The 288,358-nt window shown below is 42.0% G+C and overlaps 1 protein-coding gene and 2 long non-coding RNA genes across 5 annotated transcripts; 1 reads left to right on the top strand and 2 right to left on the bottom strand.

Moving 5' to 3' along the window:
* Nucleotides 1-59,343: 59,343 nt before the first annotated feature.
* LOC135971101 (uncharacterized) lies at nucleotides 59,344-101,510 on the top strand. The gene is made up of 3 exons (XR_010587185.1): nucleotides 59,344-59,500; nucleotides 94,945-95,061; nucleotides 101,208-101,510. It is a non-coding gene; the product is annotated as an uncharacterized lncRNA (long non-coding RNA).
* Nucleotides 101,511-159,341: 57,831 nt separating this feature from the next.
* On the bottom strand, nucleotides 159,342-242,594 carry SNX18 (sorting nexin 18). 3 transcript variants are annotated; one of them, XM_015451509.4, is made up of 2 exons: nucleotides 240,798-242,594; nucleotides 159,342-160,373 (listed from the first exon to the last, which is right to left on the bottom strand). In XM_015451509.4, the coding sequence occupies exons 1-2, from the start codon at nucleotides 242,416-242,418 to the stop codon at nucleotides 160,369-160,371; spliced, it is 1,626 nt and encodes a 541-aa protein (XP_015306995.1). In that variant the 5' UTR covers nucleotides 242,419-242,594; the 3' UTR covers nucleotides 159,342-160,368. The 3 variants fall into 3 exon arrangements, 2 of the variants coding, with proteins under 2 accessions (XP_015306995.1, XP_005556949.1); XM_005556892.4 differs by lacking the exon at nucleotides 159,342-160,373 and adding an exon at nucleotides 215,305-217,988; XR_012413661.1 differs by lacking the exon at nucleotides 159,342-160,373 and adding an exon at nucleotides 217,800-217,988 and having other exon boundaries at nucleotides 226,028-242,594.
* A 17,178-nt stretch (nucleotides 242,595-259,772) lies between these two features.
* Nucleotides 259,773-275,642, bottom strand: LOC141406995 (uncharacterized). The gene is made up of 4 exons (XR_012413662.1): nucleotides 275,224-275,642; nucleotides 263,966-265,019; nucleotides 262,698-262,789; nucleotides 259,773-261,403 (listed from the first exon to the last, which is right to left on the bottom strand). It is a non-coding gene; the product is annotated as an uncharacterized lncRNA (long non-coding RNA).
* Between the last annotated feature and the right edge of the window lie 12,716 nt (nucleotides 275,643-288,358).

Genomic DNA, 288,358 nt, shown 5'->3' with positions numbered 1-288,358 from the left:
ACACTCTGTCACACGAGTGCTATTGAATGTGGGCTGCACAGACTGTTCCTGATCCGTGTTGAAATAAACGCAGATATTGAGACTACATGTTGAGAAACGTCTCATGGTAATTCTTTTCTTTTTTCTCACGTTCATTCTGATTTTGAAAGGTAATTTTATGTCTGTTAATCTACTAATTTTAAAATGGGGCTTCTTTTATACATCATTTTATTTTTTTTAGAGTAATTCATTCTTATTATATTTTATAAAAATCTTGGTCCACATGAATTGGAAGAAAAGAACAAACTGGTTCCTAATCACAGACTCTTGGAGAAGCTCTGCACAGACCATTATGCCAAGATTTGGGGTTGCGATGGGTCCTTGCCACTGGCTTTACTAATTCCCCCAAGTGGGCAGAAGTGAGGGCCCAATCCACAGTTGCTCAGGGCCTTGCTGGGGATGGGATGGGGACAGAGGGCAGCTGGGTCCTAGGACCCTTCTTCCCCCTGAAGACACAGCTTTCCTAGTTCTGCTTCCCAGTCATACTCCAAAGCCTCACCATTTCCACCTTCTCCCCGTTCTTTCAATAAAGGATACTTAAGGTTTATATTAACTTTTTCTTCTCTTTGGTCAATTTTTTTCTCTATGAGAGTGCATGCCCCCCACATATTTCACATGGCCTGCATTTTTATGAATCCAAGAATAAATGCATTTTTGGCTAACAGCTAAGAAGTATTTTTAGACTCATGGAGCTGTATTTTTGTCTTCTGGAGAACATAATTTGAAGCAGATGCAGTGGCATGTGGCACTCTTTAACTCTGCACCCAGTTTCAGATGTCCTGCTGGCAAACTGCGTCTCTTCAAAAATATGTTAACACTTTAATGAAAACTGATGATCTCTCAATCTAGAAGGCAGAGCCATCCCAAGAACAATGACCGAGATCTTGCCTATTTATTAAAACTGCTTCAGGTCAGCTGTGTTGACCTTTGCTCTGCCTGAGATGGGGCTTTTGCAACAGAGATGTTTGTTTAGCATGCATGTATGAATCACTGTCATTTCCCTACCATTCCCAGTTCCATGATGGAGCAAGACCACATCCCAGGGGAGCTCATATGATAGAAAGAGAAAGAACTCTACTAACCTATTCCACATATGGAATCTTCTACTTATCAACATTTAGATTTGGAAGCAACTTCTGTCATCATCTATTTCAACATCCTTATTCTAGAGCTGTGCTCAATGATACCATTTGAGTCTAATTCTGCTTTGGACTTTTATTGCCTGAATAGGTGTTGAAGTTTTCTTGAACAAGTGAGTGAGTGAATGATGGATGAAATCAAGACCCAGAGAAGATAAATCTCTTGTCCAACATAGCAGAATTCAGAACATAACAGATTCATTTCCAAGCAGTCCAGCAAGACTGCTTTCAGTACCAATTCGGAACTCCTAGAATTGTTCTGGTATGAGTCCAGATTCACCATGGGTTTTCTCCCAGATAGCTGAGGCTTAAACCTTAAAATGTCCAGGCTGGGTTTAACCTCTGCCAGCAGGGATTCTATGCGTTTTAAATCAAGAGGTTCCAGATTACAGCAGATGAAAAAAGTTTCATATGGGCAGAATGGCAGAGCCTGTGTGATCATTGTGAAACATCGCATCACCACAGGAAGCAAAAGCTAGGTGGTGGGTGGCTGGTCATGGAAAACGCTCCAAGGCGAGGGTTATTTCAACTCTGCTGTGATTGGAGCTAGGCTAGTGTACTTACTCTTTCACAGTAAAATAAAGAGTAAAGTTAAGACCAATTTAAAAGAAATCTTGCAAGTGTTGCAGATTTGAGTACCTATTAGGATCAAAATTAAAGAAATGCCAATAGTGGCTAAACCCAAGCTTTCCTTTCTCTAACAATCATTTAGAGCTTAGGAAAAACTCCAGGCAGACTAACTGGAATGTAATTGAGATGTTGGCCTGTCAATATCTAACTGGGAAAATGACAGGCCTAGAAAGGTGATCATCAGTTTCACCAGGTAGATGGTAGATGTGATGTTCACATCACATTCATGCTGAACAGAATGTGATGTGAACAGAATGTGAATGAACAGAAGCTGTGATATGGCCCCAAGAGGCCGGCCACCGTCCAAGGAACTGTGCTGGCCAGCAGGTGACCTGCCTTCTCAGAGCATTGTTTTCTTCATATGCAAAGTGATGATGACAATATTTCCCTCAAAGAATTGTTATGACTAGGATTAGTAACTGTGTAGATATACATTAATAATCATGGCTAAAATTTTTCTAGCACTTACTAACTGCTAAGATGCTGTCCTGATTTTTTTTTTTTAATTTAACTTAGAAGCCACTGTGGACACATTATTTATCCTTCTGGCCTCTCTTTATTCTTACTTTATTAAAAACAAGCCCTTGGAAATTAATACTTTATCTGCATCACAGAGTTGTTATGAAGATTACATAAGTTAATCTGTGAACACGTTTTCTCAAGTGCATGACCCATGTTAAATCTTCAATGAATGTTAGCTATTATAATCCATTATATTATACTGCCCAGAGATAATTAAAAGTATAAACTTAGACTTCCAATGAATATTATGTGCATGAGGAGGGGGAAGAAGAGGCTGTGTTGACTGTGGGACATTTCACAGAAACAAATGTGTTGGTGACTTCTTAGTGTGTCCCATCATGTACACTCTCCCTGCTTCTCCCTTTTCCCTGCTCTGTGTCCAGGAAGGTTACCTGAATGGGCTATATCAAGAGGCTCCCTTTCCCTCTGTCTTCCTCTGTGCTCAGTGGATGCAGAGCCTGAGCAAAGAGGAAAGGAGGAAGGAGGGTGGAGTCAAGGCACTTATTCCCCTGCTTCCCCACTATAGGGCTCCTGCATGGTGGTTGATGCAGTTAGTATGGTGAGTGGTTATTACGATTTGGTGACGGAGGGTGGCTTCAAGTTTGGGCATCTGGAAAATAGTGGCAAATCCAGGGTGTATTGCTTTGGGAAAAAAGATAGTAAATGACAAAATATTTCAGGACAATGGGAGCCTGGGGCTAGATATGAAGGACTATCACTTGGGACTGAAAGAGATCATGGCAAACAAATGTTTATTTAAAAGTTTACCCAATAAATATCTAAAAATCTTCAAATACCCCCCCAAACACAATTTTTTTTTTTTTTTGAGACAGAGTCACACTCTGTCACCCAGTCTAGAGTGCAGTGGCATGATCTTGGCTCACTGCAACCTCTGCCTCCCAGATTCAAGCAATTCTCGTGCCTCAGCCTCACGAGTAGCTGGGACTATAGGCACCACCATGGTCTGACAATTTCCCTCTCACAATTTTACCTTCTCAATAGAAATATTTTTATACCCATTTTTCCAGCATTTGTGTACACATGCCCTCACCTTCCTTTACTTGTAGTTTTGCAAGAATTTCTTAGTTTAGCAACTATGATTCAGTTCTTTAACAAATAAGTTCTGCAAATCACACAACCCATTTCTCATAGTTTCCCTGAAAAAATAAAAAGATATAAAACAAAATAAGATAAAGTATATGGTATTAGCTTTTATTTAATTTACTCTAAAATGTAGACTGCCATTTCATTTTGTGTAGTTCTAAAATCAATTTTAAACTTTTTTCAAAGGAAGGATTGAAAATAAAAGAAATACTTAAGCAACACAAGTAAATTCCTTGAGGTCAGCATAAGGTCTTCTTGGTTACCCTTTCAGGACCCATTCAGTTGTTGGTCTCCAGCTGCTGAGATTTTGCATCTGACAGAGTAGCCCAAAGTCACTTTCTTAGAGCTGACCACAGGACAGTCATGAGCCCGGAACTTAGGGAAGGGAAAATCCTGGGTAGGTTGTATGGCAGGATGGCTATTTCTCTAATTATTCACTTATCTTCTTTTTATTGCTCCTGGATTTTTAGCTGGACTCCTGGTCACCTAAAATAAAGATTACATTTCACATCCTTACTTGAAGCTAGGTTGGATGTGTAACTAAATTCCAGTCCATACGATGTAAGCAGAAGTGCTGTGTGCAACTTCTGAGAAGCGTGGTCACACAAGGGAGCATGCTATTCTCTTTTCTTTGTCATCTTCTTGCTGTCTGGAATGTTGACATACAATGGAGGCTTAAGCGTCCATCTTGTGGACACTTACAGATACAGAAGCTATGCCAAGGATGATGGAACAACAAGGTAGAAGAAGCCTGGGTCCCTGAGGTTCACGACTCTGCCCTGTCAATTTTGGAACACTTACCTCGACTTGCTTAAGCCACTGCTATTTTGGAGTTTTTTGTTCTCTCAGCTCAATCTAATCGTAATTAATGTATGATGCCCAAGTTCCACTGGTTTCCTCTCTAACCAGTTCTGGAAGCCCCCAAGGAGAACCTGATCACCTTTCACCTACCTCATGGCATCTTTGCTCTGCTTCTGCTCTAGGCATTGATGCCTCTGGTTAGAAAACAACTACCTCTATCAAGTGAGTTCCTCATGATAATATCACCAGCAATTGATGCTGCTGATGAACAAAGTTCACTGTTCAGGCTGCTCTCAGTTCCAGGGAACACTGCCTGGTGGATGAGAGCACAGGGATCAGCATCCAGCTCTGTCACATATCAGCTGGTATCACTGTGGGAGGGTGGGTGGCCTATCCCCTCTCTGCCATCTGTAAAATGAAAATTATAACAGTGCCCACCTAATGGGAAAGAAGCAATGATAATAAAAGAAAATATTTAAATGGGTACTTTCCTCGTACCAGGATCTGTGCAAGCCTATTCCATACTGAACATTTAATAAATGCCTGAATTTGTGCTACCTGTGGGCGTGACTGCAGTGTTACCCAGGACTGCTCAATGCTGCCACAACCCACAGGCATCTTGGCCCCAGGGCTCTCCTCTGTGGGACACAGGCTTGATTCACAGGACATTAGTCTTGTGGGATGACTTCTTACAGCAATGCTCCTGTGCTCAAAATATTCTTTCCCTACCCCGACCCCAACATATTTTCCTTAAACCAAATAACATGAATCATGCCCAAGTGTCCTTGTCCCTCATGCAAAGGAAGAGAGAAGAAAGTATGCCAGATAGTCTCTATAAGCCTGAGTCCTCTAAATATGCTGAGGCATGTCTGATCCCCAGGATGAACACAGCTCAGAGTTTCCATTTGAAACCATCCTCCTACTCACTACTCCACCTCACCCATTCCATACCCACCAGCAACCATTGCACACATCATTACTGAGGAAATGAGGGGTTGGGATCCTAACAGAACCTGACATTTTTCCATGGGATGATGGCAAGATGGTCTCTGAACTCCAGGAGCTTCTCTCTCTTCAGATGTGCACAGGTATGTTTCTCTGTGTACTGCCTGGGTACTGCCATGGGCCCTGCCTCCCGTCTTCCTAGGCTCTGAGTGCATTCGCCGACCTGTTTTTCTTACCCACTGTAGCTCTGGGGTTTCTGAGCTTTGCATACTTGTCAGCTGTGCTTCTAATTCAATACGGTGACTAGAGACATGGGGAGCACTGGCAGGAAAGAGGAGGGGCTGGGAGGCTGAGCTAGACAGGAGCATCCTTCTTGTCAAGGAGTTCCTTCGAGTTTTTGATATAGACTCTTTTCTTCTCATAACCATTAATGTGGAAACGTTCTCTAATACATCCAAAATTAAACTCGTTATCTTTTTCTGTTTCTCTTAATAAGTGCTTCTGCCCACACGTACTTCCTCCAGGGATTATTCCTCTTCCTGTCAGCTCTGATCTCCATTTCTGGTGCTACCTTCCTCAAGTCAGCCAGGTTCACAAACTCTGGCTGCCCAATGGCTGGGGGCAGGTGCCATTTGTACTGTAGCTGTGTGCATGATGTTCCCCAGAGGTGGGAAGTGCATAAACTGGTTGGTGGTGCAGGACCAGCCCTGCCCAGGCCTGCCACCTTGCAGTCAATGTTTACTCCCTGCCCCTCTTCACATACCCCCATCCAACCAGTCCCCAAGTGGCATCTACCTAGTCCATCCTTTACCTCCTGTCCATTCCCAATGTCATCTTCTCAACTCCAGCCCCCATCATGCCCCACTTAGCTTTCTAATTGGTGTTTCTTCTCTCAGTTCCCACCAAGTCCTTCCTAAAAGACAGCACCAAATGAGTCCTCCCAAAGCCGCATGCGTAATGTCACTGCAGTGTAGACCCATGTCATCAAATGTCCTTGTTTGGCACCCAGACCTTCTGGCCACCACATACTTCCCCCATCTTTATATCCTTCACATACATACACTCCAGCTAGAGTGAACTACGTGCCATTCCCTAGGCAGCCCCTGATTATCTGGCAACTGGCCTTACTTGGGCCTCTCTTCTAGGAATGCCAGGTGACTTCCTGTGCACTTAAGGCCCCATTCATTGGGTTTCAGTCGTGTCTAATCTGAATTATCTCCAACTAGCTGGTATCACTCCTTTTTCTGAAATCTCATTAACAATTCTTAGGCTGTTTAGATTGAAAACATTTGTATTTGTATCTTAACTATGCCATCAAGTAGTTTACAATCCAGTAAAGGAAATATGTCTTGGGAGTCTCATAAGGCCTAGTACTCATCTTTGCCCTGTGGTAGATGTGTGTGGAGTGAAGGAGGGAGAGGAGGGAAAAAACGAAGGGAAGGAGGGAGGAAGTGCTAGCTTTCTAAATACAAACAAACTCTAAAACAGGTTTCTGTGATTTAGAAGTAGGTGTTTCAGAATCCATATGGATGTTTTCCCTCACTGATGCCACAAGGAAATTCTTAAAGTTAGATCAAATCAAAAACCTGAATCAACAATCAGAAACTGGGAAGAGAATCATCCTCTTCTCCTTAGGAGAATTAAAGACAACAATTAAAGAAGCACATCCAAAGACTAGGGGATGCTGCCCCTGTACCATGGGCCCAGGGTAATTTAACCTTGTCAGTTAGACCCATTTTTATTATTGAACAGGTGACAAAACTCGGGGGGTCTGTTTGTAATCTCAACATGAGGGCTCCTGCTGGGAAGAACAGGTGACTGACACTCCTATCTGTCCTGATGTGCCTGGAATTGGTGGGTTCTTGGTCTCACTGACTTCAAGAATGAAGCCGTGGACCCTCACGGTGAGTGTTACAGTTCTTACAGATGGTGTGTCCGGAGTTTGTTCCTTCTAACGTTTGGATATGTTCCGAGTTTCTTCCTTCTGGTGGGTTCGTGGTCTTGCTGGCTTCAGAAGTGAAGCTGCAGACCTTCGTGGTGAGTGTTACAGCTCATAAAGACAGTTTGGACCCAAAGAGTGAGCAGCAGCAAGATTTATTGCAAAGAGCGAAAGAACAAAGATCCCACCGTGCGGAAGGGACCCGAGCTGGTTGCCAATGCTGACTGGCGCAACCCGCTTTTATTCCCTTATCTGACCCCACCCACATCCTGCTGATTGGTCCATTTTGACAGAGTACTGATTGGTGCATTTACAATCCCTGAGCTAGACACAGAGTGCTGATTGGTGCATTTACAACCCTGTAGCTAGACACAAAAGTTCTGCAAGTCCCCATCAGATTAGCTAGATACAGAATGCTGATTGGTGCATCCACAAATCCCGAGGTAGGCACAGAGCACTGACTGGTGTGTTTACAAACCTTGAGCTAGACACAGAGTGCTAATTGGGGGTGGGGGGTGGAGCCTCCCGTATGGCAGGCTGTAGGTGCCCAGCCCTGACCCTGGGGAGGCAGCTGAGGCCTGGCTAGAATTCAAGTTCCCTGAAGGCCGGTAGGCAGTGCTGGGGGACCCGGTGCTCCCTCTTTACCTGCAGATCCAGGTGCTAAGCCCCTCACTGCCTGGAGCTGGTGGCCCTGGCTGGCTGCTCCGAGTGTGGGCCGGCAGAGCCGGGGCCCACCCCCAGTGCCATTCGCAGCCCCGGGTTCCTGCCTGCGCCTCTCTCCCTCCACACCTCCCCACAAGCGGAGGGAGCCGGCTCCAGCCTCGACCAGCCCAGAGAGGGGCTCCCACAGTGCAGCAGTGGGTTGAAGGTCTCCTCAAGCACGACTAGAGTGGAGCCTCAGGCGGAGGAGGCACCTAGAGCGAGTGAGGGCTTAGAGGCTAGCACGTTGTCACCTCTCACTGACACTGAACAGAGGTTGCTCTGATGGAAGATTGGGAATATCCCTGGCCTGGGAGCCCTAAGAGCAAGGCTGTCTCAATGGCCCACTGAAACCTTTGGAGGAAAAAAAGGTGGAACCTCACTGCTTGCCTTTTCATGATGCTCTGCTTCAAGGGGAAGCTGGCAGGCTTCTGTGTGGGCTTCTGTGCATTGGAGCCTGACCCCTGTTTAGGACTCTTAAGTCTGTTGGGGAACAGCAACCAAAGTGAGGCCTATCACAGCGCATGGGGTCACTTGGAGTGGGCAGGAGAGGAGGTAACTAACAGAGGCTTAATGAGTTTGTGCGGAAGGAAGTGAGGCTTCTATTAAAGAACATTGCTTGGTTATTTTTTTTTAGTTCCTTGCCAGTTAAAAAAGATAGTGTGTGTGTATGTGTGTGTGTAGCATATGGTGTATGTGTGTATAATACATATGTACATGTGTGAGTATACATGTATGTGTGCAAGTATGCAGTCTATGTATTTTTCCCCACACTGCTGCTGGGAAGAAGAGTGACAATTGCTATAAAATCAACATCACAGAGACCTTTTGCTATGAATTTTCTGAGACAATCGCTATTTCAACTGTTTTGTCTCAAAACATATTTTCTGAACTGGTCAACAGGATATGTGGTCTCAGTGTTTAATGTTCACGTTTCATTAAGATATTTCACCATCTACTCAGTTTTCTCTAAAACGTTCATCAGTCCCCATGCCCACCCTCCACAATCACCCATTTAAAGTTCATCAAGAGATATATTTTTGTCCTCCCCTAAATATATTTCTGAAGGCTCTCTCAAGCATTCAGCTTTGGTTCTGGTGGCACTGCCATTTTTTTTTCTCTTTGATGCAGATATTGTGAAATGAATAAAAGAAAAACAAAAGGATGGCATTGAGGTTAGAGAGGATAGGGGGCAACCAGAGAGGGGAGAGATGGGCCATTCTTTTTCAAAAATAGAGAAACATTGCAGCTTTATGGCTCTTAGACATAGAGCTCAACTAAAAAGTGATTTCTAGCTTTGTAGGGCAGGTCCTCAGCATAAGACGGGTGTCTATTCACAACAGATAATTTGTAACCATAGTGTGGCAGACCATAGAATTGTCTCCACTTATTAAGCGTGGTCCAGAGAGTTGAAACAATTGAGAGTTTGCTGGAAATACAGAATCCCAGGCATTGCATTATCCCCACTAAAGAGAAGCTGCATTTTAACAAGATTCCTAGCTGATTTCTATGCATAATAACATTTGAGAAGCATTGGTCTAGAGAACATCCCATTTCACAGATGTGGAAACTGAGACCCAGACAGGCTAAGGAATGTTATCTTGATGCCTTCCTTCATGGTGGATATGCAAGCTGTGCTTTATAGAGAACCTTGCTTTTGAGACCCGATTTGTGCTCTCTAGAGAATCTTAATCTTGCCCAATCAGAGTAATTTGGCAGTTCTGGATTTTCTCAGTCTCTTTTGAGTAAACAGTTAAGTCAGGATTATCCCTCTCTCTTTTCTCCTTCCCTTCTATGCAGGGGTTGCTAAGAGACTGGGGGTCTTATCCTTAGTTCTGAAATCAAAGAGGTGGGGCAGAGCTGTTTATACTGTTTGCAGTTGTGCTATTTGCCTCTCAAAAGGTGCCTGGAGGCCAGGCACAATAGCTCACCCCTGTAATCCCAATACTTTTGGAAACTGAAGTGGGAGGATTGCTTGAGTCCAGGAATTTAAGACCAGCCTGGGCAACATAGCCAGAGCTCATCTCTTAAAAAAAAAAAAAAAAAAAAAAAAAAAGGTGCCTGGATCTGGAGGCAAGCAAAGGCTGCAGTTCTTCCCTTCTGCTCACCTCTCCAAGTAGGAGCCCTGCGTGAGGTGGTTTCAGCTTGGAGGAAGAGGCATCTCTCAGTGATTCACACAAAGGCTCCAGGACAGTATAGCAGAGTCCTGGGCAGAGCCGTTTGGTCTATGGTGGTCATCAGTAGAGGCCAGCATAGATAGAGGTAAAATTCATCTCAGTGTGTGTCAGCTGAATGACTCCCTGATTGGAGAAGGCATGAGGGCTGCACACAGTTCTGCCACAGAGCATGTTACTATTCTTAGGGCCAAAGGATGGACAGATCTGAAAGAATGCAAGTTCCTCTTTAGATTTTCCATTTCTCTGCTTCTTAAAATACATCAATATCTTTTTCAAGAGGCTTTAATGAACACTAATCCTGATACGAGTCTCAATCTCTTTGAGCAGACAGTAGAATTAGGACATTCATAACTTGACCTTAGCAGGCAGAGGTCATCTCCTTAAAGCTCTGTTGTCCACTGCATAAACCCACCAGGGTCTTCTGGCCCTTGCCAGGCCTCCCAGGCCCTTGTTTGATCTAATGCAAGAACAAGAAAGTTGAAAAGGTTAGCCGTAAGTATTGTGTGGAGTTATATAGTAGTTTCCTTGGTGGAACTGGAAAGATTCGGAATTACATATAAAAATATTTGAGGACTTCAAGCAATAATATTAATATTTTATATTAATTTTATATTAGGGTATATAAAATATTTTTTATTCCATTTGTTTATAATGTTTGAGAGAACTGGACTTAGAATAAATGACCACTCGGGGCCAGGCGTGGTGGCTTACGCCTATAATCCCAGCACTTTGGAAGGCCGAGGTGAGCGGATCACGAGGTCAAAAGATCAAGACCAACATGGTGAGACTCCATCTCTACTAAATATAGAAAAATTAGCTAGGTGTGGTGGTGCATGCCTGTAGTCCCAGCTACTTGGGAGACTGAGGCAGGAGAATTGCTTGAACCCGGGTGGTGGAGGTTGCATTGAGCCGAGCTGAGATGGTGCCACTGCACTGCAGCCTGGCAACAGAGCGAGACTCCATCTCCAAAAAAAAAAATAAATAAATAAATTGCCACTCTTATAAGTCCAATTTAAAATGCGTAATTGAGTAATTGATTTTACCTTGTTATTTTTAAGCAAAAGTCTTACTGTTTTATATAGCACTGGAACAGTTAAGATAACTTAGGTTCACCATATTTAAGTTTAAGTAGTCCTTCTAATTCTAATAAATTTCTAACTCCGGAAGTTAGAAATTTGAAGTGGACATGAAGTGGAAAGCCTTTAAGTGGAAATAAATATATTGAAAGTATGAATGTCTTTTGAAATATTTGAATGTATTTAACTTTGTAAATGGATCAAATATTAAGCAAAAATCCTCTAAAAAGTTATTGTTCAAATATAAATGTTTGCAAGACTAGCAAACTTTATTTACAAGCTTCACTTAAAAGCAACAGGTAGAAGTAGGTTTTAAAATTTGTAATGTTAATCAGTCAAATGTTAATTTAAAAATAACAAAGCAAACCTCAGAATAATGTCGCTGAAAAAACACAATTAAAGGCACTAAAAATGCAGAATTATCAAGGAGATGACCCCCATTGCCAATGTCCTTGGTTCTACATCCACACACCACGTCCCCAGGGGACTCTTCCCAGGAGAACTCTTGTGTGCTGTCGCCAACCAGTGCTAGAGTGGTAGGGGTTTTCTGTGGCTGCCCTCAAGCACGTCTTCCTAAGTGCCTCGTTCAGCCTTTCTCATTCTACCACACTGGCGCTGTGGCGGTCAGGAGTTTATCTGTGGGACCAGCATCTCCTGAACTGTATCTGGGCAGCAAGGTTCAGGTCCCCATCCCTGGCATCCTCCTAGATGTGTCCTGGGTCTCGTCCCCTCACTGTCACTGCCAGGGCTTCAACTCAGCAGAGAGTGAGTTCTCACACGTTTTTCGGAGAACTGTACGTGTAACTAACTCTCTACCTGTCTCCATGCAAGGAAGGCATAGGTCTAGCTCTTCATCTAGTCTCTTTCTATCTGTTGTTGAATGCTTTATGCTCTCTTCTTCCAGTTCTGGGTAGTGACAGATTGCATTTTCCAAAGTGGCCACAACAATATCTCTCATTTCACATGGTCGTCTACAATGAGATCTTCCCAGTCCCTCATGAAGAGATGGAAACTAATCCTCCTCCTTTCGAATCTGAGTGAGTTAGTGGGGTGCTTTGATAATAGAGTATGGTGGAAGTGACAGTGCATAAATTCCAAAACTCAGCCATAAATCGTGATGCAAATTCTGCCTTGTTCACTGGAACACACACATGGTTGGAATCCTGAGCTGTTATGGAAGAAGTCCGACCACCCTGAAGCCAGAAATGTCCATGGAAAGTTACGCAGAAAGTCCATGGATAGGTGTGCTGGTCCGAAGTCTTCCCGATTGTGTTCTGTCTCTAGGGCTGCTGTAACGAAGTACTGCAAACAGAGTGGCTTACGCAACACTTAGACAAATAGAAATGTATTGTCTCATAGTTTTGGAGGCTGGAAGTGTGTGATCAAGATGTTGGCAGAGTTGGTTTCTTCTAAGGACTGCAAGGAAAAATCGATTTCATGCCTCTCTCAGCTCTTGGTGGTTTGCTGACAATATTTGGCGTTCATTGGCCTCTGCTGCATCACCCAGTGTCTGGTTTAATTTTTTTTAATTTTATTTTTGAGACAAAGTCTCACTCTTTCACCAAGGCTAGAGTGCAGTGTCATGATCTCAGTTCACTGCAACCTCTGCCTCCCAGGTTCGAATGATTCTCCTGCCTCAGCCTTCCGAGTAGCTGGGATTACAGGCATTTATCACCAAGCCCTGCTAATTTTGTATTTTTAGTGGAGACAAGGTTTCACCATGTTGGTCCAGGCTGGTCTCAAACTCCTGACCTCAGGTGATCCGCCCACCTTGGCCTCCAAAAGTGTTGCGATTACAGGCATGAGCCACTGCACCCCGTCTCTGCTTTCACCTTTACATGAAGTTCTCCCTGTGTATAGTGTGCCTGTGTGCGACTCTCCCCTTTTCATAAGGAGAGTGGTCATGGTGGACTAGAGGCCATCCTACTTTAGTATGACCTTAATCCTAACTTAACTAATTAAATCTGCAACAATCCTATTTACATTAACGTCACATTCTGAGATACTGGGATTTTGGACTTCAACATATGAATGACGGTGAGTGGGGGGGACACAAATTCACCCCATGCCAGCAAGTCGGGTACCACATGTGTGAGTAAACAAGCTTGCATGTGACCGCAGCCCTCCAGTCATGGGATCACCCGCTTCCTATGAGTTCTCCCAGTTGGGGCTCCAGGCATCACAGAGCAGAGATCGACTGTCACTATGGAGCCCTTTCCTAATTTCTGACTGATGAGATCTGCATCAGTTTGCTAGAACTTCCATAACAAAGTACCACAAACTGGTTGGCTTAAGCAACAGAAATTTATTTTCTCACAGTTCTGTAGGCTAGAAGTCCAATATCAAGGTATGTCAGGGTTAGTTCCTTCAGAGGCCTCTTCCTTGGCTTGTACAGGGCTGTCTTTCCCCTGAGCCTTCCCTCTGTATGTCTATGTCCATTAAAAAAAAAACAACAACAAAAAAAAACAAAAAAACCCCCAAAAAACACCAGCAGTCTTATTGGATTAAGGCCCACCCTGGTGACCTCATTTTAACATAATTACCACTCTAAAGACTTTACCTCTAATTATGGTCACATTCTAAGGTACCCCTAGTGTTAGGACTTTAACATATGAATTCTGATGGAGGGGGCACAATTTCACCTATAACAGGATCTGTGAGCATGGTAAAATAGCTATGGCTTTATGTCGTTAGGTTTGCGGATGATTTATCATGTGACTATAATAACCAGAACGTGGACTTCACTGTTCAAAGCTAAGATTTTAAAAATGTTTGTTTTTTTCAAGCACCCTTTTAACATGTGTTTGGTATGGGTCTAAAACATTCACTGAGGTACCTAATTGACTCTTTTTTTTTTTTCTTTGAGACAGTGTCTGCCTAGGCTGGAGTGCAGTGGCATGATCTCGGCTCACTGCAACCACCACCTCCTGGGTTCAAGAGCCTCTCATGCCTCAGCCTTCCAAGTAGCTGGAATTACAGGCATGTGCCATCGTGCCCTGCTAATGTTTGTATTTTTAGTAGAGATGGGGTTTTGCCATGTTTCCCAAGCTGGTCTCCCCAGTTGACTCTTTTGTTCTAAGCTGTATCCACTATCGTTGACTCAATCAGGCAACAGGAAAAAGAAAAGAAAAGAAAGAAAGAAAAACATAGTTATTATCTCAAAATACTATCTGGCTAAACATTTACTCAACGATATTCATGGAGTTTCTACTATTAGACAGATATTGCAAAGTGGTCATGAAAACACATGAGGTTCCTGCTCCAGGAAATTTACCGTCCAGTGGAAAAGGAAAACGTTAGTTAATTGCTACATTACTATAAAAGTGCCAAGGACAGGTATGTGATATGGAAACATGTAATAGGGATGTGACCTTGCCTGGTGATCAGGGAAGACTGACACTGTGGTGGGAGGGAGCATGACCCAAATGCAGGATTGGAGCAATGCCTCTGTGGTTGGAGCCCAGAGAGAATGGCAGAGAGCCTGCAGTAAAGGTAAGCAGGACTCAGGCCCCTGCAGGAACCTGCAGGCCATCCAAAGAAGCCATCCATTAGAGGATATTCAATTGCGTGAATGGGTGATGCAAAGTCGGGGTGCACCCCATGCATTGTGGCTCCCTTTGGAGGAATATAGAGACTGAATAGGAGAAAGGGAAAGTGGAGTAAACAATTCAGTTAAGAGGTTTTAATCAAGATGAAAGATGATGTATTTTCCTCTGGGGTGGTGTCAGTAGTGGGATGAATGGAAATACATATATATATGAGGCAAAATCAATAGGACTTGGTGATGGATTGACTCACAGGAAAGACAGCTGGTTGAAAATGACTCCTGGCTGTCGGCTTTCTCATCTGGGTGGATAGTGGTGCCATTTGTTAAGTCGAGACCTCTGGACCAGGTATGGGCAGAGGATGATCAGTTCAGATAAGAACTACACAGCTCCGTATGGCAGCCCCTGGCTACATATGGTTCTTTAATTTTAGGTTTAATTAAAAATAAATGGAATTAAAAATTCAGCTCATCAGTCACACTTGCCACATCTCAGGTGCTCCAGTCAAATGTGACTAGTGGCTACCCCATGGATAGTGCAGATATAGGCTATTTCCTTTGTCATAGAAAGTTCTGTTGGTCTAGAGAGACTGAGTTTGAGATGTCGCTGAGACATCCAGGAGAAGCTGTCAAGCTGGCAATTGACTGTATTGCTCTGGAGCTCGGAGGAATGCTCTAGCTAAAATTGCATTTCCTTCCTTTCATTCATTTATTCATTGAGAACTTAACAATTTTGCTTGCTGCTATGTCTCTGGCACCTAGACTAGCATCTGCTGCAAATTCTCCCAGAGCTTACCCTCTTGTAGGGATGAATAGATAATAAACAAATATAGAGTATTTCAGGCAGTAACAGGGAAGAAAGAAAACTAAACCAGGGTTAACGGGATAGACGGTGACAAGGAGTAAGGGCTACTCTAGTTCTGGTGACCAGGGATGTTCTGTCTGACAAGGTGATGTTTGAACAGAGACCGAGAAGTAAGATACATTCCAGGCAGAAGGAAGAGCAGGTGTAAGGAGGGAGGTTGCTTATCATCTGTCTGCCTGTAGCTGGTTTTTGGAGCCACAGGGATGCCGGATGTCCTGGCAGAGGGCAGGAAGAGAGAGAAGGAAGAGTCTGTGAATTTACTGGCTGAGTAAGAAAGGGCAGACCTGCAAAGGAGACAGAGAACCGGTGGGAGGAAAACCAGGAGAACGCTGGACCCTGGAATCCAAGGAGGGAGTGTCCTGATGGGGAAGGGGACCCAGCAACTCTGATGCTCCTGGGAGGCGTTGAGGAACTGCAGACTGAAAATGTCCTGGGCCTGCATGGCACAGAGGCCACTGGTGATCTTAGCTCCTGTTGTTTTGTGGATGACAGTGTGAGAGTGTGTGTAAGTGTGGGCGTAAGTGTGCATGAGTGTGCATATGAGAGTGCATCAGAAAGGGTGTGTGTGTATATGTACATGGGAGAGACAAAGAGAAAGCATGAGGCAGAGTATGAACATGTGTGAGTGTGCCTATGACAGTGTGTGTGCGTGAGAAAGTGTGCATGTGTATGCTTGTAAGAGTCTGTGAGTGACTGTGAATGTTCATGTGGGAGTGTGAGTGCATCAGAAAGTGTGTGTGTGTATGTGTACATGGGAGAGACGAAGAGAAAGTATGAGAGTATGAATGCACGTACATGTGAATGTCCATGAGAAAGTGTGTGCATGTGTGGGTGTAAGTATGTGAGAACGTAAATGTGCACGTGAGAGTGTGTGTTTGTGACTGTGTATGTGTGGACGATGAAGACAGTATGAGACAGTGTGAGAATGAGTGTGTGTGTGTGAGTGTGCATGAGTGTGTATGAGAATGTGTGTGAGTGTAAGAATATACGCGTGAGAGTGTGAGTGTGCCTGTGAGGATGTGTGTGTGAGGGTGTAAGTGATAGAGAGATGGAGAGAGAGTGTGAGAGAGTTTGTGGGGAGGGTCCAGGTTGGAACGGGCAGGGAAGGAAAGCTGCACCTAAGTGCAGGCAATTCTGGGGGAAACAGAAATGCGAGAGCAGGGAGGGAAGCTGCTGAGGCGGAGGCAGTGTCCTGGCCAGATACAGCTCTGCCCTTCAGCTTCCATGACTCCACGTGGCACCTGCCCCATGTCAGAACACCAGGCAGCCAGGCTTAGGTGGGTAGTAAGGCAATGAGTCTCTCAAAGTCATTCCTCTCGGTTAGAAAACAGAAGCAGTAAAGACCAGTGCTCTGTTGGGTGTTTATTCACTCAACGAATGAAGTTCCAGTCATTTGGCAGAGTAGCTGATGGCCTCCTTGGAACACACAATGGTAATGATAGTAATAGTAATACCAAGGATTCCTTGTGCCAGGCTGTCTTCCAAGCAGGTACACATACAACGACTTTAACCCTTACAGCCGCTGGTGAGATGGAGATCATCATCTACCCTCCTGACAGTTGAGATAACTAAGGCACAGAGGGGTGAAGCACCTTGCCCAAGGTCATACAGCAAGTAATTGGAAAAGCTGGGATTCAAACCCAGAACCTGTGTTCCCAATCATTATGAACAGGGTCCTGAGACGAGGCATCAAAGGACGGGTACCACCCATCCACTCCTCAGCAAGCACTTAGTAAGCACCTGCTGATTGAATTGCACCTAGTCCCTGCTCTCCTATGGCTTAGAGTTTAGTGGGGGAAACCGATGCTTAACTATGCTCTAAAATACAGTGCAATAAATGCTCCAAGAGAGAAGAGCTTGGTGGTGTGGGAATGCCAAACCCAGGTCTTGGAGCTCAGGGAAGGCTTTCACAGGAAGAGATGAAGAACCGAATTCCAAAGGCGATGTGGAGCTGGCTTACAAGGGGGTGTGAAAGGAGGGGCGGATGGAGCAGCGTGTGCTGGGGCCAGGGGAGGGGAGGCCGGAAAGTCCAGAACTCCCAGGTTCTTCAAGAACATCAGTCATTTGAAGTTCCAGCCCACCTGGCAGCTACAGGCCACGGGAGCTGACAAGGGGACTGGTAGGCGAGGTCAGGAAGCAGTAGCACCAAAGTGAGTGAAGTGAAAAGACAGACCCTGGGCTGCCTCCCAGTGACAAAGACTCTGAGCTTCAGCAGACTCTAGCCAGGCTCTTCTGAGCCCTCTTCTCAGCCAGGCCTCAGCCTTGCCCTAAAACACTTGCACAATTGCTAACAAAGTTTCCAATACCTCAAGGCCACATCCCTAGGATGCTCCTACCCCCTTCAGGACAACTGTCTGAGAAAGCTCAAGGCTGCCAGGGGAATTTACTGCTTGCTCCAGCCCACCCCTGGAGCTAGCCTGACCACTCTTTCTTAGAGCACCTACTTAAAAGGGCAATTTTGAGTTCCTGCTCTGTAACCTTTGAGATGTATATGTATCTCTTATAACCCAGGAGTGTGTTTCTCAAGGCCCTGGAAGCTATTCCTTTAAATGCAATCATCAGGACAGGTAAGGACCTCTGTCTCCCAGTCTCACAGAGGATAGAATCCTAATTTTCCTAATTGCCAGCTAGCAGGCACAACTGGTCTGACTGCATTTATACTGAACAACACTTTGTAATTTTTCACTTCCCTGACCCTACTGGTTCTCTGCCCTCCTTCCTATTCCCTCATTCTTCCTTAAAAATGCCTGGTCAGGCTGGGTGTGGTGGCTCACGCCTGTAATCTCAGCATTTTGGGAGGCCCAGGCGGGTGGATCACCTGAGGTCAGGAGTTCAAGACCAGCCTGGCCAACATGGCGAAATCCATCTCTACTAAAAACACAAAAAATTAGCCGGGCGTGGTGGCAGTTGCCTGTAATCCCAGCTACTCAGGAGGCTGAGGCAGGAGAATCACTTGAACCTGGGAGACGGAGGTTGCAGTGAGCCGAGATTGTGACATTGCACTCCAGCCTGGGTGACAAGAGCCAAACTCCATTTCAAAAAAAAAAAAGTCCAGTCACCTCTGCACAAATCAAAGCTGAGTTCAGTTTACATTGGACTCTTCCCTATTGCAGTAGTTATTACTGGTTAATATCTGTCCTTAACACTTTAGTGTCTGGCTTTGTTGCACTTGGACAAAATCAGATGAGAAACCACCAAACTCACTGGGCTGAATTATTTTAGCTTATGGACAGCCGCAGACAGTGTGAGTACCTGTTCACACAAACCATGAGACCCAGCACACACTGGGCCATTCACAAAGCTCATTCAACCCCCCACGGCCCTGACATGGCCAGTTTTACCTCTCTGTAGAACAAGAAACTGCTGACTCACTGAAAACAGAGCGCGTTTATAAACAGGAAGCTGAGTATGTGACCACAGACATTCAGCATCTGATAGCAATTGCTGAATGTGGCAAAAAAAGAAAAAAGTTTGAACAAAAAAAAAAAATCTGTGCCACTAAATAAGAACTCTCTAGCTCATGGAAATACAATCCTGCCATTTGATCATTTCATAAATACTTAAATAAGGGGAGTTCTCGTTTGGTCAAACCTAGGCACGCTTCAAATATTTACTGAGGACTTCGAAGGGTATGGTTTTCCCTTTTTTGCTTTCCATTCCCTCCCAAGCAGAGCAAAAAGTCTCCTTGGTGAGGCCTTTGTGGCCCATACAGAAGAGATTTGTTTTCTCTTTGAGCTCTGCAGCCTGCCTGCCCCACATCAGACCTCTGTGCTGGTGCAGAGGAGGGCTCTGCCAGCAGGGCTCCCAGAGAGATACTCAAACACTGGCATGTTAACACCCTGACATGCAGCTCTTCCTACAAAACATTGACTGGATGGTGCTGAAGCTAAAAAATGGAGACTTGTATCAACCATAGTAAAGAGCCTGTAAGAGGACGGGGCTCCCCCTGCTTTCAGCAGCAATGAAGAGGCTCATTTTCCTTGATGTTTCTTTGTTGTGGTGCGGGTTAATTTCTAGCAAATTGACCCAAGGAGGCTAATGGCCGAGAAAAAAAAACCACATGATTATCTTCTAAAAGATTATCTTCTGGGAGTTGGTGCCATTGCTGCCTTTGTCGTCAGGGTAAAGGTATCCCAGTAATGTTTGGAATCTCTCCCCGTCTCTTCCGGGGAATAGGGCATGGATAATAACAGCACAGTGCCGGAGACATAGTAAGTTCCTAATAAAGAGTAGCTAAGTGCTTTTTATGCACAGTTTTGTCTAATCTTCACAATAACCTTAGGAGGTAAGTATTGGCAGTCTGATTGGGTAAATCAATGCTAATGTCTTTACAGAAGCAGCATATTTGGGAGTATGGTCCAGGTATGCCTGGTTTCAGAATGCAGCCATTTGTCTAACTTACTGCTGACATTTTCAAGCAGGATGTGTCCTTTACTTTATATTTATACTGTAATTAATTGGACATACTGATATTCGAATATACCTACAAAAGTAGAAAATCTTATTTGGTAATTCATCATCAGCTTCTCACAGAGCAGCAGATAGCACTTGTTTTTCTATTATGTACCAAGAAAATGCTGTGTTGGAATTTACAAGTAGCAGTGGTTGTGTCAAAATGCCTCAGACAACATATTAATGATGCTCATAGTAACTAACTTTTATGGAGTGTTTCTTTTATGGAGTGCTGGACGGGATGTGTAAGTGCGGTGATATTTAACATAGCCTCAACACAACCCCTGTGCCGTCATTGTCATTAGCTCCATTTTACAGATGAAGAATCTTGAGGCTCTGAAAGACTGTTTATAAACAGGCTGACTCTGGAACCCCTGCTCTTACCCATTATGCTGCTCTGTAAAAAGGGCTTTAGCTAGAACACTCCTTTTTATTTCTATAAAGAGGAGACTGCTGTTTCTTCTGTTTTATTGGAGTCTGGAGAAAAATCTTCTTGAGCAAAGACGATTACTATGGCTTAGATTGAAGATGCCAGAAGTAGACATTGACAAGGGCTGTGTACACATGAATTATGAAGGAAGCGCTCCCATAGGAAGTCCAGGAAAGAGCAGGAGAAACAGGACAGGAGCTGGGAGCAAACCAAACAAAGGTGTGATGTCAGGCAAAGTCCTGAGGAGGGAGGCTTCTGCCTGATTCTACAGGGGAACTCCAGGGTATAAATTCTGTCTGAGTTCATCCAGATGCAAAAGTCAGTGAGGCTTTGAGGTTCTTTAGGGAAGGGCTGCCCAGAGGGTGTGTAAATTCTCAGGTACTTCCAACTTTCCAGCCGCAGGTGCCAGTGGACCTAAGGTTATCTTAAAAGAGAGTTGCAAGTTTGAGCCTTGGAAGCAAACCACAGAAACCCAGAAAGGTGCACAGAGCTGGAAAAGAATTGATATGGGTTGTGTGTGGGTGGAGCACCCCCAGGGGCTGCTACATCTACTAACCATGAGTCAGGAATTCATTTTGCTGAATCGGAGTGAACTCCATCTAGCAGAAGCAACACCGAAGTGTCCCTGTCCTGTAGGTAAAGCCTAAAGATCCGCAATTTGGGGCTGCAGGGTGATCTATTTCAGGGGTGGACAAAACATGCCCCGTGCCAAATTTGGCCCCATGGTCTTTGTATAGCCTTGGAGCTAGGAATTATTATTACATCTTTAAATGGCTGAGAATGACGAGAGATTCTACTGTCTCTTTGCATAGAATTTTAAAAAAGAAGAAAATTATAAGGGATTCAGACTTCAATGTTCATAAATAAAGTTTTATCGAAAAACAAATTGGAACGTTAGAAACTCATTTATTCTATATTATCCATGGATATTTTCACTCTCAAATGGCAAAATTGACTAGTTGTGACAGAGACCTGTAGGGTCTACGAAACTGAAGATTTGGCCCTTTAGAGAAAAAGTTTGCTGGCCCTTGTTCTGTAGGATTAGGAAGTGGGGCTTCTTTATTTTGCTGTGCCACATCCTCAACATGTGCTTTTACCTCATGGCCCAATATAGTTACTGAAGCACCAGCCACCATGTCTGCCTTCAAGCCAGTGCAAAAGAGAACAAAGAATTCACTTCCTTCCTTTAGGAAAACTTCTGAGAATCACATTCCTCACTTCTGCTATATTAGGCCAGAACTTAGTCTCCTTATCATACCTGTAAAACCTTACTCCAAAAGCTATGAGGCCAGCAAAAATTTGGAATTCCATTGTTCAGGAAAAGTACGCCAGGAGACAGTTCCTAGTTCTGCCTCACCTAGTTAAGGGTTTCAAAACAAGGAAGAATAGTACATAATAATATGGACAGGAATAAAAACTAAATTGTTCTAATGCCTCACATTTAAATTACGATGTAATTTGTTATAAACAAATTATGTTTCTTTTCTCCATCCAATTTCATTTACCTTAGCTTTTAAGGTAGCCTAGGAAATTAGTTAAGTACCCTATTTTCCTTTCTTGTAGCCAGCTCTTTGTTCCTATCAAGAAGAAACAAATTACCAAATAAAAAGGTTAAAAAGTATACCTATCCAAGCATTACCACAAATAATAAGAGGGAGAAGGTGGCATAACTGCTGCCTCAGTTGAAGCTCTCACATTCTCATTCACACCACTGTGACAGCCTGTCTTTCAGCCCTCTAATGGAGAGTCCAGACTTCTTGTCTTAAACCTCCACCCTTCGCACATCTGCTCACATTGCTGCCTCCATCTGTCTACATTGCAAATGTCACCATGTTGCTTTCTGTCTGCATCCAACATGTGAGGAGGAGAAAGCCCGACTCTCCTGCGTGGCCTCCACGACCTGCCTAACGCTTGGGCATCAGCTCCTGCTGGTTGCACCTTGCTCTTCGTAGTCCACAGACGTCACCCTCCAGGCAGATGCCATTTGCAGAGCTGTTTCAGCCCCTATGTCAAGATTCTGGGAAACATAGGAAGGTCCCTTGCTGGAATCCCGAACGACATCAGCCCCTGGTTCTCATCAGTATCCCTGTGACAAACACCCCTGTTAGCCTAAACCAGTGGTTCTCAACCAGGAACAATTTTGGCAACACTTTGGCAACACTTGGCAACATCTGGAGACTTTTTTTTTTCTTCTTACTGAGGGAGGGGAGAGTGTAACTGGCATCTAGTGGGTAGAGGCCAACAGTGCTGTGTAGCATCCTGTGATGCACACAACACAGCTCTCCCGCAAAAGAATGATTCAGCCCAAAACATCAGTAGTACTGAGGTTGACACTGGCCTGTACTAGCTCAAGGGTTCCTGTGATTTTTAACAAACACACCTTACCAAGCTCAGCTGTGTTCCGCAGATGCTTCCAGCTTTTCAGCTCAGTGAGGGGCATGGAAGAATAGATGGAAATGCCACACAGTTTGCGTGCATGATGTGGGAAACATTGGGTGCCGGGGGGCCCAAACCCAGAATAATAAACTCAGACTTGTGGCTGGGGGTGGAGTAGAGGTGAGCAGGAAGACTTCCAAAAGGAAGTGGACGTGCGCTACAATGTACTGGAGGAGCTGGAGTTAGCCAAGTGGAAAGGGAGGTGGCTTTTTCCAGGAAGAGGAAAGGAGCCATGCCCAGGGTCTGGAGGCCAGCACGCTGGAGGCCTGCAAGGATTTGGAGAAAGCTGGTGTGGTTGGCACCTAGAAAGTGACTGAGTGAGCAGAGAGATGAGGAGGAAAGCAGAGACCAGACTACAGATAGGTAACTGAGCTTGCACTTCCTTCGAGGGCAAGCATAGGGAACCCAGGGGAAGTCTCTGGGTGTTTCTCCCCTAGAATCTGCTGAAAAAATGGAGAGCAGGTGGCATGGGGGAGGGGTGTGGAGAAAGTTGGGCTTTGTTCTCCAGTCTTCCATCCCTCATTTGTGCACTGTGTGATTCTTGCTATTTAGAGCAGTCAAGTAACCCTGATTCCACCCAATAAACCCCCTTTCATGCATACTATTTTGAGTGGATTTCTTTTTCCATCAAACAAATGAGCTCTGATCACAAAGGAGTCTGAAATCTGGGAGAAAAATCTAAATGAGATTCTGATGACAGATGATGCTTAAAGCCAACAGGAATGGATAAGAGTCCTCAAGAATAGGCTAACCTGGCAAGCTAAGAGGACTTGAACTAGAACCCCGAGGAACATTTCCACTTAAGGAAGGGGCAATGGGAGGGGAAATCCAAAGGGCACTAAGGCAAACCAGAGAAGCAGCAGAAAGATTCGGCAGTGCAGTGCCATGAAAGACAAGAGAAAGAAGGGACAGAGAAACAAGGTAAAATGTTGCAGAGGGTTTGGGAAAGAGCTGAAGAATGTTCCATCAGTATTAGCAACAAGAAGATCATTGGTGGCTTAGATGAGAAAATTAAAGCAGAATGGTGAGCACAGAGGTCTAGTATCGATGAGTGGATGCATGCGTGGGAGATGAGGCGGTGGAGAGAGATGGATGGAGGACACCATTGAAATTTGGGAATGGAGATTCAGAGACAATATCAGTGTCCTGGGGCCGCCAAAATGAAGTACTAAATACTGAATGGCTTAAATAACAGAAACTTGCTGTCTCACAGTTTTGAGGCTAGAAGTCTGAGGTCAAATCAGACTTGATCTCAGAGTTTTGAGGGAGAAATTTGTTCTAAGCTTCCCCCCTTGCTTCTAGTGGTTTGCTGATGATTTGGGGTGTAGCTTGGTTTATGGAAGCATCATCCCAATCTCTGCCTTCATCTTCACATGATGTTCTCCCTGTGCCAACATCTGTGTCCACATTTCCCCTTTTTTTAAAGACGACAGCCCTATTGGATTAGAGCCCATCACAATGACCTCATTAACCTGATTATCCTGTCTCTAAATGGGATCACACTGTGCAGTACTGGGGTTAGGACCTGAACTTTTCTTTTTTGAGAGACATAATTCAACCCATCGTGGAGACTATGATTTTTTTTTAGTTATAAATTAAAATTCACTGTAAACATTAAATAATACTGATGTGTCTGCAGTTAACATTGGTAAAATTTTAAAATCAGGTTAAAAGAAAAAAATATGTCTGTGAAGGATGAAAGAGAGTTGGGGCAGTAGAGAGGAGGCGGGTCTATGGAAGGTCTAAGTTGTTTGTTTAGTTCAGGATGAAAGAGACTTGAACACCTGGAAACACAGGAAGGAGCCGTGGGAAGGAACTAGGAGAGAGAGAGAGCTGTTGAAGACTGAAGATACTGATAGTATGTTTGGTGTGGTGTGGGGTATGTCAACTGTGTGTGCGTTGTGTGTTGTATCTGTGGGCAGGGATCTTGGCTGTACCCAAAGAGAAATCTAGACCTGACCTATCAGGTTATGTGGGACTGGCTCTCTCGGAAGTGTATTTGCATGAGTATTTGCGTAGAGAATGGGGCTGCCAAGAGGGAGTTGTATGCAGGGATGCCTGTGAAGTACATTGGTAGAGAAAGGACAGTGAAGAGAATAAGGACAATGGTCACCATTGGCTGCTCCCCAACCTAGCCCCGTGGAGAGAGGGGCTAGACCCATAAGCCTAGCAGGCTGGTTTTGAGAGGCTTTGTCATATTTTGTGGGGTTTAGGCATAACGAGTACCACATCCGGGCCCAAGTGATGCTGAGTTGGGAAGAGGAATGTTTCCTCCACTTCTCCCTGGAACTCAGCACAGCTTAGTCACAGTGAGGGCTCAGGGCTGGCTCCTCTCCAGCGTAAGTTGAGAGGACAGTAGATCCAGGAAGCAGGACTCTAGACCGGGGCATCTACAGCTGCAGAGGCCATGGTGCTCTGAGACAAGGATGAGATGAAACCTCACAGGCTTGGGGAAAGCAGACACTGAGGAGGAGGCCAGACACAGACACCATGAGAGGACTGTGCAGCAGCTCACTGGAGCATCTCAGGCACCCAAGGAACTCATGGAAACAACTGTGCAAGGCCCAGGTGGAGGAATAGAGAACCTGCAGTTATTCTGGAAGTAAGCTAGCCATCAGCAAACATTGGGTGTATTAATGTTTTAATTTAACTTAATCTTAAGTTCTGGGATACATGTGCAGGGCATACAGGTTTGTTAACATAGGTAGACGTGTGAGGTATATTAATGTTAAATGCCCTGTTTCTACCCACATTTTATTTTAAATGTCAGTGGTATCAACATTTATATATTAAAACAGATTACATAAATTCATTTGAAGAATTTTGGGTAATAGTGTTTATTTATCAGGGAACTTGCATTTCATGTTCTCATAAGAAAGAAAAATTAACTTTTTAATGTTATTAGAAGAATCATGAAAGGAAGGTTTGTTAAAACAACAACAACAACAAAAGTGAATATATCGTATTTATCTAAGCTGAGCCATCAAAAACGAATGTTTTTCCATCTATCAAATGTAGGGCTAATGCCTACAGAGGCTATTACATTATGTGCCCGTGGAGACGTGGACAAAATCTTCCTTGCAGCACAGATTGTTTCTATTGTATCTCCTGTTGCTTCAGAAACAAACAAAAAACAAACACCACTGTTCTCAGTAAGCCAGTGAGTAAATAAACTCATTTATTCATGTAATAAAATACTACAGAAAGTTAAAATGAACAAACTTGATCTAAATATATTAACACAGATAAATGTCAAAACATGTTGGTGAGAAAAGCAAGTTACAAAAGAAAATGTACCATATGGTTTCTAGTATTTGTATAAATATTTAAAGAACACAAAATAACAGTATATATCATTTATGGACATGTCTATATAATATTAACAAAAGTTTAAATGTACGTACATGAAAAGAAACATACTAACTTCAGGGTGATGGTTACCTTTGGAGAGAGAGGTAGAGGATGAGATGGGGGTGCTTTATCTATGCTTAATGCTTTCTGTTTTTTAAAACAGACAAAATTGATTCTAAGGCAAGTAAAGCAAAATGTTGATATCTGTTAATATGGTAGGTTGGTACATGAGTGTCTATTAATAATTTTGGTACTTGGCTGTATATTTGAAATGCCATCATTTAACATTTAAAACTTTAATAAAAAACCAAGACAGTATCACTGAACAGAAAAGAACAACAAAAGTGTTTTCGCTTAATTTTATTGTTTTAAATGTATTCAGTATGTAAATATAGTAAACATTATAATGTCAATTTTATTATAAGATAGCATATTGCATATCCGTTTTTGTGTGCATCTCTAATTATAACTGTTCTTAATACATTTTCCCCAAATTCTTGTCCGTAAACAGCTGCAGATGACTTTCTTGTCACCTTGTATTTTCATTAAGTGTGATTACTGGGCTTCTGTTCTTCTAAGTTATAGTCACAGTGACTGACAAGGCTAATTGACTGTGTTATCTTGTCTTGGTAAATGTAAGTGGGCCTGCCTAAGGTGAGGGGAGCTCGTGGGGAGTCACAGTCGTCTGTCTGAACAGTCACAAAAACCTTTGCTGGAGACAGGGCAGTCACCAGCTGCAGGCTGCCAAGGAGGGCCCCTTGACTTTAGATCTATAGTTTCTGAACAAGAAGGAAGGCTAGGAATGGCCTCAACAATGCTTTTAGCACTCCTAATTCTGTCTAAGACTTTCCTTTATTGTGTGACTTACGAGCAGGGGTAAAAGGTGATGGACAATAGAAGTTATGGGAGATGTGCCTCCTGGTCCAAATCAGTAAGTGTCTTTATATGATGTTGATTGTGGTGTAAAGCTTAAAATTACAATGGTGTGCTACTTTGACATCTAAACTGGGAGGGCCTCTGATGTCCTAACTGTATCATCCTGCCCACTTTGCTCCTACTGATAAGGTCTCCTAGCCAAACAACCCTCCTTGTTACAGGGACAAGGCACAGTGCCTGCTTATCCCTGAGTAGTAGACTTCAGTTCCCTGCCAGCCCACTGAATTATTCAAACAAGCCTATCATATCCATCTGTAGAAACAAGAAGTTACTCCATGCTCTTGCTACTATAAAGCCTGCTCTCCACAAGGTCTGCTTATTCACTCTGTTCCTGAGCACACCCCCATTCAGCCCTGCGTGGTGCAGTATCTTCCTCTCCTCCCCTGGACTGTACACTACTATCAATCTCATCAGTCCGGTATTAGGTGTCATGTGTTGGGCCATCCCCATAAACATAGCGTAGAATCCCTCCCTCACCAATGGGATGAAGAGGAGGCAATCAAGGTATCAACATCTTTTATGTTTTTCCTCTTAGATCAATTATTACAACTGCTTGAGATTTTTTACATGTCTTTATTTCCAGCCAATTTGCTGTAGTCAGGAGAATGGGAATCAAAAAAAGTACATGCAAAATGTGTTTTATGATCTATTGCTAGTTGAAGATTAATCAATAGGTTTTTGCTTTGAACTTCCTGTTAGTCATAGCTAAAGTGATTGAAAAGTGAGGGAATAGGGTGGCTTGACAAAGGATAGAAACCCTCAATCAGAAGCCAGGGCTCCCTGAAGATCATTCACCAAGAATATTCAGAAACTGAATAATGGTGACAAGAATGTCTTATCACATGATATAGATGTGAACAATACCAAATAAATACTTTATAACCAGCCCAGCATATAAATGATAAAGAGCTGTCACATTATGAGCATTTTCAGTGATCCTGCCATGATGTCACTGTGATTGCCTGCTCTTTGGTACCTCATTGGCCACAATGATGTCACTGAACAGCACACCACAGACCACAAGATGTGGCAGATCATCCCTCAGTTATTACTTTTATGTGACTTTTAAAAACGATCAATCATTAAGAAAATTAGTTAGAATGTTATATTTTGGGGATGTTTCTTGTGTTTTGAATCCTTGATATATAACATTTCCTTTGAGTTATTTTAGTAATTTCTTTTGTGGCCTTGGGCATTTGCAATCGCAATTTATGTTTCAAAAGTGCTTCCATATTGCTTAATTCATTCTCACATCATAGGTGAGTCTAGACTTATAATTTATTCACTCCCCCCAATAGTGATAGTAATAGAACCTAGAGAGGTTAAAATGATTTATGCCCCAAGTTTACAGTCAGATGTACACATTTTTGACTGAAAGAGATTTTCTGATTCTTAAATTCAGTGTTCTTTCTACTACTCGGATTATTTTACATTTTACCTCTTTATATTTCAGTTCTTAATTAATTGACTAGACTAGCAAATGTCTGGGAAAAACGGAATGTTGAAGCTTGAAAGGGGCTTTAGTGATGATCCCAAGTGTCAAAATGTACAAAAGAAGGAAGAAATCAGGTTTCTTGGATAATGACTGGGATTGAGGAATATTAATAAAAGTACATTGTTGATTTCACAGTGTTCTGTCTAATCCATTCCTATGTGATTGATAACATTCTCAAACTGTACTTTGTTCCATCCAATATGCTTAAAATACTTTTCACGCTGAAGTTCTAATTTGCAAAGTGCTAATTAAACAAAAGTTAGTGCTTGGAATGGCTTTATGGTTAAGAAAGTTGGTATGGATGAACTCTGCATTAAAAATAGAAAAATTAAAATAGGATGGAGTTTTAGAACATACTTGTTGCAATTCAGCTGGCTGATGAGGCTTCATCCTTGTCCCATGCAGTGCTGGAGACAGCATCTTTGGAATGTATTCTCAGTTGGTACTCTTCCCCTAATGTCTTTCTTGGGCACTGTCTTAGTCCATTTGGATTCCTATAACAAAATACCATGAACTGGGTAGCTTATAAACAATGTAAGTGTATTAATTACAGTTATAGAGGATGGGAAGTCTATAATCAAGGCACTAGCAGATTAAGTGTTTGGTGAGGGTTCACTATCTGGCTCATAGATGGTCCCTTCTTGCTGTGTCCTCACATGGTAGAATAGGCAAATAGGCTTGCTCAGGCCTCTTTTATAGAGGGCACTAATCCCGTGTATGAAGGCTCCACCCTTATGAACTAATTATCTCCAAAAGGTCCCACCTCTTAATATTATCACACTGGAAATTAGATTTCAACATATGAATTTTGAGGGAACACAAATATTCAGACCATCGCAGGCATGAAGGGATATCAGATGCCTGTGGGTATCCTTCTAGGACTAGAATGAAACTCCTTAATAACACTACACACAAATCTAATTCACAGCTCTTGGGATATTATAATTCCAGCTGTTCATTTAAGGTGGTTGATGGCACTCAACTGCTCAAGTAAGACAAGCTTAGAGGAGGAGAAGAGTTAGCTTCCTTTGCCTTGGGTAGTCTATAATGTTGCTTAGCATAATGAAGTCAAGTTTTCTGTCTTCTAATTCCATGACAAGGCTTACCATCATGACTGCTTCTATTCAAGTAATTATAATCTGTCCTAAAAAGACTTATGTTTCTGAGTAAACCAGAATAAAAGGAACTAGATTTACCCTCCCACTTGAGACAGCTTAAACGCTGAACAAAAATATAGAAAACAATGTCACTTAAGATATTGGACATCAAGCAATGAAGGACAATGATCACTGAAAGATGGGAAACAAATCAGATGAACCAGACAATTGCCCAAGAAACTTTCTCTGTTGCATGTGAGAAGTTTCCAGGTTGCAGCGCAGGGAGAGAGAACCCAGAAAGAGTCCAATTGTCTCACTGAGTTTAGAAGACAGAGCTCAGAATCCAGGAAGCCAAAGTGGCTAGAATTTACAAGGCAGAATACTGGAAAGAAGAGAGCTCCCTAGAGACACAACTCCAGAGATGTGAAAAGAGTCCTTCTAGAGTATTCACTTGAGTGCATGCATTTGAGGATACTACCCAAGGCCAGGGAAAGACTCATCTGAAAGGAATAAACAGACCAGTCCTTAGACTTCACACAAGCCTGAGAAAAGTGCCTGTTCCCAACAGCCTGAGGGGGAAAATCTAGCAATTTGGATAGAATTAGAGTATTATAAAGGATGTTGCATCAGTAATGGGGAAAAACTGACCCTAAGTTAGATGCAGCTCTGGTTGAGCCTAATGATAGTTAAAAGCAAGGCCTGAAAGATAAAATAACTGCATCCAAAAGAAAACTCAAGAATATTTACACAAATAAAAAATATCCAGCACCCAACATAGCCAAATTCACAATGTCTGTCACTCAATCAAAAATTACTAGGATTTAAAAAAAAAAAAACTAGGAAAATAAGACCCATGATGTGGAGAAAAATGAAGTAATCAAAACACCCAGAAATGCCACAACTGATAGAATCAGTAGACAAAAACATTAAAAGTTATTATTAATATATTCCATATTTTCCAGAAGCTAGAAGACAGATTTAACATGTTAAATGGAGACATGGAAAATATATAATAGACCGAAGTTAAAAATTCAGAGATGAAAACTATAATGTCTGAAATAAAAAATGAGCTGAATGGGATTACCAGCAGATTTGACATTGTAGAAGACATCAGAGGGGATTAATAGACTTCAAGACAAAACAAGCTATCCAAAATGAAAGATGGGGAAAAAATAACTTAAAAAAAAAAAAAAAACCAAAACAATAATTGAACTGTGGGGCAAATTTAAGCAACCAAATACTGTGTAATTCAAGTCCCTAAAGAAGTGGTGGCGGGGAGGCTAAATAACCGTTTAAAGGAATAATGGTCAATATTTTTCCAAATTTGATGAAAGCTAAACCCACATATTCAGAAATCTCAACAAACCTCATACACATGAAATATGTGATGAAAACTAAACTTAGGCACAGTATAATTAAATTGCTTAACTCCACTGATAGAGATAAAACCATAAAAGCAACCAGAGAAAAAGATGTTACATACAGCACAAAGGTGACCTCAGATTTACCTTTGGAAACAGTGCAAGCTAGAAGACAGAGGAACAACATCTTTAAAGTGCTGAAAGAAAAACAAATACTATCAACCTATAATATTTTTATTCAGTGAAAATAACTTTCAAAAATGATGGCAAAAATAAAGGCTTTTCCAGACATACAAAAGCTGAAAGAATACATATTGGCAGACCTATCCTATAAGAAATTTGAAAGAAAGTTTTAATGATACCATATGGAAACCTAGATTTACATAAAGGAAGGAAGATCACCGGAAATGATCACTACATGAGTAAATATAAAAACTTTTTCTTATTATTTTAAAGAGATTTAAATCTCTTTAAGAGGTAATCTACTTTTTAAAGCAAAAATAATAATAATGTATTATGAAGTTTCATTTTTGCTTTAAATAATAACAACACATTGTGACGTTTGTAACATACGTATAAGAAAAATGCATGACTACCCTGACACAAAGCTTGGAGGGGAAAAATGGAAGTATAATTTTGTTAGGCTCTGGCATGTGAATAAGTATAATATTACAAGAAGTTAAAATGCATAATAAAAATGTATAATAAAAGCTCTAAAGGAACCACAGCAAAGAATTTCATTTGATAAACCAACAAATAAGAAAAAATAAAATTATTAAGAATATTCAATTGAAGAGAAGGTAGAAAAGAAGGAAAAGAGACACAAAAAAATCAATGGGTCTAAAAGAAAACAAATAGTAAAATGGTAGACTTCAATTCAATTGTATTAGTAATCACATTAATTGTAAATGGTCTAAACATTCCAATTAAAATGTAGATTGCTAAATTGGATTACAAAGCAAGAGCTAGCTGCTGGTGATCTCCTTATAGGCAAGAATTCATGTCTTCTTTAACTTGGTATTTCTTGAATATAGAAGAGTGCTAGACACATAAAGCTAAATAAATGTTTGTAATATTAGTACTGTGATAACATTTACTTATTCAGGCAAGGCTTTGCAAATATAATGCATTATTCAAGGCTTACATCAATTCTGTAAGATAAATAAGGTATATGTTTTCCCCATATTACAGATGAGGAACTGAGATAGAATAAATAATTGCCTACAGATTAGGCTACTGAGTTATTCTATTTCTGCACTAAATTCTGATCATAATTTAGGGATGATTCAGTTTCCAATCAGTAAGGTACTCCATGAGGCAGATGGTGCTTCTTATCTATAACTTCCATTTTTAGGTATTTGAGATCTGAATAAGCTTCTAGGTGAATTTCTAGAAGTGTCAATTTAAGAGTTACAAAAAAAAAGGAGACATATATTGATACAAATTCTTGGTTCCAAAGATGATAAATATTTTTAAATTTTTCTCCCTATTTCATATGACCAAGCTTTTGAGTCTCATGTTGCTCCAAATAATAGATTTTCAAAATCCCTGAGCTATTAATTCTTCTACCATCAAATGTAATGGTGAGAAAACTACAATAGCATCTACAAGATGTAATCTACCGTATTAGGCCTAAGCACTGTAAACAACATATAATTTCTTTCCTCTGACATGTATATTTTTCTTCTGAAAGTTTCCATTCTAAAATATAAGATTTCCACTTCTTTTTTTTTTTTTTCAGTAGAGATGGGGTTTCATTGTGTTAGCCAGGATGGTCTCGATTTCCTGACCTCGTGATCCGCCTGCCTTGGCCTCTCAAAGTGCTGGGATTACAGGCGTGAGCCACTGCGCCTGGCCCTCTCAGGGTAATCTTTTTTTAAAATTTTAATTATTATACTTTAAGTTCTAGGGTACATGAGCACAACGTGCAGGTTTGTTACATATGTATACACATGCCATGTTGGTGTGCTGCACCCATTAACTCGTCATTTACGTTAGGTATTTCTCTTAATGCTATTCCTCCCTCCCCCCACGCCACCACAGGCCCCAGTGTGTGATGTTCCCCACCCCGTGTCCAAGTGTTCTCATTGTTCAGTTTCCACCTATGAGTGAGAACATGCGGTCTACACCTGATTCTTAGCGTGGAGTTTAATTATTGAGGTTCTCTTATGGTCAGAAGTTAGAAAAACTATGTTCTTAATCTTTGATTCTATAATCTGCTTTGAAAGCAAGAATAATACCAATGTGCCTCACAAATTCCAAATTATGACTGAGTGTTCTTTAGATTTATTTAGGTGCTCAATAGCTGTTGCCTGCCAGCTCCTGTTGAAATCTGTGATGATGATGAAAGACATGACCCCAGGAAGTGCTGGTCTGACCAAAAGATGCTGCTGTCAGCAGCAGTAGGGGATATCTGTTGTGCTCATCTGAATTTTAATTCCTGAAGCCTCTTTAAGTGAAAAGGTGCCGAGTTGCTGGAAAGAGTCTTCATTTTCACTCAGTAAGAGGCAGGTTCTGCAACTATTTTTTTTTTAAAACACTTTCCAGCCTGGATGTGGTGACCCATGCCTGTAATCCCAACACTTTGGGAGGCCGAGGTAGGTGGATCATCTGAGGTCAAGAGTTCAAGACAAGCCTGGCCAACATGGCAAAACCCTATCTCTACTAAAAATACAAAAAAAAAATAGCTGGGTGTGGTGAGGGGCACCTGTAATCCCAGCTACTCAGGAGGCCGAGGCAGGAGAATTGCTTGAGCTTGGGAGGCAGAGGTCACAGTGAGCCAAGATCGCACCATCTCGCCATTGCACTCCAGTCTGGGTGACAGAGCGAGACTCTGTCTCAGAAAAAGAAAACAAAAAGAAACAAAGCAAACAAACAAACAAAAACACTTTCCAAAAGAAAAGTAGGGTTTCTTCATTATGATGGTAACGTTCTCATAAGTCATATAGATGTGACTGAAGTACGGGAGTTGCGGACATTTTGCTGTTTGGTTACAGAGAAAACTAGTAACGAGACCAAAGACTGGAGACAGAAAACAGGGCTAAGTTTAGAAAGAATGGAACTAGATCTTCTACTGTTGGCAGTGTCCCTGCCAGCTCCCCAAGCAACCTTCTTGCTCTCCTCAGAACCCCTAGAACCACATGGGGAATGGTCACTAAGGATCCATGGTCCTGACCACCTTGCCTCTTCAAAGTCAATGAGTTCAGGGGTCTTATCTCTTTAGAAATTTGATTTCTATCATGAAAAACGACTCAGTTGTCCTTCTAGTGAACACATAAACCAGTGATTACCAAATGGAAGTTGGAGATACATTTGAGAACAACTCACATGCTGGCTTGGAAATGGTATTCTGACTAAACTGATTTACATCTTCTTTTCAAATACCTTTTTATTCATCATCGTATACTCAGCCTGGCTCGGGGATTAAGTGCCAGGCTTCTATAGCAAATGGGAATAGGGATTGCTGAAGTTAATCTCTGCTAATGTGTAAATTAATAAATAAGCTTTTCCAAAATGCTTAAATCTTTTGCTAAAGGTTCCTAAGAAGTGATACTAACAGGGAAGTGCCTATGGAGCAATGCTAAGAAATTTCAGCAAGAGGGAGAAGCTCAGACCTGATACAGGAGCACGGCAGACATGATTCTGGTCAGTTAAATGCTCAAATTTACTAATGCACTTTCACATGTAGCCAGTTACATTTAAGTGGCTTTTTAAAAAAAATCAATTCTAGAATTAAGTTTCATAGCATGAAGACATAAGCTAGTAGTTATGTTTTAAATTAATAAAGTGATGAATTATTGCTTAGCGTGAGCACACCAGGAGAGACTAATGAATGTTTTGTTGAGGTAAACTAGTGTAAAAGGAAAAGTGAAGGGTAGACATAGGACATGGCTTGCCTTGGCGCAGCAAAAAAGGGACCAGGGGAGGCCAGGCTCAGTGTTTGAAGAGTCTTTCATTCCATAAAGGGTTTTAGAGTGCTTAAAGAGAGAAATGCATCTCTTCCTCTTCCTTTGCCTCCTTCTCCTTTTGAAAAAATTGGTCTGTGGTTTTGGACAATTTAAATTTGTAATAACTGTTACAAACTGTAATGTAGAAAAAGAAACAGAACCCAGACAAATTGGTTAATGTATAAATGCATTTTTTGCAATATTGGCTTGCTCCAGTATTGTTTCTGGTTTGGCAAGCCTATGGATCTCAGTGGGAAGACAAGCTCTTCCTGCTGCCCACCCCCTGTTCTCTCACAGACAAAGATCCTGGAAAGGCAAACCTTGGCAGGTGTCTGCTCTGCACACAGCGAAGGCACATGACCTAGTTGAAGTCTGTGGCAAATGCCTTCCAGCAATGCCTGGTATTAAATTAGCATTCAAACAAACAAACAAACAAACAAACACTGTAATTCAATTTTTTTTCCCATTAGGCTGAAACTCTGATCATTGCAAAGCAGATGGCGTAAAGCAATAGAGTAGGAGTGGGATTATTTTTTAGCATGAATTAAATTGCTAATAAGCCAATTCCTAGGTAATGGAAGTCTGTAGAGCATCATCATCTGTTTGTTTGGGCTCTGGTCAAGTAACATGCCAACAGTGGTATTAAATGGAAAAAAAAGAAGCAGATGATAGAAATCAGGAGGAATAAGATTTTGACACAAAGACTGATGGTCTGTGTAGTGGAATGAAAAGAAACCTGAGAGTTAGAAGACTTGGGCTCAAGTCATGACTCTATTTACTATTTGCTTCCTAACTGTGCCTTATTAAGCCACTTAGTCTCTCCAATCCTCAGTTTCTTCATCTATAAAAAAAATAATAATAATGGTGAGTATTTCCTTGGGTTGCTGTGAAGATTTCACAACAATTTCTTTAAAAAAAAAAAAAAAGCTCTTTTGTTGTTGTCATATCAGAATGATTAATACACACTAATATCTTTGTAAGGCTTTAGTCTTCCTATCTTTCTATAAGATGCCTACTTTAGATTGTCTGACCTGAATGTTTGACTTAACCTTTTTGAAAAAAGAGATAAACAAGTCTTGTGATTATTCAGGCATCTTTAGTTTAATGAAGTCCTAGATAATTTGGGAATTCACTGCAACTAACTACTTCTTGTTTGTCTTATTCTATATTCATTTCCAAGATATCCTCTGTCCAAACTTGGGAAGAAGTCAGAGCCGATAGGGTTTCTTTGTAAATGCAATTGTATTCCATGTAGTTTAAGAGAGAGAGTGAGCAATTAAGCAACAGTAACTTACTCCAACATCTCAGCTGATAAAAACCTCAATAGTAGATGAGATCATGGTCCTCTCATACGCTATTCATCCTATTTTTACAAGCCACTGGTTTAGGATGTTCTAAGTCCCAAATGGAGTTGGAATATTATTTTCTAGTGTGTGACTTTCTAGTCAACTGAAGGTATATCTTTATCCCAGAGACTTATTTGATTATTTGGGAGGGCTTATTATAAAAGGATTGCAGAAAGCATTTACACAACTTGCAATTATATCTTTTTTTGAAACCGAGTTTCACTCTTTCACCCAGGCTGGAATGCAGGGGCATGATCTCACCTCACCGCAGCTTCCGCCTCCCAGGTTCAAAGGATCCTCCCACCTCAGCCTCCTGAGCAGCTGGGACCACAGATGTGTGCCATCATGCCCAGCTACTTTTTTTGTATTTTTGGTAGCGACAGGGTTTCACCATGTTGCCTAGGCTGGTCTCAAACTCTTGAGCTCAAGCAATCTGCCTGCCTTGGTCTCCCAAAGTGCTGGGATTACAGGTGCCAGCCACCATGCCCAGCAGCAACCATAGCTCTTACAAGATTTGTTCCCTTGAGTTTCGTCAACATTTTCAGATTTGTTAGCATCTGACATTGAAAACGAGTTTTTAAAAAATATTTGAAAGACAGATTTATAACAAAGAAAGGATTTCCGAAATTCTTTCTCTCTCATTTAACATACCAAGAATCACACCTGGACCACATTTCTCTACACCAAGGAATAAGTATTTGGATCAGATAAACGTTCTGCCACAATGGCCAGGCCAGGAAGTGTGTTCCCTGAATAGAAGGAGGATTTCATGTGCAGGAAGCAGGAAAAGTCTATCCCTTTTAGCCCCAGGAGACAATGAAAAGAAGGGAGACAGAGGTAGGTAAGGAAGGCGGTCAGACATGTGAGTCCTGAATTCCCTTTGATAGGCTTTAATTTTACTTCCTGCTAGAAATCTGCAAGAGGCATCTGTGCAATGGACATCATGCCAACAAGGCACAGCTCAGCTAAGAGAGCAGGAGGCTAGACAGAGGATCTGGATTACACTTCTGAGTCCCTCCTGATTTCTGTATGGCATAAACACCAGGAGAGAGCCAGGGGGTCATTCTTAGGGCCATCATGGTTGGAGTGAGATAATCACATAATAAAGGCTGGGGAAGAACAATGTGGTCTGGGGCTCTGGAAGGACATAACAAAGACTCAGAGAAGTCTGCCCCACAAAATTAACAGAAAGTAGCCACAGGATCCTGACTAAACTGAGAAAGAATTCAGCAGCTGCCCACTGCAAAGCAGACTCCCCACAGGCAAGGCCACCTAGGATTGGGAGGACATCAGGTGGGCTTGAGACTGTTTTACTCCAGTGTTTTTCCTTTCGTATCCTAGACACCACCTAGGAAAAAGAAAAGTGAACATAAATAACAGCAATTATTCCAACAGTACAAGTATTACTCAAAGAGGTTATTTACATTGTAGCAGTAGAGAAAGGTTTACCTGGATTCGGCATTAAGTCATCCTCTTCGGCATATCCCAACAACCAAGCAAGGGAAGCATCATGAGAAAGACTAGGCCCAGAGGTATATCTTCTCTGCACATCTGAACTGTTATGTGAGTAAATTTTGCAAGCCCATCACACAATATTTCCTAAGCAATACTATACAATAAAAATTTATCTGTTGAAAGCTTCATGTATGCCAAGCACTAGGCTAAGAACTGTAGATTGAATGAAGGATGAGGTGTAGTGTAGTCTTTGCCTTCAAGAAGCTCATGGTTTAGTAGGAGAGCCATCTCAGGTCATTAATCTGCTTACTTGCCTAAGTATTATAATTAAAGCAAGTTCAAGAGGATGATAGGAGAGCCATCTACCCAATCTATCAAGATTATGGTCCAGAAATGTCCAATGAGCATCATACATGACTAAAAAGGCGTTGCTAGTAGCTATCAGACTTCAGAAGTTTAGTGCCTTAAAGAAAAGAAGCTGTTCTTTCTCATGTAAGAGTCATGGAGGGTCTTCTGGTAGGAGGAGAGGTTCCCTTATTCAGGGACCCAGGTTGAGGGTTGCTCTGTCATATTCAACATGTGGATCTCAAAGTCACCTTGAGCATCCACCTTACAGTCAGCCAGCAGTGAGAGGGTTTTATGGACACACATAACTACAAGGGAAGTTGGGGGAGCTAAGCTGGTCAAGGAGGAGACAGGATTTTGTAGGACATCTGGAATGTTCCACAAATGTAAGCTTCACTGACAATGTAGTGGAATGGCTTGCTGAAGATTAAAAACTGATGACTTTTGTTTTCAACTGTGAAAGTGAGGCATGGAAGATCTTTCAGTAGCATTTAGACAGTGACTCAAGACATTTCTTCTGCCATCTCTCGCTACAAAGGTGGGGTTGTAAACAGATCTATTGTATTTGTAGGTGAGAGCTCTCTTGAAGGAAATCATATTTTATTGTCTAAAAAGGAGGTAGGGGTCAACATTTTAGAGTTTAGAAGACCAGAAAGAAAAGAAGCTTCCAGGTTTGTATTGGGATCCATTGCACCCATAGCAACAACCTGTAAACAGGCCATTTTGTATTTTCTTCAGCAGAAAGGCAATCCAGGTCTCTTGTCCTGGAAAGCATTTAGGATGAGGCATTTGTGCTTTAGGGCATAGCAAAAAGAGGTACCAGCATTCTGAGGAATGAGAAGGGACAGGAAGTTTGTTGGATGCTCAGCGTGAGAGCCAGTCTTGGGATCCTTCTGTGGCTCTAGTGGGTCCAGGGCTGGTGGACTGAGGAAAGGACTGTAGTGAGAGGACATTGCGTAGTGCCTGTGGAGTGACTGGACCAGACCATCGGTCACAACCTTGTGTTTCAGGAGGGCTGTTGAACAACGGGCTGCTGATCTGTAGTTGAATGGAGCCTTCCTCTTCTCTGAAGCTCAGGGACACTGTCCAGTAGTGTCTTTTGTAGATACCATCCATGAATGTCTCAGCCCCTGTGATATGGCATTACTCAGCAATACCCCTGTGCTGGAGTTGACACTCTTTCAGAATGGCTGCACTTGCTACTCCACAGGCAAAGAGCCAAGTGAATGCCTCCATGTACATCTAATCTCTCAAGTGGAAAAGCCAGTAGAAATTTTCTACGGAGCTTTCTTCCTCATCCTCTACTACTATTCTGTTACCAAATTCTGACAATTTTACCTTTACCTCTTAAGTATTGCTTGACTCTCTTAACTTTTTCCAACTTTGGTGTCACTACACAAGCTTAAATCATGATCATCCTTCTCACCTACACTTCCCCCATGGACTCTTTAGGTGGACTATTGCTTGCTCTTCCCTCCAATACAGTCTGTTGCTACTGTATTCAAAGTTGCTGTCTTCCCACAGTTACCTGAATTATAGCTAAAAACCCTTAGTATTTCCCATGAAATTTGACCTTATCTAGAAAGCCCAACTAGCTTTTCTCCAGCCCATCGTGGACCACATCCCTCACTCATCTTGACTTCATCCTGTCACATCAGCCTTCTTCCAGGTCCTGGAGAAACCAGCCCTACTTCTTCCCACTTTTGGACCTTCACAAAAGCCATGCACTGGGCCTGGGGTGATTTTTCATGGTTTGCCTAGGCAGAATTTGCTCCCAATCATCCTCCAGTTCTCAGATACATCAGGGTGACTCCTGACTCCTCCTAAGACTGGATCATGTGCCTACTCCCTACTACATGGTATGATAAAACTTTTCTTCATAGCACTGGGTATAAAATGAGCCCAGTGGTTATTTTATACCTAGTCATATAACTATTTGATTAACACCCATGTTCTGCTGTAGACTGTAAAACCTATGAAGCCAGGAACTGTGTGGTTTTTTTCCTTCCTTCCTTCCTTCCTTCCTTCCTTCCTTCCTTCCTTCCTTCCGTCCTTCCTTTCCTTTTGCATCTTAGACCATGCTACTTGTTCACATTTTACCTCTAATGCGGGACACACACAAGTTTCTCAATAAATTCTTGTTTAACTAATGTGCAAGAAAACAAACTGTATTAACAGCAGGGACATGCTTTAAAATTTTCAAAACTGGACTGGGCATAGTGACTCATGCCTGTAATTTAAGCACTTTGGGAGGCTGAGGCAGGGGGATTGCCTGAGCCCAGGGGTTGTAGACCAGCCTGGGAGACATGGTGAAACCCCATCTCTACAAAAACAAAAACAAACAAAAGACACAAAAAATAGCTGGGCATGGTGGAATGTGCCTGTAATCCCAGCTACTTGGGATTGGAGAATTGCTTGAGCCTGGGAGCTTGAGGCGGCACGGGGCCGTGCTCATGCCACTGTGCTCCTGGGCAACAGAGTGAGACCCTGTCTCAAAATAAATATGATATGATATAATATAATATAAAATAAATTTCAAAGCCTTTTCACATACATGATCTCATTTGACAAATGAGAGTGAAAGGGGGAGTTAGATTCCATTCTCAGCATGCTGCTCTGCCTGCCTTACATAGAATCTGCTATCAGAGGAAAACCTTTAAACAAATTTTTGGGGCCAGGGTATAGTGTGGGATGTGATGAATGGTGCCTCATAAGACACTTCCTGTGAAGCTTGCCCATGAGAATGAGTTATATGTATAATACATATACATTTGTATGAACTCTGCACAAAATATGAGGTAAGATGGAAAATGGCTGGAAAAGTGCCAAAGAGACATGGGAAGTTTGTAGAAAGGTGATAGTCAGGAAAGAATAAGTAGTTAAAATAAGCTAATGCATGGCTAGAGAGGAAATAATATTTAGAGGTAGGATAGATAAAACATTGTGGCTAGAAAGAAAACAGGAAGAATATTACTGAAGAAAATTGGCCAAGAAAAAAATGCAAACTCTATCAAGGCCTACGCCAGTGCCTTCCGGGCTGCTGCGCTTTTGAGTAGAGTAGATTTGTGGATGTATTTAGGTGCCTGGTTGAAATACAAAACACAGCACTCAGATACTTCCTCTTATCTTATTTCATCTTGACGTTGGTCATTATTGCTAAGGAGACAGGGACATGGAAAACCACTTAGGGAAAGTAAAGACAGGTTTTAAAGTGAAAAATAATTTGGTCATAGGACCTTTTAACCTTCCTTTCTCAGGTCTCTGAGAAAAAAAAAAGGTCTTTGGCATGCTAACCTTTAACTTTGTACATTTGATTCTGAAACCTAGAGGGAGAAAGAGACAGAGAAAGAGCAAGCGCATGACTGGATGGTAGAAATGGGTTCCATACGTCCCCTTTGGAGAGAAAGAATTCTTTCTTTGACCCTGTCATTCACTTCAGTACTGTCCTCAGCTTCTTAACTCTAAATTCCTGTACTTATGTCTCCTCAATCTCACCTCTCATTCACCCTTTAAACCCTTCATTCTCCTAGAATTGGTCTTTGTCATTCCAGAATATGTTGTTTGGAGTCTTTTACCGCATCTAGCACTTTCTGCATGCATTTTCTATCATTTATGTATACACTTCATCTGTTGTGTATATTGTAGATTGTAGGTACCCAGAGGCACAAATCCTTAACTATGGGGACGTATCATGTTCACTTCTGATTCTCTAAGGCACTTGCTCAGTGTCTTATATGTAGTCTTATATATAGTGTCTTATTGCTCTGAATGGCTAAAACCACATTACCTTAAACTATTCAGGGGCATATGCCTCCTGTTTTTCCTTCCCTTTCAAATATGTCACAAGAAGAAAAAAACTGCCTTATCCTGTATAATCTTCCAAAGATTTTATAAAAATTCAAAACACATACTGTATCCAACTCATGAACTCATCAACTTAACATGCATCCAAGGATTTTCAGGAGACTGGAAAAAAAGGAAACACACTAAAATAGAATATACTTTTTTATGTTTGAGGTTTTTCTTCCTTGATTTTTCTGGGAGTATTTCTAGATAAAAGAGTATACTTTTCATATGTAAGTGTTATGTGTGTGTGTGTGTGTGTATATATATATGTATATATGTTGTGTGTGTGTGTGTCTGTGTGTCATGAGGTATACTTCATTGAAAAACTTCAGGCCAGGGGCGACTTTTGAAAGCCACAGTGTGGCCATGTGTCTCCTTAAGACTTAAGACCAGTAATGGAGATGGTGAAGATAAACTCCTTCAGCTTTGGGATCATGATGCCACAGCTTTGTTCTGGCTGACTGTCCTCTGTAGATGTCTACCAGTTCCTATTAGCTGATTACAGAGGTACACATTGGCAAGGGACATGTATGCACACACGTGCAATACAGAGGTCTACCTGGATTCTGCCACCCTGGGCTTCTCATTTCTTCATTACCAGAGCCTGGAAGGGCGCATTGGAGATTTGGCTCTGGCTTAGATCCCTTAGGACTTCACTTCTTGGTGGCCTATCTCATCTGCAGGGAGAAGACATGGGAGGCTGTGGTGACCACCATTTGGGTCAGCTTGCAGGGTGCTTTCACCCCTCTGTCAGTCAATCAGGAGTCAACAAATCTTTATCGAGCACTTACTGTATACAACGTGTGCATGGCGCTACTCTAGGCAGGGGAGATACAAATTCTTCAGATACCTGTGACTCAACTCTGGCTTCAGAGGAGGTGAGGCTCCCTCCTTCATCCCTCCCATCTCATCATGGGCCACAGACAGTCCCCAGCACTTTCTTCTCCTCATCTCTCCTGTCTTGTTATAATAGTTTTAGAGTACATCTTCATTTTACAGCTAAACTAGTAATGATCCTAGGATTACCAAATATACAACAAAATTCACTCTTGTAATCTAACAGCTTGCCAAAAAATGTGGGTGATTTTTAGATTCTGAAGTGGAAAAGGAGGAAGTGGAGATGGGGAGACAACTCATCATTCGTTTTGACAAAGAGGAAAATGAAAATGAAAAGATTCACCCAGGCGCACTGTTTTTTCCATTTCCTTGTGTGAACGTGGAGAAAGGTTTGATGGGACAGAAAGAACACTCAGATTGGATGTGCTCACTAAGCCTTCAACCATTCTATGTGCTGGACCCTCTGCCAGGGCTTAGGAATATAACAGTCAATAAGACAGACACAGTGTGTCAGGACACCAGGGTTTTGATTTGGCTCTTGCCAAATGAATCTTGTGACCCTGAGAAGACACTTCACTTTTCTTGCTCTCCGTGTCCACATCTGTAAGCTGACACTGAGACTGGAGGGTGGCCAAGATTTTCTAATGTTTTCCTAGCTCCACCTGGGACCTGTAGGACCAGGAACACAAATTCGTATCTTGGAAATGGAGGTACTAGTGCCGGTTACTTTTCCATGAAGGGCTGTGGAGACGCCTCTGAGGTCCATTCCCCTCTAGACAGTGAGCATCCAGATTCCTGAGGATCAAGGGGAGGTGTCATGATCTCTACTGTCTTGGGCCAGGAAATGCCAAACAGGAGTTTCACCTTCAGCTCCTTCTCTGGGCTGCCCTGGGAAGGAGCCCACCTCATGCTGTTCAGCCCAGCAGGTGCTCTGTGCTGACTTTCACATGAGCCGTCAACACATTGACTGCATTCCTCTGCATTCTCCCAGCTTCAGGTTTGGCAGCCAATTAAAAGAGCAGTTCTGACACTGGATGAAAAGGGAAGGGAGAGCTGTGTTTGGTGCAAAGTGTGGGCAGGAGGCGCTCGTGGTGCTGGAGGAGTCCAGACAGGATGCAGAAGCTGCTCCTCCCTCCTGTGGAGGACAGCCCTGCCCAGCCCACCAAGCTCATCCCTGTCCCCACAGCAGACAGCTGGCCCCAGCCCCTGGAAGATCCTGCAGTTGTGGTCTGTGCAGAATTTACTTACACCTTTGGGAGGTGGTTTTTGTCCTCCTTTACATCACCAGGAAGAAACTATGACTTGCAAATTCAGGGTTCTTAACCTTTTTTTGTGCCCTTTCGCTGTCTGGTAAAGCCTGTGGAGGCCCTCTCAGAATAATGTTTCTAAACGCAAAAATTTAAATACATACCTAGAATTGTAAAGGACCTAACGGACACCAATCATATTACAATTCAGTAAACAAAATATTTTAGTGATAAAGTGATAGAATCACAAGTACTGCTAATACTACAGTGTTTGCTGCCTATGGTGTTATTTGCTGCTGTATAACACAACTTAGCAACTTAAAAATAACAAACATCACACTCAGTCTCTAAGGGTTGGGAATCTAGGAGTCACTTAGCTGGGTGTTTCTCCTCTGAATCTCCCATGAGGTTGAAGTCAAGTTGTTGGCCAGGACTCCAGCCGTCTGAAGGCAGGAAGATAGACTTCCAACTTCCAAGCTCACTCATGTGACTGTTGGCTGGGCTCACATTCTTGCTGGCTCCTGGCTAGATGCCTTAGTTCCTTGTCACATGTCAAGACATGGCAGCTGGATTCCCTCAAAGTGAGTGATGAAGAAAACGAACAAGAGTTCCAGACAGAAGTTGCAGGCTTTCATAACCTAACCTCGCAAGTAACAGCCATCACTCCTCCTGTGCCCTATGTCACATAGGACCAATGTGGGGCTACATGGGAGGGACTGCACGGGGATGTGAACATCAGAAGGGGGGGTCCCTGGAACCACCTGGGAAGCCGACTATCACACCTACATTCATGACAGAGGGACAGGCTAAATTTTCATTATAGCTTAGTAAAAATAGAGACATAAATTTTTTTCTCATCCAGTTTCCTGGACCCTGAAATCTAGCCACAGACCCCAGGTTAACAATCCCTGATAGATTGAAAGCATCTTTGTTTCTGGGCAATTTCTAGTCTTTTTTATTCATGACTTTTTTTTTAGCTTTATTGAGGTATAATTTAAAAAATGAACACATTTAAGGTGTACAATTTGTTGTTTTTATATATGTATATATTGTGAAATCACAGCCACAATTTATTGAGGTATAATAAAAAATTGTACACATTTAAGGTACAACTTGGTGTTTTGATATACACATGTATTGTAAAATGACAGCCACAATCAAGCTAATTAACGTATCTTCACCTCACATAATTTAACTATAGTCACATCGATGTATGTTAGATGTCCGGAACTTACTCATCTTGGAAAACTGAAACTTTATACACTTTGATCAATGTCTCCACATTTCTTCCTCCCCCCAGCCCCTGGTAACCATCATTCTACCCTCTACTTCTATGAGTTTGACTATTTTAGATTCTACATGTAAGTGAGATCCTGAAATATTTGTCCTTCTGTGTTTGGCTTATTTTACTTAGCATCATATCCTTCAGATTCATCCATGTTGTTGCGAACGGCAGGATCTCCTTTTTTTAGGCCGAATGATATTGTTTTATATATGTATACATATATACCACATTTTAAAATCTATTGTGGACATTTAGGTTGTTTCTATATCTTGGGTATTGTGACTAATGCTTCATAGCACATTGGAGTATTTATATCTCTTCAGGATACTGATTTCATTTCCTTCACATATATACCCAGAAATGAGACTGCTAAGTCATATGGTAGTTTTATTTTTAACTTTCTGGGGAACCTCCATACTGTTTTCCATAATAGCTATACCAATTTACATTTCCACCAAGAGTGTACAAGTGTTTCCTTTTCTCCACATCCTCACCAACACATGCTATCTTTTGTCTTTTTGATAATAGGCATTCTAACAGGTGACAGGTGATATTACATTGTAATTTTAATTTGCATTTTCCTGATTATTAGTGATGTTGAGCACCTTTTTTACACCTGTTGGCCATTTGCATGTCTTCTCTGATAAATGTCTCTGTCCTTTGCCCATTTTTTTATTGGGTTGTTTGATTTTTGCTATTAAGTTTTTATGAATTCCTTATATATTTTGGATGTTAAGCCCTCATCAAATACATGGTTTGCAAATATTTTCTCCCACTTCGTAGGTTACCTTTCACTTTGTTGATTGTTTCCTTTGCTGTACAGAGGCTTTTTAGTTTGATAGAATCCCATTTTTCTATTTTTGCTTTTGTTGCCTGTGCTTTTTGGGGTTATATCCAAGAAAAATCATTGCCCAAACAAAGGCCAAAAAGCTTTTGCCCTGTGTTTTATTCTAGTAGTCTTTCTGGTTTTAGGTCTTACATTTAAGTCTTTATTTTGAGTTGATTTTTGTGTATAGTGTGAGATAAGGGTCCAATATCATTCTTCTGCATGTGGATATCCAGTTTTCCCAATACCATTTGTTGAAGAGACCATCTTTTCCCCATTGTGTTTTCTTGGCACCTTTGTGAAAGATCAGTTAATGAGTGTATTTATTTCTGGGTTCTCTATTCTGTTCTATTGGCTTATATGTCTGTTTTATGCCAGCGTCATGCTGTTTTATTATAGCTTTGTAACATATTTTGAAATCTAGACAGATGATGCTTCCAGTTTGCTCTTCTTGCTCAAGATTGCTTTGATTATTCAGAGGTTTTTGTGGTTTCATATAAATTTTAGAATTTTTTTTTCTATTTCTATAAAGAATGCCTTTGGAATTTTAATAGGAATTTCATTGAGTCTGTAGATCACTTTGGGGCGTATGGATATTTTAACAATATTCTTTTAATCCATGAAAACAAGATTTCTTTCTATTTATCTGTGTCTTCTTTAATTTCTTCATCAATGTATTATAATTTTCAGTGTTTAAGATGGCCCTAAAAGAGCAGAGTTACTCAGGTAAAACGCTTTCTATACTTTTCTATTTGACTGCCCTCAGTTTTTGTCCTCCACTGGGTGGCTGCAGCTTCTTAACCTCACTCTGGAGCTCTCCCAGTGCTCTTTCAGTCCATGGATAATTGTCAAATTGCTGTTTATCTGGGGAGACGAGGGTCGGATCCTCCTAGTCCACCATCGTGCTGATGTCACTCCCTAGACAATTTCTGGGTATAAAGAGAAATGCTGTGGGGTAATAAATATTACAGACCATCCTCTTCTCATCAAAACTGCAGGGCCAGTGCACAGGCCTGACAAGCTTCCCTTTGATTAGTTGAGCTCAGGGTTGCTGACACTCTTAGCCGTGCACAGATCATAACGTATGGAAGATGGTGTATATTTATGGGATAAAGAGATCTTATTGATTAGTGCATATGGGATCAAAATATGTTAAAGTCAGCTAAATTGTTGGAGACTATCAGTAGATTATTTTTTACAGAGAGACTATACATGCCTTACTCCTGCCTGGAAACCTCTGCCTGTTCTGTTCCCTGAGTGTGGAATGCTCTTCTTCCAGATATTGCTCTTTTCCTGCTTTCCTACATTTCTTTACTCAACTACCACTTTCTCAGTGCCATCTCCAGTCTGCCTATTCTATGGTAGGAGTTTCTCAGATGGCCCTGAAAGATCCTCATCCCCTGGACTCACCAGGGGATGAGTCCTTCTTTGTGTCCTTCTATAGTCTTGTCCTTGAGTGTGGGCGGGATCTAGTGACCAACTTCTAAGGAAAAGAAAACAACAAGAGGGATGGCATGTCACTTCCAAGATTAGGTAACAAAGAATCTGGCTTACTTCCAGCTTGCCCTCCCTTCCTCTCTCACCTGCTTCCTTTGGTGAAGCCAACTGCCACGCTGTGAACTGCCCTAGAGAAGCTGATGTGGCCAGGATAAGAGGGAGGGTTCTGCCAACCAGTTGATAAAGAGCTGAGAATCTTGGTCCAACAAACTGCCAGAAATCGAATCCTTGTCAACAACCATGTGAGTGATCTTGGAGGTGGATCCTCCCCTATTCAAACCCTGAGATGACTGCATGCCGGCCAGCACCTTGATTACAACCTTGTGAGACCTGAGACCCTGGCCCAGCCTGTGACTTCCTGAGCCAGAGGATCCTGGGCACACAATTTCTGAGTCACGGAAACTGTGATCATAAATGTTTCTTGTTTTAAGCCACTCATATTTGGGGTAGTCTGTTATTCAGCAAGAGGTAACTAACACATTATCAACAATTATAACATCTCACTCTCAGCTGGTGTTTCCTATCCTTCACTCTCACCGCATGCCATTAATGGTTCCTCCTTATCAATTTTCACTATATAACACATATTTTTTATTTACATATGTTGTTGTCTGTTTCCCCTAATAGAATGTGTGTTATATGAGGGCAGGCATTTTTGGCTAGAAGTATACTTAGAACAGTGCTTGGTACACATTCAGTGCTCAATCAATACTTGCTGAATAAATGAAGGATGTGAAAATGGGAATGGGAGGAGCATGCCTAGAGTTCTGGTGGCATTTGAGAGAGCAACTCCCGGATATGCTACCTAGACACATTTCGACTCACCTTTCCCACCACTGTGAGATCATTCTCCATATCCCTGCCCTACCTCCTATACTTCCCTTGACCTGGGCAAGTAGGGCCCCTGTCCCAGACCCCATGCCTCAGCAGGGATCCCATCTTAGAGTGTCTTCCTCATATTTGTCTAAATCCTCTTCCAGCACCTAAGAACAGCCTAGATTGGTAGTGCCTCTGTTGGGGTGCCCCAAGCCCAGACTGCATCCCATGTAGACCCAGACCTCATTGCTCTTGTTCAGGTGCTCTCCAGCCACCACCCCCTCAGAACCCTGACCACCCCCAGTGAGAATCATTACAGCAAGGCACTGTTAGTGACAAGAATGCTCCGGCCAGGAGAGTAACAACAACAATAACAATAATGAAGGTTATAGATTGAAGGAGAACTAATAAAATAAATTTTAGTTGAATCCTGGTTTGAAAAAATCACATCCACAATGCCCTTCCTTACATTTTTCCCAGCTGTAAAACAAAGGCCTCATCAAATTGATGAGTCAGGAAAGATATAAAGGACATAGCTCTCTGTCCCCAGTTTCCTGGGGGGTCAGGAATTTTTGTCAATTTCAAACAAATACACAGTTGATCGGTTTTCCTAGAGCCTATATACTTGTCATCATGAATGGGCCCCTACATGATTTAAGCCACTTCACAACAACAAAAGAAGGATGTTTCTTCCTTTTTCTTTATCTAAGCCTTTAAAAATAATCGAGATAAGCCCTCAGCAGGAATGCAGTTGACATGTGTGAGGCCTCTGCCAAGAGGTGACTTTTGCCCTATTTTGTTCTTGGCTCCCAGTTATCCCAGCCCTAATGTAGCACAAGATCTGGTTCTAAACAGCCTGGGTTGAAAATGCAATTCTAACACTTAGGTGTATGACTTTGAGCATAGCACTTCTCAGTTTTATCATTTGTAAAATGGTGTATCAGTTCATTTTCACACTGCTGGTAAAGACATATCTGAGACTGGGCAATTTAGAAAAGAAAGAGGTTTAATTGGACTCACAGTTCCACATAGCCAGGGAGGCCTCACAATCATGGCAGAAGGCAAGACGGAGCCAACTACATCTTATGTGGATGGCAGCAGGCAAAGGGAGAGCTTGTGCAAACCATCAGAGCTTGTAACATTCATTCACTATCACGAGAACAGTGCAGGAAAGACCTGCCCCATAATTCAATCACCTCCCACCAGGCTCCTCCCATGGCATGTGGGAATTGTGGGAGTTACAATTCAAGATGAGATTTGGGTGGGGACACAGGCAAACCATATCATTCTTCCCCTGGTGCCTCCCAAATCTCATGTCCTCACATTTCAAAACCAATCATGCCTTCCTAATGGTGCCCCAAAGTCTTAACTCATTTCAGCATTAACTCAATAGTCCACAGTTCAGTATCTCATCTGAGACAAGACAAGTCCTTTCCACCTTGGAGCCAGTAAAATCAAAAGCAAGTTAGTTATCTCCGAGGTACAATGGGGGTATAGGCATTGGGCAAAAACAGCCATTCCAAAAGGGATAAATTGGCCAAAACAAAGGGGCTACCGGCCCCATGCAAGTCCAAAATCCAGCAAGGCAGTCAAATCTTAAAGCACCAAAATGATCTCCTTTGACTCCATGACTCACATCCAGGTCATGCTCATGCAAGAGGTGGATTCCCATGGTCTTGGGCAGCTCCGCCTCTTTGGCTTGGTAGGGTACAGGCTCCCTCCCAGCTGCTTTCATGGGCTGGCGTTGAGTGTCTGTGGCTTTTCCTGGTGCATGGTGCAAGCTGTCAGTGGATCTACCATTCTGGGGTCTGAAGGACAGTGGCCCTCTTCTCACAGCTTCACTAGGCAGTGCCCCAGTAGGGACTCTGTGTGGGGGCACTGACCCCACATTTCCCTTCCATACTGCCCTAGCAGAGGTTCTCCATGAGAGCCCCATGCCTGTAGCAAACTTCTGCCTCAACATCCAGGCATTTCCATATATCCTCTGAAATCTAGGCAGAGGTTCCCAAACCCCAAATGTTGACTTCTGTGCACTGGCAGGCTCAACACCACGTGGAAGCTGCCAAAGCTTGAGGCTTGCACCCTCTGAAGCCATAGCCTGAGCTCTATGTTGGCCCCTTTCAGCCACAGCTGGAGCAGCTGGGATGCAAAGTATCAAGTCCCTAGGCAGCACACAGCATGGGGACCGTGGGCCCAGCCCCTGAAACCATTTTTCCTCATAGGCCTCTGGGCCTGTGATGGGATGGGCTACTGTGAAGACCTCTGACATGCCCTGGATACATTTTCCCCATTGTCTTGCAGCTTAACATTCGACTCCTTGTTACTTATGAAAACTTTTGCAGCCAGCTTGAATTTCTCCTCAGAAAATGGAATTTTCTTTTCCATCACATTGTCAGGCTACATATTTTCCAAACTTTTATGCTCTGCTTCCTTTATAAAACTGAATGCTTTTAACAGCACTCAAGTCACCTCTTGTATTGCTTTGCTGCTTAGAAATTTCTTCTGCCAGATATTCTAAATCATCTTTCTCAAGTTCAAAGTTCCACAAATCTCTGGGGCTGGGGCAAAATGCTGCCAGTCTTTTTGCTAAAACATAACAAGACTTGCCTTTGCTCTAGTTCCCAACAAGTGCCTCATTTCCGTCTGAGACCACCTTAGCCTGGATGTTGTTGTCCATATCGCTATCAGCATTTTGGTCAAAGTCAGTTAACAAGTCTCTAGGAAGTTCCAAACTTTCCCACATTTTCCTGTCTTCTTCTGAGCCCTCCAAGCTGTTTGAACCTCTGCCTGTTACCCAGTTCCGAAGTCAATTCCACATTTTTGGGTATCTTTTCAGCAGTGCCCCACTCTACTGTTACCAATTTACTGTATTAGTCTGTTCTCATGCTGCTGACAAAGACATACCCAAGACTCAGCAATTTACAAAAGAAAGAGATTTATTGGCCTCACAGTTCCATGTGGTTGGGGAGGGCTCACAATCATGGTGGAAGGCAAGGAAGAGCAAGTCGAGTCTTACATGGATGGCAGCAGGCAAAGAGAGAGATCTTGTGTAGGAAAGCTCCCATTTTTAAAACCATCAGATCTCATGAGACTCATTCACTACCATGAGAACAGCATGGAAAGACCTGTCCCCATAATTCAATCACCTCCTACTGGGTTCCTCCCACAACATGTGGGAATTGTGGAAGTTACAATTCAAGATGAGATTTGGGTCGGGACACAGCCAAACCATATCAAATGGACACAATAATAGTGTGATAGGAAAAATAATGGCCCTTAAAACTGCACATGTCCTCATCTTCAGAGCTATGACTATGTCACCTTACCTGGAAAATGAACTTTGTGTGTTTAAGGTTACATGCAGACCTTGAGGTGAGAGATTAACTTAGATTATCTAGGTGAGCTAAATACATTTGCATGAGTTCTTAAAAGCAAAGAACGTTTCCTAGGGGTGCTCAAAGAGAAAGATGCTATGATAGCAAAAGGACTTTCTGGGTAATTGTGGAAAAGGACATAAATATCCCTGAAAATTTACTTCATTTGATTAAAAAATTATGTGAGTTTTCTGGTGAAAAGATATCACCAGAAAGTACTGAAGAAGACCTTCACGAACCTCAGAACTTTATATTAGCCACATTTTAAAAAAGTATTAAACACACTTTAATAATATATTTTATTTAATCCAATGTGTCTAAAAATAATCCCAGCACTTCGGGAGGCCAAGGCAGGCAGATCACGAGGTCAGGAGATCGAGACAATTCTGCCTAACACGGTGAAAACCCGTCTCTACTAAAAATACAAAAAATTAGCTGGGCGTGGTGGCACGCACCTGTAGTCCCAGCTATTCAGGAGGCTGAGAGGCAGGATAATCACTTGAACCCGCGAGGTGGAGGTTGCAGTGAGCCGAGGTCACACCACTGCCCTCCAGCCTGGGTGACAGAGTGAGACTCCATCTCAAAAATAATAAATAAATAAATAAATAAATAATTGTAATACATGATATATGTAAAAATTATTAGGGATATTTTACACTGTTTCATACTAAGTATTTGAAAGTATTGAGTACTTTACACTGACAGCTCATCTCAATTTGAACTAGTCACACTTCAAGTGCTCAATAGCCACACATGGCTGGTGGCTACTGCGTTAAATGGTGCAGCTTACAGAACATAATCTGGACTGAGGGATACTGGGCATAATTGAAAGCAAAAGAACTACACTGAAAATGGGGTCTAAGTAAAAGCTTAAATCCTAAACATTGACACCTGTTTTCCTACTGCACTATCCCCCTACAGCCTTCTTTCTTCCATTGGTTTTCAAAACCCAAGTGGCCAAGTTTGTAGCTTTAAGACAGTTCTTAAGTGTAAGTAGATAATCAAGGATTACTAAGCGTTGGAGGAAAGTGTTTAATATGAAATATAAAAACAAACAAATGTTGGGAGATAATTCCCTTTGGTCTTTCATATTTATGCATATCTTTCAAGCAGAGGCACAGAATGCTTTTCTAGGCTATCCTTTCAAGGGCCTTTGTGCAGCAAACAGCCTTGAAAGAAACAATATGCCCTACCACAGCAAAGGGCAGATTCATTTGCTGTTCAGTATACTGTCTCACTCTGGAACAAAAGTCAGATAGGCTCACTGTCCATTATAAAAGACTGGAGTCCCCTAAGCTTGGGCTTCCTTTTCTATAATGACCTACTGTGCATACAGGCATTATCCAGGCTTCTTTGTGTTGCCCTGTGGGAAGTGATGCTCAGGAAACTGATACAAATGCTGAAACTCTGGCTGTGGCCGTTGCTGTGAATAACATAGTCCTGTCTCTGACCCAGAAGTCTAATGCCTTCTTAAAGCATCCAAGCAACTGTAGTAGGCTAACTTGTTAGACTGAAAGTGGGCTAAAAGTCTTAGATGCTCCATAATTCTTGACAAAACAAACAAACAAATAAACAAAACATACAGGAAAAGACAAAAGCAGCTTGGAGAAAACAGAAACTGTAAAGGTAGATAATTTTTTTTAAAGTTAACTTGATCCTAGAGAGATTTTTTAAAATTATTATATCCATGAAAGGAGAGTAGGATGCCACAGAAACAGAATAATCATGGACTAAGAAAGAAATCTGGGGAGTTAAAACTGTGATGGCAGGAATGTAAAATGCATTAGAAAAGTTGGAAAATAAAATTGAGGAAAACAGGAAAAAAAGAAAAGAAAATTAAAGGATCCATCCAGGAGATCTAATATCTAAATAATAGGAGTTCCAGAATGAGTATAAAATTGAGGGAAAGAAATTAACAAAGAGAATAACTTAAGTAAATTTGAAACATGAGTTTTGAAGTTGAGAGTCCCACTGATGCAAAGCCCAATGGATAAAAGTAGATCCACACCAAGGCATGTCTTCATGAAATTTCAGAGCGCTGGGAAAAAACAACATCTTGTCAGTTTCCAGAGAGACGTAACAGTTCCTGTATAAGGCCCAACAATTAGAATTGCTTTGAATCTCTAAACATCCTCAGTGGAAGTTAAAGGACAATAGAGAATTTGCCTTTAAAATTGTGAGAGCTCTCTTACCCAGCCAAACTTTCAATTTAATATGAGAGCAGCATACAAATATTTTCAAACATGCAAGGTCTTAAAAAGAGAGAAGTAAAAGGGACACATGGAATTATAATGAAGAGAGATTCTCAAGATGACAATTGTGTATTAGGATAGGGAGCAGCCAGTCTGGAATAGAAAATATCAGAACAATTCCATCTGGAAAAGATTCTTCGAGAAGTTGAAATTGATAGAATATTTGATATATTTGAAAATATAAAGAGAACATTTAAACATTATGGGAGTATTTGGAGCTGAGGTTTGTGAAGAGCTCCAGAGGCACTTTTTGGTGATATCTAGTTACATATCGGTTCTAATTAATGATAAGTACATTGAAAACTAAGCAAATTATAAAATAAGACAACTAATCACTAACTTCTAGGAAAACAGAAAATGTACAAGACAGAAAAAGTAAGTGTGTGTGTGTGTGTATATATATATATGTAAATAACATGGTTCCATGGTGAGCAGTGTTTATAATTATATAAACACTGATTATTGATACATTCTACATTATCATATAAATATACTGTATCGAGAGAATAAGGGGATGAGAAGTGGGCTTGTAGGAGGGGGTTGATGTTATGAAAAAAAGTTAAATCTTGATTCTTTAGTTTTAGCCATTATGGAGAATGAACTAGCAATATAAGCATGTTACTCAGAAATATGAAGGTAAGTATCAAAAGTAAGACATAAAATTGTCACGTTACTTACAGAAAACATCATGGCTGAGGCAGACTTAGAGGCAAACGCAAGTTTCCCATAGGCAAAAACGGTGGGAGATTTCAGCCAATAAGAATAGACTCAAGATACAGATATTTGGAAAGACAAAATTCAGCTGGAATACCAACTATGTGTCATTATCAATATCAGCCTCATATGGTGCTAAAGACCAAGCTTCCCCTTCTGTAAATCTACCCAGAATCACCTATTAGTCTGTGGCAGGACCAGGATTCAAATCCTGGTCTGCCTATGCAAAATTTGTGTGTTCCTACCATCCTGTGCTGCCTCTTATGTAAACATAACACAGTGTAAAGCTATTGGAAAAATAATTTTGGGTTCCCCCGCAAGCCAGACCAGATAAAACTCAAGTGCAAGTAATTTATTTTGCAGTTGATTCCAAGAAACTTTGGTAAAGGAATGGGGAAAGGAGACAGAGAAGGAAAGAGAACTGATAAAGCGTTCTTTATTAAGCAAGTTGCCACTATAGCTAGCGCTCAGTCCAGCTGCGGAATTCAGGGATTCAGTGCACACAACCTGCTCCTCCTGGCTATACCTCCCCAAGGGGGTGAGGGGGTTGGGGTAGTTATGTATTCCAGCTACTGGCTAAAGGATGCTGAGGGGGTTGTTAATTTTCTAACACTTTAAGCAGCCTGCCATATGGGTGACAAAGTAAGCTCTGTGGCCCAGAGAAAACCCCCAGGCAAAAAAAAGCAAGCACTGTAAGTCGGACAGACATATTGAAGTGGTGAGGGGAGATGGGTAGGGGATTAACGAAAGCTCCATGAAAGCGGTGACTGTATCTGTTCTATTTACCACTGTACATCCATTGCCTGACACATACAAGATGCTTACTAAATAGCTGTGGAAGAAAGGAAGCAAGGGAAAGAGGGAAGAAAAGACAGAGGATTAGCAGAGTCAGGGCAACCACATTGCACATCTCCAGGACACTAGAGAAGAGGCCAGAAGGAAGAGCATAAAGGTCCTGAAAGACTTTGTTCGGTGTGCATGGAGGGCTTGTGAAAGCTTTGCAGGTTAGAAAATTTGCAGGAGCTTTGGAAAGTACGGCAGAAATATGACATGACCACAGCAGAGTTTTAAGGAAATGAATCTGCTACTCTTCTGTTCAGCAAATGTTTACCAATCTTTTGGAGTCAAGAAGCGTTTTATTTTTAGTAAAGGTGGGGCAAAAAGTAGAAGATCTACATTGCTGCAGAACATTTTTAAGTTATCTCAATTGTTCATGGAGGAGAACAGCTGCCAAATATTGTCAGCTTTCCATCTATTTCTTTTTTTTTTTTTTTTGAGACGGAGTCTCGCTCTGTCGCCCAGGCTGGAGTGCAGTGGCGCTATCTCGGCTCACTGCAAGCTCCGCCTCCCGGGTTTACGCCATTCTCCTGCCTCAGCCTCCCGAGTAGCTGGGACTACAGGCGCCCGCCACCTCGCCCGGCTAATTTTTTTGTATTTTTAGTAGAGACGGGGTTTCATTGTGTTAGCCAGGAGGGTCTCGATCTCCTGACCTCGTGATCCGCCCGTCTCGGCCTCCCAAAGTGCTGGGATTACAAGCTTGAGCCACCGCGCCCGGCCAGCTTTCCATCTATTTCTTAGAGCTTGTTTGAAGGTATGAAGAGTAGCACTTACCAAGAGACTGGGGACTGTGAAGACAGAGACTGGCAAGGCCCTCTGCTGCCAAGATCAAAGAGGAGGCAACAAGAAGCAAGTCTCAAGTGATCTGAGGGTTGTCTCTGGCATAACAGCCGGTACATCTCAGAGTCACACTTTTTTCCCCCAAGTTGTAACACTGGTAAACTGGTAGAGAAGAAAACAGGAGGTGACGCTTTAGGAAATATTGGGAATAGAACAAGTGTGAACTCCACAAGGGGATGGAGTCTACATGGGGATATTTAATTTTGTTATATCACCTCTCTAATAGGCGATTCACTCAGAGTCCCCCATGAACTTCAAGTCCCAAATCCCTTCTCCACAATTCAAAAAATCCCAAAACTCTAAGCACTGATTTGCTTTCATAAATTTGCACAAATTCATTTGACATCAAAACTTGACGTTGCTGTGAGTTCATTCATAGTCTTCCTTTTCCTGTCCTACTTTGGGTGAGTACTCATTTTCCTCTAGAAAATGTTGCGGCTCTGAATTCCAAAACACATGTGGCCCCCAAGGATATCAAACAAGGGATTGTAAACTGTAATTAAAAATCAAGTATTTGGCTTTTTTGCCTGCAAATAGGCAAAAACATTTGTTGTTGTTGTTGTTGAAAGGCAAGACATGGAGCATCTGTTTTACTGATGTTGATTATACCAAATGTGGCATACTCCTGACACTTGGCAGCAGTAGGGACATCTCCTGACCAGGGAGGCTCCTCAATGGCTGCAGTGGTGACAATGATGATATGGTTTGGGAGCCAGCATTTTCCCGATCTTAAGAAAGGTAGACAACTTCTTGGAGGCCTGATCTTGGGGTATAGTTTTGGGAGTCATTATTGGGAACACAACCTGAAATTTGTTCTCAAACCTCCATTTTACATCCTGTAATAAATAATTTCTTGTTCAAACTAGCTAGAATAGAGTCTGTCTTCTGCAACTGAGCCTGAAATGGTATCCCAGCCACACAGCAACACCGATCCAACCATGCTATAATTTTTTTTAACTCAAACTGTTGTCAGATGCATAACTGCCAGACTTGGTAGCCATAAAGTAAAATAACAAAATAAATGTAAAAATAAGGCAGGTGGCATGTGCCTGTAGTGTCATGTGCCTGTAGTCACGAGCTGAGTTGGGAGGATTGCTCAAGCCCAAGAGTTTGAGGCTACAGTGTGCTGTGATGGTGCCTATGAATAGCCACTGTACTCCAGCCTGGGGTACATAGAGAGACCCTGTCTCAAAAAATCAATCAAATCAATCAATCAATCAATCAATCAATCTGCTCACAAAACAAATATATCCTACTAACAAGACTGAGACTGCCCAGTGGAAGCAGATGCGGACAAAGATCTTTCAGCAGTTGTTGAAACCACTACATTGCCTCCAAAAGTGATCCTGTTAAAAGAGAACTACTCATCCGGATGTAGGCTTTCTGTCACTGTGTTAGTCAATACAAATGTATTTGGTAACCATTGGAGAGAATGGAAGTAATACAGAGGAAGATAATACAGAGTATTTATTTCCAAAGAGTTTCTTCTCTCCTGGGCTTCTGGTCAGACACCCAACCAAGCATTATGCCCGCTCTAAGTGCTGTAATGGGTATGCACAAAGTGCAATTACTTAGCCATCTCCTCCACTCAGCATCCAGGCGTTTCACAGCTTGCACAGCCTGAATCCACAGCTCACTCCTACAGACAGATGCTTAATGTAAACACTTAATATCCATGTGTCTGTAACAGTAATAACATCTTGAGAACCCTAAAGGCAAAAAGCCTGTAAGGAGTAGTTAGGTAGAGAGTAACAGATTTATACCAGGAAAATGTGTTTAATGGGGAGTCTGAGTACATGAAAATAACATCGAAACAACCTTATCTCTAAAAATGAGAGAAAAATTAAATAAGACCGATACTTGAAATATTAGTGTTTATTAGCAGAGTTTTTAGTGCGCAAACATACCCACCCTAATTTTGTCTTGAGAATTGGATTCTGAAAAACTGTGATCAGCACAAAGGTGTGTCGGTACTCTGGTACCATGAAAGCATTGAAAGGGAGAGAAATGATTGGATTGACAAAAGTCTTGACAAGAGAGTCCAACAGAAACCAAAAGCCTTCGCAAGTGTAACTCAATTTGTTTTTGAGCTCAGAAGAGAATGACAGTGTGCTAGATGGATTTCAGTTTTCCTTCCAGATCTGCTCTCCACTTCTCCACACTGACCCGCACCCTTCGTGTGCTTCTCACAAAGTTGAGAGCCACAGAGGAGCATGCAAGGTGAGCTGTGATGAGTGATTTTCATTTACCTTTCCAGATCCTCTGTCCACTCTGCTCTGCTGATAGACATTTACGAACCACAGCAACAAGCTCCTTTGTCCCCTGGCTTCTGGTTAGAGGGCCAATGAGATACACAGGCAGAGACTGCATGGAGAGGGAAAAGTGAGGTTGGGGCATTGCCTGCTCTCCCTGCAGGGCTATGAGTCTGAGTCCGTGTTCCACCATCTAAGGCCAAGCACCTGTCAAGCAGGTGGCTCTCTTTCATACCTTTCAGGTCCAGTGACCTTCCCTCTAAGGGTTGTAACAGCACTCCATGCTTAGCAATCACTATTCCTCGCTGGTTTCTTTTAACCCAGTACAACTTTGCAAATTAGCCCTTTTTGAAACTCTTCAGTTTCCCCCATTTGACTGCTTCACTTGTTTCTCATGGAAACCCTGACTTGAGGATTATTGTTTAGTGAGCATTTCCACAGTATTTTTAAAGAGCTAACGGGAAGTTAATTTGCCTACCTTTTATACACCTCAGTTAGATCAGCTTTTGTCTGGAAAGGAGCCTGGCAGGGCTTGGCTTTGTATCCTGTTGGGATGATCATCTCTTCAGTGTGATGACTAAGAGTTGCATCCAGTTAGTGCACTAGCAACTGAAGTTAGGAAGGCTGGGGTGGACGCTGCCAACCAGCAATCCAATCTGCCTGATGGCCAACCCTCTGACCACTGGGAGCCTGGGGCTTTCTGAATCAGACAACTTCCAGACTTCACATGTGCTGCCAAGCACAAGGTGTGAAAAAGATTTCCTTTCTTTAGATTCTGCTTTTTCACTAAAGCTGCATCTTTATCCAATTAATTAGAGAAATGTTACTCAAAGCGTAGCCTGGGGACCACTGCTGGTATGCACAGCGGTGGAGCTTGCACCAGAATAAGTTCACTATGTTCCACTGACAGACGTTTGCTGTTGTTGTTGTTGGTGGTGGTGGTGGTGGTGGTGGTAGCAAGACTTTTTTTGATGACTTGTGGATTTACAATTTCATAAGCTTTTTTTCTTATCACAGATGAGGAACAAATATTTATCAACCTGCAACCTGGTGTTTGGGTACTTGCAGTAGCACTGAATTAGCAGACTGTGAAATCAAGCCTAGGCAATAAACTAGGTCAGCATTTCCTATGTTGTGCTCCATGAAATCCTAATCTTGTGACGGCCTGTCTATTAAAAGGTGGAAATGCTTAGACAGTCACAAAGGACATGACCATGTTAATGGTTCTGATAAGTCCTGCAGTTAAAGAATGTGCTTATTTTTGTTCAGCACAGAATTTCCCATACTTGTTTGAAATAATTATGTTATGTCATGGCTATTGCCACTTGTGAAATGAGTGTTCTGTGGAACTAACACTGTTGGCAAGGAAATGCTTCAGGAAGTGCTCAGCCAGAGGATCTCTAGAGTCTCTTGGGAAGATATTTATCTTCTCAGGGCCCCTGTTTCCTTAACTATCAATTAATGTCTAACATCTGACTAGTGGTAAGCATTTTCATATGCATGTCCTCAATGAGACTCAGGGTTATCCTGTGAGAAATCATGCAGGAATGGTACATCCCAGTCCACACAGGAGTAATTGAAGGGTCAGACATATTATGTGACTTACTCAAAGTCACACAACTTGTAAAAGGTGAAACTAGAATTTGACACTCAGGTCTTCAAATTTTAAAATCTATTGTTTCCTACTATACTGCATTGAATCTTTGAGCTGGAAGGACTCTTAGAGCATAATATGTCTAATCAGGAAAGTAATACTCTAGCAAAGGAATGATTCAATGTGAAATCAGTGCTGGTCATTTAACTTTTAGCTGAAGTTTAAACTTGTTTCTTTACATCATTTTGACATCTTCTTCTTGTTATGATCAAAGGGAGCTTTCCAATGTCCTGTGTGCTCACCGTCTCCGGGGATGGGTCACATTGTCATATTCTTCTTCTGAAGTGAGTAGAAGACTGCCTGCCACAAACATTGGACCTCTGCGTTTGTTCACAGAACAAGGCAATGACACTGGGGAGACAGGAGCGCACTCTACATTTATATTCTGTATTCCTCAGTCAAGAAAAAGGAGTGTGGTATTTAATAGCACTTGGCTAAAACAATTAAGTCACAACCTATCTTCTTGTGGTCAACTAAAAGAAAAGAAAGCGGGATTATTTTTGTATTTTTAAAAACAAAGGCTAAGAAATAATCTGGTCACAATGTTCTCCATTCTGTATGTGTGTGTTTCTAACTAGTTTTTAAAATTCTAATGATTCATTAATTCATTTGTTCATGCATTCAGTAAGCTTTTCTTGAGTACTTACTTTGGGCCAGGCAATGTGCTAGGGGTTGAGGAAACAGAATGAATAAAATTAATTTGTCACCCAAGTCAAACATGAATCATCATTACCATCATAAACAAATATTGAGCATCTTCTGTAAAAAGGGCCAGTACTGGGCACTTCGGGGATCTATAATAAGATATAGCAAGGCAGGGTCCTTGTTCTCCAAGAGTTCAGTCTCCTTCAGGAAATAGCCATGCCCATAAAAAGCTAAGCGTCATTGTGCAATGCTGAGTGCCAGCCCAGTAGCATGAAGAATAAGAGTAATCAGCATTCCAGGGATAAGAGGTCACTCTTGGTCCAGGCAGGTGGGAGCTGTCAGAGTGGCATAATTGTGGTCAAAGCTAATAATAACTCTATTATAAACCACAGCATTGCAAGGAAGAAGGAATAATTTTTCTGAGAGAATGAAATCTTTTTGGTTTAAATCGACCTCACGGAAATAAATCTGGCACTTAAAAGAGTTTCGGGTTTCATTTATGTCATGAGGGTCCATTTGTGGGCGACTAGTTCCCGAAATAGAGGACTCGTCTCTCTAGGCTGGACTAATCTTGAATCTGAGAGATGAAAGTTCATAATTCTTTTGAAAGTTAGTCAACGTTAATTGTGTTTGGCACTTTTTAGGTAAGGAAAATTATCCTACACTGGTTGGTTACAATTACATTGTTATGTCTGAGAGGCTTCTCTCATGTAATTACTATGTGCTGACTCTCTAATTATAAGGAGGGCCTGAATTTTCTTCCTGTCACTGAAAATGATGTCTCTACTATATTGAAAAAATAGTGGACTTTCTTATCCTCAAAGAAGGTATCAAAACTGGTAAACTATGAAGGACTTAAAAATACCATTGATGATATAGATATTTCTACAGCTTTATTTTAAAAGTTTAGGTATCATATCCTATTGGATTGAGAGAAATTTTGATAGTTTGATATAAAATTTTATGTTTATGTTGTTACATTCTAAGTAGAAAATCAGATCCATGCTTAGTATGGGTCTTAAATTTTATTTCTAAATTCTTAGAAAAATGCACAGCTAATATATGACTTAATTGGCCTCAACTTCAAGAAGCAACAGAAGCTTGCAAATTTAAGGTATTTAATAAAATGCCTCCCCACCTACCTTGAATTCTCATAGAAAATACTACAGGGTTTGACTATAAACAAGAAACACTAGAGGTTTCTTCCTTCCCAATAAGGACAGTTTTTAAAAAGCTGGGAGAAATAATTTTCTTACTTATTTTTTTTCTTAAAAAATCCAACAGTTAATAAGATAGTGAAGATTTAATCTACAAAAGTATAGAAGACAAAATCCCAGGAAGGTAAGTTGAGTACACAAAGCTACTTTGACCCCAATAGCATTTTCCAAACCTGAAGAAACATGCAAAACTGAAGTGCTGTCTTGGTGGCCTCACAAAGCAAGTAGGAAAAAGTGAAAGCTTGGGTCCACCCATGGTGAGGAGCCTATTCTCTTCATAGATATTAAACTGGGTCCAAGGTCTATGCCCTCAGGGAAATGGAAAGCCTAAAGGAAACCAACTTTTGCTTGGATTTGCCACCCAGGTTTGCATCAACTGGATGGAAGGAACCTCAATCCTTGAACTTAGACTAAGCAGATCTAGACTGGTAACGCTCTGGGAGCAAATAAGAATGGTCTCCAGAGAAAAATTCTGTCATCTCAGAGTTCAATCACTCTCAAATTATTTTTCAAATACAACAACCGGTCTACAGTCAAATATGACCAGTTGCGCAAACATGAAAACATAAATGAGAACCAGCAGAAAAAAATAGACAATAGAACCAGATCATAAAGACCTAAAATATTAGAATTATAAGATACAGACTACAAAATGTGTTTTTTTTTTTTTTTTTTTTGAGACGGAGTCTCGCTCTGTCCCCCAGGCTGGAGTGCAGTGGCCGGATCTCAGCTCACTGCAAGTTCCGCCTCCCAGGTTCACGTCATTCTCCTGCCTCAGCCTCCCGAGTAGCTGGGGCTATAGGCACCCACCACCTCGCCCGGCTAGTTTTTTGTATTTTTTAGTAGAGACGGGGTTTCACCGTGTTAGCCAGGATAGTCTCGATCTCCTGACCCAGTGATCCGCCCGTCTCGGCCTCCCAAAGTGCTGGGATTACAGGCTTGAGCCACCACGCCCGGCCAGTGTATTATGTTTAAAGAAATAAACATGTTTCCAAGGAATGAGAAACTACAAAGAGTCCAATAGCACCACCCACCTTTTGTAAAAACAAACAAAATGCCTTTAAACACTTCCTGAGTTCCTTCCTGGGTGGCTCATATCCAGTGACTAATGAATATGGAGACATAATATCCCCTTTCTCTCCTCTTCTCCATGTGGGGCACCTCTAAAGATGATTTCACCTTCAGAACTCCCTGCAGGGTTGACTGTGTCTTCCATTGAGATATTCAGCATCACAGTTCAACTGTGCCCAGTCCTACTTTCTTCTCTTCTTTTACACGTGTTCAATCCCCAAAGCACTCCTGTGTAAACTTCCTGTGTTCAAGTCTGTTATTCAGGAGACCCAGCTTGTGACACTCGGGTCTTCATTGAGTTGAGCCTCTGTAACTTATTGGGGTACAGATGTTTCTTCTTCAGACATCCTCTAATTTTAAGAACCTTATCTAAGGGACAGGAAGCCTTTGTTCTTTCTGACAATCTGGACAAGCTTTCAGGACGTTTCCTAGAAATCACTCTGCAAGGAGCATCAGGACTCCTGACATTTGGTATATGCCGTACGAAACTCATCCCACTTCTTCCCATATTTGACAATGACTTCAGAGAAACCAACAAAGTCTAGATTCTTAGGAGGGGGAAGCTAGTGACCATCCCTCTTCACAGCCGAAAACACTCAATTGATTCAAAGTATTTGCATTTTAGCTTTAAGAACCCAGGCCATTTCTCTTAATGATAGTGGGCCACTCTAATGCCAGCAGCATCTATAACGAGGTGGAAATTGTAGGACTAGCACTAAAATAGGGACATGGGGGACAAGCCGCTGGCTATTCCATGGAGAGCTTCAGGTGTGGTGCCCCTAGAGAAGGCCACTGTATGACCAAGTTGCTTTAGCTAAAATCACTAAGTGACTAAGGGTCACTTACTATGAGCGTTGGTAGACACAAAGTTTTATTCCTTCCCCACAACAATGCCCCATCCCCCAAACCACTGAAAATAGACTCTGATTAAATTAGCCTATATTCGAGGACACTCACACATTCGTATCATTTTGAGGTTAATGTAATCAAGTAGAAACGACAGCTGTGGGAACCACTTTAATGCGGAGCCCATTTGTTCTTGTCCCCTCCAGATCAATCTAAATGCAATTTCTTGGTATTAGGTTCTTTGCTGGTTTGCAAATAAGCTTTTAGATTTTTTAATTTTAACAAACACTAAATTTAGAAATATCTATTTTTAACAAGAAAAATAGACACTCTTAACAGAGCTGGCTATTTTTTGGTTTTGAGAGTGGAGGTGGAAGAGCAGTGGGGAAGTTTAACCGAACATGGCCTGTTTTACTGGTTCCAGTATAACACAGGTGTTTTCAGTTATGAGCTACCTCATGGACTTATTTACCTTTAGATGTTTTTGTTGGTTTGGGGAGCCATGGGGTTAAAGGAAAAGAGGGAACAAGTAAGTTAAAGCCTTTTAAAGAAGACAACCAGTGGTGTCATCCAGGCATCCCAGCATTAAAACTAAATAGGATTCTGTAAAGTTTCTCTGCAAATTGATTACTTGGAACCCGGAGCCCTGGAGAAAGGGACTTGCCAGGCTGCCAGTCAAAGGAATACATATGCATATGAATTCCCTGCAATTAATGCGAAGGGGAAAGTCTATTAGGATTGTAAATGATCTAAGTGCTTAATGTACTTTCTTGACAGATCCAAAGCAAAATTGTTTCCTCAAATTCAGGCCTCAAAGGCTGTGAGCCAAGCAGTTGTCAGTGGGTCTTGTAGTTAGTAGACACTTCTTCCTCTCCCCACACTGACCTTCCCCAGCTTCCCCACGCCGTCCTTCCTCAGCTCTAAAGCTGAGAACACTGCCCTTTTGCGCTCTGGCCTGCTGGCAGCAGCAGCTCTGCACTTCTGCCCGGAGGGCGAGAAAAGGAGGGGCTTGAGGCTGACGGGACTCACAGAGTTGGAGGGGCGGGCCACTTTGCCCCTTTGCTTATTTCATCAGTGACTGGTTTTTCATAAGAGAAGGAAAAACGAGAGGAGAGAGTGAAGGTAAAAAGGAAATTCTGCAGCCCTGGGAGAATGTGTCTGAGGGACATTCTGATTCTGGAGTTTACAGCTTGGGCAGGTTGGCACTGATACTCACATGATGCATGAGAACCAGGCTGATGAGTTGAAAATTAGCTTCTGTTTTTGATTTTGTCCCAGAATACGAAAACGTTCACTTTCCTCTTGATAGAAAGCAGAGTTGAGAAGACTTTCTATCTGGCGTTACTTATAAACTTTATGGGATCCTTACATAATGAGATGAAACAAAGTTTTATTATCTTAATAGCTGTTGCTTAGAAATGTTTTGGGACCCCAAGGGCTTGGGTGTTTCTTGGCCACAAAACTTCAAAGTATAATGTAAAACTGGCTTGCACTGGATATGAGAGAAATTCACATTTTGCTTTGAGGATAAAGGGAGAAGATACACAAGAAGAGAAGAAATGCAAGGAGGAGGGAGACAGAGCATGGAGCCAAGTGGACAGAGAGGACCAGGTGCGGGTACCGGCAGGTGAAGCACGCAGTCATGGGGCTGGATGAGGCTGTGGGAGAGGCATGTTGAGGCTGCTCTTCCACATGAAGTTCCTTGCCTTGCTGTGTCACGAGACTCCATTTCTGCTCCAGACTCTTCTGTTCATATTTTCTTTTCCGTGGAACTCAGAAAGGGGGCAGGTGTTCTGTTGTATGGTCCTCATGGTACAACACATAGTGTGGGACAAGCACAGGAGGAGGACCTCACGAGAAAGTGGAGACTCGTTGGACTCATGGGCTCCTGCCAGTGGTGGATTTGGGAGAGCAGGGTTGAGTTAATTTGATCCAGATCTCCAAGGGCCAGGGACTCAGTACACAACTTTTGAGTAATAAAGACAATGGGAAGTAAAATATCATTTGGTAAAATCTGCACGACGTCCCAAACAGTAGGATCCAGAATATGTGGGAACACTCTTTCTCTTCCAATGCATTTAGGCTTGCAGTATCATCAGTGCTAGGCCCTGCCTGGCACAGATTAGAAGGACACTGACCCTGCTCTCAAGTAAAAGTGGATATGTAAATAAATGAATACAAGAAGACGAGTACACTGATACAGCAATGAGGAAAAATGCAGCGATCGTAGAAGGCAGTTCATGCCTTATCGGGTATAAACACACTACAGTGAACCTCAGCCTTGATGGGTCAACCCTTCTTAGTGTGAATTTTGTTAAGAACCTGTGTCTGAAGTACCTTTCTAGGCACTGCAACTTTCTGAGTGTTTCCCTTCAGGACTCTATGTTAAAACAAACAAACCCAAACAAAAAAAACCACACACTTCTGTATTTCCATGGAAGTGATTTTTTAAGAAAAAAATAATAATAAAAATGAGTGACTCTTGGGTTGCCGTATCAGGGCAAAAATAAATGAAATAATGCCTAGAAAGGGATTGTGAAGGCAGTGGCACCCTCTTCAAATGGCACCTGTCGCTACAGGTACAGGATTTCTTGGAGAAGAAGATTTCTTTCTGACAGGCAGGTCCACAGTGCAGTGCAGGCCATGCTGATACAACCTGGACCATCTCACCATTAAGGGATATTCCACATTAGGGAACATGGACATTTAGAGATTTTTTTTTTTCTATTCTTCTAACATTTATACCTTGCATACTTTAGCTTTAGAAGATATAATTGACATAATTTTTTAAATGGCTTGCTGTGTGCTATGATGACAAGACAGGATTTAGAGTCAAAAGTCCTGGATTCTTATCCCAACCTTTTAACAAACCGGTTACCTGAACTCATACAAGCCACTGCTTTCTGAAGCCTCAATTTCCTCATCTATAAAACCAGCTGCTAATAACATCTGACATTTTTACAAAAGCCTTTCTCAGGTTCAATGCTAAGTGTCATGCAATTGACAGTCTTTAATTCAAACCTCCTAGGCCTCAGGAAAGCAGTTTGTTAGTTTATTATTTATATAATCTTCTCTGTCTTTTTGAACACTTTCTATGCTTCAGGCACTGTGTCCAGTGTTTGAGTTGATTTATTTCTTTTCACCACCACTCTATGAATTTGGCACTATCATGACCCCATTTTACAACCAGGGACTCTGGGTCTGAGAGGTCAAACAGTTGGCCGTGATCACCCAGCTGGGATCCTGGCCTGACCCAGAGCCCACACCTCAGAGCCCCCTCCAGGAAGCAGTCACCTAGTTCTGTATCTGTCTTGAGTTTCTGTCTAAAGCTGTCCTTACCCCTCCTCCTTTGCCTGGAAAGACAGAAGTTGCCCAGCACCATTCAACCACTTACATTTACTATAACTATGTCACCAGCATCTCTACTTTATGAAACCTCTGAGTGGTATCATCTTGGGCCCTCAGTGCATAGATTTGCTACAGAACCCCCGAGCACCCTTCAGTGTTTGGAGAGCTCCGTGTGATGAATGGTACCATTGGTCTTTGTGTACTTGACGCTGGAGCCCCTGATGTTGATTAGACCAGGGTTGATGAGCTGCTTGGCTCCTGCCCAGCTGGCAGGCACTAGCCTCCACTTCTCACACCTAATTGGAGCCTGCAGCAACACAGCCCAGGCTCTCCAAGACCACTCACTGCCAAATGATGAAAAATCCTCCGACCTGCTTCCCGATTGTTTTCAAATTAAAAGGTACTTTGGGGACAACTGAAATTCCCCCAAGTGCTTGTCTAAGTGATTTTGGCAGCTTCTCCCAAAGTGCTCTGGCTCCCAGCACAACCACCCAGCCTCAGACTCTCCACCTAATGCAGGGCCCAGACCCTGTCTGTTTTCTGAGCTCAGGCCCTAAACACTATGCCAGCTCCTTGCCTGCTGGGGGCTTCCTCCTGCCTCAGCGGAACTGATACCTTTGCCCCACATTGATATGTGGAAAGAAGAGCAAGGGGGAGGGCCCTGGAATCTGCTCTGGGCTGCTGGGGGAGCAGCTTCTAGTACCACAGCTGAGGAGCAAACTCATCAGCACTGGGCATGGGATGCTTGGGGGCCTGTGCTTAGTCCTATCTGTCAGGGAGGACCCTCACTGATTGAGGGATGCACAGAATCATTAGTTTTCCTCCCCACCTTCAAGGATCAGATCCACAGAGAGTTAGAGCTGAAAGGGGCACAGAGGAGCTTGCTTTTCTCACTCAACCATATGTTTTGAGATTTATATCTGTAGATACATGCATCTCTTTATCAATTTTAACTACTGTAGATGTGTCCATTGTGAATATCCTGCGTTTATTTATTTATTCTTCTGTTGATGTACATTTATTTTCATTTTTTACAATTATGAATATACCACAAATGAACTTTCTCATTAATGTATCTTTATATGTGTATGGGAGTCTTTGAGGGGTAGATAAATAGAGTGAAATTTCTGGGTCTAAGAGTAGGTACATCTTTATCTTTCCGTGTTGTCAAATTCTTCTCCAAATTGATTGCACCAATTTGGACCATCTCCCACATTGTGTGTAAGAGTTATCATTTCACACTCATTAGATTGACAAAAGTGGAAAAGTCTAACATTCCCTAGTATTGGAAATATTGTGGGGAAATGGGAGCTTATTGTTTTAATTTGCATTTTCCTACTCTTAGTTGATTTCACATTCTGGTTTCTTTGTGTGTGTGTGTGTATGTGTGTTGCTGGTTTATATCCATTGCCCATTTTTCTATTGAATATTTTGACTTTTCATCCTACTGATTTATAGAAAGTCTTTTTATGTGTTGGATACTTTTCCTTTGATGATTACACGAAGATCAGTTATCTTCCCCAGTCAGTGGCTGGTTTTTCACTCAGATTACATTAAATTTTAAAACTTAAAACAACAAAAACACTATAAGTAATCTTTTGCTTTGCAGGTGCTGCTTTCGTGACTTATGGAAAAAATCCCTCTCTATTTTGAGATCATATTCTTCTTTTTTATATACAATTGTAATCTGATCTGGGCTGCAAAATGAAGTATAGCAGTTTAAATAGCAGGAAGTAGTCAACAACTCATTAAAAGCAAACAGAAAACACGGAAATGTGCATCAGAAAGTTCCACCAGTTTCTTCCAAGTGTTTAACCTTGAGAAGATCACTGAACTCTGTAAAGCAGGCAATATGTTTCCCTGTGTTTCTCACTGGTTCGTTGGGAAGCCCTGAACACATATCATGTAGGGTTGCTATTCATGTGGCCTGCCGTCAGCTGCTATCGTAGTCTTGTCCTCTGGGATTTTCTGGACTTGTAATACCTCAAGCTGCAGTTAAAACACCATCCTCCACACCCTAAGCCAGAATGCCTGGTGCTCACCTGGTTGACTCAGCTGAGACATGGCAAAAAACACTCACAACTTTGAATCTGAGCCGGCTTCTTTCATTCAAGTAAGGGCCAGTTTACAGAGCCCCTCCCAGGGAGATGGTGCTTGGAGTAGGGAGGTAGAAAAGGGTTGATATGGTTTGGCTCTGCGTCTCTACCCAAATCTCATCTCCTGTTAGGGAGGTGCCTGGTGGGAGGTGATTGGATCATGGGTGCAGTTTCCCCCATGCTGTTCTCATGGTAGTGAGTGAGTTCTCACAAGATCTGATGGTTTTAAAGTGTGGCATTTCCCCCCTTGCTCTTTCTGTCTCCTGCCACCATGTAAGACGTGCCTTGCTTCCCATCACCTTTTTAAGTTTCCTGAGGTCTCCCCAGCCACACAGAACTATGAGTCAGTTAAACCTCTTTCATTTGTAACTTAGCCAGTCTCAGGTAGCTCTTTGTAGCAGTGTGAAAATGGACTAATACAGGGGTCCACAATGAAGTCCTGGGTTCCTCAGAAGGAGGAGTGGGGAGAAATGAAATATTAGTCCTCACTGTCTCCCTCAGCCACATTCCTGTAGGTTTTCTGGAGTAATTGATCAAGACTAAGTCTAGGAAAGTTGGAGATAGAAGAGATGAAATTTGTTTTGAACTGAACTTCAGCTTTTGCTATTCTGCAACTCTTAGCTCGGTTTTTGGTGCTCTTTCTCTTTCTCCCATGTCACGCTCATAGCAGTCCCACCCCCACCACCAATCTCTCCTGTTCTGCCTACCAAAACTTGCGCTTGGAACAGCATCTGGCCTAGAAGGCCGCAGTAAATGTGGCCATTATTAGCAAAGAATAAAGGAGTGGCATCATTTTGTAATGTACTTTACATGTAGATACTATGATCATCACCCCGATTTTACAGATGAAGAAAATGAAGAAAGAGAGGATACATTACCAGCCTAGTTCACGGAAATATTAATTAAAGAAACAGATTCACATTAAGGTGGAGCCCACACTCTAAACAACTCTGGCTTCTCAGGCCATGTTGACCTGCAGGTGCCTAGTTCCCTCCTAGGGAAATGGGTGAGTTATCCTTAGTGGAGTCCCCTCTTGGGGTGTGCGTGTGTGTGTGTTGTATATATTCAAACAGAGGAACAGGGACGAAGGGAAATGAGAGAGCAGTAAGAACAGAATTTGAGAATATTGGCTCTGTAAGGATCACCTTTGAAAAAGAATTTTTTAAAATAATGGGAAAAGAAAGGCCTCATCTTATTTAAAATGGATTCTTTAAAAATCACCATAACCCACAATAACAACAGATAAGGAGAAGGCAGTAAATACTGATGGATTTCAGAAAAACTTGGGAAAATGTTTAGGAACAGGGAGTCCATACTCATGCCCCTACTGAATCTACCCACATTCATATCACCAGTCAGTTGTGAGCAATTGCCCCAGAGCCTCTCTGCAGGGAGCCCTAAAGGACCAGAAGACAGATGGAAGAGCAAGCTCCTCCTGCCCTGGGCCCAGTGGTTCAGATTGTAGTCACTGGTTCTAGAAGCCTTGTCAGGAACTCCTAAAGGAGAAGGAGCCAAAGTCCATTCCCAGCTTAGTGATTCTAGGCTCTGGAAGGTGGGAAGTTTGAGGGGAAGGAGGAGCCTCACCAGCTCTTAAATCTATCCCAAGACTCTAATTCTTGCCTTTCCCATGTAAAGACCCATAACAGAGAACATCACAACATGGAAGAGAGAAAACATACACCTCAGCCTAGAGAAAGCTTGATTTAGAGATCATAAAACAATTGCATGTGTGTGTGTGTGTGTGTGTGTGTGTGTGTGTGTGTGTGTATGTTTCTTTTTTTTTTTTTTTTTTTTTTTTTTTTTTTTTGAGACGGAGTCTCACGCTGTTGCCCAGGCTGGAGTGCAGTGGCGCGATCTCGGCTCACTGCAAGCTCCGCCTCCCGGGTTCCCGCCATTCTCCTGCCTCAGCCTCCTGAGTAGCTGGGACTACAGGCGCTCGCCACCGCGCCCGGCTAATTTTTTGTATTTTTAGTAGAGACGGGGTTTCACTGTGGTCTCGATCTCCTGACCTTGTGATCCGCCCGCCTCGGCCTCCCAAAGTGCTGGGATTACAGGCTTGAGCCACCGCGCCCGGCCTGTATGTTTCTTTTTAACACCACTATAGTTGAATTCTGACTCATTTTATAATGTGGGGTGTTCATTCAATATTTTAAAGTTTAAAAACCAGTGAGTGGGGCTTCAAGTATTCAGCCCAGCACATAAGGAGCTTAGAATTCATCACTCCATCCTAACAATAAGCAAAAAGCTGAACTAGCTGAAAAATTGGCATCTCTTCTTAGGTCTGCCAAAGAAGTGAGGTCACAAGGAAAACCACTGTCCCCAAAATTAAAGAGACAGACAACCATCTACAGAGAATCACAACTTACTGTGGCAGAAATCCAGAAGTAGAAACTTCTATAGGAATCCGTTCTGCGTAGAGAAACCTGAACTGTAATTGATAAATTGCTGTAGACTAGATGTGAACAAGTGTGAAGATTAAAACTCCAGGAGGGCCTAGTCATGAGGGAGGTGGCACACTTTCATGGGTTTTACCTCCAGGAACTCTACCAAGTTCTCACCATAAGTATCAGAGAAAAATCCTCTTGGGTTTCTGGTCAGGGAAGGGGTAAGGGAACCATCTTAACATATACCAGAGCATTTTGTTCTTCTTAACAAGGCCTGTGCCCAGGAGAAGCTATTGTACTAGAGCCTCACTTGCTGTGGTTTTATAACAGCCTAAACCTACTGGAAGAAGGAAAATAACTCAGCTGTAGCCAGCTCTAGCCTTCCACCTGGGGAAAGGGAAATATACAACTACAGTTCTTTCTAGCCTTTCACATGCGGTGAGGTAATTACCCAATTCCAGCTCACTCTAGACTTCCAGGTGGGGGAAGAAAAATACCCAGCTTCAGTTCTTTCTAGTCTTTCATATGGGGGAAAATAATTACTCAACTCTAACCCACTCTTCCCCACTCGGAGAGTGAAAAAAAAAAAAAAAGAGAGAGAGAGAGAAACTAAGAAACGCTGGCAAAATTCACAGCCCAGGGTCACAGACTCACCAAAAGACTGAGACCTAATCACAGGGCTGTAGAATACATCCCCTCCCCTCACACCTTACTGCTACATTACTAAAGACCTACTTACCATAGTTTCCTTTGCCCAGCACATTGTATCCCTTTTTTAAGAAAAAATTATAAGGCATACTAAAAGCCAAAATACACAGCTTGAAAAGACTAAATAAGCAATGGAACGAGTGTCAGATATGGCAAGAATGTTGAAATTATCAGATTCAAAATTTCTTAAACCTATGATTAATATGCTAAGAGCTTTCAGGGAAAAACTAGACAACGTGCAAGGACAAGTGGACGGTGTATGCAAAGGGATGGAAATTCTAAGAAAAAACAAAAAGAAGTTCTAGAGAAAAAAACATTGCACAAGGAATGAAGAATGCCTTTGATGGATTCATTAGTGGACTGAACACAGCTGAGGAAAAAAATCTTTGAGCGTGGGGATATGACAATAGAAATTTCTAAAACTAACCGAAAAGCAGAGATTAAAAAAGAAATGCGGGGGGCGGGTGGGGGAACTTAACAAAATATCCAAGAACTGTGGGGACAACTACAAAAGGAGTTATTTATGTTTATATAAATAACTAAAACAAATTAAAGAAATACTATATGGAGAATAATGAGAAAGGGGAATAGAAAAAATATTTGAAGCAATGGTGACTGAGGGATTCACCCAAATTAGTCAAACACCAAACCACAGATCCAGAAAGCTCAGAAAACATGAGGCAAGAAAAATAAAACATACAAACAAACAAAAAACCCAACTACATCTAGGCATATCATATTCAACTTCAGAAAATCAAAGATAAAGAAAAAAATATTGAAAGAAACCAGGGGGGAAATACGTCTTACCTATGGAGTAGCAAAGATAAGAATTACATATGACTTCTCCTCAGAAACCATGCAAGCAAGAGGAGAGTAGAATAAAATATTTAAAGTGCTGGGAAAAATGACCAGCTTAGATTTCTGTATCCTGTGAAATTATCCTTCAGAAGTGAAGGAGAAATAAAACCTCTCTCAGGAAAACAAAACAAAACAAAAAACAGAGGGAATTTGTTGCTAGCAGATATGTTTTGCAAGAAAAGTTAAGAGAAGCTCAGCTCTTGAAATGAAATGAATATAATAAAGGTCAGAAACTCAGGTTTCCAAAGAAAGAAAGAGCATCAAAGAATAAATAAGTAAAGGCAAAACGAAAACTTTTATTTTTCTTATTCTTAATTGATCTAACAGATAACAGTTTGCTCTAAATAATAGCAATAATGTATTCAGTAGGTATGCATATATCCACAAGTGAAATGAATTACAGCAATGATACCAGGGATGGGAGCAATGAATTAGGAATATTTTCTTGTAAGATACTAGTACTACCTGTGAATTGGTATAGTGTTATTTAAAAATGGACTCAAATTAGTTGTAAACTTCAAACTCTAGAGCAACCACTAAAAAATGTTAAAGAAATATAACTGATATACTAAGAAAGGAGAGAAAATGGAATAATATAAAATGCTCAGTTAAGGCCACAAAAGGCAGAAAAAGAGTGGAAGACAAGAAAAGGAACAAAGAACAAGGGCAACAAATAGAAAATAGTAATAAATATGATAGATATTAATCTAATTATATCAATAATCATTTTAAATATCAATGGTCTAAATACATCAATTAAAAGACAGAGGCTGTCACAGTGGGCCAAAACATAAGAATAAAAAATTAAGATTCAATTATATGTTGTCTAGAAGAAATCCACTTTAAATATAAAAACCATGACATGTATAGATTTAAAGTGAAAGGATGGAAAAAGATATACCATGCTAACACTGATCATAAAAAAAAGAGAGCACCTATATTAATATCAGATAGAACAGACTCCAATACAAGCAGAGTTATCACGGTTAAAGAGGCACATTATATAATAATAAAGGGATCAGTACTCCAAGAAGACATAACAATCTGTAATGTGTAAGCGTCTAACAACAGAGCATCAAAATATGAGACAAAAACTGACAGAACTGCAAGGAGAAATAGATTATCCACTACTATAATTGGAGATTTTAACACTCCTTTACTAGAAATGGACAGATCCAGCAGGCAAAAAATCAGTAAGGGCATAGTTGAACTCAACAGCACTACCAGTCAACTGGATATTATTGACATCTATAAACTACTTCATCCAATAACAGCAGATTACACATTCTTCTCAAGCTCACATGAAACATTCACAAAAATAGACCACATTCTGGGCCACAAAACACACTTTAACAAACTTAAAATAATAGAAATCACACAATGTACTCTAAGACCACATTGAAATTAAACTAGAAATTAGTAACAGAAAGATAGCTGGAAAACTTCTGACCTCAGGTGAGCTACCCACGTCAGCCTCCCAAAGTGATGGGATCACAGCCATGAGCCACTGTGCCTGGCCAACACATTTCTAAATAACATGTGGATCGAAGTAGAAAAGCGAAAGTTAAAAATAATTGGAACCAAATGAAAATAAAAATACAACTTTTCAAAATTAGATGCAGCAAAAGCAATACTTAGAGGGAAATTTACAACATTGAATGCATATATTAGAAAACAAGATTTAAAATAAATAATCTAAGCTTCCATTTTAGGAAACTAGAAAAAAAAAGAGTAAATTAAATATAAACTCAGCAGAAGGAAAGAACTAATAAAAATTAGAGCAGAAATCGATGAAATTGAAAATAGGAAATCAATGAAGAAAATTAACAAAACTAAAATGTGGTTCTTTGAAAAGATCAATAAAAATCAATAAGCCTCTATCCAGGCTAAGAAAAAAAAAGTGAGAAGACACAAATTACTAATATAATTGACTGCAGATCCTGTGGATATTAAGTGACTAAAAAAATAATATTATGAACAATGTTATGTCCACAAATTTGATAACCTAGATAAGATGGATCAATTTCTTGAGAGATACAATCTGCCAAAACTCGTACAAGAAGAAATAGAAATCTAAATAGGCCTACATCCACTAAAAAAAAAAAAAAGGAATCAACAATTAATAAGCTTTTGAAAGAGAAAGCACTAGGCCAAGATGGGTTCACTGGTGAATTCTACCAAGTATTTAAGGAAACAATTATACCAATTTTCTACAATTGCTTTCAGAAGATGAAAATATAGGGAACACTTTGTAATTCATTCTATGAGGCCAGCATTACCCATTACCCTAATTACCTATTACCCCAAAACCAAACAAAGAGATTATAAGAAAAGAAAACTACAGACAAATAACTCTCATAAATATAGATGCAAACTTCTCAACAAAATATTACCATATCAGTTCCCACAATGTTTAAAAATAATTACACACCATAACCAAGTGGGATTTATCCAAGGTATGAAAGACTGGCTCAACATTAGAAAATCAATGTAATCCATCATAACAATGAGCTAGAGCAAAAAATTGCATGATGATATCAATAAATGCAGAAAAAGCATTTGGCACAACCCAACACCCATTCATAATAAAAACCTTCAGCAAACTAAGTAGAGGAAAGCTTTCTCCATTGATTAATAATATTTACAGGAAGCCTACAGTGGCCAGGCATGGTAGCTCACTCCTGTAATCTCAAAATTTTGGGAGGCCAAGGCAAGAGGTTGGTTGAGCTTAGGAGTTCAAGACCACCTGAGCAACATAGTGAGACGCTGTCTCTACAAAAAAAAAATCAAAAAATTAGCTGAGCATGGTAGTGTGCACCTGTAGTCCCAGCTACTCAGGAGGCTGAGAGGGGAGGATTTATTGAGCCTAGGAGGTTAAGGCTGTAGCGAGCTGTGATCATGTCACTGCATTCCAACCTGGGTGACAGAGTGAGACCCTGTTTTTTTTTTTTTTTAAAGCCTACAGGTAACATCATACTTGATGGAGAAACTAGAAGCATTCTCACTAAATCAGGAGCAAGATCAGAATGTCTCCTTTTGCCATCACTTTTCAACATTTGTACTGAAAGTCTTAACTAATACAGTACAACAAGAAATGGAAATAAAAAGTATGCAGATTAGGATAGAAGAAATAAAACTCTTTTTTCACAGATGACATGATTATCTATTTAGAAAATCCAAAAGAGTTGGCAAAAAAAAAAAAAAAAAAAAATCCTGAAACTGTAAGTGATTATCACAAGTGATTATCATGCTGGATGAAAGAGAAATATACAAGGCCCATTGTTTTTCTATATACCAGGAATGAACAAATGGAATTTGAAATTTAAAACACATTACTTTTTATATGAACACCCCCGAAATTAAATACTTAGGTATAAATCTAACAAAATATGTATAAGACCTATATGTGGAAAACTACAAAACTCTGATGAAAGAAATTTTAAAAGAACTAATAGAGAGATGTTCCATATTCATGGACAGAAAAATTCGATATTGTCAAGATGTCATTTCTTCCTTACTCGATCTACAGATTCAAAGCAAATCCAATCAAAATCCCACCAAGTTATTCTGTGGATACTAAAAAATTGATTCTAAAGTTTATATAGAGAGGCAAAATACTCAGAATAGCCAACTCAGAACTGAAAGGGAAGAACAAAGTTGGAGGGCTGACCCTACGTGACTTCAAGACTTACAATAAAGCTACAGTAATTAAAACAGTGTGGTATTGGCAAAAGAACAGACAAATAATCAATGGAACAGAATAGAGAGCTCAGTAATATAAATATAAATATAGTTAACTGATCTGTGACAAAAGAACAAAGACAAAGCAATGAAGAAAAGAGAGTCTTTTCAAGAATGGTGGCAAAACAACTGAATATTCACATTCAGAAAAACAAAAATAAAAAAGAATTTAGGCATAATCTTATACCCTTTACAAAAAAGTAACTCAAAATAAATCATAAACTTAAACATAAAACACAAAATTATATATACAACTCCTAAAAGACAAAAAGTAGGGAATAACCTAGATGACTTTGGGTATGGCAATACCTTTTTAGATAAAATATCAAAGGCATGATTCCATGAAATAAATAATTGATAAGCTGCACTTTATTAAAATGAAAAATTTTTGCACTGTGAAAGAAGACGTCAAGAGAATGAGAAGTCAAGCCACAAAGTGGGATAAAATATTTTCAAAAGACATATCTGATAAAGGATTGTGATTCCAAATATACAAGGAACACTTAAAACTGAAGCATAAGAAAACAAGCAACCCAATTAAAAAATGGGCTAAAGATCTGAATGGACACCTCACCAAAGAAGATATACACATGGCAAGTTAGCATATGAAAAGATGTTTAACATCATATGTCATTAGGGAATTGCAAATTACAACAACGAGATACTACTACACACCTATTAGATTGACCCGAATCTAAAACACTGACAATACCAAATGCTGAAAACAATGAGGAGCAACAGGAACTCTCCTTCACTGTAGGTGGGAATGCAAAACAGAATAGCCAATTTGGAACATAGCTGGGCAGTTTCTTATAAAATTAAACATATTTTTACATTTGATTGATAAATCGTGCTCCTTGATATTTATCCAAAGGAGTTGAAAATTTATGTCCACATAAAAATCTACCATGGATATCTATTGTAAATAATTGCCAAAACTCGGAAACAACCAAGATGTCCTTCAGCAGATGAATAGATAAATAAACTAATATACATCCAGATAACATAATATAATTAGTGCTAAAAAGAAATGAGCTATCAAGCCATAAAAACACATGGAGGAAATTTAAATGCATATTTCTAAATGAAAGAAATCAATTTAAAAATGCTGCATGCTGCATGATTCCAACTATGGAGATGATGAAAGATCAGAGGTTGCAAGGTGTTTTAGGTGGAAGGAAGGATGAACAGGCAGAGTACAGAGGCTTTTTAGGGCAGTGAAACTATTCTATAGGATACTGCAATGGTGGATACATGTCATTTTATACCTGTCCAAATCCATAGAATGCAAAACATCAAGAGTGAACCCTGATGTAAACTATGGACTTTGGGTGGTAATGTCGTGTCAATGTAGGTTCTTCAGTGTAACAAATGTACCACTGTGGTGAGTGATGATACTTGGGGAAGTTGTGCACCTGTGGGGACAGGGATGTACAAACTCTCTTACTTTACACTCAATTTTGCTGTGAACCTAAAGCTGCTCCAAAAATAGTTTATTAATTTTTTATTAAATGAGACTTTAATTTGCTTTACAAAACTCAAGCTCTGGGTAGTTTGCCTATGGGTCTTTATTTATACTCATGCTGACTGGGTAAAAGGTATGCTAACTTTTGAAATAATTTTTCTTTATGGAGAAATGAGGAATGGAGAATGAGGAGCTCTGTGAGTAGGACTTAGCTAGTTCCTTCTTTTCTCACTTCGGTCCTCCAGAAAAATCTCTATACATCCAGCAGTCACAGCAATTCCAGAGCCCATTGATGGATGGAGCCACTCCATAAAGATTTGGGGCCTATTTTTTCTCTAAAGCCAGCTTTTTCTCTTTGCCAATTTGGGTTTTCATCTTGTCTGTCCTCAATGAAAATTTAAACTAGAGTTTAAATTCATTCCAACCTCTGATGCTTTCTAATTATCGATGGCTTAAAGAAATTTCTTGATTGTTCAATATTCAGAAGAAACGACTCCATACTGGAGATTGCCTTTTTAAAATAAACATCCCACCTGGCTTCAGAAAACATTTAACAGATAAAAAATAAGAGTGACAGGGAAATCAGTGTGTGCTTGGATCCAATGTGGGACACTGTGTTTAATGCCAAATTATTACAGTCTTCAAAAATCCAAAGAATCAACATTGTAAGACACTTAAGGGGAAAAAATATAAAAATGAAAGGGTAAAAGTCAGTTGATCCAAAATAAAAAGTAATGAATTGGAAAATAAGAAAATTAGGATGGTTTAGATTAATGTTCTCCCAAACTATTCCTCTCAACTGAATACAGATGATACCAAGAAAGGAGGATTTTTTTTTCTTTTTAATTAAAACCATTTGGCAGGAATTATTTCCCTAAGCTACAAATATACGAGGCGTTCCCAAAGCAAAAATGCTGGAGCTCTTCAAGAATGAGCAGCTTTATTGGTGAGGAGAGATCAGAAGGCAGATCACCCTTCCGAAGAGAAATGTTCCCTCTTTCGGACTTGTCCAATATTCACACACTCATCGTCCATCAGGATTATATTCCTGAAAATGTTCTTGTCAGGTGAATTTTCGGACAGCTCAATCTGGGTCAAGATGACCAAATGTACTTTGATCATAGCACTGTTTTTGTCCTCAAAATCCAGGACAAACATGGCGAAACCCCTTCTCTACTAAAAATAGACAAAATTAGCCAAGTACGGTGGCGGACACCTGTAATCCCCACTACCCAGGAGGCTAAGGCAGGAGAATTGCTTGAGCTCAGGAGGCAGAGGTTGCAGTGAGCCGAGATTGTGCCACTGCACTCCAGCCTGTGCTGAATAACAACAACCGTACTGGTGAAAAGTACCAGTGCCTGCCACACCCATCTTTGTTGAAAGTTTGTTTTGGGGTTCAAAAGTGAGTTGCCAGATCAAGCAATTAAAGAGAACTGAACTTGGTATTTGGGAGTTCCTGGATTTAGAGGACAAAAACAATGCTAGAATCAATGTACATTTGGTCATCTTGACACAGATTGAGCTGTCCGAAAATTTGCCTGACAAGAGAATTTTCAGTACTATAACCTTCTAGGCATTAGTAGGATTACTCTTCCCAGCCTTCCTGATGTTAGACACATAGCCATACGATTTGCTTTAACCAATGACATTTAAATGGTAGTCATATGTATCTTTTTCAGGTGGAAGTCTTTAAGGGTTTGCCAGTGATAGTTTGCCATGGTCCTTTCCCCCTTGTCAATGTGATCAGCAATGTTCCGTTTAGTGGAGGCCCATCAGCCTACCTCCCTGAGTGCCTATGTGGAGCAGAGGCTCCTGCTGGAGTGCAATGGACATGTGGCCTGAGTGAGAAATGAACTTTGTTGGTTTAAGCTACTGAGAATTTAGTTTGTTACTGCAGGATAATCCATTCTATTTTATTTAGAGTAACGGATCAGCAAGGCAGCAATAACTAAAGCCAAAAACTATTTCATACTTCTTTATTTTCAGAGAAACTTCTTTTTGGAAGAATCAAACATTTTCCCATTTACTGGGGACCCTGAAAAGTCAATCACTTTAAAAATGTGATTCACCTACTGCAAATGTTATCAAAGTAAATGTTTATGACACTAGCTAGGCTGGTGAGATATTATATGCATGGTTAACTATTGCTGCCTAATCTATCCTAAATCTTGTCTGCAAAATCTTGCCTTGTTTTTGAAATGCTTTTCTGATCTTTATTCACTGATACTATACTGTCTATTAATACAAGAATAACTATTTGTACTTCAGTGTGTAAATATGGAAATATTTTAAAGCCGCCATAATTTTATTTAAAATGTTTCAGCCTGAAATTAACCAAATCCCCTTAGAAAGGTAATTAGATAATTAGATGGTTATAGTGATAAAGATAATTATTATAGATATTTGAGTACAAAGATATTTTCTAAGTGAATGGAAATGTGGGGTTACACAGGGATTACTGCCACCCATAGTAAATTTCAGACTTGTTTACTTGTATTCAACTTAGAATTATATTTCCAATATTCAGTCAAGAATAAGTTTGATTATTGAGTTTGTTATACCAAAGTAGTCTTAATTTTGGACAAATATTTGACAAGCAAGAAACTGAGCTTCATGAGCTGTTTTATGGACTTTTATGTTTTTAAACAAGGAATTAAAGAGAGATGATTTGAGATTTAAAATATGCATTTGAGACAAGGGCTAAAGTTTACACACAAACTCTAATTTAGATTTTTCCCTTTGGGAGATAATCCAGCACGCACTTTTAAGTTCAATTTAAATTTCAGGTATCCTATGTTACTCTATACTCATCCATAACATGCATCTTCTGTAAACAAATGCAATATAGCATCAAATAAAAAAATTTTAAAGATATGGAATTCATATAAAATGTTTTTTTATCCCCAGATATTTTTTAAGAGGAAGATGATTACGATAGGCATCTAAGATTTTGCTTTGAACTAGGTCTAACTATCCATGTATTTTTGAGAGCTTTCCAGAAGGGAGCAGAGCCAGATGACAAAATCAGTTCCCCGGGGGCTGAGCTAACTCAGAATATCTCCATATGGATGTCCCAAAGCAAATTATACTCAACATGTCCCCAAATGAACTTGTCATTTGCCTTTCAAAACCATGATCTGAGAGTCCCCTTCAACTCTCCTCATGCCTCTCATATCTAACCATTCACTGATTCCAGTTTTCAACTCTTACCTCTAGTCGTGTGACTAACCCTCTGTCCTGGCCCTCCCTCCCTGAAGGTCTTCCTGCCTCCAATATCTGCCCACTCCCATCCTCATTTCCACTGCTACCATATTAGTCTCTGTAAAGCACAGGTCAGAGTGTGCTGTTTTCACCTCTAAAATGCTGCTATCTTTTGTTTGCCTTTGGAGACTCATTCTGTACCCTTCTTCCCATTTTCTGTCCTGATGGCCAATCTGTATCACATCAGCGAACTCCCTCCCCTCTGGCTACTAGTTCAGTTTTGACAACGTGGAGCCCTGGAGAGGGAGAGTGAGTTCAGGGTATATATTCCTCAGCTACCTCCTTGCCTTACACACGAATCACCTGCATCTCTCACCTGAAGGCACAGATCCCATCTAGAAGCCTTCCCCACACACCTGGTTTAAATGTCACGTACTCTATACTTCTTTGCGTCCCTGCTTTTGTCTTTCCTTTATTTCTCTGTCAGTCTGAAAGTCTCTTCCTTCTCTTTACTGAAATATTTTCCATTTAATCCTGCATTATCCTTTGTATTGGGTTTATTAGGAAGATTCTAGAACTGCAAAATAGAAGAGTCTTGAATTACTGCTTAGGGAGAAGATGGCCCGCAGATCAGGAACACGCCTTGCAGATTTGACATGAATGAGAAACAAACAACTTCTACTGGGTTAAGTCACCAAAAACGTGGGGATATATCTACTTCAACTGCTAGCATTACCTTAGTTCATGAGTAAAATTATTTTAGGAAATAGAAAAGTTCTATTTCTCACTGAGGTTCCCAAGTGTGGCATTAAGGTAAGTTATAAACATCCAGGCAGGAAAACTGTGATCATGAGAAAGCTATAGGAGTTCACAAAGAGTATGTTTCCTACTGTGATCGTTTACCAGATCGATAGAGAAAGAAAACCCAGCAGTTCTGGTCTTTCTGGACTTGCCCAAATCATTTGACAAAGCTATGATATTCTTTTATTTTAGAGGAAAAATTATTCCAAGATAAAATGAAATTAAGTGAATTATTTACATGTTGAATTAATTTATTCAAAGATAATGGCTCATAGATAGGGATCAGCCTGAAGAAAGTTTTCTAGTGGTAGGAGGTCTTGGTTCTGTACCACGACCTTGGAGGCATTTTTGTTAGTTTTAGCTTTAGATAAAAAGAAATAGGCTTGTTTATGAAATTTGCTCACATTAAACAATGATCTGAAATGAACAAATACAATTTTATAAGATAAATGGAAATTCTGATGCTTAGGCGCGCGTGCGCGCACACACACACACACACACACACACACACACACACACAGTGTGAGTAAAGGATGGGGGAGCCATAGATTAAAACCACTTAATACTCTGAATTTACTTGTGGGTAAAACCTAGGAGTCAATAGTGTGATGTGATGTTATCACCTTAAGGTCTAGTGCCACCTGAAACTGCATTGACAGAAGAATAATAGCAATTGATAGGCAGATATTGACACCCCTTTATACCAGGCACTGTAGTAGGCACTTTATGTGAAGCTACATATTAAACCATGTTTCCTAGAAGGGAAGTAACTTGCCAAAGCCACATTGCTAGTGAGCGGCAGTCTCTGAAATCAGATTTAGCAGAGTCTCTTCCCTTCTGCACTGGTTAAGTCACGTGAGATTATTTCTATTCTAGACAGCCTATTTTAAGAGTAGGAAAATAAAGCTTCTTAATGGGAAAAGGACCAGGATAATTTGAAAACCTTATCCCATGGAAATGTTTGAAAGGCTAGGGAGACAGAGGCCCTGGAGAAGAGAAGACTCAGATAACTTGGCCCCTGTCTTCCAATATTCAACAGATTGCCAAGAAGGAGGATTAGAATAATTCTGTTCGGCCTCCCTGTCTCCCATGCAGGATTTATTGGAGCAATAAAGAAAAGCTATGAAGTGATAGATTTCAACTCAATATCAGGAAGAGCTTTCTAACAGAGTTGTTCAAAGACAGACTTGGCTGCATCAGAGACTGGACACTTCCAACCTCAACTTGCAGCACTTGGCAGGATTTTCCTGGGCAATTGACCTCGGGTCATTTTTAAAGGTTCCTTCCAGGTTTGAGAGCCCTTGATTTTCATGCTCACTGTGCTATACTTGGGCAACTCAGGAAATTTGCAAACCAGCTGGCAGTCGCCTGCATCATTTGTGTGGTAACCTGGCATTGCCAAGAGATAGTTCAGGAGGCAAATAAAATTCTCCTCCTAGAGATCAGAGTTTATGCTTATAGAATGAATGAAAGAAACTATGAACCAAACATTTATGAACAATGTCTGTGAACCAGGCACAGTGCTGAACATCCTCCATGTCCTGTGCCTTTCCTCCCACAGAGTGTGAGACTGAAGTTATTTCCTTTGAGAAATAATCATTTTAGTCAAGGATAAAATGCTGGTTTTGGTTTCTGTTTCTCTTCAGGAGATTTGACTGAAAAAAAATCTCATCATTTCATTTTCATGCCTTATTATGATTGCTGTTGATAACAATAACAGATTAATTCTTTCCAACCTCCAGAGAAGACCTGCCAGATAATGAACATGGGGAGGAATGCTGAGAAAGCATTTTCCTTTTTGAGTAGAGTCTAGATTTAGGTAGGGAGGGCAGGGGCAGAACAACCAGAAATAGAGAGATTCCTGTCTTCAAGAGAGGCTTGAATGGGGGGCGCCGAGTGAAATTCTGAGAGTGCGTGGCAGTCTGGACACACACACACAAATCCACTTTTAATAACCACCAAGAGCACTGGACCTCGGACAGAGCATGTACACTGTGAAAAGGTATGCTGGTGGTTTTCAAGCCTTTGTTTGTCCAAAATAGGTCAACATGGTTGAATGGGGTCTCTAAAGCACCTCTGGAAAACCCCAGGGATTTTTGAACACAGTTTGAAAAAGCACTATGATAAATAAGTCCAAGTGAATGTAGGGCAAGTAGATGGCAATCCCTGGGCTTGTTTATTTCTAAACAGAGTTCTCTCCCAGGCTCTCCTAGTACAGCAATGGCTAAGCTGAAAGACAGCCTCTTGGTTGTCTGTTCTTTTTTGTTTAATTAATTTTAATTTTAATTTTAAGTTCTGGGATACATGTGCAGGACGTGCAGGTTTGTCACATAGGTAAACGTGTGCCATGGTGGTTTGCTGCACAATCAACCCATCACCTGGGTATGAAGCCCTGCATGCATTAGCTCTTTATCCTGATGCTTTGCCCCCACCCCACCCTCCAACAGGCCCCAGTATGTGTTGTTCCCTTCCCTGTGTCCATGTGTTCTCATTGTTCAGCTTCCACTTATGAGTGAGAATATGTGGTGTTTGGTTTTCTGTTCCTGTGTTAGTTTGCTGATGAGAATGGCTTCCAGCTCCATCCATGTCCCTGCAATGGACATGATCTCATTCCTTTTTGTGGCTGCATAGTATTCCATGGTGAATATGTCCCACATTTTCTTTATCTAGTCTGTCATTGATGGGCATTTGGGTTGATTCCATGTCTTTGCTCTATCTGTTCTTTATTCTCTGTTTACAGGGACAGCACTCTGGTCCTTGTCCTCACTACTACTAAAATTCCCTTGCCCTTCTCCCTACCTCTGGTCTCTGTCACTTCCAATGCATGCTGAATATAGGAAACAGTCTGGTTTTTTTTTTTCCTAAAGTATATTTATAAGGTCGTGCTCTTGCCCAAGAATCTACTGATGTACCCTATTACCACCACTTTATTCAGGCGTCCCCACTTGCACACCCTTGTCCTCATGCAATCTCTGTTGCAACCCACCTGTCCTCTCTCACTCTCACCTTTAGGCCTCACCCAGGCTGTTCCTTGACTGGAACACTCCCTGTAGACCCAATCCCACCTCTTCTTTCCCTGATCACTTCTGCTGCTCACCCTTCTACCTTCCTTTGGACAGACTAGGAACAACCCACTGCCCCCACCAGCATGTGCACTGTAATAGCACTCTATAACTTTCTATCCAAGGCAATCTAATTATAGTGCTTTTAGGGTTGCTTTATTACTTGTATCTCCTACTAAATTAAACAGCAGAAAAGGAATTTCTATACTTTATTTACTCTTGTACCTCCAGATCCTGGAAGTATAATATTTGTTGAGTAAGTGATTAACTTCAATAACTATTTGTTGAACAAGTAAATGAATGAATGAGTGTGTGGCTGTTGATAGGATGACAGCTGGTTAGTGGCCTCTTAAAGGTGTATTTTTCTTTGTGACACTCTTTCAGGTGGTCTTTGTGTTGTGATCCCCACAGTTTTGGAGTACCCAGTAAATGTTCCTTTTCTCTGATCATAGATGGGACAGCATGGCAGGAGTCATGAGCCTTCTGGAAATGAGACACTCTGAGTGTGGAGGAGGCTGTTGAACACCTATGGGAAAAAAGAAGGAATTCAGGACACAGTCTCCCTGGTAGCTGGTGGTGGTGGTGGGACAAACCCTGGAGGAGCTGGAAAAATGGATTTTGTGTTCCTTCTTGTTTCCAAATAGATATATCCAGGTGGTAGCAGCCATTGTGCCTTATCTTGTTACCCAGAACCTCCGCAGTTTGCCATTGAAGAAATCAAGGTGTAGAGAAGCGTAACGACTTGTTCAAATATGATGGCAGTACCAGGTCTAGAGCCTAGTTCTTGCAGCAATACTTTCTGCCACCCCTTCTCTTCTCCCCGCTGCTCTCGGAAAGCCCGCTTTCCTATTTGCTAACTCAGTTATGCATGCAATGCTTCCTCCAGGGCACTCACCACCACTGACCTGTGATGCTGTGAAAGCAAGAGGTCAAGGCCAGGGCACTTCCTCCTGTCTAGCATTTCCTGCATATACATTTTGCAATACATTATTGCAGAGCTGTTCCAGTGTGCACAGTAGGTGGGTAGGGCAAGGACTGGGACAAGCAGCACCAGGGGAGATTGCAAGAAATCCATCCACATTTATGCAGATTTTTTCTCCTGGGGCTTCAGTAACAGCTTCACTTTTTTCTTTTGAAATTCCCAACAGAAAATGTTGTCTTAGATGGGTGCATGTGTGCAAGTACAAATAAATGCACATAACAACATCAGATACTCATGATAGGCATACTGTAAAGGATGAAAGGCCCACACCTACTTCAACCACCTTCATTCACTCCTTCTCATGATTCATTTGTGGAGCAGGAGGCTGCTGACATCTTCAAATACAAGCCTCTCTGAGCTTGGAGTCAAGGGGCAACATTTCTGCAGAGGGCACCTACAGACATCCATTTCCCCAGTGCTTTATTTCCAAGACCCTGATTTACAGATGGATAAATTAAAATTTCTTTTGTTTATCACATGATAAGAAATGCAAGTTCGGCCGGGCGCGGTGGCTCAAGCCTGTAATCCCAGCACTTTGGGAGGCCGAGACGGGCGGATCACGAGGTCAGGAGATCGAGACCATCCTGGCTAACACGGTGAAACCCCGTCTCTACTAAAAAAAATACAAAAAACTAGCCGGGCGAGGTGGCGGGCGCCTGTAGTCCCAGCTACTCGGGAGGCTGAGGCAGGAGAATGGCGTGAACCCAGGAGGCGGAGCTTGCAGTGAGCTGAGATCCGGCCACTGCACTCCAGCCTGGGCGACAGAGCGAGACTCCGTCTCAAAAAAAAAAACCAAAAAAACAAAAAAACAAAAAACAAAGAAATGCAAGTTCATTTGCAGGATTGTCTGTGAGTTGTTCCTTGCTCTGCAGATGTCGTAAGTTCTGGTGGAGCTGAACTCCTTTCTACTAAATGAGCACTGTTCCTGACCATGGATTTTGGTATTGAAGATTTCTCAAAGGATCCAGCTCTTTAATTGGAATGTCCATGAATCAGGAAGAGCAATGAATAGCTAGTTAAATAGCAATGGCCTTAAACAAGTCCTCAACACGTATGAGCAACAGATTTCTTTTTCTTTTTGTCTTTTTGTCCTTTCATTCCTTCAACCAGGTTTCTCTTAGGGATCAAGGAGCTCACAATCTAGGGAGAGAGACAACAAAATATTTGACCATTATGCAAAATGTATATGTAAGATGCTTGTATTGCAAGCAACAGAAAATCTGGCTCAATCAGGCCCAAACCAGGAAGGAAACTGATTGGTTCACATGACTGAAAACTCTCAAGGAAGGTTTGCCTCAGACAAGCTCACTCCCAGCAGCTCAGCCATTGGGTTTCTTTTCCATTTCTCCACTTGCCTTCTGGGATATTGGCTGCATTCTAAGGCTGGCCCTACTCAGAGTCCCAAAATGGCCATAAGCAACTCTCAGAGTAATATGCTTCCTTTTTCAAATCCCATGAGAAAGAATGTGTCTTTGTCCCAGCACTCCTGGAAAATGTCCTGAGACTCAGTGTGGTTCAGGGTGGGGCTGGTGGCTAAGCTGAGCTAATCAATTACATGATCAAAAGATGGTCACAGGCTCCACCCTAGAGGCAGGTGTGAGAGTCAGCTGCACAGGAATCCCTAAATGGAAACAGAGCTGTGGGACAGGAAAAAGCAAGATAGCAAGAAATGTTGATTTTAGGGAAAGGGTTTTCACAGGTGTATTAATGTGATTGCCCGATGGGTTCTTCTTGCTGGCTGCACAGATAAACCCAATTTACTGAGACAGCAATGTTGCAATAAAGAAAGCATTTAGTTAATACAAGACTGACCAAGCAGAAGGACAGGAGTTTATTATTATCAAATCAGCCTCTCCAAGAACTCAGAGGCTAGAGTTTTTATGAATAATTTGGTGGACAAATGGGTAGGGAATGGATGCTGCTGATTGGTTGGGGATGAAATCATAAGGGTGTGAAAAATGGTCCTTGTGTACTGAATCTGCCTCTGGGTTGGGACCACGGGTGTGATTAAGTCATGAGTTACGTGTCCAGGTGGGGTCAGTCAGTTGCTAGAATGCAAAAGTCTGAAAAATGTCTCAAAAGACCAATATTAGGTTCTACAATAGTGATGTTATCTATAGCAATAATTGGGAAAGTCACAAATATTATGGCCTCTGGCCACATGCTCTTGAGCATACGGATTATAAAAACCATGCCTACATTTTAGCAGAATTTGGGCCCCTTCCATAATCTTAATCTCATGGCCTTCCATTAGTTTTACAAAGACAGCTTCTGTCCCTGAGCAAGAAGGAGGTTAGTTTTAGGGAGGGACTATTATCATCCTTGTTCTAAAGTTAATCTATAAACTAAATTTCTCCCATGGTTAGCTTGGCGTATGCCCAGGAATGAGCAAGGACAGCCAGCCTATGAGACTAGAAGCAAGATGGAGTCAGCCATGCTAGACCTCTCTTGCTGTCATAATCTTTGCAAAAGTGGTTTCAATCACATGACACCTGGAAGCACAAGAAGAGGGGTCCCCCTCAGCCTGAGTCGGCTCAGGGTTTTCTGAGCCAAGAATGAATCGTAGAAATGGAGGAAATTTGAACTGATCAACTACTAGAATTTATTCCTGTTGTACTTGAGGTGGAAGCTACCCTAGGTCAGAAAATGATGACAGTGTGAAATCTGTCTAAAGAAAAGAAGTCTGAGAACAGACTTTATGCCAGGACTCAAGAGGCTGTGTGTTTGGGAGTTCACATTCATCTCTTAAATTCTCAGCAAAGAGGATGAAAATATTTGAATATGTCCTAAGAGAGCTGTTCCTGCGCAGATTCCGGTTCCAGGGCCTGTGTAATACTGAACTGTATTACACAAGACAAGCCTAGGCTTGATTCCAACCAATCTGGGTTTGAGTCTTAGCTTGACCACTCATTGTAGCCTTGGAGAAGTCACTTAACCTACCTACTTGACCTCTTTGTATTTAAAATTTGAATAACAGCACTTTCCTGGCAGTGACTGTGAAAAGCAGAAATAATGCCTCACAGTATATGGCGTGAAACCGGCATTAAGCAACTATGACTATGGCTATTTAAATGGAGCTGCCTCTCTGGCATGATGCAAGGTCAGAAGAGGAATGCGCACTTTCTGGAAAAGCCTGGCTTTGGACAAGATCTAGGCAGTAAACACAAACACTGGCGAGGTATTAAGGACATGCTGATATGGGTGGAGTCTCTGCTCGGGTTCACGCCATGTTCCTCATGGATTCACACATGCCTGGACATTCCTGGAAGATGGTCCTCCTTTTGGGAAAGGAGCATTTTAGGGATATAAAGTCTGGCATACAGGCTTGGTTCAAGGTAATAGACTCATATCAGAAAGGAAAATTCATAAACTCCACACTTTCCTCAAAATCAGAACATTTCTGGTCTAGCCCCCCTCAGCTGGGTCCTAAAGAAGAGACGCAGTAGGAACATGTAAGACTAAGATTATGACTGTCAGGCAGCCCAGAAGGCAGTGTTTGGATGGTCCAGAGGAGAGCACAAGAAAGTGTTATGGTGCCATCTGGTTGGGGTTGGGATTGGAGTTGTATGGAGTCCAGAAAAAACAGTTTGCACTGGGGCCATCTTGCCCCAGTGTGGGCAGAAGAAGGAGAGGGAGGCATCACATTTGGTGGGCATGAGAGAGACAGAGAGGGGTCAGTGCCAACAGCTGCAGCAGCAGGGGATACATTTTGTGGCTTTGAAGCATAGCCACAGCGGCTTGGAGGTGTCAGTGTCCTCACTGGGGGTGGGTCTGTCGTGCCCCAACACAAACATCACTGCAGTGAACTGTAGCAGGGGGAAGCTGAGTGCAGGGTCACATGGTAGCTGAAAGGGCCATATGGTGAGCACACATGTGCCATCCCCTGGGGGTTCCCAGGAGCAGCTGGAGGGATTCTGCAGTGTTGATGAGGGTCAGGGCCAGACAGACCCTGCTGGTTACTCTTAACTTTGCCCCAGAGTAGTGTGACCAAGGAAACTCAGGCTACACAAATCCATCACATCCTCTAGGACACTACACAACTGCTTCAAAGCCAGGAGTTCGTCTATTACATTGTGCCTTTAAGAAACCACGACTTAATGTTGTTATGCCTTTGCCTTTTGCCAGGGATCATTGACAATGTTTCACATATACTATAAAACCTCCTATAATGACAAATTCTATTACAATGTTTAAAACCATATGTAAAACAAACCCTCCTGATTACTTTCTCTTAATATGCTAGGAATGTTTTTCTCTCATGTTGCATTAGTATGCTTCCTTCCTTTTTTTTTTTTTTTTTTTTTTTTTTAATGAGCTAAACAATTTATGAAGTTTCTTTTTGCCTTGGCCACCAGGATGGTAATAGTTAAGTGTGGTGCTCAGTTTGTTTAACTTTCTTTAGCATAGACAGATTTTATGTTAAAACTGTTACCTCTCACCCCTCTTGTCATCAACATGGCTCCTGTTTGGGGTGTTGTGGTTACCATTGCTGTTTTTGTCATTATTTTGATGTCTTTTAGGTAAGCTACCTACAATACTTGTTGGAATTAGCTTGTGGATGGCCCAGAGTTTATTTCATAAATGCACTATTTGCTGAGAGAATCTGTAAAAATTTAATCTTTCTCAGGACAGAAAACTCTTTTAAACCTCATATCATTTTTCTCCTAGGCATTAGGAGTTGAGAATAATGCTGCCTTTTTCTCAACATATTTTCATATGAGGCAATTCTTTGTTCTGTCAAATAGATTTATTTTCTTTATCAGGCAGAAATGTGGGCAAAAGAAAATGATCTCATTGCATATGATTCCTGACACAATACCCGGGGCTCCAGGCTGCAGTAAAATTTAGTTTCACAAATGACTTAGGAAACCTTTTTGGTTTTGAACACCTGTTCAAAGAAATCTTGTTTGGAAGTGTTCACTGTTGTTACTTCCTCTATGGCAACACAGACATGCTCTTGTCCTGATCCTTACATTACTATTGAATATGGAAGGGCTAGTGTTCACGTTCTTGCCCCAGCTTTTATAAAAAGAAAAAAATTATTTACTGAAGTCAACAAATTTCTAAGTCTTTATTTATAAGAATAAGCACAAACCAGCTGGGCACCTGTAACACCTGTAATCCCAGCACTTTGTGAGGCTGAGGTGGGAGGATCACCTGAGGTCAGCAGTTCAAGAGCAACCTGACCAACATGGTGAAACCCTATCTCTACTAAAAATACAAAAATTAGCTGGGCATGGTGCCAGGTGCCTGTGATCCCAGCTACTCAGGAGGCTGAAGCCAGAGAATTGCTTGAATCTGGGAAACGGAGGTTGCAGTGAGCCGAGATCACACCATTGCACTCCAGCCTGAGCGACAAGTACAAAACTCCATCCCCCCCACAAAAAAATATTGGCACAAATCAGTGTATAGCTCAAAGAGGTTTTGCTGTAAACACACTGATAGAACCATGACCATGATCAAACAAACGAAAAGTTACCAGCACCCCAGTAGCTGTCCTCTTGCCCTGACCCCAATCCCTACATCCTCCCAAAAGGTAATCTTAACCCTGCTTTCTGACATCATTATTGCTTGCCTGTTTTTAATCTATGTAAAAGTAATCATTCAGTATTTGCTTTTCTGTGTACTTTTCATTAGTTTCACCCTCATTGTTGCATGTAGCAATTATTCATTCATTTTTATTGCTCTACATTAGTATTTAATTATATAAACACACCTCAAGTCTTGTATCCACTGTACTCTTGGTTTCCACTTTCATTTTTCCAGTTTTGCTCCCTTACATATAAGGTTGCAATGAATATTCTTGTATATGTTTTTTAGTGAATATATACATGCATATCTTTTGTGGATATACCTATTTGTTCTGGGCCATAGGTTTTGTATATGTTCAACTTTAGTAGATACTAGAAAAGTTTTCCAAAGTGGCTATACCAATTTTCATGCTCACTAGCAGAGTATGAGAGTTCCAGTTGCTCCACATCTTCATCAACATGTGTTACTGTCAATCTTTGTAATGTTAGTCATCCTGGTGACAACCAGTGAAGTTAGACGCCTTATCTTATGTTTATTGGCCATTTGGATATGCTTCTTTTATGAATTGCTTGTTCAAGTCGTTTGTTCATTCTTTTACCTTATAGCAACGCCATGAAGATACTTTCCTATATTTTCTTTAGGAGCTTTGTTTATTTTGCATTTAGGCTCATAGTCCAAATATAATTATGTGTGAGTTACATGTTAAGATTTTTTCTGCATAAAAATACAATTGACCTAGCATGATTTATTACAAAGATCATCCTTTTGCCACTACTCTACAGTGCAATTTTTGTCATAAAATCAATTGTTCATATATGTGTGGGTCTGTTTATGGACTCTTTAACATGACCCATTGTTCTAGTTGTCTTCCTTTCATCAATTAATATAACTTTGAGTTGCAAACATTGGTCTATAAGACCTGATGCTCAGGAATGCCTGACTACAGGTAACAGGAAGGTTTGTAAAATGCTCGAATGCAGAAAATCCACTGAAATCTCACAACCGGAAAGGATCGTAGAGATCATTCAATCTAATTCCCTTATTTTAAAAATGAGAAAGCAGGTCTACCTAGGTGTGCTCGATATCTCTACTCCACCTGTTATTCCCCTGGAGATGGGCCTCCAAGGTTCACATCAATGGGCTCCCTTATTTTCTGATTTATGGTTGGTTCAGCTTATAGGGAGCATCTATTTGAGGATGCAGAAGGGTGAGGGGTCAGATATTTGTTTTCTTAGCTACATCCCTGCAGGCTGCTAGTTCTTTCCATAGAAAGTTATGGCTCCTGATGGGAGGCCCTCTCCGAGAACACTCTTCTTCCAGGTACCCAATTAACACCTCCTTTCTTTTGCCCCAGGCCTGGAGTGGTAACACTATCTCACTGTTACTAGTCCCAGGGTACTGCACTGGGATTCTGATGGCACATGACTAAAGGCATCTATGTTCCAAACCAGAGGATGAGAGACAGAACCCAAAGAATAGTCAAAGGGCACATTGCATCCATCTCTTAACAAAGGTTTCTAGAATCTGCTACATGACACTTCTGCTCAAATTTCATTGACTGTAACATGATCACTTGGCTATACCTAGCTATAAAGCTGAGAAATGTTCTAGTTAGCTAGGTGTCAAGGTAAAAATCTTATAAGTTAAAAATACCACTAACCAGGGGATAGCAACTAGTCTCTGTCACCCATGCCATTTAATTCAAGTCTAGCCATTAAACACATATGCAGTGCCACTCTGAGCCATCATGATTCTGAGATTCAGGAATGAATAGTACATGATCTTGGTGCAGTCTAATGCAGGACAGAGATTCTTACCTTCGGAATATGGCTGTGCCATATCTATACTTTGCATTTGGGATTCAAGAGGGCACAAGACATTGTCCCTGTCTTCAGACAGATGACCATGAAGACATATCTGTTAGAACTCTTAGTAAATGCAGGTTACCCAGGGAGACACAGACAGGAATAGAAGAAGAGAACCGTTCTCTGAAGGAAGACTGGGACTTTACCACAGGGACAAAGCAAAGACAGACCTTTCAAGCTCAGAAGCAGCAAGAGAAAGACACAAGGAATGAAAGCACAGTGTTTCAAGGGATCAGCAAGAATTCCAGGGTCTTGGAATATAACCTGGGTAAGGATGAGGCTGGACAAGTCCACAGTGGCCAAGGAAGGTAGGACTCTTGTGTGCCAAGCACAGGCATTTCACAAATGCCTCCACCCACCCATCCCCCAATCTCTTCTGTAGTACTTGCCTGTGGAAGATTTCCACTAAGCCACCAATGAACAGTAACGTCATATCCAGAAGTATATCAGGTTCAGGCCCAATTTGCATCCCTCAGTGAATTTACCAGAGATACAAATCTTAGAATTTCGCCCCTTTCTTGGCTTGAATGATCTAATGGAATTCTGGAATAACTTACTTGGCCAGACTCATTCTCAACCTTGGGAAAAAAGCAAGCTGGTGAGGGGAGAGGTGCAAGAGGACTCTTCCGCCCATCCATTAAAAAATTGCTCCAAATGGTTTATTTTCCAATAAAAACAAACATTTTAAATAAAAAAAAATTTTTCTTCCCACAGATATATTCTGGAAAGAAGAGGAGGAGGAAGAAGAAAGACTGTAAAGGAAGGAGCAGTACTGTTTTCATGAGGACCTACTATGTGCCAGACATTATTCTAAGTGCTGGGGTCACCATGGTGAACAAGACAGTCCCTGCTGTCTCTAGGAGTTCATATTCAAATGGAAGAAAATTATTTAAAATTGTACTTATTATCTCAGATTTTTTCAGGTTTTGATAAATACTATGAAGAGTATAAAATGGCACAGTAAAGAGTGACTGAAGACCCTTTAATTGGGGTATGAACAAGTTCTAAGAGGTGACAATTGAGTTATGACCTTGTATTAGTTTCCTATTGCTGCCATGGTAAATTACCAGAAATTTAATGACTTAATCCCACAAATTTATGAGCTCATCATTCTGAAAGTCAGATGTCCAACATAGGTCTCATTAAGCTAAAAGCAGGTTGTCAGCAGGGCTGCATTCTCTCTGAGGGTCTAGGAAGAACCCATTTCCCTACCTTTTCCCACATTGAGAGGATGTCAGCATTCCTTCCTGTGGTCCTTTTCCTCCAACTGCAAAACCAGCAGATTGGCATCTTTGGATCCTTCTCTGCTTCTGATACTCACTTTCTTATCTTCTTATACTTAAAAGGACCCTTGTGAATACATTGGACCTACCTAGATAATCCTCCCATCTCTACATCCTCAACTTAATCACATCCGTAAAGTTCCAAGGATCAGGACATCATCAGGGTTTGGGGGTAGGAGGGCATGGGCGCGGAAGAGGGTTGTTATTCTGCCTATCACAGATCTAAATGATGGAACAAAGGCAGTTATGTGAAGATCTTAGGAAAAACCATTCCAAGCAGAAGGAAAAGTAATGCAAAGAACCCGGAGTGGGAATGAACATAGCACTTTTAAGGGAAAGAAATATGAAAACAAGGCCACATCTCTGGAATCTAGTTTTCTCTGTCATATCCTGGAGAGGAGGTTTTTTCTGTGGGCATGCCACATCTCAGAAATCAGAGAGAAGCACAGCAAAGCCCCCTGGCTCAGATAACACGGCTGGCGGGTATTTGCCTATACACAGACTTGCTTGTAGCCTATCTCTGACACTTTGCCAAATTCTTCAAAATCTTACATTCTATTAAGAAATAACAAATCGAGCGCTATTTTTAACACACTTGAAAGTTTTCACTGGAAATGCCCACCTTTTGATTTCATGTTGGAACCCATTAGCATTGATTTTTCAAACACACCACCATTGATTCTCTAACAGCACGTCAGATCTCCAGCTGAAGGAAAATAGACTCTGAAGAATAAAATGACGGCCCAGAGAAGGTTCAAAATGTCTAGAAAATAGATGTTTATCTTTCCATATGGATATGTGGTTCTTTTAAAAAGTGAAAGCATACAGTTTGAATCATAAAGTAAAATAAATCAAACTGTATTCTACAAACCTCATAGAATAGATGTTTTCAATATTCCACATCAGCAGGACGATGGAACAAGGAGAAGGTCAAAACTGAACTTCTCCAGGGTTTATTTTTCTGTTGTTGATTCTCTCACACCAAATGAGCTAATCAAGCTTGTCCAACCTGTGTATAAGTTGCTACCCTGCATGAAATCAAATGGACACCCTGTCAGGGATGTCCAATTTTTTTACTTCTCTGGGACACAATGGAAGAATAAGAATTGCCTCGGGCCACACATAGAATACAACAACACTAACACACTAACAATAGCTGATGAGAAAACAAAACAAAAATCTCATAATATTTTAAGAAAATTTGTGTCTGGCTGCATTCAAAGTTGTCTGGGACCACATGTGGCCTGTGGGCCGCAGGTCAGACAAGCTTGATTATATGTTGAAATCCGAGCTCCCAGCACCTGAGAATGGGACCTTACTTGGAAACAGTATCAATGAAAACATAATTAGCTCAGTAATTATTCTTTCTTTCAAAAGAAAAATATTTTTTATGTGTGAATTTTCCCAGTTTTAGTGAACCTCAGTATCTACTAAAATGCTGTGGTATATACATCCTAACAACCACCACCACCATAGTAGTAGTTCCACATGTGCTGTAATTATGATGTCAGAAGGTAGAAGAGATATTGTGGAGACTTCCAGAAGGCTCAGTCACACCCCAGCAATGTGCTCTGAGCTCCTGACAGCTCAGTGTATGGCATCAAAGGAGATGAGACAGTACATGAGGATGTTCACATATAAGGAGTCAACTAATCGTTGGTGGATGAGCAAGTTGGGGGTGCTGGGGTCCATTCCCGCTGGACAAACCCAGCCTCCTTACCTGCGATTCTTTACAATGTGGCAACTCTCTTTTCTTCTCCATTTTCCTTACTTGTTTATTTTATTATTCTTAATATCGCTAACATAAAACCTTTTGAAATATAATATGTAAAAGACACCATCATCCCCAATTTATTCTTCCCAAAAGCAACAATTATTAACTGTTTCCTTTGGGTCTTTTCAGAATTGTCCTTCTACATAACATAAGATAGTATAGTATTGTATCAGGTCATAATACATCTTATCGTAACTGTCTTCCCCTGTGAATGGTGTCACACTGCACGCATTGTTGTGCAACTTGCATTTTTTTTTCACTTTGCTCAGTACCCTGGGCGAACTTCCATGGCAGCAAGTCAGCATTTTGAAAGTGCCCCATGCAGAAATGCAGACTTCATGCTTTCTCTGTGGTTCACTGTTTGTGGCTAAAGAAGAAAGTTACTGAAATGTGTCCAGACCATGGCTTTCAAGAGAAAGGAATCTATTGTGTATGTAACCGACTTCATCCCAACGTATGATTTTGATTTGTCAGTTAGGATATTATTTTCCTTATCACATCATCTGAGATAATTAAAGGACTCTGAAATGTCGCCTTCATTCCTCTGATGACTTGTGAACAGAACTCTTGAAAGGCTTTCAAACTTGTCATCTCAGTACATACCCATTTGAACACCCCAGGTCAATTAATTTTTCTAAGAGAATGTATTACAAAATGAGCTACAGCGTGAATTCATTACCATAAATTATGAAACAAGAGGTCATCGTGCTTGCAAACTTAGAAGAAACTTTTAAAAACAGAATGAATATTTCTTCATAAATCTTATAATGTGATGATCCACTTTGCATTTAGAAGGACATAAAAACAGTATGAATTCCTCCTAGCGTATTTGGTGATTCCCTCTTCAAAGTGGTACCAGTGCCTTAAATAAGGGATTAAATTAAGATTTTTATTAATATCACACAAAACATAGTTTTGAAAGGTGATGAATCTGGCCGGGTGTGGTGGCTCACTCCTGTAATCCCAGCACTTTGGGAGGCCGAGGAGGGTGGATCACTTGAGGTCAGGAGTTTGAGACCAGCCTGGCCAACATAGTGAAACCCAGTCTCTACTAAAAATACAAAAAATTAGCTGGGCATGGTGGTACATGCCTGTAATCCCAGCTACTCGGGAGGCTGAGGCAGGAGAATCACTTGAACCTGGGAGATGGAGCTTGCAGTGAGCCAAGATTGCGCCATTGCACTCCAGCCTGGGTGGCAGATAAAGACTCTGTCTCAAAAAAAAAAAAAAAAAAAGAAAAAAGAAAAAAGGAAAGGATAGTGATGAATCTAAGTTAATGTCCAAAGCACTAAAGCCACATTGAATAAAACTAAGTAAATTTTCCCCTTTCTTGAGCAAAGCGGACTTCAGTATGGCCTTAGTGCTTTGAGGAGACAATGTAACTCTTTATGGAAGTCTCATCCCAGTGAATGCACAAGTGCAAAATGTTTCTGTTTTTTTCGTTTTTGTTGTTTTTTTCCCCAAACGCAGAACTTTTATCAGTTTGTTTTGTCAGGCCCTGGCCTTTGAACTGTTTTTAATAGAAAATTAATAAATCTCTGCTTTGGGATATATCACACTCTCTTAAAAAGGAAAAATGCTACCTGAAGTAACCTATTTCTTCCTATCAGCAATAGCCCGACTTAAACCAGATATATTTTGTGGTGTATGGTATATGGGTTTTATGACCAAACAGACCTGCTTCATTTTGTTTTGTTTTGTAGCCGCATTTTTGAGATAAAATTCACATGCCGTACAATTCACTCAAACTTGGTTTGGAGTCCAAGTTTTTCAGCTTCCCTAGGCTTCAGTCTTCTTATCTGTAAAATGGTAATAAAAATAGTACAACCCTCTGATTTGCTGTGCAAATGAGATGCTTGTGTTCAGTCTATCCCATGGCTAAATAAATGAAAGCATAACAGAAAGAATAGTTTTTCATCTTTTACACACTCAACTTGGTCATTGAACTTTATAAGCAATCAGATCTCTGATTCTGATTTTCCACTTCGACAGTGAAAACCTTAATTCTGTTAATTTATGTTAATTTCAGGTACCAAATCTAGCTTAATTGAGTACTTTATCAGTCTCTACTGATTAAACACTCACTCAACGATAGATTCTGCCCCTCCCCTGCCTTGGGATGGACCTGGGTTCACAGGCAGCCGCTATGGCAGTGTGGCTGGTTTGCATCTGTCCGCTGGTGCTGCTGCAGTGGAGACTTCCATCTGGTCTCTTGGGATGGGCAGTGCGAGGAGATGAAGGTTCCAGGGATCTTGCTTGTTTCCTCTGTCATCTTGGGCCCCAGGAGCTACTTGTTGCCGTCTCGATGCCCTCCAAATACTCATGGCAACAGGGGACATCTACAGGGCTTTGTCTCTCAAGGGGCCCCAGCAGAAAATGAGAAATGAGGTAGAGGTCCACCATCACTTTATTTATTTATTTTTTTGAGATAGAGTCTCTCTCTGTTGCCCAGGCTGGAGTGCAGTGGCGCAGTCTCGGCTCACTGCAACCTCTGCCCCCCAGGTTCAAGCTATTCTCCTGCCTCAGCCTCCCGAGTAGCGGGGACTACAGGCACCCGCCACCACGCCCGGCTAATTTTTTGTATTTTTAGTGAAGACGGGGTTTCACCGTGTTAGCCAGGATGGTCTCGATCTCCTGACCTCGTGATCCACCCACCTTGGCCTCCCAAAGTGCTGGGACTCTTGAACGCCAAACTACAAGCCCCCTTCAGCACTCGGAGGTACGAATGGAAGCAGGGATTTTCACCATCGCACCTGACTTCCTCCACTCTCCAAAGTCTCTCTGCTCCCCTCTCTTGTTCAGGTTTGCTGGGGAGCACAAGAAGCTGCGTTTTTTGTTCTGCTGATTTCCATTAACACCCCCTACCCACCCCACCCTCACCCCTGGCAAATAGAGGCCACTAAATGGAGGTGAGCATGAGGAAGAAAAATGGAGCAGGCCCAGCAGGTTGACGTGTCTGATTTGCCACTACAGCCACAGTGGTATTTCACATTAGTTTATATTCTACATGTTTGATGGTTATCTTACCTCTACTATCACAAAAAAAAATTCTGCATTTATTTCTCTGGATGCAGGTATTGTTACTTATTTTTCTCTCCTGGAAGATGAAATCTGAAGGAATTCATAATTCTAGTTTATGATTCTTTGCCCTCACCTCTTGCCTCCATTCTTTGATCTCTGATACCCCGTGTATGAGGTACTGTCTTATATGAAATCTTATGGGTTGGATAGACCCTTTCAGGGGTGTCCAATCTTTTGGGTTCCCTGGGCCACATTGGAAGAAGAAGAATTGTAGTGGGCCATACATAAAATACACTAACACTGGCCGGGCGCAGTGGCTCATGCCTGTAATCCTAGCACTTTGGGAGGCCGGGGCGGGTAGACCACAAAGTCAAGAGATCGAGAGCATCCTGGCCAACATGGTAAAACCCCGTCTCTACTAAAAATACAAAAATTAGCTGGGCGTGGTGGTGTGCACCTATAGTCCCAGCTACTCGGGAGGCTGAGGCAGGAGAATCGCCTGAACCTAGGAGGCAGAGGTTGCAGTGAGCCAAGATCACGCCACTGCACTCCAGCCTGGTGACACAGCAAGACTCTAACTCAGGAAAAAAAAAAAATACACTAACATGATAGCTAATGAGTTAAAAAATAAATCACACAAAAAATCTCATACTTTTTAAAGAAAGTTTACTAATTTGTGTTGGGCTGCATTCAAAACTGTCCTGGGCCACATGCGGCTTGCAGCGGGCCTTGGGTTAGATAAACTTGATTATATGTTGAAATCCTAGCCCCCAGGACCTCAGAATGAGACCTTACTTGGGAACAGTGTCATTGAAGATATAATTAGCTCAGTTAAGATGAGGACATATTGGCGTATGGTGGGCCCTAATCTAATATGACTGATGCTTTGTATAAAAGAGGAAAACTTGCAGCTAGTTGGGAGGCTGAGGTGGGAAGATGACTTGAGCCCAGCAGGTCGAGGCTGCAGTAAGCCAAGATCGTGCCACTGCACTCCAGGCTGGGCAACAGATGCTGTGTGAAGATGAAGGCAGAGATCAGGCTGATGCTTCTGGAAAGCCAGAGATTGCCAACAAACCACCAAAAACTAGGAGAGAGACCTGAAACAGATTCTCTCTGAGTCCTCAGTAGGAACCAACCCTGCTAACACCATGATCTTGGACTTCTAGCCCCCAGAACTGTGAAATAATAAATGTCTGATGTCTAAGCCAGCCAGTTTATGGTAGTTTGTTATAGCAGCCCTAGAAACCTAAAATATGGTACATATGGTTTTGTCTTCCCAACCCACTTATTTTTCTGGGAAATCTCTCTCCCTCCCCAGTTACTGCAGGAGCAGCCATGTTGATCAACACGGCCTCCTGCCCCGGTAGAGTTCATTGAAAATTGGCATTTGAAACCAGAGAACAAGTCTTCAGTGACTAAAGCTGAAAAGTATGAAACTCAGGAACTGCCAACAACCATGTTTTCTACAACAAAAAGAAAGCCAGTCTGCAGAAGACAAAGCTGGAATCCAGAGAAGCAGAGGTGAGGCAAGGGGAGAGAGCTGAGGGTTTCCCGCTCTAACTCCATTGGTGCCCGAGGTCTCAGCTCTATCCTAACTTGGCTGTGACTTGAATTCCAGGACACTAAAGTGGCTGTCCAGTAAATTCTTTTTTTTTTTTTTCTCTCAAGCCAATTAATAAACAGTCTGTGGTACTTACAACTCAGACTTCTATTTAACATCTCCAAAACTCACTCAGTCTCATTTTTCATAATAAGTGGAAGTTTGCTGCTCTAACTGTATCCTTACCAGACATGGGTGCAGGATCCAGAAAAGAGCATTAATAAAAATTAATGTTAGTCAAGAAATATGGCCAGAGGCAGTGGCTCACGCCTGTAATCCCAGTACTTTGGGAGGCTGAGGTGGGCAGATCACTTGAGGTCAGGAGTTCAAGACCAGTCTAGTCAACATGGTAAAACTCGGTTTCTACTAAAAATACAAAAAAATTAGCCAGAGGTTGTGGCGGGTGCCTGTAATCCCAGCTACTCTAGGAGGCTGAGGCACGAGAATAGCTTGAACCTAGGAGGCAGAGGCTGCAGTGAGTTGAGATTGCACCACTGCACTGCAGCCTGGGTGGCAGAGAGAGACTCCGTCTCAATTTAAAAAATAAATAAATAAAAATAAAAGTCAAGAAATATATAATAACTTTTGTTGAACTTTCTTTCTTAAATTAAACTTTAAACCATCATGAAATACAAGAAATTAGATTTATCTCTTTACCTTTTAAATTAAAACCCAAAATAATTCATTAGCAAGCAACTTTGATTTTCCTTAACAGATGGGACTCTTTTTAACCTCTAAACACAGCATAGTTCCTTCATTAAGATAAAGAGTCATTTTGCAGAGTTGATTGGGATATCTGTGAAGGAATCATTTCAATGATTATGTTTTCGTTGCTTTATTTTCATTATTTGTTTATTTTATTATTAATTATTATGAGAGATGGAGTCATACTGTATTGACCAGAGTGATCTCGAAGTCCTGGCCTCAAGCAATCCTCCTGACTTGGCCTACCAAATGCTGGGATTACAGGTGTGATCCACCATTTCCAGCTAGCTTTATTATTAAAGGACATATTAGTCCTATGATAAGTTTCAAATGCCTGGCATTTTTCCTGAGAAAATAGATTATATTTAGAATGTTAACAATAAGGAATTTTTCTGTCTGCCCATTACCACATTTTTTTTTAAATCTCAGAAACGAAGTACTTAATCTTAATTCAGATTTACACACTTCTTAATGGCTTCTGATATGTCTAGAGATGCAATCTCAAAAGCTACCAGCTTCATGTCAGAAAAGGACAAGCAAATAAAATTTGATGCTGGAGACTAGGAAACAAAATTCAGTAATTCTCGTGCTATTTTGTATACTAATCAGGGAATGCATTAATTTTCTGTTGCTGCATAATTACAGTTTACCCCAGAACTTAATGTCTTAAAGCAGCATTCAATATTTATGATCTCATATGGTTTCTGTGGGACAGGAATTCAAGAGTGATTCAGATGGGTAGTTATGGCTCAAAGCTTCACGTGAGGCTGCAGTCAAGATATCAGCCAGGGGTGGAGTCTCCAGAAGGATTGACATGGGCTGAGCCCTTCACTTCCAAGGCGGCTTGCTTACTCATTCATATGACTGGCAAGTCGATGCTGGCTGTTGGCAAGAGGCCTCAGATCCCACCATGTGGACCTCTTCATTGTGCTTCTTGAGTGTCCTCATGATATGACAGCTGGATTCACCCAGAGTAAGTGATCCAAGAGAGAGCAAAGATAGAAGCTGCAATTTTTAAATTACTTAGCCTTGGGTGCCACTTACTGTCATTTGCACGATATCCTATTGGTTACACAGGTCAGCCATATTCAACATGAGAAGGTGACAACACTGGGAGGTAAAACTCATTGGGGGGTATCTTGGAAGTTTCCTATTGTTACTCTGGGTATCAATGAGAAAAACATTATTATGTTAAAAAGTATGGAAAATGCTTTTCAAAATGAACACACCTAAGAAAATTTCAACAAAATTCGTAATAGAGCCATAGAATTCTAGAATCAGAAAGAAACTTGGTTATCAACCAGTGTAACTTGGTCATGGAGACTAAGTCTCTGAAAAGTGAGAATTTTTTTAACTTTGTATAGCAAATTAGTGACTGGATCAGGCTTAGATCCAGGCCTCTTTACTTCTCTGGTTAGGGCCGGTGGTGAATAGGCTGGCTTGAAAATTAACATCCATTCCACTCTCCTTATAGTATGCCTTCCTACTGCAGCGACTGGAGAACCTAAAACCATATGTTTCCCAAACTCCCTTGCAGCTAGGGTTTTGGATATGATTTGGGTTAAGGCAATCAGACTGTAGAAGTGAGAGCTGGAAACTGGAAGTGATATAGCAAATAGGCTACTGGAACTTTTGCCGCTGCTGTTGGCAAAGGTGGTCATTGCAATGTTGGGTTATATTGTGGCAGAGGTAGCAGAGGTTGTGCTGCTTTGGTCACTACTGGTGACAGCCAAGAGGCAGGACTCAGAGGAGTTACTATGGACATAGCAGGTGTTGTATGGCTTTAAAGGTAATCGTTAAAATTAGCCTACAGTCCTAGCTAGCTACTTGGGAGGCTGAGGTGGGAGAATCTCTTGAGCCCAGTAGTTTGAGGCTGCAGTGAGGTATGATTTCACCACTGCACACCAGCCTTGGTGACAGAGAAAGACGCCATCTCTAAATAAAATAACACATACAAATATAATAAATAAAACATAAAAAAAAAAAAAGTAGACCGGGTGCAGTGGCTCTTGCCTGTAATCCCAGCACTTTGGGAGGCCGAGGTGGGTGAATCACAAGGTCAGGAGTTCGAGACCAGTCTGGCCAAAATGGTGAAACCCCGTCTCTACTAAAAATACAAAAATTAGCCAGGCTAATTTTGGTGGTGATGCATGCCTGTAATTCCAGCTACTCAGGAGTCTGAGGCAGGAGAATCACTTGAACCCAGGAGGCAGAAGTTGTTGCAGTGAGCTGAGATCGCTCCATTGCACTCCACCTTGGGCAACAGAGAAAGACTCCATCTAAAAATAATAATAATAATTAATAAATAAATAAAAGTAATAGTTGCAACAGCAGTTTCCTGATCCCTGAAGAGCAAATTAGCTAATGTGTTCCGGAGCCAAGAACTTCAGTGGTGGTCCCCACAATCACAAAGGTGGAGAAGGAATACCTGGCAGCTTCCATAGAGGACTAGCTCGATGGAGTAGTTCTTGGAGTTGTTCCCAGATTCCAAGCCAGACCTGTTATTCCAGTCCTTCCAACAATTTTGTAAGCACCTAATTCCCTATATTAAGTCATGCTCTTATCAGATAGCTAGAGTGGTATCTGTTGTCTGCACCTAAATTCTATTACAGAGCATGCTAATACATAAGAATGAGAAAAGCAGCCTGACCTCTGGAAACTGGCCTGACACTTCCACCTAGGTCTTGTTGTTGTGAGGAACTAGCCTGGCACTTAGAGATGGGTCATAGTGTTCTTCTGTTGAATAAAAACAATTTCTCAGAACATCAGCATCTTCAAGGTCTCTCTGTTGACCGTGATGGATCAAGACATAAACAAGACCACTGTGTATCATGTCTGAACACAGACAAAAATATGAACATTGCCCAAACCACAACAAGGACCAATCATCCCCCTGTTCTTGCTACTCTGAGTGACTGCTGCTTCTTTACCAATTATAATCTTAGTCTCCCTCTTTTTACAGAAGATTTATTAAGATACCCAATCATAGAATTACCCCTTCTTCCTGAGATCATCCAACCCATACAAAATTTCTTTTACTGCTCCCTAAGTCACCTAATGCAAGCCTAAATCCTGTAAGTCCTTTCTAACTCCCTCTTACTAAGAGGGTTCCCCATGGTGTGTGGTTTCCTTGCCTGCAATAGTAATAAAATCAACAGATGTGTTCCTGCCGATCTTTGGCTGAAAGGCATACTAAAGTTGAAAAAAAAAAAAAAAAGGGTCTGGGTAGCTGTCTTCTGTCACCCAAAGCACAATCATATGTATCAAATGATAACAAGAAAATTATAAAAGAAAGGATAGACAGTAACATATAAGGCAATTGAAAATTACAGGCAAGCAATTATACAGTGAATTGAACAATAATACAATTTCTTGAACGTCCATTATAGTAGTGTTCTCCAGAGAGACAGAACCAATAAGAGATAGATAGATAGATAGATAGATAGATAGATAGATAGATAGATAGACAGACAGATAGATAGATAGACAGACAGACAGACAGACAGATAGAAGACACAAGAGGGGATTTATTAGAATTGGCTTATATGATTATAGAGGCTGAGAAGTCTCATGACATGATGTCTGTAAGCTGGAGACCCTGGGATGCTGGTAGCATGGCTCAGACCAATTCTGAAAGCTTTTACAGAACTAAGAAAGCTGATGGTATAATTCTCAGTCCAAGGTTGAGGGCCTGAGACCCAGAGGTGGGGGCCTCTGGTGTAAGCTCTGGAGTTTAAAAGCAAGAAAGGCTGAAGTTTTGATGTCCAAGGTCAGGAGAAGAAGAGTCGCCCAATTACAGGAAAGAGAGAAGAAAAATTACCTTTTCCCTGCCTTTTTTGTTGTATCAAGTCCCCAGCCAATAGGATGGTGCCCAACCACATTGAGGGCAAATATCCCCCACTCAGTCCACAAACACACAAACCAGTCACCTCTGAAAGCATTCTCATGGACCGTCCCAGAAGTAATCCTTCACTGGTTCTCTAGGTATTCCTTAATCCTGTCAAGTCGACACCTAAAACTAACAGTCACACTCACACTATGGCAGGCACTCATGACAGTCATTTACATATATTATTGACTTAATCATCTCACTACTCTGCAAAATAGGTATTTTAATTCCCATTTTATAGGTGAGAAAAACTGAGGCTCTGTAGTCCAGTGACCTACTTGACAGAGGCCTACCACCTACTAAATAGCGGTTCTGGTATGCAAACTCAAGTTGCTAACAACCATGTGTTTCCACCCAGTAATAGAAATAATGCCAATATTTCTGAATAAAAACAGTATTAGTTCTTCCACTTCGGTCTTATTTATCAGACTAGGAACATATCTATTCTACATATATGTAATGGGTACCTACTATGAGGAAATGTTTCAAAAAAAGTATTTGATTGAGTGCCCATTTCCTAGTTAAGGCTGAAGGTTAGTTAATAGTTTTTTGATCTCTGTCCTGGGAAAAATATAAAATCCACAAAATGAGACTATAAGTAAGCTACACAAAAATCTGTGTACCTCTTTCTTAAAAGATAAATTTCATATGAAATGGACAAATAATGTACCAGCTTGATGCTTAATGGTAAAATTGAAGAAATGAGAGGAGTTCGCTACATGGAAGAAGTGTCATTAATATATACAATGTGAGTTCATGATTGAATTTCATCATTTCTGCACTAGGAGAGGTTATAAAAGTGGTTAGCTACTTCCTACATTTTGAAATAATCACATGGTTGTAAGTAAAAGCCTCTGTGACCATCCCCTCAAGTCTAGGAGAGAAAGGAGTGTCTGGATCAGCTCAGGTATCTGGGGGTAAAAAATGAGCTTTTACAAGCAGAACAAAGAAACCAGCATAATTAATATTTGAACATTGTTTATTTTTATATGGAAAACACTGAAAAAAAGAAGCATAGTTACCCCTTGACCTGACTCTTGTTACCCTGTGACAACAGAAATTGTTCAAGAAGCTGCCAGCGATCCAGAGTAACCAGAGGGGAAAGGAGGATGTAGGGGATTGTGTTGTATACTTTGGTTATAAGCAACAGAAATCCAACCCCATTTGACTTAGGCAAAAGGGGGCTTTATTGGTAGTGGAATCAATGAAAGGGTAGGAATAACTATGTTGCAAGGAAAGCAGGGATGCAACAGACTTCAGGAGTGACTGAGCCAGTACCTGGAACTTACTAAGCCTTCAATAAATAATGTTGAATAAAAGAATGAACTAGAGATTGGAATGAAGCTAAGACTGTCTTTGTCTGGCTTCATCCTTCTCACAGATTCACCTTCCCTACTTGAGATAATATATGGCCACTGACTGCTTATGAGGCTTGCATCCTATAACTTTTGCTGCCAGAGAGGACTAATGTCAATCACTCTCAGTTCCAGGTGGGAAAATTCCAGGAAAAGACTGATTGGGCCAGCTGGGGTTAGGTTTTTGCCTCCAGGCCAATTAGCTGTGGCCAGCATGGCAAGATCACATAGTTCCCACAATGGCCATGTGAATTTCAGTGGGATGTGGGGGCAGGCTTGGGAAGTGGGGAAGGAGGAATCTGGGTACCTTAGGGTGCTATCTTCAGCCTGAAAAGAGGGATGGCACTAGAGATAGCCCTTAGGAAATATATTACTGTATCTCTGTATTAGTTTGATAGGGCTACCATCGCAAAGTACCACAAACTAGGTGGCTTACACAATAGAATTTATTTCCTCATAGTTCTGGAGGCGAGAAGTCCAAGAAGAAGGTATCAGCAGAGGTGATTTCTTCTGAGTCTTCTCTCCTTGGCATCTTCTTGTGTTCGCATGGTTTTGTCTCTGTGCCTGTCTATATCCTATGGACACCAGTCATGTTGAATTAGGGTCTACCCTAAAGATCTCACTTTAACTTAGTTGCCTCTTTAAAGACCTTATCTTTAAATATAATTACATTTTGAGACACTGGGGGTTAAGACTTTAACATATAAATTTAGGACAAGGGGTGGGATGGGGGGAACACAAGTCAGCCCATAACAGTCTCCAATAAGAATATTGTTAAAGATGTTAATTACATAGTGTCTTCTTTAAGTTCTTCCTGATGTAAGTATCAGAAAGAGTTGTGTGGCTTCTTTTTCGATTATTGGAACTATAGTTTGCCCAAATGGTCATGTTTTTCCTTTATTACTGGCTTTTCTGAGCCTTATTTACTGATGTGCAACCCATTTGGAGTAAGTATATAGGACTTCATGGTATGAATTTCTGTGAAGTCCTACTTTACAGCTATATTTTATGTTACTAACTTGTGTTTCCTTTTTCCTTTCTCACACATTTGTAATTTGTGTTACCTTGTTGTATGGCGTAAGTATCTGTATATCTTGTACATACCATTTATGGCAGCAGTCCGCAACCTTTTTGGCACCAGACACCAGTTTTGTGGAAGGCAATTTTGCTACAAATGTGGGGGGAGGTTTTCTAATTATTCAACCATGTTATACTTACTGTACACTTTTTTTCTATCATTATTACATATTCACCACAATGGAGAATCAATGGGAGCCCTGAGCTTATTTTCCTATAACTAGATGGTTCCATCTGGGAGTGATGAGAGATAGTAACAGATCATCAGGCATTAGATTCTTATAAGGAACATGCAACCTAGATCCCTCACATGTGCAGTTCACAATAGGGTTCACCCTCCCATGAGAATCTAATGCCACTGACCTGACAGGAGGCAGAGCTTAGGCGGTAATTCTCACTCGCCCATCACTCACCTCCTGCTGTGCAGCCGGGTTCCTAACAGGCCGTGGATCTGTAATGGTCCATGGCCTGGAGGTTGGGCACCCCTGTTTTATGGAATAAAGTAAAATATCAATACTCAGATAAATAAGCTCTAATTAATCAACTATAGTTACATAAGTAGAACATTATCAAGACAAAGTAGAGAAAACTTCCATGCTAATAATAAGTGTCCTTTGTAATAAGTCACCTCAAATCTTTTTTTGGAAGGAAACAGAACCTATGAAAGACTATATAAATCGGGAAAAAAACAAGATGTGTCACAAAACATTTTTTAAAAATCCAACAGTAACTAGGCAAATTGATGCTTAAATTAACACAAACTGGTAAAAATAAGCATCCCTAAATTGATTTTTCCATATAGTTGCCTCAAGGCAGACAAAGTGTAGAAGGAGTTGGATTGTTGCCAGACTGAAAGCGTTTTTCTGAGCTCCATCAACTTCTATTAATGGGCAGTGACGCCACTCTGGCCCCAAGCCAGCCACCCATCACACTTCGATCTGTTTGACAGGCTGGCTGGAGGCAGGCATTGCATCAGAAACCTGGCACCATACACAGCACTGGTTTAAGCAAAGCACCTCCAGAGAGAACTGACTTCCTGTGCCATCAGCAGAGACAGCACAGGGCTTCCTCCCAGGGGGCTGCTTGGTGTTGAAGGGCAAACTGACTGGACCCTCCCGGGGTCTCCGTGGAGCCTCCCAGGGTCTCCGTGAAGCCTCTAAATCACTGCCCCCCAATCCCCACACTGTGAACAGCCAAAGTAGAAATTAACCCAAACAGCCTGGGAACCGTTGGTTCTATTTCATTTGGTTAATGTGGTGGTCCTCTCAAATGTATTTTCAAAGGTACATGGGCTTTTTCTGAATTCTCTGCTTCATAGGCTGTCCCAAATTACATTCAGTGGTGCCTTGGCATGAGTTCCAAAATGGCAGTTTAAAGGGAATCCAGCAAGTGCCCACAGTGCTCCAAAGGGTGATAGAGGTATCAGTGCTCCTAATGGGGACATGTGCGCTCTGGTATCCTTTCCCAATTAAGTTGGAGCATGGGAGATAAAGAGAGAAAGGCGAGGGGGGAGGAAAGGGTTTGAAATGTCATACAGGATTCCTAGACCTGAAAAACTCACAGATAATAGGTGAAGTGGAGCATGTATCCCAAGTCCACAAGGACTTGTAAAGACAGAATAAAATATCCCTCCAACAGACTCACGCAACACAAACAAGACATTGGGGAAAAACTGATGACATCTGAAGAAAGCATGGACTTTTGTTAACAATAATGTGTCAATACTGGTTCACTAATTGTTACAAATGTACCATCCTATTGTAAAATGTTATTAATAGGGGAAATAGAGTGCAGTAGAGACAAATTTTCTGTACTATTTTTAAAATAATTCTTTAAATCTAAAACTGTTCCAAAATAAAAAGTATTTCTAATACACAGGTACACATACATACACATGCTTCCAATATATTTGCTTTAAAATAATCCAGGAGGCGGGGGGCGGAGCAAGATGGCCGAATAGGAACAGCTCCAGTCTTCAACTCCCAGCGCGAGCGACACAGAAGACCGGTGATTTCTGCATTTTCAACTGAGGTACTGGGTTCATCTCACTAGGGAGTGCCAGACAATCGGTGCTGGTCAGCTGCTGCAGTCCGACCAGCGAGAGCTGAAGCAGGGCGAGGCATCGCCTCACCTGGGAAGCGCAAGGGGAAAGGGAATCCCTTTTCCTAGCCAGGGGAACTGAGACACATAACACCTGGAAAATCGGGTAACTCCCACCCCAATACTGCACTTTAAGCAAACAGGCACACCAGGAGATTATATCCCACACCTGGCTGGGAGGGTCCCATGCCCACGGAGCCTCCCTCATTGCTAGCACAGCAGTCTGCAATATCGCGGCAAGGCAGCAGCAAGGCTGGGGGAGGGGCGCCCACCATTGCTGAGGCTTAGGTAGGTAAACAAAGCCACTGGGAAGCTTGAACTGGGTGGAGCTCACAGCAGCTCAAGGAAACCTGCCTGTCTCTGTAGACTCCACCTCTGGGGACAGGGCACAGTAAACAACAAAAGCAGCAGAAACCTCTGCAGATGCAAACGACTCTGTCTGACAGCTTTGAAGAGTGCAGTGGATCTCCCAACACGGAGGTTGAGATCTGAGAACGAACAGACTGCCTGCTCAAGTGGGTCCCTGACCCCTGAGTAGCCTAACTGGGAGACATCCCCCACTAGGGGCAGTCTGACACCCCACACCTCACAGGGTGGAGTACACCCCTGAGAGGAGCCTCCAAAGCAAGAATCAGACAGGTACAATCGCTGTTCAGCAATATTCTATCTTCTGCAGCCTCTGCTGCTGACACCCAGGCAAACAGGGTCTGGAGTGGACCTCAAGCAATCCCTAACAGACCTACAGCTGAGGGTCCTGACTATTAGAAGGAAAACTATCAAACAGGAAGGACAGCTACACCAAAACCCCATCAGTACGTCACCATCATCATCAAAAACCAGTGGCAGATAAAACCACAAAGATGGGGAAAAAGCAGGGCAGAAAAGCTGGAAATTCAAAAAATAAGAGCACATCTCCCCCAGCAAAGGAGCGCAGCTCATCACCAGCAACGGGTCAAAGCTTGACGGAGAATGACTTTGACGAGATGAGAGAAGAGGGCTTCAGTCCATCAAACTTCTCAGAGCTAAAGGAGGAATTACGTACCCAGCGCAAAGAAACTAAAAATCTTGAAAAAAAAGTGGAAGAATTGATGGCTAGAGTAATTAATGCAGAGAAGGTCATAAACGAAATGAAAGAGATGAAAACCATGACACGAGAAATACGTGACAAATGCACAAGCTTCAGTAACCGACTCGATCAACTGGAAGAAAGAGTATCAGCGATTGAGGATCAAATGAATGAAATGAAGCAAGAAGAGAAACCAAAAGAAAAAAGAAGTAAAAGAAATGAACAGAGCCTGCAAGAAGTATGGGATTATGTAAAAAGACCAAATCTACGTCTGATTGGGGTGCCGGAAAGTGAGGGGGAAAATGGAACCAAGTTGGAAAACACTCTTCAGGATATCATCCAGGAGAATTTCCCCAACCTAGTAGGGCAGGCCAACATTCAAACCCAGGAAATACACAGAACGCCACAAAGATACTCCTCGAGAAGAGCAACTCCAAGACACATAATTGCCAGATTCACCCAAGTTGAAATGAAGGAAAAAATCTAAAGGGCAGCCAGAGAGAAAGGTCGGGTTACCCACAAAGGGAAGCCCATCAGACTAACAGCAGATCTCTCGGCAGAAACTCTACAAGCCAGAAGAGAGTGGGGGCCAATATTCAACATTCTTAAAGAAAAGAATTTTCAACCCAGAATTTCATATCCAGCCAAACTAAGTTTCATAAGTGAAGGAGAAATAAAATCCTTTACAGATAAGCAAATGCTTAGAGATTTTGTCACCACTAGGCCTGCCTTACAAGATACCCTGAAGGAAGCACTAAACATGGAAAGGAACAACCGGTACCAGCCATTGCAAAAACATGCCAAAATGTAAAGACCATTTAGGCTAGGAAGAAACTGCATCAACTAACGAGCAAAATAACCAGTTAATATCATAATGGCAGGATCAAGTTCACACCTAACAATCTTAACCTTAAATGTAAATGGACTAAATGCTCCAATTAAAAGACACAGACTGGCAAACTGGATAAAGAGTCAAGACCCATCAGTCTGCTGTATTCAGGAGACCCATCTCACACACAGAGACATACATAGGCTCAAAATAAAGGGATGGAGGAAGATTTACCAAGCAAATGGAGAACAAAAAAAAGCAGGGGTTGCAATACTAGTCTCTGATAAAACAGACTTTAAACCATCAAAGATCAAAAGAGACAAAGAAGGCCATTACATAATGGTAAAAGGATCAATTCAACAGGAAGAGCTAACTATCCTAAATATATATGCACCCAATACAGGAGCACCCAGATTCATAAAGCAAGTCCTTAAAGACTTACAAAGAGACTTAGACTCCCATACAATAATAATGGGAGACTTCAACACTCCACTGTCAACATTAGACAGATCAACGAGACAGAAAGTTAACAAGGATATCCAGGAATTGAACTCATCTCTGCAGCAAGCAGACCTAATAGACATCTATAGAACTCTCCACCCCAAATCAACAGAATATACATTCTTCTCAGCACCACATCGCACTTATTCCAAAATTGACCACATAATTGGAAGTAAAGCACTCCTCAGCAAAGGTACAAGAACAGAAATTATAACAAACTGTCTCTCAGACCACAGTGCAATCAAACTAGAACTCAGGACTAAGAAACTCAATCAAAACCGCTCAACTACATGGAAACTGAACAACCTGTTCCTGAATGACTACTGGGTACATAACGAAATGAAGGCAGAAATAAAGATGTTCTTTGAAACCAATGAGAACAAAGATACAACATACCAGAATCTCTGGGACACATTTAAAGCAGTGTGTAGAGGGAAATTTATAGCACTAAATGCCCACAAGAGAAAGCAGGAAACATCTAAAATTGACACTCTAACATCACAATTAAAAGAACTAGAGAAGCAAGAGCAAACACATTCAAAAGCTAGCAGAAGGCAAGAAATAACTAAGATCAGAGCAGAACTGAAGGAGATAGAGACACAAAAAACCCTCCAAAAAATCAATGAATCCAGGAGTTGGTTTTTTGAAAAGATCAACAAAATTGACAGACCGCTAGCAAGACTAATAAAGAAGAAAAGAGAGAAGAATCAAATAGATGCAATAAAAAATGATAAAGGGGATATCACCACCGACCCACAGAAATACAAACTACCATCAGAGAATACTATAAACACCTCTACGCAAATAAACTAGAAAATCTAGAAGAAATGGATAATTTCCTGGACACTTACACTCTTCCAAGACTAAACCAGGAAGTAGTTGAATCCCTGAATAGACCAATAGCAGGCTCTGAAACTGAGGCAATAATTAATAGCCTACCAACCAAAAAAAGTCCAGGACCAGATGGATTCACAGCTGAATTCTACCAGAGGTACAAGGAGGAGCTGGTACCATTCCTTCTGAAACTATTCCAATCAATAGAAAAAGAGGGAATCCTCCCTAACTCATTTTATGAGGCCAACATCATCCTGATACCAAAGCCTGGCAGAGACACAACAAAAAAAGAGAATTTTAGACCAATATCCCTGATGAACATCGATGCAAAAATCCTCAATAAAATACTGGCAAACCGGATTCAGCAGCACATCAAAAAGCTTATCCACCATGATCAAGTGGGCTTCATCCCTGGGATGCAAGGCTGGTTCAACATTCGCAAATCAATAAACATAATCCAGCATATAAACCGAACCAAAGACAAGAACCACATGATTATCTCAATAGATGCAGAAAAGGCTTTTGACAAAATTCAACAGCCCTTCATGCTAAAAACGCTCAAGAAATTCGGTATTGATGGAACGTACCTCAAAATAATAAGAGCTATTTATGACAAACCCACAGCCAATATCATACTGAATGGGCAAAAACTGGAAAAATTCCCTTTGAAAACTGGCACAAGACAGGGATGCCCTGTCTCACCACTCCTATTCAACATAGTGTTGGAAGTTCTGGCTAGGGCAATCAGGCAAGAGAAAGAAATCAAGGGTATTCAGTTAGGAAAAGAAGAAGTCAAATTGTCCCTCTTTGCAGATGACATGATTGTATATTTAGAAAATCCCATTGTCTCAGCCCAAAATCTCCTTAAGCTGATAAGCAACTTCAGCAAAGTCTCAGGATACAAAATTAATGTGCAAAAATCACAAGCATTCTTATACACCAGTAACAGACAAACACAGAGCCAAATCATGAATGCACTTCCATTCACAATTGCTTCAAAGAGAATAAAATACCTAGGAATCCAACTTACAAGGGATGTAAAGGACCTCTTCAAGGAGAGCTACAAACCACTGCTCAGTGAAATCAAAGAGGACACAAACAAATGGAAGAACATACCATGCTCATGGATAGGAAGAATCAATATTGTGAAAATGGCCATACTGCCCAAGGTTATTTATAGATTCAATGCCATCCCCATCAAGCTACCAATTACTTTCTTCACAGAATTGGAAAAAACTGCTTTAAAGTTCATATGGAACCAAAAAAGAGCCTGCATCTCCAAGACAATCCTAAGTCAAAAGAACAAAGCTGGAGGCATCACGCTACCTGACTTCAAACTATACTACAAGGCTACAGTAACCAAAACAGCATGGTACTGGTACCAAAACAGAGATATAGACCAATGGAACAGAACAGAGTCCTCAGAAATAATACCACACATCTACAGCCATCTGATCTTTGACAAACCTCAGAGAAACAAGAAATGGGGAAAGGATTCCCTATTTAATAAATAGTGCTGGGAAAATTGGCTAGCCATAAGTGGAAAGCTGAAACTGGATCCTTTCCTTACTCCTTATACGAAAAGTAATTCAAGATGGATTAGAGACTTAAATGTTAGACCTAATACCATAAAAACCCTAGAGGAAAACCTAGGTAGTACCATTCAGGACATAGGCATGGGCAAAGACTTCATGTCTAAAACACCAAAAGCAACAGCAGCAAAAGCCAAAATTGACAAATGGGATCTCATTAAACTAAAGAGCTTCTGCACAGCAAAAGAAACTACCATCAGAGTGAACAGGCAACCTACAGAATGGGAGAAAATTTTTGCAATCTACTCACCTGACAAAGGGCTAATATCCAGAACCTACAAAGAACTCAAACAAATTTACAAGAAAAAAACAAACAGCCCCATCAAAAAGTGGGCAATGGATATGAACAGACATTTCTCAAAAGAAGACATTCATACAGCCAACAGACACATGAAAAAATGCTCATCATCACTGGCCATCAGAGAAATGCAAATCAAAACCACAATGAGATACCATCTCACACCAGTTAGAATGGCGATCATTAAAAAGTCAGGAAACAACAGGTGCTGGAGAGGATGTGGAGGAATAGGAACACTTTTACACTGTTGGTGGCATTGTAAACTAGTTCAACCATTATGGAAAACAGTATGGCGATTCCTCAAGGATCTAGAACTAGATGTACCATATGACCCAGCCATACCATTACTGGGTATATACCCAAAGGATTATAAATCATGCTGCTATAAAGACACATGCACACGTATGTTGATTGCGGCACTATTCACAAGAGCAAAGACTTGGAATCAACCCAAATGTCCATCAGTGACAGACTGGATTAAGAAAATGTGGCACATATACACCATGGAATACTATGCAACCATAAAAAAGGATGAGTTTTTGTCCTTTGTAGGGACATGGATGCAGCTGGAAACCGTCATTCTCAGCAATCTATCGCAAGAACAGAAAACCAAACACCGCATGTTCTCACTCACAGGTGGGAACTGAACAATGAGATCACTTGGACTCGGGAAGGGGAACATCACACACCGGGGCCTATCATGGGGAGGGGGGAGGGGGAAGGGATTGCATTGGGAGTTATACCTGATGTAAATGACGAGTTGATGGGTGCTGACGAGTTGATGGGTGCAGCACAGCAACATGGCACAAGTATACATATGTAACAAACCTGCACGTTATGCACATGTACCCTAGAACTTAAAGTATAAAAATAATAAAAAATAAATAAATAAATAAAATAAAATAAAATTACAAGAGATTTTTGTTAACCCCCCCCCCCAAAAAAAACAAATAATCCAGGAGGCAAGAGGAGATATTGGTGGGGGCACTGTCAGAGGAAACAAGATTAACCATGACTTACTAATGATTACAACTGGGTGATGGATACATGGGTGGATACATTACATTATCTCCTCTACTTTCATACATATTTGAAATTCCCCATAATAAAAAGTTAAAAAATAATGCTCCCATTAAATTGCAAACTAAAAAGATAAGTATATAACATACATTTACGATATATATAATTCATCTCTTACAAAAACCACTTTATATATATGTATACTTAGACATATACAGCCAGCCCTTTCATATCTGCAAGTTTCACATCTGTGGATTCAACCAGCCATGGATCTAAAATATTCAGAAAAATATACAAAACAATTAAAAAATAAAAATATGACAATACAAATAATGCAAATAAAAACAATACAGTATAACAACTATCTACAAATCATTTACATTTTATTAGGTATTATAAGTAATCTAGAGACAATAAAAGTATATAAGAGAATGTGTGTAAATTATATGCAAATATTACACCTTTTTTTTTTTTTTTTTTTTTGAGACTGAGTCTGACTCTGTCGCCCAGGCTGGAGTGCAGTGGCCGGATCTCAGCTCACTGCAAGCTCCGCCTCCCGGGTTTACGCCATTCTCCTGCCTCCATTTTATACAAGAGAGACTTGAGCATCCTCAGATTCTGGTATCCGTAGGGGTCCTGAAATCAATCCCCCATGGATATTGGGATGACCGTATGATATTCTGTATATACATATATGTGTACACCAATTTACATATCATATAAACCATTTATATATGCATATACATACATATAAAATAGCAAACAGTAAGAAGAGATTTAGTCCAGGCCACTTTTTTGCTATGTGAGTATATGCATACTTTGCAGCTAAAGAGTAGTATCTTTTATTCGTGCTACAGAGTGTGGACTTTTCGTTTTGTATGGCACATCAATCGTATTAGCCTGTGTCAAAGAATATACTTCGGTGGCTTTACTTTGATTGGGATGTCAGGCCAAGTCCCAGCACCATCTTTCCCCTAGAATCAATGGCACACACTGGCTTCTTCAGTGTGATGAAGTGTGACCCCGATGGGGTCAGAGCCAATGGAGCCATAGCTTTGGAAGGACATTTTTCTCTGTGGTGTTAAAGCAGGCAGCTTCCGTTCTGGGTTTGATCTGAGTGAAAGCTCTTTAGCCACCTACGACATGAAGCTGGGACCGATAAGCTCCCCTGCACTTTGCTTGCCACACCCCTCACGGCTGATAGAGCAGTGCCATCAACAGTTGGAAGCCATTAGTAAGAGAGAACCTGGCATTCTCTTTCTGAGAGTACCCTATTAAGCTCTTCTTCCTACATCCCTTTCAAATGAGAGGCACCAGCATTCCTTCAGGTGCCTAAATAATAAACCGGGAACCATTCACCCTTGACTTCTCCATCTCCTTAATCTTCGAGAATCCAGTCAGTCTCCAAGTTCTGCAGATCCTGCTCCCTTCACTTCTCTCAAATCTATTCTCACCTCTTCATCCCTGTTGCCCATTGAAGTTTCAAGCCTTCATTCTTCTGGACTATTGCTATGATCTGCTACTGAGCCTACCCCTGTTTTCAACCCCTACTGTTCAATTTGCTGCTGTCATGAAGACAAGAAAATATCACTCACTTTCGGGGAACCTCCTCAATATTGCCCCCACAGCCTTCAGGATGATGACTTTGGTTCTTAGCTTGGAATACAGCGTTCTCTACAATCAGGCCTCTGCCTAGCTCCGCTTCCTCTCATGCCCCATTCACCACCAACTTCAGCTACTTATAGTTCCCAGACCATGCCAGGCTATGTAATATCTCTTTGCCTTAGCTCCACAGTCCTGTCTTTCCAGAATGCTCTGTTCTTTCCTCCCCTCTAGGTGAACACTTCTATACTTTTCAAAACTGAGATCAAGCATCACTCCTTAAAGAAAGCTCTCCTGGGCCAGGTGTGGTGGCTCATGCCTATAATCCCAGCACTTTGGGAGGCCAAGGCGGAAGGATTGCTTGATGAGATGAGACAGAGATTTGAATTTATAGACCAGTAAGGGCAATACTATCTCTTTCCTGCGTTTTAACTGTTGCACCAGGCATAGTACTTGGCATATATTTGGCACTTAGTAAATGATTATTGAATAAACAAAGATGTAAATGATGCTCTAGTTCAGAGCACTATATTGTTAAATATCCTGAATATATTTATTTAAGGCATAGTTTGCAAACAAGTCGTGTATTAGAACACCAGAATTTCACATCTGACAAAGCACGATCTGGCTCAGTGAGCCAAGTTGGTAAATCTCCAGCTGATGACGAATTGCTCTTGAGACCCTTGTTATAGGCAGCCTCAGGAAGAGGCACAGGCCAGTTATACCGCTTCAAGCCGCCAGTCCCAGCTCTCTTGGAGAAAGCCAGCATAGTTGGGAGGGCTCACAATGGGAGGCCTGTTGAAAACAAGTCGTGGTTTCACCCTGTGTTTGTATTTCTGTTCAGGGAAGGGCACTTCCTCTTGCATTTGTAGGAGCCAAGTAATACATTCTGGGTGGAGGGAACTGGGAACTATGGTAGAAAGCCTAATGTTGGACACATGAAAAGGTGGCAGCATCTTAGAACTGGCTAAACACATATCTTGGCATAAGAACTTGGGTGGCAGGCAACCAAGATTTGGGGAGTGCTTTTCCTGCATCGTTTTCTGCTGAGATTGCAATATGAGGGAGGCCTTGTTGATGTGTGTAGTTTGTTATGCTTGGCAACACCTTCTAGTTAGTAGTGGTTGAGTGCTTGCTAACTTGTGAATTCTTCAGAAGAGAAGAGAATATAAAAAGCCCTCAAGCCTCTCCGCTCTTCCCCGCATTGTGGCTAACTCAGGGCAACCAGCAGCAGTGGGCTGTGGACCCAGGCACTGGCTAGAGAAGTTGACAGACCACGAACACGGGGCAAGCTGAGTCTTTCTGTTTCACTTCCGGCATGTTTTTCACCCACAGGGATATTTTGGTCTGTTTCAAAGAAGAGGAAATCAGCCCCTAGCAGACTGTTTCAGAAAAACAGCAGAAAAAAAGAAAAAGAATTAAAGCCATGTCTCTTGGAGAGAGAGATAAAAATCTGGATTTTGTTTGAAACAATGTTTCCATTTCCAACACCTCAATTCCATAAGAAGTCGGAGGAAAAAAGTCTTGTTGGGGGTCTCAGTATGCACAGTGCATTTATTCTCTCTCTCGTTTCTTAATTTGTCAGTTTCTTTCTCCAAGTACCAAATCCAGTAACTGTTCTTTAAATGGAAAGAAAAAAGCAATAATGAATGCCAGAAAACAGTTTCCCAACCAGCCAGCCAAACCACAAGTATCCAAAAATGTGATTTCATTTTTAATAATATAGAAAACTGAAGAATATCAAGTAGAAATATAAAGAGAAGGAAAACATTGACTTATTCTAAACACCAATAAAAAGGATTTCCAACTTCAGATTGTTTGTAGATGACAGATGAAGAGAAATGGCTACTCAGTGAAGGAATTCAGAACCCGGTGTTCACAAAATTAAGAAGATATTAGCGATCAATGAACTCTAAACCCTCATATGGGTTTGCCTTCTCTGAATCCTTTGAAATTCACTCTCTATTCAATGTCCAAATTTCCTTTATATGTAAAATGGAGCCAAGGAACCCACATTGTGAACTCAGAAACTAAAGACAGTGTAGGGCGAAGACATTCATGTTGTAACCTGTGTCTTTTATGCCAACTCTGAGAATTTAAGGAGCTGGGGAGGCCAGTAGGCTGACTTAAGCCCACAAAGGATGGCCTCTGATCCCAGAAGCTGGTGGAAGAAGCAAGATAATTCCTAACTACTCAGGTGACATCTCTTCCAAGAAGTTTCCTCTAACCTACTCCCTAGCCCAGGAGGGAAGGCTTAGACCCCTCATCTGTTTTCCCAGAACACCTGGGCATATCTCTTATTGCATCCAAATGCTTCTTATAATGCAATGCAACACAATACACAGTATCTATATGTCTCCCTTGTTAGACTATGAACCCTAGAGCAGGGATATCTTTACTTCTCTGGTGCCGAGTATAGTGGCTGGAATATCAATTAACTAATTGACATGAATGCTTTCTATCTTTGTATCTAAATAACTCAGGCCATTTTAGTTGTTCTATCCTATGGTTATATCATTCTTACCATATTTTAGTACTGGCAAATAGAATTCATTATTTCCCAGGATATATCAGTTAATAATTTCATAAACAGAAAAACTCGCTACATCTGGACCAGGGCTTCCCAAACTTTACTGTGCATGCAAATCACCTGTGGATCTTGCTACAAAGCAGATCTTCATTCATTTGCCCTGGAAAGGGGCCTGGGAAACTGCCTTTCTAACAAGCTCCCAAGTGCTGCCAATGCTGTTGGTCCATAAAGTAACAGTGGCTTGAGCCAGATAGAGTTTAATTTTGTTTCCTGAAAGTTAAGTCAGAGATTAGCAGTCCAGGCCTGGTATGGCCGTTCTGCCACATCATCAGAAGCCCAGACTCTTCTATCTTTCTGCTTTACTATCCTAGGATCTGTTTCCCCAAGGTCTCCTCTTGTCCCAAGATAGCAGCTGCTGCTCTAGCCATCACACCTATATTGAAGTCAGCAGAGAGGAGGAAGCACCAGGACAAATGGCTGCACGGCTGGGTCAGCCTCTTCTAAAGGAGCTGTCAGAAGGAGCCCACCTGACAACTTTCACTCATATCTCACTGGTCAAAAGTGTAGTCACCTATCTAAAGGAAGGCTTGAAATGTGATTTTCCTGTTGGGAATATGTTGCTGACTACAATGAATTGAGTTTCTCTTTTGAGAAGGAAGATTGAGTAAGGAAGAAGGGAGAATGAATGCTGGGTAGATGCCAGCAATCTCTACTATGAGTCAGATGAGATTGTTGTGGATCCTCTGTTACTCACCTGTGGTTAGTAACCTCTGGATTGTGCCCCATTCCTGAAGAGAAACCAGTTACTCTGTTAAGGTCCATGTGAAACATCAGCTGTCTTTGTGACAAGTTCTGTCTCATAGGCTCCTTTATTGTGCTTATTGACTAAAGCCATCATCACCCTTGGCTGTGAAACTTGAAGTAAGATGAGGGGGACCAGAACTTCCTACCCTCACTGCCTCCTCTTTGCAATAACATTAATTGTCAGAGCTTAGTTTGGCCCAGGGCTTATTTGCGTCCTTGTGCTCTCGGATGCCAGGGAAACATGGCTACTGTGACATCAGATGAGATCCTGGCTCAAGGATACTGGCAGGGTCTCTAGCTTATTGTCCTTAAGGTTATGGCGTATAAATAAGGGAATGAGTCCAAGGGGATGTGCTGTTCTTCTTGCTTGGTGCCAATCAGTTCATTCCTTGAGTAACAGTGGAGTCACCCAAAGTGAAGAAACAGTTCCAGCCCATTGATTTCAGGCTGAGCACTCACAGTTTTTCCCTGGCTCTTTGCCCAGGATTTCCAGGGAGTAGGCAGAGGCTAAGAAGCAATATATATTCCTGAGAGGAAGGCTTCTTGAGTGATTAAAATGATGGTATCTGTTGGTGGCTCACAGGCAATAACAGAGAACACAGGCAGGGTGCCCTCTGAGATGCCCCCCCGATTCCTGAGTCATGATGTGGAAGACAGGGAAAGTGCACATCAGCCACAACAGGAGAGAAAAAGGTAGTTGTTTGTTTTCCTTCCCTTCTCCTCCCATCTCAAGGAATTGATCCCTCCAAAATCTCAATCTGAGATAACAAAAACAATTTGCAAATTCAATAAACAGTGCATTCATTCATTATTACTAGAACTACATTCATGGAAAATAATTTATATAAATTAACCAAAAGTTGCTTTTTAAAAAAAAAGTAATATGATTTATTTAGATGGGTTCAACCATCAGATTTTGTGGGGGAGGAGGGTAATCCATGAATCTATATGTGTGCTAAGCATTGCTATAAATTGAATGTGTTTTTCATTTCTATTTATTACTATTTTTCAAGTCCTATAGGTGCAGTTTTAATTAGTGAAATTAGTGAATTTTAATTAGTGAATATTTTAAGATGTGACTAAATTTTTATCTGAGAAAATACATTATGGCAAAAAGCAATCACTAGATACTAAAAATATAATGACCATTATGTGAGAGTATGTAGCATTCAAGTATTAAAAAAAGAAGTCCTTCTACCTGAACATGTTGGTGTAACTGAGCCCACGTTCAGCTGCCCACTGCTTGAAAGTGAGACACGAGAAACGAGGTTGGGTATGCCTTGTTATCCCCCCTGCCTTTATAGTTTAGACACAACAAGAGCATTAATGTTAAAGTAGAGATCATGAGACTGGCAGCACAGCCTGTGGCAATAAGATACCAGATTATAAACAGGACCTAAGGCCATACCCGGCAAGGGTTAAGTCTCCACCCCAAGATAAACGTGGGTCATGTGTTACATGCATGTTTGTTCAGTACACATGTGTCAAGACCACCTTCATAAATATTTATAGCTACTTCTGTAACCTGTAAAATATGTATGTTGAGCCAATCTATCATCATATCCCCACAGGAGCCCTAGATGCAATTGACAGTAGGGAAAAAATGTATTGATTTTCTTGCTAATATGGTAGGCCATTCCAGGTTTCTGCCCTGGTGTGAGAACCAACCAATGCTTTAAGAGATTTAACAAGTGCCAAATATGTTAAGACATTAGGTAGTATATTAAGTTTTGTTTGTAAGTTTGCTTCTAGCAAAATCACTTATCCCATGGATGTGGACCTGCATCCTTTTCAACCAAGAAATAGATCCTTCTAAAGACCCGGAAGGAACAAGGGCCTGAACATCAGCTCACTGCCAGGTCAAAATTTTCATTCCACAGTTGCCCCACATTGACCCTGTTCAGCAGGAAGTAGCCAACTGAGAGATGACATCCCATTGTCCCTAATCCCACAGAATTGTGGAATGAGCCTTTGACAGTGGGGAATTGTAACAGTGAAACAGCAAAAAAAAAAAAAAAAAAAACCTAACATAACTAATTCCATTTTTATTTAAGGGGCCTTTACCCATTCCTGCACGTTGGGTAGGGTAATTTTAGAGCACTGAGATAATATGCAAAAACAGCAACCAAATATTTTGTAAATGGAACTCTGGGATTAAAGGGGAAGTATATAAACAACTAATTATGTTTTGTTAAACATTTACAGGAGCATTGTGACCCGACCGAGGACAAAGAAGTTCCCAGCCTCCTTCTCTCAGACCTTTCACGGTTCCTGATAGTTGGGGAATGAGCCACTGTGCTGCTGCTGTAGCATCGGCAGATCATATACTTCACCAATCTCCATTTCTAATCCTAGTACTCACTCAGGTCCGTCCCTCTGTCCCAGAGACACTGTCAGCCTTTTATTATAAAATCGCCGTCTATGATTTTTCAAGAAGTCCTTGAATAGCTCTTTGATTAAGTAGATCTAAGGCAAGTCGCCACCGATCATTTTGAAAGGAAGTATGGAAGGGAATATTTTTGACTCAGCAAGGAACTGGGGCATGGCTGCTCTTGGTGGGAGGTGATAAGCAATGCTGCTGCATCGCACCTCCCACCCCCACACACATACACACACACATTCAGTACCCATGATTTTATAATGGGCTAAGGAGCCTGCAGGAAAACGAGGTGCAGCAAAGCGTCCTCCTCAGTGTGACTCTGTAGTTTCCCTGTCACTTCTCAAGGGATAAAAATCTTTGTTGTGCTGTGGGAAATAGTAGATACTCAAAGCTCTTTGAAAACCTTTGTGATGCACCCTCTGCAGTGCATGCCCAAAACCCTGAGTGCAGTGCCCTAAAGGTGCTCTTCTCTGTGGGTGGCTAGGTTTGTAGGAAGAGCCCCCAGCCTTCCCTCCACTACTCCTGGCAGAATGGCTCCAGCCCCATCCCACGCCAACTTCAACCAGAGAGCTCCTGTTTATTTTATGTGCTGAGATTCCAAACATAATTCTATTAATCTTTTTTAAAAAGGCCTCTTTTAAAAACATTTTTGAAAGCTACTGGTCTCTTGTATCCACTGAATTTGGGGAATATCACATCATATATATGTGTTTATATGTATGTGTGTGTCTGCACACACAAGCATATACATATATAATATATAATAATACAACATCTTTGTAAAAATATATCAGGATATGACAACAATACTGAAGCAGCAGTGGTTGGTGCACAGGTCACACCTGTGAAAGGACTGTCTTGTATTTTTCTGGCCTGACTCTGGTGAAGAACAAGGTGGTATTGAACCTCTGGGTGAGTCTCAAGAAAAGAAACAGAGTGATGGGACCATGTCAAGCTCTCAGAACTTCTTTATACTCCTTCCTGATTTTTTTTTTTTTTTTTTTTTTAATGAGACAGATTCTTGCTCTGTCATCCAGGCTGGAGTGCAGTGGCACAATCTCGGCTCACTTCAGTCTCCGTCTCCCACATTCAAGCAGTCCTCCTGTGTTAGCCTCCCGAGTATCTGGGACTACAGGCATGTGCCACCACACCCAACTAATTTTTGTATTTTTAGTAGAGATGGGGTTTCACCATGTTGGCCAGACTGGTCTCGAACTCCTGACCTCAAGTGATCCTCCCACCTTGGCCTACCAAAGTGCTGGGATTACAGGTGTGAGCCACCTCACCCAGCCTCCTGATTTTTTTTTAATCAATCTGATTTTAATAGACAGATTCCCAAGCCTTGATTACCCCATCTCCCTCTACTGAAGGGCCCTAGGAGAACCCTCTTTTGAGTTGTCCCCACAAACTCCTTTTACTCAATATGATGGTCAAAGAGAGGTTGTAAAGGGTGCACAATTTTATGAATACCTTTTTAATCTATCCAGATGGTCTCCTGCTCGGAATTACTATTTCGTCTTATAGGCCAGAGGGTAAGATGAGACCCTACTCTGGCAGGCATAGTGGCTCATGCCTTGTAATCGCGGCAATTTGGGAGGCTAAGGTAGGTGGATTGCTTGAGTCTGGAGTTTGAGACCAGCCTGGGCAACATGGTGAAACCTCATCTTTAAAAAAAAAAAAAAAAGTACAAAAATTAGCCAGGTGTGGTGGCACATGCTTATAGACCCAGCTACTTGGGAGGAGAAAGCCGAAAAATCGCTTGAGCCTGGGAGGTGGAGGTCGCAGTGAGCCGAGATAGAGCCACTGCACTCCAGTCTGGGTGACGAGAGTGAAACCGTGTCTACACACACACACACACACACACACACACACTCTATTTCTACAGACAGTGATGAACTTTATTCCCCCGTGTCACGGTCCTTGTAGCTTACGGAGGTAATGAGAGGTGACAATGTGCTAGCAGCCCTCACTCTCAGCGCCTCCTCGGCCTCGGTGTCCACTCTGGCTGCGCTTGAGGAGCCCTTCGACCCGCCAAGGCACCCTGGGAGCACCTCTCTGGGCTGGCTGAGGCCGGAGCCACCACCCTCTGCTTGCGGGTAGGTGTGGAGAGAGAGGCGCGGGCGGGAACGGGTGCTGCACTCGCGGGCCAGTGTGAGTTCCAGCGGACGCCGGCACGGGCACCGGCTAGGCCCCCGCACAAGGAGCAGCCAGCCAGCGCCCCTGGCCCACGGCAGTGAGGGGCTTACTCTGCGGAGGTTGCGCCGGGTCCCCCAGCAGCGCTGACCCGCCAGCGCTGCATTCAAATTCTCGCGGGGCCTTAGCTGCCTCCCCGCGGGGCAGGGCTCCGGACCTGCAGCCCCCCATATCTGAGCTCCTCCCCCTGCAGTGGGCTCCAGCATGGCCTGAGCCTCCCCGAGGGGGGCCGTCCCCTGCTCTGTGGCAACGGGTCCCATGACAGCCCAAGGGCTGAGGAGTACAGGCGCCTCTGGGGACTGGCAGGCAGCTCTGCCTGCAGCCCCGCTGCAGGATCCACTGGGTGCAGGATCCAGCTGGGCTTCTGAACCGGATGGGGACTTTGAGAACTTTTTGAGCCTGAGGACTGTATGTGCACCAATCAGCACTCTGTGTCTAGCTCAGGGTTTGTAAATACACGAATCAGCACTCTGTGTCTAGCTCAGGGTTTGTGAATACACCAATTGGTACTCTGTAGCTACCTAACCTAGTGGAGACTTGGAGGACTAGCACTCTGTGACTCTGTGTCTAGCCCAAGGATTGTAAATGCACCTATCAGCACTCTGTGTCTAGCTCAGGGTTTGTAAATACACCAATCAGTACTCTGTGTCTTGCTCAAGGATTGTAAACACACCAATCAGCACTCTGTCAAAACGGACCAATCAGTTCTCCGTAAAGTGGACCAATCAGTGCTCTGTAAAATGGACCAATCAGCAGGATGTGGGTGGGGCCAGGCAAGGGAATCAAAGCAGGTTGCCTGAGCCAGCCAGGGGCAACCGGTTGGGGTCCCCTTCCACACCCTGGAAGCTTTGTTCTTTTGCTCTTTGCAATAAATCTTGCTGCTGCTCACTCTGGGTCCACGCTGCCTTTATGAGCTGTAACACTCATTGCGACGGTCTGCAGCTTCAGTCCTGAAGCCAATGAGACCACGAACCCACCTGGAAGAAGGAACAACTCTTGACGCGCTGCCTTTAAGAGCTGTAACACTCACCACGAAGGTCTGCAGCTTCACTTCTGACAGCGAGACCAGGAACTCACCAGAAGGAAGAAGCTCCAGACACATCTGAACGTCTGAAGGAACAAACTCCAGACACGCCATCTTGAAGAACTGTAACACTCACCACGAAGGTCTGCAGCTTCACTCCTAAAGTCAGTGAGACCAAGAACCAGCCAATTCCGGACACAGTATTTGAGGTTAGGCTTCTCTGACCTTTTGCCCATTCTGCCAGGGGTGAGATGTTGAACACCACACTGAAGTTAGATGTTGAAGATTGAAGGTCATAATCCCTATATGTTCAGTCTCATTCACTTATCAAAGAATATTTCTAACTGGATCCCCAACAGAATCCTTACAATGGAGTGCCATCTCCATTGGCCTCAAGAACTGATGATTCTTTTAATCCTTTCCTTATAGTGCCTGGGCCCATCGCTTACTTTTTCTCATTGCCCACCTGCTTTTGCTGAGATATAATACCCTTGCATAACCTCCTTGGTCAGCGTAATCACTTAACTCCAGGAGGCCCCTTCAGAAAATCTGCAAATCGCAGATTTTCCCCTCTGAGAATGCTTGAGCATAGCTTATTCAGGCCTAGATAAGCTTTGTTTCTTCGAGAGAAGGCTTGTCCCTGTTGCTTCCAGCATAGACTCCTGGCCACAGGACCCAAGTCTGAATTTTGGGTGTGTAACTTACTTTGAGCAAGTTACTATTTCGGGTCCTCAAGATTCTCCTGTGAAAAATGAAGATTAAAAATAGTCCTTACCTCCTAGCGTCATTTGAGAGTTAAATGAGTGAGGGCATTCTATACATTTAGACTATACTTGGCATATAATCAGCTATCAATAAATATTAGATACTATTATTTTGGCAAGAACTGGAAGTGACATTGGCTTTACCAAGTTCATTTGTCCATCTGTTCATTTGAAATGTATCTACTGATCCCCTATGATATGCCAGCATTGTGATCAGCCACAATTAAGAACAGCCGCTCCATACAGTCTACAAACACATGTATGGATTCTAATGCATTGCTTTTTCCGAAGTTTTTTTATTTTTTTAAACATGATATGCCTTCAAAAAAAAAAAAAAAACCGAATTTTAAAATGCTCATGTCCCCAGATTCCTGGTTATAAATTGTAAGTTCTCTGATTGGGAGAGCATTTGGTGGTCTACCTACTGTTACCTCTGAAGGCAAATTTTTACTGTCAGCATCAAAAGGACTAAGTTAGGAAACTCATGGCAGGAGATTAAAATGTTTTTTTCTAATGAGGTTTTCAAAATGTAGACATGATTTTTCTCCACATTTGTATTCCTCTCTATTGAGATAAATACAATCTAAAGCGAGGCCTGTAGAATGAATAAAAAGTAAATAATATTTTAAAAGAGACCTTATGTCTGAGCAGAATTACTGCTCTAGTAACTGGTCCATGGAGTGGGGGTGCAGAGGGTCCCACGTCAAGCCTTCAAAAGATGATGTTATGAGGTTTTGAGGTCAGGCCCTGAAGGGGTGTGGCCAGGGTTCAGATCCAGCTTCTACCATTTCTCCTGGCTGACCTTAGGCAAGCGGCTGGCTCAACTCTCTCTATGCTTGTTTTCTTTTCTATAAAGGTAGATAATAAAAATACATATCTTGTAAGAGTGTTATGAGGCTAAAATGAAGTGATACATGTAAAACATTTGTACATATGCAATAAATATTAGCAGTCAGTGCCAGTCATTGGTCTATATTTTTTCCTCATGAGCGATCTTTTAGATACCAATACCCTATGTCAGGAAATAGGTGTAAAAAAACAAACAAATAAACAAAAAGGTACCAATGCCCTCTTAAAATAAAAATTCTTCACCAAAAAAATTGTTTAAATGTAATCTGCTACAATTCAGCTGTCTCAAGTTTCATTTAAAGATGAGGCATAATGTGACATCCGTTTTATAAGTACAAAAACTCAGGATCCAAGAATGGTTCTCTAAGTTTATAAAACTCATAGGTGTCAGAAAAACATAGCATAAGCTCAGGATATCTGTCTCCAAGTCCCTCCCCCTTTTTATTTTTTAGCTTCATGTATCTGTAGACTGGGGTAGAGGGGAAGATCACTGTTTTTCAAAAACCGGAAATTCTCAGAAAGTACCATTAACTATATCTAAAAATGCACCCTGGCAGCTATTTTTAAGTTACTAAAGTCAGCATACTATCTATGCAGCAGCCATTCTTAAAGAAAGCTTCATGTAGAGTTAGAATATCAATGGGGAATGAATTCCAAAAGGAATGATGGGGGCCTGCACCTTGGTGACTACTGGACAATTGCATGAGGTGCAGGAATCATCAAACCAGTTTTGTACAGAGATTTTGAAATAGGAGAAAATGTACTTTCTCTCTCTCCCTCTCTCTTTCTCTCTCTCTTTCTCTCTCTGTCTCTCCAGTCCAGCAATTTGAAAGCTGGGAGAAGTCTTGGCAGAAGCTGAAGAGCAGCCCAAGGTTTCCTGCTGCGTGAAGGCAAAAGCCTAGAGCTCATTGGAACAAGCCCCTCTCACTTAGGTTTGCTCTTCTGGAGAGCTGTGGAAGAGAAGCCATTTGCAGGGTCATGTAGAGTACAGACCCTCCAGAGGACCAGGCACCATCCCAGGCATTTCACACATCTTACCCCATGGAGTTGTTATGCAGGGGATTACCAAGAGACTATTTTGACACAACTGTTTTAACACAGAGCTTAAAGAATAACTTATCAGATAATGTCAACTGCCCTATTTTGACCCTCACATCACTCTGGCGTGTCTCCTCAATTGTCATTTTTGTTGAAACCTGTTACCTACTATGTACTAATTTTATTATCTTTTCTAGCGCCCCTCTTTCCACTCCCTGTCCCTGAACCTAGCCTACCCCACCCCACCACCACTTCATTCCTCCTTGTTGGTACCAGTTGGCAAAATCTATATTATTAGAAAATTTGTTTTGATAAAATTGACACTAATAAAATATCTGAAAATCCACTTTTTTCACATCAAAAGATATTTGATTAAAATGAATTATGATAACACTTATTCAAAATGTACAAAAGGTTGAAAGATAATATTGCATTTATGATTCATAAGAAAATTATAGGAAATTTCTCTCAGATATTTGGAAGTAGTTCTGCCTTTGTATTCCTTTTTCAGGCTCAAAGTCTCAAAATTCTTCTCTCCATTCTCATACATTTAAGCACTTCTATGATGGCTCTTCCCTTTACATGTTCTGCTCATATTCTTGGTCTTTTCAAGACTGAATAAATAAAATTGATTTACCAATTGTCGCACATCCACTGTTCCACGCTGAACTGGAATTTGCATTTGTCAATGTGCAAACTTTGACCAGGTTGTCTATGTGGCCATTGCCTCATTGGTCTCTTAAACTTCATATTTAAGGTAAAAAAAAAAAACATGTTTGATGAAGTCCTCACCATTTGACTTGAGGACACATGTGGAGATGGCATAGTGGTTAAGAAAGAATACAGGCAACCTGGTTTTGAATCCTGGCCCCATCCACTTACACTGTAATGTTAGGAAATTCATTTAATTTCTTTGTGCTGCAATACACTGTGAGGAGTAAGTGAGTTCTACATAAAGTGCTTATTATCTGTGCCAGACATTATTTAAAGTGTTATATACATGTTAGCAATTATTTTTACTAATTTAAAATTGTGTGCATTATCTGTTTAGATGAACATTCCACTTAGTAATAATAAGCAGTTTTCTTTTTTCTTACTCAGTTTTGATGCAACTCTAGGAATAGAAATTGTGGTTGTGGAAAGAGGCAGGTTTGGGGCAAGAAGCAGAGTAGAGGTTGGGAAAAGGTATAGAGGTTGAGTATGGTTCAGGCATGAACAATGTACAGGTTTACTGGGTAGTTTTGTAAAAGTGCTATTAAAGGAGAACAGAAGAGATGAGATGATGTTTCCGTTATGCATACAACTCAATTTTTTTTTTCACTGAAGGTTTTAGCGCTTGATTTTTCTCCCCATAGCAAAATGCTCCAGAGATAAAAAGGTTGCACCAGGAAGACTTCATCAAAATGTCATGTGCTTCGTTGTTTAGCAGGTAAAGTATTGTTGTGTTGTGAAAATGAAAAAGTGAAATGAGTAGACTTAAAAGCCTCATCCCAGTTCAGGCCCACTTCTGAATGGGCCTGATGGGGAGAGGGAAGAAGAAGAGTGGACGTCCCTGACTGAGCATCATGGAAAGTTTCAGAAGCTTAGGAAGGCTAGAGTCTAGCATCTCTTAGACCAGAACAAAGAAGTGAGTGGGCCCAGAGGATTGGAGTACCCAACAAAGCCTTTCTTCTAAGCTGGTGTTTGCCCCAGTCAGCCAGGAGTGGGAAGCATTTGGCATCCCCACTGCCCCTCACCTCTTCCCACATCCATGGTAGGCAGAGCCAACACATCAGAGCAGTCACTCCTGATGAGCTCAGGGAACATTTCAGGTTTCCACTGCACATGATGCTCTAGGTAGGTTTCCCCTTGAGTGCGGTCATCAGGACTGGATATATAATTTGTAGGGCCCAGTGCAAAATGAAAATGTTGAAGCCAATGTTCAAAAAGTAGTAAAAATCTCAAGATGGCAGCAGCAGAGCATTAAATCAAATGTGAGGCCTTCTGAGCATGGGGCCCTGTCACAGGTTGTAAGCCCATGAAGTCAGCCCTGTCTGCCCTGGATCAATTCCCTGGAAACAGACATTGAATGCCTCAGATCAGCATGCTGGAGGCTCACTGGGGAGTGCTCTTGGAAACGCATACGTAAGGAGATGAGGGAAGCAGGATCGGCAAGGGGAGAAGCAGAACTGCAATACAGCTGCAACAGAGACCTCAGTGATCCCACAAGAAACCCTGTATCCTGGGGCTGAGGTTGCTCCTACAGAGACAAGGGACCAGAATCTTTACAGCTTCACCACATTGTACACCCAGCAGTCACTGGATGCAGGCCACTCCAGGGAGAGGGCATGGCCTTGGGCAAGGGCTATTGCCAGGGAGACAGAGACCAGCACTTCAGTTGCCAACTCTCCCCGTAGTTGGTATATGAGTACCTCATCCTGAAAGATCTGTGCTGAGACCACAGCATCCACTACGTATGCTACCTCCAGCCCATAGATGGCCATTATTTTCCATTCCTGAAATCAATGTGGCAATTGATTGACCTGCTGGGACCATGATGAGGTCACTTTAATAAAATAAAACAAGGCAAACAGCAAGGAGAAAAAAATGCCAGGAAATGCACCAGGGAAAATGGTGCCTCTCCTTAAAGCCTGGAGCAGAAGATCCGAGGCACTGACTTTACGGGGAAACGTGGAAGCCCAGCAAGTATTTTAGCAACCTGGTGGCTTTTCTACTGTTTTTATTGTCTGTAAGAATTTTCTTATATTTTCCCTTTCCACAGCAAAGAGAAGCTGGCATTTTCAAAATGAACTCTGCTAAAGACTAGAAGGGAAAACAATATGTAATATAATAATGTCAATAACAATAATTAAGTCTTATGATTATAATAAGCATGACTTTGGGAATATTCTCCATCAAATGGCCCAGATGAACACAAATATATTTTGAGACTCTAGAAAACACAAAGTGCGTTTATGTCTACCAACAGGAGACATAAACACATTTTGAAATATGTATTCTGGACACAAATTTCAAAATATATTTTTCTGGAAAAATATATTCTGGACACAAAGTTCAAAAATGAATCACTATAAAATTATTTTCTGGCTGCTTTAAAATTGCAAAATTGTAAGTTCAATAGCTTGTAGTTCTATTTGTAACAAAAATTTAGTTTTTAAAAGAAATTCAGTTAGTTAATTTCCAGTGCACTGAAACAAGTATGCCAACAAATATTAACTATCCTAAAGATGCTTATTTTATGAATAAGAGGCTCAATTTTAAAAAATATTCCAAAACGGTGTGTGTTTAGAAATGTATTACATGTCTTTCAGACTTGTCATGCATTTTTTTTTTAATTTGGAGTTCTTTCCCCCTATTTCATCATGATATTTGCAGGGTTTATGTGTGTAACTGTAAGTGAAGAAGTGGTGCTCAGAAATTATTTTAGTGGGGTCTAAATTATTGCAGGGGTGTCCAATCTTTTGGGTTTTCTGAGCCACATTGGAAGAAGAATTGTCCTGGGCCACACATAAAATACGTTAATACTAAGGACAGTTGATGAACTGGAAAAAAAAAATCACAAAAAAAATTTCATAATGTTTTAGGAAAGTTTATGAATTTGTGTTGGGCCGCATTCAAAGCTGTCCTGGGCTGCATGCAGCCCTTGGGCCACAGGTTGGACAAGTTTGGCTTATAGGTTCCTATCTACTGAGAATAACCCAAAGGGAAGCAAATACTAAGCTCTGCCCCTCTTTCCTGAATATATCAGTTCAGTGGCATGGTTCCTCAGAAGTCCTAACTTGCCCAGGACGAAGCCACACCTTGGAATTCTTCTTCCACCCCACCCTCTACACCTAGCAGGACCCTGATTCAACCATAGCCTTATAAGGAAATCCAATAACCATGTTAGAAGAGAGGAATTCTGGGCTGGGCGCAGTGGCTCCAGTCTGTAATCCCAGCACTTTGGGAGGCCGAGGCAGGTGGATCACGAGGTCAGGAGATCGAGACCATCCCTGGCTAACATGGTGAAACCCCGTCTCTACTAAAAATACAAAAAACTAGCCGGGCGCGGTGGCGGGCGCCTGTAGTCCCAGCTACTCGGAGGCTGAGGCAGGAGAATGGCGTGAACCCGGGAGGCGGAGCTTGCAGTGAGCCGAGATCGCGCCACTGCACCCCAGCCTGGGCGACACAGCGAGACTCCGTCTCAAAAAAAAAAAAAAAAAAAAAGAGAGGAATTCTGGCTGGAAAAAGTGTGTATATGGGGGAGGAGGGAGACCCTTAAATCAATGTCATTTGCCACCCTTGTTGGTTTCCAAGGACCAACAAACTCATTAAGTATTGAAAACCACTCTCCAAAGTACTACACACTTTGCTCAGGGCTGTTGTTTGGGGTCAAAATGAAACTATAGCCATGAAAGCAAAGCAGAAAGGATTCCAAGTACTGACAGATGCTTCTCTTGTTCATAATACTTTGTGTGTTTCTGGACAAGTAAGCCAACAATAAAATAAGTATTTCCCAACAAGATGAATAGCTCCATGAAGGCAAAACACCTTTCCTCTGCACCTTTGCACAAGGTAGGGCCTCAGTAAAAATGTGTTGACTCTAAAGGAACATGGCTTACTATCCCCGCACACAAAGTGAAATTTAATGTTCAAGCTCCATTAAGTTCTCACTAATTAAGCTGGAAGATCTTCCAAAAGATCATTAGTGCAATGCAAAATGCATAGTAACAGGTAACATTCGTTGAGTGTTTTTCTACCACACAGCACTGTTCTAAGTGCATTACACACCTATAGTACCTGTGAGGTGTATAATATTATAACCATTTTTAGATGGAGAAACTGAGACATAGGGGTGTTAACTAACTTGCCCAATATCCTACAGCTACTAAATGTCAGAGCTTGGATTCAGATAGGATCAGAGCCCAGGTTCTTAAGCATTAACCTTCAGAAGGATAAAAGCAGATGCTTGTTACTGATACAATATGAACCTGGTTCCTGGAGTCCATTCCCTCGTGAGGTCCTATGTTTAACCCAGACAGAACCAGGCACACTTTTGGTTCCAGCTTTATTCAGCCACCCAACTCTATCCTTTTAAAATGCAGAAACCAAGGCTCAGATGTATCAACTCTCTTGCCTGAGATAAGAAAACAAGTTAGGGTAGGAGGGATGCCAGTGCAGTTACTAAACTGTTTACTACCTAAATTACCACAACACCTCAGCTTCAGGATCTAAGTATGTTTGGGGAAGTGAGTGAATGTCTTAAATTCCATTTGTGTCTTCTATGATGCCATCACCCCCTGCTTGGGATACAAAACGCAAGCTTCTCAGTCCTTTGCCCTTTCTATTTGCAACTTGAGATACTATTCCACTGATCTAGGACGGAAGACTCATTTGAGGCATTTCTTAAACTCTGCAAATTCTCCGTTTCTGTCCTCCGATTCGGGTTGGAGACCAGAAATCTCTTTTTAGCAAGCAAACCAAATGATTCTGATATCAGAGAGATACTGCCCTGGGCTGGGCGCGGTGGCTCACCTGTAATCCCAGCACTTTGGGAGGCCGAGGTGGGCAGATCACGAGGTCAAGAGATCGAGACCCTCCTAGCCAAATTGGTGAAACCCCATCTCTACTAAAAATACAAAAATTAGCTGGGCATGGTGGCAGTCACCTGTAATCCCAGCTGCTCAGGAGGCTGAGGCAGGAGAATCACTTGAACCCTGGGAGGTGGAGGTTGCAGTGAGGCAAGGTTGCGCCACTGCATTCCAGCCTGGTGACACAGCAAGACTCCATTTCAAAAAAAAAAAAAAAAAAATTACTGCTCTGGGTTAGAAGGATTATTTCTTATCTGTGGCTTGGATAAATATAAAGAGTGTGTATGTGAGGAAATCACAACAAATCCCCTCATCCCTCCCTAGCCTGGAGCAGACCTCGCTGGTAGTTGGAGCCCACAGGTCCTTGTATGTGTCTATGCTCCCTTCTCAGTGGTTTGACTGGGCTTCTAGGAAAGACCACACCGCAAACAGGGAACCCTGCAATGTCCTGCATGCAGCCTTCACTCAGCCTGCGTGTGTGCTGGGCTGGGGGTGTGGGAGAATGTGATTTGACTGTGTTCAGGCTGCCATGGTGCACAGACAAGCTGGGACTCTGTTTGCAAGGCCCAGTTTCCATTCCTGCTGGTGCCAACAGCTCAATGTGGGCAGTCAAAACTCCAGATTCCTTCAGGGAGAGCCAGTTATCTGCCAAACTTCCTTTGTTTTCCAGGACTCTGTCTTGGCATCTCTGCCAAGGACATGTTTTGGCTGGATCCACTCCCCTGGCGTCTGCACATCTCTGGGAAGCTATGCTAAGAGAGAAACATGGCCCAAGTGGTAGTAGGGGAGCCAGGGTTCTTGTCTGGTTAAACACAGGACCCCACATGGGAAATGGGCTTCAGAGATCAGCTCCTTATGGACCAGGGACCAGCATCTTCCCAAGACTGCCATGCACCCCTCAACCTTTTCGGAGATCAGACTGCTGATGGGAGCAAGGACATGCCAGGCTTCTTGAAATCTCTGATGAACTCCTCTCTGTTCCCCAGGAGAGGAGGTGCAAGGGGTAGGAGTAAAGTTCTTCTTGTCCCTGTTAAAGAGGTAATGCTTTTTTTTAGTGTAATCTGCTCTGGGCCAGTTTGAGGTTTTACAGTGGGGTTGAAACAGACTTCAGCATTCATTGATAAGGAATGGTTATAGTGAATGTGGCCATTCTCCAATCACTTGTACGACATAATCATGTATGATTGTTCCGATCTCACATCCACTCAAGAAAGCCTTGCACATAATTGTAGGTGCCATTCGAATTCCCATCCTTTAAGATTCCTCCTCTTGACTTCTAGGGGAATCTGTCAGCTAGTACTGATTGTAATGTGGTACACTGAGATGTTTCATATGTGACAATATCTTCCCAGTCTCCTCCAGAGAGGCAAAAGAGTATCTTTTTCAACTTTACATTTGCCATGGCACCCAGAATAGAGGCCTACATACAGTAGATGCTCAATAAAAGTTATGTGAATAACAGCTTGGTATAGAGGAGAATAAACTCATCATGTGGACTATGATATCCAGCATTTATTTATTGGCAGAAAGGTTAAAAAAAAGCATTACCAAATTGTTTTATTTGAAGCCTTTATAATGATATAAGCTAAACATCTGCTGAAATAATAGCTTGGTTTAAAAGTATGAATTTTTACTCTATGATAATTGATTATCCTTGCAACCATCCTGGATTTATTTTCCTACAAAAGAGCAGGATGTTGAGCATAGTTCTATGAAACATTCCTTTAGAGAGGATTTCTCAGCACTAAATAAAAGAGTGCCTTCTAAACATTGCAAAAGAGGTCCGGCTGTTAGTTGGCTGGGGACAAGCACTGAGCTGTCTCCAAATGGAGATGGCAGGATGATATAAACGTGGCTATATGATGTCATTGAAATGGCCTTATTTGCATCGAAGCTAAATTCAAATACCCTCAGGGAGATGGGTTGTTATGGTTGGCTTTGAATTTCTACAGTTTTCTAAAATTCATTTTTGCCTCTGTAGGTGACCCAAATTCAGTGAAGAGAGGCTTGAAAACCTGGGCTCCTCTGGGTGCCTGGAAAGAGAGATCAACAGTGACTATACAGTGGCAGATCTGTAGCCTGAGCTCTGCTTACTGCACCAGATGTTGGCTGGTATGTCTTCCCAGGAGGTTTTTTTTTTTTTTTTTTTTTTTTTTTTTGACTGAGTCTTGTTCTGTTGCCCAGCCTGGAGTGCAGTGCAATCTTGGCTCACTGCAACCTCTGCCTCCTGGATTCAAGTGATCCTCCTGCCTCAGCCTCCAGAGTAACTGGGATTACAGGCACATGCCACCATGCCCAGCTAATTTTTGTAGTTTTATTAGAGATAGGGTTTCACCATGTTGGCCAGGCTGGTCTTGAACTCCTGACCTCAAGTGATCTGCCCACCTTGGCCTCCCAGAGTGCTGGGATTACAGGCGTGAGCCATGACACCTGGCCTCCATGAGGTCTTAAAGGCCATGAGGTCTTTAGTTCAAGGGCAAAAGAGTCAGAGGTTATGCTTCACTCTCAGTAGAATCAATGGATCCAGACCAGAAGCAGCACTTTCACCAAGATGGTGGCTCAGCTCTCAAAATGAGAAGATGCTCCAAGAGCAGTGAGGGTGCAGATACTCCAAGGGGTCTCCCTGCCTGTTTGCCTCCCCTCCTCACTTCCCTGCACGTGCACATGCACACACACACACAGGTACACAAATCTACTCCATTTCTCTCCCAAACTCAAAGCCATCCTGTGTAAGTAGTCCAGAACTTCCAACTTTGGAGAGAGAGCTGATCCAGACTCTTCCATCAATTTTCCCCACCATGTTCACAGAACAGGGACAGGGGGCACTGAGTACAACAGAGCTGGGGCACATTTGTCAATTGTTCACTTGCAGAGGTGGGACCTGATGCAGTTATCAGAAACTGGCAGGTGTTGTATAGACAATGGGTAAATTGAGAGGAACCTGCCACTAAACTCTCTCGGTTCAAAATCCCATCACTGCCACTCATCTGACTCTGCTTCCTTGTGCTTCAGTTTCTTCCTCTGTAAAATATGAATGTAAATACCAACCTCATGGAAGTCTCAAAGATTAAATAAAATAATCTTTTAAATATGATAAGAGCTCAATAAATATCAGCTAATATTATTTCCCAATTTTTCTTAAGGGAAAGTCTAATTTTCCTTCCATAATGCAAGGGTGGATTGATCTCTCAGCTGGGCATGATCTCACCTGTTTATGCTCCTAGTTTCTAATCCTCTCAGTAATGGTCACATTTAAACTACTCTTTTAGTTCTAATCTATAAGAAGGATGAGATGTCCACAAACTCTTCCAGAAAGAGCCAAGACTTCTGTAACTCAGATAACTTTGTACAAAGCACTGTGAAAGTTGCTGTGGAAAATACACAGTAAGTACTTAATCAATGTTTTAATTGAATTATTCCTTGGCTTCAGTAGGAAGGAGACTCACCAATGTAAATGCAACACCCTAGGCACAATGTTAATCATATTCATGCGTAGTAGACTTGACCTGCCTTGAAGCTTCAAACACGGGTCAGAAATCCAGCTGTCCATCAGAGGTATTCAGTCGTATGCTTGTTATCTATTCAGATTCATTTTAAAAACTTCTACAGTGAGGCATACTCTGCACATACAACATAAGAATCTAAGTGCACAGAAAAGTGGAAATTGAAATGTGTATTTGCCTTTCAAAGTTGGGGCTAATGATGAAAAGTTTTACATTTTGCCTGGCAGCACTTGAACTCACTAACATATATAAATGGTGGCTCCTCTTCACATTCAAGAAGCAACTGCAGGACTGAGAACATGGACCTTAGTCCACTAATAGCTGTGATCATACCCATGTGAACATGGACCTTAGTCCACTAATAGCTGTGGACTGGGACACTGAGGTGCAAGATATCGGGAGACTTTCCCGAGAGCCAGAATGCAAGTTTCCAGGAAAGACCTTTCTAGTGAGACAGTGTTTTCTATAATAAGCAATAAAGAATGAAACAGCATTCTGGCAAATCACAGGCATTTAATAAGCAGCCACTCAGCCCCAGGGGCCGTGTTGGACATCGTAGTTTGAAGATCTCCCAACCTTGAAGAAGGACTTTCTGGTGTAGGGGACACAGGTGTGCTGGAGAAGTCTGTTCGGGTTCCGGCAGGGAGTCACCAATTCTGGAAAGGTGAAAACAAAGGGTTTTCTCGAGGGGGAGACAGATGAGCGGACTTGTATGGTCGAGGAGCTAGATGCTCATCAGAAGGATGGGCAGAAAGGAGGCTAAGGCCAAAGCTGCAGCACAGGTTAGAGTACAGAGCCATGAGGCAACCTGGTTGATCCAGAACATTGCAAGGTGTTTCCCAGGCCAGACTCCAGGAGATAGGGGCTCAAGAGAGATGAGACAGGAAGATTGGGTGGAGGCCAAGTCATAGGCACTGTCCCCGCCAGGAAATGGATGATGAGATTTGTGTTTTCACCTTCCTGGGGGCAGCTGCCTGGAGAGGGGATTGGAGGTGGGGACACACCCCACTGTAATAGGCCAGATGACAGATGGTGACCAATGGACTGAGGTGGTGAGGTTCTGAGGGTGAAGAGGTGGGGGTGATGAAGAAGGCACTAAAGAGGCAGAGACAGAATCTAGTCACTCTTCCAGCTTGGAGGGAGGGAAAGCAGAGACCAGAGTGACAACCAGGTCTCCAACTTGAATACTGGGGAGAATGGGGAGAGTGGCGGTGCCACTCACTGAGAAGGGAAACCCAGGAGGGAGGAGAATGGTGCAGTGGGCTTGGAACAGCCTCTCCGCTTCATTTCTTGGATCTGGGTCACTGCAGATGACCTCTCAGACCTCACCTTTTGATTCAAAGTGGTTCCCTTTCACTCACCTTCCTGGTTAAGCGGCTTAGCTAATTATTAACTGCAGGAGGTGAAGCACAACATCCCAGCTCTACTTCCAAATGATTACCCTGCAGTAAAACCTAAAGACATCCTGGGCCTCAAGTGGAAGACACAGGCCCCTGCTCTCAGTGCAGTGCCCAAGTAATTTGTCTTTGGGTGTGTGTCAGGGCCTAACAAGTACCTGCTATCTTTTCCTGGTTGGGCAGTAGGACTTAATTGGGTCTCACTGCAATGATAATTATACTGCCCATGAACTAAGATGTAGATGTGGGTAATGGAAATCTGCAATAAGGCTCCAGGAGCTCAAGAACACCTGCATGCATGTTGAAAAGTCTTTGCCAAATAGCCAATGGGTGTTTAGTTATGGGTTCTCATCCTTACAGGGCCTCCTCTGGCCTCCACTGAAAGCAGGGCACCCTTATGGAGGGATATAGTCCTATAGGGAGCGTGGCTTGGCCAGTGGTCAGGATCTTTGGTGAACACAGCCCCATGTCAAGCACACAGCTTGGAAAGGGGAGCATGGGCTGGAATCTGTACTCCCACCACTGGTCCCCCCACATGCTCCCTCCTGCTTGACACAGCTTCAGCCACCGTGTGAGGCAGCCCTGGATCTTGAATAACAAACCTTAAGCCTCCCAAGCCCGCAGACCCCAGGAGGGCCCAGACTTATGAAGCCGTTTTTGAAGATTGGAGAATCTTTATAACAAAGAACAGTGTAAAGAGTATTGAATACTCACTATGCACTAGGCATTCCAGGTGATTATGCAAATGTGCATTAAATAAGTGAATAAACAAATAACATGTCTGGATATGGCCATCCAATACTGGATGGGCCTCAAAACATATTCCCAGGAAAAGGTAAGAGGAAGCATCAGAGAAGCTAAACACCACCAGATCATGCAAAAATTAAATTTCCTATTAATAGGAAGAGTAGGATTATATTTTTCATTCCCAGTTTTTCCATTCAGATCTTAATGTCAGATTAAAATATTAATTGCTCCGCTTTTCAGCTACAACAAAAGTCCCTCATTGTTAAAATCAGGACGTAGATGTTAATTTACATTTGTGAGCATGGTGTAGAACTAGATCCCATCAAGGGGGTCCTAAATCATTTATTTTTCTTACTGAGCACACCAGATCATCCTGAAATGGACATTGCTCTATGAGAACAGAACAGAGAGCATGAAGGAATATATGTCAGAGGAATCCATCAGTGAACAGCTATTGAAAAACATTAAGAACCCATTCTCTGTTGTGCCATCTTCCAAGCCGTAAGGCCCACCACATGAAGCAGAAGGACAACAGATTATCCTCCAAGCAACATGTTCTACATGCGTGTTCAAGCCTGGACCTCCTTATGTTACTAGTTAACCATAAACAAGTGAACACAACCTCCCACTGTAGTTTGCTATGTTACCCACAGATAGTTTAGAGCAGCAGTTGTGAACCTTAGCACTCCTGACATTTTGGACCGGATAATTATTTGTTGTCAGGGCTGTCCTGCACATTTTAGGATATGTAGAGGGATGCCTGGCCTCTACCCATTAAATGATGGTAGCACACTTCCCACTCCGATGTGATAACCAAAGATGTCTCCAGACATTGCAAAATTATCCCTGGTTGAGGAACACTGATTTATGGTAACATTACCTTTCAAACCAAAGTTCATCCAGACACAGCAGCCAGCTAAGCATCAGAAGCAAAGCAGAGAGCTGCTCTACGTGGTATTACAATGAGACAAGGACTTAGGACAAGTGAACTGAAATTCTCTTTGCTGCATGCAGTGGCTCATGCCTGTAATCCTAGCACTCTGGGAGCCAAGGCGGGAGGACCACTTGAGCCCAGGAGTTTGAGACCAGCCTAGGCAACATATAAAACCCTGTCTTTCAGGAAAAAAAAAAAAAAGAAGAAAAAAAGAAATTATCTCACATTTAGGGTACTGAGTGAATAAATAGTTTACTACAGTCCTGAGAAGTCATTTGTCTATCATCACTCCAATCACACCGAAGTTCTTGCTGATTCTTTTTTACCAGACAGAAATTTTTAAAAGGTAATGACATATCTTTATTATACTGTATCTGTATATCAGATGTCTTTCAGTAGTAAGTGAAATAAATCCAACTTAAGGTAGCTTAAGTTAGCTTAAGCCAAAAAGAGAAGTCTTTTTTATTGGATCATGGAACAGAAAAATCTAGGGATAGGCCTGGCTCTAGATGTATCTGCATCAAGTTGTTGAAACAACGGCACCAGCAATATTTCACTTTCATCTTTTGATCATATTTTCCTCTATTTTGCTCTTATTTTCAAGGTGCTTTTTCCAGATGGTGACAGAGGTGTCACCTCTTTTTCCAGATGGTGACAGCCACTGAAGGTCCATGCTTACATCATACAAACTCTAGTAAAAGAGATTTCTTTCCCAAGAGTTCCAGCCAAAGTTCCAGGGTGAAGTCTCATTGGCCGGGTTTGGATCACGTGCCTATCCATGAGCCAATGACTGCAGTCAGAGAAATGGAATATTCCAGATGATTTCCCCTAGACAGCCTCCAAGATGGCCTCCATTGGTTCCTGTCTCCTAGTCTTCATTGTGTACCCTTCTCTACTCAGTATGGGTTGGACTCATTTCTAATAAATAGAATACAGCAAAAGCAATGGGATGCCACCCTCTGAGATTAGGTTACAAAAAGAGCGTGACTTCTGCCTTGCCCACCGTGTCTCTCTTTCCCTCAGAGCCTTCACTCTGAGTGAAGCCAGTTGCCATGTTGTGAACTAACCTTTGGAAAGATCCAAGTGTCACAAAACTGATAACTGTGTCCAAGATCCAGCAAGGACCTAAGGGCTGCCAACAGCCATACGAGCGAGCTTAGAAGCAGATCTCCCTGCTTCTAGCTGAGTCTTGAGATGGTTACAGCCTTCGCTGACAACTTGATTGCAGTCTTGTGACACACCTTGAAGCAAAGGTGTACAGTAAGGCCTGGCCCGCAGAATTCTGACCCACAGAAGTTGTGAGATAGTGTTTGTTGTTTAATCCACTATGTTTTGGGGGTGATTTGTTATACACAATAGAAAACGAATACTACTATCCCCTTCTCCCTTCCCCTCATACCCGCTATGGCCTAAGAATGGGGAAATCACAGCCCCAGGGGAATTCTGGCACTCAAAAACACATATTCATTATAACATCCCATGTAAGCTCTTTTAACTGAATATATAAGTTTCAAAATATAAAAGGAAATTGCTCACTCTTCTGACATCTTACCCATAGAGGGAAAAAAATGTAAACTTTCATCAAGAATAGATTTGTACCGACCTGGCTTCCAAGAAACTTTGCAAAACCACATCTTACGGGGTTTAGGGGATGCTGGCCCGGTGCTGACAGCTGTTTACCCTCCATTCACTCCCTGAGACAGAAACTGCTGGAGACTGAGTTTGAGTGGAACTTTTCTATTGCTTTAGACCTGTCTGCTCTGGATGCCTAGCTTCCATCCTTATATTAGCTTTGACATACTCTCTATTAAAAGGGATACTTTATTTCCCTTCCCGATTAAACAGGAAATTGAACAATCCAAGAAGCAGCTGAAATATCCATGAACCTTTTGCCATGGTATCATGAATGTGCAGTTCAATTTTGAAATATTGGCTTTGAGGTCTTGATTAAAATCTTTCTTCCAAAATATCCCTGAAGTACTAAAATACAGTACTTGTAAGCTCTGAATTGCTTCAGGTGCTCCAAGATATGTTATATGGAGGACTGCATTTTCCTGGTTTTGCTCACTTCTATTATCTTCATTTACTATACCTGGCTCATGGTAAATATATCAGGAAAAGTAAAATCCCTGTAAAATATCTGATCACTAGAAAGAGTGAAAGCGAAGTACTAAGGAGTCTGTGGCTTGCTAATGATAACCCCCTGGAGCCCAAACCCCTGCTAACTGCCCATGATGAAAAGTCATAAAGTGGTGAGAACTTGAATACCAGGAGAATTCAACATCATGACACTATTACCTAGGACCATTGAAAATATATTATTTTGTGCAGTTACTGCATAGTGTGGTATATAATTGATACTATATAGTATGCAATTGATTGATTAATTTATTTTTCCAGGCAGTTAGATCTTGTAAGATGCTGAATGGGACATTGATGGATTCAGTCTGTATGTGCTTTCAGATAAATAGCTGCTCAATGATCTACTGGATAGCTGTAATCCTTCCATAAACCTTGAGATTCTTACTAACTACATTTATTTATAATGAACTGAGCACACTTGAAAAGATATGGTTACTCATAACTGAGGTTAAATGAATTCTATTCTCCAACCTCAAAGTTGGAGAAATTTCCAAATTCTGAAGCCATGGGGAAGAGTGATGCACCTAATGAACCTGCTGAAGAGTGAAGGCAATGAGAGTCCCACCTGTTTAGTAAGAGGCTTATTGGTCTTTCTTTACATATTTCTCCCCTCAAAAATGTCTAAACCATCACAGTCTCACTAATGGCAATAGGACAGTATTTATCTAGCTCCAACCCATGCACCCCATGCATTTTGGGAAAGTCTAGCTCCCTCAAAATTCTCCCAAGTAGTTACATAAGCTCCTGGGTAGATTAACTGAGTGTGGGAATGGAGAGGACTTGACTGTGAATAGAGAACATTACTCCTCTGGTAAGTTCTTGTAGCTACAATGTAGTACCTGCTAGTTCCCTCTCTCCTGCTTGGAGACTGCTACCTCTCTATGCTGGATCTAGGCTGGTCTGATCCATCCATCCTGCCCTGTTTCAGAGTCATGCAGCCCTCTGGCCTGTGCTCAGGCAGACCCCTCACTGAAGTGCAGCAACGCTGGGCTACACTGCCCCTGCCATTGAGCTCTTGAAGACACTAGTGAAAAGGCTCCTGGCTCTTTGAGTTTTACTAGTTCTTCTCCCTGGTGCTCTGGAACATGTTCTGGAGGATTCAGAAAAAGAGCAAAGCCTGAAAGCTCTAATTGAACTCCCTTCTCTCGCTGCCTCCTATTCTCAAACCAAGTTTATGCTAACGACTCTCTCTGCCCTCAGGGTGAGTCTTGCCACCCCTCTGGGCATCAGTCTTTGCCCTCAAACTTAGACACCCTCCAGTACTCACATAAGCAGATAATCACTATAGATACTAATCAAGTGAGACTGAGCCCACAATCTAAAACATAATGTCATGTGTTTGAAAAGGGATCCAAAATGATTTTTATTGTATTTATAAGCACTATTGATATGAATGAAAGAACACTCAAGAAATGATTTGCATTAACCATGGTGTGTAAGAAAACTAAAGGATTTGATATTTATTATTTTCTGCTTCAAACATGTCTAACTTTGAAGTATTTTAGCTTGCAATGACGAACTAGACTCTGAAATCAAACCACCACTTAGAGATTGTGTTAAAGTCACCATGTCACTTAATCTTAGAGTCTCAATTTCCTTGTTTGCAAAATGGGGATAACACCATCATTACGAATTGGCTTCTTGTTAACATTAGATAAATTAATAGATGTAAATAGAGCATAGTACCTGGCACAGAATAAGCACCTGGCCAAGCTTTTAGCTAACAGGTATGTGACTGTGTCAAGATTTCCTTATATTATATTTATATATTTATTTAATATATATACTTATATGTATTTATATTTATTATATATTATATTTGTATTCTAATACAGATGTTTAAAAGCATTTTCAGAGCCCTACAGTGGTCAAAGTATTTATGAAAGAGCTAGTTGCTTTTTTTTCTTTTCTTTTGTTTTTTGAGACAGGGGCTTGCTCTGTAGCCCAGGCTAGAGTGCAGTGGAGTAATCACGGCTCACTGCAGCCTCATCCTCCTGGGCTCAAACAATCTTCCCACCTCACTGTCCCGAGTAGCTGGGACTACAGGTGCATACCACCACACCCAGATTATTTTTGTATTTTTTGTAGAGATAGGATTTCACCTTGTTGCCCAGGTTGGTCTCGAACTCCTGGACTCAAGTGATCCTCCCACCTTGGCCTCCCAAAGTGCTGGGATTACACTTATGAGCCACCACGTCTGGCTCTGGTTGCTGTTTTTCACAACTGGCATCAAATCTTGGTTAAGGGTGGCATTTCTAACATTTTCCTCCTACTATGTAAATAGCACAATATTCTCACAAATAAATAGCATCATTTTGTATAAACAGATTCCTAGTTTTCTTTGCAGCCAAGGGCAGCTCCTCTCGAATTCTTTTGAGAATGCTCTGGCTCGTCCCAGAATCAGCCCATGCTGAGTTTACTATTCAGACCGGATTATTACCAGGCAGTTGGAGCGGTCAAATTCCCACAGCCAATTTTCTATAAAAATCTCAAGTAATTGAAATGGGAGGAAGGTATCCAGTAAAAGTCATGGTGAATAATTTAGCACAGTGGCTGTCTACAGCCTCTGAGACAACGTATTCAGGGCGTTTTATTGGAGGGTTGACTAAGCTGCTTTTGTCTCCAGGGCATCCTGGAGACAACCCACCCATCTCATCAAGAACAAGGAGTGCGGCTAAATGAGCAGCCAGAGGGATCTATCTTTAACCCTTCTTTGATACCTGAGTAATCTGTGAATGCCCTTTCATTGCACTTTCTCGTTTTTCTGAATGTGAACAGTAACATCGTTGTGCTTGGTATCTTTCTAAAAGTCCCTGTTGAGGAACATCATGACTGGCTGCAGTGGTCACTAAACAGGGGTGTTGTGTCTCCTCCCTGGCTCTGTAGATTCCTTGAAGGGGTAGACCTATCTGCTAGGGGAAGGGATAAGCTGTTGCTATTTTAGAACACTAGCCTCAAATCTTAAGGATGACACTTCTAATTTTTCCTGCTACTAGAACAAAATTCTCACAAATAAGTGCCCTTTATCCCTGGTCAGGACTAGTCAGGACTTGGGGACACAAGTGGCAGAAATCCAACTCAGATTTTACTAAATAGACTTGTAAAAAGGGAGACTGTTGATTCATAATGCTGGTAAGAATGCAAAGTTACTCACAGGACTGAATGAAATGCTAGACTAGGATGAAGTTCTCCAGGTCAGCACCTGGAAATCAATAACCCAGGTCAGAGTGCCTGTGGCCAGAGGGTTAGAAGTGGACATCCAATACCAGAAAAGGGAGGTTTGGAGGAATAATGTGATGAACAGTCACACCAGAATGAGAGACTTTGGGAGTTCCATGGGCTACTCCAATTACATACTCATAGCAACCATAAAGGGCTTATTGGGGGTGTAAACCCTATCGCCAACTGTTATGGACTGAACTGTGTTCCCCTCCTAACCCCTAATGTGACTGGATTTGGAGACAGGACCTTAAAAGAGGTAATTCAGGTTAAATGAGGTAAAAGAGGTGCGGGGCCACAATCCAATATGACTGTTGTTAAAAGAAGAGACACCAGCAATGCATGCGCACGGAGAAAAAACCATGTGAGGACACAGTGAGGTGGCCACCTGCCAGTCAAGGAGGGAAGACTCACAAGAAACCAAGCTGGCCAACACCTTCATCTTGGACTTCCAGCTTCCAGAGCTGTGAGAAATACATTTCTGTTAAGCCACCCAGTCTATGGTATTTTGTTATTGCTACTCTACCCAACTAATGTACCAGCCAAATTCTAGTTCTTTTCCTATCTGGCTCCTCGTCCACTGCAACACCTCTGTTCTTATGTCAGATATTTTCTGTGGTCCCCTACAGATCTGCTGACTGAAGGCAGGATGGGCTACATCAATGGGCTCCAATACTCTCTGCCTTCTGGCTGGGTTTGGCAAGTGGGAGGCCACCCAGGGAAACAGAAGGAAGTCGACAGTGACCTCAGTATATTCACTCACCTGACTCCTCTCTAACAGGTTACCTCAGGCTGACTGCATCCCCCAGTTGAAGATGGCATCTTCTCTTAAGGCAGCCTCCTTTATGTGACTCTCCTTCCAGGTTCTGGTAGCTGTTTCCTTCCCCAAAGCTCCAGGGATGACAGTAGCTCTGCTGATATTTGCCCTGGGATACTGCACCATCTCTTATGCCTCCTGTATGTCCACACCTCCCCAAGAAGTCACTCTGTAAATAAACCCTTGCAAAATCATGCCAGTTTGCCTGTGACATGGTGGCTAATTCCTGTAATCCCAGCACTTGGAGAGGCTGAGGCAGGAGGAATTGCTTGAAGCTGGAAGTTGGAGACCAGGCTGGGCAACATAGTGAGACATCTGTCTCTATTTAAAAAAAAAAGAAAGAGAGGGGAAAAAAGAGAGATTTGTCAACAGAGACATGAACCAATGCTTTCCAGAACTTCACTCAGTGCTATAATTATCTTCTTTGTGGTGTGTCTCCTAATCTAGAACTTGTGTTTCTTGAGGGCTGAAACCATATTTTCTGTCTCTTTAGCACGCCTCTCTCCATCCCTCCCACAGTCTATTTCAATTCTCTGTTAAACACAGGACATCTTTAATAATGCCACGGACAGACCAGGAGAACCTGAAAACTGAAAATTTTGAGAAGTTCTACTTGGGAGGGGGAAGCACAGCATTTTTACCTTGCTTTTTAAAGAAATATTTTCTAAATATTACCTTGCTTTTTAAAGAAATATTTTCACTTGTTATTTTCCTGTGGAACCAAACAGGAGCTATAAGAACTACTAGTGGACAGGTTTATTTGCACTCAGTGTTCTGTTCTGTTCTGCTATGCTTGTATGAATTTTAAAGGCAAGGAATTGTTCAGGTCAGGAATTCATCCGTCAAAATGCTTCATGCTGGAGCCCATGGAAAGGAGAGGCCTTGCGGCTTCACTGGTGAATTAACTGAGAGTTGGAACACTGCTGGTGTGTTTTGCTGTACCACTGACTTTCTTTGAAGGGGCCTTTCACGAGGTTGTTTACTCTCATTCATTGCCTCAGTGTTTATATCTCAAAATCAAGAGACCTCCTTCATGTCGAAGGAACTAGGGGAAGAAAGCTAAGTCTGTGACTCAGAGATAAAAACCAGCTTGATGTGATTGCAGGGTCCCTGGAGAGACTTCCCTGTCCCCAAATGTCTCCCATTGGCTTGTCCCAGCGCAAGATAAGAAACCCCACAGTTACCTTGCATTTGAGTTTAGGCAGTGAGCACCTGGTTAAAACACAGTCATGCTATGAAGGCAGATCTGACACTGTGTTTGCTTTTATTCTAAGATGGACATTTCTTTTTTTTTTTTTTCTTTTTTGAGATGGAGTCTTGCTCTGTCATCCAGGTTGGAGTGCAGTGGCATAATCTTAGCTTGAATCCGTCTCCTGGATTCAAGAGATTCTCGTGCCTCAGCCTCCCTAGTAGCTGGGATTACAGGTGCCTGCCACCACGCCTGACTAATTTTTTGTATTTTTAGTAGGCACAGAGTTTCGCCATATTGGCCAGTCTCGAACTCCTGACCTCAAGTGATCCATCTGCCTCAGCCAACCAAAGTGCTAGGATTACAGGTGTGAGCCACTGTGCCTGGCCAAGATGCACATTTCTCTCATTTTTTAATGCTTCTGAAATCGGGATGTGTTTTTACAATCAGAGTGAATAGTTAATGTAATAATGCGATAGTCTATTTCCCCTAAAGAAGTAAGCTGTTATTAAATAGATAAGAACCACCTGGAAAATAGGGAAGCAGTATGGACACACTCCAGTGAGTGGGTGTTGAAAACTGACCCGAGCCAGATAGGTCATGTGTGAATGATTGCAACCTAGGAGTTGTTAAGTCAGAACTGTTAACTATTCTTCTCCGCAAACGTTATGCAATCATGAACAAAGCAAGCCACTGGCCAAATTCTGCTGCACACACAGACACTTGTTAACTAAATATTTGTTAAGCCAGCAAAAAAGTAGTTCATATAATCTTCCTTGCAAAGTTCTCTAAGACAATTTCTGGAATTCCAGAGGCAGAATAATGCTGCCAGTTTAGCCAGCATTGAGCAACCAGAATCTTCCATAGTTTATGGCTAGGCGCAAGACCAGGTAAAGGCATCACTCTGAGAGTGCTGGGTATTTTATTCATGCAAGAGTGGAGAGTCTCCAAGCTCTTTTAACTAGTCTGCTTATCTTTATATTCACCAAAGAGATCCTATTTCTAACTTTCATCATGTTAATCAACATGCCACCAATTTCATCTGTAAAAAACTATTCTGGCATTAACTGTGCTAATTGGCAAAGCACCTGTTATTGAAGATATGAATAATAGATGTGCTTTACCTGAGGATCATGCATATTTTTTTTCCTCAAGAGCTACCCTATTAACTGAAGGATTGTACACTCTTCATTAGAGTCTAGAAACATTTGGTTAAAGCCCAAACTAGGTGGCATACCCAAGATAGGCACTGTATTTTCAGAAGTTTTTTAAAATCTTAAGACTGCATCAGACTGAAACACACGTTGTGATATAATGCAATCACGTCGCTAAGACAAATGTGCCATGGGGTTTGAGAGCACGAAAGCAGTGACGAATTCTGTCTGTCAAACTGGGAAGTGAGGGGGCAAGGGTAGAACACCCTTACAGAGGAGATGACCCAAGCTGGATTTTTAAAAGTGAGTAGGAATGCATGAGGCAGACTTGGGGTACACCCAGCGAACGGAAGCAGTAGGGACACAAGCCCAGAGACTGGAAGCTAGTCTAGGGTGGGTAGACTACAGGCATGTGAGAGGGGAGACAGGCTAGAATTGTAGCTGGGAACTAGACAGAACCTTCTAGATTGTGCTCAAGAATTTTCTCTTTACCTGGTAGGCATCCGGAAGTCGAGAGACAAAAATATTTTACGTACTCCAATTTTGGCTTGGAACATGAATGATCGTATTGTTAGATCAAAATGGATCCCATAAGGGTCAGGATTCTCCCAAACCTTTCTAACTAAGCTCCAGAGCCCTGAACATCCCCTCCATCTACACTGTTTTTTCCATAAAAACCAAAGCAGAAAGAGTATGGCCCCTAGAGTCATGTACTGGTTGGGTGAGTTGGACAAGTTTCTTAATCTCTCTGATCCTCAATGTCCTCATCTGTAAAATGCGAATAATTATAACTTTTTCTTAGGGTGTTGTTAAGAAGTTTAAGTTAGTGTGTAAGACAGTTTAAGTTAAGACACAGTACCTGGAGTAGAATACTCAACTAGTTTTATTTCTAGCATCTATGTCTTTTAAATTTTTTTTAAAGATTTAATTGCCCAGGCTTAAATCTTGGCTTGATGTGATCTCGGCTCACTGCAACTTCCACCTCCTGAGCTCAAGCGATCCTCCCACCTCAGCCTCCAGAGTGAGTAGCTGGGACTATAGGTGCACACCACCACGACTGGCTAATTTTTATTTTTTTATTTTTTGTAGAGATGCGCTTTTGCCATATTGCCCAGGCTGATCTTGAACCCTTGAGCTCAAGCAGTTCGCCTGTCTCGGCCTCCCAAAGTGATGGGATTACAGTCATGCGCCACTGCGCCTGGCCCTTAAATCTTTCTTATTGTTTCTCCTTGTTTATGAATTCTTAGAACATGTATATTATACAAGTAGTACTTGATCTCACTATAATTAGACATTACTAATCACTGATCTTGTTCCATAAATCTTACTCTAAACTGTTTAAAATCTAGAAGTTTAGCTCTGAGGCTTCTGATCCTAATAAAATCCCACAAACCACTCTTATCTGCCTACTTGGTCTTGTCAGGGAGAGGCTCTTTTTGTTTCCAGCAGGGCCTAGTTTTCAATTTCTAGTCCTGGAACCAACAACAGAATTGCAGATTCCAGCTCCAAAGTTTTTTCTCCTCCCTAAGTCTTTGAGAACCATGATGGCCAATGGGCTGGCAGAGCTGCTTGCCATTATCTTTATCAAAGCAGTTTAACTTCAATGCCCTTAGCAACTTCTGTTCAGGAGAAACATTTCTTTTGCTAATGAAGACCATGCTCAAAATTATCCCAAACATATTCTCATCTCATGCAGCCCTTCACCTCAGAACACTAAACTTGGGTTCTTAAAAGAGGGTGCCGTGGCTCACGCCTGTAACCCCGGTGCTTTGAAAGGACGAGGCAGTCAGACCACCTGAGGTCGGGAGTTCAAGACCAGCCTGACCAACATGGAGAAACCCCATCTCTACTAAAAATACAAAATTAGGGTGTGGTGGCACATGCCTGTAATCCCAGCTACTTGGGAGGCTGAGGCAGGAGAATCACTTGAACCCAGGAGGCGGAGGTTGCAGTGAGCCGAGATTACACCATTGCACTCCAGCCTGGGCAACAAGAGCAAAACTCCATCTCAAAAAAATAAACAACAAAAAAGAGGGTCTTACCCTTTTACTGATTGATTAAAACCAAAAGGTTCACACTTTCATGTGGGACAGCAAACTATAGCCACCAGTATTTTGAACCAAATTTAAATTCCTGCTTGGGTTTGAATGTGTCCTCCAAAGTTCTTGTGTTGGAAACATCCCCAATGCAACAGCACTGAGAGGTAGGACCTTTAAGAGATGAGTAGATCATGAGGGTGAAGAGGCAGAGACCTCCCGGCTGGATTAAGGCCTGTGTTGCAAGAGTGGCTTCCTGATAAAAGCATAAGTTCAGCCCCTTCCCTCTTTCTTTCATGTGCGTGATCTCTTGACCTTCTGCCTTCCTTCATGGGATGATGCATCAAGAACCCCTTGTCAGATGCCAGCCCTTCAACCTTGAACATCCCAATCTCTAGAACTGTAAGAAATAAATCTCTGTTCTTATAAATTACCTAGTCTCAGGTATTCTGTTATAGAAGCATAACACGAACTAAGATAATCCCTATAGGCAGAGTTTTTGCTGCTACCCGAGTTGCCGTTAGCCCAGTATCTCCCAATTATGGCATACCCAACATCTCACATTGGTACCCACCTGCCCTTGAAGGCATCTGAGCACCACCCCCATCCCAGGCTCTGGCTGTTACAACCCATTGTCACAATACAAGCAGCTTATCCCATTAGTCAGTCACTTGGCAAGGCCAGGAATGTTTAACACACAAGATGACAGTTTTGCTGTGGGGGATGGAATGGAAAGGAGGAAGAGAAAAGGTCTCCTATTAGATGCCCTAGGTCTGGATTAGCTGCCCTAGGGTGGGAATCTAGTGTCTGGGGTGAGGGTGGGTCAAGGGATGCTGGTTGGGAGAGTGTCTCTGACTGAGAAACATGACAGATTGCCTCCTGTCACTGTCCCCTGAGTCAGTGTTTGCCTCTGGTGAAGACTGTAATAGAGACCAGCTAGGAACAGGGCTCGGGTGACAGTGGAAAAGGAAGAGGGACCTATGGCTGCAGCTTTGGAAAACAGATCAGCTGCCCATGTCTTATAGCCTTGAAATTAAGTGGACAATGTTTTGTTTTTTCTAGTATTTATGACAAATGTAAGCCCCAGTGCATATGCCGATAAAATCCAAGTTTAAAAATCCCACTCCCAGCCAGGCACAGTGACTCACGCCTGTAATCCCAGCACTTTGGGAGGCTGAGACAGGCGGATCATGAAGTCAGGAGTTCGAGACCAGCCTGGCCAACACAGTGAAACACCGTCTCTACTAAAAATATAAAAATACAAAAAAAAAAAAAAAATTGGCTGGGTGTTTTGGCATGCACCTGTAGTCTCAGCTACTCTGGAGGCTGAGGCAAGAGAATCGCTTGAACCTGGGAGGCCCAGTGAGCCAAGACCATGACATTGTACTCCCGCCTGTGTGACAGAGTGAGACTCCATCTCAAAAAAAAAAAAAAAAAAAAAAAAATCCCACCCTCTAAGAGGAAAATTGGAAATAATCTACTCTTTGATTGCTCGTCTGCCAAAGCAGTAACCAGAATGGTCCTTATTAGGAATAGCTCATTACTAACAGTAATATTAACTATTATAACAACAAGTTATCACTTGATCCCAGGAGTTCAAGATCAGTCTGGGCAATATAGTGAGACATCATCTCTACATTAAAGAATTTAAAAATTAGCCAGGCATGGTGGAGCACACCTGTAGTCCTAGCTACTTGGGAATCTGAGGCAGAAGGATCACTTGAGTCCAGGAGTTTGAGGTTATAGTGAGCTGTGATTGTGCTACTGCACTTCAGCCTGGAGTACAGAGCAGGACCCTGTCTCTAATTTAAAAAAAAAAAAGAAGAAGAAGAAGAAGAAGAAGAAGAAGGAGAAAATTCCAGAATTCACGATGTGTTGCTCCAGGCACCCTGCCTCACCCCAACACTGTAAACATCCCCCCTCAAACCGGTCAAGTTGCTTCCTCATCACTTCCAGCCCCCAGTCCCACTTCTCCTTTCTTTTACCAGATAAAGGCTTATATGAGTGGGGTTTATGCTTTCAGGAATAAGCTAAAGTAGGTACAGACTGAAACCTCTTGGAAATACCTGGGGTTAACATTCCAGGCAAGTGAAAGAAAAACTAGGAATCAGTAGACATGATTTTCTAGCTGGCATCCTCTTCTTCCTCCCCCGTAAGTTGTTCCTGGAGAGGAAAATAATTTCTAGAATGTCACTCCAGACACCATTAGTCAGCAGGAGAATGGAATCTGGAAGGGGACCTAGAGGACAACAGACAGCAGGCTACCCTGGGGCTCACAGGGTAAAGTAGGGAACAAAGGCCCAAGGGGATTTTTTTACTGTAGAGTCAAAGTCATGTTCAGGAGACAGGACATGGTGATTCTCTCTCTGGGTGGGGAAAGGACCATCTTGGGCATGTTTCCTACTGGGGCGGGTGAGGCCAGCAGGCTTAGGGCTACCTTGAAGATGTTCAAGGGACAGCAGAATGATCTTAAAAACCAGAAGGAAGTGATATGTTTAAAATATATCTCTCAGGGAAGTGCATCTATCTTATCAAGGGACTAGCAGCAGCCTGAGACTGACAGACTCTTCAGCAGGTCAAGCTCAAAACCTGGAAAGTAAGCAAAGATTATGGGGCAAACGCCTGTAAGGAGATTTTTTAAAAAGCAGGGGTTGAATGAATGAACTGAATTTACATACGATGATCCCTAAATATTCAATCTGTTCTGTTCTGGATTAGGGTAGAGGGTGACCATACAAATCAACTAAAACATTTGTAAAGGTAGCCAATAGATGATTCTGTATTTTCCTAAAGAATCAGACAATGTTAGGGAAATTTGGATGTCTGATTAAGGGTAACTTCTCAAGTACTAATATCAGACTGCTAAGTGACTGTGCTCTTAAAGAGCTTCTGTCTATATGTTCCCCTCAGTCAGGGCTGCAACAAGGGTTAACCCCCTCCCTGTTACACACCCCTAATTACTTCAAGACCGCAACAGGACGCGAAAGTATCTCAGGGACCACATTCTTCTGCTGGCAGAGGAAGGGCTGACTAATAAACATTTGTAGTTATTTCACACACTCCAACAAATAACACACCAAAGCAATAACATTATGCAAATAATCCCTTTGGTTATTTGCCTGATCAGGTTATTTGCCTGGTTATTTGCAAAAGAAAATATGGCCAAGAGAGGAAGCATCTGAATCTCCAATCTTAGCTGAGTGGAAAGCTCTGCTTGTAAATCACACTCCCTCTGCCCTGCAGAGTGGCCAGCCCAGGATGCTGTGTAGGGGTGGATTCAAGTCTCACCATAGCCACAGAAATCATTTGCTTAAGCTTCTGCTAACTGCTCCCAACCTCCATTCCTTTGTGTGTAAAGTCGGAGCAATGTAGCAACATGTTCAGTGGTGTGAGGTTTTGTAAACCACAGAGTGCTACACACACATTAGACTGAAGCTCTTGACAGATGTGACACAAGCATGGTGTCACATCATTGAGATACCTACCTAAGTCTTACTGTATTACTGTGTGTGTTGGTCTGTTCTTGCACTGCAATAAAGAAATACCTGAGACTGGGTAATTTATAAAGAAAAGAGGTTTCTTTGGCTCACAGTTCCTATGCAGGAATCATGGTGCTGGCATCTGCTCAGCTTCTGGGAAGCCTCATGAAGCTTACAGTCATGGAGGAAGGCAAAGGGAAAGCAGGCATGTCACTTGGTGAAAGTAGGAGTAAAGGAAGAGAGAGAGAGGGAAGAGGGGAGGTGCCACACACTTTGAAATGACCAGATCTCACGAGAATTCACTCACTATTGCAAGGACAGCACCAAGCAGACGGTGGTAAACCATTCATGTGAAATCCACTCCCATGATCCAATCACCTCCCACCAGGCTCCACCTCCAACATGGGGGATTACATTTCAATATGAGATTTGGGCAGGGACAAACGTCCAAACTATATCACCATGGTATGGCAATTTATTGACTCGTGTTTGTCTTCCCTATACTTCTTTCTTCTCAATTTCAAGGAGGTAGCCAAATCCTCGGCATTTTTTTGATTTCAGCCCTTTTGCAGGGTAGGGCAAACAGAGGGATTTGAGGCTCTTTCAGTCTTTTATGAAAGCTAAGCTTCAGGGGGGAGACGTGGGAGATCACTTGAGGCCAGGAGTGGAAGCCAGCCTGAGCAACATAGCAAGACTCTGATTCTAAAAATAAAATATTATAAATAAGTAAATAAATAGAAAATGAATACCATCATAGAGATTGTGGCTGATGTCCCCAAGGAGAGATAAGATGTGTTTTTGGGGACAACAAGAAAGGCAGAGAGATTTTCTTCAGGTGCTAGAAAGCCAAAATAGAAGGATAAATCATAACCAAGAATGTGGCAGTACCCCCTAGACTGTTCTGCCTACCTCAGTAGTTACTATCAATGTGTGGTTTTTAAGTTCTAAATTAATTAAAATTAAATATAATTAAAAATTCATCTCCTCGGTGGCACTAGCTATATTTTAAGTGCTCTATAGCCTCATATGTCTAGTGGCTACCATACTGGACAGAGTAGTTATGGAACATTTCCATCATTGCAGAAATTTCTACTGGACTGTGAGAAGGTGTCAAGACCTCAGAGGCTGTGAGGAAACATGGGAGATTAGATGCTCCCAACCTCATCACAGAGTCCTGTGCTCTAAGAATGGAGAATTAGCAGCTGAGCTACCCAGCATGGGATACACAGGTTGGGACAATGGACTGGTGCTTCAGTCGAAAACAGTGTGGATCCACAACTGTAAACCACAGTGACAGTCTTCCCTGTGCCAGAGTGTTTAATAAGACCTAATGACCTTTACACACTTTGGAGGGCAGGGAGAGACACCAAGGGCTAAGTGTGAATTTCCCACCAGCCTAGGATTTAAGAGGATTTAAAGAGAATAAAGTGAATAAAGAGAACCAAATGATTTAAAAAGAATAAAGTGATGCACACTTGAATACAGGGAACTAAGATTAATGTCTGCTGCAGTCATACACGAGTATGCATACACATATACACCCCCACACAGACACACCAGTCATCCTTCCTTCTTTAACTGTTTTTTTCAACACTGATTTCACAACACTATTTAAACAGCTCAGACTATCTCCATATCCCAATAAGCACTTGTCAGTACACAAACAGGTCACAATCCTTTATTTAAAAAGCATGGCGGCTGGGTGTGGTGGCTTATGCCTGTAATTCCAACACTTTGGGAGGCCAGGGTAGGAGGATCACTTGAGCCCAGGAGTTCAAGATGAGCTTGGGCAAGACAGTGAGACCCCATCTCTATTTTTAAATAAGAAAACTTTTAAAATAATACAATACAATAAAAAAATAAAAAGCACAGCTCATATTAGAAAATGGACAAAAGATATGAAGAGGCATTTCACCAAAGAGGCTATACAGATGGTAAATAAGCACATGAAAAGATGTTCAGTACCATTAGCCATTAGGGAAAGGCAAATTAAAGCCACAATATCACCACACACCTATCAGAAAGACTAAAGAAAAAGATAGTGACAACACCAAATGCTGATGAGGATGCAGAGAAACTGGATCCCTCAAACATTGCTGATAGGAACACAAAATGGTACAACTACTCTGGAAAATAGTTTGGCAGTTTCTTTAAAAAGCAAATGTGTAAGTACCATATGATCTAGCAATTGAACTCCTGGGCATTTATCCCAGGGAAAGGAAAACTTATGTTCACATAAAACCCTGTACATGAAGTTTATGGCAGCTTTATTTCTTTTTGTTTGTTTGTTTTGAGACAGAGTCTCGCTTGGTCACCCAGACTGGAGTGCAGTGGCGTGATCTTGGCTCACTGCAAACTCTGCCTCCCAGGTTCAAGCAATTCTCCTGCCTCAGCCTCCTGAGTAACTGTACCTACAGGGATCCACCACCACAACCAGGTAATTTTTGTATTTTTTTGTGGAGATGGGGCTTTGCTATGTTATCCAGGCTGGTTGTGAACTCCTGACCTCAAGTGATCCACTTGCCTCGGCCTCCCAGGGTGCTGGGATTACAGGCATGAGTCACAGTGCCTGGCCCATAGCAGCTTTATTTGTAATAGCTAAAGAGTGTAAAGGCCAGAAATGCCCTTCAACAGGTGAATGGTTAAACAAATTGTGATGCATACCTACCATGGAATACTATACAGGCAACAACTTGGATGAATATCCAAGAATTATGCTATTGTAGCCATTCTGTAGAAATAGGATAAATTCCCACCTAAAATACAGTTCAAATGATGACACTAGACAGACATCGAGAGAGTGTGAAAAGGTTTATTACGCACATAATGAAGTTTTCTGGAGACAGCTGGGAAAGTTTCCCAAACAGGTCCAAAAACAGAGTAAGAGAGCAGGGAAAGAAAACTGACTTGAAATTTTCTTAGGCTTTGGGGAGTGGGGCTGGGGTGAGGGTTCCTGTACGCAGGCGGGAGCCCACTTGGTTGGAATCTCAGAGCCAACGGAAGAACCCAGGCTTTCTTATCAGGTTGCCCAGATGTGGGGCAAAATGGGAAAAGAGAAGAGTGCGGTATAAAAGCTACTAGCAAACATCAGAAAATGGAGTCAGACTCATTATTATTACATAGGAACCACAAAAAGGCCTTTCTCAAAAGAATGCATACTGTATGCATCTATTTATGAAACATTTTTGAAATGACAAAATTTCAAAACTGGAGGACATATTTGTTAATGATTGCCAGGGTATAGCGATGGGGTGGGTGAGGAAGGTAGGAGTGGTTGTAAATGGGCAAAATAAGGGATCCTTGTGATGTTGGAACTGTCAGTATCTTGACTGTGGTGGTGGATACACAAACTTATACAGGTCATAACATTTTATGGAACTGTGCAATTTTCACACATACACACACATGTGAGTACAAATAAAGCTGGGAAAATCTGAAAAAGATTGATGGATTGTAGTAATGTCAATCTCCTGGTTGTGATAATATACTAATGTTTTATAAAATGTTACATTGGGAGAAACTGGGTGAAGAATACACGAGATCTAGCCGTCTGATTTCTTAAAATTGCATGTGAACCTAGAATTCTCTCCATTAAAATTTCAAACTGAAAAATGCTTAGATCAGAGAGGGAGAGTTCATTTGGATTACAGGACACTCTGGGCTGGGACGAAGGGCAAGAATGAGTGAATGCCTCTAAACTGAGCCAACTGACCCAGTGAACTACCTGGTCTCTCGAAGTCCTCTTCAACAATGTAATGGCCAACCAGAGGTCAGATGTCTTCACTATCATAAAGACCAAAAGCTGGGTAAATGTTTAGAGGAACTAACCTGGAAATACAAAGAAAGGCAAGAAAAAATTCAGAGGCAGCCTAATGACTTGAAAACTGATTTTTTTTATGATAGATGAATCAATAGCAAAAGAAGATTCACATAAGAATTATCCGATAACCATTTATATAGGGATGTCATTTACAATTCAGTCATTCACAAACTCTTTCAATGAAATATTCCTTAACAATAGATGAGAGTAGATGTATGAATGGATAGAGGTCTGGTGTGTAGCCACAGGCAACCATCCAAAACCTGAAACACCTGGAAAATCTATACAAATAGTACATTACACTGCATAATACATCTTTATTTATTGTAATATAAAAGTACGGTTTTCAATATCGAATTTTATACTATGTATATTTTACCACAATTCAAAGAAAAGGAAGACATGACTGTTAAAAAGTGGTGACATATTTTTAAAGTGTCAAAATTAGGCTGGGCGCGGCAGCTCACACCCATAATCCAAACACTTTGGGAGGCAGAAGCAGGAGAATTGCTGGAGCCCAGGAGTTCAAGATTAGCCTGGTCAACAAAGTGATAGATACCCTGTCTCTACAAAAACGAAATTTTTAGATTTAGCCAGGTGTGTTGGCACATGCCTGTAGTCCTAGCTCCTTGAGAGACTGAGGCAGGAGGATCCCTCGAGCCCGGGAGTTCAAGGCTTCAGTGAGCCGCAATAGTGCCACTGCACTCCAGCCCGGGTGACGGTGCAAGACCCTGCCTCAAAAATCAATAAATAAGTTTCAAAATTGATCATAAAAAATCTCAATAATTTTTATGTTGATTATGTTAAAATAATACTATTCTGGATATTTTGGGTTAAAGAAAACATATAATTAAACTTTTTAAAAATATTGTTTTCAATTAAAAAATTTTAATTAAAATTACGTGAAAAAGTTCAGTAATCTGAGCAAAGTTTACCTCCAAGAAGATGATTACTTTATGGCCCATGTGGTTCCTTATTCATAACACTACTGCGATAAGCGTGGCTTTATATTTTCTAAGATCTTCAAATTAAATATTTCTTTAAAAAGAAGTCTAAGCCCCTAACTTTGAGTCTCTGCTGGTACTACTCTGGAACAATTTTGCTAGCTTTTCTCCCCATGAATGTCTATGACTTAAGTTCCAGGTAAAATGTTACCTCTATGAATCCATCTAAAATTACCCAAGACAGAATATATTTCCTCTTTCTCATTTACTCAACAGCTTAAAATCCTCCAGAAAGTTCCTGTTAAGGTAGAATAAAGTCCAGTAGAAGTCAGCCCTCATGCTGACTGGAAAAGTCTCCTGCTTACATCTTAGACCTTACATTTTGACCACTCGCCATCCCTCCCACTTCCTCCACCAGAGGAAGACCAGAGGGTCTCCTTTCTGTTCCTCCAATATCCAGCCTATGTCTACCTTCAGGTATTTGATCTTACAGTTCCATATTCTGGGACTGCTTTTCCTTCTGATTGTGCATTACTTCCTTCTTATTCTTGACATTCAGATCTCAGTGTGGATGACACTCCTCAGAGAGGCCATCCCTAGCCACCCAATCTAAAATCAATATCCAGTCATCCTCTTACCTTACCAGCATGCCATTTTTGGTTTGTTTGTCTGTTTGTTGTGGCAGAATATACATAACAAATGTTACCCTTTTAACCATTTTTTAAAGTATAAAATTCTGTGACATGAAGCATATTTACAATGTTGCACAACCATCACCAGTATCCATTTCCAGGACTTTTTCATCTTCCCAAACTAAAATTCTGTAACACCGTATTACCTGCTTCCCCCAGCCCCTGGTAACCTCTATGATACCTTCTGTCTCTATGAATTTGACTATTCAAAGTACCTCATATCAGTGGAATGACACAATATCTGTCCTTTTGTTTATGGCTTGTTTCACTTAGCATAATGTTATCACAGTTTATTTATGTTGTAACATGTACCAAAATGTCATTCTTTCTTAAGACAATAGTATTTCATTGCATGCACATATCACATTTCATTTATCCATTCGTGTGCCAGTAGACACTTGGGTTGTTCCCACCTTTTGGTTATGATGAATAATGTTCATATGAATGTCAGTGCCCAAAATATCTGTTTAAATCCCTACTTTCAATTCTTTGAGTGTTATACCTAATAGTAGATCATATGGTAATTCTATGTTTAACTTTTTGAGAAGACATCACACTGTCAGCTGGATCATATGGTAATTCTATGTTTAACTTTTTGAAAAGCCATCATACTGTCAGCTGGCATTTTTATAATGTGTTTGTCTGCTCTACTAGGATGAAACCTTCATGAGAGCAGGGACCACATCTGTCTTCTCCATTCCTGAATCTCCAGTACCTTGAACAATATTTGGCACATAATGGACACTCAGAAAGTTTTTGTTAGATGAATGAATGAGGTAGATCTTCAGTAATTGTTAGTGTTCTTTCTCCTTTCCACTTTGCTCTTCTTAAATAGATTGCAAACTCCCTTGAGGGCAAGGATAGCTATCATTAACCTGTGTAACCGCAGCATTTAGCACATTGAAGGTACTCAATACATCCTTGTCCAGTTGAAGAAAATCCCCATTCTTTGTTGTAGTTTTGGTGTTCTCAGCTGAATTCAGTAGGACTGACTTGATAATTATGTGTTAGTAAGAATGGAGGATGTTTTTTAGTAAGAATGGAGTGAGCAAAGAAAAATGCCCAGTGTAGCCCCAGGACAGTTGCCTTCCAGGAAACTCTGACTTTCTTTTTTTCTTATTCTTTTTTCTTTGGCTTCTGGACTATAGCATTTTCCAGAGCCAAGATTGAAAGAAGCAAAAACAGCTGAAAAATCTCTTAAATTACATCATCTGCCTCTGGGAATTCAGGCATGTTGGCTGGGTTTGACTAAAACATAACCAGGATTTGAGTTTTGGGTTCAGATAAAATATAAGTTCAAATCTCTCAAGGCTTCTTAAAAGTTCAGATAACAGTCCTTAGATTAAAAATTCTTTAGGCCAGGCATTGTGGCTCATGCCTGTAATCCCAACACTTCGGGAGGCCAAGGTGGGAGAATTTCTTGAGCCCAGGCATTTGAGGCTCCAGTGTACTATGGTTGTGCCACTGCACTCCAGCCTGGGTGACAAAGTGATATCCTATCTCCGAAATATATATATATATATATTTTTAAATAATTTCCAAACAACTTTGATAGTGCTCATTCTGATTATTCATGCCATATACAGGTAAATAATATATTTACAACCCTACGTTATATGAAATAAATTATACACACATACTATATGTTACATTTTATGTGTAATAATTGGTTGATGAATGCAGTTGGCAAAATCCAAGTTTAAAAAATGACCAAATAGTACTTGGAACCATTGCCATGAGGTTTCTCCCCGAGTTCAGTCACAGCAGGTAGCTAGTCAGGTATGAGCAGGACAGAAGAGGGCTCGATACACCAGAAGTGTTGGGTGACCATCAGGTAATGGTCAGGCAGTTGTTAACTGCTTCTCTAAAGTAATAATTGCTCACAGCTAGTGCCAGGGAAAGGCAGTCTCCTAACGGACAGAAAACACCTGAAACTGATCAGCAACTTCCCAATAAGACCTCAGGAGCTGGGAGAAGTAAGGCAAGATCCCAGAAGGAGGCCAACATATAAAACCCCAAGTCAAGAGGTCAAGCTGCATACTTGGTTTCTCAAGTCACCCACTTGGCCCTCTTCCAAGTTGTACTTTCCTTCTTTTCTTTCCTCTCCTTCCTGTTCTAAAGCTTTTCAATAAACTTTCATTCCTGCTCTGACACTTGCCTCAGTGTCTTCTTCTGCCTTATGACTCTCAGTCGAATTCTTTTGGGGAAGTCCAAGCTGAAGTTGCTTCACATCCATATGGATTCACCTCAGGTAACTTGGATCTCTGCTACCGGTAACAGTCCTGTCAGTTCCTACTACTTAGAAACACTCTTTATTTCAGCCAGCAATGTTTGAGGCAAAGGTCAGTGAGAAGACCTTCCTAGAATCTCAACATTTGCAGGCTCCAAAACCCTGCTAGACTATGGCCATTTTCCTAGTGACCCCTACCTATCCTCCTGGCCATTGCCTGCCCTCTCTATTGGAGCCAGCTGCCTCTACCCAGCTGCTGTCTCCATATTATGTGGCCTGTGTGATTCCCAGATAGGCAGCCTCAGGTCTTCAGCCGTTGCTTACAGAGCTTCAATCACCCCTCCAATTCCACATCTCTCTGAACTTAAAAATCTCTTAACACTTTATCACTGCCAGGGCTCTGCCTTGAGGGATGGCCATTCCCGTAGCCATGGCCATTCCATGATTCTTGAAGGAGCTTTGCTCACTTAGCATGTACTGCCTGACTCTTGGGTGTAAGGAGGGTGTGTGAGATTACTGTCAAAGGAAACACTGGTTTCAGGAAGTTGGCAAGTAGTGCAACAGAGAATAGGGAATTGTGAAAAACTCCAGACGTGTCTTAAAACCACACCAAAGTCTGCTCCAAATTCCTAATTTCTAGTGTGCCATTTTTTTCTTTAAAAAATTGTTTGCAATTTTTTTCCCGATCGTGTGTTGTTACCTCATGGACTGAAGCAGACAGGTGAGAAATGAGGAAGAAGGAGCATCAACCCTAGTGCATTTGACGGAACAGTGAGGAGAAACTGAGCAGAGTAAGAGAGAAGGGTCAAGAGAAGCAGAAGGCAGAGTTGGAAACCAAGTGGGGACTATGGGGACAATAACCTCGGGTGGAACTTCATCTGCCATCCCTCCTCCCCCCACTTTCCTGTACTGCTACTGGTCACTGTCCTAGAGCAAAAACCGCCTACTATGAACAGGAGGGAAGACGTAGTTGGCTCATCCACACATGCTAGGCTGCTCCCTGCCTCAGGCCTCACGTAGTGTCTGGTGTAATCGTGGGAACAGAAATTCTTCCCAGGATGTACCAAAGCAAGCAGTAAAACAAAGACTCTCCTCATGCTCTCTCACTGTTAGAGTCTAGCAAACATTCAGGCTCAGAGTAGAGATACAAAGGGCCTCAGAGTGCCTGGTACATCCTGGGTAGCCAATTCATATGAGTCCCATGAATGCATAGATAAATGGTTAGATAAAAGAGATGGATAGATAGAATCAGTGGCATGCTAGTGAAGGATTAACAACTGGATCTACAAAAAAGGCCATGATTTGTGATGTTTGCCAACTTGATTTTCAGGATATTTATACTACCACCATGGCCAATTTCAAGCCATTATTGGATACAGAGTTGGGAAGAGGTGTTCCAGCACATCACTACATGGATTGATGGATGGATGGATGGATGGACAGATGGACAGACAGAGGGAGGAAGGGAGGAAGGGAGGGATGGACGGAGGGATGGAGGGAGGAAAGGATAAATGGATGGATGATTGATGGACAACAAAGTCTCCATAGTTCATCTTTTTTAATCATTTTTAGTTCTGGGGTACATGTACAGGATGTGCAGGTTTGTTACGTAGATAAACATGTGCCATGGTGGTTTACTGCACGTATCAACCCATCACCTAGGTATTAAGCCCAACATCCACTAGCCATCCTTCCTAATACTCTCCCTCCCTCCACCCCACCCCCCGCAACAGGCCCCAGTGTGTGTTGTTCCCTTCTCTGTGTCCATGCGATCCCATCGTTCAGCTCCCACTTACAAGTAAGAACATGTGGTCTTTGGTTTTCTGTTCCTGTGTTAGTTTGCTAAGGATAATGGCTTCCGGTTTCATCCATGTCCCTACAAAGGACATTATCTCATTCATTTTATGGCTGCACAGTATTCCATGGTGTATATATACCACATTTTCTTTATCCAGTTTATCACTGATGGGCATTTGGGTTGATTCCATGTCCTTGCTATTGTGAATAGTGCTGCAATGAACATACGTGTGCATGTATCTTTGTAATAGAAAGATTTATATTCCCTTTGGTATATACCCAGCAATGGGATTGCTGGGTCAAATGATATTTCTGGTTCTAGCTCTTTGAGGAATTGCCATACCATCTTCCACAATGGTTGAAATAATTTACATTCCCACCAACAAGTGTCCCTATTTCTCCGCAACCTTGGCAGCATCTGTTGTTTCTTGACTTTTTAATAGTGGCCATTCTGACTGGCATGAGATGGTATCTCATTGTGGTTTTGATTTGCATTTCTCTAATGATCAGTGATGTTGAGCTTTTTTTCATATGTTTGTTGGCTGCATGAATTCCTCTTTTGAAAAGTGTCTGTTCATGTCCTTTGCCCATCTTTTAATGAGGTTGTTTGTTTTTTCTTGTAAATTTGAGTTCCTTGTAGACACTGGATATTAGACCTTTGTTGGATGGATAGACTGTGAAGATTTTCTCCCACTCTGTTGGTTGCCTGTTCACTCTGAGTTTCTTTTACTGTGCAGAAGTTCTTTAGTTTAATTAGATACCATTTGTCAATTTTTGCTTTTGTTGCAATTGCTTTTGGTGATTTTATCATGAAATCTTTGCCCATGCCTATGTCCTGAATGGAGTTTTTATAGTTTTGGGTTTTACATTTAAGTCTTTAATCCATCTTGAGTTAATTTTTGTATAAGGTGTGAGGAAGTGGTCCAGTTTCAATTTTCTGCAAATGGATAGCCAGTTATCCCACCACCATTTATTGAATAGGAAATCCTTTCCCCATTGCTTGTTTTTGTCAAGTTTGTTGAAGATCGGATGGTTGCAGATGTGTGATCTTATTTCTGAGTTCTCTATTCTATTTCATCGGTCTATGTGTGTTTTTGCACCAGTACCATGCTGTTTGGGCTATTGCAGACTTATAGTGTAGTTTGAATGAAGTCTGGTAGGGTGATGCCTCCAGCTTTGTTCTTTTTGTTTAGGATTGACTTGGCTATATGGGCTCCTTTTTGGTTCTGTATAAATTTTAAAATAGTTTTTTTATAATTCTGTGAAGAATGTCAGTGGTAGTTTAATGGGAATAGCATTGAATCTAAAAATTATTTTGGGTAGTATGGCCATTTTCATGATATCCATGAGCATGGAATATTTTATCATTAGTTTGTGTCCTCTCTGGCTTCCTTGAGCAGTGGTTTGTAGTTCTCCTTGAAGAGGTCCTTCACTTCCCTTGTTAACTGTATTCCTAGGTATTTTACTCTCTTTGTAGCAACTGTGAATTGAAAAGGAGGGACTCCTCTCTAACTCATTCTATGAGGCCAGCATTGTCCTGATACCAAAACCTGACAGAGATACAATTCTCTTTGTAGCAATTGTGAATGGGAGTTCACTCACAATTTGGCTCTCTGCTTGCCTGTTGTTGGTGTATAAGAATACTTATGACTTCTGTATATTGATTTTTTGTTCTGAGACTTTGCTGAAGTTGCTTATCAGCAACTTTTGGGGCTGAGACAATGGGGTTTTCCAAATATAGTATCGTGTCATCTGCAAACAAAGACATTTTCACTTCCTCCCTTCATATTTGAATGCCCTTTATTTCTTTCTTTTGCCTGATTGCCCTGGCCAGAACTTCCAATACTAAGTTGAATAGGAGTGGTGAGAGAGGTCATGCTTGTCTCGTGCCAGTTTTCAAGGGGACTGTTTCCAGCTGTGGGTTTGTCATAAATGGCTCCTATTAGTTTGAGGTATGTTCCTTCAATGAGAGTTGATTGAGAGTTTTTTTTAACAAAAAGGGACGTTGAATTTTATCAAAGGCCTTTATGTGTCTATTGAGATAATCATGTGGTTTTTGTCTTTAGATCTGTTTATGTGATGGATTACATGTATTGATTTGCTTATGGTGAACCAGCCTTGCATCCCAGGAATAAAGCTAACTTGATCGTGGTGGATAAGCTCCTTGATGTGCTGCTGGATTCGGTTTGCCAGTATTTTAATTGAGAATTTTTTACATCGATGTTCATCAGGGATATTGGCCTGAAGTTTTCTTTTCTTGTTCTTCTTATCTCTGACGGGTTTTGGTATCAGGCCTGGCCTCACAGAATGAGTTAGGGAGGAGTCCCTCCTTTTTGACTGTTTGGAATAATTTCAGAAGAAATGGTATCAGCTCCTCTTTGCATTTCTGGTAGAACTCAGCTGTAAATCCATCTGGTCCTGGGCTTTTTTTGGTTGGTGGGCTATTTATTACTGCCTCGATTTTGGAACTTGTTATTGGTCTCCAGGGATTCAACTTCTTCCCAATTCAGTCTTGGGAGGGTGTATGTGTCTAGGAATTTATCCATTTCTTCTAGGTTTCCTAGTTTATTTGCATAAGACTGTTTATTCTCAGATGGTTGTATTTCTGTGGGATCCATGCTGATACCTCTATTGTTTTTTATTGTGTCTATTTGATTCTTCTCTTTTTTCTTCTTTATTAGTCTAGCTAGTGGTCCATGTATCTTATGAATTTTTTCAAAAAACAAGCTCCTGAATTCGTTGATTTTTTTTGAAGGGTTTTCTTGTGTCTCTATATCCTTCAGTTCTGCTCTGATCTTGGATTTTTCTTGTCTTCTGCTAGCTTTGGGGTTTGTCTGCTCTTTGTTCTCTAGTTTATTTTTGTTGTGGTGCTAGGGTGTAGATTTAAGATCTTTCTAGTTTTTTGATGTGAGCATTTAGTGCTATAAATTTCTCTCTTAACACTGCTTTAGCTGCATCCCAGAGATTCTGGTACATTTTCTTTGTTTTCATTGGTTTCAAAGAACTTAATTTCCACCTTAATTTCATGTTTTACCCAGGAGTCATTCAGGAGCAGGCTGTTAAAGTTTCATGTGGTTGTGTGATTTTGAGTGAGGTTTTTACTTTTGAGTTCTAATTTGATTGTACTGTGGTCTGAGAGACTGCTGTGATTCCAGTTCTTTTGCATTTGCTGAGGAGTGATTTACTTCTAATTATGTGATCAATTTTAGAGTAAGTGCCATGTGGTACCAAGAAGCATGTATATTCTGTTCTTCCGGGGTGGAAAGATCTGTAGATATCTATCAGGTCAACTTGGTCCAGAGCTGAGTTCAAGTCCTGAATATCTTTGTTAATTTTCTGCCTTGATGTTCTATCTAATATTGATAGTGGAGTGTTAAAGTCTCCCACTATTATTGTATGGGAGTCTAAGTTTCTTTGTAGGTCTCTAAGAACTTGTTTTACGAATCTGTGTGCTCCTGTATTGGGTGCATATATATTTAGGAGAGTTAGCTCCCCTTTACCAATATGTAATGTCCTTCTTTGTCTTTTTTGATCTTTGTTGATTTAAAGTCTATTTTGTCAAAAACTAGGATTGCAACCCCTGCTTTTTTCTGTTTCCCATTTGCTTGGTAAATTTTCTTTCATCCTTTTGAGTCATTGTGTGCCCTTGCATGTGAGATAGGTCTCTTGAATACAACACACCACTGTATTTTGACTCTTTATCTAGCTTCCACTTTGTGTCAGTACATGCTTTTTTGATCTACTCATCTGCACCTTGGTCGAGAGACCTCTCTGGTCACCAGTCCCAGATACTCACCTATACCCAAGTACACACTGCCCAGGGAACCAATGTAGGAAAGGGAGGGGAAAGGGGCACATCCATTCTTACTACAGGTTCCCTCATTCTGATGGCTGCAATGCTGAAACATTTATAGAAAGGATAGAGTAGGTGCTATCTGTATCATGGACAGATAAGAAAATTGAGATATAAGCAGAATGTGACTTGCTAAGGGTACAGAACAGCCAGTTGGTGGCTGTGGAACATCATAGAATCTAGGCATCTAACCCCTAAAGTGGAACATTCTGTTACAGATGCCCTCTGCTGCTATGGTACCAGAGCTAACAATGAGTATGAACTTCACTTCTTCATTTATTAATCATTTAGTTGATGTACTGGAGAAGAGCCCTTTCCTTCTTGTCCCAAAGTGGGCATGCAGCAACGACATTAGCAAAGCAGGCGAGCTCTGAACAAATGCCCAATGTAGATGAAGGCCTTTTTAAAAGCCTCAGCTTAAAAGCCTCAGCCTCTCCTAGACGCCTTTTCTTCCATCAGGATTCTCTCATTATTCCCAAAGAGTCTGTTTTGGTAGAGATGGTAGGGAGAGCTATAGTGCTGGCCCTCAGATGAGAGGACACCACCATAACCTCATTTGTGTTATATTATACAATTCCTTTTCCAAATAGGACTACATCATAAGAAAAGCCTTATACTTTACACATAATTTTATCCTATTTTTCACAGGCATTTGCATTTTAAAAGGGGAAGACCAAGACTCTGGAATGGTTCTCTCCAGTAGCAATGCTGTTGGAGAGAGTCATTACCTGGAAATGACAAGGGACTCTGGAGATCAGAGGTATTTCCAGCGGGTGGTTGACACCCACTCTGACCACAAGGGCAGCCTAGTAGCCAAGAAGAGATTTGGGAGGGAGGAAAGGGCCAGAGGGATCCCAAGGCTTTCCTTATAAATGAAACACAGGGGAGAGACAGGCACAGAGAAAAGGAGGAAGAAATGTGACTATGGAGACAGAGATTGGAATGATGTAGTCACATGCCTGGGAAACCACCAGAAGTTGGAAGAAACAAGGAATGGAATCTCTCCTAAAGCCTCTGGAGGGAGTTCAGTCCTACCAATATCTTTCTTTTAGACTTTTGGCCTCCAAAATTATGAGAGAATAAATCTGTTTTAAGCCACCTAGTTTGTGACAATTTGTTACAGCAGTCCTAAGACACCAATACAACGTGTGTCCAGTTGGAATGGTTATTATTAAAAAGTCAAAAAAACAACAGATGCTGGTGAGGCTGCAGAGAGAAGGGAAAGTTATACACTGTCAGTGGGAATATAAATTAGTTTAGCCACTGTGGAAAGTAGTTTGGAGATTTCTAAAAGAACGTAAAGCAGGCCAGGCACGGTGGCTCACACCTATAATCCCAGCACTTTGGGAGGCCAAGGCGGGTGGATCACGAGGTCAGGAGTTGGAGATCAGCCTGGCCAATATGGTGAAACCCCGTCTCTACTAAAAATACAAAAAATTAGCTGGGCATGGTGGCACATGCCTGTAGTCCCAGCTGTTCAGCAGACTGAGGCAGGAGAATCTCTTGAACCTAGGCGGCAGAGGTTGCAGTGAGCCAAGACTGTGCCAATGCACTCTAGCCTGAGTGACAGAGCGAGACTCCATCTCAAAAAAAATAAAAATTAATTAATTAAATTAAAGCAGTGATACCATTCAACCTAGCAATCCCATTACTGGGTATATACCCAAAAGAAAACAAATTGTTTAATAAAAAAAAGACACATATTTTTGTATGTTCATTGTAGCATTATGCATAATAGCAAAGACATGGAATCAACCTAGGTGCCCATCAACAGTGGATTAAATAAAGAAAATGTAGTATATATATACACCACAGAATACTACACAAACATAAAGAATGAAATAATGCCCTTTGCAGCAACATAGATGCATCTGGAGGTCATTATCCTAAGTGAATTAATGCAAGAACAGAAAACCAAATACTGTATGTGCTCATTTATAAGAGGGAGCTAAACAATGGATATTCATGGACATAAAGATGGCAACAATAGACACTAGGGATTACTAGAAGGGGAGGGAAGGAGAAGGGTAAGAGTTAAAAACTATAGAGTATTGTGCTCACTACCTGGGTGATAGGATCAATCATACCCCAAAACTCAGCATCATGTAATACGCCTGAATCTAAAATAAAAGTTGAAATGTATTTTTAAAATACAATTTGTGTGAATTTTCTCCCCAGAGAGCCCATTAAAGACTCAGTCTCAAGGTTTTAACTGGGGGCTACTTACATAGGCACCTTTGCCTAACATGTACTAAAATTCCAGAACTTCCAGAAGGAAAGCAGATGTTTAGCATAAAGCACATTATTTGCATAAACAGTCTAGACACAGCAAACCATCTTCGTAAGTTAGGGAACAGCGAGAAGACTCCAAAAATCCAAGTTCCCAGACACCAGCCAAGAGCCAACCTTGTAAGCAGGACTTCCTAAGAATAGCAGCCTCAGATTGGCTGTGTTAACTCTTTTCTGCCCATAAGGGTACAGTCTCATGAGTTTTGACAAATGCATATGGTCGCGCAATCAGCACCACAAGGCACATTTTCCAAAAGTTTCCTTATGTCCCTCTACAGTTAGATGCTTGCCCTGGCTCCATGCAAAGACTGAACTGCTTTCTAACACTAAAGTTTTGCTTTTTCTAAAATTTCATATAAATGAAATAATAAAGCATGTAATATTTTGCATTTGGCATCTTTCACTTAGTATTGCACTTTTGAGATTACCATATTGTTGCATGTTATCAGTAGTTTATTCCTTGGTGATGCTGACTAGTGTTCCTTTGTATGAACATGAAACAATTTGCTTATTTATTTTTATGGCTCTTTTATGGCAATGTATCTGTTTTATGGCTCATGCCTCTGTTGCCTCTCTAGGAAATCTTTGCCTACCAAAGATCACAAGGATTTCATATCTTTTCTTTAAATTTTATAGTTTTAACTCTTCATTAGGTCTATGATCCATTTCAAGTTGAGTTTTGCATTATAGATGAAGACTGGAATTCATTTTTTTCCTATGTAGATATCCAATTGTTTCTACCCCATATGTTGAGAGGACTATACCTTCCCTATGGAATTACCTTAGCACCTCTGTCAAAATCAATTAACAATATATGAATGGGCCCAGGTTAAGAATAATTTTTTCAGTGGTCTATATGTCTTTCCTTTCACCAACTCCACACTCTGTGGATTACTGTAGCTTTAAGTTTTGAAATCGGGTGATATAAGTGTTTCAAGTTTGTTCAGCCTTCTCATATTTGTTTTGGCTCTTCTAGGTTCTTTGCATTTTCACATACATTTTAGAACATGATCATCAATTTCTACAAAAAACACTGCTGAGATTTTGGTAGGTAATGAGTTGGATCTATAGATTGTTTTGTGGAGAATTAATGTCTTAATATTCAATCTTCAATCTTCCTATCTATGAACATGGTATATCTGCCAATTTGCTAAGGCCCAGACTCTATTCTTAACTTGTTGTAGTTGCTCCCCACTCCAATCTCCAGGATTGGTCAAGAAAGATTTTTTATTTTTATTTTTACTTCTGAGTCCCATTAGGTTCTGAAGGAAAGATTTCTTATACAGTGAATTACAGAAAAATATATTAATGATTTAATGTAAATTAAAATGTATGTGATTAAAATACCTTCCAGAGAAAATTGCAACTTTCACTTACTACCTATATTCCTGAAGGTAGATCCCTTAGAATTTTTTTCATAGAGCAGCTGACTATCAGGAATATATTGTGGGGCCAGGCATGGTGGCTTATGCCTGTAATCTCAGTACTTAGGGAGGCTGAGACAGGTGGATCACTTGAGGTCAGGGGTTTGAGACCAGCCTGGCCAACATGATGAAACCCCATCTCTACTAAAAATACAAAAATTAGTCTGTTGTGGTGGCACACACCTATAATCCCAGCTACTTGGGAGGCTGAGGCATAAGAATCTCTTGAACCTGGGAGGTGGAGGTTGCAGTGAGCTGAGATTGCTCCGCTGCACTCCAGCCTGGATTACAAAGTGAGACTCCATCTCAAAAACAAAAAAAGAATTGTGATTTTTTTTAGGGTAAGGACTCAGTATGAGGCAGAAATGAGAACAAACCCAAGTCATTATCTTCTTACGTTGAAAATCCACTGCTCTCCTATGTTGGCAAGTATAGAACATTCATCCAAAGGCAAAGCTCAGTCTCCCTGTGTTATTAATGCATTGCCCTGTTAGAGTCAAGCCAATTGTGGGAGACAGTGTCAGTGTCCTTGGATTGAATTGTTGACTGACCACAAGTTAACTTAGTCATGTCTTGTTTATTAAGCTTCATGATCATCATCTCAGTAATTTTACCAGTGAAAGTGTCCGTGGGTCCAGAGCTAATCAATGCCAGGCAACCATTAAGAATTAGATCTGTCTTGCACATTCAGGGAAGCCATGTGTCCACAAACGGAGAGCAGTTTGTTGTCCATGGGCTTTGATTTCACAAGTGCTAGGAGTTAGTCACTTCTAGATGAATTCCTGGCACCTCTGTAACACCCATCTGAGAAGAATGTGGTGAGGTGGAGGCAGCTCAGATGAGATGAGGAAAAGAAGGGAAGGTTGATTCTGGAGTTGTGGAGGCCAAAATTGGCAGATCCCACATGAAGTGTCCCAGGTCACCATAGTAAAGGGGCAGATGAAGGAAAGCAATAGCTCCCCTTGGCACATTTCCCAAGTGAAGCCTTTTCAACAATTTTGAAAGTAATACGTTGCCATCACGTTTGTTAAAGACCATAAGAGTCACTAGCCTGACTTTTGCTTTCACAGGGCACCTTGTGATTAACAAACAATTGAAATATGGACAGAGTAAAGCAAAGTATAGAAGGTAGTTATATCAGCCAGGATAGGCCAAGATATTTGTTAGAAACAAACAATCTCCAAAACTCATAGTGGCTTAAAACAACAAATATTTATTTCTTCCACATGCAAAGCTCATTGGGGGTCTGGGTGACTCTCCTCAGGTGACAGCTCAATGATCCAGGATTCTTCACTCTTGTGGCACCTCTGTCTAAAAACACACTTGTATGCACTGCTCTGACAACTGTGACTGGGGGAAAGTGTGGAAATTCGCATACCAGCTCTTAATTCTTGTGCCAGTGCAAGTCACATGGTTACATCTAACTTTAAAAGGGCAGAAAAGATATTTCTCTGTGTACTAGGAGGTAAAGGAGAATATTAGTGACATCTACCACAGTAGTCAAAGGCGGACATCATTTTTGAGTGCTCACAGTGCCACTGACAAATGGTGCAAGCTTTCCTGCCCCCCTTCCCTTGCATGGCTCTGTGCTCAGCACTTGGCAGCCAAAGGTCCAGGACAGGCTGAGCACCGTGGCTCATACCTGTAATCCCAGCACTTTGGGAGGCCAAGGCAGGAGGATTGTTTGAGCCAAGGGGTTTGAGACCAGCTTGGGCAATATAGCAAGACCCCATTGCTACAAAAATATAAAAATACAATTTAAAAATTAGCCAGGAGAGGTAAAGCAGGCCTGTAGTCCCAGCTACTCTGGGGGTTGAGGTGGGAAAATTGCTTGAACCCAGGAGGTTGAGGGTGTAATGAACTATGGAAGCTGACAGCGCTTCTGAGACAGGGAGAGAGATGAGGACATCAGGGGAAGGAAGAAAAAAGATGTGAGGGGGGACAGGGAGGCTGAGTTGAACTTCACTTACTTTACTCTATTTCTTTAGCTTTCATTAAGCCATGCCAGTGAGGGGAGAACTCATGTCAAATGAACATTTACTGATCATGCACCAAGTGACGAACATCAGACGGGAGATAACTGTGCCATGCTTCCTACCTTCAAGGAGCTCAGGATCTAGGGAGGAAGGGAGACCAGTAAGCAAGCAATGAATTACACGCTAGCCATGTGGACAGGATGCCAAAGCAGGGGATTGTCTAAGAAAAAAGGGCTTGGGTTTGAAACATGTCATCATACTTTTTTTTCAAAAGTGTATTTTCCTTCCTGTTTAATGTCTGCTTATTTGGATATTTACATAGGTTTGCATTTTTGGAATAAAGACCAAAGATTGGGGCTGAGGGTTGGGGAGAGCTAGTCAGGTATAAGCAGGGGGTCGCTGACCAGGGTGAAAACCACATCACCTGCACTAGCTCTACTCCTGTCAGTAGCTGTCAGATCAAAGGCAATGATCACATGGATCTGGCTTAGGGAGAGAGGTCTGATCTGTTGCAGTCTCTGCTCAAAAGAAACCAATAATCTGACTTAGGCTTTAACAAAGAATGGCACTAAAACAAAAGGGGCTTAGGGAAGTGATTCAGAGTAGGATTCTCAACTATTTCAGTTACTAGAAATGCCCTCCCTCTAGAACCACATAAATCCAACACCCTCTGCTGGGCTTAACTCCTCACAGAAGCTGACACATCTGAGAGCACTGGAAATACCCCTTTTGGCCTTACTAGCCAGCATCAGAGGGAACGGATTGCTATCTCATTTGAATGTCTAACTACTCAAACATGTTGGAAGAAGTCAACTGGAAGAGACCAGGTCTACTTTACCGCAAGAGGAAAGTGGCCACAGTTGGCCTTAAGACTTGGACAGGGCTGGGTGCAGTGGCTCACACCTATAATACCAGCACTGTGCGACGTCCAGGCAGGTGGAGGGCTTCAGGCTAGGAGTTTGAGACTAGTCTGAGCAACATGGTAAATACACATCTCTACAAAGATTTTTAAAAATCAGCTGGTCATGGTGGTGTGTGCCTGTAGTCCTAGCTACTCAGGAGGCTGAGGTGGGAGAATTGCTTGAGCTCAGGAAGTCAAGGCTGCAGTGAGCCATGATCTTGCCAAGACGTGGAGAGAAAACTTCTCTGTAGGAGTTAGAAGGGAATCAGTATCACAGGGCTCTGGTTTCCTCTAGTTTTGTAGAATCCATTGACTGGGCGTTTCCCCCTCTGGCCGGTAGAAGTAATATTAGAGCAACATCTTCACTTTCAAAGGTCAACTTTGGGAAGGAAATGACTTCTCTTCCAAGCTCACGGCCTGTTGGGCACCCCCATAAAGCCTGGCTTTAGGTACTTGCCGAAGGTTAAATGATTTTCATACCTGACTAATTCTTTGTACTTCAAATTATTTCTTCATTTTGAAATATACCTCTTACGTGGTTTAGAGGACTCGACCTATCATGCAACCAAAAGCTTTGCTTTGTACCCCACTTCTTTAATTGCTCCCTGAAGGGGAATGGAATTTTTTCCCTTAAGAAGGCATATATGTGTGGTGAGGGAGAAAAGCTGGCCCTCGCGCCTCAGGGTTTGCCACACAAGCAACTACAGCCCCTTCAACGAGGCACAGCTTGGGCAGAGACACAGGGGTCTCTGGAAGGGAAAGGCCACAGGCATCGCTGCCCTGAGAGCAGCAGCTAGTGAAATGGAACAAATTACCAGGCAGAAGGAAGGAAATGAGAGGAAAATGGATGCAACTTAGAGGATTGGCCTAGGGGAACAGAAGGCAACCGCAGGGCAGGTGGTTGGGGGTGTCTATGTATATGTGCAAATTTCAAGTTAAACTGCCTAATCCTATTTTCATTTTTGTCTTAATAGTTTAAACCTTATATTAGATAAGATTAGTGTGCTCTTAAAGCTCTGAAATCATAGTGGTTTGAAGACAGTAGGTTTATTTTCCTCTTATATAAACAGTCCAGAGCTAGTATAGTTGCTTCACAGACATGGTTCCCAAACTATGCACCCAGGTACCACATGATACCATGGTAAATTTTTCTTATTCAAAGATAATTCAATGATACCTTGACATTTGTCAGACTACTAGCTTGAGGTAATTTGGAGTTCAAACTTTAGATCTTGTTACATTCTCTTTGATGATATCATACCTTTGCAAAGCTGGGTTTTCAGTGGTTCGTCTGATAAAATACAAGTAAATGGTAGTACTATTACCCAATGTGATCCCAAGGTTTGAGAGTTGTGCAGTGCTCAACAGGTGCACGCATCCCGCTAGTAAGTGACTGTGGTTATTTAAGAATAGGAATAAGCGCCTGGTGCTGTGGCTCATGCCTGTAATTCCAGCACTTTGCGGGGGTGAGGTGGGCGGATCACGAGGTCAGGAGATCGAGACCATCCTGGCTAACACAGTGCAACCCCGTCTCTACTAAAAATACAAAAAAATTGGCCGGGCGTGGTGGCGGGCACCTGTAGTCCCAGCTACTCGGGAGGCTGAGGCAGGAGAATGGCGTGAACCCAGGAGGCAGAGCTTGTAGTGAGCCAAAATCGCGCCACTGCACTCCGGCCTGGGTGAAAGTGCGAGACTCCGTCTCAAAAAAAAAAAAAAAAAGTAAGAGAAAAAAAAAAGAATAAAAATGAGAGTATTTTTTCTTTCAATGTATTTGAACTAATTTTTTTAAATGACTTCTAAGTTGTTAGGACATAGTAAATTGCTTGGATACAACTGCCTAAAAACAGAATTTTTAGGCATACTTTTGGCCTAGGGTCAATGTGAAAAAATTATGGTGACACTATGCTATGAAACGAGAGTGTCTGGGAACTTCTGCCATTGGGTACTGGTGTCAGAAACCCAGATTTCCTTGACTTGGCTGCTCGGCTTCCCTAGAAGATTGGGTTCTTCTGCAACTTGTCCTCCTATGAAAGGAGAAAGGGCAAAAGGGGTATACACTTTCCTCTCATGGACACAACCTGGCAGATGGCCTCATCACATTTGTTCACAACCCATTGGCCAGAATGTCATCTTATGCCCACATCTAACTGCAAGGAAAGCACAGACAGTCACACTGTACCCTCAATGGCCACGTGCCTTAAAAAATATTGGGGATTTTGTTACTGTGCACAAAAGTGAAAGAATGGAAATAGGTGGACCACTTGTAGTCTCTACCACAGACCATTGGCATTGGAAGCAATGGTGCTGTACTCCTCCACTCTTAATGAATGGTGGTGTTTTCAACATCATAATATTAATTGCCAGGTGAACTAAAGAAGAGCAGCAGGCTCTGAGGGCATTGCAGGGTTCAGTAGAAGGGGTTGGAACACTGGCAGCACCAACAATGAGTTCATGCCGTGTGCAGGTGCAAGTAATTGGGCACCACGGACAGAAAGGACATTAAGGGGTTTTTTGGTTTTGTTTTGTTTTTTGCTTTTGGAAGTTATTGACAGTTTTTAGTCTATAGGGGTAAAAATATTAATTCACCTTGGGAGCACAGTCCTTAATTCTGGTAAGAGCAATTCTCTTTTCCAGCAGAAGACAGCAACAGATTATGTCTTTGCCTTGGCCAGGACTATTATTTATATACTGTTGATGTATATAGTATTCAATAGTATATAAATAACCACTTGTTTATAGACCAACCACTTGTTTATATACCAACCTGTTTATAACCACTTGTTTACATACCAACTTTTACATAAGGACAATTTCCTTCTTTTTTTGAGATTCAAAATTATTAAAAGATATTGGATGGACTAGGGTACTCAAAATAAGACTTGAATTGATTCTCAGATTTAAATAATTCACCATGAGATTAGAGGTTCACTGTTGAGCTGGCTGTTCCCCAAAAGTTGAATATCCAAGGGGAATATCTATTCAGACCTGTGAGGCTTTAAGTCTGCCATCAGGAGTTGGGAATAATAGACTTCCTTCCTAAAAGAGGGGCTGCTCAGAAAAAAAAAAAAAAAAAAGGAAACAAATTCCCATTAACCTTACAGAGTGCTCACCTCTTTCCCCAGCAAGGGTTCCTTCCTCTGCTGTATTTGTGAGACATATCTATACTTATATACAAATGCCTGTTCATGAGTCAGGCCATGCTCCTCTGTATCATGGGCTCCTTCCATCCTTGGCTTGCCCTGACTTTGCTGCTGGCTTCATAGCAGGGTGACATGGAGCAAGCTATGATCCTACTATGGTCTGAATGTCTTCTCTAAAACTCATGTTGAAATTCAATTGCTATTGTGATGGTATTCAGAGGTGGGACTTTTAAGAAGTGATTAGGCCATAAGGGCTCTGCGCTCATGAATGGATTAATGCTGTTATTAATGAGTTAGTTATCACAGAAGTGAGGTTTTCATAAAACTATGAGTTTAGCTTGATTTAATCCGTGTCTTGCACACTCATATTCCTTCTGCCCCTCTGCCATGGGGTGATCCTTGTCAGATGCCAGTGCCATGTTCTTGGACTTTCCAGCCTCTAGAAACTATGAACCAAATCAACATTTTTTTTTTTTACCAATTACCTACTGTGTGGTATTCTGTTATAGCAGCAGAAAATGGACAAATATAGCCCCCATGGCCAGCTCTGCTCTGTCCCTCATTTCCCCACAGCATCATCACGCCAGGCTGCAGATGTAAATAGTCGCTAGTGAAGGACTTGGGGTGACTAGAGGATATAACACACAGGACAAAAACTTAAAACCTGGCACTAAATTGGGCCATTTCCAGTGTCCAAGGGAAAGGGAAACAAAATTTACATAATTCACACCCAATCCCTAATTCTGCTTCCTGTCTTGAGGGTCATTCTTCTCCATTTTTCCCTTAGGAAGGTTTGCCTTTAGGAAAAACCCATCTTCTATCCATAGGGGTTAGACTTCCCTTGGCCTGTGGAAACATACTGCTGTGTGTTACTCTGTCCTGTAGATAGTGTTGCTGGGGAAGGAGTATTTAAGCCACCTCTGTTGGAAGGCTCTTCATCAGCCAGGGCTCTTTGTTTATGTTTCTGCTACAATCACCACCTTACTGTACAATTTGATCTCACTCTGACTCTATCCTACCAATCCACATAAACCGGGCCCAGCAAATCACTCACACTGGTCATCTAACTCGGGGAAGACCCATGTCTCTTCATTCAGGATCACAGAAGTCAGTGTGACAGAAGACCAGCAGGCTGGAACCAGGCCTCTGTGACTCTCAACCCACCCCACCCCCCTAATTCAAAAGGCTGCTTTATAAGTACAACCATGGATTCTTGCTGCTGCATGATTCTGTGTTGCCAATTCCTCCTCAGTCTTCCTAAGCAGAAAGCAGGGAGTTTGTCAGGATATGTACATTGTGATATTACTTTTTTTTTTTTCTTTTCAAGACAGAGTCTCACTCTGTCACCCAGGCTGGAGTGCAGGGGCGTGGTAACAACTCACTGCAGCCTCGAACTCCCAAGCTCAAGCAATCTTCCCACCTCAGCCTCCTGAGTAGTGCGGACTACAGGTGCATGCCACTAGGCCAGGGTGACTTAAAAATTTATTGTAGAGATGGGATCTCACCATGTTGCCCTGGCTGGTCTCAAACTCCTAGACTCAAATGATCCTCCTGCCTTAGCCTCCCAAAGTGCTGGGATTACAGGCATGAGCCACCATGCCTGGCCTGTGATCCTACCTTTTGACCTTCTGTTTACGTTTTAACCACAGAGTGAGTGGCAAAGACTTTGGCCACGTAGTTAAAAGACGTGTGTTGGCCAACCAGCACGGCCCGTCTGTTCAGGAGATTCAGTCTAGGATAACACTGAGGCATTCCCAGAAGATAGCCCAGAAGAGGTGTTGGTACTCCAGGTCTGGTCTTTTTCCAAGACCAGCCATCTGTGTGAGGCAAAGCTGTGCCTCCTCATTCTTCTGGTGGTCAAGGATTGCAACACACACACAAACCCCAATCTTAAGGAAAAGAAACATTGTGCCTAAATGCCATGCAATCTATAATTATTCCCCTAGCTGCATTTAAGCAAGATAGAGACAAATTGTTGTTGTTGTTGTTCATATTTTTTTGTGTGTGTTCAGAGCCATCCTCCATAGGCCTTCAGTGCATAGAAAGCTGGCCTGTCATTATTAATCTTTTCAAACAACAAAGCCACACTCCACCTGCACAAAGACCTGATTGAAACGTTTTTACCTTAGGCCGGATCACGCTTATAGCTGAAGTGTCCTCCCCATTATTCTCCACAAGCACATTGGGGGTAATATATGAATTTATTATTGCTCTTGACCCAAAGTAAACCCAAGCAGCCACGGGAAGTTCTATTAAAAAGCTACACACTGGTGCCTGGGCATGGTGGCTCACACCTGTAACTCTAGCACTTTGGGAGGCTGAGGCAGGCAGATTGCCTGAGCTCAGGAGTTTGAGACCGGCCTGCAACATGGTGAAACCCATCTCTACTAAAATATAAAAAATTAAACAGGTGTGGTGTCACATGCCTGTAGTTCCAGCTACTTGTGAGGCTAAGGCAGAATAATTGCTTGAACCCAGGAAGCGGAGGTTACAATGAGCTGAGATTGTGCCACTGCACTCCAGCCTGGGCAACAGAGCAAGACTCTGTCTCAAAAAAAAACCTATACACTGGCAACCCAGAAACAGCCTCCCTGCTGACCTGAAGAGCCACGGCAGCATGGACGGTGGCAAGGGCTCTGCTGTGGCTCGCCAAGCTGCCGTAGGTTTAGCAGCACCATCAGCCTCTGGCAGCAATGTGATTACAGCAGAAGGCATCTGGGGAGCCTGGAACACCCAGCAGGGTGAGAAGATCTAGGACTGACCCTTGAGACTGAATAAGTGCTTCTGGGTATCCAGGCTGGACCCCGGAAGGGAGTCCACAAGGAAGAAACAGGATTATGAAATTTCCTAATCTAGGAATATTATATTACTTACATACCCAGCTGGGGAAGTGGGGCATATGGTTCTACATAACTTATTTTATTTCTCAAAAACATGCTAAGTGGTAGGCACTATTCTGATCTCCATTTTATACATAAGGAAGCTAAGCATTGGTAAAATAACTTGTCCAGTGCCACACAACTAATATGTGGGAAAAGTCAAATCTGGGCCCAGGTTTGCTGACCCCAAGGCCTTTGTTCCTAACCAGAATGTCCGCTGCCACTCGTAGCTGTCAATAACAAGTGACTGACTTTATCATGACACAGCTTCTCCACATAGCAAGGCCTGGGTCATGCTGAGCCTGAGCTCTTCCTGTAGTGAAGGGAAGACCCAGAGCCAGATCTGAAATGAGCCCAACTTCCATGCTCAATGTTTTCATTCAGTCAAATACAATGTTTTCAGAAGGAAGCTCGCTTTTAGGAAGTAAGAAGTCTAGCAAGGCCAGGCACAGTGGCTCACACCTGTAATCCCAGCACTTTAGGAGGCTGAGGTGGGAGGGCTGCTTGATCCAAGGAGTTCAAGGCCAGCCTGGGAAACATAGTAAGACCCAATCTTAAACAAACAAACATATAAAGTCTAGCAGGATCCATGCTTTCTAAGATACCTTACCATCTGGTTGGGGAAACAGGAACAGCACATACAATGATGAATAATACAAGGCCATTTCCAACGAAGTACTAAATTGTATAGTACTGTCACTTTTACAGTAGCCCAGAGAAGAGGTGATTATGGGCTATACTGACTCAGGGAAGGTTTCATAAAGAAGAAGCAACCTAAACCAAACACCCAAGAATGGGTGGGATTTGATTTAACACACTTACTAACCCTCTCCCCAAAACCAGCTATCATGGTTGGTTGGTTTCTTTTAAAGTCAATGATGCTAAGTTATGTGTTTAACTTTTCTTTTTTCAATTCTGAACAGATTCCAATTTATTTTTCTTTTTGAGACAAGGTCTCACTCTGTTGCCCAGGCTGGAGTACAGTGGCTTGATCATAGCTCACTGCAGCCTTGAAGTCTTGAGCTCAAGTGATCCTTCAGTCTCAGCCTCCCAAATAGCTGAGATTACAAGTGCACACACCACCATGCCTGGATAATTTTTTTTTTTTTTTTAGAACAGAGGTCTCGGTGTGCTGTGTTGCTCAGGCTCGTCTTGAACTCCTAGGCTCAAGCAATCCTCACAGCTTAGCCTGCCAAAGTGCTGGGGTTACAGGCATGAGCCACCACACCAGCCTAAACAGATTCTACATTTAGGAAAGAAAAAGTTATAAACACAACATTTAAAAACATGTTACAACTGAAAGTTTCTAACATTGCATCATGAGTTTTCTAGTCAATGCTCATGGGATGTCTTAGGATTTCCTAAGAGTATTCTGGCCCAGAGACAAATAATTTCAGTTTAGGATACAGGCATCTGCTACCATCTGAGATATTTCAAGAAATATAATAGAGGAAAAAAGATCAAGATGCCCGGTGGCAGAGGCCTATACTAGCCAACCATAATCTGTTTTTCTCTCTTAATTTCTAACAAAATGACCAGAATCCTTCAAAGGAAAACAGAGTTTTAGCCATGAAGTCAGTTTTTCTCCGAAGTTCTCCACTTCTTGTTTCTAGGGAGGCTCTGTTCCCAGGCCTTGCCAGGGTATAGAGGCAAATTCTCATGGACAATCTGAACACAGTGGCTTTCTTGGCACTCATATCCCAGATGAAACTCTGCAAAGGGCTGAAGTGAATCCCCCAAGCTCAGTCTGGTGAGCAAATCCCAGCTGGGGAGGGGTGCAGTTGTCTCTGATTCTGGGTTTGTCCCCTAAAACAGAGGGCTTAGTAACTTCAGATCTAAACTGGCATTGACAATAGATTGTTTTGCTTACTACATTGCAACAATTTACTGAACGGAGATTAGGTTCAATAAAACCAGCACCACCCACGTGGAGGACTTTGATAAAGAGAATGATTTGAGGGAGGCTCCATCTGGACAAGAAACCCCAGAGCTAATCAGCTTCCAGCAAGCCTTGTTAGTCTTTGCTACATTCGCTAAAGGGAAGTGTTTCTTTGTTGATTGTTGATTGATGGTAAACATGAAGCTCCAGTGCCCAGAACAAGGGAAGAAGGGAGAGGAAACGTGGGAACAGGCAGGGGTAGACCCACAGAGAGAGCTGAGACCAGGGACAAGTCTGATGGGAACGCCAAACGTCTATCCTCATCCCTCCCAAGTGAAACCTAGATGTGATCATTTTCTTTTTTGCTGGAGGAGTCACATTTTCCAAACCATCCTTTCTCCTTGTGTAGTTCTGGAATCTAAAACCCCAGAGCAATAGCAATCCCATCTAAATTCCTAAAATTCACATTGTTTTCCTAGACAATTGCTTCCTAACTTGTCGCCTCTAGTTTCTTGCTCTCTCTCATCTTTCTCATACAGTGGAACCACATGAATCTTCCCAAATATAACTTGGCATGCAACTATATTTATTCGGGATCTATTCATGTTACTCCTTGACACAGAGAGGACATGGAAGAGGATCAAACTAGACTGCAGTCACAGAATTCAAAGGTGCAGTACAAACTGGCCAAGCGGACCTCTCCAATCTCATCTCCTGCGGGTGGGCTCTTTAACTGGCCCTCTGCTTCCTTGGGACCAGGGGTCAACCTTTGCCCCTTCTCTCTGCTCTTCTAACGCCAATGCTTCCTCAGCATCCTTTTCGAGTCCTACCTCCTCCATGAGGCCCACCTGTATTGCCCTTCTCTGAGGAACCCCTGACCCCAGCTTCATGCCACTTCCGACAGTCAGTACTCATGAGCAAAGTTTCCCCAAAGCAAAGGTCAAAATTTCTAAGCTGTCTACTACTATGACATGTAACATTAATTTTTTAATTTACCCAAGAAACCTGCTGTTTTCATCCTGGCAGGAGTGCCTCTGTTTATGAGTTCCTTGCCTTCAGAGATTGTACTTTATTCTTCTCAGAGATTGTCTTGGACAGATGGGTACTGACTATATAGGCTTGATCAATATTTTCAGGAGAAAATGAACGAGAGGATCCATTTTTCTCTTTCTGCACTAGTCATTTGCAGACAAATCTAGTTTCACACTCTTGCAAGGAGTCCTGGAGATTATACAAAACTTGGCTTGAAATCTTAGCACACTCCAGAAAATAAATTCCCAGTCTAGCTAAATAGAAGATACACGTCTCACCTAGCTACTGAATGAATAAAGTAACTTAGGGCTACAACTTCTTGGCTGTTAGGAACCTTAAAATAATAAAAGTGAACCATAAAATGTTAAAAGAAAGCACAAAAAATGAGAGAGCAAGAGAAAGAAAACCTCGTTCTTAGTTAATAAATTTCATGCTTTTTAAAAAGTACCCTAAGAATATACTTTTCAAGACATTCTGCTAAATGTGGCAATCATATAAATGCATAAATAAAATACCATTGTAAACCTCAGCTTAGTGAGAGGAAATGACAGAGACTAGTATTTGTTAAGGCCAGCTGTAGTAAACGCTTTTTATTTTATTGACAAATTTGAAAGTCCCTATCAGGTAAGTGCTTAACTGGGAGCTCTCTCTCTTGCTCTTTCTCTCTCTCTCTCTCTCTCTCTCTCTCTCTCTCTCTCACACACACACACACACAGACAGACACACATACACACACACACAGACACACACACACACACACTCTCTCTCTCTTTCTCTCTCTCTCTCTAATGCACTTCAGCCAGTGTAACATAAACCAGACTGTATGGACATATTAAATGTGTCAGTACTTTAAAAAAAATTACAGATAGGCAACTATTGGGTATAACTGGCAAATGCAAAAACATACATTGCATATATTGTACCCAAGAAAAATATATATTTTTGGTTCAACTTCTATATTTAGAAACTATTGTTTATTTTTCAAGAGAAAAAGTTTCTTGAGAACTTGAGAAGGAGGAAAATGCACTTTGCAATATTCCTAAGGCCAGCCCCGCCCTCCTGTGGACCTTGCTATGCCCACCCTCTTGGGAATCCAGTAAGATTTGTTCCCATCCTTGATGAGCTTCTCTTTCCAATCTATGATAATTCTAGTCACAGAATGCTGTTGACTTTACTCCTAAAAGCCCCACATGTGTACTTTTCTCTGTATCCCTGTGTACTAGACTCTCACATCCCCTTATATTTGGGTGCCTACAAAAACCTCAAACTGTTCTAGCTTCTCTCCAATTCCAAGTGAACCAGTGACTCTATAAATAGATGGATGAAGGAGGGAATAAATGAAATGTGCATTTATTAAATCAACACGTTGGCTCATGATTCTATATTTACATCCTTTGCCATTTAACCAAAAAAGTTAATATAATTATTGGCTAAAATATATCTGGCACTGTTAGGGGTTGCAGGAAATATATATGATGTGGTTCTCATTATTACTTTTTTTTTTTTTTTTAACAGGGTCTGGCTGTCTCACCCAGGCTAGAGGGCAGTGGTGCAATCTTGGCTCACTGCAGCCTTGACCTCCTAGACTCAAGCAATCCTCCTGCCTCAGCCTCCTTAGTAGCTACGACTATAGGTGTGCTACTATGCCCAGCTAACTTTTTGTATTTTTTGTAGAGACAGGGTTTCACCATGTTGCCCAGGCTGGTCTAGAAACTCCTGGGCTCAAGTGATCCTGCCAGCTTGGCCTCCCAAAGTGTTGGGATTGCAGGCATATGCTACCACACCCAGCCTATGGGATGGTTCTTGACATCAGGGTGTTTTCAGCCTAGTTAGGAAAGATTAACAAACTTGGACTGATTAGCCAATAGTTAAGTGCTTAAACTACCCAATAAGTGAAACAGACATTAGATAAGTGTAGGTGTTAAGTATGACGGAACAAAATACATAGGAGGCTATTTCAAAAGGATGAAGTGGCTCCTTGTTGTTCCACATTCCTGCCTCTCCCCGCCACCTAGGACTGAGCCTAGTGTGTATCTTAATTAAGAAAAGTGGTTGTAAGAGATAGAAATCCCTTAAGCTCACAGAAGTGAAGAGGAATTTATTCTAAGGATCTGGGGACATCTCGCAAGACCAGAGCAGGAGGTACAGCTGGCCTCGTGCAGACAACAGGAAAGCATGTGAAACCAGCTCACCTGTTGTCTCTCGGTCACCATCTCTCCCTGGAGCAGTGGGACCTCTCACTGCTGCTGTACAACTAATTGATTCTGGGCTGTCAGGAGAGCAGGTCAGCTCCCCACAAAGGCAGCTTCTGCTCCTCTGTCTTCATGACCTTTAATTATCTGATGGTGGCTGCCTATTCCCAAGTATGCAGCTGGACTCATCATGGGCTGACCCGAGGCTTCCTTGCAGGCGGGGACACTAAGGCCACAGGGCCTCTGCTGAAGGGCTGTGAGGGGCAGGTGTGTTGGGGACAGAGAGAAAACGATTGGCATCTCCAGTAGAGAAGATGGTAAAAGTACATTCAGATTCTATCTCCTGTCTCTGGTTACACAAAGGGAGAATACCTTTGTTTAGCAAAAGGTTTAATTCTTCTCTGTTCTCCAGAGGTAATTCCCCTGGAATTTGGGAAGTAGAAATGTCTGTGATGGATCACATTGTAAGTGGCACGTTCATTTCCAAAGTAAATTAAATCATCAGACCTGATTAATGGGCCAAGGCTGAAGACTTGTGTTCGTGAAGCTCACCTGACATCCAGAGGTAGTGCGTTGATTTGCCTGGAATCTTCCACAGCTCTAGGACAAGCCTCCCACCTTGAAGAGTTATAATTGCAGATGAGAAGGAGGTGGGGCCTGGCCAGTCTGGGAGCAAACTGGGCATTTTTGTGTCATAATGAGCAACCTAACTTGCAGATCTGCAGAATTCTTCTTGCTTTGAGTCAGGCTTGGATCTGACTTAGTTTACTTCTTCACACTGTGGACCCTCCCAATTCTTGGGCGTTCCCACAACCACCATGTGGTGTTATAGCCACTTCCTCCATTTCTGTGCACACAACCCAGAACTAGGTGGAAGGAAACGACTGTGTGGAACTCTGCTGGCTTTCCTTGTGTCCTTTCCAGAGCTTCAGCCACTCTCTGTTTGCACATGCCTGGGGAAGGCCAAACCTCAGCGTGTGTTGGATCCCACCCCTTCCCTACATCTGCTTTAGCCTCTAGCATCCCTCTTCCTGAGTTACGTTGTTCATCTTGATGTGGCTGAAAGAGCACAGAGACTGACAAACTAATCCTAGCTCTGCCATAAACCAGCTATGTGACTGTGGACAAGTTGCATAAACTCTCTCTGGGCTTCAGTTTTCTCCTTAATTAAAGTAAGCCCTTACCAAAAGCAAAAGCTCTAGACCTAGGATTCTGCTCAGTCTCCCCTGAGCTGGCTTTAATTTGTACTTTCCAGAATTCATCCCTTCTGATATTTTCTCCTAACAGCTGCTGAAGCAGTTGAGGTGGGAGGAGGGGCAGGGGGTGGGAGGAGGGGTGGGGGTGGGGGGTGGGCTGGAGGTGATATTTTGATATGCATTCATGAAACATCTATGTTCCTCATCCTCATACTCTTATGACATGTTCCTGTGACACGGGTTTTCTCATCTCCCATTTCATTGATAGTAAATGCTTTGGGAGAGGATAAATGACTTGCCAAGGTGTCATGGCTAGAAACTGATGGAATCCAAGTTTTGAAAGTTTGAACTTCAGCTCAAAATCCAGTCCTCACTTAGAACAACCCACAGCTACTCATGACGAGGCATGGTGTCTCACGCTTGTAATACCAACTCTTTGGATGCCAAAGTGGGTGCATCACCTGAGGTCAGGAGTTCGAGACCAGCCTGGCCAACATGCTGAAACCCCATCTCTACTAAAAATACAAAAATTAGCTGGGCGTGGTGGGCGCCTATAATCCCAGCTACTCAGGAGGCTGAGGCAGGAGAATGACTTGAACCTGGGAGGTAGAGGCTGCAGTGAGCCGAGATGGCTGAGACCATACATAATCATGAGCCCAGGGAAAAGCCCTACCCTTCCAGGCACAGAACCCAGCCCAGGGAGTGGCAGAAAGAATTCTCCATCCAGGTGGGAAATACCTTTCCATTCACACCAAGAGAAAAGGGGAAATTCTTGCAAGGGCGTTTCCCAAGGACACCATTTCCCAAGTATTTGGAAAATGTGAAAATCTCAACTCAATCCAATCCATCAGTCCTCAGTGAGCCCCTATTTGTGGAGTACAGTTTTCTTGGGATCTCGGTACTGAAACTGGAATGAAGACTTCAGAGAACAATTCTTACTGCACTTCAGTCTCTAGACAGTTGTGTCCAGAGCAGGTAAAGATCCCTTGAAGATAGCAAAAACACTGCCAAGCATCTTAGAATTAGAACAGGCTTTATTCTTCCTACAAGCACTGCTTTAGAAGATTCATGGACTCTAGAAGAAAAAAACCTAACAAGCCTGGAAGGCTTTCAGCCTCATAACTTACAGAACAGACAGCCTCGCCGCTGCTCCTTTCCCCTCCTAAGAGACTGGGAGGGGTGCCCTGGCTCCTTTCCCCGTGTGCCCATGTCTGCCCTTCTGCGTAGAGGAAGTCACAAATGGGGCCAAGGAAAGAAAACAGAAAATTGAACTTGAGAAAAAAAAACACAGGAGGCCTCCTCCAACCCAGAAATCATAAAGGGACAGCAGAAAGGGACTGAGGGGTGCAAGGCCTATAAGGCATAGGGTATGTGTCCATGGTCCTCTGCCAGCATTACATTTCTGACTCATTTCTTAACACTTGGCAAGAGGCTTGAGTGTTTAATACTTCTTTTGTGGCTGGAGAACTGAAAGCATTACATCTGTAAAGTACAATGGATTTTAACCTTTTTGTGCTATAATCTCTTCCATTTAAAAATACTTAAAGCCTTACTGAATCGCTCTTTTAAAGTTTTTAACTGTTCTATGTCACCTAACCAACCAGGTTTCCCGAAGAGCCAAGACTCTCTTTAAATCCTTAATATTAGAAATCCTTTAAGTTAATGCTCGTAGGAGCTGTAAGGGATCAGTCTTTGTGTGTTCTGATACTCTTTTGCTGGTGGTGACAAGTTACTTGATCTTTGCTGAAGCTAACTCCGTAACTGTGCTAGGCTCTCTGGAGGAAACAAAGGAAGTCTATGAGACAGATTATGAGCCATATGCTTAATTGCATAGAATATAAGCTCATGTTAATTATTGGGTTACATGTCTTAGGCCTATTTAAAATTGATTAAATACATGATGTTAAGCATTCAATGGATACTGTGCACTTATGGAATGATGGTGCAGACCTAGGCACATATGGAAAACCGTGTTTGCCTCCTCGGGCTGCCTTAACAAAGTATTTGCCACAAACTTAAGGCAGCTGAAAACAACACATACACATACTGGTATAGTTTTGGAGGCTAAAAGTCTAATATTAGGTAGTCAACAGGGCCACGCTACCTCTGAAGGCTCTAGGGGAGGGTCCTCCTTGGCTCTGCCCACCTTCTGGTGTTGCCAGGAATCCTTAGTGTCTCTTGCCTTGTAGATGTGTGACTCTAATGTTCATCTTCCTCATCACATGGCGCTCTTCCAGCGCGTCTGTGTCCACATTTCCCTCTTCTTATAAGGACACCAGTCATTAGATTAGGGCCCACCCTATTCCAGTACACCCTCATCTTAACTTGCTTTCATCGGCAAAGGCCCTGTTTTTAAGTAAAGCCACATTTACAGGTACTGAGGGTTAGGACTTGGATATATTTCTGTGGGGGGACACAACTCAACCCAATATACTGTCATATATATATATATATAAAGATTGTCAGTTTTAAAACACAGCTGAAAGTTCTTTGGCACTCTTCTCTTAGAGAGTGGGGTCTTGCCCCCTCCCCACGAATCTGGGTGGGCTTGCTACCACTTTGACCAATGTAGTATGAGAGAAGTGACATTATATGTCTTCCAAGCCTAGGGCTACCCAACTTCTACCTTATTCACTAGGTAGAACACTCACTCTTAGAGCCTTGAGCCACCATATAAGAAGTCCAACTGTCCTGAGGCCACCACGTTGTAAGTCCAAGCCACGTGGAGATATTACATGCAGGCACTCTAGTCAACAATCCCAATGAGCTCAGAATTCCAATACTCAACCCAGGTGCCAGCCATGAAAGTGAAGAAATAAGTCTTTGGAAGTTTCCAGATCCTAGATGCTCCAGTCATCCCTGGCCATTTGAGTTTTCCCAGATGACATCACAGGAAAGCCACTGTGCCCTGTCAAATTTCTCAACCAGGAAAAAACTAAAGCAATTTTTATTTGGAAAAAATATGTGGCTGGGCACAGTGGCTCACGCCTGTAATCCCAGCACTTTGGGAGGCTAAGGTGGGCAGATCACCTGAGGTCAGGAGTTCGAGACCAGCCAACATGGCGAAACCCCTTCTCTACTAAAAATGCAAAAATTAGCTGGATGTGGTGATGTGCACGTGTAATCCCAGCTACTTAGGAAGCTGAGGCAGGAGAATGGTTTGAACCCAGGAGGTAGACATTGCGGTGAGCTGAGATCGTGCCACTGCACTTCAGCCTAGGAGACAGAGCAAGACCCTGTCTCGAAAAAAAAAAAAAAAGTACCACTGAAATATAGTGGTTGTGCTTCCAGTTGCAAGAACTAAAGCACTCCTAAAAGTAGTTGAGTCTTCTTTGTCCTGCAACCATAATCAACACACAAATGATTCTGCAATTAAAGCTCATTTTAGCTAAATAAGTCCACTAGGGCTCTGAGGGCTGAGTCTAGTATCTTTAGAGTTGGGTCACATGGAAGCAGCAGTGACTGAAAAGGAGGTTCGGGCACTTTCTCTGGCACTGTCTTTGGGTGGCCAGGCCAGAGCTCGAAGTAGGGGAGGACAGTGGTTGTGCAGCAGTCTGGGGAGGGGAGATGGTGGAAAGAGCAACGAGTCAAGTAGGGGTGTCCACTGAGGGCCAGGAATGTGGGGACCAGGGTGCTGTTGCATCCTTGCCTGGCAGGGATCAGAATGTCTATGCATCCCTACAGCTTGGCAAAGGAGTGCGCATCCGAACCATAGATTTGGGCCTGTGGACTGCCAATGTTGTTTCTACCACTGCTAGCGAAGTTCCTACCATAAAGTGTGTCACTAGAGCACATCCTTACATCCTTTTCCTTCAGAGACATAGTATTCAAAGGTTAGCAACACATTCTGCCAAGAGCACAGACACAAATCTTGGCATGACAAATGAGGTCTTTGCCCTCTTGAATGGTCACACTTTAGAAACTAAGGGAAAGTGGGGAGAAGCAAGAGGCCACAACTGAAAAGAACAGACCTTGTGACTTACACACACACACAAAAAGTGTTTGAATAGAGCCAAGGGTGAGTTAAGCATGATATGCATGGTTTCTAAGGAAACTTTAAAAGCAAATAGTGCATCAGTGAGGAAGACACTCATTAAATTGAATAGAAGTTCCCAAACCCAGAAATCAATGCTTTCCCATCCAGCAGCAGTTTCTCACTCCTACAGAACATTCCAAATCAGGAGGCCCAGGCACAATCAGCACCAGTGGACTCTGGACGTGGAGGGAGTCCCCAGAGACCAAGCAAGCAGCATGTGCCAGGACGCTCTGGGCAATGCTGGGCCGAGGTAAGGTGCCTTCCAAGTATCCTCCAGGGTGCCATCACTGTACTTACATCCCATGGCCACTTCTGCTAAACTTGTCATCTTGTCTTGTAACCAACCTGCTCATCAGCAGACACTTGGGTGCTTCAAGTTAATGACTTAAGTGGTTCTGGATTGTACAAGGGGAGTAAGGCATACAGTGAAAATCATGCATTTCCTTCTAGCTCCCTCCTCTTGTTCTTCTTGCCGCATCGCCCTGATGTTTTTGTAAGGACAAAATGAAACATCTTGGATTCCCAGGCCCCAAACCTTCCAACTTTAGAATTTCTACAATATCCATGGGTTATTTCAGGTCTCCTTCTTCCTTTTGTTCCCCACAATCCCCACCTTGGGTGCAGCAGGTCCCCTTCTGATTGGCCTTTCCTGTGGATACAGCTTGCATAGGATTCTTTATGCTCCACCCCTCATCAACCTTTCCTGGGCCAGAAAGAAGCCCACTGTCACTCATTTGCCTTTGTCCACACACACAATTCCTGAGGACCATGACATACTGGGGACTTAATCCTCCCATCTCCACACACGCACGCGCGCACACACACACACACACACACACACACACACACACACACACACAGAGACACATCTATGCCTCTGCTCCAAATGACTATATTTAACCTTAATGACAAAGTTATCTTTGCTCCCAAGCTAGCAAAATTTGATTGTAATAACACAGATTTGATAAGCCAAGGAGAGTGGGGGTGGGGAAGGATACATTCTCAAATCCTACAAAAGAAGAGTACTAAGAGAAGCAAAATTCAGCAAAATCCACTTAAGTGCTGACAGGGAAGGCGAGACCCAGCCAATGAACTTCAGTGATTTCTGGCCATGAGGCCCAATGGTGAGACTTTCTCTGAAGTCGGGATGGGGAGTCATAATGAACTTAGACTAGTTCCAGTCCCGTTGGCAAGTCCAGTTGTGCTGGAGAAGCACAGCTTTCCACCAGCACCAGTTCTTTCCTTCCTTCACAGTAATGAGTCCCTAGCTGGGGGACCTGGGGTGATGCCTCTGTTCTCAGGCGTCCCTACAGTTAGGTGAGGCCATATGCCTAGGTTCCCAGTGGAAGGTGAGAGGCAATTTCCCACTTCCGGCCTCACCCTTAAAACAATGCACATATACATGAACCTGGGACAGTGGAAGGAACCTTGGATTCCCAAGTGACTGTGTGGAGCAGAGGAGTCCCTGAAGCTACGTGAAGAAGAATTAAACTTCCATAAGTCACTATATCATGAGGTCCCTTTGTTAGGGGAAAAAATCTAAGCTTCTGTGACAAGGGCTCTAATGTCTATTGCATCCAGCCAGCTGCATATATTTTGTCCACACCAGCTGAGGCAGAAGCAGTGGAGAGATGCCCTGTACTGGCTGGCATTTAATCATTATGAGTTCGTCATCTCATTTACTCCACACAACATCTTAGGAGATAACATCCTACCTTTCTTGTTGAGAAAACTGAGATTCAGAGAGGTTCAACAACTTGTCCATTCTATACCATAGTAACTGACAGTCAGGATTTGAACTCAGGCTGTTCATATTGGATACCAAAGTCTGTGCTCTTCACCTCATCTTTCTGAAGATCAGCCTGGTGAAAGAGAATTCGAGGGCAGAGCAAACCATTTCAGTCTATGTGGCTATTATTTATTTGTTCTGATTGTAGCCATTGGACCACCTGAGTTTGGTTCATAAGACCGCATCCAGGTGTCCGACTCACCAGGCTGAAGGTCGGGACATGGACACAGCTGACTGACTCGGGTAGGGAAGGACTCTGGTGAGCACCCTCAAAAGACAGTCTGCCAGGCTTTTCTCAGGCAACAGGCACCCTTGTGCATCTCCAGGTATGGCCCAGAGAAATGCAGTGGGTTCTTTTCCCTAAATGGGAACATGTTCATTGGTTAATTTTTGTAATAAATGTGCAGCTCATTTGATGAGCAAAATCTCAGACTTGAATTGTATAAGGTCGAAAGTACAAATTTACCCCTCACCCCATCCATCCTCAACTTTTCAACCTTCTCATTCCACTGCTGACAAATTCAAGTCCCTACTGATAATAGTTTGAAATATGACCTTCTAGGCCCCTTTTAAACAGGTATATAAAGTTTTATTTACACAAAATGATATACTTTTTAAAAGAAGGTTGCAGAACAATATCATGAATACATATATTTATAAACATGAAAATATTTACTGTACTTTTTTTTGAGACAGGGTCTCACCTGTCACCCAGGCTGGAGTGCAGTGGTACAATCTTAAGTGGTCCTCCCACCTCAACCTCCCCAGTAACTGGGACTATAGGTGCATGCCACTGCACCCAGTATTTTTTTTTTTTCTTTTGTAGAGACAGGATCTCACTATGTTGACCACGCTGATCTCAAACTCCTGGCCTTAAGCAATTCTCCTGTCTCAGCCTCCCAAAGTGCTGGGATTACAGACGTGATTCTTTCTGCAGGATGGACTCCTAGAAGCAGAATTACTGTGAGTGGGAGGCAGAATAATGGTTCCCCAGATGGGCTCCCATGTCCTAATCCCAGGAACCTGTGAACAAATATTTTATGTTATATGGCAAGGGGAAGTTATATTGCATGAAATAGAAGTTGCTTATCTGGTGCCTTTGAAATGAGATTATCCTGGATTATCCAGGTAGACCCACGTGTCCTTACAGGTGAAAAAAAGGGCACAGGAATCAGTGTCCAAGTAATGCTGTGTGAGAAGGACTCAGCCATCGCTGGCTGTGAAAATGGAAGACAGCCATGGGCTAAGGTACATGAGCAGCCTCAAGAAGATGCAAAAGGGAAGAAAAAAAATTTTACTCTAGACAACCTTCCCACATGAATTTGAATTTGGACCAACAACACCTTTTTTTTTTTTTTTTTTTTTTTTTTTTGAGATGGAGTCTCTGTTGCCTAGGCTGGAGTGCAGTGGCACAATCTCGGCTCACTGCAACCTCTGCCTCCCAGGTTCAAGCAATTCTGCCTCAGCCTCCCGAATAGCTGGGACTACAGGAAGCACACCACCACACCCGGCTAACTTTTTGTATTTTTAGTAGAGATGGGGTTTCACCATATTGGCCAGGGTGGTCTTAAACTCCTGACCTCAGGTGATCCACCCACCTTGGCCTCCCAAAGTGCTGGGATTACAGGCGTGAGCCACTGCGCCCAGCCTGACAACATCTTGATTTTTAGCCCAGTGAGACCTATTTTGGACTTCTGGACTCCAAAACTACAAAATAATACATTTATGCTGTTTTAAGCCACCAAGTCTGTACTAATCTGTTACAGCAGTAATTGAAAACTGATAAACTTAGTCAAAGAAGTACTCCTTTATGCAAGTAAAAATATGCAAAGAATCTAAGTGTTCAATTATAAGGAAATAGAAAATAAATGAGGCTGTATTTATTTGGAGAAATATTATGGAATCAATAAACACTTTATTTTATTATTTTATTTTGTTATGTATTTATTTATTTATTTTTGAGGTGGAGTTTCATTTTGCTTTGCCCAGGCTGGAGTGCAATGGTGCAGTCTCGGCTCACTGCAACCTCCACCTCCCAGGTTCAAGCTATTCTCCTGCCTCAGTCTCCCAAGTAGCTGGGATTACAGGCGCCCACCATCACACCTGGCTAATTTTTTTGAATTTTTAGTAGAGATGGGGTTTCACCATGTTGGCCAGGCTACCTGACCTCAAGTGATCCTCCTGCCCCAGCCTCCTAAAGTGCTAGGATTACAGGCATGAGTCACTGTGCTCAGCCTTGATTTTAAAATTTGCAAAATGTTTACAAGGAAATGTTAAGTGGAAAAAGAAATGTATAAACATTTATCTGACTCCAATTATAAAAATTATATACATATATAATTATACACAACATTATATATGAGTAATGTATATGTTATATTAGTTATGGTTCTGCTGTAGAAAAGAGCTCCCCTCAAGCTATTTCAAATAGAAGAAGAAATATAAAGAATCAGATCCATTCAAAATTATGGAGAAAACTGTAAGAGTGTGTTCTCCAGGGGCCTCTTTAGAGGTCAAATCAGACTGCCAGGGTCACAACTACCTGTACCTGGATCAGAAAGGTGAAGCATCAGGTGGGGCCACTAGACTGAAAACATACAGTCATGTGTCATTTCACAACAGGAACACATTCTGAGAAATGCCTCATTAGGCAATTTCATCATTGTGTGACCATCGCAGCACGCACTTACACAAACTACAACAGTATAGTCTACTGCACACCTCGGCTATATGGTGCAGCCTAGTGCTGCTAGGCTACAAATCTGTGAAGCATGTCACTGTCCTGAATACTGCAGGCAACTGTAACACAATGGTATTTGTATATATAAACATAGAAAAGGTAGTGTAAAAAGACAGTATAAAAGATAAAAAATGGTACGCCTGTGTAGGGCACTTACCATGAACAGAGCTTGCAGGACTGGAGGCTGGTCTGGATGAGTCAGTGAGTGAATGGTAAGTGAATATAAAGACCTAGAACATTACTATACACCATGGTAGACTTTATAAACACTGGACGCTTAGGCTACACTAAACTTATTTTAAATTTTTTTTCTTTCCTCAGTAATAAACTAAACTTAGTTTACTGTAACTTTTTTATTTTATTTAAACTTTTTAACTTTTTGAATCTTGTAATAACACTACGCTTAAAACACAGATTGTATAACTGTCCAAAAATATTTTCCTTTTTAATATTCTTATTCTATATGCTTTTTTCTGTGTTTAAAATTTTTATGTATTTACTTTTTAAATTGTTTTATTAAAAACTAAGACACAAACACACATTAGCCTAGGTCTACACAGGTTCAGGATCATCAATATCCCTGTCTTCCACCTCCGCATCTTGCCCTACTGGAAGGTTCTCAGGGACAATGACATGCATGGAGCTGTCATCTCCTGTGATAACAACGCCTTCTTCTGGATACCTCCTGAAGGACCTGCATGAAGCTGTTTTACAGTTAACTTTTCTTTTCATAAGTAGGAGTATACTCTAAAATAACCATAAAAAGTATAGTACAGTAAATACATAAACCTGTAAACATAGTCATTTATTAAGATGATCAAGTACTAGGTACTGTACATAGTTGTGTTATGCTTTCATACGACAGGCAGTGCAGTAGGTTTGTTTACACCAGCATCACCATAAACACAGGAGAAATGCATTATGTTACATTACCATGGCTATGATGTCACTAAGCTATAGAAATTTGGCCGAGACGGGCGGATCACAAGGTCAGGAGATCGAGATCATCCTGGCTAACCCGATGAAACCCCGTCTCTACTAAAAAAATACAAAAAACTAGCCGAGTGAGGTGGAGGGCGCCTGTAGTCCCAGCTATTCGGGAGGCTGAGGCAGGAGAATGGCATAAACCCGGGAGGCAGAGCTTGCAGCGAGCTGAGATCCAGCCACTGCACCCCAGCCTGGGCGACAGAGCGAGACTCTGTCTCAAAAAAAAAAAAAAAAAAAAGAAAGAAAGAAATTTGGGGGCTCCATTACAGTCTTATGGACCATGAACCTACATGGGGTCTGTCGTTGGCCAAAACATTGTTATTTGGTGCATAACTGTGCATTAAAAAGGTGATGGAGATGAGATGGTCCCTTTTCTCTTATATTTAAATATAAGGAATTTTTAAATCTAACCACCACATTTTTCTGTCTTCGTATTTTTAATAGTTTTGGAAGAAACCCAGAATCCATCATCATTAAGAAAGGGTTCTGAAGACTTCAATCCAGCACAACCTTCCCCTACCATAGCCCTCTGGCAAGTCACCTCCCTCTTGGTGTCCAAATACCTTCATCAGTAACAGGGAGTGATTTTGTGCCCGCCCCCAAAGAGCTGTCTGAGGATTGAAAGAACTAATGGAGGCCATGTACTTAGCAGGGAATCCCATTAAGTAAAATGACTCAATAAGTGGTAGTGAGTGTTCTTAGAATACTTCACTATACATATCAAGTATTACTTATCATATATTAATTTTATCATCAGAAAAAAAACCTCATTATAGAAAAATCCAAGCTGGATGTTAATCTTCCTCAGAAAGTAAAATAATCATAGTCTGATGAAAAAATATCAAACTTTTAATACCTGTTGCCTTGCATCAGGTTCTGCCCATTGTATACCTGCTTCCTGTTGATAAGAGGAATAATAAAGACATACAAGCTCTATTTAAAAGTAGAGAGTCAAAAGGCCCTGCGTATGTTCATTCTCAAGGCCATTATTTCTACACAACAAACATCACCCTCAGTCTGTTGCATACATAATGTATATTTCAGCATCTATCAATGAATGAACAAAATGGCACCCCAAATGTTTTGGGAGATGAAGAGGAGCATTTATGATAATAAAAGGGGGCAGGCCAGGCGTGGTGGTTCATGCCTGCAATCCCAGCACTTTGGGAGGCCAAGGAGAGAGGATCACTTGAGGCCAGGAGTTTTAGACCAGCCTGGCTAACATGGAGAAACCCTGTCTCTACAAAAACAAAACAAAACAAAACAAAACAAAATTAGCTGGGCGTGCCGGTGTGTGCCTCTAATCCCAGCTACTTGGGAGGTTGAGGTGAAAGGACCTCTTGAACTCGGGAGGTTGAGGCTGCAGTAAGCCATGATTGCACCATTGCACCCCAGACTAGGTTACAGAGTGAGACCCTGTCGAAATAAAAATTTAAAAAAATAAAAGGAGGCCAGGCACAGTGCCTCATGCCTGTAATCCCAGCACTTTGGGAGGCCAAGGCGGGTGGATCACCTGAGATTGGGAGTTTGAGACCAGCCTGACCAACATGGAGAAACCCCGTCTCTATTAAAAATACAAAATTAGCCGGGCGTGGTGGCGCATGCCTGTAATCCCAGCTACTTGGGAGACTGAGGCAGGAGAATCGCTTAAACCCAGGAGGCAGAGGTGGTGAGCCGAGATCACACCATTGCTCTCCAGCCTGGGCAATCAGAGCAAAACTCCATCTCAAACAAACAAACAAATAAATAAACAAACAAATGGACACAGAATAGACATTTGACTATGATTTGACCGTAGAGCTATGTAAATACAGACATTTATAACTGACCAAATGTAACATCCTAGATGTCACCCCTTTGGTGGTGGCTACTCAATTTCCAGCCTGGTTCCCTCAAAAAGAACATGGATTTGGGTGCCACTCTCTCTCCTTGTGGGGCTGGAAGCCTGAAGGATCTGCTTGATGGTTCCAAGCACTTTCGCAGACATGATTGTCACTCAGTGCCATGGCCTCCCCTTGCCCGTGCTGGATTCTGTTGCCAAAATAGGAATATAAGTCCAGTGCTCTTTTCAGGGTCCCACATTGCATGGGACATCTTTCAAAGTGCCACACAAAGTGATTTAGTTCATAATGATAGCCATTATTTTATTTTATTTTTAACTTTAATTTAGCTTTCATTTTAAGTTCAGGGATACATGTGCAGGTTTGTTACATAGGTAAACTTGTGTCATGGGGGTTTGTTGTACAGACTATTTCATCACTCAGGTATTAAGCCTAGTACCCATTAGTTATTTTCCCTGATCCTCTCCCTCCTCCCACCCTCCAACCTTCAATAGGCTCCAGTGTGTGTTGTTCCCCTCTATGTGTCTGTATGTTCTCACCATTTAGCTCCCACTTGTAAGTGGGAACATGTGGTCTTTGGTGTTCTGTTCCTACATTAATTTGCTAAGGATAATGGCCTCCAGCTCCAACCATGTTCCTGTAAAGGATATGATGCCATTTTTTATGGCTGCATAGTATTCCATGGTGTGTCTATACAACATTTTCTTTATCCAGTCCACCATTGATGGACATTGAAGTTGATTCCATGTCTTTGCTATTGTGAATAGTGCTGCAGTGAACATATGCATGCATGTGTCTTTATGATAGAATGATTTATATTCCTTTGGGTATGTACCCCATAATGGGATTGCTGGGTCAAATGGTATTTCTGTTTTTAGGTCTTTGAGGAATCACCACACTGTCTTTCACAATGGCTGAACTAATTTACATTCCCACTGACAGTGTAAATTAGTTTTCATTGTGGTTGTGATTTGCATTTCTCTAGTGATCAGTGATAATGAGCTTTTTTTCATATGCTTGTTGGCTGCATGTATGCCTTCTTTGGAAAAGTGTCTGTTCATGTCCTTTGCCCATTTTTTCATGGGGTTATTTTTCTTCTTGTAAATTTGTTTAAGTTCCTTATAGATGCTGGATATAAGACCTTTGTCAGATATATAGTTTGCAAATATTTTCTCCCTTTCTGTAGACTGTCTGTTCACTCTGTTGTTTCTTTTGCTGTATAGAAGCTCTTTAGCTTAATTAGATCCCATTTGTCAATTTTTGCTTTTCTTGCATTTGGTGTCGGTCATGAAATCTTTCCTCATTCCTATGTCCAGAATGGTATTGCCTAGGTTGTCTTCCAGGGTTTTTAGAGTTTTGGGTTTTACATTTAAGTCTTTAGTCCATCTTGAGTTGATTATACAGTGTAAGGAAAGGGTCCAGTTTCAATCTTCTGCATATGGCTAGCCAGTTATCCCAGCACCATTTATTGAATAGGGAGTCTTTTCCCCATTGCTTGTTTTTGTCAGCTTTGTTGATAATCAGATGGTTGTAGGTGTACAGCCTTATGTCTGGGTTCTCTATTCTATTCCATTGGTCTACATATTTGGTTTTGTAGCAGTACTATGCTGTTTTGCTTACTGTAGCCCTGTAGTGTTAAAGTTGGGTAGCATGATGCCTCCAGCTTTGTTCTTTTTGGTTAGAATTGCCTTGGCTCTTTGGGCTTGTTTTTGGTTCCATATGAATTTTAAAATAGTTTTATCTAGTTCTGTGAAGAATGTCGTTGATAGTTTAATAGGAATAGCATTGAATCTACAAATTGCTTTGGGCACTATGGCTATTTTAATGATGTTGATTCCTCCTATCCATGAGAATGGAATGTTTTTCCATTTGTTTGCATCATCTCTGATTTCTTTTCACGGTGTTTTACAGTTCTCCTTGTAGAGCTCTTTCACCTCCCTGGTTAGCTGTATTCCTAGGTATTTTTTTTTTTTTTTTTTTTTTGTAGCAATTACGAATATACAGTCACTCTTTTAAGTTAGGTTTTAAAACCTCCATAATAGTATGATTTTGGTTTTACTTATTTCAAATCTTCAGCAAGTTTATGAGTTGGAAATACATTCATTAGGACATGGGTACCAGATAAACCATGACTCTCACTGAATTTCGGCATGGCATATGTTATAATTTGTTCCTTTTTTACATCAAACAACCTGTAGTCCCCAAAGAAGGAAAAATCACCCAAGTACATGAACTTTAAGGAGCCTCAGTATAAAACCAAATAGGAAGTGATTTTACTTTTATTCCCAAATTCCATACACACAAGTAAAGGAAGTAAGACTATTAATTTAGTCAGCATTAGAGATAAGGACCAAGCAGGAAATGACTTTTTATATGATATCATCAAGAGTCCATGTCAGAGGAGGAACAGGTGGAGCATTTCCTTTGTCCAATCCCTTACAGATCTTTCCCAGCCCTCTGAATAGTAATGTATAGTCAGAGGCTAATTTAGTAAGTTACCTCAACATGGGTTTTACTGCTCTGCGTGACTGTGATTTAGATATTACTCTAATCTTGAAAGAAAGAATGAGAAAAGAATGATGGAATGGAGAGAGGGAGGGAAGGAGGAAAAAATAAAAGTCCTAATTATTTAGTAAGATAAACTTTATCTGGAGAAGCCAGTAAATGTTTCCAGGAATTTTATATTCTAGCTAAGTAATTGTGCCCTTGTGTCATTTCTAATATGGGTATTTCTACTTTAGAAAATATTTAGGGTGATGTTTACAGTGAAAATCCCATGGATCTTACTTATGTACTGGGACACAGAAAAAAGATAAATTGGGCTCAAATCCCAGTTTGTGTGACTCTGGGCAAGTTACAGAGTCTTTTTTTACCTGCAAAATAGGTCAATTATACCTACCTCATAGAGTTGTTGGGAGGACTAAACAATACCCGGGGCACAGCACTGTGGTTCACACCTGTAATCCCAGCACTTTGGGAGGCCGAGGCAGGAGGATTGCCTGAGCCCAGGGAGTTCAAGACCAGCCTGGGCAACATGGTGAGGTTCTGTCTCTATTTTAAAAAACAAATAAAAATAATTTTTCAAAAAAGACAATACATGGGAGTGTCCAACACTGTTGGCACTCAATAAATGTTTGCAGTAACTTTCTCCCATGACTGCTTAGAAGATAACTATTTTTCCAAACTTTTTATAAATTATATACAACATAAAACTTACCATCTCAACCATTTTTAAGTGCACAAGTCAGCAATATTAAGTACATTCATGTTGTACAACTGAATTTTTGTCATCTTGCAAAACTGAAACTCTGAAAATCTGTACCATTTTAACAACTCCCATTCTCCCTTCCCTCCAGCCTGGGGCAACCACCATTATATTTTCTGTCTCTATGAATTTGACTACTGTAGGCACCTCATATAAGTGGAATCAAACAACATTTGTCTTTTTGTGGTTGGCTTATTTCAGATCATCGATTTTTTAGATTCCTCTTTCAGGCTTGAGAAATTGTTGCATTCAAACAAAAGTTTTGGCAACTGCGTGCTATGTTGCCATATTGTATGATTATCCAACTATTTCGCTAAAAACGTGAAGTTCTCCAAAATAAAAGTGACCCATTGTAACAAGTTAGATCACATAAGTTGCAATGGATGGATTTTACACAAATCCAGTCAATTCTCCAATTCCCTGTCACGCGTTCTGCACTTGTGTCATATTCGCTTTCCTGCTTCGTAAATTCCCGGAGGTTAGGTGGTGCCTGATACGCATTGGGTGTATGATAAATACCAATGAACTGATTATTAGGTTAATACATCAGTGTATTAGAATACTATTTTATGAATTGCTGGCAATAAAATGTTCATCATAAGGCATTTCCCTTGCCATTGATTCTGTGCTATATCTTTGCTAATCAACTATGATGGTCCTCAAAGAAACACCAAATTATTTAAATATTAACCTAAGCAAAACACAGTTTGAAAGATAAAGCAGATGAAAAATGCTGCTTGTGTCCTTTGAAAGGCAAACACGTCCAAGCTTTTGGATCATGGACGATTCAGTGTCCTATCAGCTTCTTAATGTAAATGGACATGCCAGATTTAAAACATTAAAATATTCAAGACAGGTCACAGTGAGGAAAGTAAGGCCTGCCACACTGTGCTCATGGAAATCTAGACTTTACGAGGGCAGCTGAAGGTTTTTGTGCATACCCCCCAATCCTGCAAGTTCATTTCTAGTTATCCTACAAAGATAATTATGCAAGTGTTCAAAGACAGGACTGCAGTAAGCTGGATAATATGCCCCCACCCTCCCCAGCCCCACCCAAAGATGTCCACATTCTAATGCCCAGAACCTGAGAATATGTGACTAGGCTACATTCATGGCAGGAGAAAATGAAGGTTGCCATATGGAATTAAGGTTGCTAATCAGCTGACCTTAATATAAGAGTCTCTTAGATTATACCAGGTGGAGCCAATGTAATCCCAAGAGTGCTTTAAATGTGGACAAGAATGTTTTGTGTCAGAGTGATTCAATGTGGGAAAGATTCCATGAGACTTTGCTGACTTTAAAGATGGAGGGGAGCCATGAGCCAAGGAATGAAGGCGACTAGAAAAGGGAGGGAAATAGATTCTCCCCTAGAGTCTCCAGAGAGGAATGCAGCCCAGTTGATGCCTTGATTTTTAGCTCAAAAGTCTCTTGTGAATTTCTGACCTCCAGAACTGCAAGGTAATAAATCTGTGTTGTTTTAAGCCACTGAGTTTGTGGTGATTTGTTATACAAACAATAGGGAACTAACATAATGACTAAGGATGTTCATTGCGGCATCGTCCATAATAAAAAATTAGAAGCAACCTAAACAGCCACTGATAAGAGGCTGATAAGATATTGTGTTAGTACTATGGATGTTGAAGATTTTAGGCTTTCACCAAAGAAAGAGCTGCTGGTGGTACCCTCTCTTTCTGCTTTTGGTGAGGGCTGACCAAGCCGTTTAGACTAGAAAGGAGGGAGACTATAGCAAGGAAACCCCAGTTAATAAATCGTCCTGCTTATAAATGTGTAGCAAATGTAACACAACACTGAGGCTTTAATACTTTTTAATACTTTAAAAATACTTTTTAATACTTTTACCCAATCTTAATTTTGAGACAAAGTCTCACTCTGTCACTCAGGTTGGAGTGCGGTGGTACACTCTTGACTTACTGCAAACCTCCGCCTTCTGGGTTCAAGTGATTCTCCTGCCTCAGTCTCCTGGGTAGCTGGGACTACGGGCATGTGCCACAATGCCTGGCTAATTTTTGTATTGTTTGGTAGAAACGCGGTTTCACTATGTTGGCCAAGCTGGTCTTGAACTCCTGGCCTCAAGTGATATGCCCACCTTGGCTTCCCAAAGTGCTGGGATTACAGGCATGAACCACCACGCTTGACCTCAATTTCATTCTTACAGTAAATCTTTAGATATCCCAGGCATTAGCCAGGTGCCATGATGTGCATCGATAATCCCAGCGATTTGGGAGGCTGAGGCTTGAGGATCACCTGAGGACCAGAGTTTGAGACCAGCCTGGACAACATAATGAGATCCCCATCTCAAAAATAAATAAATAAATACATAAATACATAAATAAAAAGATATGCCAGGTACTATGCTGAACACTGGAAAATGGAGAGAAAAGCAGCCAACTGACTAGTGGAGGAGGAATAAGGAAGGCAGGAGAATTATACCAAGTGCAACAAATGTCAAGGTAGAGGAAAGCATCGGGTACCCCAGGTACAACAGAGGACACCTAACCAAGACAGGGTGGGAAGATGGGACAGGGACAGCTGGCAGTAGCAGGTAATGCCTGAACCCCATCCCAAAGGAAGACTGGGATTCAGCCAAAGACTTGGAAGGCTGAACCAGCAGAGGAAACAGTTTACAAAGGGCTGGCTGGCATGATGTCCAGTGTGGGTGTGTGGCTGTATGGCTGGGGTGGCATGAGAAAGCCAGCAAACTCTGCACAAAGGACTTTTACACAATTATCTTTCTGAAGTTCTCTGAACCTCAGTTTTCCTACCTTGGCAATCAACGACTCATAAAATCTTCCTTTTGGAGGAGGGCTTAAGGAATCTGCCCAGAGTCTCAGGACTAGAAAAAGGAAGACCCCGATATGATCTGGAAATCCCCGCTCTCTATCATTTTTCCCAGGCCACGGCTGCTCCTCAGAAAGTCTCCTTGCCCTTCCCACGCAGGCTGGGGCAACTTCGGTGTTTTTTAAAGACATGATGCATTAAAGAATGGAAAACATTTTGTGTTATATTTTAATCACTTAAAATTAACACATCATTGCTTTTAATACATACACACAAAACACAATGAAATATTGTGCTATTCAAAATGGATTATGGACTAAAACTGTATTAATTCATAGTTCATTACAGGCCATGTGTTCTGGTAATGGAACAGAGAATTTAATTCATATAATGAACGTTTTCATGTTTCAGCCCCTTTACTGACTCCCTGTGACTCTCCAAGGCCTCATTTAGAGATGAACCTTTGAGTGCCTTGGTGAATGAGAAGCCTGAACAGCCTGCGGACCTAGACCCTGTTTATGTCTACTTGCAGCAAGAAAGCAAAATTGTACATCAGAATCATCTGGGGAGCTTTTAAAACATATTGAAGCCCAAGCCCCCCTTCACATTCTGATTCAACGGGTCTAAAGTGGGGTCCAGGCATGATAATATTTTTAAAAGCTCCCCAGTTGATGCTAAGGTAAAGCCAGGGTCCAAAAATACCACTACCAAAAGTAGGAGAGATGGAGGAAAGAATTCTTTAAAGTTTTATCAGCTCATTTGCAGATATTTGTTTAGAAGACAAACAATGGTAACAATAGATGAACAAATGGAAGCAGAAGAAAGGTTCAATACAAGCCTCGCCAAGGGCAATCTGGTGGTAAAAGAGCAGCAGAGCCCTGGTGAGCAGGCAGAGCATGGAAGCTCCACGGAGGCCCAGCCATGCAGAACAGCGAATCCAGTGTTTGCACATTAGGGCATGGGAAGGAATCCAAAAGAATTGTGAACAGTGTGCTAAAGTTTGCTGATTCAGTTTGCAAATGTCATGTGGCAGCACCCTGACTGGGCAGTTATAAGGTCCCCAGAGTGCATGGAGAGGCAACCACTGGGCCTCAACCCCCACGTTGGAGATGCTAGAGCTAATCAGAGGCAGCCCCTATGGGAACCAGGCAGATGTAATTGCACCAAGAGAGACAAGGTTCTCAGGCCATAACCAGGATGGCTGATAATCTACTGCTGACACACAGATGTATGCACCCAGAAACTTAGAAGGCAGTTTTCTGTCTCTGACCTCAGTCTATTATACCTGGGGACAGCAGTGGGTTTTATTTATAGGTTCCCAAGAACCTATAAATAAAATTATTCTGAGAGCTAACTCATAGATTGTAAGAGTCACTCTAAGGAGAATGTTCCTTGCAACACACCAAGATGATTGTTAATTAAACTAGAAATTACTGATCAAAAGCAGGTGGCTGTTTGCTGTGGACGCACAGAATACAGAGGAGGGACCGGTTGCTGTGCTTGCTAAGATTGGAGACATGGTGGCCATCAGCTCCCTGACCTGTTCCTGTGCTTGCCAAGCTCTATACTGGAGACATGGTGGCCACCAGGTCCTCAGCCTCCACTGCCACTGGCTTGGTGTGGGCCACCATGTCTGGTTTATCACAAAGCCTCCGATCTGGTCTCTCTGCTTCTGCCTTTGCCCAAAGTGTCCTTGTCACATGAGGCAGATCATGTTCTTTCCTGCTCAACATCCCTGGGTACCTCACATCTCATTCAGAGAAAAAGCCAAAGTCCTCAGAGCAGCCTGTAGGACCCTCTACGACCTGGACCCTTCCCCACTCACCTCTGGGTGCATCTCCTCCTCCCCAGCCTGCATCCCCCATCCCCTCCCACCCTTCTCCCACTCCAGCCATACTGTCCCTGGCTGTGCTCCTGCCTCAGGGCCTTTGCACCGACTGTGGAAGCTCTGGAATGTTCCTCCCATGGTCTTCCACATACTTCACTCTCAGTCCTTCAGGTCTTTAGGTTCAGAGGCCTTTCCTGACCACCTCACTTAAAATAACAAATTCTCCTCACGCTCCCTCCCTCCTCCTCGCTTAGTTTTTCCCCATAGCACTTACCACCTTCTCCGTATCATCTAGTTCACTAATCTATTTCATTATTATTGCCTCACCTACCACCTAGAATGTAAATTTTTGTTGATTTTGACCGAAGCATAACAAGCATTCAATAAGTATCTATAGAATGAAGGAATCTATCAGACCCGGCGTCCAGGATGTCTCCACTGTGCCAATGGCTTCATCAAGCTTTTCAAGCAAAATGACTCCAATGTGTGCGGGCACTGGGGTGACTACCTTTCTCACAGCAACCTTTAGATGACGATGATTTAGTTTCCCACAGGGTCTGTCCAGAGGACAGAATATGCTGGTCCGAAGTCTGGTCTCATTGAAAGTTTTGTATGAAACAATCAAAGAACCAGCATGATGATTTATGACTTTTTCATCTTATTAAGGGCTTCAGAATGCAAAAGCTCTGATGGTGGTGAGTTCCTTGGTCTTAGCCTTTTTAGACCCCTTGGGCCACCCCCTCGGAGGCCAGATTTCCTCACGAGGAATCGGCCTGAGCCTCTCTTTTAAACTCTGCTAGATGTGTTTAGGGAGAACAAACGGCAGCAACTTGGCAGACGCGGATCTGACAGTCAAAATGCCAGCCGCTCATGAATGTCTCAGAAGGGTGTGATGCGTGGTAATGGGTCACGTCACCGAGGCACAGATTTGAATTCCACAGGCTGGTGGACAGACACAGCACCCACAGCGGAACAAAGCCAGCACTGTGGCTGCTCTCTCCTCCTGGAGCCAAGTCCTCCATTCTCCTGAAACTAGCACAGAGGTCTGTCTTTGTGAAAAGCTGCCCTTCCTAAGAAGGCTGACTGCTGGTGCTGGTGATGCCAACACTGAGGACCAGCATATCACTATTTTATTTCTTTCATAAAGGGCAATTTAGGATTGTGCACACATAGAGGATCACAAAGGTCTCTGTTCCTAAAACCACAGTTCTGTTGTACTTACTGCTCTGGGCCTGGTGTGCTCCAGGGACCCCAGAGAAAGTGTAAGATGGGATAGGCCTTGTCTTCCAGGAGACCACCACATCGCCACTTAATCAGGGCTTGTATGTTTGTTTGGCAGTCTCAAGTAAATTGGAAAAGAATTAAGATTGCAAGCTGTGGAGTCAGGTGACTGCATTCAAATCCCAGCTCTGCCGCTTTACGTGACCATTACGGAATATCTGTAAGCCTGTTTCCTCTTTGTAAAATGGTTTTGTAGGAGAGTTCCATAGATCCAAGAATGAATGTAATGGCAGTATCATTCCTAGAGCAAAATAAACACTCGATGTGGTAAGAAAAAGAAACTGATACTAGCCCAAGATGTTACGTAATTAGTTGCAAAATGCCATCACGAAAGTGATCGGAGGGCGGAGAAGAGACAAGACACTGGGATTAGAGAGTATCGTGGAAGGCTTCACAGGGAAGGGAGGAGAAGGATTTTTGGTTCAGAAGACAAAAGAATACCTGGTACCATATAAAACAACAGACTATGGTCCAGTGACATCTGTCTTTACTGCCTACATTATACATTCTCTTAACAGTCCATTTCCTAATGCTGTTGAATTTTCGCAAAGTAACACAATGAAGATTGACTTGATCGTTGAGTCCACTGTCCAAACAAGACAGTTCTTCCTGTGTCTTGTACAATTCACTGCCGGGTCTCGAGGGAGTTGGCACAGAGCTGCAGCTCCACCCACCTTTTGACATTTTTTTTTTCTAGTCCCCTTGTCAAATTTAACATTTATTTCGTTATTTTAAAAATAGGAAATACAGTCAATCGTTCAAATTCAAGAGAGATAATAGGGAATACAGTAAGTTTCCCTCCTGTCCCCATTCCCATTCCTGAAAGCAAACAATGTTGCCTTGCTACTAATTTTCTGCATTTACTTTCATAAATAATCTACACATAGGCCAGGCACAGTGACTTATGCCTGTAATCCCAGCACTTTGGGAGGCCGAGGCAGGTGGATCACCTGAGGTCAGGAGTTTGAGATCAGCCTGGCCAACATGGTGAAACACCGTCTCTACTAAAAATACAAAAATTAGCCAGGTGTGGTGGCAGACATCTGTAATCCCAGGTACTTGGGAGGCTGAGGGCATGAGAATCACTTGAACCCGGGAGGCGGAGGTTGCAGTGAGCTGAGATTGTGCCACTGTACTCCAGCCTGGGCGATAGAGCAAGACTCCATCTCAAAATAATAATAATAATAATAATCATCTACCGCATATATAAGCAAACACATTCACTTTGTTTTACTCAAAGGGTAGCATATAAATATTTCTCTGCCTCTTTTTTTTTGTTTAATTTTTCCTAGGAAAATTCTATATTGGTATATGAAGAGCTTCCTCATTTTTTTTTTTTTTTTAATGATAGATACCTACAGTTTTTAATCCTTCAGAAAGCTGAGAAATTTGTTATGAGATGACCTGTCAGCATAAGTACCTAAAAGATCCAATTTTCTTTCCATTGATTCTGGGATAGGAGCCACGAAAAAAGCAACATTTGTGAAGAAAGCTCCTTTACTCTGGAATTACAGGTTTCACTTTCCCCATAAGTCCTTCGTTTCATGCAGGAAACACAGACTTACGGACTTGACACTCTCGGGAGGTTACAGCCACATGCGAATATGTAGTTAGCATCTAGGTAACTCAGTTGGCTTACAAGAGTTCACAAACAGCAGCCAAGTAATTTTTTAAAAAGTGACTAAAAATACAGATTCTGAACAAACACCAACAGAAGCATCATCAGCTTTAAGCTGAACCTTAATTTGGTAAATCCTAAACTGCACTCCAATATTTTAAAGATTTTTCATGCAAAAGGAACTATTTTGAACTAAGACTCTGCATTCTTTTAAAACTGCTGGGTTGAACAAAAGTGGAACAAACAAGTTGCCTAATCAAACTTGGTCTACGCTAATATTTTGATTCAAGGCATGGCTGCTGCAAAAGCCACTCAGAGGCACTAAATTCAACTTCCCAGAGTGACACATTGACCATCATCTTACAACGTCTGTATCTAACACGAGGCCAGGGCTGGGATAGTGAACATAGAGTAGGCTGCCTCTCTCTGTCCTAGGTCTCAAGTACATATTTTTAGGATGTAAAAAGAATTCAATAAAATCACTATTAATTTGGTGAATAAAGACAAATTCTGAACTGTCTTTTTCAGATATTCCTAGTTAGAGCTACAGGACAAATTCTTAAACATATTAGCACTTAGCTTTTGGAGACCAAGGGGGAGCCTTGCTGCAAAGGGCTATCTCTGGAGAGCTGAGCCCCTCCCCACCCTAACAGGAGGTGTTGGTGGGTCTGAGAAGCAGTGGAGAAGTAGGTTTCCAGGCAGAGTAAGAAGGATGCTGTGCCAGGGCTCTGCAAGACAGGAAGCTGGAATGGGGTTTGGTCCTGTGACCCAGGTGGGCAAAGTGGGCAGAAGGTGAAGTTACCAGGGCTAATGCAGGAACCTCTGCCTACCTGGGACCCAAGGGTGAACTCCTTAATTTTCCATAGCACAGCTGACACAGTGTTCTTATTATTTAAATCCTGCAGCTCTCCCTTTCTCACATAACCACAGAGGGTCTTTACTCTCTCCATACTGTCAATGCCTTGGGCTCAGGGCTTTCCACCTGCCATTCATTTCTCATAATATGTCCACAAAGGGGATTGTATAGTTGGCCCTCAGTATCTGTGGGTTCCACATCTGTGGATCCAACCAATGGACCATTGAAAATATTCCAAAAAAATCCCTCAAACAATAGGGAGTAACAATACAAAAAAATACAATAAAAATACAACGGTGTAACAACTACTGACATAGCCTTGACACTGTATTAGGTATGACAAGGAATAAAGAGATGATTTGAAGTATACAGGGGAATGTGCATAGGTTATATGCAAATATTATGCCATTCTATGACTTGAACATCTACAGATTTTGGTATCTGAAGGGAGTGGGGTGGGATTGGGGTATCCTGGAACCAATGCCCTGCAGATACTGAGGGATGACTGTATACCCCATTATAGATAAGAAAACTGACTCAGGTTAAGTCACTAGCACATGGTCACATGATGTTCAGGAACAGAACTTTTACTAAGTACCTACTTCTAAAATTGTTATCATCTCCCGTGTTTGTCGCAGAGGGAGTATTGCAAAATGGTTAAGGCTTCACATGGTGGTTAATCTAACACCCTCCAGAATTCAATACAATCTAAGTCAGTCAATCACACAATTGAGGAAACTGAAGGTCAGAGCTGGGTTAGTGAGTTGCCTGAGGTCAGAGAGTGGAGCAACTAGGATCTGACCCAGGTCTCTGGCTCCAAATTGCTGCCTTTCTCACTGATATGCTGGGTCAGCTTGCAGAGAAGCTCAACAACTCAGCAATTCCATCCTGAGAGCCATTTCCTGGAGTGACAGCAAATTTAAACCACTGCAAAAATAAGGTCTAATGCATCTGGCCACTTCAAACTTACAGATCAATTCCAGGGTAGGCTGATGGGACACACAGCAACAAAATACCACACACCGTGTTTTTAAGCTCCCTTGAAGGTGGCTTCAAATGGACAATTGGTCTTGCCTTTGGCATGCTTCTGGTACAAGTCACCCAATGAAGCTGAAATGGCCTTTAAGACAGGCAGGCAGTTTGAGAAGCTCTGACACAGGGATGACAGGATTGAGACATTCTGGGATCAGGGCCAAGTAGGGAAGACTTGTGATCCCTGGAAAGGCTATAGCCATGAGCCAATCCCAGATTAACTTCCGCCACCTCAGAGGCCTGGCTTCCACTGCTGGGTTTTTCTAGTTTCCTGCCCATGGAGCCCTAGCACAGCAGCATCCCTCTCTACACTGCCTAGAAGTCTACCCTGCCACTCTTCAAACTCTCCAGAGCTCATTTCTCAGCAAATTCTCTGTTGCTGTCACCTGAGTCCCACCTGTGACCAAGTGGTACTCATGAGTAACCCTGACTCTGACCAACTGGAGTTAAACTTTCGACCTGTGGTTCTGCCAAGGCCATTCTTATGGCAACTGGAATGTGCTTCTATTGTCATTGCATGGAGGTGGAAGCTGGAGAGAAGGGGAAACAGTCAGTTTTGGACCCTTTCTCTCACTCTTCGTAACAATACTGGAAGGTAACATCTGGCGCGCTTCCCAGTCTATGTAAGATTGCAGTCAGCCCTTCTGCTGACAGACCCGGCACAGCACCACAGACTCTCAGCTTTTCCAGCAGAAATGGGTGCAAACAGCAGATTCTGGGAAGTTCCCTTTGTACTTCTGTGCCCAGTGCCCAAAGAATGATGGAATCCCTATCATTCCAGCAGTGGAGACTTGGGAAGATATTAGGGATTTCTGAAAAGCAGAGAAATTGCATTCAGTGTAATCTAGTTTAAAAAGAATAGGCTTCAGCCAGATCCCAATTTGAATCTCAGCTCTGTCATTTAGTTTGTGTGATCTTGGTCAAAAGAAACTAGACCTCACTGATCTCTTTAACTCATCTATAAACTAGAGATATTATCTTCCTCATAGCTTCATTGTGAGGATGACCAGACAAAGGTCATCTTAAGAGGTGTCAGCCATGTCCTTTCTTCTCTTGCATACTTTTAAGTGTACCTCTCCTTCTCACAGCCTCCCCAAACCAAAGGTGATTTGTCCAGATGTCCATCACTGGTCCAAGTGTATCTGTGAACTAAAAGATGGCTAGGCCATTTTAGACATTACAAGATGATAAGAAAGGCAGGCCAGGAGAAAAAATATATATGTGTAAAACAAATCTGTAAAGATAAGCAGATACAAGACTACAAAGCCCCATAAAGAGGGCAAGCTTTGTCAAATGGGACTTTGGCCCCTTGCAAGATTTGCCAGGTCCCATAGCCATAATATTTTGGCTTATGTGTGTTGGAGTTTGCCTATTTATGGCAACCAACAGACAGTATGTGAAGTACTCAAGCACCTGCTTCTGTCTCAGGTGTTGGACTCATGGGAGCTACTATTTCAAAACCTCTCACTCACAACTTACTGCTATGTGCTTAATTCCTGATGTCACTAATGTAAGCAGATACTCCATGCCACTATCTGAATAACTACGGTTTTAAATTAATCAAATTAGCTACAGTGTTTGATGAATAATTTCTATGGTAACCACAGATGAAGCTCGAGACAGAGAACATGCTCTTCTACTTTTTTGTGTAATTCTTCACATTAAATAAATGCCCCCTTGACAAGTGGAGAAAAAATAATTATAATATTCCATTGAAGCTCAGAAATAAAGCAACCTGTTTATTTTTTAAAAAGATAAACATGGCTGATCTGCACTAATCATAACATTTTGAAGGAAATAAAACAATATTCAACATTTCTAGACTACAAATAAATAAAACCCTGTTTTACTTATTCTGTTAACCAAAGATGAAATTGGAAATGAGAAAACTGAATGCTTATGGATTTAAAGGTACCAGACATGGCATTTGATTTTTAGAAAATGAAGACATAAATGGAAAATGGCTATGGCAATGAACTTAAGAATGACATTTAAAAGTTTATACACAAACTTTACATACTTGACAGACTCAAATATTTTTCAAGTCCTTAGTTATGAGAACAGCAGCAAAATTTAAGACAATTAAATATCGGCATGTAAGAATCTGCTGTATTATTGTGAATAAATGCAAAACAACTGTATCAGTGAAGCCTGGGAAAATCTCAATCACTATAATATTCATGCACTGGCTTTACGTTTCACTTTCAAATGCGTTCCCTCATTCTGGGCACAAACTGGGTAGGTACCTTCATATACAACAGCTTGGATGGGGAACGAGGTCACACCGCATGGCTGTAGAACCAGTCTCGCTGCATTACAGTTACAGCACATCAACAACTCTGCCTAATTAAAACAGCAAAACCAGGCTCAAGTGCACACCCTGTGTTACAAACACATCACATATCAGGATTACAAATCATAGAAATAAAGACAAATAATGGCATGAAGGGCATGATAGTTTATTTTAAAAAATTGTACCACACTGATCATGATGACCAGCATACACATGATAATGGCTTTTCTCTTGGGTTTAACACTGCAGTAGTTTTGCATACTGCAATGTTTCAATAGGACCAAGAACGTTAGAGAATAAAAATCTTAGATGAAAATGAACACTAATAATTCTAGTGTCCTCCCCCATAGAATTAATGTAAACCCCTTATGAATCAGTGGCATTATAATGTTATGTGGTTATGAAGAATGAAAGTTCTCTTAGAAGTAGGCAGCATGAATTTATACTTATATAAGTATAACTTATACTTCCTTATACTTTCATCTTTAGTTTTTATAATTTAAGCTATGTCCACCCTGGCTAAAGTACAATCATACAATATACCTCAGATAATTTCCATGCTACCATTGCACAAGTTTAGTGATTTTACTATTAAAAAAAAAAATCAAACCACCATCAAAATAAAGAGGCAAATAAAAGTAATTTTTAAATCATTTGAAAAGCATGGTGCTTATCTGTCCAATACAGACTCAAACTTAAATGCTATAGTTGTAATTTCCAGACTTCTGCAAAATTAACATTTATATATACATATGGGTTTTGTTTATAGAACTGTATTTTGCAATCAACAAGCTTTAGAGAACAATATATTTGGTTACAGTTCCACATATCTGTAGTAAAGACAAAGCCACATAATGTTCATGATGTTAAATCTGGCTCTAAGTAACCTAAGGTACAAAATTTTGACCAAATATCAAAATGATAATCTGATCTTAAAAATTCAACCCATATGAAACTACTTTTTAGAGAGTAAATGTGCTGTTCAGTAATTATTTCAATAACCTTTACTGAGTATCTGCAAACTGATCCTTTTCTTTAATCTTTGTGACTCACCAATATTTCAAAGTGACCTCTTCACTTCTGTGTTACCATTTCAGTACCCAGGGATTTCTGAGGCAGCATAAGTTTGACTTCATAAAAACAGTAGATACTGTAACAGTGACAGTTTTTAAATCTGTAAACTCAATAATCACATTAGTTAGCTCAGCAACTATAAAAACATTGAGATTGGGGCACTGTAAGCCAGAATCTCTTTGTGCTTTTTAAATTAAGCTGCTTTTGAATCTTTTTGGTATTTATCAGCCATCTGTATTTCCCTTATAATAATAAAAGAATATATTTAAAATAAATTTTAAGGTTAAATGTCCTGCGGGGGCTCATCAAGACTTTTTTTTTTTTTTTTTTTTTTTTTTTTTTAAACATAGTATAAATCAATTATCTTTTTCCTTCAGTATTTGGAATAGCAAAAATTATTTCTGGTCCCTCCTTAGATCAATCAACACCACTTTTCATAACATATAACACTGAAATTTACAGACATCCCTGAAAAGTTTTTAAGTAAACGAGTGAATCACAGTGGAGTCTCAATCAGTTAACAGTGTAGATCCATTTTTTTTTTTTTAAAAACTGAATATTAAAAGAAATCTTCAAGCTAAAAACAAAAACAAAACCCTCCTAAGAACTAAAGCCAAGTGTGTGTTGTCAATGATTCGATACTTTTATCCCCTGACTGATTTAGACTCCTCCTCCTCATGTTGTAAGACATATTTGCTGAAATCTTCACGCCAAGCTTTTGGGACACCTGGGTGAAGAGGCTATGCTACTGTTGCATCTAAGGGAATAGTGGCACCATTTCTTCCCTAATAGACTTCATATCCAAAGATGAGCAATAAATCTCACTCCCCTGCATTTACCAGCATGTTATCAGGAGATAATACTTGCTGTGCAAATTGATGACAGCTGATCCTCCCACCCCACCCCATCCCCTACTGCCAATATGAGGTTATCATCAGTTTGTCATTATGCACTGGCCTTTCACTCTTTCAATCAGAAAAGCTGTGGCTTACTTTAAAAAGGTGGGGAAGGGACGGGGAGAAATGAAAAACCAAGAGTCTAAAGGCACAAGGTCGCATAGCTGCTCTAGTTGGAGTTTGTAAACAGAGAATAGGTTGAATTTAGGTAATCCCAATCTATGAGAGTAAAAAGGCATCCACAGCAGGCTTTTATCCAGCCAGCTTCTTTGAGACCCTTCATGGGTTTTGAGGTCTACAAAGTATGCACTAAAATACCCATACTTCAAAAAGCAATAAGGCAAATAGTATAATCATTATTCCAAAAGTTACAATGGTAGTGTAGGCATACATAGTATAATTTAGTTACAATGTGTGGTACTGTTTCTATTATATAACCATATTAACTGTTTATTTCCTACATAATTATAAATTCAGCTGGGTTTCAGTTGAACACAAAACCGTCCTTGTACCACCACTGATAGTTGGCAATAGCTCTTTGACAGCAGTTTTTATTCTGCTGTAGAAATTATCCTTGAACTGAAAAAGTCCACAATCCAATGTCCAGTCATTAAACACTATCATATTTGTGAAGAGCTTCTTCCAACTTCTGGGTAACTTTTTGGAAAAATATTATTTGTTGTTGTAAGAAATGCTGCATCTGTGATTTAAAGTCTCTTACTCGAATCTGATGGAAGTGGTGAATTTCAGCCAAAGTGGCAAAAGAAATAGTGTTACAGCGATCCTGAATGCCGTCAGCCTTCTGCACCTCCATCTTCCCTTCCTCCACGTGTCGCCTACTCTCCTTGACTTTGGTAAGAGCTCCTGTAGTTAAAAATAACAATTAATTAAAATCCTATATATCCACAAATCCCAATGACATAACTACATATTAAACAGAATCTTGGGCATTGCAAATAGTTGCCCAAACTACTTTCAATACCTTTGAAATTTAAAGTAAGGACCATAATTACTCATTTTAAAAAAAGAAGGAATCCAGTAAAGTTTCTGAAAACACTCCCTTTGTTAAAATTTCTCTTCAAAAACTAGTGTTTGCCATACTGACCAAGAATCTGTAGTATCTCATCTCCTCCAGGTAGAGATGCTATACATAATTGATAATAAACTGAAAGGAAATGTCCTTTAAAAGACGCAACAAGAAAATGCAGTTTTCACACGCTTAAAAGGTGTGACATCATTATTTCCACATATATTAAGAGAATTACACTGTTTATAAAAACATCCCATAAAGGATCCAAACCCACTTCCTCAGAAAGTCTCACTAAATAATTAAGACTCTAGAACCAGTCTCTGAAACAAGTTAGTACCAACACAGGTTGTGTTTTGGAATCACGTCACAGTCGTAGGGGGTGCTTGGCAATGTTGCCAGTCTACAATTGGAGGTCACCCTCATCAGGGTTGGCCAAGCCCATATCTTGTCATCCAGAGTAAACACCTAGCTGAAGTGCTCAACACACAGAAAGTGCCTGGTGAAGGGGTGAATTGCGAACACATGTCTGATTTTGACTTCACGTTGCATCGGGAGACCCACACCTGGAGTACAAGGGCTTTAATAAGAATTTGCCCCTTTTTTGGGACTATCAGGATTGTTGAGTGTTAACTCTGCCCCGATGATGACCTAGGAATGATGCCAGCGGTTCCATAATCTCATGCCTAGAAGTATCAACAGAGGGTGTTGCAGGGGTGGGGGTGAAAGATTGGCCACTCCGGCAGGTGCCATATGAAGGCAGGCCTTCCCCTGGAAGCACAGTCATACAAAGACACAAAAGATTGAGGATGTTTAAGGGTAGGAAATAGGCTATTCCTAAGTTCTTGGGAATGAGTAATGATAAAGCTGAAATCACTTGAACAAAGCCAGCTTAAGAATTCAGATTTCCCTACTGTGCCTAGCACTCATTCCACCAAACCATACTGAAAGACAAGACAGAACACAGAGAGAAGCAGCTAGAGTGCCTGGCTTGGCAGTCTGAGAACACAGTACTACTGAGGAGGGAACCAGGAACCTTGAGTAGAAGGAGGTACAGAAACTGAGAGACTTTGTTTCGGAAATGTTGTTTTACCCAATGGTGAAATATATGAGGGAAGATGCCCTATTTCTAAATTTCTTCAAATCTCCTACAGAATAATATAAAATACAATATTAAACAAAACCCTTAAGGTAAAGCAGTATGCTTTTTTGGCATAGTTCAAAGACCTGAGAAATGAAAAAGCACCAACAGCAAATTTCATCCATATAAATGTATGTGCAGGTGTGCACATATGTACACATTTATTTTCATTGATTTATTCTAAATGAGCCCTTTAAGTGAAAAGCAGCAAAGCCCTGAAACAAGAACACATGGGTACTGCAGCTGCAAGGAGCACACATGCCCACACCACTTCCACCTAAGCCATGGCAGAGAAGTGCGCTCTGCTAGACAGAGGAAGACCCCACCCCAGTTCTACTAAGAAGCCATCACTCTGAAAGTAAGGCCTTTTAAACATTTCTACTATGGCTGACAGTATCAGCAAAGCACTAAAATTTGCCTGCTTGAAGAGAAAGACATCTCCCCAACATAAAAAATTAGTAATAATTTATTGTAAAACATTTATCTTTGTTATATTTGTACAGGTTTCACATTTCATATACAGAAATTGAAGTTGAAAAGACAGGAGGGCCGGGAGCAGTGGCTCATGTCTGCAATCCTAACACTTTGGGAGGCTGAGGTGGGTGGATCACCTGAGGTCAGGAAATCGAGATCAGCCTGGCCAACATGGTAAAACTCCATCTCTACTGAAAATACAAAAATTAGCTGGGCGTGGTGGCAGGCACCTGTAATCCCAGCTACTCGGGAGGCTGAGGCAGGAGGATCACTTGAAGCAGGAAGGCAGAGGGTGCAGTGAGCTGAGATCACAACGCTGCACTCCACCCTGGGCAACAAGAGCAAAACTGTCTCAAAAAAAGAGAAAGAAGAAAAGAAAAGACAAGACGAGGAAAGTATAACAGGTAAAACTACAGGAAAAAAAATTCAAAAAGACTGAGAATGTGTAGTGAAAAAATACATGTTTTATAATGATAAAGGGAATAGGAAATTAAAAGAGAAAAATCTCAAATGATTTGACTATATTTTCCATCTGATTTCAATCCAAGGTACCCGAGGAAGCCACAGTCCTATGTTCAAATGCTAAGGACCAGAATGCAGGATCCTGCCCTGCTCAGAGCCTGACCTACGTAACAGCTATTGCCTGTATTGGTAATATTCTGCAAGTATTACTTGCTCTAACTACTCTATGGCTTTTCACCATAGAGAATAGAGTCCAGTATAGAGAAGCTCTGAAACCTGGCCTTGAATTGGGTGAATGTCAACTAAGTTGCAGCTTGTCAAACTCCAGATTAGTTCACCATATTTTGAGAAACTGCATTGCGTTATATAGAATTACAGATGTGCACCCGTAACAACCAATTTAAAAATCAACAAGTCTAAGGCTTGCCACGGTGGCTTGTGCCTAAAATCCCGGCAATTTGGGAGGCTGAGGCAGGGGGATGGGCAAAGCCAGGAGTTTGAGACCAGCCTGGGCAACATGGTGAAACCCCATTCCTATGAAAAATACAAAAATTTAGCCAGTCCTGGCAGTGCACATCTATAGTCTCAGCTACTCCAGAGGCTGAGGTGGGAGGATCATCTGATTCCGGGAGGTTGAGGCTGCAATGAGCTGTGATCACAGTACTGCATCTCCAGCCTGCTGGGTGACAGAGTAAAACCCAATCTCAAAAAAAAAAAAAAAACAAAAAAAAAGAACAAGTCTAAAGTTTTTACAACTTATATCAGCATACATTTTCCAAAGTCTCGGATACAACAATGAGTATTAATATCTCTTTGAGGCCCCAGGATCTTGCCAGCATGTAATAACTTCAAGCTTCCTAAGCATACATACTAGAGAAGCCAAGAAGAATTTGGGACTCATTTTTAGTCAGGCATGGTGGCAGGCGCCTGTAATCCCAGGTACCCGGGAGGCTGAGGCAGGAGAATTGCTTGAACCCAGGAGGCAGAGGTTGCAATGAGCCAAGATGGCACCATTGCACTCCAGCCTGGGCAACAAGTGTGAAACGCCATCTTAAAAAAACCAAGAAAACAACAAAACGAAACAAAAAAAAACCAAAGACTCATTTTTTCCCCAAGTATGAATTTATTAAGTGAATAACACAAAATGTTGCTGTTTTTAAAAGTCCCCAAAAGGTTGGGCTCCCGGGTGATAATTTTAATGTGAACATTTATGGAAAGCCTGTCATGTATAGAGCACACTGATAGAACAGGGAGATTCAAACAGGAGCCACACCGCAAAGCACCGTCAGGGCAGGCAAACTACCCTGACACAAAGTGAGATAGGTCCACGAAGCACACAATTCTGCATGGGAGTTGAATACGGCTTTCTCCAAGATAACATGTGACCAATGTGACAACAGAAAATACTCAGAGGGCCTGCTACATGCGCACTGCGCTATGGATGGTGGCAGGGTGGAGGGTAGAGAATAGAATATCTGAACAGTAAATGGTAGCTGCTATAAATAGCAATAACATATGCTAGACATTTTCCATCTAACTTTCACTACAACTTTACAACAGACATTACTCCTAGTTTTACTACAAGGAAATTGAGGAAGTTATGCAACGTCTTTGAGCCTGACCGTCATCCACATAACCCAGCAGGAGGCTGAGATGGGATCTGACTGCATAACTGACTTCAAAGCAAGCACTACAACTATTTAGAAGAGAACGTGCTAGACAGGTGTGGTGACGCACACCTGTACTCCCAGCTACTCAGGAGGCTGAGGCAGGAGAGTCCAGGAATTCCAGGCTGCAGTGACCTGTGATCATGCCACTGCACTTCAGCCTGAGTAATAAAGCAAGACCCTGTCTAAAAAATTAAAAAATAAAAACTATATAAAATGGTAAACTAAGGTATTAAATAGCATACTTTAAATGTACAAATCTGTAGAATAAGGAGAGCTACGTGTAATCAAGGAAGATTATGTCTCCATAAAATTGTAGCCATAGATGTAGAACAAGTTTTTAAAAACAAAAATAACTTCCTTTAACTGAGATGTAACTAAATTGATTTTCTCCCAGATACACCTTCAAAAGAAAGTTAAAAGAAGATTAGCAATAAAACAAGTTGACGGTAATATACTTAGAACAAATTAAAAATCGAGAGTTCCTGAATATATCCTGAATTGAAGATAAGAGCTGTTAATGTTAAGAATGACAACGCCAAGGACCTTCCAACATCTGAAGCCAAATAAAAAAAGTTAACTCTTATAAAATACTTTGCAAAGGTTTACAATATATACATCTTTTCCCAAGAAAATAATTTCTTTTTTTAAAAACTAATCTCACAACTTTCCAACTTCCAATTAGTTTTTTTCTGTACACCTTTTAACAAACAGTAAAGGTATCAGTGCTCTCCTCCCTATGAAAACGGTAAGCTAATTATGGAAGTCAATTGACTAGTTCTGACTAGAAGTAAACAGGAAAAAAAAAAATGACATCTTTTAAACAGCTCAAGTGATCCACAGACAGACAGCATGAGTGTTTAACACTTGGGGACTAACACACAGAACCACTTTCTGGGGTTCCCAGGAAGCTTCCCTCTACCCACCTCTGCCTAACTCTGCCTAGCTCCTAACTCTGAGTTCAATCAAAAAGAAAGTGGAAACATATTTTTCCAATAGAAACAGTATTACAAGCGTTGGCTAGATGTGAGTGAAATAGTATTATTATTAGAAGTAGAATTTGGTTTTGTTACAAATGGTTGGGTTCTTACAGTTGATCTAACTGCTCAAACTGGGAATTATGTGTACATATTTTTAGGTTTCACAATTATCTTCATATTCAAAATTTTAAATATCACAAGAAAGGCAGAGAGCAAAATTTTCAGTTCTAGCACGTTGGAGGCAGAAACTATTGGAGCAGAGTTAGATGATCATAGACTTGCTACTTCTAGGATAACTTTAGAAATTAAGTAATTTGTAGCTGCCTAAGAAACAACTGCAGAGGTACAATACAACCAGCTGCAGAGCTGTAACAAAGTATGACAGCGTTTTTTCAGTATTCTCTGCAGAGCTGTAACAAAGTAGGCGAGCATTTTTAAAGCATTCTCAGGGCTATACTGCATTGTTTTTTAACCAAACCAGAGGAGTGTAAATGAAAACTAAAAATGTTGCCCAGAATCTAAATAACACAAGGGCTACACATTTTTATCACGGAACCAACATGAAAACAGGCAATAGCATCAAAAGCTCTGCTTTTTAAGAGGCTAATTTAGGAGGAACATGCCCCCTTGCCAGCCCCCTCCCCTCATAAACATCATATTGCCACCACGCTGCTTTCAAAACAGAAGAGGGAAATGAAAGAATGGGGGAGCAATTATACAATGAAGTCTAAGGTCAAAAGCATCACTGTTAGAACAAACAAAAGATCCCACAGTACTCATAGTTAGAACAGCTTTAAGATGAAAGAAAATAATAAACAGGTGTAATCAGAGGGAAAAACATTTTCCAACGACAATGTCACTGTAAACTGAAACTGCTTCTTGGGCTAAAGTAACAGACATTAGTTAGCTGCATCTGGAATAGCATGAACATATTACGATTTTATTATGAAAAGAAAGTTCAGGTGCACATTAAATAGAGATTAAATAAGAGGCTGACAATACAGACCAGTGTGAATATACTCTTTAAAAAACCTACCAATGAAGTAGTAACTTTTCCAATTCAGAAGAAAACACTATTTACACGTGAAGTAGTGCAGCTTTCCCAAGTTACAAAACTGAAAATAAATTTTCTTCTCTCTCTCTATTTAATTTAAATTATAGAGACAAGGTTTCACCATGTTGCCCAGGCCGGTCTCCAACACCTGAGCTCAAGCGATCCACCCGCCTCAGCCTCCCAAACTGCTGGGATTAAAAGCATAAGCCGCCGCCCCCAGCCTGAAAAATACATTCTTAAAATGAATCTGAAGTACAGGAAAAATAATTATTTAAAGTGAGGCAATAGATTTCAACGACATCCCAAGATAGTGATCCTGAATAGGCAATAGGAGCCCAGAGTGCCTCCCCCAGGCTGAGCCTCCAACACACTGCAGCTGTTTCTTCCTCAGGGGATCTCTGTGAAGGAGGCAGGAAGGATCCTAGAGTAAGCCCCTCCTAAAAAGGTTTACCTGTTGAAAGTGAAGTTTTGGTAGAGAGTTCAACTTAATTATTGCATTAGTTTGGTGGATTGCTCGAATTCTTCCACAGGATAGAAAGTGAACTCAGGAACTAAAAACCCTCAGTTCTAATTCCTAAAGGAGAGGAAGGAGCCGGAAGGCACCTTCTCACATTCCAGTCCTAGAGACGCCCTCTGGGGAAGGCTAGGCAGAGCTGCTTCCCAGGTGAGAACGGCAGAGCTGGCTCTCAGATTTTTTTTTTTTTTAATGCTAAAAAGGTCTTAGAAGAGTTTCTATACAATTCTCTCCATTCTACAAAGAAGAGGGTGAGCCACTTGTTCAAAGTCCCACAGCTAATTCATGGCAAAGACCCCACCTCCACCTGCCTGCCAGCCCTGGCATGTCCCATTCTCCCTTCCAAGCAGGGCATCCTCATTCAGGAGACCTACTACCTTTTTTGTGGGCATAGATTGAGTGGATTAAGGCCTGAGATGGAGACTTGAACCTGCTACATTGTTGAAAAGGATCCTTTCCCTTCTACATTTTGAGAATTAAAAGGAAAATTAAACCAATATTTTTACTTTGGTTTTAGGATTTGTTATTAACAAAATCTCCTAGATTCCCAAGCTGATTCTGTACCTGTAAAATTCCCAACAGGGCTCATTTTCATATCAGTGCAATTGCCAAAGCTCAGAGAAAGGTACTTTGCCCCACTTCTCCATCACCAGTCCTAGCTCCAGAGAAAGCAAATGTCCTAAATTCACTTCCATCCCCCCTCCTACCATTTTTCTTTGTATCTAACCACTGTAAGCCATCTCGCAGCTCTAAAGGATGCTCAGGCTGAAATGAGGAAAGCAAGAAATAACTATGTTTTTGTTTATAATACATATGTTCTCCATTTCAGAGGAATTATATTACTCATGTTTGCAATGAATATAAAACAATGAAAACAAAAGAATTTTTAATCATGTGACAAGGTTCATTAATATTACCTTAAAAGGCTCAAATTTTTAAAAATCATTTATAAATTATGAATTAGAAATCAGCACCATTTTCAAAAGCATCACACTATTTACATAGCATATCATTAAACTGTTTCCATCAGTAAAAACACTTAAGATTTCAATGCCAATTTTTTTCTAGAATGACAGTATGAGAGCAGTGAATCTCTTGAGTCATGTAGCCCATGTGCACATATTACGAATGCACTGCAAGCTGAAACTCAACGAGCACACTAGCAGATGCACTTGCACTGCACTAAACTTTTCTGTTTCATGTTCCTCTGCTTCTCATTCGCAGGGAGAAACAACTTGCCTGGAAATTTCTGACCCATCAAAGTGAGACGGGGGAAAAAAAGAAAAAAAAAAAAAGCAAACCCTCATACACTGTACTGCCGCAGGCATTTTAACCAGAATTTTCCTAGAAACTTCTGACCCATCAAAGTGAGACAGGGGGAGAAAAAAAAAAGAAAAAAAAAAAAGCCCTCATACACTGTACTGCCTCAGCCATTTTAACTAGGCAAGGCCTTGCCCTCCGTTCAAAGAAGCTGTCTGGCCTCCTTCCTGTTTTCCCTCTTTCTGCCTGCCCCCAAACTCAGGCCCCCACGAGGCTTGCCATGGCTCCAAGAGGTCCCCACCCAACCCCATCCAGTTCTTGTACCTGAACTTTGCCTTCTTTTCCTCAATCCAATCTCTTATTCTCAGTATGTTTTGTCTCTTCTAAGACTAATTATACAAAAGGCCCAGTCACTAAGCAACAGGAATCCAAAGCTACATTTTCTCCCTTAAAAAAAAACAAAAGAAAAAAGAAAGCACCTTATTTAATTTTGAAACCATGAATGTGCCAAAAACATTAACTTGATTTCTGTCTTCCAGGGGCCCTTCCCCAAAACACAGAAGCCCTGGTGTACGGGAAAGAACAGGAGACAGGCTGAAGGGCAACAGGGACAGCTGCTTAGAAGTCGCTCAAGACTGGACTCGGCCTGTTTTTCTTCATTCCCTGGCACATGTAACATGCTGAAAGAAAATGCTAATTTGGTCAACGTGGCCTATTGGGTTCTTATCCTCTCATTGCTGGGATCCACACCCTGGCCTTCCCTGCTAACTCCCCATTAACTTCTTCCCCTCCCCTTTCCTCCCTCCCTGTTGGTCTCCACCTACTTGTTGATTACCCTTCCCCCTCTCTGCTCTAATATTTATTTTTACTTTTTCATATTGTTTTGAGCAAAACGTCTCAAAAAGCAAAGGCCAGCATCCACTTAAAATAGAGAAGCAGGACGGCCATCCAGCCACTCGACCATCACGGAGGAGTGCCTGCACTGTGCACACCTGTGCTCTGCACTTTGCGTGTCTCATTTTCTTCTCTTTAACCCTGAAATAAAAGTAATCATTGCCACCATTTTCAGAGGCAGAAAGTGAAACTCCGGGAAACTAAATAATTTTACTCAGTGTCCAGCTGCATGTGAACCTGGGTCTGCCCAACTCAGGCAATTCCCTTGTACGTGGCCGAAGGGGGAATGCCCTACCCATGGCAATCGCATAAGCCCCACAGACCGGCCTCAAACACAGCACACTACACTAGTACCCCACGCCTCCTAGGAGCCTATGCCACTAACATAGGGATGAGCAACCCACAAACAACCTCCAGACCCTAAATACTATTCCTGCATGGATTCATACTAAGTGGGCTCCAGGATTTGGACCACATTAATAAACCCTGGAGGGTACAAAATTAATACTGAACTCGTCAGGGAAAGCAATTTTCTGAATGGACTAATAAAGGTCCCTAAAGTTAGTAACTATCAAAATTCAAAGATAATTTAAAATGCACTTTTAAATTCATAAATATAATAAATGACAAAGAGAACTTTTGAACCATTTTGAAAAGGAGGGAAGAGGAAAAAGACAAGCATAGTCAATTGCAAAAAGAAAAAAAACCTGGTTGCTTGATGGAAAAAAAAAAAAATCACTTAAAGAATTCAGGCCTCTAAGCTTGATTTCATCCTGAAGATATCATCAGTCTGTTTCAGGTAAAAGTGTTGCTATACTCTAATTAAGTAGTTCTTATAGTTTCATTCAGCAATCACCTAATGTCTAAAGGCAGAATGACATTCAGTTTGAATACCAATATTCACTTGAGTATAAATACCTTAAAACATGATTACTTTTACTTACTATGCATATGTATTCATACAGTTCACCTCATTCCAAAAATGAAGAGAGAAAACACATGATTGTACCTCTTGTGGTTTATTTGGCAAAACTGTTTCTTGCTGGTAATTTTATATATATAAAGGTTCTTGTGTTCCAGTCTATAATGAATGTTAAATACGTGATAAAATTACTAGGGTGATAGTTTCAGGAGAATTCTGAAAACACAGTGTCTTTATTTGAGAAGTGTTTTTGGGTATGATGGCTAAAATGTTGCCTATAGCCAAGCAAATATAGATGAAGACTTTAAAATCTTGAGAATGAGAAAGAAAACCATGTATTGTTTCTTTTCTTAAAGAACTGATACCCATAGAATCTTAATAAAATAAGGTAGACATACTATCCTTGATAATGCTGACCATACAATGAAACTTTTAAAAAACTGACTTTGTAAAGTAAAACTCATATAATGGTTCAAATTCAGAGAACACAAATTGGGGCCTGAAGTCTGCAGTGCCCAGTTCTTTAATTACCTGAGGCATGTGCACAGATACTGGTACTGGTCTCTACCAAAAAAAAAAAGCAACAGTAGATATGTTTGCAAGCTGCCAACACTTTTGACACATGACAACAAGCATATCTGTACCAAAGAAAAGAGTGAACTCGGGAAAGTACCTTTAATGAAAGGTAAAACCTTATTCTCTTTTTATCTAAATAGAAGCTGCTAAAATAAATCTAAACGGAAGTCCCACTAGATGGGGCCAGGAAGAGAGTAAAGTGGCCCTGCTCTTTAGAAGAGAAGCCAAGGCAAGGCGAGCCACACGCGCGGAGCCAGGGCACTTATGGGACCCTATCTGAGAGCACTGTGGTTCATGCTGGAGTTAGCAGAATATTTGCAAAGAATGCATTTCTTGTTTTCAGGTAATTTTCCAGTTTTTATCTGAAATTGTAAACGCCATTGTCCCAACTGCCACATATGCCATGGTGGTACTGACTGGTGAACAGCACAAGCACTCTTCGTTATCCTGAGTACCACTTCACATCCCTTCACGATCACGAGGCTGTGGAGATAATTCCTGACTCAGCTGTTTTAAAGGTAAGGACACTCCTCACTCCTGTGGTTTTCCTGCTGCCTTGCACTGGCAGGGCCCAGGTGTCCGGTGGCTGAGAGTCTTTACTCTGACCACATTTGGACATCCTTGCATGAAATCATAAATAACCAACTAAACACAAAACAAAGCATCTAAAAATGTATCAAGTTTTAAAATATACGTGAAATACAAATCATAAAACGTGAAAATTTGCAGATTGTCCACACTAACATCTATTAGTATTTAGTTAAAAATGTCTTGCTGCAGACAATAGGTGGTTCTGGTGAAAATCACAAATGTCAACATAACTAAACACAATAAAAGGCCTGGAAAATAGGATTTTCTAAGACTCCCTTCAGGCCCATTCCTTGTCTTTCCTTTTAGTCCTGCTCCTCTTCTCAGTCTGCCTACCTCTTCTATCACTGGCTTCACTACTTTCTACCACCCAAACTTAAAACCTCTAAGGTAACACTAGATTCCTCAGGAGAGCCAGCGCCTCACCAGGTCCTGCCATGATACTTAGCAGGTGTCTCGAGTTCACCTGTTCCTTTCCAAAACCAACTCTTCCCCTGGAGTACTCTAAAAGCCTCCTCATCTCTGCCCGACCAAACAGGAGTAACTTCCAAAAGCCCTGCCTCAGGGAGCCAGGGTGCACCAGCAAAGGATGCCTCCGGAAACTCTCAGTTTAAATTTCTGTGGTTTGGCTGGGCGTGGTGACTCACACCTGTAATTCCAGGACTTTGGGAGGCTGAGGCAGGTAGATCACCTGAGGTCAGGAGTTCGAGACCAGCATGGCCAACATGGTGAAACCTTGTCTCTACTAAAAATACAAAAAATTAGCCGGGCGTGGTGGCCGGCACCTATAATCGCAGCCACTCAGGAGGCTGAGGCAGGTGAATCGCTTGAACCCAGGAGGTGGAGGTTATGGTGAGCCGAGATTGCGCCACTGCACTCCAGCCTGGGTAATAAGAGCAAAAGTGTCTGTCTCAAAAAAAAAAAAAAAAAAAAAATCTGTGGTTCAGCTCCTGTCTGCAAAATGGGTATAAGAAGAGCATTTACCTCAAAAGCTCCCATGAAGCTTAAATAGATATAATAAATATAAAACACAAAGCACCATGCTTGGCACACAGGAAGTCTTCAAAACATGATAGCTATTTTGATTATGATTAAATGTCACTCTTCAGTTTGAAACCTTTAGTGGCTGCTGACTGCCTGTAGAATAAGTCAATTTTCTAACAAGCATGTTACGTATTGTAGCATAAGAAGTACCAGTCTCAACTTAAGGCAAATAATGTGCTCGAATCCTAGCTCTCCTCATTAGCTCCGTGAGCCTAGAAATACTTAACTTCCCTGAGCCTCAGTTTTCACAGCCACCAAATGAGATGACACCACTTTGGGGGAGTTAAAAACTGCGCTGAGTTAAATAGTGTACCCCTAAAATCTACATGGAACCTTTGACTGTGACCTTTTTTGGAAATAGGGTCTCTGAATATGTAATTAGTTAAGGTAAGGTCATTCTGGATTAGGGTGGGCCCTGAATCTAGGACAACGGGTGTCCTTAAGAGAAGACAGGGACAGAGACACAGGGAGAATGCCACGTGAGGATGGAGGCACAGACTGAGGTGATCCAGCTGCAGAGCAAGGAAAACCAAGGGGTGCTGGCAACCACCAGAAGCTGGAGAGGCAAGGGAAGGGTCTCCCCTAGAGCCTCTAAAGGGAGCATGGCACTGCCACAATGTCCTTTCAGATTTCTCGTCTCTAGAACTCTAAGAGAATCCATTTCTGTTGTTGTAAATCACCCAGTTTGTAGGAATTTGTTACAGCAGCCACAGGAAACTAATACAATAGCTGATAATTAATGCTGAAAAATATTTTTCAGCATTATCAGCTACTGTATTAATAACATAGTTACTCCATGTTACACACAAGGAAACAGAGGTTAAGAAGTGTGTGGCCCAAGGTTACACAGTGAAGCTGGCAGGAATTCAAACCCATCTGGTTTTATTTCATGCTAACAACCACACTGCTGTCATACCCAGTCCTGCATGGAATTAAGACAAGGTATCACTTCTGAATTTTCTAGTGGGGGGGAAAAAAAAAGGACATATATAAAATGTTTGGAATACTGCTTATCACATAGTGAGTGCTCAATAAAGAGTAGCCACTCCCACTGCCCTAACCTGCTTGTCCTCCAAGTCAAGGGTCAGCAAACATTTTCTTTAAGGGCCAGACAGTAAGCATTTTAGGTTTTGCAGGTCAAGAGGGAAAATTGAGGTTATTATGTGGGGACTTATAGAACCATTAAACACAGAATCATTTAAAAATACAAAAACCATTTTTAGCTCAAGCACTGTAACAAACAGGTGCCTGGGTGAATCTGGCCCGTGGGCTGTAGTCTGCAGACCCCGCTCCAGGCCATCTCCAGGCATCTCTACTGGTGACCCAGAGCCTGTAATCTGCAGGCCATTTTGTACTTCTCCCTGTCCCTTACCCCACGCTGCAGGCAAGCAGCCCCTTCTGTGTCCTGCTCCCACCCCCATGGACACTCCCCCCGTTAGGATGTTATCACCTCTGGTCTGAATTACTGTGAGAGCTCTCCATTTCACTTAACCCCCAACCACGTTCTACACCTGCCGCCACGACCTGTCCATCTTAAGTGCAGGCCTGACCATGTCAGCATCCCATATGATCTTCCATGTTTCCTCTATCACCTCCAACAGCAGCTGTAAACCCAGCAGTACATCAAAAGCATGTGAGGAGCTTTTCAAAGAACACCAATGTCTAGGCAGCACAGACATTCTGATTCAGATCCAGGGTGGGGCCCCATTTTCTGCTGTATCCCCTCAGCAGCTGGTTCTGAGAGGCAGTCAAGATTGATCCCATATGGTTCGGCCCAGAATGCCCTTCCCCCACTCTGCCGGCTTGGCAAACTTCCACTTGTTTTCAAGACTCTTCTTAGACTGAGACTGGCAGAAGCCACCCCTGAACCTTCCCATCCACTCTCCATAATTACTCCTCCTTCTGTACTATTTCACATCATGGTGCATGTCCACGACTGTGTGTCGCACAGTACAGTGACAGCTCCTCACTTCAGTTCCCTTCACTGACCTGAGCACTGGGTACTTTGCTTATCAATTACTGTATGCTTATCAAACCCATGCTAAAGCATTTCAAGATCAGGAGTGCGCTCTCCCCCTATGCTCCTCCAAAAGTCACACTGTGACCATGTTTCAAAGGGAGAATCCAAATGCTGCCCACTCAAGCCTCTGACATAAACTGACAATTCCTCTCTATCCCCTGGACTCCCATGCACCGTCTTATTCGCAGCACTAAGTTAAATCTACCTTCTATCTCAGTCCTCTGTGCACACATTCTACTTCCCTCATGGAACTGAGAGAGCCTTCCATGAGGGCAAGTACCTCCACACATGAGCTCAGTGCTCCATGTGCATCCAAGTCAAGCAACAAGGTGAATGTATTCTCTGGATCTTGTGCTCTGAATTAAGCAAATGAGACCCCGGTAAAAATATTATAACTAAAACTTACTAATGAGGAAAATGTGTGTGTGTATATGTGTGTGTGTGCATGCGTAAGTTTAAACACCAATAATCAATATAAAGTGAAATCATGAGGTATACAATATTAATTCTCTGGCACTTTAAGCATTTTCAAACTTCCTCTCCCCTCCCCAGTGAATTACGGAAAGTCATTTCATAAACACATAACTCTAAGACTTTTAAATCACTCACATTGTTAATGACTTCATCCATAAAATACATCCAGATTCTATCTTTATTTCCTGTACACTTTTAGACTGTTATCCATCATCATATAAACGGAAAAACAAAAACATCTTATAAATCTATTTCAAGATCAACCAAGTAGCTACTGAGTGCTTACTTCATTAATTCAACAAGCATTCATTAAGTACTTGCTATGCATGTATAAAACAGTATTTAACAGCTACACAACACAGGAACATAAAAAACCCACACACTAATAACTGAGCACCGCATAAGACAATTATTCACAAAAGGACTACAATCCAAGGGGGATACTCCAAGGAAGGAGACTAGACCTGAAGCTTGAAAGTGCTTGTGTTGGGGTGGGGAGACATGCAACAGAATGCATGAGCCTGATCTACCTAAAAGGAGAAAACTCAAGTCCTGATTGCTGCTCCCCACTGCTGTTCTGACAATTCTTATTGTAGGCCAGGCCAAAATTGCGGAGTCACCCTTGATGACTCCTCTTTCTCTCGCATGTCACATCCTTCACAATCCCATCCCTCAGGAAAACCTGTTGATTCTACCTCCAAAATATATCCGGAGGGGGATCCCCTCCCCTACCACCTCTGTTGTCTCCACTTTGGTTCAGGCCACCAGCATTTCTTACCCGGATTACTTGAGAATTTCCTACTAGCTCCCTGCTTCCATCCACCTTTGACTGCCCCACGCCATTCTATTCTCATTGCTCTGGACTAAGTCTGTTAATATGTCCAGTTGGATGTCATACCTTGGCTCAAAACCCTCTAATTGCATCCATCTGACTTGGGCTTTCATCCCAAGTCCTAACAGTGACCTGTAAAGCCTTGCAAATCTCACTTTCCATGACCTCATCTCCTAGGATCCTCTTAACTCCAACCACCTGGCCTTGCTGTTCCTCAACCTGCTTGGCACATGCCCACTCCAGGGCCTCACTTTAGCTAAACCCTCTGCCTGACAAGCTCTCCCCTGAGATACCTACTTGGATGACTCCCCTGACTCCAGAGTGATTCAGGTCTCTGCTTAAATCTCACCTTCTCAATGAGACCTACTTTGAGCACTCTTTCTAGTACTTCATCCCGCCTCCCATGCCCTCTTTCCCTGCTCTACTTTTTTCTCCTAGCACATACCAAACTCCAACATACATTAAAACTTACTTCCTGTGTTTGTTTTTCATTGAGTGTCTCCACCCTGCTAGACTGCAAGCTCCACAAGGGTGGGGATCTTTGTTTTGGCCACTGATGCAACACTAGCATCTTGAATAGTGCCTAGACAATGAAGGGTACACACCTATTTGTTGAATAAAATCTAGTTTATCTTTTAGAGCATTCTATGAATAAATCTAATGATTTTAGCTCCCCTTCCTTCACTGTCCCCTTACCTGCTAAATAACAATTTATTTAGCAGAAGAGGAAAGTCAAATTACAGTGAGAGATAAGTCATAAGAAAAGGTACAGAAATGACATATGAACTAAAACTCGTTCAAATTAAAGTTTAATCAAGCTATAAGATCAATATCAGAGGCTGGGCTCAGTGGCTCATGCCTGTAATCCCAGCACTTTGGAAGGCCAAGGTGGGTGGGTAGATTGCTTGAGGCAGGAGTTTAAGACCAGCCTGGCCAACACGGTGAAACCCCATCTCTACTAAAAAAATATAAAAGTTAGCCAAGCTTGGTGGCACATGCCTGTAATCTCAGCTACTCAGGAGGCTGAGGCAGGAGAATCTTTTGAACTCGGGAGGCGGAGGTTGCAGTGAGCCGAGATCGCATCACTGCACTCCAGCCTGGGCAACAGAGCAAGCCTCCATCTTAAAAAAACTATCATAATTTATCTCTTTGGTGGTCCTATTAATTTGGGTCAGAGAGAGGTCGCTCCAGCTGTCTACCACACTGCAGCTTCAGAATACCTGGGAAACCTCACCAGGCGGCAGCAGGCCAGGTATTAATCACTTTTACATTCCAAGTTCCTAGTGAGGTAAGCCTGCAATGCATGTTTGCTGATCTGAACTAAACGTACATAAATGTTCTTTCACACCAATTGGTAAGGGCTTTTCATGCTCCCAGATAACAGTCACATAAACAGACAGAACACTATTAAAACCAGCCTGAAACAATGTCTAAAAGTTTCCTGGATACTTAAGACTAATCTTATTTTCTTAAAAAGTCAACTAACAAAATGGTACCTAGGAAATGATGAACCTCACTTTTACAGATGAGGAAACTGAAGCTCAGAAAGTTAAGTGATTTGCACCAGAATACAAGTGATTTGGGTTGGGGGGAGCCAGCAGGAGACAGTTAACATACACTCTTCAATGTGAACAACAACAAACCAGTTACTCCAAATAACATCGACATTTATCCCAGTTACCATTACTTCCGGTGTGCAATACAGGGCAAACTGATTAAAGTAGATATTTAATTGCTAGACTGAAGACTCCTTGAGCTTTTGTACTTTTGCCTGCAATTCGGGTGGCAATAGTTTGCCAGGAGGGATGATAAGATTACTGAAATTGTCCTTCAAAGGAGAGTGCTCCTAATTTTTTTTTTTTTTTTTTTTTTTTCCTTTTTAAGATACAAGGTCTCACTGTGTTGCTCTGGCTGGATTTGAACTCCTGGGCTCAAGTGACCCTCCTTCCTCAGCCTCTCAAGTAGCTGGGATTACAGGCATGTGCCACCATGCCTAGCTGCCATTGCCTTTTAAATTCACCTATTTTTCAAAAATAAACATTTAGTGACTAGCTACTATGAACCATAACATTTAATTATTATGCTGACGTTGTGAGGAAGTTCCCCCACTTGGCCAAAGATAACTGAGCATTACGCAGGTTAAAATAACTTGTTCAAAACTCCTCCACGCTCACACACTGGCTCTCCAGAGCCCATGCTGGTCCCGACAGGCCAGCTCCCATGGCGATGAGGCTCTGTACCCACAGCTTTTTGGCTTGGCTGTGCCCTTCACTGGCACAGCTCTCTCAGCAGACCCAGCCTAGTCTCATCCCCTTGGTGCAACTTCTGGGGCAGACTGGCCCATCCACCAGGCTCTCAGAAACCTGGCACAAGGAACTGCCGAGACTGACTGACCTGTCTTTATAGCTAGTCAAAGAACTCACTAAAGACCAGAGGCCTACCCAGCCCTCCTGCAGACACCGGCAGAGCGGCCAGATTCTAGTTGGTGTTGTATAAATGTGGGATATGATACACATCTGCCTTCCGGATATAATCTCGTCAAACAGAGCTCAGCATTACTCTGCCACTTTATAATCCTTTAGTTAATGATATGGAGCTTCAAAATTATATGGCAAATTAAATCTAACTTGATATTTAAACTTTGATTTAAAAATACATGAGGCAATACAATAATAGTTTTTTATTCAGACCGAAGAGAAGGAACATGTTAAATAGTTTAAGGGAAGGGTTTGTAAGTGAATCACAGAACTTCTCACTTGTTTGGGTTCTGGCGTCATGCTTGGAAGTCCTAAGATGGCCAGACAGGACAACATTTCTGAACAAGGAAACCCCCTAGGCTCCCTGAGTTACTGGGAGGAGGGTGGGAGTGCAGGTCCTCTGCCTCCCTTCAGTCCCTCTGTGATCGGTGTGACTCTGAAGGCTATGTGGCTCAAAAAAGAAGTCTGAGAAACCCCTGACAGGGTGGTGTGAGCAGTGCCCACACCCAGTTTCATGCCCAAGACTGTCCTTGGGCAGTCACATTTATATTTTAACCAAGGAACTGAGTCATGTATTTCAAAAGCACTAAAGGTTACCTTATTTTCCCTAAGAAAACACAAACTGGGGCAAAGGGTAAGCCCCAGACCTGTTCTCTTTTTAGAGACATGAAGTCTTTTTAGAGAACATCTGGGGGTAAATGCAGCAGAGAGGAGAAATGGGTTCAACTAAAGATGGAGTGAAAACAAAAAGAATGAACAGCCTCAATTTCTAGCCCAGAGGTTTCAAAAATAAGGATGAATTTGCAATTTGCCCTGACTTCTTAGAGCTTTTTTCTGTATTCCTGGCACCACCTTTTCAGGGCTATTTTTAGCTACAGGAGAATGGGGAGCAGACAGGGAAGGTCTCAGTGTGGCCCAGCCTTACCTTGTGTGCCCTGCTGGGACTCCAGCTATCTTTAATTAATGTCTGAAGGACATGAGGCCAACTCTACTAGTAGTAAAAGGAAGCACAATGGTGAAATTCTACCCAGCAAGACTGATAGGCCCACTACTGGTATACCATTCCTGAGGTCCTGGGGCTATTTTTTATTGAAAAAAGGCTCCATCTGGGACACTTAAGAGAGCAATGAAGTAGATTTTGTATATTTAAGAGTACAGAAAACAGGACTTCCTATTTACTTATCTAGTAAAGTAAATACTAGATTTACTTTACACAGCCCAAACCGACAAATCAATTTAACATTATTATACACCTTTTCTCTAGAATAAAGACATTTCACTTAAAGGAACTCCCTCTAGCCATCTTTATTTAGTCCAAATTCCTAAACAAGGATGAAACCAGTATTTCTCATCATCTTTTATAGTCTTTCCTTTTTGCAATAACCCCAAGAGGTAAACCTAAAGCTTTTAAACCTCAACTTGCTGCCCCTAGATTTAGCTTTATTAAATATTAGAAATCAATCACATCTTTGGAAACAAAACTGAATATGCCAAGAAAGTAATAATAAAATATATTCCTCAGTACTACCCCAAACTCACCAACATCAACACCATAAAGATATACTGCAGACAGGCATGATAAAAAGGGAGAAAATAAAATGCTATCACTTAAGAAAAAAAAATCAAGACCACAAGGGTTACATTTCGGTGACAAACATGGGCACACTGCCTAGTCGGGGATCGATGAGCTGCCTATGAACAAAGAACTTAAAGGACTCCTGTTAGGTCAAAGCAAAACACAAATAAAATTTTAGTAGATTCTGAATTCCCATCTAATGTACTGCAGACTACAGCAAACTACCATCTTTCTTCGCTCAACTCCATTAACCTAAATAGTTCTGTTTATCTAAGACTCCATTCATTGATGGAAAAAAATCAAAATTCCAGAATTCTCTTTTGGCTGAGGGAACTGTATCGCTTTCTTCACTTTTGCAGAAAGTGAGTACACTAAAACCATTATTAAAGAATGGGTTCAGTATTTAGTACAGTCAGGAAAATGTCAGCCCACCACATTTAAGAGTATTCGAGTTTTCCACCCTCATTTTGTAGCTGGGTTCTCACCAGGATGGCCTCAGACATCCGTCCCGAAACCAGTGTGTTTTCTGAATGGGACACAAAGGCACACTGCAAGAGATGCTCACACTACTGAAATGTCACTCAGGCAGAGTGCCTGGGAAGTTCAGCAAAGAAGAGTCTAGCAGGACTTGCTTCCCCTTCCCAGTTTTTATTAATTAAGCCTACATGGGAAGGAGGAGGTGCCATGAGATGACCAGGCAAAAATCAAGCTATCAGGAAGGTACATTAAAAGATAATAATTTGCTGGAGAAGCTTACGATGGGGTTGATAGTTAAACTGCAGCCAGCAGTTTAACACAGCATTGCCCAATAGAACTTTCAGCACTGATGGAAAAGTTCTATCATCTCTGTTGACCAATATTCAGTTCCTTAGTCACATTAGCCATATTTCAAGTGTGTAACAGTTGGAGTGGGGGAGGTGATGGAATTGAGGTGCTCTTTACAATCACAAGTCCTGAATACGCTCAAAAAGCTTTTATCCTGGCTTATGATATTTGTCTCATCTATACTCCTAAAAATGGCCTACACTAGCATCCTTGATAAACACTGGCTATAAGCAAATGCTTTTAGCCTTATGTGCTGCGCACTGTCACTTTAAATGGTAGTACTTTCTAAAGATGTGTCATCTAGGGACACAGGCTCACTGTACATTACACACCAAGATTACAGCAGAAACAAACTATACTGAATATCAACTGCTGTTCTTTTCAAAGTTCCTAGAGATTATGTTTAGTGCTCTTGAATCTGTTTAAGCCACATAAAATGATACTGGTTTTAATGAAGGAAGTTTTTCAAATCCCAAGTGACAGGAGACAAATCCAGTTCTATAATTAAAAAAAGATAAACTAGGCTGGGCACGGTGGTTCACGCTTGTAATCCCAGCACTTTGGGAGGCTGAGCTGGGAGGATTGCTTGAGCCCAAGAGTTAGAGACAAGCCTGGGCAACATAGCAAGACACTTGTCTCTACAAAATAAATAAATAAGTAAGTAAATAAACTACATATTTTTTGTTTTTTTTGTTTTGGACACAGGGTCTTGCTCTGTTACCCAAGCTGGAGGACAATGGTTCAATTATGGCTCACTGCAACCTCAAATAAACTCCTATCCTCAAGCAATCCTCCAGTCTCAGCCTCCCTAGTAGCTAGGACTATAGGTATGAGCCACCATGCCACGCTAACTTCCTTATTTTTTGTAGACATGGGAATCTCCCTATGTTGCCCAGGCTGGTCTCAAACTCCTGGCGTTAAAGCAATCCTCCTGCCTCGACCTCCCAAAATGCTGGGATTACAGGCATGATCCTGGCCATAACCAGATGGTTTAATAGATCAAGTAGACCATTGCTATAAACTCAAAATAGATATTAGAACACACACCATACTTTTTCTAATACATAATTTCAAAAGCAGGCCACTTGACAAAGGCTTGAGTGCATGGTGTGATTGACAGTGAATGAACTGATGCCAACCTAAAGTAGACAGACACCGGCGGCCCAGCACACATGTCCAAGTGTCTGTACTTGGTTCCATCCTTTCAACTATTTACTGGTAATTTGCACAAACTCACAGAAATGTGTAAAAGGGCAGCCAGCATAGGTCCAGAATGATGTAACACAATGGAATTTAAACGCTAAGTCCCTCCATTAAGGCTCACAAAGGGAGTTCCACCAACATCAGTCAAAAAAGTCAAAGATTCATAATAATTTACATTTTTTAAAAAAGGCATAGGGAATGTAAATACAGGTTTAATATAGGCCAACAGCAATGTGATTGCACAAAAAGCGAATTCAATATTAGACTGCATTTACAAATTGCAAATTGCCAAGAAAGTTACCGCTCTCTACTAAAATTAGTACTGATGTCCAGGGTACTCCCTTTCAGCAGCAGCAACAAGACTGAAAGCGTTTGATCATTCTCCCAGCAAGCCCCTTTCCCCATAAGAGTCAGAAGACCAGTCACACATTTGGAAGGGGAAGGAGAGAAGCAGAGAGGAAGGAAGCGAGACTGCTGTCTCCAAATGTCTGAAGGCGGTCCCAGGGAACAGAAAGACAATCAAGGGAGGCAAACTTCAGTTCAATGCAAGAAAAGACATGCCAGAGATTAGGATTGCTCATAAACGGACTGGCCCACAAGAAAGGCAGTGAGCATTTCATCAGTAAAGGCCAGACCTGCTCAGGAAACAGGGACAGTAGGCTTCCCTGCTGCCTAGCCGCCCCTACACTGGACTTTCACAGGCAAGACTGCCTCACTAACTCCCACACCTCCCCATTCTCTCAATCAAGGCATTATATCAGAATGCACATTAGTGAGAAATGTTAAGACAAGGACTACTGCTACATATATTTTTTTTAATTTGCAAATTCCAGTGCTTTAGCAAAGGTCAGAGACACTAACAACTATTAATAACTCATGAACTCTGACAGTTGGACAGCTAACTTACAGGGATACCAGTAACGCCGCTCTCAGATCCAATCCTCAGATTATATTCACTCTACGTCGTTTCCCTATACAATTTTCCTAAACAACGTTCTCAATTTCAGTACATTAATGATTCCAAACTCAAAATGAGTACGCTTTTCCTAAAATTAGGGTTTTTACTTCACTTCACAAAGTAAATTAGGGTTTTTACTTTACTTCGCGAAGGTTGCAGGCAAGAATTCTTTGCAGGAAGTTCTTAAGCTCAGAGAATTGATCTTAATTCCTCTACCGAAGCAGAGATTGAGAGGTGTGGCAGGGTGAAAGCAGATTTCTCTTTATTTACAGACATCCGTTCTTCTCCACTATTTCCTCGCTTTTTGAAACCGATCACTAAGTGACAGTGCAGTGTTCAAAGAGATGCCCAACATGGTTTGGGTCCCCTTCTAATTCTACCCTCGTCTGAAGATTACAGATCTGAGCAGCTCATTACTCAACTATTCAAACTCTAAAACTATAGCACTCTTATCAAAGGTACTCTTTGAACCTTCGAGAAAGAGTACTCACTCCCTACTGGGAGATACTCGAGGAGGAAGCTGCCTGTCGAGCAATCCACCTTACACTCGGGAAAAGAGCCAGGCGTCCACGTCTCTGCTCGCTTCCCCACCGGTAGAATATGAGTCTACCAGTACTACTACCCACAGTAGTACTGCTGTCGAAGTCGCCCCTTTCAGCCTGCACAATACACTCCATATCACCTGATCTAAGGGCCAGGCTTTACCTTTCTGAACGTGGATGATGTCCGGGAAGTTGGCCAGATGCCCCTGATACAGTGCTAATAGGTCCATGACGGGATCCAGGTCCTGCCTGGGCTGCTCCGCGAAGAGCTCGCCGATGGCGTCATAGGCATCTCCGGTGAAGGCGATGGCCTGGTTCAGGCCCACCGAGAAGGCCTGCTGGTCCAGCTCAAAGGCCTGGCTGAGGCCGCGGAAGGACTGGCCCACCTTCTGATACTCCTTTTTGAAGCCAGTCACCTGCTTGCGCGCGAACTCGTTGGCGGTGTGGTTGAGCTGCAGCGCGCTGTCGTCCATCTTCTTGGTGAAGCACTTGAAGCCGTCGATCTTGCTCTCCACCTCCTGCAGGTCAAGGGCAGCGGCGGGGGGTGTGCTGAGGGTCAGGAAGAAGTTGGCACCCACCATCTCGTCCTTCTCGGCCTTCCTCTTGCCCTGCTTCCAGGCTTTCTCGTCGGTGCTGCTGGGGCACGTCAGGAAGTGCTGGAAGACGTCGCACTGCGCCAGCACCGGGTGGCTGGCCATGTGGTTCATCCACCAAATCAGGCCCTTCCTTCGCTTAGAGATGAAGTCCTCCTCGAAGCGGCCGGTGGCCTGCTTCTCGGGCAGGTGGGGCACGGAGATGACCGGGAACTTCTCCGCCAGGCGAGCGTACAGCCAGTCGAAGTGCTTGTAGCGCCGATGCACCGGCACCTGCGTGTGCGTGGGCACCAGCTTGTAGGAGATGTAGCTCTTCATGCCCTTGAACTTGGTCTGCTTGGTGGGGTCGTCGATGGTGCACTGGAACGGGTAGGGGTTCTCCTGCCACTCGGGGCCGTAGGGCCCCAGCACCACGCACAGCTTGTCCCCGTCCTTCACGAAGCCTGACGCCTCCCCCAGCACGAAGGCCTCCCCGCCGGACTTGACGAAGGTGGAGAAGCGGTTGAGGTTGCGGCTCACTGTGGCCGAGCTCTTGGCCCCCGACGGGTGGTGCTGCGGAGGCGCCGAGCCGCTGCGGGAGCCCAGGGACAGGTCGGAGCGCGTGGACAGGCGGTAGCGGCCGGCTGCGCCCACACCCGCCGAGGACGAGCCGTCGAGGTCCGGGTATGCTCCGCTGCCCAGAGCGCCCGGCTCGTCAGCCACCGTGGAGCTGTCGTCCCACTCGTCGTCCCAGTCATCATCGCTGCCCTGGCTGGCCTGGTAGCCGCCGTAGAGCTGCTGAGGCGACGGCTGCAGGGCGCCCCCACCGTACGGGAAGCCCGCGCCTGGCGGCTGGAAGGTGCTCGGAGGCGGCGCCTGCTGTGGCTGCAGCAGCGGCTGGAAGGTGTCTGGCGGCGGCTTGAAGGAGGCGGGCGGCGCGGCGGGCAGGGGCTCGAAGCCCCCGGGGGGCACATTGGCGTAGCGTGCCGGGGCGCTCGGGCCGCCGTCTCCCGCCAGGCTGGGCTCTGGGGCGCGGATCACCTGCACGTAGGAGGCTGGGAAGAGGCCGCGGTCGCCGCGGCTGTTGACCCCTTCGAGCCAGCCCTCGATGTCCTGCTCGCTGCACAGGCTCAGCACCTCGTGCTCCCGCAGCGAGATCTCGCCCGGGTTCTCAGACCTGAAGTCGTACAGCGCCCGGGCGCGCAACGCCATGGTCCCGGCGCCCTGACTAGCGGTCCCGACTCCCGGCGTCCCGAGCCGAGGCCCACCTAAGGAGCCCGCGGTGCAGCTCGACCCTGGCGCGCGGACTGGAGCCCCCAAAGCGGCGAACCCACGCTGCCCGGACCCGCCGGTCGCGCCCTCCGCTCGCGGTGCCTCCACTTCGCAGTGCCGACTGCCTCGCTGCGCCGCCGCAGCCGCCACCGGTCGGGGGCGGGGCCGGCGGCCTCCCACGTCTCCAGCTGCGCTAATCCACGGCCGAGAGCCCATTGCCAGGCGAGAGCAAGCGATGGCCGAGCCGCCGAGCCCACCTCCCGCCTCGGCTTTGCGGCGGCCACTGCCCCCTCGTGGCCGGTGCTGCGAAGCCGGGCGCCATAGTGAGTGCAGCTGAAGGAGGTTTCTATTCTGAAATGAATTATCTGAGATTTTTTTAGTCTTTTAAGTTAAACATTCTCTAGAAAGTAAGTTAGTATTTGCATGCATGATAAACGTTTCCACTCTGAGCGCTCAGTGAATGCTCCTAGAATGGCTTAACCCACGCATGTAATATTTTGCAATGCGAATAAGTGATTGCACTAAGAAAACAGGACGCCTCTGCGGAGGGGCTGTTCGCCTATGGAGCGGGCTCCCTTCCCTCTTCTGCTCAAGGAGAGGAGATTGACAAGAACAAAGTAAGAGCCAGGGAAGGTGCTGTGATTGACAAAATTAGAAGCAAAGAGGGAGAGTTTCCAGTACAATAAATGTGCACACATTTATTACATGCATGTGTTGTCTCTCCTCCCAAAGATATATGTAGTGCTGTGAATGAGAGCTCAAACTTCGGAGCCAGGCTTCTAAATTTCAATCTGTGTTCTGACACTAACTAGCTGTATGACCTGGAGCAAGTCACTTATATCGTTCCTACCTCCAGGGGTTGTTGTGGGGATTTCATCATAAAGTAATCCCTGTTTTACAGATGAGGAAAGTGAAACAATATCTGGCAGGGTAAGCAGATTTGAAGGGTTTGCTGCTGCTTTTGCTGTTGTTATTGTTATTTGGGGGAAGCAAAATCCCTGGCCTCTTTCACAAAGGGAATAGGGGTACTAAACTCACAATTGCAGGGTACATGCACGAGGAAGCGTCCCAATGCTCACATTGCCACTCCTAGTATGAGGTCAGTGACCATCCATCCGTTGTCTCCATGTCTCACTATATTTATATTATTTTTAAGATAAATAGAACAAAAATGACTTCCTGAAATAATCAGTTCCAATCTATCGTTGCCTTGTTTCCTATCTTCTTTTCCTTCAGTGTATAATTTGCCCAAAGCTTTTTCTTCTCATAATCCCCTCTTATTAATTCTAGCCTAATTATTCCTTTGAAGACACTTCTAATTGGGGTTCCACATTCATGTGTCATTAATTTCAGCCTGTCCTCTGACCCTTTTCAAGGAAATCTGGGAAACGGGCCAGAAGAGTGTACAATTATTCTAAGGGCTGCGGTATTGTAAGCATCTTGCACAAAACCACCAACCCACTACACCAGAATCACTCCCACAGTGTTTATCCTAATGCAAAACCTTAATTCAATTCAGTAAGCATATTCTAAATTACATTTTTAGCTGAAAATTCTGGGTTTTGACTGTTCTCACAGTAAGCAACAGGGGTCATTGAATTTCAATGCCAACATTTCATGTGGTCAGAAACATGAAGTCCACATTAACTAAACCTCTAGAATACAACTCATTTTACTTCTGAAAAGCTAACCTAGAATATGTAAGATAAATAGTTTCACCCCTTCTATTGGTTTAGTAGTTACTTTTTAGAATAAAGTACAGTAACTTTGGGCTTATTTCAGGTGTGAAAATTCCAGGAGTTTAAGGTGATGGTTTTTTACAGACTGGTTGAGCTACTGTGTAGAAACGGTGGTTGAGGAATTATTGGGTGTCCGAGGTTGTTTGTAGCACTGAGGCATGGGCATCTGCAGGTGCTTAGTTTGTAGGGGTCCAGTGGGAGGCCTCTGTGCTTGCCACACATTGGGCTTCCAGAAGGATGAGGACAGGCTGTCATGATGTTTGGGCCTATGGCCACTAGTGGCAGGAAAACCCCTACCTCTAGAGGGTCTTAGATATGTAGAAAATTGTGCTGAAGTATTAACAACCTATAACCGTTCACTCAGGGAAATAGATACAGTAACACATTTTGTAAAGATTTCTCTAGAAAATGGAGCATATTATTCACAGTTTAGTTTACAAAATCATTATAACCACCCATAATGCTTCTGTAAAGTTTTTAGGGGACACTAAATGACCCCAAACAATTGCATTTTCTTACTTCCTCCCTTGGCCTGAGAGGCCTTAGATGGCCTGGCCCTTGGCTATCTTTCCAGCGCTTTTTTCACTGAAAGAAGCCACAGTGGTTGCTTTGCTATTTCTGAGACAGGCCAAGCACGTTTCTCACTGAAGATTTTGCCTTTGCTGTTCTCTCTCCCTAGAGCCCTCTTCCCCGGGAGATCCACCATACCACATCATCGCTTCACTTGGTCAGAACCATGGGGGCTTTCCATTCCTCCTTTCTTCTCCTGCCTTGGAGATCCCGGAAGACAGAGGGAGCCTAGGTCCCTGAGTCACCGACCCCAATCACACTTTGTGAGAGAAAAATCCTTTGTCCGACTAAGCCACTGAAATTGCAGGGTTTGCTGAGGCAGCTGGTGTTAATTATCCTAATCTCCCTCCCTCCCTCCCATCCCCTGTCCATCCCACAGTCTCACTGTTCTTTGTAGCACCTATGACCTAAGATAAACACGTCAATACATTACTGCCTCCCCTATTACAATGCGAACCTTTTCAGGGCAATGAGTTTTTCTGAGCACTGAGGATATAGCAATGAACAAAACAGACGTGGTAGGCAACCAGTTAATATTTGTTACATGAATGAAAGAATGTCCACTTATGTCCTCCCTAGATGAAGTCAGCTCTCTCCAGTAGCTCTTACTGTGTCTGGGTCAGCTTGCCTGGTCCCCTCTGCCACCCAGCTGTAATTAAATGTTTCTAAGGCAGCTACATAACACTTCTCTTTAAATCAACAATGTTAAAGGTAACGCAACCACCCAGAACACCACTGCAAATTTTCAGATTGCTAAAAATTTCACCATTGCGGAGTGGGTCATTATTATTAACACTAGATTTATATTTTTACTTGAAAACACTCATGTAATGCATCAAGCATTGCACAAATATGTACACATGATTTTAGATGCACTTACACCTTTCTTGTGTTATTTCCTGCTGTATTTTCACACCAACTCATCCATGCATGGAGCAGATATTGCCATACCCACTATCACAGATTAGGACAGCCAACTGCAGAGAGGATCCTCTGCTGAGGTCAGGTGGCTGGGGAGGGAACCAGCAGCTGCTCAGCTGTCCTGAGAACTTCCGTTCACTGGGTCACAGGTCTGCACTCTGCTGGTGCCTCAAAACTACTACTATTATTAAACAGCATTCAGGCCCAGCGCAGTGGCTCATACCTACCTATATATGTTTTACATATAACATATAAATTTATATATTATTTATAAACATATATACATATTTATATATAATATATAAAATTATATAATATATAAAAATTATATATAATATATAAATTATATATTACATATATTACATATTATAGAAATATATATTATATAATTATATGTAATATAAATTTATATAAGTTTATATATTATACATAAAAATTTATATATAAATTTATATATAAATAAAATTATGTATACATTTTATACATATGTGTATATATACACACATATGCACACATGTATATATGTAATATTGTTTTATACAGTTATATATTTTATATATTATAAATAAAATAAAATGAAGAGCATCAGCCACTTATTAGAAGGTTTGTAGCTGCGGTTTAATAGAAAGCCTGGCTCACGCCTGCAATCCCAGCACTTTGGGAGGCCAAGGCGGGTGAATCACTTGAGGTCACGAGTTCAAGAACAGCCTGGCCAACATGGCAAAATCCTGCCTCCACTAAAAATACAAGTGTGCACACCTGTAGTCCCAAGGCATGAGGATTACTTGAACCCAGGAGGTGGAGGTTACAGTGAGCCAAGATCATGCCACTGCACTCCAGCCTGGGCAACAGAACAAGACTCTGTCTCAAAAAATAAACAAACAAATAAATTTTAAAAAATTAAAAATAAAAAAATTAGCCAGGCATAGTGGTGAACACCTATAATCCTAGCTACTTGAGAGGTTGAGGCATGAGGATTGCTTGAACCTGGGAGTCAGAGGTTGCAGTGAGCTGAGATCATGCCACTGCACTCCAGCCTTAAAAAGAAAGAAAGAAAGAAAGAAAGCCTGAATTAACAAACAGTGCTGTGTCTGAAAGGAAGGCTATTTACTGTATCTGTTTACTGGGTTTCATCTGGAGTTTAAACTCCATGAAGGCAGGAGGTTTGGTTTGCTTTGTTCACTACTACATACTAAATTAAATAATTGTCAAATGAATGAATGAAACATTTCCGAACCTTTATTTCTTAGCAAATGTGGGAATACAAATAATCTACTTCATTGGGTCATATCAGGACTTAATGAAGTAATAAGTTTGTATGGTATTTTACAGTGCTCAAGATGAAAAGTAATTTTAATATAATTAAAAATATAGTCCGATTATTAAAATCAGATTCCCAACTTATGCAATTGATTCTTGCAGTGAACACTTAGCATGGATAAATTTTCGTATTTGGATTTTATGATGTTAGCTGCTTCTACAGTGGTATTTACAGCTGAGAATGTACAAGTACCTAGAAAATTATTCACCTCTATTGAATAAATCTTCCGTTGTTTATAATTACTGGACCTCCTTCATACATAGCTCATTTCTGCTTGAAAATCAAAGACCTGATTCAGTATTTATTACCTGACACTTCCCTTAATAAATTTTCCTCTTTTCTCTCATGTGTATTTCACTAAATTAACTCAGCTTTTGATTGATGAGTGTGTTCTTATAGGTATGTTTCCCCATTTGCTCTGTAACTGTCCCATTTTCTTTTGTTTTGTTTTTTTGAGACAGGGTCTTACTTTGTAGCCCAAGTCGGGAGCTACAGTGCAGTGGCATGAACACAGCTCACTGCAGCCTCGACCTCCCAGGCTTAAGCAGTCCTCCTACCTCAGCCTCCCCAGTAGCTGGGACTATAGGCACACGCCACCATGCCCAGCTAATTTTTGTATTTTTTGTAGAGACAGGGTTTCGACCTGTTGCCCAGGCTGGTCTCTAATTCCTGGTCTCAAGCAATCCACCTGTCTTGGCCTTCCAAAGTGTTAGGATTACAGGCATGAGCCACTGCATCGGGCTAACATTTTTATAGTTTACAAATCAACATTCCTCAACGTTTTGTACCAGAAACCACAAATTGTCAAACCAAGACCAGAATCTAGCCTAATGTTTAATGTGACCAATATTTAAAATGTAGGAGATTTCTCATTCTAAAATATTGATTCTGACATTTTTAATCAGTTAATTGCAGGAAAAATTACAATTAACTGATTAAAATAATGATCAAAAATTTTGAAAAAACCGTCAAAAAAGAATCCAGGCCAGGGTCGGGTGCGGTGGCTCATGCCTGTAATATCAGCACTTTGGGAGGCTGATGAGGGTGGATCACGAAGTCAGGAGATTGAGACCATCCTGGCTAACACGGTGAAACCCCGTGTGTACTAAAAATACAAAAATTAGCCAGGCATGGTGGCGGGCTCCTGTAGTCCCAGCTACTCGGGAGGCCGAGGCAGGAGAATGGTGTGAACCCAGGAGGCGGAGCTTGCAGTGAGCCGAGATTGCACCACTGCACTCCAGCCTGGGCGACAGAGCCAGACTCCGTCTCAAAAAAAAAAAAAAAAAAAAGAATCCAGGCCAGGCACAGTGGCTCATGCCTGTAATCCCAGCACTTTGGGAGGCTGAGGTGCAGATCACTTGAGGTCAGGAGTTCAAGACCAGCCTGGCCAACACAGTGAAACCCCGTCTCCACTAAAAATACAAAAATTAGCCAAGTGTGGTGGCACACACCTGTAACCCCAGTTACACCTGGGAGGTCAAGGCTGCAGTAAGCCATGTTTGTGCCACTGCACTTTCCTGGACAACAGAGCAACACCCTGACTCAAAACAAAACAAAACAAAACAAACAGAAGCCATTAATTCAAATGCCCTCATTGGATATAACGACCAAACTCTGATTTTTTATCTTGCCCAAATTCCTACCTAAGAGGTCTGGGGAGTCATGCCCTACAAATCATAAATTCTAATCAGATGGGTTTTATTTAACTCTATATATCATGACATACTTTTCAAACAGACTCTGGCATCATAACATTTTGAGACAAGGAAGAAAATCAAAATATTTTACCCCAAAACATATTTCTTTGCCATATTTTGAAATGGTCCTACAAAGCTGTTCTTTGTGGGGGAAAGTTTGAATCTGTAAAGACTCTCTTAACATAGCTAGATCTTTTTCATTCCAGACCCTCCCAATCCTGAAGAGACTAACATCTGAATAGGAAACATTTGTTATCTGTCATCTCTTAGGGCAGCCGCTATAACATTTCGAAAGAACTTTGGTCTCCACAGTCTTTATCTTAACCTGAACATTCCCTTTCTATCAATCCCAGGTCTTTAGCCAAACTCAATCAATTGTCAATCAGAAAATGTTTAAATTCACCTATAGCCTGGAAGCCTCGGCTTTGAGTTGTCCCGCCTTTCTGGAACAAACCAATGTATTTCTTAAACGTGTGTGATTGATGTCTCGTGCCTCTCTAAAATGTACAAAAACCAAGCTGCGCCCCAACCACTTTGGACACATGTTTTCAGGCCCTCCTGAGGGCTTTGTCATGGGCCATGGTCACTCATATTTGGCGCAAAATAAATCTCTTCAAATGTGTTACAGAATTCGACTCTTTTCATCAACAGGTAACTAACATGTGGGCCTGGTGGAGGAGTAGGGAGTGGTAGAGAGGTAGGGGCCTTTGGTGAACTAAGGAGTACTTGCCCATCTAAAGGGGACACTTGGACTGAACCCCTGCCCCCATGGTTTTATGCAGGAATATGGACCTTGTGTTGTCATATAGCTTGATTTTCCTAAGAAGCCAGAAATTCTGATTTGCGTATTAAAAAGTAGTAATTTTAAAAATATTATGTGCACCAGCCAACATGTATCTAATGGCGAGATTTGCCCTCCTGACCTCCAGCATGCCACAGCTGTTTTTGAAAGACCAAGTTATTTCTTACCTGTCTTAATCATGATTGTAGAAAAAAGTACCTGATATCTCGGAGGTGATGCTGTATAGCATGCACTATAACTCTCTTGGAGATTACCTTTTCTTTATTATTGAGACAGAGTCTCACTCTGTCACCCAAGCTGGAGTACACTGGTGCCATCTCAGCTTACTGCAACCTCTGCCTCCCGGGTTCAAACAATTCTCATGCCTCAGCCTCCCAAGCAGCTGGGACTACAGGTACATGCCACCATGCTCAGCTAATTTTTGTATTTTTAGTAGAGATGAGGTTTCACCATGTTGGCCAGGCTGGTCTTGAGCTCCTAACCTAAAGTGACCTGCCCACCTCAGCCTCCCAAAGTGCTGGGATTATAGGAGTGAGCCACCGCGCCCCGCCTCTCTTGGATGTTTCAAAATATATTTTAGGAGTTCAGGCCATAGGCGTGGCAAACACTTGGATAGATTTTCCCCAGAGCAGCTTTGGACAAACCCCTCCTTTAGAGAAAATCTCTGCTCTCTAACATGAATTCAAATGTTCCTTTTCATAACAGGAAAAGATGGGTTCCTTGTGCTTGAACATTTTCCCCATCTCATTATATGTAAATTAGCCAAACTAAGAGAACATTTTTATAAAAATTAGAGGAGCGGTGGAGAAATGGATCAGATGATCTTTCAATGGCATAGATAGCACTGATGTCAACAAATTTCACATAAAGATCTACATATTGCGGTGGCTCAAGCCTGTAATCCCAGCACTTTGGGAGGCCAAGATGGGCGGATCATGAGGTCAGGAGATTGGGTCCATCCTGGCTAACACGGTGAAAACCCGTCTCTACTAAAAAAAAATACAAAAAAACTAGCCGGGCAAGGTGGCGGGCGCCTGTAGTCCCAGCTACTCGGGAGGCTGAGGCAGGAGAATGGCGTGAACTCGGGAGGCGGAGCTTGCAGTGAGCTGAGATCCGGCCACTGCACTCCAGCCTGGGTGACAGAGCGAGACTCCCTCTCAAAACAAACAAACAAGATCTACATATGCACCAGGCATCATTGTCACAATTTTCCAAACCAACTCAAAAATATACCTAGAGAAGGCCAGGTATAGTAGCTCATGCTTGTAATCCCAGCACTTTGGAAGGCTGAGGCAGGTGGATCACCTGAGGTTAGGAGTTCGAGACCAGCCTGGGCACCATGGTGAAACCCCGTCTCTACAAAAAATACAAAAATTAGCTGGGTATGGTGGTAGGCACCTATAATCTCAGCTACTAGGGAGGCTGAGGCAGGAGAATCACTTGAACCTGGGAGGCAGAAGTTGCAGTGAGCAAAGATTACACCTGGGCCATAGAGCAAGAATCTGTCTCAAAAATAATAATAATAAAGTACACACACACACACACACACAAACACACACACATACCTAGAGAACAATTATGCAGGGTATCACTCTCACCCCCAGAGATGCTGCTTTCATATCAAATAAAAAAAAAGATTAAAATTCAGTACTATCATATAGAATATGAGGGACATTAAAAAAATTTAATTAAAATTCAGGAAATAAAACATTTTAAGTGAACATGGGCAGTTTCCTTTTTAAAGAAATCTTTTTAAAGAAATTTTATTGGCTAGGTACGGTGGCTCATGCCTGTAATCCTAGCACTTTGGGAGGCTGAGGCAGGTGGGTCACCTGAGGTCAGGAGTTTGAGATCAGCCTGGCCAATGTGGTGAAAACCCATCTCTACTAAAAATACAAAAATTAGCTGGGCATGGTGGTGCGTGCCTGTAGTTCCAGCTATTAGGGAGGCTGAAGCAGGAGAATCACTTGAACCCAGGAGGCAGAAGTTGGAGCTTTTTCCAAAAACAAACTCCCTTCTTGCCTGGGGACCAGACTGCCTTTGTAGTACTAACAAACTAGCCACAAGAGTTGCAACTTCCCCAATTACTCTTGCAGAGAACATCACTATTGTTGAGCTGAAGATTGGCCTTTTGAGATGTATTTTCAGGTTTTTGCGTTTCTGATGACTGTTCAGACCCACCAACCTGTCCTGTGGCTCCACCCACAAACAGACTCAGGGCACATTTTCCAAACCCCTATGATTGCACTCACCAAACCAATCAGCAGCACCCATTCCCTAGCCCCTACCCAACAAATTATCCTTAAAAAAACCCTAGCCTCTGAATTTTCAGAGACAGATTTGAATAACAAAACTCCAGTATCAGCTGGCTCTGCATGAATTAAACTCTCTATTGTAATTCCCCTGTCTTGATAAATTGACTCTATCTGGGCAGTGGGCAAAATGAACTTGTTGGGCAGTTACACTTTCACCCCTACAGAGGTGATACCTCAAAATATGACTCTGCAAAATATCTCAAGTACTGATCTTAGGCCTTACAATAGTGATGTTATCTCCAGGAACAACTTGAAGAGGATCAGAATCTTGCAACCTCCAGCTGCATGACTCCTAAACCATAATTTCATATCTTTTGGCTAATTTGTTAGTCCTACAAAGGCAGTCTAGTTCCCAGTCAAGAAGGCGGTCTGTTTTGGGAAAGGGCTGTTATTGTCTTTGTTTTAAACTATAAACTAAGTTCCTCCCAAAGTTAGTTCGGCCTACACCCAGGAATAAACAAGGACAGCTTGGAAGTTAGAAGCAAGATGGAGTTAGTTAGGTCAGATCTCTTTTACTGTCTCAGTTATGATTTTGCGATGGTAGTTTCAGTACGACAAGATGACCAGGAAAAGCACCATAAACAAAGATAAGTTTTGCTATGCAGATTTAAGTCAATGCCTTCTCCATTGATTAAGAGTCAAGCGATCTAGTGTCCTTCTCTTCCTGGTATAGCCAGGGAGACACTGTCACAAATGGAGATTTCTTTGATTGATGTAAATTTATCTCACACAGGATAACTTTTCAGAGCCTCTCCTGTGTCTACAATTTCTCAAAATAACAGCTCAAAATAATCCTTATGCTAGAGTCATATTTTAGTCTGGCATATTCTGGTCTCCTAAAGTCATATTTGGGGTTGACTTGTCCTGGACCCCATTAATAGAGTGTTCTCATTTTTTATAGCAACGTAATATCCAATTATGTGGACATACTGAGGGAACACAGGGAATTTCACCCCAAAATATGGCTCACTGCAGCCCGAACTCCAGGGCCCAAGCAGTTCTCCTGTTAGAGCAGGCAGATACCTAGACATGAGCAGGAGGGGGAGCCTGGAGAAAGGGAGATCTGGAAAATCTCACACCTCAGAGACCACTGGAAACCTGCATGCTAGATATGAGCAGAAAGGAGGGAAAATACCTATGTACGAAGAAATACCTCAGAACAACTCTTAAGATGCCCAGTGATCACTAACTCTGCAGTTAATCTGTCAGAATGGAACTAGCCACTTGCTGATAAGGAGGGAAAGAGGGCAAAGCAGGTGGCCGGGTGCAGTGGCTCACGCCTGTAATCCCAGAACTTTGGGAGGCTGAGGTGGATGGATCACCTGAGTTCAGGAGTTCAAGACCAGCCTGGCCAACATGGTGAAACCCCGTCTCTACTAAAAATACAAAAATTAGTTAGGTGTGGTGGTGGGTATCTGTAATCCCAGCTACTTGGGAGGTTGAGGTGGGACAATGGCTTGAGCCTGGGGGGCAGAGGTTGCAGTGAGCCAAGATTGCACCACTGCACTCCAGCCTGGACAATTGAGTAAGACTCTGTCTCAAAAAAAAAAAAAAAAAAAAAAAAAAGAGGGCAAAGGGGAAATTTCTAAGACTCTGAGAGATACACAGGCGCAATACGTACACATATAACTGCTATATGACCTTCCTGGAGTGGCAGTAATAAGCAACGCTGCCATTAGGTAGGATTGTACCCAACACCAGTCCTTGCATGTGCCTTAACTACCAGTAAAGGAGAATCCCACAAACCTAGAGCAGGAACCAAGCAGGAAAAAAGCAGGGACTTAATGCAGAAGGGGGAAGCTAGATAAAGATAAAGGTAGAGACTTGAGACAGAGGCAGGAACTTAAAGAAACAGTCCCAACATAATAAAAATCTCAATGCAGAACCCTAGGGGCTGCTGGCTCATTCTCTTTCTAGCAACCCACTCTGACCTGTCTTTCAGAGCATACTATCTCTTTAAACAGACTGCTGCTACTACCACTCCCAGCAGGGTCAGCCCACTCCTCTCTTGGAGCACATTCTTACTTCCTTAATATGTCTTTACTTACTTTGCAAATTAGTCTCTTGGCCAAATTTCTTCTCCTAAGAAGACTAAGAACAGAGGACTCCACATATCTTGGTCACACTCCCACCTCAGCCTCCCAACTGGCTTGGACTACACACATGCACCACCATGCCTGGCTAATTAAAAAAAAAAAAATTGTGGCTGGGTATGGTGGCTCACGCCTGTAATCCCAGCACTTTGGAAGGCCGAGGCAGGTGGATCACTTGAGGTCAGGAGTTCGAGACCAGCCTGGTCAACATGGTGAAACATCATCCCTACTACTAAAAATACAAAAATTAGCTGGGCATGGTGACACACACCTGTAATCCCAGCTACTTGGGAGGCTGAAGCAGAGGAATCGCTTGAACCCAGGAGGTGGAGGTTGCAGTAAGTTGAGATCTCACCACTGTACTCCAGCCTGGGCAACACAGAAAGACTCCGTCTCAAAAAAAAAAAAAAGAAAGAAAAAGAAAAAGAATTGTGTGTAGAGATGGGGGTCATGCCATGTTGCCAGGCTGGTCTCCAGTTGATCTTCCTGCCTCAGCATTCCACAGTGCTGGAATTACAGGCATGAGCCACCACGTCCCATGCTGATCTAAATTTTTAAAGGAGTTGTAATTAGTCAAAGACGGGATTGGTATTCCAGGTAGGAAGAACATCAAAGACACAAAAAATGTTAAACGCCATGGTGGATATTAGGAAATACAAGAAATAATTAATATATTAATACTACAGTGTAAAACAACAGCAGGTGAGATGTAGAAGGAATTAAGGCAAAAACATGTGTAAGGAAACGGGACTGTATGAGGATGAAAGGTGTTTGCAATGAGAGAAATGACAAACTCAGGCAGTAGAAAGACATCATAGAATGGTGGCCAGCATGGTGCCAGAAGCTCCCTCAGGGAACTACTGAATTGATACATGATAAAGATAGACAATGGCAGTCAGGAGGTCAAGAGAAGGGTAGAAGAACAATGCTGAGAAGGTAAAACTGGTAAGCCTTGATGCAAAGGTATGAAGAGGAGGAGGTCGGGATGGATGGATGGTGACTGTAACAAGGTAGAGAATTCAGGTGGAGGAACAAGTTCTGGGGAAAGGAGGAGAAGCTTGACTTTCAACAAGATTATTTTGAGGTACATACCCTTCACTACTACACTCCTATAAGGGAAAAAATAAAAGGCACTATGTTATTCCAACTTTACTACTTGAGTTGACTCATGGGAGTATTGGTTTCTTATTTGGCAAATGGTAGAGCTTGAATGTGAATCCAACTTTTTAAATGCCAGAACCAGCCATCATTCCACTATGTGTGCTCCTGTCAAAATAAGCAGTGCTCATAAAATAACATAAGTGAAAACAAGCACAGCTGGCTAAAATGAGGTGGCAAGGGTCAAGAGAGAATAATGGAGGAAGTATGCTAGAGATAGGTGGACTGGGATCCCATATGTAGCAGAATCATGGGGCTTGGATCCAGCTAACCCAAATTTAGAGAATACAAATGGAAAATGATAATTTTTAAAAATTATGCACATTTAAAGTCACGCCCTACTCCATCTGTTGAGAAATGCAATCTACTGTGAACCCTGAACAGCCCTATACATTCTAGCTGGGTATGCCAATGTGGAAAGTAAAAGTAACACCTTTTCCTCACCTGTTGCAAGGATCATGACTGATACCCCTATAACAAAAGACAGATTCACAAGAGAAAAGAATAACAAATTTATTTAACTATGTTTTATGTAGCACAGGAGACTTCAGAAATGAAGACCCAAAGACCCATGAAAAATTTTATGTTTATGCCTAGGTTATATGAAGAGGGGACAGTTGTGTAGAAATGTGATTGGACAAAAAGGCATATGACCTAATGGTAATAAACTACAGGGAACTCAGCAATGCCTGTTTGTTCAGATTCTCATTGGACTGTGTAGCACTTCTTTCCTCTGATATAAGGCAGGGCCCCTCTTGAATGAGGGCCTAGTAACCTACTTCTAGGCAAGATCAGTCAAAGAATTCCTTTATGGCCAACTCACACACAGGCAGGTAGTGGGAGGTCAGAGTCACCTTCTTGCTTCTGTAGCTTTAATTGCTAATGTGCTACATTTTGGGATATTGTGTTCTGAGCCTCAACACTGAGAAACAAAGCCCTGGCCAGTCTTTTTCTAGGCTATTTCTAAGGGTTATGCTTACAAAGAGAACCCTTGAGAAATGAGGCCATATCTTTCTCTAGGACAAGGGGAAGTTGTTTATTGCTTGCTATAAAGCAGTGGGTTCCTCAAGTTCAATGTCTTTTCCTGTAATGCAACTCATTGCATGTACAGGCATCCATCTGAGCCACTCTGTGTTACCCCCATGGGACTTGGCAGAGGGAGGCAAGAAGAACCAACACAAACATGCTGGTGGTCATGCTTTCCGTGCCACGAGTATTAAAGTCCTTTCTCTCTGATCCATGAGTCAGATGTCTTCTGCCAACACTCATGAAACAATAACAGATTGATGTATTTGCCTAAAAATATGATAAAATCAAGTCCCAGATCATGACCTTCCCTGCTCTGTCAATTTTGAGTCACGGTGTTCAGTTTTCCCCTTAGCAGCTCCTTGGAGCCCCCATAGCAGCCAAGAGATAAGTAGGGACAGAATAACAATGTCAAGGAGCCCATTGGTCTAGGCCCCTTTGTGCTTGAGCAGGCCCCTCTTAGCCTCCTCCCTCCATTCTCATTGTCTTCATGATATGAGAGGATGACTCCAGCAAGCAGCTTGTAGCAGTCTCATTAGTAATTTTGGTTCTCTTAAGCAGAGTGAGTGAGGTCAGGTCATTGAGGGTTTTCCTAAAAGCTCAGCATCTAACTTAGACTCAACCATTTTTGTACCTCTTTCTCTCCTTCTGGGTTACTGATGGTGCTCCCCACCCTGATCTTTCACTATGCCACCTGTGGCAATCAATAGTCCAAAATCACCATTACTTGATAGGGACAAAGAAAGCAGAGGTCTAAGATAGGAAATGCAAAACCAACTTTTTTTTTAAATGTGTAGCAATCTGTTCATTGCTTTCTCATTGTTTTTATAACACCTTCCTCATGGTAAATAGTATTTTGCTCTGGCCTGAGACCCAGAAGTCCTTCCTCAGGAGAAAGAGTAAATCTGAAATAAACCAGCTCATGCAAGGCTTGGCTTACTACCATCTGGTGGTTCTGAAAGCCTCAAGCCTGGAACTTGAATTAAGTTGTTCCCAGATATCTAGCACAAGCCTAGATCAAACAAGTCTTATTTAGAGGATGGTTATATAATTCTAGGCTTCAAAATATTTCTAACACAACACAACACCAGCACGCAGTGATGGTCAGATATATGAGGAGTTTAGACCACAAATAAGAACAGAAACAACAGACAACAAAAATAGATCCACAGGGAATCCACATATTGGAATTGTTAGAGAAGGCTGTAAAGCAACAGTGTTCTCCATTCCCCTGTAGAAACTTTTAAGCTTGGTTGATGTAATCTTGAATACAGCATAAACTCTTACATAACTAACCACTTGTCCTCTCCTTTCCTGGTTTTCCCACTTTCTGAGGTCTCCCCCATTTTACACTTTCAAGAATCTTTTCTCTTTTTCCACAGACATTTTCTCTTCTGGTTTGCAAGTTGCCCAGATTTCCTAATAGTGGTTAAACACATCAACTCTGGAGACAGCCTGCCAGGACTTGAATCCAGGCTCCATAATTTACCCAAGGCAAATTAACCTTTAAGCCTCAATTTCTACATCTATAATATCTACCTTCCTCATAGAGTTGTTATCAGGGTTAAATTAAGATAGGCAAAGTGCTTATAACAGTGATTGGCATTAGATAGTGCTCAATAACTATTAGCTATTAAAACTTCAAACCACCAAGCTTTAGTGATAACATTATGTAGTCAGGGCACATAACCAGCTGCATCTCTCTGCCTGGAACTTCTGTTTTAGGTTTTATTTTCCTCTTGGGCTCCTTTCATGTCAATCTCTCCCCTTACCACTTGTCTAGAGATCTATTGACCCTCTAAGGCTATGGCATGAGCTTGGACAAAAATCCACCCAACTCACCAATCTTCTTAACACCAGAGCAATATGTAGGGATTTTCAAAAATGTTTTTAAATTTACAAAAATACTGAGAAAAAACAAGAGAGAAAGTATGCTGTCTTACTCCATTTTCTGTTGCTATAACTAAATGCCACAGATTGGAAAATTTCTAGAGAATAGAAGTTTATTTAGCTCATGGTTCTGGAGGCTGCAAAGTCCAAGAGCATGGCCAATCATGAGAGCAGAGCCCTCAGTAATCTATGAATCCATTTAAGTGAGCATAGGGATTAAATTTTTGACATATAAATTTCAGGGGGACACATCCAAACCATAGCATATAAAACATAAACCCACTGGCTCACGAGGCACAGGTCTCTATTCCTACTACAACTCCTTAGCCTCCCACTCTTTTTTAATTTTAATTTTAATTTTTTGAAATGAGGTCTCACTCTGTCACCCAGGTTGGAGTGCAGTGGTGCAGTCTAGGCTCACTGCAACCTCTGCCTCTCAGGCTCAAGAGATCCTCCCACCTCAGCCTCCCAAGTAGCTGGGATCACAGGTGTGCACAACCATGCCTGGTTAATTTTTTGCATTTTTGCTAGAGACATGGTTTTACCATGTTGCCCAGGCTGTTCTTAAACTCCTAAACCCAAGTAATCCTCCTGCCTCAGCCTCCCAAAGTGCTGGGATTACAGGTGTGAGTCACCACACCCAGCCTTAGCCTCCCACTCTCACAGTCTGTGTCCCATTCTGCTCCCTGTCTCAGTACAAAGAACCTCTCTCACAGTTTCCAAAGGCTGGAGCTGGGACACATGGGCTCCTCTCCTTGCCTCTTCACCTCTAACTCTCAGTTGTCCTCCCTTCCATGTACAAGATACTAGATGGCATACTACCTGAGACTACCATTAGACACCTTGATTCTTCAGGAGTCATTCCAATTAATCTAATTGGTTTCCAGTAGGAAAAATCAGTTAACAGGACTGTGGTGACTGTCCAGAGGAATAATCCCACCCTTTAGGTGAGTCTTTGCTTCTCTGTGCCAAGAAGAGATCACTCCCAACAAATAAGTCAAATGTTGTTACAGCACTGTTCAGATCCAGGACATGTTTGCCCTTGGGTGCCCCCTGGCCAGTCCCCTGCTCTCCTCTGTATCATGGAGCCTATGGGAGTCTGCCTGGGCTGCCATAACAAAATACCATAGACTGGGTGGCTAACAACAGAAATCTATCTTCTTACAATTCTGGAGGCTATAAATCCCATGTCAAGATGTTGGCAGGGCTGATTTCCTGAGGCCTCTCTCCTTAGCTTGCAGATGGCTGCCTTTTCACTGTGTCCTCATTTGGTCTTTCTTCTGTGCATGTGTGTCCCTGTTGTCTATGTGTACAGATTTCTTTCTTTCTTTTTTTAAGAAAGATAGAGTCTTGCTCTGTCACCCAGGCTAGAGTATAATGGGATGATCTTGGCTCACTGCAACCTCCACCTCCCGGGTTCAAGCAATTCTCCTGTCTCAGCCTCCCAGGTAGGTGGGACTGATGCATGCCCCACCACGCCCACCTAATTTTTGTATTTTTAGTAGAGACGGGGTTTCACCATGTTGCACAGGCTGGTCTCGAACTCCTAACCTCAGGTAATCCACCCGCCTCAGCCTCCCAAAGTGCTAGGATTACAGGCATCAGCCACCAAGTCCAGCCCAGATTTCTTCTTCTGATAAGGACACCAGTTATATCAAATTAGGACCCATCCTAACAGCCTCAATTTAACTTAATCACCTCTTTAAAGGCCAAATTTCTTAGTCTGTTCACACTGCTATAAAAACATACCATAGACTGGTTAACCATCAGTAATAGAAATTTATTTCTCACAATTCTGGAGGCTGAGAAGTCCATGATCAAGTCACTGGCAGATTTGGTCTGGTGAGAGCCCAATTCCTGGTTCATAGATGGTGCCCTCTTGCTGTGTCCTCACATGGTGGAAGGGGCAAGGCAGCTTTCTGGGGCTCCTTTCATAAAGGCACTAATCCTGTTCACGTATGGCGCCTTTGCAGTCTAATCACCCCCTAAAGGCTTCACTCCACCTCCCAATGCCATCCTACTGGGGATTAGGTTCACTATATGAATTCTAGGAGGGGGACACAAACATTCAGACCCTGGAACCTTATCTCCAAGTACAGTCACATTCTGAGCTACTGGAGATTAGGGCTTCAACATGTGAATTTTTGGGGACAAAACTCAGCTCATGCAGGGCCTGACCCCTGTTGGCTGTATTTCCCAGGCTCCCCTGCCAGCTAATGTTCAGCGGGGCTTGGCCACTGGTAGGTTCTGCAGGGACATTGTAGACTGGGAGGAAGGGAAAAGTGAGAGTATCTCCCCAGCCCTATTCAGACTCTAGCAGCAGCGTCTCTTCATTGTCCAGTCTTCCCTGGACATTGAGCCCACCATTACCAGCTTCTGCTGGGCAAAACTTACCTCTGAGTTTTGCTAACACTGTCTCTTCCCTCTAGCACGCTAGAATTGAGTAAAAGTGGCTTCCTGTTGCTGCTAATCTCTGGGTTGCCTCACTGTCCTCTGTTTGGCTTTTCATCTGTTTCTGTCACCTATATAATGAGTTATGTATATTACATCCTCCTATTTCTAGTAATCATTATGGTTTCTGATTCTTGGTGGGAGCCTGACACAAATATCTTCTCTGAAACATAATCATGATATTTATATAGGAAGATTATATACATATGGTAACATGGGCTGGGACAGTCTATAAAGTCCTATCTTAAAAGATCTTTGAAAAATGCTACTCTTTTCTGGATTTCTTTGCATTGCCAAGCCTCTCACAAGTGCATCTATTCTGCCTGCCTTTATTGTTGTCTATTGCTGTGCAATGTTTTACTTTAAACTTAGCAGCTTAAAATATACACACATCTATTATCTCACACTTTCTCATAGTGGGTCAGGAGTCCAGGCATGGATTTCTTGCATCGTAAAACAAAGGTCTCCATTTCCTCGCTGGTTGTTTTGTTGTTTTGAGAGATAAAATCGCACTCTGTTGCCCAAGCTGGAGTACATTGGTGTGACCTTCACTCACTGCAGCCTCAACCTCCTGGGCTCAAGAGTTCCTTCTGCCTCAGCCTCCCAGGTAGCTTGGACCACACCCACAGGCTACTCCATCTTGCTAATTTTTGTACTTTTTGTAGAGACAGGTCTCACTATGTTGCCCAGGCTGGCTCCTGGTCTTGAGTGATCCTCCCGCCTCAGCCTCCCAAAGTGCTGGGCTTCTAGGCATGAGCCACTGTGCCCCGTGCTTGCTGGCTGTTGTTTGGGGCTGCCATCAGCTCCTGGAAGCCACCCACAGTTCCTTGTCACATGACCCTCTTACAACATGGCAGTTCGTATCTTCAGAGCCAGCAAGAAAGTCTCTCTAGTTAGCTTAGACAGTCTTGTATAATGAAATGTGATCAAGGGAATGATATCCTGTTTGGAAAAAACTCTCAAGTCAAACTCCTCTACTCATATCAACACAATAAACACAGAAGACTTCTATGACCCGAAAATATGTGGGGATTTCTCTCCACCAGCAAGTAAACAATAGATCCTGCAGTGGACACCAGCTGAGTGTCCTCCAGTTCAGTTCTGACATTGTCTACCTGGAGATTTTGTCAGATCCCACAGGTTGAGGGCTCAATCCCACCAATCACCAGTCCAAGCGTCTGGAACTTCTGGCTGACCAGATTTAAGTTGGGGTTCCCACAACCCCCTCTTTGGTTTCAATTAATTTTCATTTTATTTCATTTCATTTCATTTCATTTGTTTGAGATGAAGTCTCGCACTGTCTCCCAGGCTGGAGTGCGGTGGCCAGATCTCAGCTCACTGCAACCTCCGCCTCCCAGGTTCAAGCGATTCTCCTGCCTCAGCCTCCCAAGTAACTGGGATTGCAAGGGTGTACCACCACACCCAGCAAGTTTTTATATTTTTATTAGAGAGGGGTTGCACAATGTTGGCCAGGTTGGTCCCTAATGCCTAACTTCAGGTGATCTACCCACCTTGGCCTCCCAAAGTGTTGGGATTACAGGCGTGAGCCACTGCGTCCAGCAGGATTCAACTGATTTTTCTAGAGTGGCTCACGGAACTCAGGGAAACACCTACTTGCATTTACTCATTTATTATAAAGGGTATTACAAAGAATATAGATGAAGAAGTGTGTAGGGCAAGGGAAAGGGAAAGGGGTACAAAGCTTGCAGGCCCTCTCCAGGTATACCACCCTCCAGGAACCTCCTCGTGGTCATCTATTCAGAAGCTCTCTGAACCCTGTCCTCTTGTGTGTGGTGGAGTTGTTGTGCGGGAGCAGTTGTGGGGTTGTTTTTTGACAGGGTCTCACCCTGTCACCCAGGCTAGAGTGCAGTGGTGCAACTGTAGCTCACTGCAACCTCAACCTCCTGGGCTTAAGCAATCCTCCCACCTCAGCCTCCCAGGTAGTTAGGACTTACAGGAACCCACCATCACACCTGGCTATTTTTGGTAATTTTTGTAGGACCAGGTTCCACCTGTTGCCCAGGCTAGTCTTGAACTCCTGGGCTTAAGGGATTCACCTGCCTTGGCCTCCCAAAATGCTGGCATTACAGGCATGAGCCACCCTGCCCGGTCCTCTTATGTTTTAAAGGAGACTTCATTACATAGGCATGATTGACAATGGTGCAGAAATGTGATTGGACAAAAAGGGTATGATTTCCTACAAATAGGCTGAGTGGGGAAACCCAGTAAGACCCACCTGCTCAGATTCTTGTTGGCCTCTCTGTGCAACATTCCTTCCTTCAGAGTATGGGGCAGGATTCTTTCTGGAATGAGGGTCTTTTGACTTGCCTTGGACAGGTAAAAGGAGGAAAGAAGTTCAGAGAGAGAGAGATTGTTTCCTGAGGCCTGTTCCTGAGGCCTAAAATGCTCCAACCTTATAACAAAAGGGCTATAACAAGAGGGCTATGGGAGTTATGAGCCAGGAACTATTACTTTCATGCTTTACATATATATATACACACATATATATATATATACACACATACACACACACACATATATATACATATATAAAATCATATCACGCATCTCATCAACTTTGCCATATTCTTGTGGTTAGAAGCAAATCACAGATTCTACCAGCACTCAGGGGAAGGGACTACACGAGGGCAGGACTCCCTGGGGGTCACCTTGCTGTGCGTCTACCACCCTGCCTGTGGGGTGAGCAGAAGGCCAGCAGATGCACAAAGTAACAAGACTGTGGGCAGAGCTAACCTTTTCCAAGGTAATTTGGGGGTGGCAGAGTAGCTCTAAGGAGCCAGAAGAGGCAAGGAGGAGAGGCTAATGCTTCCTGGAAGGAGTGGGACAATCCAAACTGGGGTCAGGCGGGAGCTGACAGAGACACGGGTCAGGGCCTCTCTTGAAGGTCACAGCTGGACAGGGGTGGTCACCAGGAACTGAACTGCCTGTGACATGGGCAAATCCAGCTGACAGCAGAGGGAATATCAAAGATCAGGAGAGTAGGAGGGGTGTGAAGAGCCCATGGGAGAGGGATAAGGTGTGGTGCCAAGGAGCAAAGCCTAATGCATAAAAAGGAATTCAATTTTGTAACTTGAGGACTCAGGTCCTCACCCCCATGCCCATCCCAGCCAACTTGAAAGAGGCCCTATGTCCCGGGAGGGTGGGAAACAGTGAGGAGGCTCACGTAAACCAGACATGCCTTTTTTGACCCTGTGCAATAGCATCATAAGGGCAGAGCCAAGTTTCATTTCCTCTCTTCAACATTCTTAGGCTCATTGTTAGATTTCCTGGCTTCATCCCAGTTCTCATCTTCTACCACCTCTTTGAAGTAGCTGACTGGGAATTTCTTAAATTATGCAGAGAGTAACCTCCACAGCACCGTGCTGCCCATATGCCCTCCTCTGTCGGTGTTTCTCTTCTGCTTCTTTAGTGACTTTTTTTCCCAGGGAGTTTTACATTTTGTGGTTTCAGCTCTCAAATATAGGTGAAACCTCAAATTCATACCTCCGGCCTTGCTTGTCTTCTAGGCAGGTGCTTGGAAAAAAAGGACAAGAGAACACGTTTCCACTTTCAGCTACGTGCTTTCCCAGCAGCAACTCAGAGGATGCATAGAGGGTCCAATTCTGTTTTTGTTGTACTCTCTTCTCATATGTACATAATGTCCAGTCTACCAAACTGGAACCCTTGAAATCTTTGGAATTCATGCAAGGAACAGTATGGAATTGTTCTCCATCAGGAACACGGAAAGACGAATCTTCTTTTTCTTTCTCCACAGTCAAGTTCCTGTGCTTGGCTTTCCAACTCCTCCATTGATGAGCCCCTGCTACCTCCCAGCTTCATGTGGCAGCCTCCAAAGTCCAAGCCATCACTCTGGTTTCTTCACTGGTTTCCTTCACAAGAGAGACCACCCAACCTCTTCCCTTGGACTGAGAAATCATAAAGCTGAATGATGCAAGAGAATGGGATGCAGGGTCAAACTACCTGGGTTCGAACCCCAGTTCTGTCTCTTACCGGCAGTGTGACATTAGGCTGATAACTACTCTCTATGCTTCAGTGACGTCAGCTGCAAAGTGGGAGATGATGTCTATGCCAAACAGTTGTAAGGAGTAAGTGACTCAATATGTGCAAAGTGCTTAGAACATTCCTGGCAATTGGGTCACATAATACTAAAAAATCAGGCAGCGAGTACCTATGTCACCTATTTCTCCGCTGTAGCCTGGCTAGGTCACCATGTGTCAAACAGGAATATAACTAATTTTAATCAATATTTTATATATTTCAATTATATAGAAGTACAAACTTCAAAAAAATTGCTTGCTTGCAGAAGGGCTCTTGTTTTTCCTCCTTCTCCCCATCCAAATTCTATCTCATTCTTCAAGAACCAGCTTAAGTCCCACTTCCATGAAATTGATTCCTGTTGCTTCAGTCTACACCAAATTCTCATTTCTGGAAATGTTTTTATAGTAGGTTCACACCATAGAAGTTGGCACTGAATGGCTCTTGTGTTCTGTGGGGTCTCTAAGTGTCTCCTCAGTAAATAGTTCACCACTTCTGAGTTCTGAAAAAAATGAACCATAACAGGTAGTTGACACCCAGAACCCAGGTTATTACCTTTATTATTGATGGAGGCAGATTGAAGGATATACTATACTATAGAGTAAGGGCCAAACATACTTCCTAACTGCATTAAAAAATATGTGTCCTTTTCCGTGTGGGATTGCATCCAATGCCACTTCACTCCAAGAAAGTTGCCCCACATCTTGCAGGAGAACAAGAATAGGGGCATAAGAAGCCAGGGGTATGTTTAAAAGAAAAAAGAAAAAAAAAGGTCCCCCTGCTGCAAACCAACAAGTGGAATAAAGACCTACTCCTCTAGCAAAATTTTTCCATAAACTCTTGAGGACAGGGCCTAGATTTTAAGCTTCTGATGCTTTCTCCATAGTCCCTAGCATGGTGTAGGTGTGTAACAGCTGCTCAATAATAATTCCAGGCTCTGTTCTAATCACTGTCTATATGTTAGCTTAATCCACCATGAGAACCACCTATGAGGTAGCTGGTATTAACACTGATGTTTTATAGATGAAGAAACTGAGGCATTAAGCTCACATAGCCAACAAATGGTAAAGCTGGGATCAGAGTTCACGCTCTTAACCACCATCCTGTACTGCACTGACTGAATTTCAGGGATAGTAATGTTGGTAGAAATGGGGATTGTAGGAGTTCAGAAGCTGGATGGGAACTAGCCCTGCTAATGTCCAGTGAAGGCAAGCTCTATAAGTAATAACTAGTGCTTAGAGAATGTCATCAGAGAAGATCCGACAGCACATTTTCTTTTTACTACAATATCAGAAGTTCTGTAAAATGATCCATTATAAACAACTCTGTATACTTGGAAAGAAGTTTTTAATTCCACTTAAGGTACTACTGAAGTAAATTTTAATGTAACATCTGGTCATTTGTGCAAAAATGAATCAAAATGGCTGATATTTGTCAAAAATCAAATATGATATTTTTCTGGCTCTGATTTTTTTTTTTTTGAGACAATGTCTTGCTCTGTCACCCAGGTTAGAGTGCAGGGGTGTGATCATGGCTAACTGCAGCCTCAACCTCCCAGGCTCAAGCAATCCTCCTACCTCAGCCCCCGAAGTAGCTGAGACCACAGGTACATGCCACCATGCCTGGCTAGGCTAATTTTTGCATTTTTAGTAGAAACAGGGTTTCACATGTTGCCCAGGCTGGTCTCAAACTCCTGGGCTCAAGTGATTTGCCTGCCTTGGCCTCCCAAAATGCTGGGATTACAGGCATGAGCTACTTTGCCTGGCCCTGATTTTTTGTTGCTCATATGATTAAACTGCAATTTTGGCATAATAGAAGGCAAGGACATTTTCCTTTATTTCATTGTGTTACAGCATGTCATGAAGGCTAAATTCTTATCCAAGTATTAATTCCATTTGATCTCATAGCTTTACATTGCACTTCTGTGACCAATTTCAGGCTGCATCCTAAGTAGGAGAGAAAATATATCAATCGCCTTTAGGCATTTTGTCTGTTTACCACTAGAGGTCACTACCTAGTCTTTTATCTGAAAAGCCACAAGCTTTCGTTTTGCTTCATTTACGTTTATCACGGAGAGGCAAGAAAATCTGTTACAGCATGTCTCAGACTTACTGTGAAATTATCTAAAGTAGAAATAAATTTCAAATCAAGCTGGTTAATCAGCTTTATTTGATGTCGACTACCACTGATTTAGGGCCTACTGTGGGCAGGTTCTGTGCTAGGTGCCTTATATGTTACCTCTGAATTCTGCAACATTATCCTCATTTTACAGATGAGGAAATTGAAGCTTGGCAAAGTCATATGATTTCATCAACATGACACAATTACACAGCAAGGACTTACTTCAGGTTATGAACCCAGCTCAGGACTGGTAAATAAAAAAGGGAAACTTAGGCTGGGCACAGTGGTTCATGCCTGTAATCCCAGCACTTTGGGAGACTAAGGCGGGCAGATCACATGAACCCTGGCCAATATAGCGAAACTCCGTCTCTACTAAAAATACAAGAAAAAAAAAAATTAGCTGGGCGTGGTGGTGGGCGCCTGTAGTCCTAGCTACTTGGGAGGCTGAGGCAGAAGAATCGCTTGAAATCGGGAGGTGGAGGTTGCAGTGGGCCGAGATCGCACCACTGCACTCCAGCCTGGGTAACAGAGTGAGACTCTGCCTCAAAAAGAAAAAAAAAAAGGAAAAAGATAAAAAGAACTAGGCAGGCATAGTGGCGCACACTTGTAATCCCAGCTACTGTACAGGCTGAGGTGGGAGGATCGCCTGAACCTGAGAGGCAGAGGTTGCAGTGAGCTGAGATTGCACCACTGCATTCCAGCCTGGGCGAAAGAGTGAGACTGTCTTAAAAATAATAGTAAAATGAAAAGGGGAAATTTCCAATAATGCCTGACCTGAGAAGAGGTCCAAGAATGTTTATTCCACCTTGTAGGACATTTGACAATTCACCATAATGATGGGCAGGTTAAAGAGTTAAAGAGAAATACTATTAACAACTCTAAATGGAATTTACAGCTAAACAGATTCTAGCAAAACAGCCATCTAGCTGTGTTAGAAACTTTGTTTTAATTCGATTAAATCTAATTTGTCCCCACATTTTTTATTTAAATGTAATTAGTGGGATAATTTAAGGGATCTGATGTAATAAGACATTTTATTTAATAAAGGAGGTGTGTTTCTGCCTTAGACCTTCATCTTTCTTAGATGACAAAGGTATAAGTGTGCATGCCTAGAAAAGGAACCATGTTTACATTGTCTATGGGTCTTGATAGTACATTTTCTGGTGTAAAATTATGTTGTCAAGACTTCCTATTTTTTATTTTTTCTATTTTTTTTTTTTTTGTTGTTAGAGATATGAGGTCTCACTATGTTGCCCAAGCTAGCCTCAAACTCCTGTGCTCAAGCAATCCTCCCACCTTGGCCTCCCAAAGTGTTGAGATTACAGGTGTGAGCCACTGCTCCTGGCCCTGTAACAACTTCCTGTCTTTCCACAAACATGGCTGCATTTGGCGGTGCAGTGCCACACTAAATAATGACTCCATTAGAATGGATTAGATATATACTTCGTGCCATCAATGTTAATAAACGTCGGTTCTAACATTGTGCTGAATCTGAACCTGTTCACTGAGATCACAATGAGCTTAGAATTATTCATTATAATGCCCTTGTATTTCCTGGTCTAGTGCTGTTTAATAAGCTACTGATAGTACTTTCATATGAGGAGACGAATAAAATTTCAGTCCTGACTTCATCAGTTATATGTTTAAAAAAAAATTAATGCTGCATGAAAATTAAATTAATGAATTTAATTAATTTAAATAATTTAAAATTAATTAATTAAATTTAATTTAAAATTAATTAATCTAATTTATAATTAATTAATTTAATTTATAATTAATTTAATTAATAAAAAATTAATGCTGCATGAAATTAAAAAATTAATGCTGCATGAAACACATCCTACCCTAAAATAAAACTACTTAAACTTTGATCTTCAAGGAGATGAATAAAGAGCACTGAGGGTTGTTTTGTATATAGGACCAAGAATTATATTTGTTCTGTAACTTTAGCCTACCAATCTATTATTATTATTATTATTATTTTTAAAGAGATGGGGTCTCACCATATTGCCCAGGCTGGTCTTGACTCCTGAGCTCAAGCGATCCTCCCACCTCAGCCGCCAAAGTGCTAGGATTACAGGCATGAGCCACCACTCCCAGTCCCATGTATTGTTTGTGGGAAAAAAAAATAATCTGGGGGTAAAAACGTACCTGGAGACTTTACATATTCCACACACTCATTTTATTTTATTTTATTTACATATATTTTATAATTTCAATTTTTTTTATTATACTTTAAGCTCTAGGGTACATGTGCACAATGTGCAGGTTTGTTACATATGTATACATGTGCCATGTTGGTGTTAACTCATTATTTACATTAGTTATATCTCCTAATGCTATCAATCCCCCGTCCCCACACCCCACAATAGGCCCCGGTGTGTGATGTTCCCCACCCTGTGTCCAAGTGTTCTTATTGTTCAATTCCCATCTATGAGTGGGAATATGCGGTGTTTGGTTTTCTGTCCTAGAGATAGTTTGCTCAGAATGATGGTTTCCAGCTTCATCTATGTCCCTACAAAGGACATGAACTCATCCTTTTCTATGGCTGCATAGTATTCCATGGTGTATATGTGCCACATTTTCTTAATCCAGTCTATCATTGATGGACAATTGGGTTGGTTCCAAGTCTTTGCTATTGTGAATAGTGCTGCAATAAACATATATGTGCATGTGTCTTTATAGCAGCATGATTTATAATCCTTTGGGTATACACCCAGTAATGGAATGGCTGGGCTAGTTCTAGATCCTTGAGGAATCGCCACACTGTCTTCCACAATGGTTGAACTAGTTTATAGTCCCACCAACAGTGTAAAAAAGTGTTCCTATTTCTCTACATCCTCTCCAGCACCTGTGTTTCCTGACTTTTTAATGATCACCATTCTACCTGGTGTGAGATGGTATCTCATTGTGGTTTTAATTTGCATTTCTCTGATGGCCAGTGATGATGAGCCGAATTCTACCGGAGGTACAAAGAGGAGCTGGTACTATTCCTTTTGAAACTATTCCAATCAATAGAAAAAGAGGGAATCCTCCCTAACTCATTTTATGAGGCCAGCATCATCCTGATACCAAAGCCTTGCAGAGACACAACAAAAACAGAGAATTTTAGACCAATAACCCTGATGAACATCAATGCAAAAATCCTCAATAAAATACTGGCAAACCAAATCGAGCAGCACATCAAAAAGCTTATCTACTATGATCAAGTTGGCTTCATCCCTGGGACTCAAGGCTGGTTCAACATATGCAAATCAATAAATGTATTCCAGCATATAAACAGAACCAAAGACAAAAACCACATGATTATCTCAATAGATTATCTCAATAGATGCAAAATTCAACAGCCCTTCATGCTAAAAACTCTCAATAAACTATTGATGGGGCGTATCTCAAAATAATGAGAGCTATTCATGACAAACCCACAGCCAATATCATACTGAATGGGCAAGAACTGGAACATTCCCTTTGAAAGCTGGCACAAGACAGGGATGTCCCCTCTCACCACTCCTATTCAACAAAGTGTTGGAAGTTCTGGCCAGGGCAATCAGGCAGGAGAAAGAAATAAAGGGTATTCAATTAGGAGAAGAAGAAGTCAACTTGTCCCTGTTTGCAGATGACATGATTGTATATTTAGAAAAACCCATCATCTCAGCCCCAAATCTCCTTAAGCTGATAAGCAACTTCAGCAAAGTCTCAGGATACAAAATCAATGTGCAAAAATCACAAGCATTCCTATACACCAATACCAGACAAACAGAGAGCCAAATAATGAGTGAACTCCCATTCACAATTGCTTCAAAGAGAATAAAATACCTAGGAATCCAATTTACAAGGGATGTGAAGGACCTCTTCAAGGAGAACTACAAACCACTGTTCAATGAAATAAAAGAGGACACAAACAAATGGAAGAACATTCCATGCTCATGGATAGGAAGAATCAATATCATGAAAATGGCCATACTGCCCAAGGTAATTTATAGATCCAATGCCATCCCCATCAAGCTACAAATGACTTTCTTCACAGAATTGGAAAAAACTACTTTAAATTTCATATGGAACCAAAAAATAGCCCACATTGCCAAGATAATCCAAAGCAAAAAGAACAAAGCTGGAGGCATCACACTACCTGACTTCAAACTATACTACAAGGCTATAGTAACCAAAACAGCATGGTACTGGTACCAAAACAGAGATCTAGACCAATGGAACAGAACAGAGGCCAATGAAACAGAACAGAGGCCTCAGAAATAACACCGCACATCTACAACCATCTGATCTTTGACAAACCTGACAGAAACAACAGGGGTTTAATAAATGGTACTGCTGGGAAAACTGGCTAGCTATAAGTAGAAAGTTGAAACTGGATCCCTTCCTTACACCTTATTCAAAAATTAATTCAAGTGGATTAAAGACTTAAATGTTAGACCTAAAACCATAAAAACTCTAGAAGAAAACCGAGGCAATACCAGTCAGGACATAGGCATGGGCAAAGACTTCATGACTAAAACACCAAAAGCAATGGCAACAAAAGCCAAAATTGACAAATGGGATCTCATTAAACTAAAGAGCTTCTGCACATCAAAAGAAACGACATCAGAATGAACAGGCAACCTACAGAATGGGAGAAAATTTTTACAATCTTTCCATCTGACAAAGGGCTAATATCCAGAATCTACAAATAACTTAAATTTACAAGAAAAAATCAAACAACCCCATCAAAAAGTTGGCGAAGGATATGAACAGACACTTCTCAAAAGAAGACATTTATGCGGCCAACACACTCATTTGCGTTGAATTAGTCATCAAGCTTCTGATCTAGAAATATCTTTGGGATCAGGTGTTTTAACACCTCCTTCTCCTCTGTGATCTTGGAGCAGCTGTTGTTCCCCCCAAACAGTCCATTAATGTAGATTTATTTTTTAAATTACTACTTTGTCCTGATGATAAACGAGCTGGTTAATTCTATGAACTGAAAAGCCTGTTCAAGAACAACAGCATGTAAGATCTCCAAATCTGTCTGTAGGAGAACAGCCCGCCATGCAGAGGAGTTCTATCACAAGATCAACAGGAGACATAAAAGCCTGTGTGCACATGAGGCAGATCCACTTACGATTTTGTTTACTGGCTTTGCAAGGTCTCAGGCCTCTCTCCCAGGCCCTTGGATTTATTCTTCCTATTCAAGGCAATGACAGCCGGGTTTGACAGAAATAAAATTCAAGTCATAGCAGATCAAGTAACTCAAAGATTTCATTCTGGTAAAATTAGAATACTAAGTAGTTCAGTTATTACTGGAGAACTCTATATCGATGTTTAAAGCCTCACATTTAATTCTCATAAGCATGTAGGGAGAGTAAAACTTGACTTCTGCATTTTTAGGGTTTTTCAGTTGGGCCTAGGAATTAAATTGACAGAAGACAGATCTATAGGAGAAAAGCACACAAATGTAATATACATGTTACATGGCTAAGGAAATGAAGATTCAAAGATGCAGAATTGAATGCTTATACTGAATTAGACAAAGAGTCACAAATTATTAAAATGTGACAAGGTAAAGGAACTTGGGCTAGGGTGGTTAATTGGGTAGAGAAATGACTAGGAAAACAAGGATTCGTTTAACAAGTTTCATTAGCACAGATCTCCTGTCCTTGACGATAAGAATAATACCTTCTTTCTGGTATAAGGAGGGCATCTTTCACATGGGAATTTCATCTCTTGCTTTCAAAAAAACAAAAGGAAGGGCCGAGTGATCCTCTTGTCCTGCTGTTTTTTCAGTCCCTAAACTCAAAATAGCCAATATACCAAAGCAGCATATTTTGGGATAGCATGTTCTTAATTCCTTCAAGTAGAATAAGTGAATTTTTAATTACATTTTTAATCTTGAGATGATTGTAGATTCACATGCAGTCGTAAGAAATAATACAGAGATAGCTTGTGTCCTTTAGCTGGTTATTCCCAATGGTGACATCTTGCAGAACTGTAGTGCACTATCACAGCTGGCATGTCAGCACTGACACAGCTAATTACAGTGTCCTAGGGAACTTTATAATTTCCTAGGAAATTAATACTCCACCAAATCAGACCAGTGGTCTGTTTAGATAGGATCTGTCAGTGGCACCAGGAATACTTACAGAAAAAGAGTACTAGTTTCTCTGATATCATCCTTAAAGTTTAGTAGTGTACCCAAACATTCACATTTTACATTGCTATTAAGAGGGTGATCAGTCATGAACATTTCTTTTTTTTTTTTTTGAGATGGAGTCTCACTCTGTTGCCCAGGCTGGAGTGTAGCTGCACGATCTCAGCTCACTGTAATCTCTGCCTCCTTGTTTCAAGCAATTATCTGCCTCAACCTCCCAAATACCTGGGGATTACAGGCGCCCACCACCATGCCTGGCTAATTTTTGTGTTTTTAGTAGAGATGGGGTTTCACCATCTTGGCCAGACTGGTCTTGAACTCCCAACCTCGGATGATCCACCCACCTCGGCCTCCCAAAGTGCTGGTATTATAGGCGTGAGCCACCGCGCCCGACCAAACATTTCTAACTCTTGTCTGCTGACCCCCTTTCATTATTGCCCTTGCAGATGAGCTTTCTGCCCTCCTTCACCCTGCCGTGTGCCCTGCAAGGCTGACTTATGGGCAGTACCAGCCTGTGTTCCTCTCTGAAGGCCATGGCTTCATCCGACAGTCAGATTTCTCCATGAAGATGGCCCTCTCCAAGTGCCGGCCCACACTCCATGCGCTCACACCCTCAGGCCTAGGGTTGGGAAGAGTCCTGTGGTCCCTGTTGGGGCCCCTCACCCCTGACCTCAATTCTGTAAGGAATTCCTTTGTTAAACTTATTTTCACCACTCCCCTTGTGTGTGCTGTCTGGTTTCACCTTAGACCCCAACCAATACATTCAGCGAACACTCACTGACCACGACTGTCTTCCTAATGCCCTCCTCTTCCTTGACTTGATGGACACTGCTCTCCCTACGTCTCCTCCTACAGATGTAGGAGGGAGTCAAGGATAAAGACCAGGGAAATACCACCATTTAAAAGGAGACCAGTGGTCAAGAGGAAAATAGAAGATGAAGCAGGGCTCCCAGGCTCCTCAAACTCCAGTTTCTCCCTTGGCAGGTGACATTTTGGGCTAGAGTGATTAATTGGGTAGAGAAACTTCTTTCAGGAGACCCACAGGAGCCTCCTACTAACCACTTGATGAACTGCCCAGATCCCCCCTCTTTAGCAATAAAGGACTTGGTCACCTGGCTGCTGTGAATGTTGCCCAAAAACAGCCTTCAGCTGACCGCCTTCTTGTGTGGGCCGCCTTGACTGAAGAAAACGGCCTCGTCCAGAGTCACGCTTCCTTCCAGCACAGCCTGCATCCAATGACTAATCAATGAGTCTGATGTAAAGTTCTGGTCCCCTTGGCCCAACTCAGGACAATTACTGGTTATCTATTGTTGCATAACAAATGACCCCAAAACTAGCAACTTAAAACAACATCTATTAACTCTCCATGTGTGGGGGTCGGGAATCCAGGAGTATCTTAGCTTCAGGTTTCATCTCAGGGTTTCTTATGCTGTTGCAGTCAAGCTGTCACATCTGAACGGGCTGGGGGTCTACTTTGCTGTTGGTAGAAGGCTTCAGTTTCTCATTACCTTGGCCTCTCTATAAAGTTGCCCACACCATGGCAGTAACTGCTGGGTCAAAATCCTGTTTTCTATGGAAAGCAGACTTCCTTAATAATTTCAGCCCCATATCATGTCTTGGTCACTTTTAGTCATTATAATAGTTACTACCAGCTGTTAAAAAAAAAAAAAAAAAAAAGGCAGTGTGCAGTGGCTCCTGCACTTTGGGAAGCTGAGGCAGGTGGATCACCTGAGGTCAGGAGTTCAAGACCAGCCTGGCCAACATGGTGAAACTCCATCTCTACTAAAAATGCAAAAAATATTAGCTGGGCCTGGTGGTGGGTAGTCCTAGCTACTTTGGAGGCTGAGACAGGAGAATTGCTTGAACCTGGGAGGCAGAGGTTGCAATGAGCTGAGATCATGCCGCTGCACTCCAGCCTGGGTGACAGAGCGAGACTCCGTCTCAAAAAAAAAAAAAAAAAAAAAAAAAAAGATTCCCTATCCTTAAGATCCAATGATTTTATTTTAAAGCTTTAGTTTCATATCCAATGTATGATTTTATTGTAAAGCTTTAGTTTCATATCTAATGCATGGCTCTCTCCTCCTCTCCTATCCCCTGCAGAATAGAGATGTGACCTGGGTCACACACAACTTGTAAGTCTACCATACCTCCTGCTGGTAATGACCAGGGAGGAAAAAAATGGAAGGGAGAGGTGCCCTGTGAGACCCAGCTTATTGCCCTTGTGTCAGTGTGGACAGATAAAGGAAGACAACATCATCAGACAAGGGATTTGCTCCCAACCAGTAACTCTAGATGCTAGGGGATCCTTATAAGAGATTCATTCTCAACTTCAAGCCCAGCCCTTGAGCTGGTGGCCTTATGTCCCATTCCTCTGATGTGTGCCCCTCTTTGCCCAATATTGCAGCATAGCCAGACAAGACCAAGACTCCAAATATGGTCTACTTACCACAACCAACTCCTGGGTCTTCAGGCTTTTGTGGAATCGACCTTTCAAGCCTCCAGGACACCATGACTTCAAGTGAAGACAGCTTTGACCCCTGCCCTGCCTGGCAGTCCCCCATTATGCCATCTCTTCCCAACGAATTTTTCCTCTACTGTGGTGGCACAGGGGCTGGACAGTGACCCTAGCATCCTTCCACTGTTCAGACAGGTACCACATATCAGATACTTACAAACCTGTGAGTAGTTCTCTTGACAGCTCTTACCCTTGGCTTTGAGGATGGGAGGCAACCCACCCCCTACCCTTGTTCTGGGGAATAAATCATCCTAAATGAGCACTGTACTTCTGCAGAAGGCAACAGCCTTCTGCCTTTCAGCCTCACTTTATATTAGGATGAGAGATGTTGGTGCTGGTTCTGCTTCCTGGTTTCTCTTAGCAAGCCTTGTCAGGGTGTGGCCGACCCACTCCAACAGCTGTGGTTCTAGGAATTTAGAATGTGGGGGATTTAACTTATTTGATCCTCAGCTGTGAGCTTAGAATGGCCTTAGTCACCAATACTTAGCAGCTGTTACCATGTTTAAAATTAGTCACCTTTCCCCCAACTACACTCTGATCCTGTATTGCCTATCTGGGTGAATGGTACTAACATCCTCCCTGTTGCATTAGTCTGTTTTGCACTGCTATAAAGAAATACCTGAGACTGGCTAATTTATAAAGAAAAGAGGTCTAATTGACTCATGGTTCCACATGATGTACAGGAAGCATGATACTGGCATTTGTTTCTGGGAAGGTCTCAGGAAACTTAACAATCATGGTGGAAAGGGAAGGGGAAGGGGAAGGGGAAGCAGGCACATCTTACATGATCAGAGCAGGAGGGAGAGCGAGGAGGGAGATCAGATCTCATGAAAATTCACTCACTATACAGTACCAAGGGTGGATGGTGCTAAACCATTCATGAGGATTCTGCCCCCATGATCCAATCACTTCTCCCCAGGCCCTGCCTCCAACATTGGGGTTACACTTCGACATGAGATTTGGGCGAGGTCACAGATCCAAGCCATGTCAGTAATGAACTATTGCAGAATGAGAGATCTTCAGTAAGAGAACTATGATAGTCCCTGGCAAAATGGGAAGGTTGATCACCTTACTTCCCATTTTCAATGACTCCAATCAGAACTTGTGAATAATTCAATTCCTCCCCTTTCTTCATTGGCCCTACTCTGTTAGCTAGGCATGCTGTCCCCTTATCTCTAACAGCCTTTGCATCTATAACCCCCTTTCCATTCTGCAACTCTCTTAATTCACACTAGTGATTATCAGCCTTGGTTTCTCACTGGAATCATCTGGAAGGATTTAGAAACTACTGATGCCTGGATCCCATCACCAGAGATTCTGATTTAAATGGCCTGGGGTGGGTCCTGGACAAACACCAGGGGATTCTTAGGTGCCTTTTCCCACCTGACCTACTACAGAGCTGAATGATCTTCTCAGCTCCAGAGTTGCCCTCTGTAGTCCATCCTTCACACTGCAGCCAGAGCTTTCTAAAACACAAAGCTTATCACATCATGGCCCTGCTTAAACTTCTTCTATGGGTCCCCACTGAGCCAGGATAAAGCGCAAACTGTTCATCGTGGCAGAAGGTGAGCAGTGCTCGGGAGATGAAGCTGGTGAGGGAATCGGGGCCTGATCATGCAGGACCTTGACTCTTGGGCTAAACTGCTTACATTGCTTCATGTCTACCATGCCCCCTAACAACATCAGCTTTTGCTCATTTAAATACTACTCACTAAGCACCTACTATGTGCGAGATGGTAGAGATACCATGATGAATAAAGTGACCACAGTCACAGACCTTACCCTCCAGAGGTAGCAGGCTAGACCATTAAAGAGACCACAGCCACCCTCCCCTGGCTCAAAGAGAAGTAACCATTGTGGAAGACAGTGTGGCGATTCCTCAAGGATCTAGGACCAGAAATACCATTTGACCCAGCCATCCCCTCACTGGGTATATACCCAACGATTATAAATCATTCTACTATAAAGACACATGCACATGTATATATATTGCAGCACTATTTATAATAGCAAAGACTTGGAACCAACCCAAATGACCATCAGTGATAGACTGGATAAAGAAAATGTGGCACATATACATCATGGAATACTATGCAGCCATAAAAAGAATGAGTTCATGTCCCTTGCAGGGACATGGATGAAGCTGGAAACCATCATTCTCAGCAGACCACACCTTTCTTAGTACCTACATTGTGATCTGAATATGGTTATACAATAGCACCTGTAACCCTCATTACAGTTCTTTGATCATATGTATGTTCTATTCTAGAAATCTTAGCATAAATGCCTTGAGGTCAAGAATCGCACTATTTCCATCTTTTTCATCTGCAATACCAAGCAGGGTGCTCAGGACACAGTGAATGCTCAGGGAAGTTTGCCAAATGAAAAAGGCAAGGAAGAATGGCTCAGTCTGACTTTCTACATAACTACTTGGAAATCATAAAGTCTATTTCCTTTATCCATCAATAATCTCACAGTCCCATGCTTTCCACTAGAATGGGTGTATTATGAAATAATTTCTCATGTATTCAGAATGGTCTTAGTAAATTTTTCAAATGATCATTGTGTGTCTCTGAAAGCAGGACATACTATCTCACAGTGAAGGGATAACTGATCCTTTCTTCATATGACTTTTAAAAATAGCTTAAGTCATCAGTTATCAGCTGTATGGCAGACACACCTGACAGCAGTAACTTAACTTGAGAATACACTGAGAATGGCTTTATAGTCTAAGAAGAATATGTGTTCAGAGTTCCAGGCTAAGGAAACTGGGAGCAGCCAACCTGAAGATTCACTCCTTATGTATGAAGGACATCTGAACCCCTGGCCCTTCCCTTGGAATGCAGACCATACAGGGGATGGAGACCCTTTGTTTTGGGTTACCTGGAGGTTGCTAAGTGGAAGTTGCTAGGTAGAGGGTGCTAAGTGAAAATGCTATATAAGCTGCATGCTTTTTACAAATGGTAGTAGTTTTCCTCTCCAGCCCAGCATAACTGGACCATCCCTGTATGTAAGTCCCCTATATAAGCACTATCTCTCATTCACTGTCTCTTGGTCTCTTTTTTTGGTCTCTAGGACATGGTGTTATCTCTATTGCAGCCAACAGGCGTCTGGCCCAACAACATCTTAGCAGGGATTACTTACATTATAGCATCACCTCTTACCAAGGAGATTGGCATGTCCAAAGACAATCTGAAGATGAAAGAGGAATGGCCCTTTTAATGGTAGAATGAAAGGGGTAGTGAAGCCTGTGTTTTAGGCCAAGGATTACAGCCCCTACTTCTCTAATAAGCTCTGGGCAGGAAGACAAGTGACAGACACAGACTGAGCCCCTGGTAGAGCTCCCACTCAGCTTCCAGGGGGGAATTCCCCAATGCTGTAACTCAAACTGGTGCAACTGCTCAGCTTTGACAATGCTTCTCATGAGAAGGAAGAACCATGTTATTACGTCCTTAATGTCTCCCCCTGTTTTGTCAGTTACTCTGGAGTAGACTACATTGTCAGCACGATGGTTTTTATCCAACTCAAACTCCTCAGTGCAGAAGGCATCCTATTTTCTCCTGGAGAGCAGCACACAGTGGTTCAGGCTGCACACAAACTTTACAGACGATGGCTCTAATGACAAACTCAGTCTCTCACACTCATCTTCAAATTCTGTTTTACTCACATACTTGGTTTCTCTGGTTCCTCAGGTCATTAGAATATTGCTAATAACTGGTTATAACTGCTATTTATTTTATTTGCATTTGCATTCTTTTCCAACAATTATTCACCGAAAAGCAATAGCAACACAGCAGGATGCTACTGATTCCAGTTATTCGTCCTCTCTACGTTAGTGTCAATATATTATTTCCCCAAGTAACTTGTTAAATAGAGTGATCAACTATCCTAGTTGGCCTAGGACTGAGGGGTTTTAGCATAGGGCTCACCAGATGATTGGTCATCCTATAACAGATCCTACATCATACAGCCAAGAAATAACACAAGCACTGAAGACTCTAGACCAAAAAACTGGAAGGAAGTAAATGCTAGAGAGAAAATGAAGGAAAGAGAAGTAGGCTGACAGAAAGTAAGCATGGTGTGGGGAGGGAGGAATGAAAGCACACTTGTGGAAGAGGAAAATACAAGAAGAAAATTCAAAATAAAAGAAGACATAACGCTCGGCAAATGAAAACTTACAGGTATAGAGAACTAGTTACAAATATCTAGGAACAATCCTAGAGGGAATAAAAATATAAATAGGAGTATATATGCCATGGTGATGAGCAGTGAGTAAAAAAGGAATAAAGAAGGTCTGTTAAAATATATCCTTCTACACATGGTGATTTCTTTTCTTTCAGAATGTCCCTTCTGAAACAAACAGTACATCTTTTTCTTCGTGTTATGTATAAAATATAGCATTGTATAATGTTTGGAGAAAAGAATGGAATAAATCAGGTAAAAATGATTATTACTTGTATAAATGTAGTTTTCCCTTGTCTCTCAAAGACAGTGATACTATCATCTGTTGGAAAATTACCGGGTCAGCCTATATTTAGTCTGATTCCTTCGGGATATCTGTAATTTTGTTAAGTCCTATAGTTAACAAATGTTAACTAAGTGTCTAAATGATATATGGAATTTTGTTGAATTCAGCAATTGTCCTATTTCTAGTGTTTGGTTTTGTAGCCTCACATGTTTTTCTATTTACCACTAAGGAGGGATAGAATTTGATTTTCTTTGCCCAATAAAAGATCATCTGAGTGGCCTTTTCAGTTTTTAAAGCTTTAGGGTAAGTAGGCATTTGTGGAAGAAAAAAATACAAAAAGAAAAATCAAAATGAGAGAATACACCACTTCATGGGTGGAAGAATGTGGATCCACCTGCACAAGAAATGGGTCTTCAGCGGGGATGGAGGATGGGAGTGCACATTGCAGAGCACCTTCGGCCAGGCTGAACACTAAGTGGACACATCTTCCCTTAAGAGAGGTGGAGGTCAGGCAGGGCCCTGCCCAATGAGAAGCCACAACAGAGTGGACCAGCTGGTCCTTGGGGTGAAGAGCACCCATGTTCTACAACATTGGATGTAATTATAGGATCTGATCTACACATGCAGAACCCAATCGTCATCAGTTGTTGAAGCCCAGGTGATGCAGGAACGTTGTGATAACTCTTTGGGAGGCCATGTTGCAATAATTACAAGGTGCAAGTGATTTTCAGGGCAAAGGTTCCTACTCATTCATCCAACCAACATGTTGGACTTTCACCCATTTAAAATCGAAGAATAACTTGACCTGAGCCAAACATACAAGGCCATATATTATATGAATCCATTTACATGAAATGATCAAAATAGGGAAATTCAGAGAGACAGAAACTAGATTGGTGGTTGCCCATGGCTGGGGGGTAGGGGAGACAGGGGAGGTTGAAGAGAAATGGAGTGACGGCTAGTAGGTCCAAGGTTTCTTTTGAGGCAACAGAAATGTTCAGAAATTGATTGTGGTGATATTGTCCACCTCTGTAGATACACTAAAACCCATCAAATTGCGAACTTCAAATGGGTAAATTATGGTATGTAAATTATATCTTGATAAAGCTATTATTTTAAAAAAAGAATAACTTGAGGCTCATTGTCTGCCTGTCTTCATGAGTTTGTACTGGTTTGGAGGAAATCTTTAGAGATACGTAGCATATGAGACAGGACATGCTAAGCATGAGATTAAGCTTCTGGACAAGTTCAGGCTGCTTGGGCAGGACCTTAGAAGTAAAGAATGCTAACCCAATTATTTTTGTTAAGAAACTGAGCTGGTCTTTCACAGTGTTACAGGTTGAATTATGTCCCCCAAAAAGGTGTGTTGGAAATCCTAATCCTGAGTACCTCTGAATATGACTTTGTTTGAAAATAGGGCCTTTGTGGATGTAATCAAGTTAAGATGAGGTCACACCCAATTAAGGTAGGCCCTAATCTAATGTGACTGGCATCCTAATAAGAAAACAGAGACACAGGGAGAGAACACTTCGTGAAGACACAGGGACAGACAGGGGGAAGGTGGCCATGCGAAGACAGAGACAGTGCAATCAACAAAAAGACAGAATTGGCCGGGCACAGTGGCTCACGCCTGTAATCCCAGCACTTTGGGAGGATGAGGTGGTCAGATCACTTGCGGTCAGGAGTTTGAGACCAGCCTGGCTAACATGGCAAAACCCCATCTCTACTGAAAATACAAAAATTAGCTGGGTATGCTGGTGGGCGCCTGTAATCCCAGCTACTCGGGAGGCTGAGGCAGGAGAATCACTTGAACCTGGGAGGTGGAGACTGCAGTGAGCCGAGATCGCACCACTACACTTGAGCCTGGGCAAGAGAGTGAGACTTTGTCTCAAAAACAAACAAAACAAAACCAAAAAGGACAGAATCATAGAATTTTAGAAATAACCAAATAGATGTTAGAAAAGAAAAGCGATACTGATTCACTAATGCAGCATTTAATTTTTTAAAATTATGTTTTAGTCTTTAAATAAGGTAGAGATGTGTCTAATTAAGATACATAAAAAACATGACTAGGAATTTGCTCAAATACATATTTGAAATATATAAAATAATGACTAACATGTATTGAACTCATACTCTGTACCACACATTGTGTTGAGTACTTGACAACTCTCCTAGGTTGCCTGGGATGTCCCAGTTTTAGCACTGTAAGTCTTGTGTCTTGAGAAACTGCTCAGGCCTGCACAAGCCAGACTTGTTGCTCACTCTACACCTTCATCTCATTTGGTCTTCCAAACAACTGTATGTGATGGTAGCATATCACATGAGGAATATGTGATGAGGAAACTGAGGCATAGAGGGGTTAAGCAAACTGACCAAAATTACCAGGCATGGCCAGGCGTGGTGGCTTATGCCTGCAATCCCAGCACTTTGGGAGGCTGAGGTGGCAGATCACTTGAGGTCAGGAGTTCGAGACCACCCTGGCCAACATGGCGAAAGCCCATCTCTACTAAAAATAAAAAAATTAGCTGGGCATAGCTGTGTGTTCCTGTAATTCCAGCTACTCAAGAGGTTGAGGCAGGAGAATCACTTGAATCTGAGGAGGCGGAGGCTGCAGTGAATTGAGATTGCACCATTGCACTCCAACCTGGGCAACGGAGCAAGACTCTGTCTCAAAAAAAAAAAAGTTTTCTTTGATGTTTTGCTATTTTTTTGTTGTTGTCTTTTTGTTTGTTTTAAAGGTCTTCCCTAGAAGAACATAGAGGTTGATACATCACCCTGAGTACCAAAGGGAAACAAAATGCATACTTATCTTGGATTTTAAAAAGATATAATAAAGTGATTATTTATAGAGATGTGGGCAGGACTGAAGGATGAACAAAAATGGTGAGACACCCAGATACCTGTAATAGGGGGGATGCCGTTACCCCCAAGAGCATGAAGGAATAAGGGAAAGAAAATGGAACTACTTGCCCAATGTGGGCTGGAGCCAGGAAAGAGAGGAATGTCTCATCAGAGAGGCAGTCACTGCAGGAGGCAGCCCCTGCCAGAACCTGGACCTGAAGCAATGAGAGTTGGAGAAGGAATTTCCTAAACTCCACTTTCCTCCCACCCTCTGCTGTCTTGCTGGTACCTTCCATTGAGTGAATCCAACCTGAAGCCAGAGGACAGACCCCCAGAACACAGAACAGGGCAGGGAAGATCAGAGATCAGGGGTGGGGATGGAAGAATGGGAACAACCAGCGCAGCAGACATGCAGGGCTTTTTTGTTTGTTTGTTTTTACATTTACTTTTTAATCCATTTGGAACTTTTCTTTTTGAGATATATATAATAGGGATGAGCTTTTAATTTCATTTTTCTAGACAGGTCTACAGTTACCTTAGGTACATCTATTGAATTGCTATGTCTCACCAATGCACCACAACGTAGCAGTCTCTCATAGCCCGACGTATCACCCAAAGTTCTTTGTCTCACGACCAAGAAAGTTAAGGAGCACAGACGCCAAGGGTAACACTGGAGCAAAAGTTTCATAAGTGAAAGAAGAAAGCTCTCTGCTGTGCAGGGTGGACCCAGAAGAGGGTTACTGTTTTTACAGTTGAATGCAAAGGCTTTTATAGGAAACTGACGAGAGCTGGGCATCTTATTTGTGTAAGGTGCGAATTTGTGGTAGCTCCACCCCATCCTCCTAGTGCACACGTGGGCCCTTATCTTCAGTTACTCCATCTTGCTTTGTTTCCCTTACTGTACATGTGTCAGGGTACAAAACTTTTCATTGAGGGCATGTCTGGGAAACTCGCCTGTGTAGCCTTTCTTATCTGTGTGGCTGTGGGCCTGTCTTAGGCAAGCCCCATGCAAGTTCCCTTATCTGTGCCAGTCGCTTGATTTTTTGGGATGTTCTTTTGTTTGAAAGAAATCAACAGAAGACCCACCCTAACTGCTTGCCTGACCAGTTACTTCCTTTCTCCTCTCTCAGAATCATGTTACCATGTATTACAACTACTACTATTATCAAACTAAACTCTAGGATGTAATGGGGTTCTGATCAGTGTCTCCTACTCAGTTCTATTGATTTACTCTTATGTTAACCATATTTTAATTACTGTAACATTACGTTTTTAACATTTAGTAGAGCAGTTCCCACGTATTCTAAAATTCTGGGGAAAAAATAATAGGAATAGCTTTGAAAACTGGGGGGAGCTGTCAAATACAAAAAGCTTTCTTATTCAGATACATTTTGAAGTGATATATACAATTAAGAGATATGTACAAATTCCAATTAGTTCCCTAACATAGAAACTCAATATATATGACTAGATTGTACAAGAAGAGGTGGAGTTTTTTTGAAAGGTAAACATAGGAATATCTGATAATTAGCCACATAATTTTGCTTTGGCAAGATACCAAAGTAACTAGAATTCATTTTCCTCTTGTTTTGATGCAAACCACTCAAAATTCAGTGGCTTGAAACAACCACAATCTGTATTTTCTTACAATTCTGTGTGTTAATGGGCTCAGCTGGGCATTCCTTCTGCCCCATATGATCTCATCTGGAGGCTTGTCTGGGCTGAAATGTCAAGGAGGGGTATTTATACAGCTAATAGCTAGGACTGCTTGTTGGATAGGAGCTTAGCTGGGGCTGTCAACCAGAGAGCTTTGGTTCTTCTCCAAGGACCTCTCCATGTGGCTTGGATTTTAAAAAGGAGTGTTTGGAAGAGTGTGAATCGGAAAGTTGTAGCTTTCTTCAGACCCAGCCTCAAAAGTTACATGGTGACACTTACTTCTTATTCTGCTGGTCAAAGAGGGACACAAAGCCAGTTTACACCCCACGGGAGAGCAAATTGCTACTCCTGTCATTAGAGGTGGAGTCTAAAAACGTTTGGCCATCTTTATTCCACTACCCCTCTATATTTATTTGGAAATATTAAAGAAGAGAGTTCTATCAACATTTCCAAAGACCTTTTATCTTCTGTCTCTTGATTCTAAATGTGGTTTGCATTTGCATTGTGAATCATGTGAACTATGAACTTAGTTCAAATATGCATGTAATTGCAAAAGAATGAAAACAAAAATGAGATATTATTTCGTCCAGATGATCTGCTCCAGTAATGAGAAAAGTTTGAAATGAGTTCTGAAAAACTAAGTTAAGTCTTAAGCATCTTAAATGCAGCTGCATTACTCTATCTTTAAAGTGTTGGAAAATGAGGGAGGTGGGAGAGAAAATAGCTAATTTTAGCCACAGCTGCCATGGATGGGAGACAATTTGCAGCGAGAAAGGAGGGGTTCATCAACACTTGAACTTACTGTAGTCTTTACTAGATATCTAATCTCTACTTTCCATCCCATCACTTGACATATTTCATGAGAAAATTTAGAATCTAGTAGAATACTGTACTGCTGTAACCCTTGGCAATTATAAACAAAACAGAGAGAAAGCCAAAAAGACATAGCCAGTCTCAAAAATAAGAAAAACAGCTCTGTAGACTCAAATGACACAGAAACAGAAAGCAGTGGATTGCCACCGTGTACCTGCTGGCTTTCAGGCAGAAATGGGCAGTGACAGGCGAACTTTGCGTCTTGAAAAGTAATGAGAATCAAGGAATTCAGAGGACAGGAACCAGATTCACTGTGTGAGACTGGGAGCTGTGGTGTGTGGAGACCCTCCCGTCCTGTAAAGGGAGCGGAAACCACTTGCAGGCTTTCTAAGAAGAAAGAAGAAAATCACCAAGCCTCATGCTTGTTTGATGACTGAATCTGCAGTATTCACAAGGTCACTTTGAGGCAGAGATTTCTAAAATCCTCAAGTTAACGGCAAATCCTCTAGATAGGGAAGGTTGATTATGGGGTAGAGGGAAGATAACAACTACTGTTTCACACAAAACAAGCCTGAAAACCAAAATTCCCAAGTACTTCAAAAAACTTAATGCTAAGAAAAATCAAGCAAGTCCATATTTTGAACTTGAATTCTCTCCAGATAAAATTAATATATAGAACAATCCAATAAAGACTTTGAAAATAATTATGTTTAGGATGCTCAAAAAATTATATAAAGAATTATGTCTATTTAAAAAGAGTAAGAAATTATGAAAGAAATGGCTGACAGAATAGTTTGATAGGCTGAGTGTGGTGGCTTACGCCTATAATCCCAGCATTTTGGGAGGCCAAGGTGGGTGGATCACGTGAGGTCAGGAGTTCGCGACCAGTCTGGTAAACATGGTGAAACCCTGTCTCTACTAAAAATATGAAAATTAGCTGGGCGTGGTGGTGGGCATCTGTAATCTCAGCTACTTGGGAGGCTGAGGCAGGATAATCGCTTCAACCCAGGAGGCGGAGGTTGCAGTGAGCCGAGATCATGCCATTGCAATCCAGTCTGGGTGACAAGAGTGAAACTCCATTTCAAAAAACAAAAGGATAGTTTGATAAAGAGTGTAATTAAAACCATAGCCATTGAGAACACACATGTAATACATGAGATAAACGCAGTAACATGGTAAAAATGAGACTTCGTATCTCTCTGTGCTTTACATTATACAGTGCTATGGTTTGAATGAGTCCTCTCCAAAATTCAGGTGTTGCCTATCTCACCGTACTAAGAGATGAGCCTTTAAGGGGTGATTAGACCACAAGGGCACCTCCCTCATGAATGGAATTAGGGGTCCTTATATAAGAACTTGACAGAGAGTGTTGTTTATTACCTCTTGCACATCTGCCTTTCACTATGTGAGGAAACAGTAAGAAGGCCCTCACCAGATGCCAGTTCCTGGATCTTGGACTTCCTAGCCTCCAGAATTAAAAACAATAAATTTCTATGTTTCATAAATCAGCCAGTCTCAAGTGTTCCATTATAGCAGTATATACAGATGAAGACAATTAGACTGGCAAAATTTTAAGCCTGAGTATGCTAAGGTTTGATTAGGATTTAGGATAATTTCAAACCCTCATATAATTCTAACGGTAACATAAGTTGTTAAATCACATTGGAAAACACTGTTATGATCTATTAAATGGAAGGTAACCATACTCAATACCTCATCAGTTTATTCTTAGGTATATACATTAAAGAAATTCCTGCACATTAGCCAGGTGAAGTGGCACATGTCTAATCCCAGCTACTAGGGAGGCTGAGGTTGGAGGATCACTTGAGCCAAGAAGTTTGAATCCAGCCTGGGCAACACTGACTTTGCTTCTTAAAAAAAAAGAAAAAAGAAAAAAAGAAATTCTTGCATCCGGAAGTCAATAGACATGTACAAAAATATTCATAGTGATATTGTTCATATAGCCCTAAATTAATCAAGAATGTCTATTATTGTTTGGGCATAAAAGCTCATGTCTATAATCCCAACACTTTGGGAGGCTGAGGCAGGAGGATTGTTTGAAGCCAGGAGTTTGAGACCAGACTGGGCAGCAAAGCAAGATTCTGTCTCTACAAAAAAAATTAAAAAATTAGCTGGGCATGTATCTGTAGTCCTAGCTACTCAGGAAGCTGAGATGGGAGGATCAGTTTAGCCCACGAGTTCAAGGCTGCAGTGAGCTATGATCACAACACTGCACCCAAGCCTGAGCAACAGAGCAAGATCCCGTCATTTTTGTTGTTGTTGTTGTTGTTGTTGTTGTTTTTCTGTTACCCAGGCTGGAGTGCAGTGGTGCAATCTTGGCTCACTACAACCTCTGCCTCCCAGGCTCAAGCAATTCTTGTGTCTCCTGAGTAGCTGGGATTATAGGCATGTGCCCGGCTAATTTTGTACAATGGCATGACTTACTGAAACCTCCTCCTCCTGGGTTCAAGCGATTCTCCTGCCTCAGCCTCCCTAGTAGGTGTGACTATAGGCGCACACCACCATGCCTGGCTAATTTTTTGTATTTTTAGTAGATACGGGGTTTCACCATGTTAGCCATGCTGGTCTCGAAATCCTGACCTTAGGTGATCTGCCCGCCTCGGTCTCCCAAAGTCCTGGGATTACAGGCGTGAGCCACTATGGCTGGCCAACAGTAGGATTTTAATAGTCAATATTTAAAGTAAAACCTTTTTTTTTTTTTTTTTTTTTTTTTTGGTGGCAGGGCCTTGTTCTGTCACCCAGGTGAGAGTGCAGTGGCGTGATCACAGTTCACTGCAGTCTTGACCTTGTGGCTCAAGCGATCCTCCCATCTCATTTTTTATTTTTTCTTTTTCTTTTTTTGTAGAGACAGGGTTCTCATTTTATTGCCCAGGCTGGTCTTGAACTTCTAGCCTCAAGAAATCTTCCCCACTCAGTCTCCCAAAGTGCTGGGTTTACAGGCATGAGATACCGTGCCCAGCCCAAAACTAAATTTAATTTTTAAAATGTTTTAAATAAATAAGAGGTGGGGTCTCACTATTGTTGGCCAGGTTGGTCTTGAACTCCTGGCCTCAACTGTCTTCCCACCTTGGCCTCCCAAAGTGGTAGGATTGCGGGCGTGAGACATTGAGCCGAGTCTAAAAGTAAAATTAAGAATAACAACAAGGTGGAGGACAGCGTTCAGTGGGTAGTAAGGACACAAATGACCTAGTCACAATCAGGAGAAGGATATTGACAATGTTTTTGGTGGGGTGTGGCGGCTCACACCTGTAATCCCAGCACTTT

This window comes from Macaca fascicularis, chromosome 6, assembly GCF_037993035.2.
Source record: "Macaca fascicularis isolate 582-1 chromosome 6, T2T-MFA8v1.1".
Lineage (NCBI taxonomy): Eukaryota > Metazoa > Chordata > Mammalia > Primates > Cercopithecidae > Macaca > Macaca fascicularis.
The sequence above is the reverse complement of the archived record's forward strand: the minus strand, read 5'-3'. Positions and strand labels throughout refer to the sequence as shown.

What these genes read in the sequence shown, in the direction of transcription:
- SNX18 (XM_005556892.4), bottom strand. Translation starts at nt 242,418, where the DNA reads ATGGCGTTGCGCGCCCGGGCGCTGTACGACTTCAGGTCTGAGAACCCG. An exon ending in CATCATCCACGTTCAGAAAG is followed by an intron (nt 217,989 to 240,797) that starts GTAAAGCCTGGC and finishes TTTTAACTACAG; the next exon opens with GAGCTCTTACCAAAGTCAAG.